A 253,575-nucleotide genomic window follows, 5' to 3' on the forward strand; every position below is an offset into this window, starting at 1 on the left:
TCCGACTCTGGGGGTTGGTGCTCATCTCGATTTCTAAGCCGAAGAGCCGGCGTTGTCCGTACACACCTCCAAGGCTGTGTGGCCGGCATGACTGCATGGAATGCCGTTACCTTCCCACCTGAGCGGTACCTATTGATCTACTCACATTGGCATGTTTTCAAATTGCTAGACTGGCAGAAGCTGGAGCTAACAGCGGCTGCTCACGCCACTCCCGGGGTTTGAACCTGGGACCTTTTGGTCTGCAAGTTCAGCAGCTCAGTGCTTTAACACACTTCGTCACCGGGGCTCCTTGCTCACAGGTAATAGGTCCTGAATAATTGCTCCCTCTTTAAGACAGTTCTTGTCATAAAAAACAATAGTTTCCACAATTGGCAGGAGTTTCTTTGTTTCCTTCCACATTCTTCTTATATCAAGACATTTTCCACTGTGAACTAGCAAGAAGTTTTCAGTCAAGCCCAAGTTGTTCTGATGGTACAGTAGAATCTCGCTTATCCAACATAAACGGATGGCAGAACTTTGGATAAGCAAAAATGTTGGCTAATGAGGAGGGATTGACGAAAAGACTATTAAACATCAAATTACATTATGATTTTACAAATTAAACACCCAAACCTCGTGTTTTACAACAAATCGACAGATAAAGCAGTTCAATACATGGTAACGTTATGTAGTAATTACTGTATTTATGAATTTAGCACCAAAACATCGCAATGTATTGAAAACATTGACTACAAAAACATTGGCTATTGACAAATTGGCTACAAATAAAGATAGAATTGCATAAAAGGAACTTACAGTAACAACATTGTTGGAAGTTAAATCTGTAAAAAGTTCAGTCCTTGCTGCCTAGAGAAACAGCTGTGGATCCAGGTGGGTGGCAGACTGCGTTGGATAATCCAGAACGTTGGATAAGCAACATACAAATCTTTATTTATTTATTTATTTACATCATTTTTACCCCGTCCCTTCTCACCCAGAGGCTTACAACAGTCGGCAAATTACATTGCCCAAAATACATTCAATAAAACAATTACATATCAATAAACAATAAAATAGTACCACATCAATTAAACCTCTAATTAAAAGGTAAAGGTAAAGGTTTCCCCTGATGTTAAGTCCAGTCATGTCTGACTCTGGGGGTTGGTGCTCATCTCCATTACCTTCCCGCTGGAGTAGTACCTATTGATCTGCTCACATTGGCATGTTTTTGAACTGCTAGGTTGGCAGAAGCTGGAACTAACAGCGGGCGCTCACTCCACTCCCGGGATTTGAACCTGCGACTTTTCGGTCTGCAAGTTCAGCAGCTCAGTACTTTAGCACACTTCGCCACCGGGGCTCTAGACTCTATTATACCATGAATTATAAAATTTAAGATGCATGTACAGTTAAATTCGTCCACTAACCCTTCTCTGCCTAAGAGTTTTGGTGCCTCACCAAACTACAAAACCCATGACCCCATAACACTGCTCCCTGGCAAATTAAAGTGCATTAACACCATGTTTCTTCCTGGGTTATCAATGTCATTTCCTAATTGGTTCTATCATTCAAAAACATGGAAAAAGTCTACGAAACAACTTTTTTTTTTTGCGGGACATCCTGCAGCACATTTTTCTATAGTTTTTGAATGATTAACTGAATGGGGTTGCCTAGGAAGACTGTTGAGAAGCTTCAAGTAGTCCAATGGGTGGCAGCCAGATTGCTCACTGGAGTGGCGTACAAGGAGCATACAACCTCCCTGCTGTGTCAGCTTCACTGGTTGCCAATTTGCTACGGAGCACAATTCAAAGCGCTGACTTTATTTTATTTATTTATTTATTTATTACAATACTTATATCCTGCCCTTCTCACCCATAGGGGACTCGGCGGCTTACACTAAAACACTATATAAAAATATTACAACAATTCAATCAATTAAAATTCAATACATTAAACACTGATTAAAAATATACATATAAATATACAATTGGCGCATTTCGAGTCTGATAGCTGGTCTGTCATTGAGTTCTAGGCTGGTAATAATTGTTGCTGCTGTTATTGGTCGAAGGCCTGGCCCCACAACCAGGTCTTAACTTTCCTGCGGAAAGGTAGAAGGGAGAAAGACTGCCTATAAAGTCCTAAATGGTTCTGGCCCTGCTTACCTGTCCAAATGTATTTTCCTCTATAAAACACCTCAGAGGCTAAGATCTTCTGGGGAGGTCCTGCATCCAGTCCCACCTCCTTTGCAGGTGCGGCTGGTGGGGACAAGGGACAGGGCCTTCTCAGTGTTGGCCCCTCAGCTCTGAAACTCCCCAGGAAAATCAGATTGGCCCTCTCCCTCCTGTCCTTTAGAAAGTTAAAACCTGGCTATGGGACCAAGAATTTGGAGAGTAGCACAGAGCAACATGCACCTATGAATATAATGTAATGTCATTTGGAATGGCTTCTGGTTTATGATTTTTGGGTCTATGTGGAATGTTTAACAGTATATGTAATGTATTTATATGCCAATGTTTTTATTATGTTTAATGTTTTTGATGTATATTGTATATTGTATTTGTATGTTTTTATGTTTTAATGTGGCATTGAAAACTGCCAATTTGGAAGCCACTATGAGTCCCCTTCAGGGTTGATATACAGTGGGGTAAAAATGCAATTAAAATATATATTAATAATATCTCATACAGTCTCAACCAATTCAACATAGTTTGTGGCAGCCACAAAAAAGATATTTCTGGAGTTTAATAACTACCTTCAGAGTAACTACTGCACAATTACATAGTGTTGTATGCAAATATAATTTTAATATACTGTATAGGATGTGGAAGTATTATTTACAAAGTTAGTGGGTTAATATGAGGCATTGACCTGAAATCAGCCTAAAATTGGGCTTACTATGTACAAAATGTTATTTGCTCTGCAACTCTTAATTATGCATGTTTTATGCACAACTTAAAAACACAGACATAACAACTACTTTCAAAGTAAGGAGCACACAATTAAACAGAAAATAACACTTTCAAACCAGGAACAGAGCATTTGTCTAATTTTGTTACATAGTGTTCTCACTCTGAGTTGTGGGATATGAAAGGAGCAGTATTCCATTCCCATAAAGTTTAATGCTTTTGTTAGAGGCAAAAACACATCAGGATAGGGTTTCTTCCAATAATAAGAGAAAAATTGATATAATGCCTTTTAAAACACCTTGTGTTTGTGGTGTGTCTTCAAGTCCCTTGTCAACTGAGGGTGCCCTAATTAATTCTTCATGCTGTTTTCTTAGGCCCCATCTACACTGCCATATAATCCAGTTTGAATTGCATTATAATGGTTAGTATAGATCCAAGTTTGGTTGCAATGGGGACTTTGGGGTTGGTTGCAATGGGGACTTTGCGACTGGCAAAGTGTATGCTGTGTTGCCTTGCTATGCTGGATCGTGATTCCTGGGATCCCTGACCTTCGTGGATCTTTTTGGGACTTTGCTACTATTTTGGCTGGGACCTTGGACCGCTTCTGGACATGGTTTTCGCTCTCTTGCCTTGACCTTGGATTGGACGTTTGACGTTGCTGCTGTATCCTGTTTGCTGTGGATTACCCCTGGCCTTCCTTGACTACGATCTTGCTACACCCTGGAACATGCTTGCTGAAACGATAGTGTGTGTCTTTTCTTTGACGTGTATTTTGGCTAGTGGGTTGGGATTTTTAGTATTTTGGGACTCCTTGTTTGCCTCCGTTTTGACTGGTTGGTCTGCGTTTTGTTTTGGAATACTATTTTGTTGCTGTCAGGCATTTTTTTATTCTTTTGAGCTGTACCTTCAATAAACTGTTGTGACTTTGCACTTGAGACTGATTTCGTGGCATCTGTATCTTGACATCAGGTCTACCCAGCATAGTCCACCATAGGGTGGTATATGCTAGGGTTAGAGCCCAACAACATTTGGGAAGCCATACATTTGTCCTTCCTGACATTCTCTCAGCTGCACATATATCTAGTAGCTGATTAAGCAAAAACATATTTTTATTATTATTCAAAACATTTATATTCTGCCTTTCTCACGCCGAAGGGGACTCAGGGCAGAGCACAACATATATATGGCCAACATTCAATGCTGGAGCATAAAATAAACCACACATAAAGATTGAAATCAGTTATCTTCACATTAAAACCATTATTTAAAACCATCACAAGACAGCCGCACTATATCCGATCCGCAGGGTGAAAATTTTTATTGCTGCCGTTATTGCACTGCCCCAAAGGCTTGGTCCCACAGCCAGGTCTTTACCATCTTTCTGAAGGCCAGGAGGGAGGGGGCTGATTTAATCTCACCAGGGAAGGAGTTCCATAGCTGGGGGGCAATCTCTGAGAAGGCCCTGTCTCTCGTCCCCACCAATGTGACAGTGGCAGGACCGAGAGCAGGGTCTCCCTGGAAGATCTTAATCTCCATGGTGGTTCATAGAGGGAGATGCGTTTCGACAAGTAAACTGGGCCAGGGGCATTTAGGGCTTTATAGACCAAAGCCACCACTTGGAATTATGCTCGGTAGCTAATTGGCAGCCAGTGGAGCTGACATAGCATGGGTCTTGTGTGCTCCCTGTACACCGCCCCAGTTATTTACCTGTCTGCCTCTCGCTGGACTATTTGAAGCTTCTAAGCAGTCTTCAAAGGCAACCCCATGTAGAGCACATTGCAGTAGTCTATCCTAGATGTAACTAGAGTGTGGACCACCGTGGCCAAGTCTGACTTCCCAAAGTATGGGCATAACTGGCGCACAAGTTTTAGTTGTGCAAAAGCCCCCCTAGCCACCACCGTGTATAGGCTGAGACAGCATTGTGGTGCTGTTCCTGCTACAGACATCTATTTTCACAGCTGTATTGTTCCAGGCATTGATATATTAAAGTGTCTTGGTAGTAAGTACTGAAATTAGATAAGGACTTTCATTTGTTCCTGTTATACGTGTAGGTGCATACCAATCACATTCTAGTAACTGGGAAATAGGGTTTTTTAAAGATCTTCATGGTACTTCTAATTTCCCTTTAATCAGCTTTGACTTCCCCCAGGTAAGAAGTTTCAAGATAATCCAAAGGGAATGCATATCCAGAGAGAGTACTGTTGGCCATACAGCAAAATGTAATAATATTCTTTATTGTGCTAACTTTTATTGAGCCAGCCAACATGCATAGAATACATCACGCAAAGAGAAGGCTTTCCCACTCTGCATGATGAGAAATGATGGCCATAACAACATTATAAAAGCTCTGAAGTTGCAGATTAGTCCCTTAATGCAATCAGTTGCTGTTGCTGCAAAGCTCATTTGAAGGCAGAGTGCCATATAAGCTATTTGCCCATAAATTATTTTCTCCACTACTTTTCTCTTTCTGCTGTGGAAAACACTTATCTTCTAATGATCTTTTGTTTAATGGTGGAGCAGTAGTGCTGTAGTCATTCCTTGCTGCCAGCTTAGATGTTTTCATATTTCAAGTAAATGTAAGTATTTCATTTTTACATGAGAACAAGACTTTAATACTTTCTTGCATTTTTAACCTCCAAAGGTTCATTTACATAGGAAGAATTATTACAAAGGTTAATACTGCTGCTATCAAATATTCGAAGCTACATTTGCAATTGGATTGGCAATATAGCAATAGAAACTATATTGATGACCCAATAACTAGTTGACTGTGTTTTTAAGATTATAGTTCCTCAATCACGTGGGACAGTCTTCCAGACCAGAAATTGGAGATGCGGGCTGGGTTGTAACAGTGACTCATAAAATCCACAAGCCATACTGGCTGGAGGATTTCACCTTCAAAAATGTAATGTTTCCATGATCTGCTTTGCTGAGAAGACTCCAGGCTTTACCCAAAAAAAGTAATATGCAGTTATTCTATATATTCTTCTCTAAAATGTGGTAAGAAAACAGAATTTTAAAAGCAGCTGGCAAATTAAAAAGTTAAAAGTAGATGCTTTTGAATGAGGCAGAGTAATTCCAAAATAAATTTCTCTTCTGGAAGCACCTTGAGTATCCCTTGAACAGCATGATCCCAGACATGTTTGCTCAAAGTTTTCTGTTTAGGCAGTTCTAAGAAACCATTAATATATACTCAAAACTGTCAAGATCCTCGCTATTTCAGTAGCTAGGATCCTGACAATTGTGAGTATATATTGATACTTAGAATTACCCAAACCGGATACTTTTGAGTCACTCCTCATTTATACTGTTATATTATGGCATGCTTACACCGTGATCCTAGGGATCTTGACATGAGGACCTTCCATGGAACTGAAGGCAACAGTTCACTAGCATTGTTCTTCATGTCTTTTCTTACCAACATTTGCTTCTTTATCTTATGGTTTACTTAATTATTACTTCAATATATATTGAAATCTAAACAGCTGTAGGGTGGAAAAGGAGTGCAACTGGAATATGATGGATATTAGAGATTTCTTATCTTTATAACTGGAGCCCCTGGTAGCACAGTGAGTTAAACTACTGAGCTGCTGAACTTGCTGACTGAAAGGTTGGCGGTTCGAATCCTGGGAGCAGGGTGAGCTCCCACTGTTAGCCCCAGCTTCTACCAACCTAGCAGTTAGAAAACATGCAAACGTGAGTAGATCAATAGGTACTGCTCTGACAGGAAGGTAACAGTGCTCCATGCAGTCATGCCAGCCATATGACCAAGGAGGTGTCTACGGACAATGCTGGCTCTTCGGCTTAGAAATGCAGATGAGTACCAACCCCCAGAGTCAGACATGAATAGACTTAATGTCAGGGGAAAACCTTTACCTTTACCCTATCTTTGTAATGGTAGGACCCTCAGTAAATAACAGGAGTTTGCTGGTCTGAGGATCCAAAGGGGGTGGAGGGATCCTGATATCATAAAACTCCTATTCAGGTTGCCTGCAGTTCCAACCCTGGATTTCTCTCACAAACCTTGTCCTTTCTTTGATTATTCCCTTCTGGATTAGGTATTTGGGTTTCAAGGTGACCAATATCCTGGACAAATGGTTGTGTTGGTCAGTGGATTAAGTGAGACCAGTTTTCCTTGTTCGTTACTAAGTTAAAACAGGCAGGGATGTATAAAATAAAAAGTGAAAATGTATTATATAACACATCAAATAACAACTAGCTTTATGCTGGTTCAAACACAAAACACAGAATACTCTCATTTTAAAATAACACTGCTCATTTAACTCTTTTTTACATTATCGGTTCCTCAAAGCCCTATTTAGATCTCCTCCATTCATAGACTCATAGAGCTGGAAGGGACCTCATGGGCCATCAAGTACAATCAATGCTCATTGCAAGATGTCCAGTTAAAGCATCTTGAGCAAGAAACTGTCTATGTTCCTCTCTGTGATGGCCCCTGAAGTAAAGAGTACAGTCATGTCACTGCCCCCACCCATCTTCTTACCAAACAAAAAAAGCCTACCTCTTTCAACCTTGTTCCAAATGCTGGACTATTAACTCCTGTATTTGTCATCATTAAACATCATGATTAGAGCTGTTGGAAGTTTCGTTAGGATAGTAATGTTTAAATTTAAACACAAGGCTTTTGGATATGATGCCTGGTTTTAAAATTTCCTTTCACCTTTCCCCAACTTCAGTCACAAATACTGTTGGATTGCAATTCCCACTATTCCCAGTATACATAGTGGATACTCAAAAGCAATGGGAGTTGGGTAAAACCTAAAAAAAGCACTGACATCTATGTGTGATACACACACACACACACACATATACGTGTGTGTGTGTGTGTGTGTATATATCCCCATGGGGACTTAAGGCAGCTAACATTGCACACAAACAAGTTTAAAAGGTGCAATACAGAAGTTAAAAAACAATTAAATAACTGTGCTAAAATGGAATTAAAATACAGTGAATACACAAAAATGGCCCTTAAAAACACATTTCCCCCAACTCCCAATATATAGTTGGCCTTCTGTATCCACAGATTTTCCATTCATGGATTCGACGGCCCTTTGAAAGCAACCATAAGGCTGATGTGGCCCTCAATGAAAATGATTTTGACATCCTGACATACTGAGTGTTTCAAAATTATGGCCCAAATTTTACCATTGCAACCTGTTACAATTACACCAAAAGTTGCAAAGTTGGAATGCAATAAGAATTAAAGATGCAGAGGTATTTTTTTCTGGTTTAGTTAATAAATTAAGTTTGACACCAGCTAACATTGCCATCTTGCAAATGGCTGAGGCTAGGAGCTGTTTGTGTACTGAGAGAATCATAGAGCTGCAAGAGACTGCATGGGCCATTTCATCCTAGGGACTATTTCATTCTAGATTTTATGTGTTTCCTTCACCACAGATTGGTGAATGTGCATGACCCCACCCACTGCCTCTCCCGTAACCCTTTCCTATTCTTTTCTATGGAACACAGCAAACAGAGGAATTGATCAGCAACTGAGCATACTAAGAGCACTCTGAACTCCACCAACAATGGACCTGGAACTAACTTGTCACAGAGCCCCCGTGACCAATACGGGAGGTCTTTGGGGGAAGTTCACCTTGATTTGGGCGATTTGTAGTTCACCTACATCCAGAGAGCACTGTGAAGCCAAACACCGATGGATCATCATCTGGACAAAACTTGGCACACAGATGTGATAAGCCGAAATTTGGTTACTGGAGTGGTTTGGAGGGAACTGACCTTCCTTTCTGGGAGTTGTAGTTCACTCACAACCAGGGAAACTGTGACCTCCACCAATGATAGACCTGGACTAAACTTGGCACACAGAACCGTCCTGACTAACTCAACCTACTGGAAGGATTTGAGGGGACTGACTCACGGAAGTAGGAGTTGTAGTTCATCCTACAGCCAGAGAGCACACTGAACCCCACCGATGATGCATCTAGAGCAGGCATGGGCAAACTTCGGCCTTCCAGGTGTTTTGGACTTCAACTCTCACAATTCCTAAAAGCCTGTTTATGTTGGATAAGCCCCGTTTATGTTGGATAAGCGAGACTCCACTGTATATATATAAAGTACAGTAGAGTATCACTTATCCAACATAAATAAAGCGATTTTGCGCACCATTTTGCAGGCAAAGTTGCTCAGATACGTCATGAGTTGGACTCCAGCTTAATTGTAGTTCCAGCGGAGGTAACCGAGGTATCTGTCTGTCTGATTTTGTGGGATTCTTTCCGGCTTGTTCTTCCTGATGACGTGGAGGGGATTCTTGGGTCTGTGAGGGCAACCACTTGCGCTCTGGATCCTTGTCCCTCTTGGCTGGTTAAGCTGGCCAAAGAGGGGTTGTTGGATTGGTTTGTGGCTATAATAAATGCCTCTTTGGGTCAGTTCCATCTTGCTTTAAGCAGGCGGTAGTAAAACCGCTTCTAAAAAAGACCTTGTTAGACCCATCTGTATGTAACAACTACAGACCAATTTCCAACCTCCCGTTCCTGGGCAAGGTTCTGGAGCGGGTGGTTGCCATGCAGCTCCAGGAGTTCCTCGATGACACTGATTTTCTAGACCGCTCGCAGTCTGGCTTCAGGCCTGGGCACAGCACCGAGACGGCTTTGGTCGCCTTGGTGGATGACCTCCGCAGGGAGCTGGACAGGGGGAGTGTGACCCTGCTGGTTCTCTTGGACATCCCAGTGGCTTTCGATACCATCGACCATGGTATACTTCTGGGACGGCTCTCTGGGATGGGGCTCGGTGGCACGGTTCTGCAGTGGCTCCGGTCCTTCTTGGAGGGCCGCTCCCAGATGGTGAAGCTGGGAGACACCTGCTTGGACCCCTGGCCTTTGACCTGTGGGGTCCCGTAAGGGTCTATCTTATCCCCCATGCTTTTTAACATCTACATGAAACCGTTGGGAGAGGTCATCCAGAGTTTTGGAGGGTGTTGCCATCTCTACGCAGATGACACACAAATCCACTACTCGTTTCCATCTAATTCCAAGGAAGCCCCTCGGATGCTGAATCAGTGCCTGGCCGCTGTGGCGGACTGGATGAGGAGGAACAAGCTGAGGATCAATCCTGACAAGACAGAGGCCCTCCTGGTCAGTCGCACGTCGGATCGGGGTATTGGGTGGCAGCCTGTGCTGGACGGGGTTGCACTCCCCCTGAAATCACAGGTCCGCAGTTTGGGGGTCCTCCTGGATTCAGCGTTGACGCTTGAGGCTCAGGTGTTGGCGGTGGCCGGGAGGGCTTTCGCACAACTCAAACTTGTGCGCCAACTGCGACCATACCTCGTGAAGTCTGACTTGACCACGGTGGTCCATGCCTTAGTTACCTCTAGACTGGACTATTGTAATGCGCTCTACATGGGGCTTCCCTTGAAGACGGCCCGGAAATTACAATTGGTCCAACACTCAGCTGCCAGATTAATAACGGGGGTGAGTTACAGGGAAAGATCTACTCCCTTGTTTAAGGAGCTCCACTGGCTGCCGTTCATTTTCTGGTCCCAATTCAAGGTGCAGACCATCATTTATAAAGCCCTAAATGGCTTGGGACCCACCTACCTTCGTGACCGTATCTCCTACCATAAACCTGCCTGAACTCTTCGATCATCAGGGGAGGCCCTCCTGTCACCACTGCCTATATCTCAGGCCCGCCTTGTGGGAACAAGGGAGAGGGCCTTTTCTGCTGTGGCCCCCCAATTATGGAACTCACTGCCCATTGAGATCAGGCAAGCCCCCACCTTATTAGCCTTTAGGAAAGATTTAAAAACGTGGCTCTTCCATTGCGCCTTTGGAGAGTAACTGTCATATACTTCTTTTGTTACTCCCCCCAACATCTATCCTCTAGACTGTTCCACTATCTTATGTCTCTGTTCCCCGTGGTTTTTATTCTTATCTCTTTCCCACCCCGAGTTTTAACTTAGTGTTCATGTGGCCCGCCCATGTTATATTGCTTTTCTGATCTCGTGTTGTACTGTACATTATTATTTATTGTATTTTAATTGTGTTATGATATGTTGTTTTTGTATTTTGTTATATTGTATTACATTGTATTGTTCTGGGCATGGCCCAATGTAAGCCGCCCCGAGTCCCCGTTGGGGAGATGGTGGCGGGGTATAAATAAAGTTTTTATTATTATTATTATTATTATTATTATTATTATTATTATTATTATTATTATTATAAATGGGCTGGCAGAATGTTGGATAAGCGAATATGTTGGATAATAAGGAGGGATTAAGGAAAAGCCTATTCGGTTATGATTTTACAAATTAAGCACCAAAGCATCATGTTATACAACAAATTTGACAGAAAAAGTAGTTCAATACGCAGTAATGCTATGTAGTAATTACTGTATTTACAAATTTAACACCAAAATATCACGATGTATTGAAAACATTGACTACAAAAATGCGTTGGATAATCCAGAACGTTGGATAAGTGAGACTCTACTGTAGATGCAAGAAGCTTGCAAGAAGGGGCTCTTCTATCGGAGGCACGTCTCCCTCCTCTTGTGGGGTGTCCTTAATGGCCCTCGGTGGCCTCCGTACCCCTCGGCGACTGATCCCTTCGCTCGACCCCGGAGCGCGCCTTATATGGCCGGCGACGAGAAAGAGAGAGAAGAGAGGGAGAAAGGCGCTGTTCGGGTCCGGGGACGGAGAGAGGGAAGAAGCTTCGAACGCAGGGTGGGAAGGAGGCAAAGAGCCCTCCGCCAGCGACGCAGTGAGACACAGGCGGAGGGTTGTTCGCTGGTGCCGCTCAAAGCCTTTCCTGAGGAAACCGGGTAGGTAGGTAAAATCCCCCCACACCTCTTCCCCCTCCTTTTGGGCTTTTGGCTAGCCCCACTTCCTCTCACGCAGCCCCATGGAGATGCCCAGAAGCCCCCTCCACCTTCTCCCTTCAAGCCCGGCTTCTCCATCCCGCTGCTTTCTCCTTCGCCTCCTTCCTCACTTCTGGGACATCTCCAGCGGCAAAAGGGAAGGGAAAGAGGAAGGGCACCCCCATGCCATTCTTGCTCCTTTCTTAGGGTGTGTCTGGACCAGGCGTGGGCAAACTTCAGCCCTCCAGGTGTTTTGGACTTCAACTCCCACAATTCCTAACAGCCGGTAGGCTGTTAGGAATTGTGGGAGTTGAAGTCCAAAACACCTGGAGGGCCCAAGTTTGCCCTCACCTGGTCTAGACCGTTTTGATTGTCCCTGTCACGCCTAAGCATCTCTCAAATCCTAATTCCCCCTCTCACCCTTATTATTCAAAAAGTGAACCCTGATTCACGGAGAGGAAGCCTTTTTTGTTAGCAATGAATCATAGAATCACAGAATAGTAGAGTTGGAAGAGACCTCATGGGCCATCCAGTCCAACCCCCTGCCAAGAAGCAGGAAATCGCATTCAAAGCACCCCCGACAGATGGCCATCCAGCCTCTGTTTAAAAGCCTCCAAAGAAGGAGCCTCCACCACAGTCCGGGGGAGAGAGTTCCACTGCCGAACAGCCCTCACAGTGAGGAAGTTCTTCCTGATGGAATCTCCTTTCCTGTAGTTTGAAGCCGTTGTTCCGCGTCCTAGTCTGCAGGGCAGCAGAAAACAAGCTTGCTCCCTCCTCCCTATGACTTCCCCTCACGTATTTGTACATGGCTATCATGTCTCCTCTCAGCCTTCTCTTCTGCAGGCTAAACATGCCCAGTTCTTTAAGCCGCTCCTCATAGGGCTTGTTCTCCAGACCCTTAATCATTTTAGTCGCCCTCCTCTGGACGCTTTCCAGCTTGTCAACATCTCCCTTCAACTGTGGTGCCCAGAATTGGACACAGTCTTCCAGGTGTGGTCTGACCAAGGCAGAATAGAGGGGTAGCATGACTTCCCTGGATCTAGACACTATACCCCTAGGTCAAAATCCTATTGGCTTTCTTAGCAGCCGCATCACATTGTAGGCTCATGTTTAACTTGTTGTCCACAAGGACTCCAAGATCTTTTTCACATGTACTGCTGTCGAGCCAGGCGTCCCCCATTCTGTATCTTTGCATTCCATTTTTTCTGCCGAAGTGAAGTATCTTGCATTTGTCCCTGTTGAACTTCATTTTGTTAGTTTCGGCCCATCTCTCTAGTCTGTCGAGATCGTTTTGAATTCTGCTCCTGTCTTTTGGAGTGTTAGCTATCCCTCCCAGTTTGGTGTCATCTGCAAACTTGATGATCGTGCCTTCTAACCCTTCGTCTAAGTCGTTAATAAAGATGTTGAACAGAACCGGGCCCAGGACGGAGCCCTGCGGCACTCCACTTGTCACTTCTTTCCATGATGAAGACGATGCATTGGTGAGCACCCTTTGGGTTCGTTTGCTTAGCCAATTACAGATCCACCTAACCGTAGTTTTGTCTAGCCCACATTTTACTAGTTTGTTTGCCAGAAGGTCATGGGGGACTTTGTCGAAGGCCTTACTGAAATCCAGGTACTCTACATCCACGGCATTCCCTGTATCGACCCAACTCGTAACTCTATCGAAAAAAGAGATCAGATTAGTCTGGCATGACTTGTTTTTGGTAAATCGGTGTTGACTATTAGCAATGACTGCATTTGTTTCTAAGTGTTTGCAGACCACTTCCTTAATGATCTTTTCCAGAATCTTGCCTGATCGGACGGTAATTGTTTGGGTCGTTCTTTTTCCCTTCTTGAAGATAGGGACCACATTCGCCCTCCTCCAATCTTCTGGGACTTCTCCCGTTCTCCAAGAACTCTCAAATATGATTGCCAGTAGTTCTGAAATAACTTCAGCTAGTTCCTTCAGTACTCTTGGATGTAGTTGATCTGGCCCTGGCAACTTGAATTCATTTAGAGTAGCCAGGTGTTCGTGGACAACTTGTTTCCCTATTTGGGGTTGGATTTCCCCTAATCCTTCGTCCATTTCATGTTGGTGAGGTTGAAGATGGCTTTCTTTTTGTGAGAAGACTGAGGCAAAGAAGGCATTAAGCAATTCTGCCTTTTCCCTATCCGAGGGCGAGGGCGCCTTTGATATTCTTTTGCCCTAAAGAGATACAGGCAGTGATGCTAGATCCAAAAAGTCAGCCTGTGAGTTTTCTGACTTTATAGTCAATGTCATTTGTTGATGGTTAATGATGTGTGAACGCCCGTTCTCTCTACGCTCATGATTTTTGTTCCTGGGTTATAAACATCATTTCCTAATTGGTTCTGTCATAAAAACATGGAAACTTCAAAAAACTTTCTTTTGGTGGGACATCCTGCAGCACATTTTACTATATTTTTCATGAATATTTCATCGAGCCACAACCACTTCAGCATAGGGTTGCTGTGAGTTTTCTGGACTCTGTGGCTATGTTCCAGAAGCTATGTGGCTATGTTCTCTGTGGCTATGTTCCAGAAGCATTCTGTCCTGACGTTTTGCCCACATCTATGGCAGGCATCCTTAGAGGTTGTGAGGTCTGTTGGAAAATAAGCAAGTGAGGTTTATATATCTGTGGAATGTCCAGGGTGGGAGAAAGAACTCTTGTCTGTTTGAGGCAAGTGTGAATGTTGAAATTGGCCATCTTGATTAATGTGTTGTCGAAGGCTTTCATGGCCGGGATCACAGGGTTGTTGTATGTCTTTTGGGCTGTGTGGCCATGTTCCAGAAGTATTCTCTCCTGACGTTTCGCCCACATCTATGGCAGGAATCCTCAGAGGTTGTGAGATATGGATGCCTGCCATAGATGTGGGCGAAACAACCTCTGAGGATGCCTGCCATAGATGTGGGCGAAACGTCAGGAGAGAATACTTCTGGAACATGGCCACACAGCCCGAAAGACATACAACAACCCCATCTTGATTAGCATTGAAAAGCCTTGCAGTTTCAAAGCCTGGCTGATTCCTGCCTGGGGGAATCCTTTGTTGATATATTTTAAGTAGCTTATAATGTTAAAAGAACACTGAGAGGAGTGGGATGTTTGGGATGAAAGTGACCTCCCTTTTCTGTGCTCCTGCACTCTCTAATTCACTCTATGCTCTCACTGCTCCTTCCTCTCTATGAGTGGACTTCCCCTTCTCCATTGTCTGATTGGCTGATTGCCATGTACATTCTGAGTTTAATTTTTAAAATATGTATGTCACCATATATATTTAGATAATATATATGGGGACCCTAGAACCATTAGGCATGTAAAAAAATAACTCATTCTCAAATTGCCCCTCTAAAAAAATCAAATTGACCCCTTTGGGGGTGTACATCCCATGTTGGGAACCAGGGCCTATACTGTCAATGAATACAATTGAGATGGAAAAATAAGTAGAATTGGATTATATGTAAATATAAAAAATAAAGTCAATTTTAGAATTATTATTTTAAAAAAGAGAAGATAGAGTTATACTAATTGGAAGTAACATTTTTTTTGGTTTAACTTAGTGTTATAGGTGTAGCATTTAGTGTTTCAATGTATTTTACTTTAACTTTTTGTTAACATGTATACTTGTTTCTCTGTTCTTGTATAATCTGATTGTTGCTCGATGTTGTTTAAAATGTATATGTTAAATAATAATAAAAATGAATAAGAGAATTAATGCAATTTGACACCACTTGAACTGCCAGGGCTCAGCTATGAAATCCTGGGAGTTGTATTTTTGTAACTGGAGTAATCTTACAGTGTAGATACAGTCATAATTTTTGGTGCTGCAGGAAAATCCTGAGAGTGCCTTGGACCACAAGAAGATCCAACCAGTCCATCCTCCAGGAAAGGGGGGGAAGGAGGGAAGGATATTAGATGAAGTACTTTGGTCACATAATAAGTAGACAGGAAAGCTCGGAAAAGATCATGATGCTGGGGAAAATGGAAGGAAAAAGGAAGAGAGGCTGACCAAGGGCAAGATGGATGGATGGTGTCCTTGAAGTCACTGGCTTGACCTTGAAGGAACTGAGGGCATCGATGGCCGACAGAAGCTCTGGCGTGGGCTGGTCCATGAGGTCACGAAGAGTCAGAAACGACTGCATGAATGAAGGAGAACAGTCATAATTACTACAAGGTCTTTAGCCTTCTCTGCCCAAGACTGCTAATACCTCCCCAAACTACAGCTCTCATTATTCCATAGCATTGTGCCCTGACAGTTCAAGAGGCATCAAACTGCAGTAATCCTGCAGTGTAAATGTCCCTGTAGTGATGGAAAGTAATATTTGTAGAGAGGAGGAACGGAAATGGCAAGAGGCTTCATTATCATCCTAAACTGAAGGTGTTTTGTCCCAAAGATCTAGAGTACTTGTGTCAGACTCAAGTCCCGTTGGCCAAATCTGCCCCTCCATGTCAGATTCTGGCCTCCAATTCCTGTATTCCTCATCATTAGACATCATGACTAGAGCTGATGGGAGTTTTGATGCAGTAACATCTGGAAGGCTGTGTTTGTTCTCTTTACATACAAGGCTTGTGGATATGGTATCTGGCTTTAAAATGTCCTTTGATCTTTTCCCAGTTGCAGAGCCACAAGTGCTGCTGGGCTGCAATTCCTATTATTCCTAGTCTGCATGGTGGATCATGAGAAGTGATGGGAGTTGTCATTCGATAACCCCTGGGGACCCAAATGGGGCAAAAACTAAAGAGCACCAACCATCATGTTAAAAATATATATAGTTGGCCCTCTATATCCATTGATTATCCATTCATAGATTCAACAGACCTTTGAAGGCAACCATAAAACTGATGTGGCCTTAGATGAAAATGAGTTTGCCACCCGTTTTGTAGAACATGTCCTTTTTGCTCCCTCAACTTAAAGCACCAAGCAACCGCTTATTATGATGATGTTTATTTATACCCTGCTTTATCTCTCCCGAAGAAGAATCAAAGCGGATTACATTAAAAAGTATGACCACACAATTTAAAATATACAAATATGCAAGCATTAAAACAGAATTAAAGATAACAATATTTTAAAATCACAGTTAAAATCCATTAAAACATATTCAAAGCTCAAAATCACAGCACCCTCTGATTTGATCTTAAAAACCTTCGTTAATTCTATACTCAAAGCAGTATTGTATTGTGATTATCCTTTACCTCCAAGTCATTTCTCCTCTAGAGGAGCCGCAGTGATGCAATGGGTTAAACCCTTGTGCCGGCTGAACTCTGATCTGAAGGTTGCTGGTTTGAATCCATGAGACGGGGTGAGCTCCCTTCTGTCAGTTCTAGCTTGCTGGGACATGAGAGACACCTCCCAGCAACACATCTGGGCGTCCCCTGGGCAATGCCTCTGTAGACTTCCAATTCTCTCACACCAGAAGTGACTTGCAGTATGTTCTCAAGTAGCTTTTGATACAATAGTCATTTCTGACTTATAGTGAGACTAAGACCAACCTACCACGGAGTTTCGTTGGACAGAATTTGTACAAAGGCGTTTTGCCCTTGCCTTTTTCATGCTATGCTCCTGTTGAACCATCTCTGCTGGCTGCCAGTGTGTGTTTCACAGCACAATTCAAAATGCTGGTTAAGATCTATGAATATACAGCTCAGGTCCAGGCTATTACTCAGATCATATTTCCCTTCCTGGGCCCAGAGATCTTCAGGAAAGGACCTTCTCTCTGTACCACCTCCATCTCAAGCTTGGTTAGTGGGAATGTGAGACAGGGCCTTCCTTCTTGGTGGCTGCCTCTCAATGCTGGAACTCTCCTCTTCCCATGGAAGACAGAATGGCCCCCTTCCTGCTGTCCTTCCCATGGCAGAAACCATTCTTATTCAGATAGGCTTTTAAACCAGAAAGGTTTTAAAGAACAGGTCAGGGGTGCTGCCTTGTTTTTTATTTTTTTTTAAAAAAAATATGTTATTTTATTAGGATCAGAATTGTTCTAATGTTGTAATTAGTTTCATCCTGCTTTAATATTTACTTTTAACATTTTAATTGTATTATTATTTTAAATTGTGAGCCACTCTCCCCCCGATTTACTACACCCCCCACACACCTCCTCCAAGGCCGAGACTTGCCCAGAGTGACGTAGTAGGTATCCACTATCCATGGCCAATGACTCTGATCTCCTCTTTTCTCCCACTGTCTTTTGCTGAAACCAAGGAGTGAAATAAGAATGTTTAAAAAAGTATGCAGACTTTCCCGGGCCTAACCTGTTCTTTTAGCCTTTCCTATCTTATTTCCCCTGGGAAAGAAACAATCTAGCAGCAGTCACTTCAATTTGCAAGTTGGATAACTGGGACACAAAACGGACCCAATATTAAGTCGCCAGCTATAACCCCAACCCCATCCCATATCATCATTGTGATGGATTAAAACCTCATCCTCTATGTGTTTATCCGTGAGTCCTACTGATCTCAGTAAGATTTACAAGCTCACGAGTGCCAGATTGCAGCAGGCATCTATTTGGCAAGTTCTGGCCTTAATCTTGTTTAATTTTTTGGCTCATATTTTTCTTTACATCCTATTTGAGTGCTATCATAAAATCCCGAATGTTGCTTTTCCTTCATTTAGCAGAAGCAATAATATTTATATACTGTAGTAACATTCATAACAGATTCCTTGGAATTCTTTTCATATCCCAGTTAATCTGAAGTAGTTGGATTTGGTGAATTTAAATAGCAAGTTAAATCTAAACTTCCTTTTAAGTGTGTTTTGAAAAATGGCTGCCAGGGAGCAAATCTTGTGAATGGAAAGGCTTTGATTTGGCTTCCTAGCGACTCCGGTTTGTATAAGAGGAAAGTTAGCCTGGAGGAAAGATCAGTCACAGCTTTTTAAATAGTCCTCAAAAGATACCAACTGTATTATTTATCTTAAGGTGTTAACAGAACGTACATACACCAAATGCCTTTTTATACAATGACTTTGGTTACAAAGATGTTGCTAAGACTGGTTCCCAATTCCCAACCATTATTTAAACTGAACAGTTATATAAATTGAATCCTACTGAACTCAGTGAGATTTATTTTCTGATTAGACGTGTATAGAAGTGCACTGTTAAAGATGCAATTTCCAGGTTTTACATAATTATATGGTATGTTTTGTCCAATGATCTTGCATGGTGGGGGGTGATGGAAGGATGGGCAAAGTGTTTCTGAATTATCACTAAACCAGGGACTCATTAGATATTGCTGTCTGCTGCTATGACTAGGGAGTATGCTTTGGACCATGTGCAAGTTAAATTCAGTTTCATTTCTCAAGTCTGTTTCAGATTCAACATGGATTTTTTTTGTATTTGTGGCCTATATCTGTCTATGAGAACTAGCATGGTGTGGTTTAAAAAATGGATTATGACTCTGGAGACCAAGGTTCCCCTACTAGGCGACCTTTGGCAAATCATGCCTTCTCAGACCCCTTACACTGCCATATAATCTAGATTATCAAAGCAGATAATCCACATTATCTGCTTTGAGGTGTATTATATGATTCTTAGAACTGGATTATATGAGTTAATATGTTTATGGTACTCAATGAGTCTACACTGTCATATAATCCAGTTGAAATCAGATGATCTGGATTTTATATAGCAGTGTAGAAGGGGCCTAAACCTCATAATAAGAAAGCAAACACAAGTCCTCACAATAGTCTCACTTTAGGATTTCCACAAGTCTGAAATTGTTTGTAAGCAGACAACACAGAAACGATAGCATTCAAAACTTGCTTCCAGATCAGGCAAGGACAAACTTCGGCCCTCCAGGTGTTTTGGACTTCAACTCCACAATTCCTAATACCTGGAGGGCCGAAGTTTGTCCATGCCTCTTCTAGATGATATTCCTAATATGTATCTGTAGAATCTATGCATTCATAACATACATATGTACATTTGTACAATGTATCACATTTTCCTATGAAGTAGCTCTTGCAAGTATAAGGTGCTTTCTCCCCTGTGTCTCAAATGAATAAAAAAACTGGGAAAAGCACACCTATTAAGCTTTTACCTATATTTATTTCTATTCAGCAAATATATTAATTGGTTGCAAGAAAGCTGACAAAATAACATTCTATCCTGCTAGAGGCAGGAGTCAGGACTATGCCTTGAATTGATAGCATTGTTAGCACAATTAACGTAAATAAACAAAAGTGTGTGTGTATGTTTACATGTGCACCTTTAAACTGCTTTTTAAAGTTATGGTAACCCCATGAAATTCATAGGAATCTCTTAAGTAAGGAATACTAAGAGGTGGTTTTGTCAGTACCTTCTTTTGAAACACAGTCTACATTGTTTTTGTTGGAAGTCTCCCTTCCAAGTATTAACCAGAGCTGACTTTGCTTAGTTTCCAGGACCAAATAGAGTTTGATGCCTTAGGGTATTTAGGCTACCAAATTTATGTAAGAAATGCTTAAACTGGCAGTAGTGGCCATGGCAGCTAAACCAAGACTTCATCAGCCAGAAATGATAAGTGTAAAGGAAAGTAAAGGAAAGCTGTAGTATAGAAGGATGCTGGAGTAACTGAAACATTGGTCTCATCTAACAAGGGGTTCTTAACACGAAGGCCTGACATGTTTTTTTTAAAGCATGTATACTAGTGAATCTGTCATCTATAATGAGAAAATCTCCTTGATGCATTGTATTTATTGTCCTTGAACTGGCACTCACAAAATGGTTAAATACAGTAAATACATAGTGACCCTGTGTGGCTTGTCCTCAATCCATCACATCTTGCTTTCTTTTTCAAAAGCTAATCTGGAATAAAAGCATCTAATTTAATGTCACTAGGGCCTGCTGTAATTCATTTGGAATTTATATGAACGTTGAAGAGCTGATTTTGTTCAAATTACAATCATGAAAAATGTAAAGTGAAGTTGTTTGTGTGGATTTTGACAGGTTCTGGTTTTCCTGAGGGAGAAGTCAATAATAGATCTGCAACAGTGACAAAAATAAAGATACCTCAATAATATGTAATGAAATTGATTTGCATTAAGAAGATACTTTATTAAATGATGATGTAAGCTATCTTTGGTCTCATTTTATGTCACTGTGTGATAAAAATGTTAGAAGCAATTAGGACTTAACATTTACTGGATTTTAAAGAACAAGCTGTTGTGTTCTTTCTATTAATATCATTTTACATTACATCCTGAACTAAGACACTGGTAGCTTTGCATGCATCTGAACTACAAAGTGGGGCAAGGTATCTGCTGGTATGCATTTCCTCTTTATCACATTATGATTCATTTCACTGTGGGTATTTTATCTCTTTCAGTGTGGCTCAGAAACATTAGTTTTGGACTACAATTTTTAACTGACTGGGGCATGCAGCGAACACATTTTCCAAAGCTGTGCATTAGAGTATCAAAAATGAAGAGAACCATGAATACATGCAAATGAAATCTTGATTGATGGAAGTGTCCGTAAAATTCATGCTGCTGTTTGTGATGGAATGAATTCACAGACAATGTAACCTGGCCACCCTACTCCTCTCAGCAGAGTGAGAATAGGTAAGCAGACAGATATTGTTTAAACAGAAATATAATGATACCACTATACACATTATTTGTATTAGTGAATTAATGGTAGATTTCAAATATCAGGTTATTTAGATTAATGAGGGAGAATGAACAAATCAGAGCTGAGGCAGTAACTACTGTATTTACTCAAATCTAATGCTCACTTTTTTGGGCTAAATTACCTTGCCAAATTAGAGTGCTCTTTAGATTCGCACCAAAGCAAAGGGGGAAGCTGTTTCAGGAGCACCTGGAGCTTGTATTTGAGGGACCTCATCTCTAATTTAATTGTCATGGCTCAATGCTATGCCATCCTGGGATTTGTAGTTTGGTGAGGCATCAGCATTTTTGGCAGAGAAGGATCAAGCTCGACAGGAATTAATTGTGTGTTCATACCCCAGGTAAAGATCTCATCTGACTATGGAAGCTAAGAAGGTTCATTCCTGGTTAGTACTTGGTTAGGAGAATACCAAGGAATCCCTGGTGCTATAGATTATAGAGGACAATAAACAGTGTTGGCCATGTGTTCTTTAACATTCATAACTCATACAACTACCGTCCAACAGTTTTCCTTAGCATACCCAACAACATTTGTTGCTCTCTCTGCCAGGCATCAATATTTTGAGTATTGTCTTCCCCTCCCAAGAGAACTAGTTTGCTGCAGCTCCTTCTTTGTATCTCACCTAGAATGATTTTCCCATATCATCTCCCTTTGCACTGGGAAAAGTGACAACTTGAACACAGTGAGGAAATGTTACATGTAGAACCACTGGAATCTCTTGGTTTTCATGACATCAGGTCTTCTATGTTCTGTGTTCCTTCAATGCCTTCATTTCCTCAATTTTAATGATCTTTTAATTCTTATCGTTAGGAATTCATTGCAGTTTTAACTGTGTATTGCATTTGTAATTTTTAAATTGTATAATCTGTCCTGATGAAAAAGTGGGACAAAACTGTATTAAGCGAGACAGTTATTTTAAGTGAACTAATTTATTTCTAATGATCAAGCCTCCCACTGTGGCTTTCTTGGTCTCCATATCTGGGGTTATGTTACCAAACTTCTTTACACTGACTGTTCTTAGTTAGGTATAAGGATCCTAATAGTTTTGTTCTATTTTTGTATATGCCAAAACCATTTTTTTCAAGTGGAAGGCATAGGCATTTGAACAAGGTGATATCTCACAGCAATTTTAAGTGCATTCAAACAAGAGCAATACTATGATATGTTCTCTGTAATGTAGCTCTAATTGTTAATGTCACAGTTAACATGGTTTTTCATGAAAAGGAGATCCCAAGCATCATTAAATTTCCACATAAGATCCCTTTAAATGTGATCTTCCACATTTATGGATAAGATTTATGTGAACACAGAAAACACATTCTCCTGAATATCTTACAGCATATTGTGGTGTTTACTATGCTTTTTCAAATACTAAATAATTAGATTGGTAAGAGGCTTTATTTCCTCACCAGAGAATAGTAGCAGAGAGTTCAATTTCCGTGTGAATCAATTCCCTTTAAAAGTAAAAAGATATTTAAAGCCAGCTGTGTATTATAGGCATTGTAATTTTTTCTACTAAAGTACTTCTAAGAGATCACAATCCATTATAAGTACTAATAATGATAGTGGTGATTACAGCACTTATTTTGTGTATTTTAGCACTTTACCTTTCATCACCAGATTTCAATATTGTGCCCAAAATTTAATCAAGTACTTTATAGAGAGGGAAACAGATTTTCTGTAATTAGGGATGAAATCTTGCCATTTGGCTATCCCAGATGATCACCACTATGTTAAAGCTATTAGTGTATGAGAACGTCTGTCAGATTTGAATTAATAATTGATGTAGAGATGTTGATGGTGTCTTACAAGGTAATGGATTACACTATCCATCTCATTTGTTGTTATATTTATCTGTATTTTACAGATGGAAAACTGAGACTAAAAAATTCTGGGCTATATTCAGTGTCACATGAGTTGACTTCTAATCGTACAGTAGGGTTTCCTCTCAGTTTCCTTTCTCTCCTTGCATGCAAAAGCTGCCTTGGAAAATGCCCCGGGCTCCGCCCCCCCCCCCTTTGGAAAAAGTATATTTGGGACACATGTAGTGGGTGGAGTGTCTTGTCCATTCCACTGGTGGACAAGGCAGGACTAGACAAAACCCAGTGATATGTCAAAGCCAGTTGAAAGCTTTGTCACAGCTCCAGGTCAAATATTTCACCAAATAAATAACCAGAAAAGTATTTCTGTTGTTTACAATATCAAAACATAATGATTTAATGTGCCCACGTGTTCATTTGAATAGGTTCAATTTTTAAAGCAAATACAACTATTTTGAGAATAAGAAAGATGTAAAAACAGGTTGATGGCTTCTGTTATTTTATAAGCATCCACAAAATAACTGCAGCATGGCATGGCTTCATGCTGGGTGTTTAATCCGGTTATTTAGAATTTTAGTGATGCAATTGAAAATTACCCAGGATAATCTCTGTTTTCAAAGGCTTATGTTGAGATGTAGTAATGAGTGTGTGAGTAAATATAAAATACAAAGGTAATAAAGGCTGATGACTATATATCGCAGTGGGTTAAACCCTTTTGCTGAGCTGAAGATTGCCGGTTTGAATCCAACCTGGGGAGAGCGTGGATGAGCTTCCTCTATCAGCTCCAGCTCCATGTGGGGACATGAGAGAAGCCTCCCATAAGAATGGTAAAAACATCAAACATACGGGCGTCCCTTGGCAACATCCTTGCAGACGGCCAATTCTTTCACACTTGAAGCGACTTGCAGTTTCTCAAGTCACTCCTGGCACAAAGAAAAAAAACTTATCACAAAAGCCAGTAGGGTTGATTTTGGTCACAGTTTGTAATTAAATCAAAGTAAGACTTATCTAAACTATTCCTGTTTGAAAAACTAAGATATAATCCTATGGCACTTTGATTCAAGCTACACTTATTCAGTTCAGAATGACCTAATGTTGCTATGTGTCTTCAGGTTGTTTCAAACTTAATACTAAAGTGAGAGTCATCTGTACCATAATATTTCTTTGTATGGTTGTTAAGGTTGGGCAGTAAAGAAAAATTGAGAAAGAGTCTCGGCTCATGTGAAATGTGGTGCTATACAGATATCACAGACTGTCACAAAGACAAACAAATGAGTTTGAGGAAAAAGACGCCAAGATGACTAAAGGCTGCTGTACTATGGACATTTCATGAGACAATATCATTCATTAGAAAAGATAATGCACAAAAAAGTGAGACAGCCGAGGAACAGAAGTCACTCCTTAGAGCCTGCAAGATCAGTGTGGGGCTGTTAATAGCAATGACACTGAGGTCTCTCACTCATAAGATCATTGTAAGTCAAAGCCAAGCTGAAGGCGATTAACAACAACAAAGTATTCAATACAAAATGAACCTATGTCTTTCTGTAAACTGGCCATTAAATGCAAAGGCACTTAAATGAGCGATCAGCAAAGTAAATGGAAATGGATTTAATATTTCTTTAGTTGCTATCTACTCTCAATTTTACCCTGACATAAACGTGAAACCACATGGGGGTTACTTGGAGTTACACTCTCTATTTGTTACGTCTTTGTGCCTTATTGGGTAAGCTATCTCTCCGGATGCTCTTTTAACCCCAAAACAAATATCTGTCGGCAAGGGATGCTTCTATCATTTGGACTGCAAACCACTACAGGAAACAGTATTATTCTGATACTAAAAAGGAAAGTGTTTCCCTATCTCTTTTTTGGTCTACAATGCCGAGTGCTCCTTTGCTCCAGTTGTTTCTCCACTTACTATACTTCTTAGGGAGCAGCCAGAAGTCTGTCCTTATCAGTTTGCAAGAGTAACTAGTATCTTTCTCTGTGGGTAGCAGGAAATTCGGGTAATTTCTGAGGTTGATTGTTATTTTCCAAACAACTATGGGCTCAGTATTGGCTTACTTACAGTAAGTAGAGAATCTGTGGCCATTTTAGGCAGCACTTGATGGGCGTTTAATTCATGACAGTTTTGAATAGATTAGGCTACTAGGTGTCTTTTTTAATGCTCAAAATAATGTACTCTACATGTGTCCAGGAGTGTATCTGCAGTGGGAGGGAAAATGAAGGCACTGCTCCCATTAGGAACTATGCCGCCTTCCAAGGAACTTTTCCTCCAGTTCTCAAAGCTCTAGCATTGAGGAAGAAAATGAGACACTCATAATCGTCCCATCTGCTGGATTAGCAATTCCATTCGTAGCTTTGCCCTTTTGCATCGGATGTCCAAATTATATTTTATCAATGCCGAATTGAAAGTTTTAGTGAAAGTAGTAGAAATTTGGTGACTGTAGGATGATTTGACTGTGGCCCTTCTTTCTCTCAGCTGTTGTTCTACATTACTGGGGGAAAAAGAGCCAGAGAGTACAAAAGTGCAAAATCGAGGAGCATAGGACTGAACAGTTTAAAAAGCAAAGAAGACTGGCAAGGAGCAAGTCTTGATTGGTTGTATAATGGATATGGTGACATGATTCTAAATCAGGTATGGGCAAACTTTGGCCTGTGATACCTGTGTATCAAACAAGGTTTTTTCGACTTCAGCTCCCAGAAATCCCAGCCGTCTGTTAGGAATTGCGGGAGCTGAGGTCCAAAACATGGTAAGAACTGTCCAACAGGGAAATATGCGGCCTCTGAGCCTGTTGAAGTCTCCATCTCTGGAGATTTTGAAACCGGCTGGATGGCCATCTTTTGGGGGTGCTTTTTTGCTGCATGGGAGAATGGGTTTGGATTGGATGGCCCAAGTCTGTGGAAAACAATCACAAAAAATTGTCAAATGTTTTATGGTCAGAATCACTGGGTTGCTGTGAGTTTTTTGGATTGTATGGCCATGTTCCAGTAGCATTATTTCCTGAAGTTTTGCCTGCATCTGTGGCAAGCATCCTCAGAGCTTTGTTCAGAGGTCTGTTGGAAATGAGACAAGTGGAGTTATATATACATCTGTGGAATGTATAGGGTGAGGGAAGAACCCTTGTCTGTTTGAAGGAAATGTAAATGTTGCAATTGGCAAGCTTGATTGGCATTGAGTAGCCCTGCAGCTGCAGTCAATCAGTGTTGTTGCCTGGAGGCATCCTTTATTTGGGAGGTGTTCACTGGCACTTGATGGTTTGCTGTCTGGAATTCCCCTGTCTTCTGAGTGGTGTTCTGTCTTTACTTACTGTCTTTATTCTGGCGTTTTTTAATACTGGGAGCCAGACTGTGTTCATTTTCATGGTTTCCTCCTCTCTGTTGAAATTGTCCACATGCTTGTGGATTTCAATGGCTTCTCTGTGTAGTTTGACATGATGGTTGTCAGAGTGGTGCAGATTTTCTGTGTATCAAACAAGACCAAGAACAAGCCACCCAGAGGAAAAGTGTTCTTACCATACATCAAGTGAACCACTGTCCGCATAGGAAAGCTGGTGAAGAAATACAACCTACAAGCTATTAGCAGACCCACTAAGAAAATACAACAAATGCTATGTTCAGCAAAGGACAAAAGAGATCCTCTCACCTCTGCAGGAGTCTACCGTATACCTTACTTACTTAGGCGATCCCCCGTTGTCTGATCATGATGGCCTTCCAAGTTCTTGGAAGACGCCTGGCTGTGTGTGAGTTTTTTTTAATGTGTGGACAGCTGATGAACACAGTCTTCACAGAGTAAGGGTCCCACCCAGTGGCATGGTTAACACAACAACTGTGATTTCTCAATCTGTTGCAGCTGTCTTTCGCCCTCACAGCCCTTGTACCATGTACTATGTTATCTTCTGCCTGATCTGCCGTTGAGGTCTTCGGATTGTGCTTGGTCTGGAGCCTCCCCTGCACATGACTTTGGTGGTTATACCTGCAGGTTCATTGGAACATGCAAGCCTCCTCACCACGACAAAGTAACAATTTATTGAGAGGGCTATAGTATACCATGCAGCTGTGGACAAGTCTACATAGGGACCACCAGACACAGCATTGCCCAAACACGAATCAAGGAACATGAAAGGTACTGCAGACGAACTCAACCAGAGAAGTCAGCCATAGCAGAGCACATGATGAACCAACCTGGACACAGCCTATTATTTGAGAACAGAGAAATGCTGGACCATTCTCACAATCATCATGTCAGACTACACAGAAGCCACTGAAATCCATAAGCCTGTGGACAATTTCAAAAGAAAGGAGGAAACCATGAAGATGACCAAAATCTGGCTACCAGTATTAAAAATTCTAAAACCAGAACAGTAAATAAAGAAGAACACTCAGAAGACAGGGGAATTCCAGGCCTGAATCAATCAGGGCCAGCTAACACCTTGAACAAAGGATTCCCCCGGGTAGGAAGCAGTCATGCACTGGAGCTGCAAGGGCACTCAATACTAATCAAGGTGGCCAATTGCAACATTCACACTTTCCCCATAGAATCATAGAGTTGGAAGAGACCTTATGGGCTATCCAGTCCAACCCCCTGCCAAGAAGCAGTAAAATCACATTCAAAGCATCCCCGACAGATGGCCATCCAGCCTCTGCTTAAAAGCCTCCAAAGAAAGAGCCTCCACCACACTCCAGAGCAGAGAGTTCCACTGCTGAACAGCTCTCACAGTGAGGAAGTTCTTCCTAATGTTGAGGTGGAATCTCCTTTCCTGTAGTTTAAATCCATTGTTCTGCATCCTAGTCTCCAGGGCAGCAGAGAACAAGCTTGCTCCTTCCTCCCTATGACTTCCCTCACATCTTTATAGATGGCCCTCATCATGTCGCCTCTCAGCCTTCTCTTCTGCAGGCTAAACATGCCCAGCTCTTTAAGCCGCTCCTCACTGGGCTTGTTCCCCAGACCCTTGATCATTTTAGTCACCCTCCTCTGGACACATTCCAGCTTGTCAACACTTCCCTTCAGTTACGGTGCCCAGAACTGGACACAGTATGATTCTAGGTGTGGTCTGACCAAGAGGGGTACCGTGACTTCCCCTCAGGCAGACAAGAATTCTACCACCCTGGACATTATTCCACAGATGTCGGATAAAGGTAAAGATTTTCCCCTGACATTAAGTCTAGTCGTGTCTGACTCTGCGGGTGGGTGCTCATCTCCATTTCTAAGCCGAAGAGCCGCCGTTGTCCGTAGACACCTCCTTGGTCATGTGGCCGGCATGTAATTATTACCAATGTAATACAATATTATACTAATAATAATATAATAATATTAATTATATATTAAAGGTAATATTACTAATAATATTACCATATTATGATACAGTACAATATAGTAATTTAATGCTTATATTGTGCTATGCTAATAGTATATTGTACAGTAGAGTCTCACTTATCCAACGTTCTGGATTATCCAACACATTTTTGTAGTCAATGTTTTCAATACATCGTGATATTTTGGTGATAAATTTGTAAATACAGTAATTACTACATAGCATTACCGCGTATTGAACTACTTTTTTCTGTCAAATTTGTTGTATAATATGATGCTTTGGTGCTTAATTTGTAAAATCATAACCTAATTTGATGTTTAATAGGCTTTTCCTTAATCTCTCCTTATTATACAACATATTCGCTTATCCAACATTCTGCCAGCCCGTTTATGTTGGATAAGTGAGACTCCACTGTAAATAGGGGCTGTGGCGCAGGCTGGAGAGCAGCTGCAATGAACCCAACAACAACTCTTTATTGATTAGTCAGTTTTGACCATATCAAAACATGTAAAACATACAAAACGTACACCCTTACCCATACATACAGTAAAATCAAGTAAAACAGTAAAACCATGTAAAAACAAGGCATCCTGGCCTACTAGCCTACCAACCCACTCCTTGGTAGTTGTGCAAGTACAGAATAAAAAGATTAAAATTAAGATTAATTATTCCCTTAAGGTAAGGTTTAAGTGGGACAAGGGTAAGTAAAACTAGTGGCTTGTCCATAGTAAAGTTTTAAATTTGGATTTTGTTATTGGCATTAATATCACAGCTGTCCGCGTCCATCTTCTTGCGGATGGCCAGCGCTTTTTGTGTAAAAAGGGTCAGTTTTAAAATAGTTTTTATCTGAACCCCGTAGAAGGATGTGCAGTTTCTCCTTATTCTCTAAATGAGTGTGGTTCTCAGGCAGAGGCTCTAAATAGAAGGATCGAATCGTGTTGTAATAGGGGCATTTTAAGAAAAAGTGTTCTGAGTCCTCCACTTCTGCATCTGCCTCGCAGCACCCACAGGTTCTCTTTGTATAAGGGATATTCTGGCGTCTACCTAGCTTAGACTTAATGTCGAGTTGCTCAAATACAATGAATCACTGCAATGAATCACTCTGACCAGGAGGTCATGAGTTCGAGGCCCGCTCGGAGCCTATGTTTGTTTGTCTTTGTTCTATGTCAAAAGACATTGAATGTTTGCCTATATGTGTAATGTGATCCGCCCTGAGTCCCCTTCGGGGTGAGAAGGGCGGAATATAAATGCTGTAACCCCGGCTGTGGAACACCCTCCCCAGGGAAATATGGCACGCCCCAACCCTTCTGAGTTTTAGAAAAGCCCTGAAAACATGGCTATGTGCCCAGGCTTTCAAAGATTAAATGATAAAAGACGACCCCGGACTGATTTACGGCTACAGCACGAGGATTTTGGAGGAATGGATTTTAATCATATGTTTTATATTTTTATATTGTTTTAATTGTTTTATTGGATTTTCATTGCTGTTTTAATTATGTGCAGGCATTGAATTGTTGCCAATTTGTACGCCGCCCTGAGTCCCTTCGGGTGAGAAGGGCGGGATATAAATGTTATAAATAAATAAATAAATAAATACATAAATAAATGACTGCATGGAGCCCCGAAGCGGTTCCTATTGATCTACTCACATTTGCATATTTTCAAACTGCTAAGTTGGAAGAAGCAGGGGCTAACAGCGGGAGCTCACCCCGCTCCCCGGATTCGAACCGCCAACCTTTAGGTCAACAAGTTCAGCAGCTTAGCGGTTTAACACGCTGCGCCACCGGAGTCTTCACAGATGTATAAACCCCACTTGTCTAGTTTCCCACAAACTAGGGGATGCTTGACAGATGCGGGAGAAACGTCAGGAGAGAATGCTTCTGGAACATGGCCACTGCAAGCCAGGATTGTGTTTTGTTTCCTTGCTGGCTTCCTTCGGGGGAGGGAGGGGGGCAGTTGGGGAGATTTGGCGCGCGCGCCCTCCTGAGGCGAGAGGAGGAAGGAAGGAGGCGGGGGAAGATGGCGGCGTGGTCGGCGGGCGGGACTGAGCCGGAGCCTGGCTGAGGCCGCTCCTCCTCCTCCTCGCCGCTTTGATCCCCGTCCCCGCCCCGGGAAGCGGACAGGCGGAGGAGGGGCCCCACCACGAGGGAGAGAGCGAGCGGGAGCCGGGCTCCTTCGCCTCGCCTGGCCGGGCCTGCCGCCGCGGAAGATGGCCGAGGCGGGGCCGGGGGACCCGGCGGGGGACGAGTCCTCGGACAGCGAAGGGGAGCACGAGGGCGCGCCCCAGAAGCTCATCCGCAAAGTCTCCACCTCGGGGCAGATCCGGAGCAAGGTGAGGGGGCGAGGGAACTACATTCAGGTCTTTCCTCAGCCTTTTGTGAGGGAAGCGGCGGCGGCTGAGGGAAACACACACGCACACACATCGCTCCCTCCTCATCCCTTCCGCCTCCTCCTTCCAGCTGCAGACACATCTGCCTCGCTTCCTCCCTCCCTCCCTCTCTCTCCTCGAGAGCGTCTCTTTCCTCGCCTCTTCCTCTCTGGAGCCCTGAGCGTCCAAACACGCCTCCGGGCTCTTCCCTTCCTTCCCTCCCTTTCCCTCCCAGCTGTTGCTCTGCTTGGACTTGCCTCACAGAGAGAGAGAAAAAAGGGCTCCCTCTGCCTCTGGCCCCTGAGTCATCATCTCCGCGCCCCTCTTGTACAGGGCGTGCCTCCTCCTCCTCCTCTTCCTCCTCCTTCACACCCACAGGATCATCATTATCCAGAACTTCCCTTTCAAGGAATAATACTTCAGGGGTGCCCTGGGTGTCCCATCCACAACAAAAGCAGTCTCAAGGAGGAGAGCAGAACTTGCACTCTCTAGTCTAGCTGGGCTTGTTGGGCTCCTTCTCAGGCCACTGAGAGGGAGAGTGTGTGGATGTGTGAAGCAAGGTACTGTAATAGGAAGGAAGTGATTTCATGGTGAAAGGCTGTGCTGTATGTTCATTAGGAGCCTTTCACGTTCGGGTCACACTTGTAGCATCCAAAGCAGGGCTTTTCCAAACTTTTCATGCTGGCGGCACACTTCTCAGACCTGTATCATTTCACCACACAGTCATTCAGTTTTTATGTTGTGGAAGGCTTTCACAGCCAAAATCGCTGGGGGGTGTTGTGTGGTTTCCAGGCTTTTTCTCCTGACGTTTCGCCTATATCCGTGGCTGGCATCCACTGATGGTTTTTACTTGCAAAATATAAATTCTAATCATGAAATGGATGGGTATACCATATGAAAACCATAGATATACAGTAAAAGGTAAAGGTTTCCCCTGATGTTCAGTCATGTCTGACTCGGGGTTGGTGCTCATCTCCATTTCTAAGCCGAAGAGCCAGCGTTGTCCGTAGACACCTCCAAGTTCATGTGGCCGGCATGACTGCATGGAGCGCCATTACCTTCCCACCGGAGCAGTACCTATTGATCATGTTTTCGAACTGCTAGGTTGGCAGAAGCTGGAGCAACAGCGGGCGCTCACTCCGCTCCCGGGATTTGAACCTGGGACCTTTCAGTCTGCAAGTTCAGCAGCTCAGTGCTTTAACACACTTCGCCACCGGGGTGAAGTATACAGTATACAGTAGAGTTTCGCTTATCCAACATAAACGGTCTGGCAGAATGTTGGATAAGCGAAAATGTTGGATAATAAAGAGGGATTAAGGAAAAGCCTATTAAACGTCAAATTACGTTATGATTTTACAAATTAAGCACCCCAACATGTTTTACAACAAATTGACAGAAAAAGCAGTTCAGTACATGGCAACATTATGTAGTATTTACTGTATTTATGAATTTAGCACTAAAACATCACAATGTAATGAAAACATTGACAACAAAAACATTGACTACTAAAAGGCAGACTGTTGGATAATACAGAAGGTTGGATAAGCAAGACTCTAGGAGCCCCTGGTGGCACAGCGCATTAAGCTGCTCAGCTGCTGAACTTGTTGACGAGGGTGAGCTCCCACCATTAGCCCCAGCTTCTGCCAACCTAGCAGTTCAAAAATATGTAAATGAGCAGCTCGGTAGGTACCGCTCTGGCGGGAAGGTAACAGCGCTCCATGCAGTCATGCCAGCCACATGACCCTAGAGGTGTCTACAGACAGCGCTGGCTCTTTGGCTTAGAAATTGAGTTGAGCAGCAACCCCCAGAGCCGGACACGACTAAACTTAATGCCAAGGGGAAACCTTTACCTTTATCTCTAATTACCTTTATCTAGCAGCATTTTCTCCTGTCATTTCTCCGGCATCTGTGGCTGGAATCTTCAGATGGTTTTTACTCGCAAAACAGAGGTTTATTTGTAAGCGATACTCACTAATCATGAACTGGATGGGGACACAACATACGAAAACCATATATATATATATATATATATATATTTCCAAGATTTTTCTCCATCCTCATTTTATTTGGGCAACATGTTGCAGCCGACACACAAATGCATCACAACACAATTTGGAAAGCTCTGGGCTACACTGTGTATTAGGAACATTTCAAGTTTGTAGCATTTAAAACAGGGCTTTTCCAGACTTTTCATGCTGGCGATACACTTCTCAAACCTGCATCATTTCACGATATAATCATTCAGTTTTTGTACTGAAGGCTTTCACACCCAGAATCACTGGGGTGTTGTGTAGTTTCTGGGCTCTATGGTCATGTTCTAGCAGCATTTTCTCCTGACGTTTTACCTGCATCAGTGGCTGGCATCTTCAGATGGTTTTTACGCGCAAAACAGAAGTTGAACTACCCCCTTATAAGAGATACCTACATAAATTCTAATCATAAAATGGATGGGGGGAACATAACATATGAAAACTATATATGTGTGTGCGTGTGTTTGTGTGTATGAATTATTTGCAAGATCAAAACATTTCCATTTTTTTCTCCATTTTCATTTTATTTGCGAGACACATTGCAGCAGATGCACAAATTTGGCACGACACAGTTTGGAAAGCTCTGGGCTTCACTATGTGTTGGGAACATTTGAAGTTCATGTCACACTTGTAGCATCTCCGTTTCAAGCAGAGGTTTCCCAGCTTTTCATACTGGTGACATACTGCGTTATCTTACCACATGGTCATTCAGTGTTACTAGCAAATTGAGGTTAAACAACCCCTTATAAGAGATACCAACACCTATATAACTTCTAATATTGAAATGGATGGGAACACAACATAACTCATGAAAACCTTTCTTTTATATTTTCAAAAATATGATTTGTAAGATATAAATACACATTTCCAAGATTTTTGTTTTTTCTCATTTCATTTGCACGGCACATCTTCACACTGCAGCCGAAGAATGAACTTGTCACAACACACAGTTTGGAAAGCTCTGGCTTAAAGTCATTCAGATGCCTTCCAGAACTTTTCTCTACACACCAGGGATCTTCTGACCTTACTTTTTAAAGGCACTGCTGTGTGTTTGTGCCCTGTTAGAAGTCTAAAGGGACAGTTTCATGGAGAGGATACACATTCAGTAAACTTTCAGAAAGTGGACAGGAAAACTAGTATTAATTTTTTTGTTGTTTTCAGCAGGCCAATAAATAGTACCAATACATATTTGGATTGGCACTGCTGTTATGTACGACATCCAGGCTTTCTGTTTCCTGTTCTATTTCCAAAAAGTGCTGATGACTGATAAGGTCTTCAAGATGCTTCCATTCCTGGCTTCAGGAGTACATTGCACTGCATTTCCTTATACTTTTGGCACAACCCCCATCAGCGTTCAGCCCTTTCAGTTTTAAAGCTTCTCTCTGATTGCGTGTTGCCAGTGTGACGTTGTGCCTCATCATGGACAGGAACCATGAAACCCCATATCAAGCATCCAAAGTATGGCAGTTTGCAAAGAAAATAGGAAGAAATGTAGCTTGGTGAAAGTGGGTTTTCTGAACCAGTGTGATAATAATGCTGGAAATGACTTTTGTGCAACTTGGATGAGTTTTAAAATGCCTACTGCTTAGTTCATACGTTGCTTAACCGTGGTGCAATAGGAAAACATTGCAGTCACTTGCACATCAAATTTCTTTATCTTGGAATATTCTTTAAAAATATGGATATAACTTTTAGCCTTTTAGCAAACCGTTGGTAAGACAAAAAGAGTGCTAGGGTTTGGGTTTTTTAAAAACATTGTAACGGAAATGCACCTTTTTAGTCTGCCATGGTTTATATGTGTAGATGTGAATATTTTAACAATATAAAGAATGAGTACTGAAAGTATTAGATTTAAATGGAAATAACTTTTGAATATGTAAGTGCAGAATATTTACTAAACCATCGTTACTCTTTTATGGGACCACAAATACTTGTCATAGGTATGTGTGCGGAGATGGGAGAGTTAACATGCTTTGTAACATTTAAAGGCTATATTAAGAGAATTTGAGTGTTAACATATAAGCAAAGGATCTCTTATTTTGTAGGAACCAGTTCAAGTGGAAAGTAGAACAGATTGAGAAACTTAAAGAAGGGGGAGTATTCATACAGAAGAAGTGTGCTAGTGGCTATTAGCTGTCATAGTTTAATGAAACTGCTATGTTTAGCAGTTGCATACTTCTAAATACCAGATTATGTTAAACTATTAAGATGGGTTCACTATTATCTTCCAGGAATCAGATCCCATCTGAGTTTGAAAGCTAAGCAGGATCAGTCTTGGATAGTACTTGGATGGAAGACCACCAATAAATGGAGTCCCATCCAATTCCAAACTACTGTGATTCTGTTAAAACCTATATTTTGTGGAAGTTCTCAAATATGTGTCCCTAGATATTGTCAGATTATAAATGTCACAAGTCCCAGTAATAAAGGTAATGGTCAGTCCATCAGCATTCATGACTTATTTTTCCTCAGTGTTTCTTCCCCTTAGTTATTGTGAATTCTAGGCTGTAGGCTTCTTAGGCAGTGATCTTTCATCTTCCATTTAGTAGTAAAAATACTGCTCACATATAGCACGACATAAATTCAGTTGTTGCCAATAACATTTTATTGTACAAAGTATAAATACACATTGTGAGCTGAACAGCTTGTATGTTTACTTTCCATGGCATGGAAAACAGGTTCCACCTTAGGCTTCAAGTAAGTTATATAGCATAGTGTATATGTACACACTTGAAAACATTTTTGGATTTCCTTGATAAATTACTCTATCTTGTTGGAAACAGGCATGTCTTAATCATGAATCAGTTTAGGGTATATACTGCTCAGGAAATGCTTAAATTAGTTGAAAACCTGATCTTTAATATTTAATTCTAACTCCAGTGAGTTATGTCAGTCAATCTTAGGTCGTACCTGTTGATAATTCTGAGAGCTGATTGAATTGAAAGTGCATCTGTGTGTGCAGAGAATTGAAGGAAGATGTGGATGATAGTTCAGTACTGAGGAAATTTGAGATGGTATTTGTCTGAGTTCTTAGGAGATTGCTAAAGCAACAAACAGCATATTTGTGGCAAACAGTGGCCTTTGTATTAATGGCTTCGTTTTGTATTAAAGTTGCAGAAGCTTGTGTAGGCTGAGCATCCCTTATCTGGAATTCTGAAATCTGAAATATTCCAAACACTAAAATTGGTGACTAAGATACTGACGCCTTTGCTTTTTGATTGGTTAATGTACACATATTTTGTTTCATACATACAATTATTAAAATATTGTTTATAAAAGTATATAAGGCGTATATGAGTGGTTCTGTAGGTTATTTGATTGTCGTACTTCAACAGTTTGTAAGCGTTTTGAGCAGTTTTAATTAACTTCTATTTTAATATTTGTACGTTGTGGATTTTAAATAGCATTTTAAATGTTGTGAGTCATTTTGAATCTCAGTCAAGAGATAAAAGTGGGAGGTAAGTATAATCATCATAATCATAAAATCATGTGGAGGATCTTCAAATGCCTATAGAGGTGTTCCCTTTAGGAAACTCTAGGTCGTGCAGCACAATCATGTGGAATCATGTTTGAGGACAGAGATTTCTAGAAAGAAAGAGGATAATCAAATCTGCAGAAATTAAAGCTGCCAATATGGAAGATGGAATATATTTGAGTGTATATGTGTGCGTGTGTGTGTATTTCCTGACAATTCTGAGCAAATGTATGTGAACACCAATGTTTTGCAACTGTATACCTATATTACAAATATATGTGTACATTAGTGTTTTGCTGTCAATATTTCTGGAAATGCTTATGTTGTGTTGTTTCTGTTACTCTGCACAGAAATATTTGATGCAAATGTTGGAACTAGAAAGGTAGTAATTCTTTATTACTTGATAAAACTTACAGAGGAAGTTATTTACTCATGATGTATTATTTAAAAGTAGCTATATTTAGACATGCCTTTAGTTTGGCATGTTGAATGCTTCCTCTTCTAGTGGTTACAAGAAACCACTGGAGGAGAAGGCTCATGAATGGAACTGGTCTTTTAGTAAGATAATCTTTTATATTTAAATTAGATACATTAAACTTCACTTTTCTGAGTAAATGTATTTGAAATCTTAAGGTTTTAATTACATGGATTGGGTTTGCTTTGCATCTAAAAATAGAGATCTAAACATGCACATTACATTATGCTAAAGAATTATTAGTATATCTTAATATGCTTGTTTTTCTTGGCTGTGTTTGAGTGAATACACTGCTGCGAATTGGAATAATATTCTATAGCTTGCATTTGGTAAATGTTTTGCATGTTCAGTGTGGGAAGATACTATTTTTAGCTGTTTTGGTACAGTTAATCATAGCTGAAAACCAGCATATGGTGTGGTGCCTTTGCAGATGGAATTGTTCAGTAGTGGAGATCATGATGTGCATATCGCAATATTTAACAAATGAGTGTATATTAGCAGGGTTATTTGCTGTGCCTTTTTAGAAACATACTTATCACTTCTAAAAATCACTGGTAGTAAAATTAACATTCTGAACATAATTCCAGCATCTACATAGGTTTTATTTATTTTTTTAATTTCAAAGATACAAAAATGGAAAATCTCTAATGTCAGTATAAGTGCTAATATGCTACCATGTTAAAAAGCAGGGTTGGCTGAGCCATGTCTGGCCCATGTTTGTGCTCTGTAGGTTGAAGGTTTTGCCCCTTTTTAACAAGAACACTTGCTATTTATAATTTTATTCTTTTTACAGATTATAGTGGATTTAAAGGCATATTTGTCTGTGACCTATGTGTTTAAGAATACCAATTTTTAAAAGAAGACTTGGATAAGAAATGTATAGTAATACCTCTATTTGTGTTCTCCAGATTTATAGTTTTGTTATTCTTATCAAAAGAATACTGACTCCTTAGAATGTTTAATTGCATCCTGTCTACACTGGATTAAAGGCATATCTGTCTGTCTGTTATCTGTCTGTCTGTCATCTGTCTTTCAGTGTAGCTATATTAACTTAAAATGAATTACTATTACAGATTTCAGTATTTTTGAAATTATAAACAGAATACTCATATAAATATAACTTCTTAATAAAGTACACATTTTTTAAAACAATTATAGTATTTATTTCATAACATTTGTTACATGAACTACGTTTTGTCGGATTGTGTATTTGAAACATTTATATACCAGACTTTGACACAATTCTAAGGGCAGTTAACAATGAAAAACATAGTTGCCATTCAAATATGATAATAAAATAATCTCAACTGAGCAGGAAATAATAAAAGACACAAGCAAATATAAATTGATTGTCATTGGGAAAACTTCCATGATGAGGATAATCTAGAGTTGAAGCCTCACCACAGAGAAAACATGTTTCAAATGAATTGATCTTCCTCACAGTGATTTTTCCAATTCCTAGGCTTCTTTTCCACTTTGATTAGTGACTGAGCCAAGATGTATCTTTAACTGTTTTGGTGTTTTCATCACCTGCTTTTAAATTGTGTAAATCATTGGTCAGTTGTGTTAATCACCAGTAGAACTATCTTTCTGCAGTGGTGGGATTGCATGCTCCTGTGAGACAAGAGTTATGCTAACTGTAGCAGTGCTGCTGGCAGGATCTCCAATGTTAGACAGGCTTTTGCTGAGGAGCAGGGCTAAGTATGCCAACAAGCTGTGGAGCAGAACCAAAAATTGCTAGAAAAATTGGCTTAGGATTCTGGATTGACCCTAGAATGGTTTAGAAATAAAGCAGGAGTGGCTGACTGATTTTGCGAGGTCAACATTGTTCATTATAAACATTCTTCAAGACACTAAAGAGATGACTGTATACATGATCATTGCCTGATGGCTAATATAGAAATATAGTAGACTACATACTTGGAAGCATAAGATTGAGAAGTTCCACTCTTTTTGCAAAACAAGGGGAAGATTGTGAAACAGACCATGAATTGCTAATAGCAAAAATGAGAATAAAGATAAAAAAACCCCAAGCAAGTCATTGAGTCAAATACAATCTGAAGAAAGTCCTCATAGAATTTATGACTAATTTAAAAGTTAATTCTAATTGACTGAGAACCAGAAGAACTCTGGTCCCAGGGATATTGTCAAGAAAGTATGCAAAATGAGCCTATCTGTAGCCAAAAAAAGGAAAAGAAATGCCTTAAAGAAGCGACTCTTCAGCTAGTTTATGATAGACAAAACACAGACATCAAAGGTGACAGAAATAGTTTCAGAATTCTGAATGAAACCGATCAATGACCTGTGCATAGAGGCAAAGAGAATTACTATGATAATCAATACAGAGAAATAGATCATGATAGCCAAAAAGAAGGAACAAAAAACATCTTTCAAAAAGGCAAGAAGCAATGCCACAGAAGAAACCATAGAGGAGTTTGGTGCTCCTGTGGAGTTCTCTGGGATTGACCAAGCTTTTGCATTTTACCAGTCTACTTAGGACTTCATCCCACACAGTCTTCTCTCCATCATCACTCCTTTTCCCTGTGCTGTTGAAACAGTCTCACAGAGGCCATCCCATGACTCAAGGCTACTTCTGGCTGTTGCCTGTGGGATTCCGTTGCGGCAGCACAGGGAAATGGAGGGAAGACTTCATTTTTAAGAGTTGAGTGCTACTCAACTCCCAACAACACAAGACTGAGAGAAGGTGGATAGAAGCGGGGAAAGAATGTGTGGCATAGCTGCCATCCCAGAGGACGGAAAGGCACAGGATCTCGATGGTATGGAATGAAAGAAGATGGTTCCTTCTCCTTTTCCCTGCTTTCATGTGATGACATCCATTGCTCCTTTTTTTTTTAGGAGTTAGGGTACAGTACACAAATTGATAGATAAGTAGTGAACACTGGTATTTTGGGTTGATTTTTTTACTATAATTTCTACACTTGAATAGATGAGGTGGTTTGGGATTTTCTGTCATATCTGACTTTTCATTTATGCTATATGCAAAAGTTGGTAATATAACAATATTAAGAAACAACTTTATTAGGTTTATAAATAACACTTGTTGTTGTACTCCTTAGGAGCTGCTGTGGCTCAATGGGTCAAACTCTTGTGCCAGCTGAACTGATGACCTGAAGGTTGTGTTTCTCACCTGAAGGTTGCCAGTTCGAATCCGTGAGACAGGGTGATCTCCCGTCTGTCAGCTCTAGCCTGCGGGGACATGAGGGAATAATAAATAAATAATAATAAACTTTGTTTATACCCCAGAGATTTTTTTTAGAGTTACCACTAGCCCTTATGTTTGTTTGTTTAGCCAGCTTTTTCCATTGGCAGTCTTCAACAAACTAGTAACCTTGGATTACAAAATTTTTAGATTACCAGCATCTCTATCTAGAAAGGGCCATGATCATTCGTGAAGGAAATTGTAGGTCTAGACATCTGGAGCATACTAGATTGGTGAATACTGCCTTAGAGGAACAACGTTTTCCCTTTTATTAGCTTAGCTGTGAAAGACTGAAATGGAGTAGTTCAGGACTGTTCAAATCAGAAGAGGCCAATAAATGTGTGTGGAATTTTAAAACTGAACCCCTTACATTGCAATCTTTTGTGACAGCAGGCCTGTAGCTACAAGCCTGTTCATGCGTTGATAACTTCCCATTTAGACGCAACGTGGCCTGGAAAGTGGCCTGGAAATTCCGTTTAGTTTATAATAGGGAGAACAGACTGTTAACTGGTGTTGATCGATACAGACCCTATCCAGACCCAAATAAGTGTATAGATGTGTATTTATAAATCCTAAACAGCTTGAGGCCAAGTTGGCAGAAGCTGGGGTCAAAAGAAAAACTATATCAATCTGTCAGTAGAAGTTCATGTAGGGACAGTTTTGTTTTCATGGTTTATCTGGATCCTAACACTATTACCTGAGACTCATTCAAATGAGGAAGGTGGCATACAAGAGAGGACATTTCAGTTGTAGCACACTGTCTGTGGAACCCCCTTGCCAGAGAGTCTTGACTGGTGCTTATATACAGTAGTTGCATTTTGACTCAGAATACACTACCCTGTTTCCCCGAAAATAAGACATCCCCGAAAAATAAGACCTAGTAGAAGTTTTGCTGAATTGCTAAATATAAGGCCTCCCCCGAAAGTAAGACCTAGCAACGTTTTTGTTTGGAAGCATGCCCAGCGCCTGCCAAACAGAAACCAGAACATGCAGGATTGGTAAATGTACATACCAGTTGTACATAGAAATAATGGTAGTAACAAGAAATTCTTGATAAGATTCAGAGTTTGTCTGGTTATGTTGGTTTGTGATGACAACTACTGTACAGTATATAATAAATGTTCATTTGTTCAACAATACATGTGAATTCTTCTTCATGGAAAAATAAGACATCCCCTGAAAATAAGACCTAGCGCATCTTTGGGAGCAAAAATTAATATAAGACACTGTCTTATTTTCGGGAAACACGGTATATATTCTCCCAGGCATTTTTAAAAAATGGAAGTGTTAGCATGTTTGTATTTTGTACTTACAATATCTCCAAATGTTAGATATTGTATGTAATAAAAGGGATTTGCTGTAGTCCAGCAAGAAGAGAAAGTTTGCTCATGGGAATTAGAGAGGCAAAGCAGAGCAATAATTGGAGTCTTAGGGGAGAACTGAAGAGATCCAGATTTAAGTTCCCCGTGAGCAATGAGACCCACTGGCTGTCATTCACTCTCAAACTGACATACCTGTTATGAGGTGTAGGGAGAAATTAAAACACTATCTTGAGCTTATTAGGGCAAAGGATAAAAATTAAGTAAAAGTAAAGTATGTGCCTTCCGGTCACCCATTGACTCATGGAGACCCCGTGGAGTTCATAGCATGTGATACTAAGATGTGGTTGCCAGTGTATTCCTCTAAAATACAGCCAACACTATATGAACCACCTGTCTCAGGACTGATTCAGATTGGTGAATATTGGATTGATCCCAGAATGGTTTAGACTGCCACCCACTCAGGCCACTGTGGAAGCGGGAGGGAGTCTTGGCTGTCTGGTAGTGCCAAACCAGAAGGCCACCCTTATCACCCCCTTCACATTGTTGTAATAGCAGCGGCCAGTGGACTAGTCACTCATTGACCGGATGCCAGAGTGATGCAGAAGGGGAGGGTAAGGTCAAATCACCTCTCCCTTCTCCAATTGCCTCTTTGGTCTGGTCACCATCACTCCAGTCAACAAGCAACTCCACTGCTATAATGAGAATGGGAAAGGGATGTTGAACACATTCCTGTATCCCTGGACTGATCAAGCCTGGGAATATAGGATGGCCCTGTAATTAGTTTCTGCCTGTTCTGCCCCAAAATTGGCTAGGTTGCTTACACAGCCCCAAAGTTTTAGTTTGCTCTAAATTTAGGGGGAGAATTCAGAACATCCAGCAAATTTGTTTTTTGTAGTTCAAGGATACATTAAGCAGCTTTGGCCTTCATTAACTCGGATTAGCTTCATCTGTTGTTTAGCTGCCATGGAGCTGATTGTCCAGCTCTTAAGGGTAAGTGCTCCGTATAGATATGCCAAGAGAAGCAGAATTTCCTGGCAGTCTCTCCTCCAAATACTAACCAGACTGATCCTGCTTAGCTTCCACGATCATATGGAATCTGATTCCGTCAAAATATTTAGGTAACTGCATCAACATAGAAAATAAATAATTCTGGTATTTGGAGTAAAGTGTGAGTAGGGATATGTGGTTCTATTAACAGAGAATGCTATTGTTGGAAGAAATAGATGCACAGTAAACCTGTTACTGACTGTGTTGTAGAGGAACTAGGGGTGCTGCTTAATGGTTCTGCTCTTGTGATGACATTTTACAGCTGTATTATACACAACATTGTTAGCGCCGAAATCTGGACAAAGCTCACTTTGAAGATTTTAAATCAGACTGTAGGCAATTTTGTTTGACATAGGAAAAAGCGGCAGAAGTTGATCTTGTACATAATTTAGTGATACAGCTTTCGTTAAAGCTTCTGCTTGAATATGGTTGTTTGAGAATATGTAAAAAGTACTTACTGACTTTCCAGAAGTGAAAGAAGGGTTTTATTTTGTGGGTGGTGGGGGTGGTGGAGTATTTCTTTAGTTCAGCTTGCAGCAACAACATAACTACTGGAATCGTTGAGGTTATAACTCTTATTTGCGAGGGCAAAACCAAATTAGTTTTCGAATTCATATGTAATAGTGTACCTTTGTTTGTCACAAAGGGGAAAATATGGGAGGCTGAGTTTCAGGGAGATGGAAGGGTAAATAATATATACCCAAACTTGGAGACTCACTCATACAATGTCAGACTATGATTTCGCAATGTGTCTGAATTAACTTTTTGTGTTCAGTGACTTGATTGATACATGTTTGCATTTGCAGAAACCTGCTTTCTCTTGTTTATGCTACAGCCTTTACATTAAAGGACATGAACTTTAATTCCTGTAGTTGTGTACAGTATATTGAGAATATTGAGAAATGAGAATATTGTGAATTTACTCACAATGTATTCAAGGGAGGGAATTATGTACTTTTATATCAAGCAATGCAATGACATTTTCTTGGCAATTTGTCTGTAGTTAGTTACTAATGACATCCACAGTACTTGTCGACCTCTTGCAAGAATACGAATTGAAATCTTTGTACTGGAAGAAAAGCTTTTTAAATTTTATGGAGTGCATTGGATTGTATGTAGCTTGCACAGTTGATCTTTTGCCAAATTCATGATTTAGAAGTATTTTTTTGAAAGTAAAGCTGTGTGAAAGATGCAGGTGGTAGTTTTAATCGATGTTCCTATTCATCAAAAGAATAATAATGGATCATAGATATAAATCTAAGTAATAAATTTCAAGCAGCAGAATCATGAGTTGTGATTCCTCCTTGATTGTATCTAGCATTGCCCAGATTCATATCTAACACAGTATGACCCCACAAACTATGAGACCAATACTCACAGTTTCACCTATCTGCATCAACAGAATTGGATCTTTTATGGAATTTTCCAGAACACCTAAGTGATATTATGGCATACTTTCTCTGGAAGTTGCTATAAAGCTGCTTTTGAAGACCTAGCAGGACCTAGGTTCTCCAATGAAACTGGTAACTTTCAGCAAAGGTAGTTAATTTCAAAAGGGTTCACTATTATCCATAGTTTTCTGTTTCCATGCTAAATTCAAGAACATATTCCTAGCAGATATAAGGGCTGTAGTTTGCCTCCTCTTTGAAATACTGGCCTTTTGACTTGAAACCTGGCAGTTCAACTAGGATGACAATAAAAAATACCTGGTTTTGAGGAGTGTAGCACAACGTCCCAATGAATCATGGCTACCACAGTTAAACAGGCACACAGGCATTTTCTTTTTAATTTGTATGGGTTTGTATTCCATTGAAGAGTAAAAAAGATTGAAGGGTAAAATTCATAGTATCCCTGGCTTTTTATCCTAACAAATAGAGAAAGAACCCATCTGATACATTTGGTCCAGCATTTCATGGCATCATACTGCTTTCAAGTTTCTGAGTAACAAACCACTTTCATGAACCACAGCAAGCAGGAGATGGGGAAGCCATTTCTCATAGACAGAAAAATGTCATACAAAGGATAAGATTATACTTCTATCTTCTTAATGTAGTATTTGCTTATATTCTAGGAATGTCTTTTTTCTTTGAAAGACTGTTGAACTATGATATTTATTTTCTTAAAATATAGGATGATGTTATCTAAGTACATCTTTACCCTTATTTCATATGTAAGTCAGCTATAAACATCCTTTTCTAAAGTAATATGTTATTCATTTAAACCAGTGCTACTTAATGTGAGCTACTGACTGCCAGTTGGTAGGAAAAACAGTTGGACACAAAGATGGTGCCAGTTCATGGCAGACTGAGGAAAAAATGCTGCCCATCATACACATTAGGTAGTTTAAGAAGCATTTTATTTAAACTTATTAAAAGTGCTTAGAGATGGTTTTAGTCATATGTTCTAAGGGTTATTTCATGATTTGTTAAACTTGATTTGTTTTTAAGGAGGGGCTAATGCTAGTGCAGGCTTAATGAATCACTTAATTTTAGCTGTTTCCTTTAAGTTACTGAGTACTCTTTATAAACCTTTGAATGAACCTTCAGAATCACTCACAATTGAAATCACCACAAGCAGAGTCATTTCTTGTAAGCAATTAGGCACTATGTAAGTATATAACAGTTACATGGGTTACCTTTACTTCTCTTAATACTCCTGGTAAAATACTTGTTACTCTATGTTTTGTTTTAGATATAAGTTCATTGTTGCTGATTATACCAACTCCTGAAGAAGGGGATTTTCCCCCCGAAACAGGGTACAAAAATACTCGGGAACCCCTGTAGACTTTACTTGGGACATTATTTTGACTTTACTTGCAAAGACTTTCTTAAGCGGTGCTGCATCATTATTTTCTTCATTTTGTATACAGAAACATGACCAACCATCTGTTTACTTTGTTTGGAAGATATTTTCATTGATTATGTATCCCTGAAGCCTATATACATTGGAACTTATCAGACTTAGATAACTTTTGTTAGAGCTGTTGCTCCTTTTCATTTTGTCTGGTACTACTGAACTGAGCTTTGTACGGGGAACTTTAATAATACTATATGCTATTTGGACATTATATTTTCTTTGTACATAGACCATCTTGTGTTTGTGTAGATACTTTACAAGTATTCTGGGATTTTGTATAGTAGTATAGTTGTATAGTAGTTCAGGCTTCAAAACACAGACACATACATATTGGATCTAGGTAAGAAACAGTAAATGAAACGTATTTCTGTAGTCCTCAGAACATGCTAATGCTTTTTAACCAGTCACTCATACTGAGGCAAAATAGAAGTCAAGAGCCCTGATTATCCAGGGGCTCTTTCTAACATCTGGTTGATCTCATCAGTGTGCAAAATATAGTTTGGCAACCAAGTTGATAGGTTTGAAAGGATGGTATCTTGGAATGGCTGACTGTACTAGCGAACTCAAGCAAGACTGGTGCTGCTTGTAGACTGGCTGAGAAAGGAACGGAGGTTGAATTTTAGAGGCTTTTTACATGTTTTTAAGGAGTGCATTAAACATGCATATTTAAGAATTGCAGAACAAATAATCCTTTAAGCCCAATTTCAGCCCAATTTCAGACTGATTCCAGATCAATGCATCATATTAACCCACTAACTTTGTAAATAACGCTTCCATGTCCTATACTGTATATTCATATTATATTTGCCTATAACACTGGTATTTAATAAAATTTGAAAATATCTTCCTAGTTTGAAAGTGTTATTCCTGTTTAATTGTGCAGTACTTCATTTGAAAGTAGTTGTTATATTCCAGAAATATATATTTTTTGCGGCTGCTACAAACTATGTTGAATTGGTTAAGACTCTGATGTATTCATTGAAAAACTATGCCAAAATGTGCTATAGGATGTCCCGTAAAAACAAGGTTTTTTCAGTTTAATCAACTTTTTATGATAGAACTAATTAAGAAATGATATTTATAACCCAGGAACAAAATATGTGTTACATAGTGTTGCATTACGATTTCAGCAAAGACTAGTGATGTGCATTTTTTCTAAAGCGAATTTGAATTTTGCCTGCTACCCTACATCTAAGAGTATTTCCAAACAAACAGAAAATACAGTATAACAGAAATGATTAATTAGGAAAATAATCAATAAAGCACACACAGAACCCATTCAAAGGTCACAATCTCTGATAAACCATTCCTTATCAGCACATGCAAAATTGTTTTATGTGGTCCTCTTTGTAGAACACATTTTGGCTTCTCAGACTGTGGTCTCCTACATTCTTTCTTAAGCTATGGTCTTCTTTTGTACATTAGAGAAGTATGGTTTAAGGCTTCCCTTCAAATTAGTGGGGCCTAAATCCATTTTTAAAATCCCAATCAGGGAAGAACGGTTAAGCCAATCCCTGAATGGTAAGTATATGTATGTAAATGTCATTAATCTAATGTGTTATCATGGGAACTGGCAATTGGATTTGTTCTAGGCTTTATTAGTTTATTACCAGTAAAAACACATGGCTCTTGGGTGGTTAGAATAATGGTTTGTTTGATATGCCTCAGACAAAATTGTGTAGCTATTACTAATAGGACTCCTGGGCTTTTCTGATGCCATGGTGCTTTGGGGAAAGGGAGTCCTAAAACATTATTCTGGCTTAAAGCTGTATCAACTACATACATATGTACCATTTTTTAAAATTGCCGTCTTGTGACTGAGAAAACTTTGGCTTCTAATCCAGTTAATTGTCATTAATTAATACCTTTAAATGCCTAAATAATGTGCAAGCACACAGCCTGTTGAATCTATATCTATAAAAGTGTGATGGCATCAGGGCAGCGGACAAAACAACAAAACTACAGGCCCCCCAACCTCGAAATTTGACAACACAACCCATGATTCACGGCTCTAGGTTGATACAACAAAAAATAAAAATAAAGTCTTAATTACAGGGAGAGGAATAATAGTTTTTATCCAATTGCTGCCAGTTTGAAGGCTAAGCTCCACCCACTTGGTCTCCTAGCAACCTCCTCAGCCCAGGGGACAGGCACAGTTAGGCCTCACTTAGGCCTCTTCCACAGATTATCAGATTTTAACTGGATTATATGGCAGTGTAGACTCAAGGCCCTTCCACACAGCTATATTACCCATTTAGAATCTTATATTATCTGCTTTGAACTGGATTATCTTGACTCCACACTGCCATATCATCCACTTCAGTGTGCATACTAAACATAAAGACAACCATACAAGACATTCAATACCACCACTACCTCAACAATTTCTCACCAACACCACCAGACAATGCCACAGCAACGCGTGGCCGGGCACAGCTAGTGCTTTATAAATCAAAGTTTCAAGTGTTTTGACTCCTTAGTCTTGAAACTTTGTGAGAGTCAGATATATGTTCTCTTTTTATGGTATAGGTTGTATCCTCATTTTCTCAGATTAGCATTGAAGATTGGTTACACTGAGAAATATCAAATTCACTTACTGAGCTATGACTGAGTGAGGATTTGAATCTGAGTCTTTGCAGGAACCAATAACTCTAATATTTGCATGGCAGAGCGGGTTGGATATGATAGCTGGCCTGAACATGACCTGCAATTGTTTTGTCACTTCAAAGCTTTTACAGAGAAAGTGTACGTGGAGGAGGTTTTATTAAAGCAGGCTGCCAATTAGCAAAAATGGACTAACATAGATGCACCTTCACAGAGAGACAATATTATTAAAAGATCAAAGACAGTTTTGTTTTTTAGAGGTCTGAACTAACCACTTGAATAAAATATATTATCTGCTCAAGGAAGATAATTAACACTGATTTATGATCAGACAATATAATCAGAATACAGAATCGAATTAATAGATAATTAAGTTTACATATCCTATCAAGCGAAATTGTTTTCTTCCTATCTTGTTTGTTCGCTATGTTACATCGTAATGAATTAGATAATGCATATTTTTATTTAATTAGAAGTGTGTGCCATTTATGTAGTTCTGTGCCTGCACTATCAAAAAACCCAAGATAATGAAGTTTAAAGTATTTAACAACATGTAAGCTTAAGGCAGAGTGGTTGCATACTGATCTTTGCCAGGGTATACTCTACCTGAGAATGGAAGAGTGCCCCCTGCTATGGTTCATGAATTCAAATGGAAAAGGACTGTACTATTTTTCTTCATATCTGAGTACAAAGCTTACTGTGTGTGTCACCTTTTAACAAAGTAATTTGTTAAGTTTCACAAAGCAATTCACAAAGTTGAACAATAATTTGTTGCCTTAACCCTGACAAAAATACAGATGTATGAACCATGGATTCTTTGATTTGGTCAGCAAACCCACATTAATAGTAAAAGACCAGCAAGCTCTTGTTGTTTATTTACAAGTTCAGGATGGGATGCGATAGGTTGGGAAAGAAATCGTCTTTCCTAGCACATATGTATATGACATTGAACTACAGTTAGCATAAATGATAACATGGTATTTTATGCTGGTTTGGTATTCAGGTGCAGCAGTTTTACTGTTGTGTGCCTTCAAGTCAATTGCAATTTATGGTGACACTAAAGCAAACCTTTCACAGGATTTTCTTGGCATGATTTGTGCAGAGGGGCTTGCCATTTCCTTCCTCCGAAGCTGAGAGACTGTGGCCCCATCTACACTGCCATATAATCCAGTTTCTGAATCCAGATTATCTGTTTTGAACTAGATTTTATGGTAGTGTAGACTCATATAAGCCACTTTAAATAAAATTATAGTAGAGTCTCACTTATCTAACACTCGCTTATCCAACGTTCTGGATTATCCAACACATTTTTGTAGTCAATGTTTTCAGTACATTGTGATATTTTGGTGCTAAATTCGTAAATACAGTAATTACTACATAACATTACTGCGTATTGAACTACATTTTCTTTCAAATTTGTTGTATAACATGATGTTTTGGTGCTTAATTTGTAAAATCATAACCTAATTTGATGTTTAATAGGCTTTTCCTTAATCTCTCCTTATTATCCAACATATTTGCTTACCCAACGTTCTGCCAGCCCCTTGGATAAGTGAGACTCTACAGTATTCGGATTTAGAAACTCGAGTAGAAACTAGTGTAGATCCAACCTATGAGTCGACCAAGGTTTCCAAGTCTGAGCAGGGATTAAAACCCTGTTCTCTGGAGTCATAGTCCAATGCTCAAACCACTGTTCCTTGCTTGCTTTGTGACATTTTCAACTATTTAAAAAAGTTAACATTTATCACTTTTTAGAGCTGCATGCATGGAAGCAATAAACATATATATGTCTAATCAATTCTAAAGATTCTACAGAATGTTAGTTGGTTGGGATTTATCTCCTTATTTTGTCCTGTATACATGGAAGCAGTGAGCTTACTGGTTTGGCTACTTTTGGTCCATCTCCTTTGCCAGGTTTGTTTGTTTTGATATTTTATTCTACTTTTCGACCAAAATTACCCCAGAGCCCCTGGTGACGTAATGGGTTCAACCCTTGTGCAGGCAGGACTGCTAACCTGAAGGTTGGGTTGCTGACCTGAAGGTTGCCAGTTCGAATCCGGGGAGAGTGTGGATGATCTCCCTCAGTCAGCTCCAGCTCCCCATGTGGGGACATCAGAGAATCTTCCCACAAGGATGGTAGAACATCAAAACATCCAGCATCCCCTGGGCAACATCCTTGCAGACGGCCAGTTCTCTCACACCAGAAACGACTTGCAGTTTCTCAAGTCACTCCTAACACAAAGGAAAAAAAATCCCAGCAGCTAAAGTTATTTTTTAATATTATAGTATCTGGATGTTAATACCATCTAGTTTTGCAATGTTTAAGCATATTATTCAATTTATATTTCTGTTTAGTAGAGCTCGTGTTATGTTGCTGTGATTTTTTTTAGGCTTCTGCATTTTGCTGAAAAGAAAAGAAAAACACCAAAGCTCCCCCCTAAATGTTGAACTAATTTAATGTTTTAAAATTATCTTTGATCTTAGAAGTGTCCCTGTTTTTTAAAAAATATAGCCCCCCCCCCCCCATCATAGAATGTAAATATTACAAGCAGCAGCAAACAATCAGTCATGGCTAGCATTTCCCATATTTGGAATTGCAAGTAAGTTTTCCTTGAATCATTTTTGTCAGCAGCTCTCTTGTTGCCTCCTGCTGTGTTTTCTTTGGTTTATTTGTATGAATTGTCTTGAATTATTTGTTTTACGTACAAGCTTTTTCACATGGTGCTCCTGAGTTTGAAAGATAATGAATTAGGCAGTGCAAATGATATATAATCAGCAATAAATTTATATCTGTTCTCATTGGATTTCAAACTAAATACTATTTCAAACTAAATACTATACTATTTTTAAAAACTTTATTGCATCTTGGACAGCGATGTAATAAGAGGGAAAGGGATAACAGACTTGTCCTGTTTGTAGAGTAAATATAAGAACACATTTAATTAATAAAATTAGACACTCAGCAGAGTTTCATGGCCAATTTTTATAGCTGTATAATTAAATTTTATTATGTAACCTTTCTTTAAAAATATTGATGAGTTGCCTGTTAGGACAAATACCCTCCTATTGTGGCTTCTAAAAATATAATGGGGGCAGCAAAGAAAGCCTTTGACAGTACAATTACAGTTCATAATGAATTTAGAAATAAATTGGAAAAATAACATAGAATCATCACAATAAATCAATATAGCAAAATAATAGCAACCTACAGGAACTACTTAAAAACCTTCAGAACGATAAAGCTATTGACTTGGCTTAGCGTAACACTGTGTCCCCTGCTGTATCTACTACTACAGCCAAGCAGCCTTGAGAGATACTATGCCAGTGATATTGCAAGCTACAGAGACCCTCAGGCCCTTCCTTCATAGTAAATTATCTATTAAGATATAATTTCCAGCTGTTCTGGCTTGAGATGAAATTCTGCCTGGACTTTACATTGCAGTTTTGTAATGAGAGGACTAATTGGGAATTTGATTTCTAGCTCAGCTAAGCAAGGTATAGGATGGGGTATATGTCTGTCTCTAGAGTTGTTTTTGTTCCCTGCTCCTTGACTGAAAATTAAATATGATTTTTTGATTAACCATTTTTGTTCTGACCAGAAAGTCTTAAGTAATCTTATCTTACTATCACTTTATGATAACATATTTGTCTTTTCTTGATGTCTCTATTGAAAGAGTGTATTAATCTTATTTATTTTTGACTTTATATGTCACAACTTATCCTGCCAGAGCCCTCAATCTTCAGAACTTTTGGAGTACTATGGGCAAGATAGCATTTATTTTGCAAATAATCCAGCAAATAATAATGTCATTTTAAAGGGAATTAGTAACATGTACTTCTTAATTTTGATAATTTCTTTTTTGCGGGGGAATATCTTCATATTTTGTATTGATTTTATAGGGTTTATTTTAAGGAATGGCAACATTAATGGTAACCATTTGAGTGGGCGGACCCTTTGCACTAAATTGTAGCACAAATTCCTGCTGGTTAAAGAGAGATCTACATAGTAGATTTATTATTGGAGTTCTTTATAGAGCCAATAGGCAATAATGTAATTTAGTTTTTGTAATTGTCCCTTGGATCCCAGGGGCCACCATAACAAGAATCTCAAAATAACACGTTAATTACACCAAAAACAAAAGGGAAGATGGAACTAGCACAGGACAAGGAAGCAGGAAGAAGTGCAGGAATCACTAGGTTATTCCAGATATTGTAACCATGGGAAAGAGATTGGAAACTGTTTTATGCATTATGTCATTGAGGCAGAGTTTAGTGGCAATAATATAATTCCATTTTGTGTGATGTCTCATGGGCCTTGTAGTCCCGTTCCTAGTGCTATTGTGGCAGACGAAGAGGAAAACTTGGGATTCCCACCGATTCAGCCAGAATCGGAGCCCCTGCACCTGGAGGATGTTTGCCCTCAAGAAGTCAGCCAAACAAGCCTTGGGCAGAATTCTCCCCCGTTTTCTCGAAGGGACAATTATAATAGAGATAGAGGAAATAGGGAGGCGAATCGCCGGAGCGCCAGAATCGCAGCCAAACAATTAGCTGATTAGGTTTGCTTCCCTTGGGAAATTCTAAGGAGTCATGCATCTGGACAGAGTTGGGTTTCACTTCTAGTTCTCCAGGGAAAGTGTTCCTCTGGCGGGAAACGAGACCCTATTTAGGTGTTTTGCCGCGAAGGAAACCTTGCGGAGTCAACTCGTCAGCTCGAGGAGTGAGATCGTGTGTGGACTACGCAACTCCAGTTCCTTGTTTCTAAGACCAAGTTCCAAGCCTGCCTTGTTCCCCGGACCTCGCCACGGACCCTGTATTTGTTTCTTGTTGCCTCGTATCAAGCTTTGTTTTGCCAAGAATCTAGTTTGTTTCCAGCCTTGTTGTCAAGTTCTATGGACTAAAGGACCTTGTCATTTCCCCACACTTTGCTCGGCAAAGTGTGTGTTTCGGTTATTGGATTATAACTTTGGACCTTAATATCACATATTGGACATTATTTTCCTGGACTATATTTGACCTTTCCTGAAAGGTCTATTTCTGAACTTTATTCTTCACTTGTTTTTATTGACTTTATAGATTCCTTTAATAAAGATATTAGATAGAATCCGGCCTCTGCGCATGGTTATTGGTGCTCTGTAGCCTGGGTCCTGACATTTTGCTTCTTCAGGTAGAAGTGTTAATTATATATGTGTTCTTTTGCTATAAACATAAAACATGGTCTTTAGAGCAACATCACACAATCTCCTCATTGATCATGCAGAAACATACATTTTGAATTAAGAAAGCTCAGAGTCTTACAGCACAGGAAGTGAATTGCAAAGCTCTCTAGACCATTCTCTTAAAAATCAGATGCCCTGAGAAATGTGTGAACATCCTGTGGCTCCTCCATGATGACATGATGGCAACAGTCTTGGACAGCAATAATTATAATAATTTTATTTCTTATTCACCTCTCTTCACGGCTTGAGGTGGGTTACAACATTGCTGAAACAAGTAATCAAACACACTTAATCATTTAAAAACACTATGTAGAATACACATATTAAAGCACATTTCCATAAAATACATATTAAAATACACAAAACAAAAGTTAGACATAGAATGGAAGTTTAAAAATTAGTCATTAAAACTGTCTGAGTATCACACATAATGTACATATTGTGTGGTATCCTTAAAAGTGGCAGATGAGACTAAACCAGGACAAAGAGGGCTAATTTAATTAATTATAGGAAAATAAAATTAAAGCAAATATCAGAGGGTTAATTCTCTTCATATTAGGTTAAGGATTTCATGTGTTTGCCTAAGAGGCAATTTGGCTCAGTTTCCAAAATGTTCTTGTGAAGAAAGCTTCTTAAAATAATTGGTTTCTATTATGTTAATAAACCATATGTACATGGGGGACGGGTGTAGGTCTGAAGTTGGGTTTTCAAGTTTCCCACAACCAAACTAAGGGTCTGACTACACTGGCAACGTACTTGGAAGCTGCTCTTGAATGTTCAGACAATATCCAGGGGCTTCCAGCCTATAACACGAGGGAAAAACCGACTAACTCAATTTTGGGGAATTTTCTTGACTTTTCCTGCATCTCTGGAGCATCTCTACACTACAGAACAGGTGGAACAGTTCTACTTTGAACCAGCCCAGTTGTTCACACAGCCAATGACGTATCCCATTTTTTCTGTATTATGCGGTGTGGAGAAAAGGAAATGGCACTTACCTTTCTTTATTGGTTGTGGCAGCAGTGGCCACACAGCTTTTGCTGGGTGCCTTTGCTGATCTCAGCAAATGCATATGACTTAGGGAAAAGAGGGGAACCTCTCCCTCCCTTGTGCCCTGCTTTCGCCATGTCGAGTTTCATTAACCAACCAGGATGCTAGAAGCCTTGAATCTTTTAGGACTTGCTATTGTGGTAGTAATGGGAGATGTTAACTATACTGATATTTGTTGGAAGACAAACTGCCTGGAATATCAGGTCCAACAAATTCCTCACTTACCTTGCAGTCAATTTAATTGTGTAGAAGATTGAAAAGCAACAAGAGAATCAGCTGTTTTAGATTTGATCCTAACCAACAGTGATTATAGAATCATAGAGTTGGAAGAGACCTCATGGGCCATCTAGTCCAGCCCCCTGCCAAGAAGCAGGAAATTGCATTTAAAGCACCTCCGACATACGGCCATCCAGCTTCTACTTAAAAGCCTCCATAGAAGGAGCCTTCACCACACTCCGGGGCAGAGAGTTCCAGTGCTGAACCGCTCTCACAGTGAGGAAATTCTTCCTAATGTTCAGATGTAGTTTAAATCCACTGTTCCGCATCCTAGTCTCCAAGGCAGCAGAAAACAAGCTTGCTCCCTCCTCTCTGTGATATTTATACATGGCTATCATGTCTCCTCTCAGCCTTCTCTTCTGCAGGCTAAACATACGCAGCTCTTTCAGCTGCTCATCGTAGAGCTTGTACTCCAGACCCTTAATCATTTTAGTCACCCTCCTCTGGACACCTTCCAGCTTGTCAACATCTCCTTTCAATTGCGGTGCCCAGAATTGAAAACAGTATTCCAGGTGTGGTCTGACCAAGGCGGAATAGAGGGGTAGCATGACTTTCCTGGATCTAGACGCTATACTCCTATTTATGCAGGCCAAAATTCCATTGGATTTTTTAGCTGCCACATCACATTGTAGGCTCATGTTTAACTTGTTGTCCATGAGGACTCCAAGATCCTTTTCACATTAACTGCTGCTGAGCCAGGCATCTCCCATTCTGTATCTTTACATTTCATTTTTTCTGCCTTAGTGGAGTATCTTGCATTTTGTTAGTTTCAGCCCATCTCTCTAATCTATTAAGATCGTTTAGAATTCTGTTCCTGTCTTCTAGAGTATTAGCTATCCCTCCCAATTTGGTGTTGTCTGCAAACTTGATGATCATGCCTTCTAACCCTTCATCTAAGTCGTTAATAAAGATGTTGAACAGAACCAGGCCCAGGACGGAAAACTGCGTCACTCAACTTGCAATTTCTTTCCAGGATGAAGAAGACACATTGGCGAGCACCCTTTGGGATCGTTCACTTAGCCAATTACAGATCAACCTAACCATAGCTTTGCCTAGCCCACATTTGACTAGTTTGTTTGCCAGAAGGTCATAGGGGACCTTGTCAAAAGCCTTACTGAAATCCAGATATGCTACATGCATGGCATCCCCTGCATTCACACAACTTGTAACTCTATCAAAAAAAGAGATCAGATTTGTTTGGCATGACTTGTTGTTGTGACTGCGCCTTCGGGGATTATGGTTGATGGTGATGGAATTCGAAGAGGAAGAAAAAACCCTCGTGATGAGGGTTCACTGGAGGAGTTGCGCAGGAAGCGACTTAGAGAGCTATATGGGGGATCTTCTGAGGAAGATTCAGATGGGGAGATGGATGCTGAGGAACAGGTGGTGACTGGGGAAGCGGGCACTGAATGGGCACAGCCACCGGAGATGGCTGGGGATTTGGGGCTTATGGATACTTCTGAACCTGGGGTTTCTGCAGGAGCTGATCCCAATTGGGATGCTTGGAGAAGGGAGGATGGTTCTTTAAGTGTTCATGGGGCTAAGTGTGGGCAGGATGATTGGGACTCCGACGAATTGCTAGGTACTCCAGATCCACGAGCTCTAGCTGTGTGGAGTTCAGACTCTGAGTAGATTTGGGACACCTGGTGTTTGGGTGTGAGTGTTTGGTCACCCAGGAGGAAGGGGAATAAAATGGGAATGTTTGGCCACTGCACTTTGTGTGTGGCAAGGTGTTGCTGAGGCGCCATTGGGATCTCTGTGTTTCTGGACTTGGACTGTAATTCGGATCTGCTGATACCATCTGGCTTGGCTCTCGCTGTGTCTTATCATGGACCTGTTTTGGATGACTGCACCCTCTTCGGACTTTGGATTGAATTTGACCTGGCTTCTGTCTACGCCCTCTGACTGACGGCTACTCCCGGCTTCTGACTATTGGTTTGTCTTTCGGAATTTCTGCTTCCTCCTGACCTGACCTTGGATTCTTCTGACGACGGCTATTCATCATCCCTTTGAGGCTCTCGGCTTATCTGCACCGTGGAAGCAGCTTTACTGCTTTTCTAGTTTGTTTATTTTCCAGCAATTAACTCTTATTTGTTTTCCAAAGCTGAATTGAAGCGTTATTTAGTTTTTTATTGAATGCCAGCATGGGAAATTAGCGTGGCTCGTTTTTGAGTTACTATTGTCCAATCTACTCTCGAAACACTGAAAAGTGAAGTGTTTCAAGGATATTTCCCGTGTTTATGTTATTTTTTGGCTTATCTTCGGAATAAACTTTGTTTTGTATGTTAACTGGCGTCTGACTCTTGACACTTGTTTTTGATAAATCCGTGCTGACTATTAGTGATGACCACATTCCTTTCTAAGTGTTTGCAGACCACTTCTTTAATGATCTTTTCCAGAATCTTGCCTGCTATTGATGTGAGGCTGAGCGGATGGTAATTGTTTGGGCCGTCCTTTTTTCCCTTCTTTCCTCCAATCTGCTGGGACTTCTCCCATTCTCCAAGAACTCTCAAAGATTATTGCCAATGGTTCTGAAATAACTTCCGCTAGTTCCTTCAATACTTTTGGATGTAGTTGATTCGGCCCTGGGGACTTGAATTCGTTTAGAGCGGCCAGGTGTTCCTGGACAACTTGTTTCCCTATTTGGGGTTGGATTTCCCCATATTCTTCGTGCATTCCATGTTGGTGAGGTTGAGGATGGCTTTCTTTTTGTAAGAAGACCAAGGCAAAGAAGGCATTAAGTAGTTTTGCCTTTTCCCTATCTCCTGCCACCATTACCCCATCTTCTCGCAGAGACCCTATTGCCTCCTTGTTCTTCCTTTTTCTACCAATGTAAGCAAATAAGCCTTTTTATTGTTTTTAATGTCCCTGGCAAGCCTGAGCTCATTTTGCAGTTTAGCCTAGTGAACCCTTTCCCTACAGGAGTTGGTTATTCATTTGAATTCTTCTTTGGTGATTTCTCCCCTTTTCCACATTTTGTGCATGTCTCTTTTGAGTCTTAGCCCAGATAAAAGTTCTTTGGACATCCATTCTGGCTTCTTTGCACTTGTCTTATTTTTTTTTCTTTGTTGGCACTGTTTGCATTTGTGCCTTTAGTATTTCACTTTTGAAAACTCCCATCCATCCTTGACTCCCTTGTCTTTTAGTATTGGCATCCATGGAATGCCGCTCAGTATATCTTTCATTTTTTGGAAGTCAGCTCTCCTAAAGTCAAGAATGCGTGTTTGACTTTTCTTAGTTTCAGCTTTCCATAGTCACTTGCTCCTAAGGATCCGACCACTTCAACTGCATTGAGATGTTAAGATGAGATCAAGAGTGGCCAATCCCCTTGTTGCCTCTTCTACCTTCTGGACCACAAAATATATCTCTTCTTTGTGCTTGTTTGGTCAACTGCTGACAGAAGGCTTAGTTGAGTTCTTCATCCTGGCTTGGAGGTCTGTAGTAGATGTCCACGATGAGATATTTTTGTGTCCCGGTTCCCTTGATTCTTATTCAGATGCTTTCAAGCTGGTTTCCCAGATTGCAGTCTTCTTGCTTCCTTAATTTCTGTGGGAACCCAACTGCCACTTCAGTTCAGCCCCTGGCTTATATAGTTTCAAGAGGAAATAACATGCACCCACTGCTAGAACAGGGAGCAATCACTCACTAAATTACTGCTGACCTGAAACTGCCAATCTACTTAAGTACCTGGCCTTTCCTTCAAAACAGCCACACAGCTTTCTGGTGCCCCCAGAAGAGCAGTTAGCCTTTAACCACAGGAGTCAAGTACACACTCAGTTTTCTAATGCAATCTGATGGGTTGGTAAACGGGGTGGACATGATGAGTTCCTTAGGCAGCAGTGACCATGTTCTTCTAGAGCAGTGGTTCCCAACCTTTGGGCCTCTAAGTGTTTGGATTTCAACTCCCAGAAATCCCAGCCAGTTTACCAGCTGTTAGGAACTGTGGGAGATGAAGTCCAAAACACCTGGAGGCCGAAAGGTTGGGAACCACTGTTCTAGAGATTGTTATATAGTGGAAAGGACGTGCATTCTAGACTTTAATTGAGTGTGAACCCATGGTCAGCAATACTAAAAGAGAAAGGAGTTCATAATGGATATTCGTTTCTGAAAAGGGAAATATTGGAGGCAGAATTTCAAACATCATAATGCAGTTCAAAGCCAACTCGAGGGTGGAGTGTTCACTAAACACACATCCCTAATGTGCATCAAACCAGAAGCAGCATGTTAAAAAATACAAAGGATGTGACTACGTATCAATGTTATGAAGCTCAGTGGAGGAGAAGATTTCTTAAAAAGTAACTTGTATTACCTGAATCCCCAGCATTAGGGCTGGTGAGAGAGCAGCAAATTAATGGTATTGCATTTTATACTAGTATAGAGCGATAGAAATAAATCTGTCTTCACATAAATCCACCCACTTCCTGCATTTCTTAAAAACACAGGGGACTGTGAAGTAAAGCAAATGTAATTTATTGGTGACTTCTGATTGATTAATTGAACAATGAATTAAACAATACATAAAATTGGAATTATTGTTTTACACTACTAAAAGCCATGACACATTTTATGTAGATTTATCCTTTGGGTGTTTTAGGCAATCCAGATGATCTGGACTGTTTTCTATTATATTAAAGTAATCATTGATAACAGAGGTAATTAGAGAGGAGTGTCAGACTTGTTATAAATATTGCAAAGTTGTGCCTGTGTTTTCAAGCACTGATGCTCACGCAGTTGTGTTGAAGTCTGTACCTGAACTAGAACTAGTAAGTACACTAAAATTTAGAAGACTGATGGGTTTTTTGGTAAATAAAATTATATATATTTTTGTGAGGTTAGAATCTAATTAAAGTCTTTAGTGAGCAGAAGATGTAAAATTATGCATTTTGGTTTTAAAAACAGTGATATAATTTCAATTGCTTTATCACAATCTTTGTATTTAATTATTCTGTGAACTTTAGTGTTAGCCATATACATTTGCATTTCAAAACTGAGCTACTGATTTACTGTCTCTGTATTTATCTAATGACTTTTAGATTTTTGTTAACTGTTTTATGTTTATCAATGACTGAATACTATGGCCCCATCTATGCTGACCATTTAATGCAGTTTTCAACCAGTATTACACAAATCACAGAGCGCTGATCCACATTAAAGGCTTTTTTCCTTATGCTTTTTGTGGGTATTTGTTACCTGGTGACCACAGTTCGAAGCTAGTTTCGAAGTGCATTTAATGGTCAGTTTAGGTAATGACTATGTTTAAAATTGCTGTGTAAAGCACAATAATACTAAAAGTATACATTTTATTTCTTGTTTCTGCTTTTTAAGTTTTTTTATGATGCTTTATTTAAGTTTAGCCCCTATCTTTAGAATCTCTTTAGAATCTCTTTGGTACTTAAATCTACTTTCTAGTTAGGAAAGATGTCACAGAGTAAGAGTTGCCACCTTTCATAAGCTGTCGGTGTGTGGGAAGAGAAGCCATTGCTCATTTGCTCATGTTAACTTATCTGTCTATATACATGTTTTTTTTAAAAGTTAACTTGGCAAAGCCTGAAGAAAGGCTTAAAAAGGAAATAGCTGGGTTAGTGACTGGAAAATAGATGGGGCTTGTTAAAGAATACCTAGGGACCGTCTTGCTTCTTAGGTTGAGGTTAAGGAAGAAGTGGTTTTCCATGTGCTGTTGAACTATGAGTTTCATCAATTTTCACCAGCCTCAGTGGTGGGGGATGATGGGACTTGCCATCAACAACATTTCAATGGCAAAATCTTACCCATCCTTGGGTTACATGATCTCTATGGGTTCTTCCATTATTTAAAAATTCAAACATTCTTCAGTTCAAAAAAACAGGTCCCTGTGTGTTTTGTCGATCATCTTTCATTTATTGTATGAGATTACCATTATGTTCCTGTATTCTGCATAGTAGAGAAGAAGCTATTTGAATGCATCCAGAGGCATCATATCTGAGTAAGAATACAAAATTATTTCTGGATACATCTGGATATGCTTTTTTATTCCTTGCACTATGCTTGGTATAGTCTTGGGAGAATAGTATGCTGTACTGGCTATTCAAAAACACATGTTTGATACTCATGTCATGTCTTTGTAGTGATAACAGTCATTACTGTGATGAATAGTGTTTTCAATACAAAGTATTTATTTATTTATTTATTGCAGTGCTTGTATCCCGCCCTTCTCACCCAATAGGGAACTCAGGGCGGCTTACAATAAAAACACATATATAAAAAATAATACAGAACATTCAATCAATACATATTTTTCTTTTGGCATATTGTATCAGGTACCACAGATGCTTTAAAGATGCTACCACTTTCCCTTCCTCCCCCTTCTTTCTTTGAACAGACAATATTTTTTGTTTAGCAAATAATTTTTGAAATGCTCATCAGATTATACATTTGCAATAGTTTAAATAGAAAATGAGAATTTTCCTCCTCCAAACATACAAATAAAGATAAAGTGTGTATTCTTTCTGAATTGGAACTCTTTCTTTCATTGTCACATTGTTTTTCAGAAACTAGACTGCCTTTCTATTAAGAATAACATATAAAGTATGTGCATTTATTTATCATAATAAATTATATTAGTTTTTTTCCAGATGTTCCTTCATCATTCCATCCCTCCCTCATTTTTTGTAATGCCTCAACTGGTGGGTTTACATAAGATGACTCTCTATGTCTTTGTTTTGTATATTATGCTGACTATATAATACTGTATGTAACCTACGTTACCCATAATATGTAGAAATGCAGTCTGGTTAGGTAAAAGTTTCCCCTGACGTTAAGTCCAGTCGTGACCAACTCTGGGGGTTGGTGCTCATCTGCATTTCTAAGCCGAAGAGCTGGCGTTGTCCGTAGACACCTCCAAGGTCATGTGGCCAGCATGACTGCATGGAGCGCTGTTGCCTTCCCGCCGGAGCGGTACCTATTGATCTACTCACATTTGCATGTTTTCGAACTGCTAGGTTGGCAGGAGCTGGGGCTAACAGTGGGCGCTCATTCCACTCCCGGGATTTGAACCTGGGACCTTTTGGTCCATAAGTTCAGCAGCGCAGTGCTTTAACACACTGTGCCATCAGGGGCCCCAGCAGTCTGGTTACCCTAAGAAATATCCACATTCAGATATGGCAGTATTTTCCTATTAACTGGTCCTATCCTTCCTTGTGTGTTGTTGTGCTTGAAATCATTTCTGTTTTGTTGCCAGTACCTTCCTTTCTACATGCAATGTAACTCCAGCATCCCAAAACTAACATATTTTCAGCTTTTACAACAATTTTGGGTACAGTACCTAGAAGGTGCAGTTACTGGTCTGCAGAAAGCAGAAGCCAAAGACCAGTAGTTAAAGATGTGTTTTGAATTGTATTTAACTGTGTTATGTTGATTTACACTGACCATATAATGCAGTTAAAACTACATTAATTGACAGTGTCTTCTTCTTCTTTACTCGTTCAGTCATTTTCGACTCTTTGTGACCTCATGGACCAGTCCACGCTAGAGCTCCCTGTCGGCCGTCGCTGCCCCCAGTTCCTTCAAGGTCAAGCCAGTATTTCAAGGATACCGTCCATCCATCTCGCCCTTGGTCGGCCTCTCTTCCTTTTTCCTTCCATTTTCCCCAGCATCATGATCTTTTCCAAGCTTTCCTGTCTTCTCATGTGGCCAAAATACTTCATCTTTGCCTCTAGTATCCTTCCCTCCAGTGAGCAGTCGGGCATTATTTCCTGGAGGATGGACTGGTTGGATCTTCTTGCGGTCCAAGGCACTCTCAGGATTTTCCTCCAGCACCAAAGTTGAAAAGCGTCTATTTTCCTTCGCTCAGCCTTCCTCATGGTCCAGCTGTTATCGAGACCGCAATTAGCCCAGATCTGCCCTATGAGGGAGATCTATGAGGGAATGAGTCTTGGCAAGCCGTTAGGGAGGCAGAAAATAACCCGGAATATAAATTTACCTGAGACCGAAAGGAAAAGACTCTGCCAAGTTGAAGGAAAAAACTGTCAAAGTGTTTATTAAAACAATTCAATTGAAAAGGACATCCGCCGCGATAGATTGACATGCGAGATGTAATTTTACATTGAGAAATAAAGCCATTTTATACATTTTCAAGTTTGAAGTCTGTTTGAACTTCCCGCCCAGTCCCTCCGCTCATCTGGCTGCTGATTGGGCAAGGACGCCGCACTAGGCGGGAGTTGGGCTTCCCGCTCGGTGGTCGAGCCAATGAGGAGCAACCCTCGCCTCTGCCAGGGCCAATCAGATTGGGGGAGGCGGGAGTCAGCTAGACAATGGGTTCTGGTGAATGAATCATTGGAGTTATCTTATGCAAAGCGATCACCCGAGGCTAGCGCCTTCCAGGATAATCTTAAGATTATTGCTGTTTTTGAGTAGGGTCATTTGGGATGTCCGGGGTCCTTTACGCACGTACACAGTTCATGAATACCGTGAGGTATGGCGGAGATTGTCAGTTTATATTGACATTATGAGATTACAGAAACCGGACCAGTAGGGAGTCTTCCTTTGGCTCCCCAGGGGTCCAGGATGGGATTGTGGTCAACATTACCATATGAGATACAATCACCCGTGGGGCTGCTCCGATCTAAGGTGACAATCTCTAGCTATGGGTCATGCAGATGCAAATAGATAAAGTTTTATGGTGACAGTTTTACCCTTCTTTGTGTGTGGAGCTCAAGGTTCAAGAAGAGGGAGGGAGGAATTTCCGGGTTCAGCTAGAGTTCAGATTGTGCCTTCATTGTTTAAATCATACTAGGGGATATAGAGAATCATATTATATCCATTTTACCCCAAAACTACCAGAAGAAGTATTAAATATTAACACTTATAGCTCATTTTCCCTCCTTGCGTTAATAGCGCTGATCGGGGAGGCTATTTACGCAAAGAGAGCGATTTGACAGTCAGCTGTTGAGCCGAGAAAAAGTGGTCCAAGGTGGTTTCTGCCGGTTGTGTTTTTAAGACTAGACAATTATAGGCATAAATATGAAAAAGGATGTTTTTTGGTGTGAAATTGAGCGAGTTCTGAGTGGAAATATAGGCTGGGGGGTGTGTGGGTAAACAATCTGGCCATATCGCGGGTTTCCTAGGGACCGGGAGGAAATTCAGATTCCCTCCGGCTTTAAAGCAGAGAGTAAACCCGGTTTCCTTTTTTGTAATATAATATATAAAAAAGGGAAATATATGAATTTGGGAATCTTCCAGGGGACCTATAGACCAAGTGACATTTGGCTAGACAGTAAATAAAGAATTGATTCCAATATTTCATAAACATATAAGCATACAATTCATGGAAAGTTCATAAGCAGTTCAGGCAATAGGAGGTTCATGAAAATAACAAAGTGAAGGGATTCCTGTTGATTCCAGTCCTTGGTAGCCTGGCAACATATGAATGAGAAGTCCGGTCATTCATAAAAATGATGATGAATGGATGAACGGAGGAGGATCGCGGCTGGTCCTTGAGGAAACTATATTTCCCTCTCTCTCTGGGAGGGTGGCAGTCCACCAGCAGCAGCCTTGGGGAGAAGCCCAGGTTCCCAGAAAACAGCCTGCCGGCCGTGAGAGAGGAGAAACGGCTGTTGCGGAGAAAGAGGCAAACGAACCGGCTTTTTGACAGTCAGCTGGTTTGGGCCTTCAAACTGGACCCATTCGGGCGCTGTTGGTTATTTGAACCAGGGACCTCAAAGAGTGTTAAATATAAGAGATAGGCATGCTTGGAGTGTTTCTGATGAAGTTAGGGTCCAATTTGTTCCGTTTCAATGGCAAGGAGAACGTGGCGAGGTTAATGGAGGAAGGAGGGGAGGGATTTCATGCAAAGGAGTCAAAAAGGATACAAAAAACCACTGGAGAGGATTTCGAGTTAAAAGGAAAGGATACTTTTTTTATTTAAGGATTAGTTACAATGTTAGGGCTGGGGAAAGCAATGAAAAGAATTTAATAATAATAATTTGTTGCGGTCTGAACGTTCTCCCACTTTGCAGGCGATCCGGATCTGTGGAACCCTCCGCAGTCAGATGAATTTAAAGGCGGGGGTCTCGGTCATCACAGCTCTCGCAGCCAGTGTAGATCCAGCCTAAGGGAACTGCAAAGCTGATTTCCTTGGGTGCTTTTGACAAAGATTGCTCCAGGCCATGGAATAACAAGTATTCATGAAGCACCAAGGATGTCTTTCAAGTCATGAAAACATGGCAGTTAGATCCATCAGGACTCTTGTTTTCATGCATTTCTGACAGGTTTGAAATGGAGTATATATATTTCCCTACTTGGCAAAATAAAAAAAGTTGTTTTTCAGCTACAGTGGAGAAATGGAAAGACAGGAAAGCGTGAAGTGCTTTTGCTTCCTGTTCTCTTGAGCTCCACACCTTTGTCATATCTGAAGCTTTTCATAGAATAAAGCACCTCAGCACAAAAGCAACAACAATAATAGAGACAGATGACATTGTGTTTTGTACAATATGGAAAATAAGATCACTGATCATGGATGTAAGTTTTTATTTAAACAACCTCTTCAAACAACAGGATGAAGGCAAAGTGAAATTAATAGAGCAGAGAATTTTTCATTTTATAGCATTAAATGTTAAATGCTCTTGTAGTGATGCCTCTGTTGTTTCTAACTAAAAATATTTCTCTTGTATCCAGGTCTGTATTTTTGTATTACTATTTAGTGTTACTTTTTCTGCTTAATTTTTTTGCCATTAATACCCTATGAATAATCCTTTCAGATTTATGAAATTTTTGTTTTGCAACTTGTTTTCTTTTTTAAACTCATTTATTGTGAGATTGTAATGAATTAAAATGTAAATGGATTTAATAGAGCTGTAATTGTAATTGCTTCAGGTTAAAAGAAGAAACAAGAATGTTCATCTTTTCCTCTGTCCTTGCTGTTCCCATCCCCCAAATACAGCTGCCTCTGACCTACTTCCATTCTTTTGGTTGCAGTAATCCTTCAATGGGGATTCATGCAGTAATTGGCAATGAGCAAACTACAGAATGCTACTGTAGAGAGAAGCAAAAGATAAAAGATGACACACAAAACAATGAATTGGCTCAAAGGCAAGATGAATTGAATAAATACAGACTGATGTCATTGCAGGGGATGTTCTGTTGATATATTGAATAATTAAGAGCAAACCCATGCATTCATATGGTATATACCAGGGATTTATTCTGAAGTCATCTAGTCTATTATTGCAAAGTCTTTATCTTAATTGCCTTTATGCAATGAGCAATGGCAGCTGGCCATTCACATTTGCAATTTAAACATTCATGGATTACTATATTTGTTGAAGCCTTCACTGCTACTCTATGGCATTTTTAACAAGGAGCACATCTTAGATCAGTGTGTAGTGTGATGAGCCCTGTGGTGGCTAAATGCCGCATGGGGGCTCATTAACCTGGAGAAAGCTGCTTGACACAGTTTTTACCATAGGTTAATCCCACTTGGAATTAAAAATGAATCCTGAGATAGGATTTGGGTTCTCCTCTGAGTTACGACCTATCAAGACGACTTGGATGGTTTCTAAGTGGAACCGGTGGCAGTGCCTCAACAATTGGGTGAGGCAGCCTGGGGATGTAGGATGACTGCCCTCTCCTGGTAGTAGGACACAGGCTTTACCCTTGGGGTTCAATGGCCTTCTGGCAAGTCTGAGAGGAGTTAAGGTAGGCGGCAATGTCTTGGTTGTAGCCAGCCATGACACATGGCAGTAGGGATGGTGGGTAGGGCCCTTGCACCCAACTATATTTGGCATGGCTGGGCAGTGGAAATTCTCTGCTGCCACCAAGGTGGCTCAAAGAGTTCCTGTTGAACCACAGTGAGGCCTGATCTGGCATCTCAGGTGCCGGATCTGGTCTCCTTTATGGATCAGTGTAGAAGAGCTCAGGAATTTTGATAACTCCAGTATTGCTGGAAGGAAATCAAACTGCCAAGGGGACTGGGCTTGGCAGCATCCATGTTCCCTTGCTCCCTAGCAAGGGAAGGAGGGGGAAAGGAGTGGAATAGGAGGGCACTCATATTTGCTCACTTGTGCTAGCAGGGGATGGGAAGGCAATGACATGGGGGGAGGGAGGGTTGTGCATTTGCTCTCTTGCATGGGTGTGAGTGGGAAGTTGATGGGACTGTTTTCCATTCCCTTCTCCTGTCCCAGCCCCCTCCTCTCCTTGTTTGTGAACAAACATGCAGTGTCCCTCCTTCCTCCCGTTCCATCCTTTTTCTCCTGTCTGCGCAGGTGAACAAATGCACATGTCCACTCTCCCTCTTCCTACTTGCAGTTTTCCCGCTCTTGTAGGGCATAATAATAATAATAATAATAATAATAATAATAATAATAATAATAATTATTATTATTATTATTATTATTATTATTATTTTATTTGTATTCTGCCCTATCTCCCTGAGGGAACTCAGGACGGTTTCCAGCAAACACAGACACAAGGCAAACATTCAATACCTAGAAACAACACACACAGATAAAGGTAAAGGTTTCCCCTTCTGGCTCTGAGGAGTTGTGCTCATCTTCCGCTCTGGCGGGTGGTGTTCATCTCTGTTTCTAAGCTGAAGAGTCTACATTATATTCTTGTAAAGTATACAGAAATCCATGGAATTGATGTGGCTATTTTTCCAATCAGCCAAACACACATTTGGACAAATTATTGTGCCATTATCCTTTAACAATCTGCTTAGGGTGTCCTGTGCTCTTTCAGAACAGGCCTCAAAATGATTGATATAGTAACCTGCCACCTGTGTAAGTTAAACATTTCTTCCTGTAACTTCAGCTAACTTGTTTTCTTGTTTTCAGTGCATTTAATTTTTAGTCAGTAGTCCAAAAAAGCTCTCCAGGTTTTTTTTTCCTCATCCCACCCAGCTTTTCTAATCTCTGTAAGGATTTGGTATATTTTTTCCCATGGCCACCTAAAGCTGTGGTCTCAGGCACTAGTTATGATCCTAACCTTGTCTGTTTCTTCTCTGGTGGTCTTAGTTCGACAACATAGGAATGTATAAGATTGCAGCCTAACTGCGGGGAGAATGAAAGGAAACATCAATTTAAGAGACGAAATGTTAGAAAATCCTGAACTTATAACACTTTTTTAAAGTATGGCATTCACATTATTCATTAAAATGTACTTAAAATTATTTTAAGAAAAATGTATTTAGAACATTTAAAGAAAAAGTTGACATGATTATTGTACTAAAATTAATAATATGTGTTACTTTGAAAAAATAGCATCTGTATGCTCTTATTTGTAATATAATGCATTATGCGTAACATTGTTTACTATGGTACATTCCTTCTTGTTTCTGAAAATGTTTTCTTCTTGTTTCTATATCATATTTCCTCATGTTCTCATGGTAATTAAACTGCAAGTGGTAGGCTGTAGTACTAGAGGGAGAGATGGAGGCAAACTACCAGAAAATATGTGCTTGCAACCTCATGTCTTGTCACAGAGAGATGTAAGCCTGCTGCGGACTCTGCCTCCCAATTTGAGGACATACAACTAAGTCTTTGTAAAGCAGACAGCAAGAAAGAAAGGAAAATCATTGGTTTAATGATTTCCCTGTTCCCTCTGGCAAAAGAAGGCTGAATGGTATTCTGGATGCTGCTGTGAGAGTACGTACTGTTGTTGTTACTTGCCTTGTCAAGCAAAGGGAGGAGTGGAACAGAGGCTTAACACTCCAAGGGTTGGCAGAGAATTTTAAGCCCTTCGCCAAACTGCAAATCCCATGAGACCATGGCCATTAAGCATACATGAAGCTGTTGTGATTCTACAGTTGGTCTCCTACAGTTGGAAGATTGCAGATAGAGGAATGAATTGCTGTTTGAGTGTGAAAATAACTGGTGTCATTGAAGTGTCTGACTAACTGCTATTGTTAACAAGATAGAATACCTTTTATATGTTTTTTTTAAAACCATATAAATCACTTGTCAGCTCAAGTGATTTCCTTTTAATACTGTTATGTAACTACTGGGAGTATAATCTTAATGGCAGGTTAGGAAGTAGCAGCTCATTTTATTCAATCCCTTATGGGTGAGATTTCAAAATTAACTTTTGCTTTAGAAATCAGGATGTAGTAATCAAATATTTGAAAAAAGTAAGATTTGAAATAATTTTAATGATTCCATGAAATGCATTAATTTGGTTATGTCGTCTTGTGATACATGATCATAGAAGTTAAGTCACTTTCCTTGATTTGCATGTGTATGGGCAACACACCTCCATTGTGGGAGGGGGAACCAAGAACAACACCAGAAAAAGCAGGCCCAATGCCTGCTCCAGCCTGCCATGCGGCCCTAAAGGGTGCTCAGGTTGGCCCACAGGCAGGCCTGGCCAATCAGGAGGCAGGGCTGAGCCCGCCTCCTATTGCCCAGGAAGCCAGGCAGCAGGAAAGTTTCCCGCCATGCAGGGGGCTTCTGGGAAGGAGAAGCCCCCTGCCAGCGCCATGACGGTGCTGGAGGGTGCCCCACGCCGCAACCACCCATTGCCTGGTAAGTCAGGCAATTCATTTTCTAGGGATCTGCTATTGCAGTAAATATTGAAATCTATATACTTTGCATTACAAATTGAAATAATAGATTTATCCCAGTGCAAAACCTAATGATTGCTTCAAAATCTTGATAGTATTTTCACATTAATAAGAGATGTTTTTAATGGCTCCATGTCTTACTGATCTCTGCCACAGATGTCCTTCTTTCATCAATTAAGTCTAATAGCATACAAAAAAGAGAGTTTCATTCTTAATCATGATTGCCTGTAACCAAGTGGAATTTAATGACAGTTTAGAAACCAGATTTCAATCCTAGTTAACTGTAATTTAGCATTGAATTCTGTGTGAATGTGTTTATCATTTGCTTAACACTGTAAAACCAAAGCATGTTTGTGATACTGGAGGTAAATCCCGACTGTGATTTCAGTGCAGCAGAAAATTACACATAGATCACTGAGTCACTGTAAACAGAAATTACAAGATCTAGTTTTAATTGAGGACAAATAAGCCATTTTTCTGATTGTTCCCTGTAGTGTTCATTTGTCCCACTCATGCCTGTCCCTAACCCTTGCTCACTTGCTTTTCTCCCCTGTGTATTGCCACTCAGAGAGAGAATGGAAGCTAGGAGACAAAAGCTGCTCTTTTTCCCTCCTGCCCAGAGATGGCAAGTTGATAGCAAAGCAGGATAGCACTGTGCGCAGGAGCATCTTGGCAGAAACATTAGGACCTGTGCAGGGATGTGGGCCTTGGCAGGTGGCCACTAGTAAAGCCTCCCTTAAACATTGTCACTATCTTTAGGCATGAACTATTCAGACAATTTATATATATTTCATCTTTCTTGGCTGCATCGTTTGTATTGATTGATTTTATAAATTGCATGTTTAATCAATTTTAAAGCATTGATTTCTCGGTTACCTATTATAAAAGGTGTGGAAAGTAATCTACTATTGGATTTAGTATCTTTTGGATGTGTCTTGTTTTTAAGCTATAAGTGGTCTTCCTGGAAATACAATAAGGAATTGTCATGATGTTTTGCCTTGACCATTTAGTTTAGGTAGTTTGTTATGGTGACTGAAGAGTGACTGATAAATCACTCTTCCTGCCATGAACTCATCAAATGATGTTAGAAAAGCCACCTCTTATCTTTGTTAACCATGATCAGTGAGATAATACTGATAATACTGTAAGAGTTCCTGAAATAATTTCAGCAGTATTCAGAATACAGTGGCTCCAGTATCACTGGAGCTTGGACCCCCTGTGAATATAAATAAAATATACTAAAGAGGAACAATTGTAACAGTGTAAGTGGGACGAGGACAATGGCCATACTTAGGATTAAGGTATATTTGGCTACCAGTTGGCCTCTTCCACATTTTTCTTCTGTATATGTATATGTATATTTTTATTCAGATTAGATTTATGCTGTTAGTTGTGTTTATATTGTGTATTTTGATAAAGCCAATTGGCCGATCATTAAAAATCATTTCAAAATAGTATGAAGTCTGTGGTGCCTCTACATCAGTGTTTCTCAAACTGTGCTCCTCCAGGTGTTTTAGACTTCAGATCCCAGAAATCCCAGCCAGTTTGCCAGTTGTTATGAATTGTGGGAGCTGACCTCCAAAACATCTGGAGGAGCACAGTTTGAGAAGCACCACTCTACATATTTACAGTGTTCCCTCACTACTTCGCGGTTCACTTTTCGCGGATTCGCTGTTTTGCGGTTTTTCAACCAACTCTAAAAGACTATTATAAATCATTAAAATTACAATTTACAGCCTAAGGAAGGGAGGAAGGAGAAGCCAAAGGGAGAGAAAAGGAGCCTAAGCAGTAAAGGGAGGAGAAGGAGGCGATTTATCAACACACGATTGGTTGATAAAGACTTAAAATAGTTTATAACTACTAAAATAATGTATAAATATTAAAATAAATATAGTGTCCCTACTTCGTGGATTTTCACTTATTGCGGGTGAGCCTGGAACCTAACCCTAGTGATAAGTGAGGGAACACTGTACCACAAAATATTTACTCAGTTCAATCATTCAATATCAGTCCTCGGGTTCTCTCCTTTTGTCTTTATTATTATAGGTTATCTTCTTCATATCATCTATTGCAATATATACATTTAATAAATTTTAAGTAATGGAAACAACACAGATTGTTCAGGATTAAATAACTGTTTTTTTTTTAAATAGCCAAGCATCATTAACTTTACATGTATGCACAGTTGAATTGCAAACTGTCACCTTGAATTGGTTCCAATAAATACAGCTGTGTAACTTTTAAAAACACATAACAAAAATCTATGGACTGCCAAGGACACATGCACAGCTTGAGGAGATGTGTCGCAGACCTTTAACATTCATAAAAGGTCATGTATCTAAAATTTATGGTTTGTTAATAGGCGTTTAATATCCCAGTATTAAATGATGTCATAGAAATTGTTTTGGAAATTGGTTTCACAATGACTATCTCATATCAAAGCTGGAACAAAACAGGGATGATGTTTCTTTTTAAATGTGTCAGTTTTCTGTTGAGAATCTACAATGCATATATGGCATTATACTCTCCCAAATTAGCCAAAATTAAGAAGCCATATCCAACACAATGTTGAGATTGTAGTCAGGTTGGTATTCTTCTACATCTTTCTTTGGCATATTTTAATCAATGTTCTTGGTATGTTTGTTGATAACTTTGATCAAGTTGACTTTGACTTATGGTGATTTTATGAGACTTCCTAGTCACCCAATCATCAACAGTCCTGTTTACGTCTTGTAAACTCAGGACCCTTCCACACAGCCATATAACCCAGAATATCAAGGCAGAAAATCCCACAATATCTGCTTTGAATTGGGTTATTTGAGTCCATGCTGCCATATATACTAGTTCAAAACAGAAAATGTGGGATTGTATTTGGCCTCAGGGCCATGACTTCCTTGGTTGAGTCTATTCATCTAAATGCAGACTTCCTTATTTCCTACTGCCTTTTACCTTACCAAGTATTAATGTATTGTCTAGTAATTCACGTCTTCTTAATGGTGTGTCCAAAGTACTACTGTCTCAGTTGAGTCATCTTGGCTTTTAGGGAGAATGTAGACTTGATTTGCTTTAGGACTCATTTCTCTTTTTAGCAGTCCATAGTATCTGTAGAACTCTTCTCCAGCACCACATTTTAAATTAGTTGATTCCTGTCAGCTTTCTTCACTGTTTTCACAAGCATATATAGAAATCAGAAATACAATGGCAGGGCATTGATATTCAGTGATATATCTTTACATTTGAGGATCCTGTCTAGTTTGAAATTATCTCTCCGCCAAGACTATGGACTGAAGTGCCATGTTATCGCCTCTTTTAATGGCCATGTTTTTTACTCTGTTGAAGCTGTGTTATTTATCTACTGTGATTGTTATGCATTTTATATTGTCGTATTTTATATTGTGTATTTTATACTATTGGGATTGTTATGTATTTTATATTGTTGTATTTTATATTGTGTATTTTATACTGTTGTATTTTATTGTATGTTGTTGGGTTTAGCCCCATGCGAGCCGCCCTGAGTCCCTTCAGGGAGATGGGGCGTGATATAAAAATAAACATTATTATTATTATTATTATTATTATTATTATTATTATTATTATTATTCCTTCATAGATGCCTTTACAAGTCCTAGGGCACATCTAGATTGATCACTTCGCATGGATTGAAGGCAGCTTGAAAAACACAAATGTTTAATTGACGCAAATGTGCACAGCAGTGCAATTAAAGGAAAGTCGGAGAATACTCCAGAATAGTCACTGTAATGCGCATCAGAACACGTAAATGTAAACCACATTGAATGGTGAAACTGATTAAGGAACATGAGCTCATGTGATCTGCACATGGCAGTGGGGGAATTAAAAAAACATGAATCTTTCACAGCCATTATCTGCAAATACTGCAGATCCTGAACAGGGTCAGAGCCGAACTCTCTCGTGTGTATAACCACAGTCTGGCCTTCAACCTGGTTCCAAGGCTTCCTGTGTAATCAGCCCCACTTAGAAATTGTTTCCAACCTGCTGATTGCACCCACCTTTAAGTGATCAGTATTGAGGTGCCCCTAGCTGCCTTCTGATTTTTTAACTGCAGTTTCCACTTTGACTGTGCCAAGATAAAGATTTTTTCTTTATTACTATTACAGTGTTTTCATGGTCTACTGTAAATAATCTGTGAACACCTTTTTGTTTGCTTAATGTTCAGCTGTAGGTCCACCTTTGCACTTTCTTCCTTGATAGTCTTCAGTAGTCATTCCAAGTTTGGTTTTGATATGATATATTGTTGATATAAAATAACTTAATCAGCAGATAGGATATTTCTGTAACTATTGTTGTCACTCTTCACAAGTAATGCTAAATATTATCCACAGAAAGATTTACCAGTGATCTGAATAGTAGTAGCAGTATCAAAAAATACCTGCCATTGATGAGCTCTAAAGAGCTTAACCACAACTGCCTGTTGGGTAAATCCAGACTTGTTATGGTGCTATACAGGCTGAGAATCATAGAATCATAGAATAGTAGAGTTGGAAGAGACCTCATGGGCCATCTAGGCCAAGAAGCAGGAAATCGCATTCAAAGCACCCCTGACATACGGTCATCCAGCCTCTGCTTAAAAGCCTCCAAAGAAGGAGCCTCCACCACAGTCTGGGGGAGAGAGTTCCACTGCTGAACAGCTCTCACAGTGAGGAAGTTCATCATCATCATCATCATCATCATCATCATTTAATTACTTATTAATCGCCCTCCATCCAAGATGCTCTAGGCGATTTACAAGATAAAATTGTAAAGGATAAAAATACATACATACAAATATTGATAAAATTAACATAGATTAAAAGCTCTAGTAAAGAGCCAGGTCTTAAGTCCTAGGGTAAAAGGCCCTAACTCACGCATGGCTCTCATATAGGGCGGCAAGGCATTCCATAAGGCAGGGGCAGAAATAGAAAAAGCTCTGCGTCTGGTCCTTTCCAAGTGCACTTCTCTAGGACCCAGTATGTAAAGTAAGTCGCGTTGAGATGGTCGTTGCGACCTCCGATGATGGGAGAAGGAGAGACGGTCCCTAAGGTACAATGGGCCCTGGCCGTAAAGAATTTTAAAGGTCAGAACTAGCATCTTATATAGACCACAGTAACCAGTTGGAAGCCAGAACAGATGCTGCAGCACTAGTGTTATATGGCATTTCATGGGTGTTCTTGTGAGTAGCCTGGCTGCCGCATTCTGAACAATACGGAGCTTTTGGGTCGTGGACATCGGAAGGCCAACATACAGGGCATTGCAATAGTCCAGCCTAGACGTGACCGTGGCATGGATGACTGTTGCCAGAACCTCATCAGATAGATAGGGTGCCAGTTGCCTCACTTGTCGTAGATGTTCTTCCTGATGTTCAGGTCCTTTCCTGTAGTTTGAAGCCATTGTTCCGTGTCCTAGTCTGCAGGGCAGCAGAAAACAAGCGTGAATCCCTTAACTAAAAAGCTTGAGACTAGAAATGTTTTGGATTTAAATTTGGTGTCTTGAAGAAAAGAATCAAGTCTAAAAATGAAATGTATTTCTGATTCATGTACATTGCATAGTCTGAGAGTAATTTTATATACTATTTTTTAATAATTTTGTGCATGAAACAAAGTTTGCATTCATTGAACCATCAGAAAACAAATATGTTTTTCATTGCTATAGCCTTTCGTTCATCTCATGACAATAGAAACTTGTAGGAAGTATCTGTTCTGGTTTTCTATTGTTACTGTAAAAATTTCAGTCTCTTAGAAGAATAACCCTAATCAAAGACTCTCCGGCATTTCAAACTACAGAGTTGGGAATAATCATATAAACATATCATATTCTTGTTATGGTTCAGTATATGTGAAACAAACATATGTGTAGCAACAAAGATTAAAACTTGTTGCAGTAGCTGTTACCTTCTGCTGACTTAAATGATAAGTGTAATAAGTAGGTGGGTGCTGATGGCCTCTCTATGCAGAATATGGCTTTTTGTAAGCAGCTATTTTTGAGAAACATCGTGTATCTTTTCTAACTTTCTGTGCACTCTCCCACTTCCTTTTTGCAAATATTTGAAAAATAGTCACAGATTTCTTTATTAGCTATCACAGCATGGGGAAGTTGAGAAGACTAAACTTTGTACTATTATCTTTTTACCTAAAGAGCCTTTCTACAAATTGCATGAATTGTGTGCATAGAAAGATCAAGAAAGTTAGGGGTTTTCTGGACAGCAGCAGTATGTACTGGGTTGTTTTTTTCTTGTTGCTCTTTGATTACCTCCCAAAATGCGAAAAACCTTTACACTTTTGTCTAAAAGGTGGGAGCATTAGCATATCTTGCAGAGTTAGGAAACCTGTTTTAAGCACTGGTACTAGAACAAGTTACTAAAACAGTCCAAATCAGCAGCCAACCTATTGTATGTCCTCACATTACATTACATTTTATTGCTGTTAGCTAGGACAAGGGTGGAAGTAGTGAAATTCAACTGCAGAACTATAACACTATGTCCATTGTCATGAATATAAATCCCATTTCACAGGTTAGCTATTACGTTGCATAGATGAAGACTTCACAGGTCTGGGTACAGTACTTATAACTTTGTTAAGTATTTAGAAAGCTGACTTCTATTGATCCAGATTGCTAGTCTGTGTGCAACTGCTTGATTGGTGTTCTCCAAGATCTTTGCAGAAGCCTTTCGTGTAGCTCTTTTTAACTAGAGATATCAAGGCTAAACTTGAAACTTTTGCTTGTGGGATAGAAAATTAACAGTGTCAGTTTGAGAAAGAAAGGAAGTTCCATCCATCCCTTGTATCTATCAAATGTCACTTGGAAGTCAGTAGAACTAACAGAAGGTCCCACTAGTTCTCTGTCATTAAAAATCACACAAAGTCATGTCTATATATTCCATTATATGCATTTGGGCATACTGTAGCCCCCTTTCTATCTTTCCCCTTTCTTTTGGTTTAATAAAAGGTAGCAGTATCATACTTAGTATCTCTGTGAGCTTGAACCTTATAGTTTGGTGCAGTCACTGTTCAAAGTACCCTAACTATCGTGAAAATATGAGAAAGATATATTTCTACTTCTCTCTCAAAAATTGGGTGGCAAGAGATTTCTCCTCAAAAAGTTAACACATGAATAGTAATCAGAAAGACTGAAAGCTGGCACTTAAGTAGTTCATGGCAAGCTGGTTAAAGTATTAGGAGTGATAAGATGGAACATTTATCAGAAGATAAAACACACATTTCAGTCATATGTCGGCTGTGGGGTGGGAGATACCTAGAGCCAAGAAGCAGGGCAGCACTCAGCTCTCTCCAATCTTTTGCTTGTCAATCTGCCTTGGACTGCAAGTAACTTGTAGGTCTAATTTACTCAAGGCCGATAGTCTGCCATCTTTAACTGCCACCTTTTCTTTGTATGGATGCTTATTATTGGACCAGTTAGGTTTCCAAGCTAGCTGTCATAACATAGCAAAGAGGAAGAGTGAAAATGGGCATTTGACTTGTGCTTATTGTAGGATTTTTGTTTTTCTTCTTCTTATTTAAGCATAAATTTGTTAGTTCTCATTGCATCACATATTCATCTGGCCTTTCCCCCCCTGTATCTATGTCTTATTTTGCTATGCTACTTTACATCTATTTCGATCAGCCTTACATCAAGGAGGCACAAAATCACACTATCCATAAAAATGGAAGATTTTTTTTAACTTCTTTTAAAATTAGTGCAGTCTAAAAGCATTGAAATTATGCCCATAAGATGTGTGAGACATAAAGAGCACATTATAGAAAACAGGTGATGTATTTAATTTGTATTTTTACAGTACTCAGATTTAAAAGCGATTGTATTGTTAAGCTCTGATTTGGTCAGGGTGTTCCTTACTTTAATCACTAAACATTTAGTTTACTGTCACATGTCTTGAATGGGATTGCCTTGAGTATTCACAAAGTACAGTTCAACTAGTACAACATGTGGCAACTCGATACTAATCTGGTGTGACTGTTACAAACAATAGAACAAGGAGTCTTGAAACAGTTGCTTCCAGTAGCCAATCAATCAAATAGAAAATCCTATAAAAACCTAAAGTAAGGGGCCAAGGGATTGGAAAGATCGTCCCCTCCTGTTTGAACCTGCCAGAAATTTGCATTCATCATCAGAATGTTCCACCCAGGTAAAATAGATAGATACTCAAAACAGGTTCTTCCGTGTATTAACACTGGCTAGAGAACAGCCCCACTTAGAGGTGAGATTATACCCTTTGTTGTCCTTTTGACTGCTGATGGAATAAGACTTTGCTCCACTGAGTTAACTCTTTGTGTTAGTGTTTCCCTTTAGTTTTACACTTCATCACTTGTTTTGTACATCTTGTACTGTACAGCCTGTAATTGTTCAGCTTGTACTATACAGCCTTTTCTAGATCATCGTTTTTAACAGTTATTCATATGCTTCACCCTCTACTAATGGAGAATTCTATGCAATCTCTAAATCAATCAATGTTGTATTAATAATGTTCTGTTAATGGAATTATTTGAAAAGCTTTCTCAAAAGGAGCAGTTTTGTTCTGTAGTCATAATTTTGTCTGCAGTGACTTCTGCCCCCTGCCATCTAAATTTAGATTGTTTGCTATACTTTTGATTATGTTACTTTGTGCTTCAAAGTAAGTGTATAACAATAAACAGAGGCAGGAGTGGTGAAGCGAAGGAAGTATAAATTATGGCTGAATTGAGGTTTGAATCAACAGCTTTCCTTCTACTAATTACCAGCACTAGGTTTATCTGTAAAATGGAATTTGTTTTAATTGTTCAAGTGCTACTGTTCAGTCCATGTTATACTTCAAATATAGTAGAGTCTCACTTATCCAACGTAAACGGGCCGGCAGAACATTGGATAAGTGAATATGTTGGATAATAAGGAGGGATTAAGGAAAAGCCTATTACACATCAAATTAGGTTATGATTTTACAAATTAAGCACCAAAACATCATGCTATACAACAAATTTGACAGAAAACGTAGTTCAATACACAGTAATGCTATGTAGTAATTACTGTATTTATGAATTTAGCACCAAAATATCACGATGTATTGAAAACATTGACTACAAAAATGCGTTGGATAATCCAGAACATTGGATAAGTGAGACTCTACTGTATATGAACTCTGTTGGGAAACAATTTCTTGGTCCAATGAGGAAAAAGAAGTCCAAGAACTCTTAGACTATGTGGATACTTTTAATGATTTAAAGGATATGATAGTAAACTTTTCTGTGTATTTAGCCTTTGTATGGTGCTATCTGCCATCATAATGAAATACTCCTTGACAACCCACTGGACTAAAGCACAAAATGATCATTTGTGACTACTATGGCAGTTAATATACTGTAAACTGAAGCATTGGCTCAATAATAAGTAAGAAATGGTTCTAATGTTTCCCCAAAATCCTTTTTATACAGGAGTTTTAGAACAGATTTCACAAGAATCCCTCCAGTTCTGCCCTTTGGAATAGATCAGTTGTATGTCATAATAAGGCCACGCACTTAAGAATCACATATTTGATTCAAGATTAATTGATTGAGTTTGGATCTTCATTAGGATCAGTATAAAATGAAAATAATGTTATACGTTTCACTAATGTAAGTGGAGTTTATTTTAAACTTAGTCTGGATTCAAACTAATGTGTATCATCTCTGACCTTATTTTTTTTCTTTAACATTTCTTCATTTCATCAGTGTATTGTATACACTTTCTAAAATTCTGCTGCATTTGAATTTGCTCTAAAAATAAACTCCATTGAAAACATTTTGTTTCCTATTGTTTCATTTTGTTTCTGAGTCCCCTCGGGGAGAAGGGCGGGGTATAAATGCATGTAATAAATATTGTAATGTAAATTGGAGAATGTTGTAATCAACTGTAAAGCTGTCTTCTTAGAGGATATTGACTTCACTACTTTTGATTTCCTATTGACATTTTTCTTGATTTAATGTTGCAACAACAGTTCTTCTCTGTAAATGAGAAGCAGATGAGAAATAGGTTAAAATATTTAGTGACTTGCCCAAGGCAGCTATAATAAGGAATAATATTTTTATTTGTCATATGTTATTCCTTTGGGAAATCAGACAGACCTAATGTTTACCTTATTTGCAGATTGGTTTCTCCTACTCATTTTATTTTGCCTGAAATAAACAGATGGTATGTGAATTGTTTATTTGTTTGCATTAGTTAATTTGGCATCCATGTAGAAAATATTGTTTATAGAAAAATAACCTTTAAATAATGGTTATTAAATAATGGTTATTAAATAATAACTTCATATGCCAAAAGGAGTTTGCATCTGTAATGAAGATTTATAATATGATAATTTTATGTGTGAGATCTTGCTTTGTAAAGGTGGCATTTCAATTTACTCTATATACTCATGTATAAGTTGACATTTTAGTCAAAAAATATCCCCCCCCCTCGGCCAAAACATCAACGGATCAGTGTGAATACTGTACCTTATACTTATGGTTATTAAATAATAACTTCATATGCCAAAAGGAGTTTGCATCTGTAATGAAGATTTATAATATGATAATTTTATGTGTGAGATCTTGCTTTGTAAAGGTGGCATTTCAATTTACTCTATATACTCATGTATAAGTTGACATTTTAGTCAAAAAATATCCCCCCCCCCCCCCCTCGGCCAAAACATCAACGGATCAGTGTGAATACTGTACCTTATACTTATGAAAAAAGAAGCATCCTCTTATCTGAGTAGAATGGCTAATGGTGAGAGTTTAGCCCATTCTGGAATAACCTAAAAGAGACACCAATTCCCTGGACTCTCTCCACCATGTGCCACTTTTAAAGTTCTGAATGTCTGGATGGGAAAATAGTTGTGATTCAGGGCAACTGTTATTTTCTTCTCTCTGCAGGAAGACCCTTGACTAATTTATGGATCATATCAAAATCTATAATTTTGGTCCTTTGACTTCTACATGATATCATCTTGTACATGAGTATAGATTTTAGCCAATACAGTGGGAACATCTCACATCTGTGGACATAATCAATTTTTCCTTTAACTAAATTAATATCCGTCTTTTGCTGCATGCAGCACTAAAGTTCTGTGATTCTTAAAACCATCAAAGATTCCTTTAAAGATAGTACAGTAGAGTTTCACTTATCCAACATTCGCTTATCCAATGTTCTGGATTATCCAACGCAGTCTGCCTTTTAGTAGTCAATGTTTTTGTAGTCAATGTTTTCAATACATTGTGATGTTTTGGTGCTAAATTTGTAAATACAGTAATTACTACATAGCATTACTGCATATTGAACTACGTTTTCCATCAAATTTGTTGTAAAACATGATGTTTTGGTGCTTAATTTGTAAAATCATAACCTAATTTGATGTGTAATAGGCTTTTCTTTAATTCCTCCTTATTATCCAACATATTCACTTATCCAACGTTCTGCCGGCCCGTTTATGTTGGATAAGTGAGACTCTACTGTATATATGCTCCAAATAGAGCTAAAACACGTTGAAATGATTTAGTGTGTTTTGCCTGCCCGGCTTCATTCTCCCTGCATTTTGCAAGGCTATTTAAGCCCCCTGAGCGTAGAGGAACAAACCTGGAAGTCCATTAGATACCTAACTGCATTTTAAATGTTTTTATTTGTTAAAATTAATAATAATTTACAGCTGTAGGAGCCACTGATTAGGACTGGGACCTGGCAAAAGTTTTCCATTGTAACCACATTCATGAATTTTCAACAAACTCTTTGCCTTCTCTGCTGTCCAGAATAGAAACTTCCATTGATAACTTCCTTGGTTAGAGCAATATTTTTTTAATGTATTGCCAAGAAAAAGGTATTTCTAAATATAAAACTATGTAAGGGGGTTGTGCAACAAATAAACAAACAAACAAACAAACCAAACTATAAAAAATTATGTAGACATAAAATCGAACTAAACTAAACAACAAAAACCTATACAAAACCATATAAGCAAAGGGAAATAAGGGCATGAGTTCTAATTACCCATTCAAGGGAAATAAATGTTGCCTCTTCCTACCTTCTTTCATTTTTACAGATTATACATATGCCTGTTTAAATTCTTTTGTGTTCTTTTCAACCTGATGCTGCTGTGTTCTTTCAAATAAGCAGTTTAAGCAATGGCACTTATTTGTCTGTTTTTGCCAAACAATGTACGAGGGCTATCCATAAAGTAGGTTACGTTTTGGAATTAAAAATGAACAAAGTATAGGAGAAAACATTTACCATATGCAGTTGAAAGCCACATCCAAATACCACATCTCATGTAGTCGCCATTCAACTTGCGCTTGCGCTCTCAACCACTTGTTTCCAACAATGGGGGCATGGCTGGCAACACAGTGTTTTGGCAACACTGCACAGGGCTGAGCGGCTGGTTGAGGATGCAGGCGGCAGAATTTGGTGGGGAAGGATTTGCAAAGCTCATTCATCGCTATGGTAAGTGCATAGATTTGAATGGCGACTACGTGAGATGTGGTATTTGGGTGTGGCTTTCAACTGCATATGGTAAATGTTTTCTCCTATACTTTGTTCATTTTTAATTCCAAAATGTAATCTACTTTGTGGCTAACCCTCGTATTTTCATTAGCCAATTAGAATTCAAGTTGTTCCATTTTGAGCATAATCTAGCTGATGTCATCGAATACTACATGTCCATCACATATGACAAAATATACTTTATCATTACAGGTTTATTTGAGTGGAAAGGGTTTTTGTTGTTGTTGGAATGAAATTGGTAGCAGGAAAGATTAAAAATCTGTTCACCACCATCTCATTCATGAATGGCCCCTGTTCTTCTCTGGATTGTGCTTATAAAACTGACCGTATCACCATGAATTTAATCTGTAATTTATTGCAACTCCCAGCTGCTTTAGCCAGCATAGACAAAGCAGAGCAATGCTGGGAGCTGCAGTCCAACAGCCTCTGGTGGGCCACATTATTCCCACCACTGATTTAGAAGTTGTAAAAATGATTGTGTGTTTATGGCAGAGTCAAGGATAAACAAACAAAACTACTACTGAATATTCCTTGCCTGAGAAAGCCCGATGAAGTTCATGGAGTTGACACAGGTCAATAGACAACTTGAAGACTCCACATATGCTTCTGTCAGTGGAAAATAAATGCATCATGCCCAATATCCACATATTGATTTTAGAGTTATATTTGGTATTTCCACAGGTGGAACCCTTTTGTAGTATTTGTATAGCCTCCAGTTGAAAGGTAGCCTATCTGACGGAGAGTGTTCTCAGATTTATATGAGTCACTTCTGGTTTATATCAGTGGAACAATAAAAGCTATAGCCAAGAGTCACATCACATTTTTCAACATTGCCTTGAAAATAACTTCCTGTAATGTTTCTTTCTTTCCTTTTTCCTCTGGGTCGAAATTCACATGGGCTTTGCAACAATTTAATGAGTCTTGGAATAGAAAGTGTGATTCAGAGCGTGAGTGAGAACTTAACTGTGTGCAGCATGTTCTACCAACAAAACATAGTACTTTATGGTCAGGTCAGTGTTGAAATGGGTTTAAGCACATTTAATAAAGCTGTACTGCCACCTTGTGGAAATCATATTTTTCATAACAGTTGGGTTGATGGCAGAAGTATTGAAAACTGATCGCTTCTAAAGAAGGGAATGTCACTTTTCATAGATATACAGTTATCTTTTGATGACTCTGGCAGTTGACTTTTAGATGTCACCATCAGATCCATAGTTGCCTTTGCGTTAGCAGCAGCTATCTAACTGAAACAATTCAGGTAATTTCCATTTTTAACTTCCTCCACTTTCTTCTCATCCCTCTTTTTTCATAAACTTCATAGTACACTATGGTGATAATAGATTAATGCACACTGTATGAAAAACATGTTAATGCTTGAAAATGCAAATTAGCAAAATGGTTTGAATTTGGTGCTGCTGTAAAGCTGCCCAGAGAATTCATGTCTTGATGCTACTGAACAGGCAGTCTGAAGGTGCACCTGCTTTGTATAATGAATGCAGTTTGACACCTCTTTAACTACTCTGACTCGAATGTTATGGAATCCTGGGAATTGTAGTTTAGTGAGGAGCTATCACACTTTTGCAGAGAATGCTATGACCTTGTAAAACTGCATCCTGAGAATCCAGGTATACAGTATTAGAGCAATGTGGGCAAAGATGATGTATACAAAACAATAAGCTGAGTCAAACATGCCCCTTTGGGTAATTGGCAGATACAATGCTTAACAGATACAGTACTTCCCAGGCTGCCCATAGCAGATGTGCTTTGTGTTGCAATGATCCACATGCTTCTGAGAGTGGCTGAATTCATGTAGTCTGCTTCTATACATGTGTGTGTATGTCCACTGCTATTTGGGACTCATAGGAGTCAGGAAAATGTTTCAGCCGGATTGAGGTAAAGAAATATATTTCTCCTTTCTCATCTTCTTGTCCCACGTGATGCAGCACTATAGGACTCTTCCATTGCAGGTGACTATCAGCTCTGCACTTCATTACTGTGTACAGGCAGTCCCCAAGTTACGAACAAAATAGATTCTGTAGGTTTGTTCTTAAGCTGAATGTGTACATAAGACAGAACAGGTACACATTTTAAGTTTAAACCCAGCCACACACACACACAGAAAGAGAGAGCGAGAACTTTGGATAGCACAGGGAAGGGTTAACACCCCTGTGCTGTTTGTTTTGCTGTATGTGCCCTGTTCAGAAGATTTGACCTCACTTTCTGTCCCTGTAATAATTATATTTTGAAAAATTTGGCTTGTTGTGGAAATAAGGACTGGTGACAAAGCTTCAGTGGAGATACCTTTTTCCTATGATAACTTTTTCAGGAGTGATTTTCCCTTCCTAGGAGTAGATTTCTCTTGCTTCTGGTTGTCTCATCCCCCTTCTTAACTACGAGTTGTTTGTAAATCGGGTGTTTGTAGGTCAGGTGTTCACATTATCCTTACCTCTAGAACATTGCTTAAGCACTTTCCCTCTACTACCCATTCTCTACTAGTCTCAATTTTTCATAGCATCTCAATGCTTCTTCTAAACCAGTGTTCAGCAGGACACAACCGCATCCAGTGCAGTCCCAGCACTGAATAAAAATTTGTATCTTGTGTTGGGGAGGTGGGTTTAGAAGAAGCTGGGACATTGGTTTATTCTACTTCTTTCTCCCTCTATAGTGTGTGGAAGATTTAAAAAACCTAAGGGCAAAAATCTTCCTGATTATTATTCTAGTTTTGATCTCTGATATCCTTAGCTTAAAAAACTGTTTGCTCAAAATCAGTAAACATCATACGACATAAGACAATGAACAATAACAAAATTATACACCAAATTGTATGCTCATGTAAATGAGTTGAAAGAACAGAACTAAAAGAAGCCAAACCCACCTTCCATGTTCTTTTATTGTAGTCACTGATCTATTTCTGCATGTCTTGAGAGTTCTAGAAACCACTATCCTATTTTATGAGCCTGTTGGGCCTTCAAACTGCAAAGTGAAAAGCTGTGGTTTAACATTAGAAAATGTGAAGATCCTGTACAATTTCTGCTTTTTCTGGTGATTCAGTTGTGACCTGTTTGCACAGATCATAAGAACATTTCCTCTCTTTCTGTAACACTCTTATTATTTTCTCATATTCTCTTGGGCTTCTGAACTCCATAAGTAGAATCTATAGGTTAGTCCTCTAATAGTTCAAACTGTAGCATGGATAATTCAGTAGATACGCTTTTTTTCATTTATACATTCTGCTGGGGATCCGACCCTTCTATTTTCTTTCTATCTGGTGATAAAATTTAAACTTTTATTGAATCATGTGTTCACATATTTATTTATGTGTGCTGAAAACATGTTATATTGGTTTTATTATGATGTGTTAGAATGGGGTAGATCATGAACCCACAAAACCAAGAAAAAGGAGGTAAAACCTCAAAAATAGACTGGCACATTAAACATTTAAGACCACTAGATTGTTATGGTTGCTGTAATTAAATGCATTATTTGAATCTAAATATTCTTCAGATAATGTTCCTCATTTTCTTACAATTAAAATAATTATACAGTTTTCATTCTTAAAATTAAAATAATTATACAATAATGGTATAAAATAAAAAGACTTTTGAGTATTGAGAATTTTGCATTGTAAATGTGTTTCTTCTTTACTCTAGACCAGTATAAAGGAAGGATTACTTTTGAAGCAAACCAGCTCTTTCCAGAGGTGGAAAAAACGTTATTTTAAACTACGGGGGCGTACTCTTTACTATGCGAAGGATTCAAAGGTAAGGATTTATACTGTTAGCAATTCATATAATTCCTCAGTCACACTAATGGGATTTGTTTATCTTTTACTTATTACAATTGCAGTTTCAAAGCAGCATTACTTATTTCATAATTAACTTTATATAATAAAATGGTATATCATCTGTAGTTCTTTTCCTAATTTCTAGGGAAAAATACCCCAGATGAATAGCAGTTCAGCTTTTCATATCAGGCAGAAAATGTTAAGGAACCTTATGAAAGAAAAAGCCCATTCTTGATGTTTGCTCCAAACCGACCCTAATTAAAGTTGCTGTATCTGTGAGCTAAAATGCCATAAGGTACAGTTGCTGTGATCTAAAAATTCACATTGCCATGAGGTACATTTAAAAGACCTCGACATCGTCAAAGAAATAGAGAGTGAATCACAAGGGAAGTTTTTCACTGCTTCAGTATCAAAGATTCAGTGCAGCCATTCTCTTACTGTTTTTGCTGACTTTTATCAAGATATACCTTTGGGTTTTCAGAGTTCTGGACCTCTGTATTGCCTTCAGATCAGGGGTGGCTTCAAATAATGCTTAAAATCAATTGTTCTAATGTTTTTTTTAATATCAACTCTTTCCAGCTCAGCTACCATAGCTAACAATGAAGGAAAATTGGAATTCCAGTGCAGTGACACCTGCAGATTACTAGTTCCCTACCCAAGTCAAGGAGAAGGGATAAAACTTCGGGAAAAGCCATATGTTGACCACTGCTTTGAGGCACATGGAGTCCTTTGTGTGCAAAAACCTCATATTTCAGATAAATCAGATAAAACTAGCTGTTTTGGACTACACCATTTGCATTCTTGACCATTGGCTATGCTAAGTAGGATTGCTGAGAACCTGAACCCCCAAGTATGTGGAGAGCAAAAAGCTGGCTACAATTTCTCTTTATTCAGTGTTATATTTATGCAAGGAGTAATAACACTGATGATGTATTAGAATGAAAGAAAAACATTCAAACTACTGTAATATATATGCTTGAGTCCGTAGTTACAGATTGAACATCCTTGTTCATTTTTTAAAAAAAGCAGTAACGTGCCATTTCAGATATATTGCACCTGTTTTAAGACACCCCAGTAATTCTCATAGATGTGTAGCATGTTTTCATGTGATATTCTTATCTAAAGGGGAATTATTTCTAAATTTGAGAATAATTAATGTCAATTTAAAATTCCAATTGACAGATTTCTTTTTTGGGCATTTTGATGAATTAACACCCCTTTCCCAATGTTTGCACTTTCTTACTGAAGAGAAAAAGTCTTGATCTACAGATTATGACAGAATTAACAAATTACTACAGTGCCAAAGATTGGGGAAATTATTGTTTGCCAAATACTACAGAAGGAAATATCAGGACCCCAGGTTAGGAGGGTAGGATTGGGGCAGAAATTAATACATCAGTCATTATAGGAAATGAAGAAAGGACGACTGCATTTGCCAAGGGGAAGCAGAAACGTAAGACTTGGTTGTCAAAACTTTGAGACATACACTATACTTATTTACATTTTGGTCCAAAAATGAAACATTGTGTTCAAGCCCCTTTAGAAATTCTTGAAGACCAGATCACCAAGAAACTGCTTTGATCATTTTGTCCTTGCAGTGATTACAGAGGGAATTAAGAGAATATAGGCCCTTATTAGTTACTCTGATAAACGTGACTTTGATCAAACACATTTTTGGGGAAGAGCCTTAGGAATGTTTTCTGCTAAGTTCAGGTATGTTTCACTTACTGGAAACTGTTTGATAGCTATTTCCCTAAATTTTGTGATCATATATCCCAGCCTCCATATTTCTGGATTTAGAGCTGAAAACTCAAATCAAGGTCACAGAAATTGGTTGCTTGATCTTACAAGGCAAATGTGCAACCCAAGTTTTCAGGCCAAGAAACATTTTACTAGAGTTGGCAAAGCATTCCCTCTATGTCCAAAAAGCTTTTTCTGGGGAAAATGCAGCTGCAATAATGCAGTTCAATAGGAAAACTAAGGGGAATTCTGACTCGTGAAATGTGGACCGAGTGAGAGAGTACAATAGAGAATTGTGCTAGTGAAGAGGCATGGGGAAGAATGATAGCAAAACCAACTGAATCCTGGGTTTATTTGCAGAATTAAGACACATTAGTGTGAGGATATGAAATAGAAAATGATGAACTTGATTCTCAAAAACAGTGATATGGTTTTAAATAAAGTGCTAAGACTTCTGTGGTTAAGAGACTGAACCCAGGATGGGTCAAAATGAAGAGAAGATACGTTAGGTTCCATCAGCTGCATAGAAGGTTGAATGAGGTTTTTTGCGTCTCGATTGATTTTTCATCAGATACCTAGCACAATGTCCTAGGGAAAAGAGAAACATCAGGTGTACTTGTGATCAGTAATTTACTTAAGGAATTCATAGATAAGTAGAAGACATTTGGGATGGATTGTTTTCCTTGGTGATTCAAAGCAATCTTTCTGGTTTGCAACTGCATAATTTCACTCTGTTAGTTAAATCAAGGAATACCTTCATGCACATGTAGATCCAGATCTTTAATGGCGTTCTTGGGTATGAAGATCTTTTTCATGAAAGGTCCAATTGGCCCACTTTCTGTTCTCTTCCAGGGGCAGGCTAAGGACTTTTTATTTTTGCAGGTCTTTGATTCTTACAGCACTATGCAGAAGGGTGTTTTGAAAGTGATGTGCTGGCCATTTATCTTGTTTCATGATGTTTGTAAAACAAGATTTTAACTGAACAATTTAAAATACTGTAAGCCACTTTGCTCCTGTGCTTAATTAATCAATTGAATCCTATACAAGCTTTACCTTCTGATATAAAAAGAGGGATAATCCAAGAAGCCAGAAGAGAGTCCAGTAAATCCATAGTGAACAGGCAGCTGGTGCATCTGAACCCTTTCTGTAATGTGCTACTCTTCTGACTCGCTATTAGAATGATTGAATGGTTACATATGCAAGCACTGGGTTTTTTTCTCCGTGTACTCTGTGAATGCACACTAGTGGTGATAACTTCACCTGCGCAGTCTTCAACAGAAACTCTTCCAAGCTGAATCTTTCAAATTTTGGTGGTAACCTCTCCTCCTTCCCTGCAGGGCATAAAAGGCAGCCCTGGGCGCTCGCTCCCCGGTTCCTTTTTTTCTGCCGTAAAGCTCACTTCAAAACCTTCTGATGTTGACCACACATTTCTAAGGTCTACAAGGGCCTTGGCAGCATCTACAGCATTCCTCAGGGGATCCCTCTGGACTCCATCTGCAAGGCAGCTATATGGTCAATGCCACTGACCTTTGTTTCCCATTAGAGGATAGACTCCAGGGCCCACAGAGACTCTGCCTTTGGCAAATCGGTCCTTTCCTCCTGCCTTCTTGATGACATTTTCTCCCTTTCTCTCCTTCAAAAGAAAAGGACCAGAGACTCAGAGTTCAATCTTTTCTAACATGTTTATTGTTCATTGTTTAAAAAAAAGATGGAAAGAGAAACTTTGTTCTCCCTTAGGAGTCGTAGCATCATGCTGATCCATCAAGGGTATTCTCCGCCTTCACGGAGAATTTTTTTTGCTTCTCCCGCCTGTTGCGGATCTCACCCTTCACTATTGAGACTCTTGTATGTGATGATACACACTACCACCTAAGCTGTATTGGGTGGCCACGGTATCCCAGAGCCTACCTTTGATTGCATACATAACTTGCACTTGGCCACTGACATAGGTCTCTTTACTTGCACTGTTATTGCCTTGATTTGTGCCTTAATAAATGATATGTTTGGACATTCAACTCATTGTCGGGTTTGCTCTGTCCCACCAGCCTGCACTTTAGCTTGCTAGTCTCCACTAGTGTGCATTCACAAAGTACACGAAGAAAAAGGACAGGTTGCTTACCTGTAACCATGTTTCTTCGAGTGGTACTCTTTGAATTCACACAAACCGCCCTTCCTCCCATCTAGCATACTTCTCCCTTTCTCGTCGCCTTTGCGGCATAGGAACCGGGGAACGAGTGCCCAGGGCTGCCTTTTATGCCCTGCGGGGAGGGGGGCGGGGTTACCGTCAAAATTTGAAAGATTCAGCTTGGAAGAGTTTCCCCTAGAGCCTGCGCTCCACTAATGTAAATTCACAGAGTACCACTCGAAGAAACATGGTTACAGTTAAGTAACCTGTCTTTTTATATTCTACTTTTTCTTTGAAAAAAGACTGAAACAATAACAAAAAGCTGAACTGCCATGTATGTAGAGGTGAAATATATCTCTATTTTATTTTCACAGTCGCTAATATTTGATGAAGTTGATCTGTCCGATGCCAGCGTTGCTGAATCAAGCACAAAAAATGTCAACAATAGCTTTACGGTATGCCGTCAATATACTCAACTGTTACTAATGTAGTCCATAATGTTTTGAGTTTTTCACTTTGATTACTTTAAAAAAACTATTAGAGAAAAACGTTTCCCCCTGCACTTAAAACAGTACATCTGCTGAAATATCCTCTGCTCAAAGAGAGAAAAAAAAACTTTTTTTTAATTATGGAGGACTTGTTATTTCCCCTACACCCGATGAAAAAGGCTCCAAGTGCAGCTTACAAAAATCTATGAAAAGACAGTCTCTGCTCTCACTGTTACAGTATGAAAGACACAAATGGAAAGGGGCTGGTCCTTTTATAACAAAATATAAAGTTACATTCTTTAGCGCCAAACCTGAAAACATTTTTGGCCCCAGGGACTGGATTCCAACTTAAAGGAAATTGTGGTGGGAGGTGGAGGGAGAGTGCAGTAGGAAACATCAAAAGCACAGTAGGCAAAGTCAGTGGGACAGTTATAAACTCAACCTTTCAGATATACTGCACCAAACATAGGAGTACATGTAGGAGTACACTTCAGCATATGTAAATAATTATGGTCATTATTTTTGTCTTCTAAATAATTAATTCTAAATTATTTTGCGTTTTCCTTTGTAACTTTCATCAGTAGTCATTCAGTCTTTGATGTTTTGTACAATATACTGTCATCTGTATATTCCTTCTCTTAATTTTCATGTTTGTTTCTGTGAGTGTGTTACATGCTCTGCATATAAATTAAACAGATAAAAGGGCAGAATGCAGCTTTCTTTTGTTTCCTTACCAATGGGAAACCATTCTGTTTCTCCATATTCTGTCCTGAGAGGTGTCTCTTCTAAAGAGTGTAGTCAAATGTTGTGGTAATCCTATATCTTTTGGAGCCAGCCTGAAGAATAGTCCTGTCAGAATAGGATGTCTACGCAATATGTTCGACCACAGCCTGAATCACTGTCTGGGAGCAAGTATAGATCCAGGAAGTCTCAAGCGATGTTTATTTGAGGGAAGAAAAAGAGAGGAAATCCAGAATGTTATTTTGGTTACACTAAGTTGGCAATATAACTAGTTAAACATGGTTATTGCAGTGACTGGAACAGATCTGCCCTCTATCTTACTCCCTAATAAATGGCCATGAAGACCAAGAGAAGATAACGAAAGACTTTCTTTATCTGCCTGCATTTCTTTAAGGAGAAATGACCCCTTTGAGAAAGATCAAGTCTGTTTCCTGTTAAATTATGTATGTGTATGATTTAAAAAACAGACAGCACTGCCAAGTTTGTTCCAGATCACAGAAGATGCAGCTATTCAAGTAGTGTGTATAATAAAGTGATTAACAAGCGATCTATTTAAATGTATTAGCAAAACATTTCAGCTTCCCCTCTTTTTTATAGTTCAAACATTGCCCAGGATCTGTTTAATTTTACATATTTCTTGTTGGGCTGTTTAAGAGTGCTCTCAGAAAATATTTTCCATTTTTAGGGATCTGAGAAAACTGTCAGCTTGTTAAATCAGGAGGTGTTCCAGCTACTGTAATATGGGAACAAACAAATACATTAATAAACCCTACAAGAAAACCAACAACATGCTTCTTTTAAACTATTTGTGTGCTACTGCTCAGATATTTTAATCTGAACTGAACACTTGAAATTATTATCTTTTCCAAGTGAAAACTCCCCCACCCCTTTAAAAAAAAGTTGAGGGTAGCAATATAAATTTGTAGTTTCTTGTTGATTAGTGAGAATATTTCCCTGAATATCTCCTATGTGTATACAATTGTGAACATATTTTTTAATTTTTAATTTAAATAATCCTGATAGGAGAAACTGTGATACAAAACTGGTGGGGAAAATTATTAGTAAATTACAAGATAAACATCATTGATTGCTGTACCTAGTAACAAAATTGGCCTATGTAGTTACACCCAGGATTCTACAATATTCATTACTACAGTTATCTTGTTCTTATATTCTGTGTTGATTTGTCCTCACAGCATTTCAGAATCATTATATCAATAGGTCTTTTTCAGGTAATCACACCATTCAGAAGATTAATATTGTGTGCAGAGAACAGAAAAGAGATGGAGGATTGGATCAGCTCACTGAAGTCTGTACAATCCCGGGAACACTATGAGGTAAATCAATGATGCTATTGATAAATATTGTACATTTTGATTTAACAAATAAAAAATCCCTTCCGAATAAATGATTTTTAATATGCCGTATATGGGGGAGGAAAAAGTGTGTGATCTTGATGAAGTATTTAAAAAAGCCATGGAATTAAAATACAGATTTAGTTCAAGATAGATAGATAGATTTTATGTTACTTTGGTTTCAAGAGACCAGGACGTATGCATTGCAAAGCAAAATGAGGTGCTTTTATTTTTTAAGTGATTTTCTGTACTTTGACATTTGTTTTAATTTCCCCTTCATTAGACTGCACAGTTTAATGTGGAACATTTCTCAGGAATGCATAACTGGTATGCCTGCTCTCATGCTCGGCCCACCTTCTGCAATGTATGTAGAGAGAGCCTTTCTGGAGTGACTTCTCATGGCCTGTCTTGTGAAGGTAAAGTTAACCTTTGCTCCCCATCCTCGCATTAAGTGCTATGGTGTAGCATAAGACATTATCTTTGATGTAATAGTCGCCACCATGTCATAGATACATTTCCCTTTTTGGGCCCTCAAAAAGGAATTCCTTTGGCCAGCAGCCCCCTTTCCTTGGAGATACTGGGTGTGAGTCAGGCATGATTCTACCTCCTTTCCAGCTACAGGGCTGCTGATCGACTGAAGCCCTGTAGCTGGGATTATTTTCACTGCACAATAGTTGCATCCACTTTTTTTGGCCAAAAAAGGGATAAAATTGTGACATTGCATGGTTAAATACAATATATTATTATGTAATGAATCATTATTTGGAAGTGATAAAGCCCCTGAAAGATTAGGTGCATTTGTAGATACAATATTCAGAAATGCCTCAGGAATATGTCTCTCTCTGTTTTCCCCTCTAGTTTGCAAGTTTAAGGCTCATAAAAGATGTGCAGTCCGTGCAATAAACAACTGCAAATGGACAACGCTGACTTCAATTGGAAAAGATATTATTGAGGATGAAGATGGTGTAAGTATTTGTATAAAATCGCAAATAGCACATCACTGCCTTCTTTTAATGTAGAAATCCAGTACATTTTATAGTAGTTAAAATAATTGTAGCTGATTATGGATCCTGTCTACTTTAGGGCAAATTTAATCTTGTTAAAGCAAAGCATAGGAGAGATAAAATTCATTCCTGTGTGGCTTGTGTTTCTGTATGATACGAGATGATTTTCCTTCAAGAAGTGATTGCATGTTTAGGTGTTTCACAATAGATTGGCCCCTTGCTTTTACACACCAGAAGAATAAGGGGCTTCATTTTCATAACAAGTATACAAACATCACTGTTAAGAGTCTGAAGGTCAATAGTAGCATGGCTACAGAGGGCCAAAGGCAATTGGCTTGTGGTTTCCAGAAGTAGCATTGCTGCTTACAACCCCAGAGTCAACCTAGAGACTTTATGAAATCCTTGGGGCACCATTCAGTTAGGTAACATGACATATGTGCTGTTATACTTATTACAATAATATTACAATATAGTGTTATAGTACAATATAGGAATATATAATGCTTATATTGTGCTATACAAATAATATAATATATTGTATGTACATTTGACTTGTAAGCTGCCCTGAGTCCCCTTTGGGATGAAAAGGGCAGGATATAAATATCACAAATAAATAAATAAATAAATAAATAAATAAATAAATAAATAAATAAATAAATACTTGGTAAATATGCACAGCTAATCAGAACCTAAAAGTTCTTCAAATGGGTTAGAAAACATGTAGTGAGGACAATGCTGAATTTTGAGAACCACAGAAGCGAAGTAATTTTCCTCCCCCCCCCCCCCCCGACCCTGTTTTGACCATGACACTTTACTACAGGTGGCCATGCCTCACCAATGGTTAGAAGGAAATCTGCCTGTGAGTGCCAAATGTGCAGTCTGTGACAAGACCTGTGGCAGTGTCCTACGCTTGCAAGATTGGAAGTGCCTTTGGTGTAAAACTATGGTATGTTCAAATGCCTGAATTCTATTTTCCTTTAAAATTCCCTTTTTGATTCCCCACAGCATGGTTTGTGATGAGTTTTAGTTCTGACTGAGGATGTCAACTTACTGACTCTTCTTTGGTAGATTAATCAAATGGCTTTTGAGCAATTAATAAAAATAATTAATGTAATTCTAATTTATGTGCATGCTGAGAAAGCTTTTTGAGAAAGGTTTCTTTATAAAATGTTGAGTCTATCACTCATTGTTTAATAGTACTAATACTGTCCATATAGACTGTAATTCTTTGAACCTGTGACCACCTCACTTTCCATATGGGCTTTTAGTGACAAGAATGTGCAAAGTTAGCGAATGATCAATACCTTTCAAGCACAATTTTTCTTTTGCCCAAGGATATAGTCTGTGATAGCCACAATTTGCATTTCTCTCTAAATTAGTTACTGATTCCTTTAGAGCAGAGCTTTCTAAACATTTCATGTTGGTGACACATTTTTTTTAGATTTGCATTGCAATACAGTAATACAGAGCCCTCAGTAGCGCAGTGTTTTAAAGCGCTGAGCAGCTGAACTTGCGGACTGAAAGGTTGCAGGTTAGAATCAAGGAAGCAAAGTGAGCACCCACTGTTAGATCCAGCTTTTGCCAACCTAGCAGTTCGAAAACATGCAAATGTGAGTAGATCAATAGGTACCACTCCGGCGGGAAGGTAACGGCACTCCATGCAGTCATGCCGGCCACATGACCTTGGAGATGTCTACGGACAACACTAGTTCTTCGGCTTAGAAATGGAGATGAGCACCAACCCCCAGAGTCGGACACAACTAGACTTAATGTCAGGGGAAAACCTTTATCTTTAGCCTACATTAATTCAGGTTAATTAGCAAACCAGAGGTTAAACCAAATCCTTATAAGAGATTAACACATACAACAGTCATAATGACAAAATGTATGTGAAACAACACACCTCATGAAAATCCTTCATTTATATTTTTAAAATGTATGAATTATAAAATAATAATATACATTTCCAAGATTTTTGTCATTTCTAGTTACATTTGGGTGATATGCCTACACACTGCAGCCGACACACTAACATGTTGGTGACACACAGTTTGGAAAGCTCTGCCTTAGAATACGATGTTTAGTATCTTCCTGACAATAGGGAATATGTGTTGTCAAAGGCTTTCATGGCCTGAATCACTGGGTTGCTGTGAGTTTTCCAGGCTGTATGGCCATGTTCCAGAAGCATTCTCTCCTGATGTTTTGCCCACATCTATGGCAGGCATCCTCAGAAGTTGTGAGGACACAACCTCTGAGGATGCATGCCTTAGATGTGGGTGAAGTGTCAGAAGAGAATGCTTCTGGAACATGGCCATACAGCCTGGAAAACTCACAGCAGTCTAATAGGGAATAGTTTCTAAATGAGCTAGCTTCTGAACTGTTGTGTTGTTTATTTGTTAGTGCTCAGTAACAACAAAACCAGATAATACATTTGTTAAACTTCTGGTGGACCTCTTGCCATATATTGATGGTAGACTGCATTCAGCCTAATGGTTCAGAAATTGTACTTAAGTTCTTCTTTGCAAATGATCTTACTGAATTATACAATACAATTCAGTTATATAGCTTTTGCTGTCATATTAGGGTTGCTTAATACCAGGGGAATATCACTAGGCAGCATTGATAATAACAACTCATCCATTATTAAATCATTCCTAGGTGCACACAGCTTGCAGAGATTTATATCCCCGCAAGTGTCCACTTGGCCAATGTAAAGTATCCATTATTCCTCCCACAGCACTGAACAGCATTGACTCTGATGGTATGTATGAGTTCTGGCAACTTTCTCTTTCACATAAAACTGATATGCTTGAAAATAGGATTGGGATGCAGTTTTTAGACCATTCTTGTAGGCATTGCCTCAGTGCCATTATATAGTATAAGGCCTTGCATAAGTCAGTGAGGATGTTCTTTCTGGCAGTAAGGCAGAAGCTAGTGATGCTAATTACAAAAACAAGAAGTACTTTATGTCAGTGCAATCCTAGTTTATATTTGTAAGCCCAGATGGGTGTTAAGGTACCTTATCCATATGTCTTGTGTAGAAAATGAGTGGACGTGCACATGACTGTGCTGTAGCACAGTGACAGTATTGAATATGGTCCTGGATGCATTTCCTCTGACATTGCCAAAGTGGGTTGAATCCTAAATTCCTGTAACTGGCATTCCATTCACACATAAAAAAGACATTCATAGCTCTCATGGGAACTGGCTTTTATTGATCTCTCTGTGTCCCTCCTAAAAACGTACTCTGGAAATTTATAACTCTGAGATTTGTGTGGGAAGAGAAGAGTCAGTGGAAATATTTTCTCCTTCCCGTTTCTATTTACAAAATCCAGCAATTGATTCGTTGACTCTTTCAATGAAGGGAAGCTCATCTATAAGGCAATGATTGGAATGTTATGGAATCCTGTAGGTGAACATTATAGACTATTAAATCCAAATGCAGACTAGGAATAGCATGCTCACTATCTTTGTGCAGTACACCTTATGCATGTAGGTGATGTCTTCTGTGTATCCTCCCAGAGTAACTTTGTCTTTTGTTTTTATCTATTTTAATGGGAGGTGGTCAGTGTGGTCAGCAGTGTGCTTGGGTACAAGCACTGATGTAACATACATATTTAGGGTATGTAAAATAAGATGAAGGGAAAACATTAATAGCTTTACAAATGCTTAGAAACCAGAGTTAGCACATCATAAATTGGTAGCAGAAGTGACTATAAAGTACTAGGAAAGGACTATGCTGAAGAAAAGGGTGTGAATCTGTTCTGGAATTTTTGAGGATCTTCCAGAATATGTAAGAATGAGTACAGGATAGAACCCTGCAATGGGAACCAGAAGGATTGACAAAAATCACCTCTCCCATTTTTGTTAGTGAAGGTGTCCACTTGACTTTCAGACCTTTTAAGGATAGAAGGAATCTTCTGTGATCCAAACCATTATTTCCAAAACTTTAGAAATATTGAACTGTACAGCAAAATGGGAAGCACAACTTGACCAATGGCTACTTTCTAAGTGAGGTCTGACTTCTGAAAACATACTTGCTAGCTGGATATTGAAGGATTAAGAGAGAGATCTGGTCAGAATATGCCTTAGCTTAGTCTTGAAAGGGACACATTGCAAGCATATCATTAATTCAATATATTTTTAGTATTAAATAATGCGGATGCTTTCAGCAAATGTTCATGCTCTGTATGAAATAACCAGTGGACATCTTTGGCTAAAATACTGTTATGGTTGTTTTGTAAGAAAATATTTCTCATTTTAGCATTGTCAGCTTGCTTGCATCTTTTAGAATAAGTATTAATATCAGATAGAATTGTATCCAGTTGCCTGTTCTTCTAATCTCACGCTTTTTATGTTTGGAATTTTTCATAACCACATTATCTGTTTTGATTTATTATTGGTTTCATTATTTAAAAAATGTCAGAGCATGCCTGACACTCATTGGGATCTGGATGCAATTTTCACAGCATTATTTCATATTTTATTAAGAGATGCATTGTAAGGTTGCTGGTGCCAGGGATACAGTTTTTATTGTTTTTGGAAGCGCTCATAAAGATGAATGCTGTTGCTGTTCTTTGCTGCCATAAATGTGTGACTGACTGGATTGGATATTTCGTGTGAAGCCATTGTAAAGGTACCTTGCACTGCACAGAGAATCTTTTTCCAGTTGGTAGGTGCTAGAGCTTATCACCGAATTACGTTTATTGGGGGGGGGGGGCATCCTTTATCTGAAATGGGAACAATGAGACTGTTTCTTTGTCTGATAAACTACTAGTAGTGATTTTGCTGGAGAATAGGGAGGAATTTGGCTCTCTCTGTCATATTGACATCGTTTTATTCCTTGCCTATTTGCAGGATTCTGGAAAGCCACGTGCCCACCAACTTGTGCCAGTCCTCTCTTGGTTTTTGTTAATTCAAAGAGTGGAGATAATCAGGGAGTAAAATTTCTTCGAAGGTTCAAGCAGTCGCTAAATCCAGCTCAGGTGTTTGATTTAATGAATGGAGGTCCTCATTTAGGGTAATGAGTTTTGCTGTCTTTCTGGTATTGTTTATCTTTTTAAATGATCAGAAAATATCATTATAAAATAGCTCCACTTAAATCATACTTAATTCTACTGGTGTTCATTTTTGTTATCTCTTTAATGTAATAATGGTTACATCAGAGTTGTAGGTTTTATGTCACAGCAATTCTGGTGTTCACAGAACGTTTGGGAGCCTTCTCCTTTTAACAAACACATACAATGTACAGATTGATTGCTTAGATTTTGAGAGACAAGTTCTTTTTAAGTCTGTTTTTTATATATGCTTTATTTAGAAATATTAGCTCTATGCTCATGAATACCCAGAGCTTTCTCTTACAAGGTTTTAATATCAGAGGTACTAAGATTAAACTTTTTTTCTACTTTATAGCTATTATTGTGGCTCAGTGGTACTTTGCACTCTCTGTTTTAGGTTGACACTTCAGATACAAAATCATTACTTGGGCTCTGTCCCCATGTAAGCTGCCCCAAGTCCCTTCAGGAAGATGGAGGCGGGTTATAAAAATAAAGTTGTTGTTGTTGTTGTTGTTGTTACTATTATTATTACTACTCTGGCAGGCAAAAGTTTCCATCTAAATATACAATAACCGCCAACTTGGATTTGCTTTTGCAGTTCTCTGGAGTACTTGTGCATATATTTGAGAATTATTCATGGTAGCAGTCATTTTTGGAATTGGATCTTTAGCATCTTGCATGATTCTGCTGTGAAATCATTGCCATCTAGTTTACTCTAAAAATTATTTGCTCATTTAAACAGAAGTGCTGTTTTATCTTTTGCAACAAGGCATGTTTTGAGTGGCAATGGCAAACTAGGTCTTTCTTCATAGCTTTTGGTGCATGACACAAATGGGTTTTATGCCTATGCTGAGACTTGTTCAGAGTGATCTTGAAATGATGAACCTTAGAGGGAATCCTGCCCTCTCCCTACATTACATATACTCAAGTTTGCCAAAGCTACTGTCTCCTGCAGTCCTCTTTATTCACAAAAAGAGAAACTTCATTTGGAGTGTTCTTCTCTTAATCCTTTCTTTTGTGTCTTATTCTTCCTTCTCTTTTCTTCTCTTTGTTTCAATGTGTTCCTTTGGATGACCTGATACTGTTATAATCTCCATCTCCAAAAGAGAATGGGACAGAGTTCTCACCTCATGCTCGCCAACTATTCTGATCCGCGATCCATGATTTCATCCTGAGTCAGTATTGGTCCCCATTCTGGATCAATCCAAACACCAGGAACATTTATCTATGAATTCTCATTTCTATGATTAGGATCTTTGATATTGTTGACTGCTGCCATCACAAGTATGCTCCGAGGGAACCTTCAATGTTAGATGCCACTACTATATCAACTATCTGGAGAATGCCCATCACAATCCTCTTCATCACCATGACTATTGAAGCAGTTGTAGATCTCCATCATGATTCACACTTTATCTTCATTGGATTATAGGCTGACAATGATGCTTTTGTAATTATTTTGGTACCAATAGCACTCACAGAATATTATGTATCTATATGTTGTGCACTATCCCTTATGACTACTTCTTCAACAGTATTTTTGACTACCATATATGTATAAGTTGACCTCATGTCTACTTTGAGGACATGTTGGGTTTTTTTTGGGTGGTGTCAGACCCCTGGTAGCTGGGCACCAAGAACCATACACGGAGGCCAATCTCTATCTAATATCTTTATTAAGGAAATATATAAAAGCAATAAAAACAAGTGAAGAATATAGTTCAGAAGCAGACCTTTCAAATGAGGTCAAATATAGTCCATAAATGTATTGTCCAATAAATGATATTAGAGTTCAAAGTTCTTTATCCAATACCGAAACACACACTATTGCCAAGCAATAGTGTGGGGAAATGTCAGAGTCTTAGAAGTCCAAGGAAGCTTGACAACAAGGCTGGAAATAGACTTGGTTCTTTGACAAGGTCCGTGACTAGGTACAAGGTAACCAGTGAATCCTGGAACAAGGTCCGTGGTTAAAAGCAAAGCGATGCAAAATCTTGAATACTTGATCCGGGAGGCAAGGAACTGGGGTTACGAAGTCCACACAAGATCTCACTCCTGAAGCTGATCTGTTGACTCCGCAAAGAATCTCACGCGCCAAACACCTATATTGGGTCTCGTTTTCCCGCCAACAATCTCTTTCCCTAGAGAACGAGAAGCGAAACCCAACTCTGTCCAGATGCAAGACTCCTTAGAATTTCCCAAGGGAAGCAGGCCTAATCAGCCTGTTGTTTGACAGTGATCCGTAAACTCCTGCGATTTGCTTCTCTGACTCCTCTGTCTCTAGAGTAAGATTCCTTCCTGGGAAACGGAGGCGAGGAATGCCCAAGGTCTGTTTTACTGAATTCTTGAGGACAAACATCAACATCCGGCAGGTGAAAGGACTCCGGCTCTTGTTGAACCGGCGAAAACCCCATGTTTTCATCTTCATCTGCCACGATAGTACTAGGAACAGGACTACAAGGCCCATGGGGCATCACAGGTGAGGGGGGGGAGGGTTACTATAGATTTTGGGTATGATCCATGAATAAATCAAGGATCATTCTATGGAGAAGAGAAAGCATTAATCCCACATCGGGGCCACCATTGTTGTTTCCCTGTCCAGGCTCCCAAAAAGACCAAAAGTGATGTCATGACAGACAGATTATAGAGAGACAGTGCTTTTTCATGGGATGGACTAAATGTTTTCCTTCTGCCATTCTACTCAGAGCAAGAGATAGATGTAAACTGCTTATAACAGTTAAGGTACACTCCTTAGGTGTGGAGTGTGTAAAAGCACTGAGCTGGAGACCGAAAGGTCCCAGGTTCAAACCCCAGGAGCGGCCGCTGTTAGCTCCAGCTTCTGCCAACCTAGCAGTTCAAAAACATGCCAATGTGAATAGAGCAATAGGTACCGCTCCGGCGGGAAGGTAGTGGCGCTCCATGCAATCATGCTGGCCACATGACCTTGGAGGTGTCTACGGACAACGCCGGCTCTTCGGCTTAGAAATGGAGATGAGCACCAACCCCCAAAGTCAGACATGACTGGACTTAACGTCAGGGGAAATCTTTTACACTCCTTATATTAACTTATGGATAACTCAGCTTAGGGTTTTTTTTGGATTGATTTTTTTTACTGGAGATTCTAAACATACATGAGTATATAGAGTCCTTATTTATTTTTATTTTTTTACAATCTTCACATGTACTCCAATACACTTCCAAAGCTGTCACGTCAACCCATGACAGCAGCCTTCTTTTACTGTCACTACTGTAACTTGTCTGAAACTGATTCCTCTACTGTGATAAATACTCCTTCACCCAAGTCATTGGGAACACCATACCATTGTCATATTTGGAAGATCCCAGATCCTCTGCTAAAATGCTATACAGGCATATCTTAGTTAACAAAGTCTATGGCAATGAAGTTACTCTTTACAAAGTCCCTTTGTGGGATCCCAGGCTAGCCCGCCCTCTTTTTTCTAGCACTGACATTAGGAGGATGGCGAAGGAGGGCTGAGAAAAAAAACTTTCAGTGCTGAGTGTGAGCTGTGTGTCTGTAGTAATCAATTGGGTAAGTTTGATATTGCAAAGAATTGTGCTAAACTGTTGATGATCCTGTTGTAGCTGTGTTTTCGTAGACAACAGCCGAGTCAAACAGCTGCCTCCAAAATCCTTTGCTAAGCATATGTGAAAAGTAAAGCAGAGAAAAGGGGAAAGCAGATTAGCCTAGTTTACCAGCTACCCTGGCATGTTGAAAAAAAGCATACTATATTTTATTGCATAATAATCACCATGGCATGGCAAAAGTAGTTGTGATACTTCAGGAGGACAGCTTCAACTGGATTCACACAGCATCTTATTTGGGCTCACAAATCATCCCTATGCTTTCTGAGAAGAATATATTGTGTTCAGCAGACCTCATCATGTATTCTGTAGGGTGAGGTTCAGTCACCTCATCTAACAGCTTGGATCTGGATCGACAACCGTTGAGCATTATGGTGACGTCTTGTGAATTATTCACACAAAAGCCTTAAAGTAATAAACAGAAATCTTTTTATGCCTTTATAGCATCTATATAGGAAAAGCATAGATTGGCAGATGCTTTTCTAGTGCTATATTTCTTTTTATTACTTCACAAACATCTTGCTCTGAGTCTCTTACTGCTATAGTGGCTCATTATCCACCTCAGTCTGTAGTATCTAGCTATTCATGTATCCAACTGTGAAGAGGTTACTAAACATTTGCATCTTCTGCTACCTCAACTCTTTGGCCATTATTTTTTGACCTTTCTTGGTTAATGCTGAAACGATTTGAGCCTTTCGTATCTTCAGATCTCAATTTCTTTATAATAAGAAGTTATCTCTAATGTTTATGATGTCTGCCCTTAGAGTGAGTAATCTACCAATACTTTGGTGCAACACACCGTGTTCAATTGTTCATAAAGACAAATTGTGATCCATTCAGATGATACTTTTATTTCAACAGAGGCTTCCCATTTTAGTTTGAATAAAAACATTGTCATACCATTTTTATGCAGAAACCATCTCCAGAGTAAAAGATATTGCTTCATTCTTTGGATATGAAATGCACCTTAGTATTTTACACAATCCTCATTGTGAAATTTCAGTGATCAACTCATTTGTTCATTGCTGTGGTGTCCAAAGAAAGGCGTATCTGTTTTTGCCTAACGTCTCTTTAAATTGGTAGTTGAAACAATTAGAATAGTTGATTGTTTACATAACTATTATGTTCTCCAAAGAAGAATGATAGTTCACTCCATCATTACTTGTCTGGACAAAAGGTCTCGGGCAGAGGCAGTGTTTGGGAAGCAGTGTCATCATCAATTCATCTCTCATCCAAACTTCTATCAGCAAGTTAGGGAGCTTAGCACCCATTTGTGTGAGTTGCAGAGACCACAATGAAGAACAGGGTTGCTTACCTGTAACTGTGGTTCTTTGAGTAGTCCTCTCTGCACTCATTCAACGCTTCATCCACACCTTTTTTTCAGGTCCAGGATTCTTTTCCTCTTGGTGGACTATGAAAATGAGGAGAGGATAGCTTTAGTGGGCTGGAGCATGCATGTTATGGAGGAGAGGGCAGGGTTCTCACTGAAACTACTCAGCTCTAAAACGTTCTGAACAAGTCTTCATACAGGTGCAAAACCCATTTGTATGAGTGCAGAGATGACTGCTTAACCTCAGTAACAGGTAAGCAATCTGCTTATCCTATGCATCTGAACCTTCTTTATCAGTCTCTAAAGACCTTGGCAAATTTGTGTCAAAATGAGGGGGGTTGTTTTTAAATAGGAATATTAATATTTGTTTATTCTATTCTTGGATGCAAGAATAATTTTTTAAAAAGGATTTTGCATGCTTTTGTCATTTTCTATCACTTGTTGGTGAAAATTTTATGTTTTCATTTTACTATTTTGGGGACAGCAAGTCTTTTCCTATGCAATGCAATGTTCATTTGCTATTACAGATTCTGGGGGCCTAACATCTCATGATTACTTATCCCAAGTGTCCACCTGAAAAAGAAGTACAATTACTATGCTTTTCTCTGTCTCTTTAGCTATTTACTGCCATTTCAAACTAGTATGAAGAAAGTGGTTTTGCTGTGCAGATGATTGAATAGGAAATCCTGAAACCAATTTGAAACCCAGATGGCAATTATACAAACCGCAGAGCATTCAGGTTCATTAAGGGCTTTCTTTGTGTGCTGTTGTCTGAGAGTTTGTCCCCAGGTGTTTGGCCTACAACTCCCAGAAATCCCAGGCAGTTTACCAGCTGTTAGGATTTCTGGGAGTTGAAGGCCAAAACATCTGGTGACCCACAGGTTGAGAACCACTGCATTAAACAGTAAGTGTAGATGAGGTCTTTGAGGACCTTGTAATATCTAAGTTGATGTTCTTTTTTCTGTGAAGGTGGCAGAGTTTTTCAGACTTTCTAGAACATGTTCCAGAAAAATATTTCATAATCAGATTTCAACTTCTACATAGGTTACACTGTTGTTTTTATGATGTGTATATGGTATATGTCTGTGAATTTGAATAGAGAAAATGCACTCTTTTTCAGTTTACGATTGTTTCAGAAGTTTGACAATTTCCGAATTCTCGTGTGTGGAGGAGATGGAAGTGTTGGTTGGGTGTTGTCTGAAATCGATAAACTCACCTTGCACAAACAGGCACGTACTCTTTTCTTTTTGTTGGGAGCAGAAACCAGAGTAAAGTGGATGGGTTTTGAGAGTAAAGAAAAATAACATAGCTTTTCGGTAGTTGTGATTAAATAATACTTTGATAAGTCAACTTGAATCACAACTATTTCTTCCTTGATTTTAGTGTCATCTGGGAGTATTACCCCTTGGTACAGGAAATGACCTTGCCCGTGTCCTTGGCTGGGGAGGGTCATGTGATGATGATACACAGCTTCCTCAAATTTTAGAAAAGTTAGAACGAGCTAGCACCAAAATGTTAGACAGGTGAGTAAAGTCTGTTTTCCATTCTTTGTTTGTATTTTTTCCAGCCGTAAAGCCTGGATTGTCTTTGGGTGACTGACTTTTCTTGTCATATTGTTGTTACTGCAAACCTCCTCCCCAATTTTTCCAGGATAAATTGACACTTTGTAGGTTTGATCATATGAACCCGTCTAAATTTCAGGTGGAGTATAATGTCCTATGAACTGAAATTACCATCAAAGCAATCTGTGCTTCCTGTTACTCCAGAAGAAGAGTCTGAGGAGTGTCAGGTGAATCACATTTTTTATATAATTGTATTTTATACATCTGACAAAATGAAGTAAAATTAACTGCACATCTCTTCTGGGAAGATCCTGTGAATTTTCAGTAAACTTATTCCTAAATATATAAAGAGTCACAGAATAAGGGTTGTAGCAGAACTAGGGTGGGAAATTCTACAATTGAGATAAAGTTATACAATCAAAAGTTGTACCATTTCAATAACCAACTCTAGAACTGGTTTTTAAACTGGTAGGTTATTTTTATTATCGCTTTAGGAATTTAGGAATTTCTACTAATGAAAAAGGTTAAGGTTTTCCCCTGGCATTGAGTCTGTCCGACTCTGGGGGGTGGTGCTCATCTCCATTTCTAAGCTGAAGAGCCAACATTGTCCGTAGATGCCTTCAAGGTCATGTGGCCGGCATGACTGCATGGAATGCTGTTACTTTCCTGCCGGAGTGGTACCTATTGATCTACGCACATTTGTATGTTTTTGAACTGCTGAGTTGGCAGTTAGCTGGATCTAACAGCAGAAGCTCACCCCCGCTCCCCGGATCCAAACTTGCTGCACCACCAGGGGCTCAATTAATTACTTATCAGTAATTTATTGATACCCTGTGCTCAGGGAAAATGCACATTGTTTCCAATATTTTATTTTCAGAACAATCCTATAATGAAGGTTAGTCCAAAAGATGGTGAAACCCATCATATTAGTCAATATAAAATGTTATAGCAATACAATAAAGATATAAAGAAAAAAGATAAATAAAAAAGGAAAGGAAAATGCAAAAAGGAAAAAAAATATGATTTTCAGTTTTCCTCTCAGCAGTTACAGTGCGTGCCCATAAATATTAATACTGTCTAATATGAATGCAGTTTGAATTTCTTCCATAACCAATCCTTTTTAATTGTCAATACCAAAAATTATCAAGTTGTTTTCTTTTTTTTTTGCAAAAAAATCCATAGGGGTTTACTCTACTTTTATGAAATGTCCCTAACGAATTCTCTCTAATCATGTATGACAATTTATCAATTTCCATTAAAGTCAAATTTACAAACAAGTACTCTATAATTGGTATATCTGAATTCTTCTATCTTTGTGTATATAACAGTCTTTCTGCTGAGATCATATATTGCAAAAATCTTCCGATCTCTGCATCGGTATTAAATATTTTTTAGTATTTTCACATGTCCACACATATGACAAAACATCCCTTTACATTGCTCAGATTTCCAATATGCATTGTAAATTCCTTCATACATTCAGGACAATTTCTCTGGTGACATATATTACTGGTAACTCATTTTGATAAGAACATAATGTATTTCAGTCCATTTGACCTCATATATTCCCACTGGTCCAGCTGTGTGTTATGACCAAAATTCTTAGCCCTTTTCATCATACATTCTTTGGCCTGTTCTTCTTCCATAGTTTGGTATAGTCCATATTTTGGGGAAAAAAACATCTACAGTAATTCAAAAATTGAAAATTTTTAATTTTTCTGAAATAAACCTGATTATGAATGATTGAATTAATTTCTCTAATCTCCTGTCTACAAATTTACTGTGGGCCAAATTTTCATGAGAAAGGGTTTAGGGTTGTCATTACCCACGAATATAAATATGAATGGGAGCATGGTCTGAAATCCTGATCTGCCCCATCTCTGAATCTATAAGACACTAAATCATTTTTAAAAGGAAAAATATAATCAGTTCTATAGTGCATCTTATTTGCATTGGGGCGGAGTGTTCACATATCTAGTATTAACATATACATAATATATAAGTGTGGGAAAGAACCTGCACATATATGAGATACTGGATTTTGCATTTGCAAGCAGAGTGTCGTTGTTATTCTTATTTTCATTTTCATTTTCAGATGTCAGTATATGAAGATTCAGTTGCTGCTCATCTTGCCAAGATCCTTGATTCCGATCAGCATTCTGTGGTCATATCATCAGCTAAGTAAGTTATTTACTTTGAAATGTATGTGTAGCATCTTTTTTTCTTTAGTTGTAAATTGCAGTTTTACCCCAGGCTACCTTAGATGTCACATATTAGAATCTCATTTCCTTATATGTCCCTGCTTTTCATAAATGTACATGTCAAACAGAGAGACATGAAATTTTCTCAATACCCTATTTGGTTTAAAGAATTCAGGTGAATGTATAAATCTGATTAAATTTGGAATCCCCATGTTTTTAATTCATACATCCAGAATTTATTTATTTAGTATGTATTAAGCATTTCAGGATGACTTCTGCAACAACAATAACAACAACAATCATTGTATTTTTACCTGCTTCTCTTCATGTCTCGAGGTGGAATACAACACAGTCAAAATACATAAACAAAACAAAGGACCATAGCATCCATATATTAAAAACAGAACACAAATTATAATACCAATACTAATAAGATGTAAATTTAAAATTCATTGTTAAAATTGACTTGGTAGGTCTGCTAGAAGAGATAGGCCTTTAATTTAAAAACAATTGACAGCTTGTTTAGCTATCAAACTTCTTCAGACAGGTCATTTCACAGTCTGAGGGTGGCTGATGAAAAGATCCTCTGGGTGATGGTTGCCAGTTGAGTTCTAGCTGATTGGAATAAAAGTCCCAAAGAGGACCTAAGTATATTAGTGTTATTAGTATATTATATGGAAGGAGGTGACCGGGATCTAAATCATGTAGGGCTTTAAAGGTAATGACCGGAGCCCCCGGTGGCGTAATGGGTTAAAGCCTTTTAATCTGAAGGTTGGGTTGCTGACCTGAAGGCTGCCAGGTTCGAATCCCACCCGGGGAGAGCGCGGATGAGCTCCCTCTATCAGCTCCAGCTCCATGCAGGGACATGAGAGAAGCCTCCCACAAGGATGGTAAAAACGTCAAAACATCCAGGCATCCCCTGGGCAATGTCCTTGCAGACTGCCAATTCTCTCACACCAGAAGCGACTCAGGTTGCTCCTGACATGGAAAAAAAAAAGGTAATGACCAATACCTTGTACTTTGCCTGGAAACTAGTTGGCAGGAAGTGAGGTGACTTTAGTATAGGTGTCATGTGCTCACTCCTAGATGTTCTAATATGGCAGCAGTGTTTTGAACTAAATAGAGTTTTTGAACTTGGTACAGAGGTAAAGCACATTACTTGAGGTTACCAGTCCATGCACTACCATCTTTGGTCCTCAAATTCTAGGAAGTGGCGCAGCTGTGACAACTGGATTTTGAAAACTTTGGCTTATGTGTAAAGAAGGATTGGTGAGAAAGCTTCAGTGGAGACACCATTTGCCCATAATAACTCTTCCAGGGGTGAATTTCCCTTCCTAGGGATAGATTTCTCTCACTTCCTGTTGTCTCACCTCATTCTTAACTTGAGTCATTTGTAAGTCAGATGTTTGTAACTCGATTACTGCCTGTATTCTGTTCACACACTAAGAAAATGGAACATTAAAAAAATATTCCAATGACTAATGCTGATCTGTTTGCTCTGGGGGATTGCTAATCTATTTGCTCTCGTGAAAACAAAGCAACTGCTTCTGTCACCATCGTCATCTCAAGTGCCCTCTCTTGCAGTAACAAAGGGGTGGATGTAACAATAAGGAGACAATTAAGAGCGGCAAGCATCTAGTTCTGGCTCCATGTCAGAGTGGGAGGAGGAGAAAGTGGAATTGGAAGAGTGGGTTAAATTTTCTCTTCTTTTCTCCCATGGACTTTGCACTTGTGAGATAAAATCTTAATGGATTTTCACTATGAATATCAAAACAATATTATTGTCTCATTCAAGATTAATGTTTCAACACCATCAATGTCCTTTCTCTTTGCTTTGACATTTTTTTCTGTCTCACAAAAGGATATTATGTGAAACTGTAAAAGGCTTTGTTGCTAAAATTGGAAAGACCTGTGAAAGACCAGTGGAAAATGCTGAAACTGATTCTATGGCTATTAAAGTAAGAAATAGATATCTTTCCTTAAAATACTTTCTTTGATGTTTAACATTTCCCTCTTGGTATAGATTCACAAAAAAACAGGGTCAGCCCTGATTGGTACTTGGGTGTGAGTTTGTCAACAAATATCAGGGTTGCTATATTTGCAGAACCACCTCTGAGGATTCCTTGCCTTAGAAAATTCTGTAAGCCAACTGGCAACTTGGAGGCAGATATTTACAATGTATTTTTTGTTTGGTTTTGTTAGTTTTTAATTTATTGTAAACTGCCATGAGCTTCACTTGGAAAAGCAGAGTACATTTTTTAAAATCACATTTAGGTCTCCCTCCAAATAGCTAGTGTAGCCTTCATTTTATCTATGTTGTAGCTCTAGCTTGATATGAATGTTTTACAGTATTGACCTCCATTTTTCCTATGGAGGAGATTATGAAATTGAAGAGGAAATACAGAGAGGTCAAGCTGTGGCATAATCAGGCAGCTCTTTCAGGTTACATAACTGTACATAACTCCATGGCTACATTCAGGGAGACAGCCTAAAAGCGGAATCTTGGGAGGCGTGATACTAAAGGAGCAGTTTCACAATTTCCTTTGCAGGGACAGAGAAGCAGAGACATTGAACAATTGTAAAGTAACTGAGATAATATTTTAATAGACAAGAACTAGAAAAAAAACTGTTGTGTGATCTGCATGAAAACATACTTTAACAGAAATTTCAATTGCTTCATCACATAGTATACTAAGTGATGGAGAAGGCTGTATTTTTATATGTACTATATATTTTTGAGATACATCGAATAAGCCTCACATCAGTTTTCCATTGCCTGTTTCTAATAAAGGAGGAAATAATAGTAATAAGAGGAGCACTGACAATACAGTGCTCCAGGCATGCAGTTCTTGTAATTAAGTCTGTCCATTTTTTCACTACACAATAGTTGCACCCCCCCCCTCCTTTGTGGGGGAGGTGGTGTACCTATTATGAAGTGAATATTTTTTAGGCTACGGGGCTTCCTTCATCTACCATTGTGCCTGCTGGCAAGAGCTATGGAGCCTCCCTCAGATGCTTGCAGCTGAGGGAAGCTTCCTAACTCTCATGCCATCATCCACCCATATGCCTGCCCCTTGGAGCTATAGAGGCTGCTCCAGGGGGCAGGTGTACAGGAAGGGGTACAACTATTGTGTGAGGAAACAAAAAACATCAAAACCAGAACCCCTAAGAAGTGTGTGTGACTATTGTGCGATGAAATACAGTATTTGCAAAATTTTATTCTGATCCCATGATTTATGGCAAAAGTTCTTAACATTTGTTTTAAAAAAATGTTGCCATGCTTACTAATATCTATGCATTCCCCCTTTTTTCCATGTAATTTTGTTAGTGCTCAGAACTGAATGAGAAGCTGAACATGTTGCTTCAGGCTCTTGATGCTGAAGCCCAAGTTGCACCTTTGCCGCCACGGATTGCTCCCCCTATTGTAGAAGAAGAGACTGAAGAGTCCTCAAGCGAGGAATCTTTATCTGATGTCAAGGAACAGTTGACAGAAAGCAATTCTGTATCTCCCTCACACCAGATCTTCAAACCAAGAGAACAGCTAATGCTGAGAGCAAACAGTTTAAAGAAAGCTCTAAGACACATCATTGAGCAGGCAGAAAAAGGTGTGGAAGATAATTGATTTTGCTTCTTAACTCTGCTTCATAACTTTCTTATTGATATGAAGGACAGAGGTAACACGGAAGCACTTCAAGAAATAAAACCTTGGAAGCAACCATTCATAACTCTAAATCATGGTTTACATGTTATTTGTGGTAGTTTTTAATGTGAACTCCAAAATTGGCATTCACTTCCCCTAAACCAGTGGTTCCCAACTTTTGGACTTGAGTTCCCACAATTCCTAACAGCGGCTATGCTGAGTGAGATTTCTGGGAGTTGAAGTCCAAAACACCTGGAGGACCAAAATCTGAGAACCACTGCCCTAAACAGTAACATTTTAAGAGTAATTAGTACTGTTACTTCTAACATCTATATATATAAAAATGTTATTTTCGTTTTATTTTGGAATAAACAGCATAGCCACTGAACCAAATCACACCAAATTTGGTCACAAAAGACATAGTCATCCAAAATATGTCTTTAAATTAAAAAAAATTCAACATGGCCAACCAAGATTTCCCCTAGATAGAAAATCCTCAGGTTTTGAAGCCAAGAGGCTACTCTGTCCCATTCAACCTGCCCAAGGAAGGATGCCCTTATATAGAAAACAGCCAGGCTTTGAAGCAGCGAGGCTATTCAGTGTAATTCCAATTGGCCATAGCATTGCGTGGCAGGGCACAGCTAGTCTTTTTATAAATTCAGACTATAACACCATTACTCATTACATTATTATGCACAATGACTATTACGTCCTTATTGTAAGCAAAATCTAGTTTTCTTACTTACACTGCATTCCTCCAAAACTCTGAAAATTTGTATTTAAAATACATGACCAAGCAATCTAATGCCTCTAGGTATAATGTATAATGTGCCAGCTAGGACTTAAATTTCTGGATTCAGGATATTTATCTGATATATATCATTTCTAGACAGGGACACTTTTTCAATAAGATCCCATTTGTAGGTTAGATTCAGAATACTTTTGATTCTTGAAATGAGTATGACTTTATTTTTTTAAAAAGAATGACTGTATAGGCGATTCCATGAAACACAGTTTTCTAGGGGGATTAAATCTGTGCCACAAGCATCTAGCCAGAATAGGGTATGTGGGCACAGCCTTTTTAAATAGAGAATAATCACAAGCTGGGGAGACTGCATTCTTTTTCATATATCAAATATGTAAATCCTAGTTATTTTCAGGAGAGAAATAGTAGTTAGAGGTCAAATAGAGAATTTGTTGCATTTTTTCCATGATCATAGCTAATTTATGCTACAAGACAGATTTTGTAGAAATGAGTAAAAGTACTTAATGCATATTTATATGTTTTTATAGTTGTGGATGAACAGAATGCCCATACGGAAGAGCAAATAAATCACTCATCAATGGATTATTGTAAGGAATTGGAAGAATCCAAAGAAGAAAAAGATGAAGATACAAAGGAATCTGAATCTGATCCAAGTAAATATATAGAAAATAATAATTGCATATTAATTCTAAACCACAAATATTCAATACGAGTTTCCCAATTTTGGTGGGAAAGTGGTATTGAATATTGAAAAAATAAACTCAGGAGTCCTATTCATGTCTCTTCAGGAGTAAGGTGTATTATTATTATTTATTATTTATTTATTTCTGTCCTGCTTTTTCCTGTGGGTGGGATTCAAAGCAGCATACAACATATAAAATTCATAGAAATACATCCAACCACAATACGTAATCAGTTAAAACATCATATCCTGATATAAAAACACAATTAGCATATCAAATAAAACAATATTTAAAAACACACAGCAAACACTATTTAAAGATATCCATAACCTCCAGCCACTGAAGTTATTTGTCAAATATTATCAAAATATTTATCAGACTGGCAGTGCGTATTATCATTCATCTGGGAAGGCTTGGCTTCACAGAAAGGTTTTAATTTGTGAATGAAAGACCAGTAAAGAGAGGGCTGATCATGCCTCATTTGGGAGAGTGTCCCAGAGCTGTGGGGCCACCACCAAAAAGGCCCTCTCTCTTGTTCCCACTAAACTCACCTGCGATGATAGTGGGACCGAGAGATGGGTCTCTCCTGAGGATCTCAGTGCTCGAGTGGGCTGGTAGAATGAGATACGTCCCTCAAGTAGGCTGGGCCTGAACCGTATAGGGCAGTGTAGGCTAAAGCCAGCACCTTGAATTGCGTTCGTAAACAAACTGAAAGCCCGTGCAGCTGCTTCAGGAGCAGAGTGGTTCTTTCTCTATATCTTGCTCCTGTAAGCAGTCTGGCAGCTGACCTTTGAACCAGTTGAAGTTTCCAAATACTCTTCTAGGGCAGCCCTACATAGAGAGCAGTAATCTAGCCTGGATGTGACTAAGGCATGTACTACAATGGCCAGATTGGGCCTTTCAAGGTATGGGCGCAGTTGGCGCACGTGTTTTAACTGTGCAAAGGCCCACCCAGCCACCACCAACACCTGGACCTCCAGGGTCAGCGCTGGAGCCTGGAGCAAACCTGTGCCTTCAGGGGGAGTAAACCTGTGCCTTCAGGGGGAGTATGATCCCATCCAGCACAGGCAGTAACCCAATTGCAGCCCTACAACTGACCAGGAGTATTTCTGTCTTGTCTGGAATCAGTTTCAACCTGTTCAACCACATCCAGTCCATCACAGCTGACAGGCACCTTTTCAAGGTCAGGATGGCATCCTTGGCATCAGATGGAAAAGAGTAGTAGAGTTGGGCATCATCTTCATACAGATGGCACTAAACTCCAAAACTCCGGATTATCTTTCCCAGCGGTTTCATGTAGATGTTAAATAACATGGAGGACAGAATTGAACCCTGCAGGACCCCACAGGACAAAGGCCATGGGGTCGAGCAGGCGTCCACCAGCACCACCTTCTGGACCCGACTCTCTAGGATGGACCGGAACCGCTGCAAAACAGTGCTTCCGAGTCCCATTTATGTGAGGCGGTCCAGAAGGATACTATAGTCATTGGTATTGAACGCCGCTGAGAGGTCTAAGAGAACCAGAAGGGACACACTCCCCCTATCTAGCTCTCTATGTAGATCATCTACCAAGGTGACCAATGTCGTCTCAATCCTATAGAGAGGCCTGAAACCAGACTGTAATTGATCAAGATAATCCGTGTTGTCCAGGAATCTCTGGAGTTTCTTTCTCCCATTCCATAGAAAAAATGAGATCTAACATGTGTCCAGCTGAATGGGTAGGGCCAGATATTTGTTGGGAAAGCCCTATGGTTTTCATGGCTGCCATGAAGTTCTGAGCTGCTCCCGACAGGGCAGTCTTGGCATGGATGTCGAAATCCTGCAGCACAATAAGCTGCTGAGACTCCAATGCTAGGCTCAAGATCACCCTGGTCAGATCAGGTAGGGAGACTGTAGTGCAGCAGGGTGGGCAGTACTCTAACAGAATCCCTATTCTGTCCCAGCAACCACCGCAGATAGACACAGTCAAACCTGGATGATTGTGGGATGGGGCACCTGGTAAGGGAGATGGTATCCCTATAGACCACTGCTACTCTCCCTCCCCACCTCCCTGTGCCTAGCCTGCTGCTGTACCGAGAACCCAGGAGGACAAAACTGGCCAGCTTGACTCCTCCGGCCTCATCCAGCCAGGTCTCAGTAATACAAGCCAGGTTGCCATTTTCATCCTGGGGCGTTAGTGTTGCCCTGATCTCCTCCATTTTGATCTCCTCCTACTCCACTCTACCTCGACGGGGGGCCCCAGGTCCCACCAACCCCCCCCCCCCCCCCCGCAACCTCCCTCTTGCCAGTTTAAGTGTCAAAGTATGGATTCAAGTTTTAATAGTGCAATTGATGATGGTATAACAACTCTGCTCCCCTGCCACATTCACTTTCCTTCGGTATCTCTATGGCCTGCCGATGGTGGGCGTCCATCTCCTTTCTTCCTCCACTTACTGGCATGGTGGGGGGGGACGCAGCCAGGAGACTGAATGTTTTTAAAGTCAGCTCCTTTGACTTCTTCTCCAGAATGTTTTTAGAGTTTTTAAAAAATCTTCTCCTCTTCCTTCTTCCTCCACTTACCGGCGTGTGGAGGGGGGGGGGGGGGGAGGCAGCAGGACACAGCCAGGAAGCAGAATGTTTTTAAAGTCAGTTCCTCTGCCTTCTTTTCCAGAATGCTTTTAGAGTTTTTAAAGTCTTCCCCTCTCCCTTCTTCCTCCACTTCCTGACGTTGGGGGGTGGGGGGGGAGGGAGGCAGCAGGACACAGCTAGGAGGCAGAATGTTTTTAAAGTCACCTCCTCTGCCTTCTGCATTTAACTATTTCCATTAGACGTATCCCAAGGTAAAGATGTATAGTATTGCAGTAAATATTAATTTGTTCATAATATAGAAGACTATATGTCTGTCTGTCTGTCTATCTTAAAAAAAGCTCCTCAGATAATATGCACTATGGAGGAAAAACGTGACATCTAACTGTTTTTGTAACTTTTAGCTTGTATATTATTTATAAATCAATCACTGGATATCTGCTCATTAAATACTAGAATTAAGTGGTATTGTAGCTCTCATGTACCTCACAAATCTAGGTTTTAGACACTTATGAGGACTGTAGCTTTGGCATCCAGATCATTCAATACAGTAATGTATTTTGCAAGTTTTTTCTACTTTTTCTACTCCCCATTTTTCTGTTTCTGTGAAAACAAAGGGACATGCCGGTAAATTTCTACTGTGTCTTGTTCTAAAAGTCTGAAAGGAATAGCCTAAGACATAAATAGTATCACATAGAAAATGCAGTATACTTTATTTGTGTTGTGTATTATTTTTAACAGTTAAAATTGGTCCCAAATCCCTAGGTGGACAAAGAAGTCGCATTCCTTCATATACAAGTTCTTTTTCAGTCCCACCCTGCACAGCCAGCAAAGAAAATCTTCCAGTACTTAATACAAGGATCATTTGCCCAGGTAATGACATATTTATAGTATGCTATTGCTTCCATTGACTTAAAAAATATACCAGATGTTTCTCTAGGAAATTTTGAAAGTATTTGGTTCATTTGTTAAGCATAAGTTGAAAGTGCCTGTACGTTGTTTGATGCTATGATTCAGGTATGAAATTTTGTGAATATAAAAGATTAGATGGTGTGGATATGATGCTGAATTACAGAGTTCATATACCCAGGTTTACTCGAATCTAGTGCACCATTGAATACAATGCGCACCTCAATTTTCAAAACCTTGAAACCAAAAAAAGTATTTGGTGGCAAATTTGCTTATTGCGTAGCGGCAAAAAGTGCACTCTGTTCCAAAAAGGTGTGCATTACAGTTGCTATGTACTTAGAATTCTTTCTTTTAAAACAAAAAAGTTAGATCACCAAGTCTTCCAGCAATTGAAAGTACCAGAGAATCAGGTAACCCTTGATGGGAAGATGGGAAGGAAAGGAAGACAGGGGGAAATTGAAAGGAGGAAAGATGGAAGGAAAAGAAAAAAATGAGGATGACAAGGAAGAAAGGAGAAGATGAATGGAAGATAGGAAGGAGGTCAGAAAAGAGGAAGGAAGGAAATGAAAGGAAGGAAGAAGGAAAGAAAAGATGAAAGAAAGAAAAGGAAGAGGGAAAGAGAAGTAAGGAAAAGAAAGGAAGAAAGGAGGAAGAAAAAAGGTGAGAGGAAAAGAAAAAAAGAGGACAAGAAGGAAAGAAGGAAGGAAACAGCATCTCTTCTTATGAGCCCACACGAGCCCTGAGGTCATCAGGAGAGGACCTGCTGTCAGTCCCACCATTGTCTCAAGCGCTGCTGGTGGGAACGAGAGAGAAGACATTCTCAGTGGTAGCACTGCGGCTCTGGAACTCCCTCCCTAGAGAGATTAGAATGACCCCCTCCCTGCTGTCATTTTGGAAACAGGTTAAAACTTTCCTTTGGAAGCAGGCCTTGCCTGAAAAAGATTAGCAGACGGACAGCTATAGTGATGTGCAATGCTTAAGCTATATGTAGCAGACCTCCGGCAATTGATTTGTTTCTTACAGCTAAAAGGAATAGGATATTATATGCCTTTTAAATGGTATGTTTAATATGTTTTTATGTCAGTTTCCTGTCATTTGTTATGGGGAATGGGAATTTTATAATGTTTTAAATGTTGTAATTTGTTAATTGTTGCCAAAAATATTTTTGGCTGTAACTATCTGATTTTATACGTTGGAAGCTTCTTTGCAGGGAGCAGGATAGAAATAAATAAATAATAAAATAAAATTAAAAAAATAAGAAAGAAAAGCAAGAGAGAAGGAGGGATGGAAAAGAGGATAGGGAAGATAATAGTAAGGAAATAAAAAGGAAGAGAACGAAAACATCCAATCTGTTGCTGAGAGCCTGCAGAACACTTCAATGAAAAGGTGATACAAAGATACATGAGCATTATCAAACTGTGATCATATGTTCTCAGACATTGATTGAGCTCTGAAGAATCTGCTGTTTACTCTTTGTGACACCCCTGGCTGCGAGAGCACTGGAAACCAATACACAGAGGCCAATAAACAATCTAATATCTTTATTAAAGAATTGAAGAAATAAAGCAAAAACTAGCAGAAGATAAAGTTCATCAATAGACCTTTCAGGAAAGGTCAAATCCAATAATATATTGTCCAATATCTAATATTAGAGTTTAAAGTTTGTAATCCAAAACCGAAACGCACTCAAACTTCCAAGCAGTTTGAGTGGGGAGACGTCCAAGTCTTTTACTAGAGTTCAAAAGCAAGTCCAAGGCAAGGAATTGAAGACAAGGCTGGATTCACGATACGACAAGGCAAGGCTGGAATCACGGCAAGGCAAGGCAAGGAAACACGGCTAGGCAAGGCACAGCTAGGCTGGAAGGTAGTGGATCCAAACGCGGTCCACACTTGGCTAGAAGCGAAATTATTCCTTCAACTGACACGTTGACTCCGCGCTGGCTAGCCAGCGCACAGAACTTTTAAGGAACTTCAAATCTTTCCACAGAGCAGGTGTCCAAATGCTCTTTTCCCAAGGGAAAAGAGCTAAAACAACATCTTTCACCAGATGCGATCCTCCCTGAGAACTCTCAGGGGAAAACAGGTTAATCAGCAGATTCTCTAGCTGCTAATCGCGCGCTCCTTCTTCTGCCAGCTTTCTCAGACCTACTCGTTTCCCCAAACATCCGTCTATCAAAGGGAGGGGAACTGGTGGGAGAAAGCTCCGTTTCAAGGGCCTTTTTAATGACCTGTGGACTAGAATTGTCAATAGGGAACATCTGGAAAGGGGCAGAATCTTGCTGAATCGGCACAAACCTCATTTCCTCGTCACTTTGGTCCACAATGGAGGCAGGACCACGTCCCAAGGGTTCTGGGGACATCACCCCCTTTGCAGAGCATACAACTTCATACGGAATGCTGTGCTAAGATCTATCTGCAGCAAGCAACTGTTTTCTTTTGGCAGTATTGATGCCATTTCTTGTTGTAATGTACAACATGCAGAGCTGGGAAGATGGGATGGGGAAGAGGAAGAAAAAGAAGAGGGAAGGGAAGATGGACAAAAAGAAGGAGAGAAGGCTGGCATTTAACTGTTCACTAAAGTGAGGTTAAAAAGCGGGTGGATTCATGAGTGGGCACGTGGCGCAAAGGAGAGGCAGTGGAAGCGTGTACGAAAAGGAGAGGCAGTGGAAGTGTGCACCAGCTTCCTTGCCTTTCCCAAGACAATGCCTTCACCTCCTCCTTTGCTCCCAGGGACCACCCTTTCGCCTCCAGAGCCAGGGCCGTCTCCTGCTGCTGGTGAAGCCCCCTTCTTATAATAATAATAATAACTTTATTTTTATACCCCGCCTCTATCTCCCCAAAGGGGACTCAGGGCGGCTTACATGGGGCCAAGCCCAAATAAAAACAATAACAATATAAAACACAACAATAGACAAAAAAGCATGCACAATTATAAAAATTTAAACATTAGCCAGTAAAAACAAATGACAAGAGCTAATAAAAACATGGATTAAAATGGAGAGGTTGTAAACGTAGACTGGGTAAGGTACACCATATAAATATTGTAAACATGAGGTGACTGATAAAGTGCTGCAAATTCTTGGAAGTGCAAATTGGGATGGGAATAGACCCTGTGTCTTTATCAAGGAATGGTACAGGAATGGTCACAGATACAGATTGCTATGGGGATGAGCAATCTTTAACTAAAGGCCTGAGTAAAGAGGCCAGGTTTTCAAGCTCTTTCGGAATGCTACCAGGGTGGGGGCTTGCCTGATTTCCCTGGGGAGCGAGTTCCAGAGCTGGGGGGCCACCACGGAAAAGGCCCTCTCTCTCGTCCCCACCAGCCGCGCTTGTGACGGAGGTGGGAGCGAGAGGAGGGCCTCCCCCGACGAACGAAGAGATCGTGCAGGTTCGTAGGGGGAGAGGCGATCGCTAAGGTAGGAGGGTCCCAAACCGTTCAGGGCTTTGTAGGTGATCACGTGCACCTTGAATTGGGTCCGGAAGGTGAATGGCAGCCAGTGCACACAGCCTCAACTGCCATTACCTCCACAAATGTTAAAACAGTTAAAAAAAATCCAAAATACCATTGAATGGGCATTTCTTTCTTTTTACGTTTGTAAACTGTAAATACTTTGTATTTCTAAGTTGAGATTAATGTGACCCTCTTGTTCAAGAACATAAAGTCCCTTCGGGGAGATGGGGGCGGGATATAAAAATAAAGTTGTTATTATTATTATTATTATTATTATTATTATTATTATTATTATTAAGTAAATTGTTTCACCTCTAGCTGAGTTTTGTTGGCTGTTCTTCTTGGTTCATGTATTTTGCATTATATTTCTTGTGAATTAGAATTCTGACACTGTGAAATAATAGTACATTGATGAAGTCATTATGACACCGCAAACTATTTTGATTACTTGATTCTTCTGATAGAAAGATATGGGTGCTGATGCAACAAAAAACTGTGATGATCTAGGATGAAAAAAGCGATCAATACATACTTTTACTCAGAATTTCCAGTTGAAAAATTAAATATTTTAAACACACTGAAAAGTAATATATTTTCTCATTTAAAATGAATGAAATGGTTTTATTTGCCATTTTCTTTAAGATTTAAGGTAACTCTACAATATGAGAAAATTACAGAATGGATTTCTCCCTTTTCTCATCAGGTCTAAGAGCAGGTCTAGCTGCATCCATTGCAGGAAGTTCTATTATCAGCAAAATGTTACTTGCGAATATTGACCCATTTGGAGCCACACCCTTTATTGATCCGGATCCAGAATCATTGTAAGCAAATAGTTTGTCTAATTCTTTCTTGCTTCTATTTCCTATTTAGCTGGCTTTCTTATTTAGCATTTTTACAATATTAACATCCTATAAAATGTGTAGAAAACAAAAGAACTTATTTTTTATGGATTCAGTAGTTCAAAATGTAAGGGGAAACTTTGTCATTTAAAAAGGGTGTTGTTACATTCAATTGTGATTTTCACTCAACCATATAGGATGGTTCTCTGGGTTTTTTTGGAATATGTTTTCCTGGAGGGTACCAGGAGAACTCCAAGGGAACTCTTTGGAGTCTCATAGGAACACCGTTAGTGAATAATGCTTTTCCCACAACTGGTCTAGATCCTCAATAGCAAGCAGATTACTTATCATGTAAACTGTTGCTAACACATCTTAAGAGCAAAGGGAGATTTTCTGGGAGATTACCTTTAAGGTGCTTGCCATTGTTTTGCCACTACTAGACCTTGCTTGATAAAATCACAAAAGATGTTAAAGTAACCAGGTTGAGACAAGATATCCCACTTGTCGTATAGACTCGATATTTTGAGTTGATATAGTCCTTAGGGTCAATTTGGATGTTGCAAGAATATTTTTGTCCTTCCTAGTTTCATCTAGTGATATTGTCAAGCCACTTAGTACACTATGACAGATTAATACAGTGTGGAACCACTCCTATATATGTATAACACAAAAACTAATCTGACAAAATATGTATTAGTTCTCACCTATGTACAGGATTCTTTTATTAGCTTCTTCATGAAAATGAAAAACAAACCCAAAAGTATTTACCCTTAGTTTATAAAACTAGGAAACTTGGGTTAGCTTCTTTGGACAGCCAGGCTTTTAAAGACAGAAGGCAGTGTAAATGAGTCATTACCTATTGCTTACTTAGTGCTGTATCGTTAACATTTAACACCCATTTACTTAGCACAGTTCTGTTACAGATACATACTTGGGAAGGTGAATGATGTGGAGAGCAGGGCGCGGGGGGGGGGGGCTAGTGTGAAATCATGTGTTGAACTAGAAATTTGGCTGTGGTACTTACTGGCTACCCTGACTCTCACAGTATTTTTGCCTACAGGGAAGGATATTCAGAGAAGTGTGTCATGAATAATTATTTCGGTATTGGATTAGATGCAAAGATTTCATTAGAATTTAACAATAAGCGAGAAGAACATCCTGAAAAATGCAGGTAATTGGTAATTTAAAACAAGTATCTCTGCAATGCTGTCTGCTTTTCTTCAATGTCTGAGCAGTAGGTGTTAGTTTACAGAATATGACTGATTGTGTGCCTCAGCGTGAACATTTTTCTTCTCTTTTTAGAAGCAGGACAAAGAACATGATGTGGTATGGAGTTCTCGGTACAAAAGAATTACTACAACGGACCTACAAAAACTTAGAGCAAAAGGTTCAGCTTGAGGTAATATTTGTATGCCACCACTAGCCATATTCCTGTTAAATTTGGGCTTGACGTGCAGACCTTCAGCTCTGTTCCCTGTCCCAACTTTGCAGTTCTTTTATGCATGTTTGCTTTTTCATTGGTTTGAAAGACAGCGTCAACTCAATTCCTTCTTTCTTTATTAATTAGAAATATGTATGGTATATTCTGGTTTTCCAGATCAAAACATGAACCACTAAAAGGAGCCGACTACAGAATTAAAAGACATAAGCACAATGTAACCATAACTAAAGAATCAACAGATCAAAATGGAGAACTAAGGGCTTTAACAATATGAGTTAGCAATATTAATGAGCATGTAAGTCTTTGACCTGTTAAAATCAAATACTGTAATAAAATTTGGTTGCATGCCACCGAGCAGAGAAGGGTGTCAACATAGGGAGCTCCAAATCCTGGGAGCAATGGCTTCAAAAGCCTTGCATTAACCTCACCAGAATCCTATTATACGAGAAGTTATCCACTCCGAAAGAAAGAAGTGGATGATCAGTATTATTCAGCAGGAAGAGAGATTCCTTCTTGTCCTCAGTCAGGTGGAAAAAAGGCAGCCATCTAGATATTATGGGATTACAGCACTCAGCAACCAGTGGTGAGGAATTTAGAGAGTTGCAGTTGAGCAATGTCTGGAGGTCTGCACTTTGCACATTCCTAAATTATGGTTATGACAAACACTTCAAATTATGACTATAAATAGGCTTGAGAACCAGTACAAGGGCAGTTGATGTTAAAGAGCAGTCACATGTTCTGTGAATCTAACCCTGGGAAACAATCTAACTACTACATTCTCACTAATTACAATTTTTGGTCAGCTCTTAAAAGACAGTTCTTTGCCTCATGCTTAGTGCTTTCTATGGATGCATTGTTTGGAGTAAAAATGCTGGCTAGTAGTTTTGGAGCATTCTGCTTCCACTGAACTCTCTTGCTTCAGCTGCTGGGACTTTTTTCAAGTCAATTACTTCTATGGCGGGATCGTGTTGCTCAATTTCTTTTCTTCAGTAGCCATTCGTGATGAGCATGAAATTGAAGAAACTGAAGTGACTTGATGCCTCAAGTAGATTTACTAAACAATAGTGTTGTGCATTTGTATGGAATAGCTGTTAGTTTTGTGTAGTTTTATTTGTTTTGTCTCATTTTCGTATTTGTTCCCATTTCCGAAAACGGGGTGCCTATATGAATAGAATTTTTATCTCGCTTACGAAAAAAACAAAAAAATTTGTGCCATTGGCAGCAATGGGAGGGCTTCCGATGCTTGCCCCCGCTCAGATTTAGGGCTTAGAGGGGTGAAAATCACCAAATATAAAGGGCATATTTACCCCTTTTAGCCCACCAACATTTGAGTCTTCCCAAAAAAAAAATACTAACAATAAAATATAATAAGACTATCCTTACTGTAGCCCAAAGGAGAAGGAGGACCAAGGCAGAGGACAGAAAGAGTCAGCGAGATAAACGGAGTAGGGAAGCCCAACAAGGAAAGGATTTTTTTAAACATAAAGCAAGCAGCCAGGCAAAACTCCAAACCCAAAATCTCCGTCCCCACCAGTGCCCTCACCAGCAACAGCTAGGCAAGGCACAAAAGGAAAAAGGCAAGCCAATCCAAGGCAAGCCAAGTTGACACACAGCAACAGCAACCCAGCCAACCACAGCACCCAGCACCAGCAGCAATGGCTGCTTTAGGGGCAGCCCCCCCTATATACACTTCCTATCCTCCCTGCCCAGCCCATTTCAGTGATCCCTTGGCCTCCGATTGGCCAAGGATCACCTCCCTGCCTCCGTCTCTGATGCATGAGGAAGAGATTGCAGGCAGGGCCGGCCCAAGGTACTTTTCAAGTATAGGCAAACAGAATTTTGGCGCCCCCCCAAATCAATCACTGAAAAATAGAAGCACTGGATAAGAGAAAATGTTGGATAATAAGGAGGGATTAAGGAAAAGCCTAAATAAAGAACAACATTCTGAAAACAGGGGAAATCCAGACAGGGCCAGCTAACACCTCCCAACAAAGGATGACCCCAGGGAGGAAGCAGCCAGACTTTGAATGTGCAAGGCCATTAAATGCTAATCAAGCTGGCCAATTGCAACATTCACACTAGCCTCAAACAGACAAGAGCTCTTTCTCTCACCCTGGACTTTCCACAGATATATAAACCCCACTTGCCTAGTTTCCAACAGACCTCAGAACCTCTGAGGATGCCTGCCATAGATGTGGGTGAAACGTCAGGAGAGAATGCTTCTGGAACATGGCAGGCACAGCGGCGGAGGCAGGAGTTGCCTCAACGGCGCCCCCTATGGGATGGCGCCACAGGCAACTGCCTAGTTTGCCTCATGGTTGAACCACCCCTGATTGCAGGCATGGAGGCCATGTGGCCAGAAAATGAAAGCAAGCATGATGATTGTGTGGCTTTCATTTTCGTGGCGCCTCTCATTTCGTACGAAAATGTTGTCATTCATTTAGTGTAGACAAATTGTCAACATGAAACGAATGCAGTAAGAAAACGAAGGAAACATAAATCTCGCACATCCCTAGAAGAATAGAACATCTTGACTAATGAGAAGGTAGACAAAGTTATCATCAACCTTATTTTCAATTATTATATATGGTAATTTTTGTATTGCAGTGTGATGGACAATATATCCCCCTCCCAAGTCTTCAAGGTATAGCTGTTTTGAATATCCCAAGTTATGCTGGTGGGACTAATTTCTGGGGTGGCACCAAGGAGGATGATGTGAGTATCAGGCTAGTGTTCTTGTTAAAAGAAATGTTTGCTGGATGGGCCAATTTTTTGAATTATTATAATCTACATGCAAATGTCAAGACTTCTTGTTAATATTTTAAAGTCTTTTCTTTAAAAATTCATACATATTTATTATTTATGTAGCTTTCATACATTTTTAAGGGATGAATCAAAATCATATTTTTCCATTGGTTAAAAACAGTTTAAAAGGATTATTTTACACTATTTGGAATGAAGAAATATATCAGTAATTCTGACCCTTGATATTATACTTAATCTGTAAGAGTTCTAAATTTACTCACTTTCAAGTAATAGGTTAGAAGTAGCTTGATCTTTTTAATATGTTTGAAAAGCACAATATTTATATTAGTTCTCAGATGGTTTAAGACTTTATTTAAACAGGCCACCGGTCTTTAACTGATTGGGATGGAAGAATATTAAGTGAGTGTGCTTTTTTCCCAATAGGTTAGGTGTTTTATGTGTTTCCATTGTTTTAAATTTTAAAAAAACTTTTGTGCCATATATTATTTTAACTATTTTGTTATATTGTGAACTACTTTGGATCCCATGTTGGGGGGGGGGGCTAGCAAGATACAAAATAATTTAAGTAAAATGCAATAAAAATCTTACAGTTTGGTGAACAAAATTGCAGAATGAGTTCAAAGATTGTTTCTAGCTAGAATAGGAACTCAGTACTTCTGTGTGCAGTGAGGTAGGCAGGGATAAATGCAAGATCATGAAAGGGTCAATCAGGGAAGTTTATCTGGTCACAGTGTTCAGCTTCCAACATAAGTTTTTCTGTTGATTGGGCTCGTCCCCATGTAAGCCGCTCCGAGTCCCCTCGGGGAGATGGAGGCAGGATATAAAAATAAAGTTGTTGTTGTTGTTGTTATCATTATGTCCTTTTTGAGAATCAGAAGTGACTTTTTTATAAAATGAATGAAAATGATACATCTGCTAAAAACAGCTTTATTAGTGTAAATGGCACTTTTTATTTTCAACATACTGATGTACATATTTTCTGCTTTCCAAATGTTTCTAGGTACCTCAAATGCAGGCATGGAAAAATGTCGACCTCCAGATGTTTTGGACTTCCAACTCCCATAATTTCTAACAGCTGGTTAGCTGGCTGGGATTTCTGGAAGTTGAAGCCCAAAACAACTGGAGCGCCAAAGTTTGCTCATGCCTGCTAAAACGTGATCTTGTTGTCTTTGACATGATAATTTACATTGCATGCCAAATACTCTAATTCTTCATTGATGTTTACAAAATACTGATTTATATGTTTGAGTGTGTACTCTGAATATATGAACATACATTGGTCCTGGTATGTAAATATTTAAGCACCTTTGAGAAACAACAGAGTGCATTGGACAAAATTCAGGTCTGAGCTTGCCTCTAGACTTCTGCCAACCAAACTGATGCTTCCTTTCCCCTTGCCATCAGATATTTGGGGCCCCATCATTTGATGATAAGATCTTGGAGGTTGTTGCAGTCTTTGGCAGCATGCAGATGGCCGTTTCTCGTGTCATCAAGCTACAGCACCACAGGATAGCTCAGGTATGTATTGCTCCAGAAGCAAAGAAATGAGCTTGCACAATCGTTCATGAGATGCCTAAAGTACACATTAATCACGTCTTGACTTTTGTTTTCATTTTAAGTGTGTAACAAATCATCATAAATGCCAAAATGCAAGAGCTTTTTGCCCTTGAGATTTATCTGGACAGAAGCCATAACTGCGAATAACCACACATCTTTGTGGGAATTGCTATGTGAACATATTTGTCTCCATTGAAATCTGTTTATTCTCTTTCAGTGCCGGTCAGTAAAAATCACCATACTAGGAGATGAAGGCGTCCCAGTGCAAGTCGATGGAGAGGCATGGATCCAGCCTCCAGGAATTATTAAAATTGTGCATAAAAACAGAGCACAGATGCTAACACGAGACAGGGTATTTTATTTGTTTATTTATTGAATTTATATCCTGCCTTTTTGCCAAATTGGGATTCAGAGAAGCTGAATTGAAATGATATTTTGTGTAATATGGGGAGGGTCATAAAGATCTCCAAAATTTTGAAAGGGTGTAAAAATTAATGATACAGTCTAGAAAAAAATCTATATATTTTGAAAAGTACATAAAATATTTTTGTTTTAATGGGTTTTAAAAATAATCTCAGACAAATAATTTTGTAAGGATATGGTTTTAAATCAGCATGCAGAATAATCCTCAAACTCCGACTTGATATCCCCAGTACCATGGCAGGCTTATTATTGGAATGCCTTGACGATTGCTCAGTTGATGCTTTTCCTACTTCCAAATTTTCTGGTGCTCTAATGCTAGGTCTGCCAGGGATTTTCTTTTCAGTGTGAATCCAGTTGCCCGAAAATTAGAAATCCATAGCAAAATCGTTTTCTGAATTAGTAAAGATGCATTTCAACCAAACACAAAGCGTGTGCAAAACGCTCCCAGTGTCGTTATCGCAGAATGGTTGTTCTCATAGTACTTGAACAAATAGCTCTAAAGTTCATTGTTCCAACTCATGATGGGTACTGAAAAGGACAGAGCCTGACCTATCAAATGAGACCTCCTCTCCCACCTCTCTACTCCCATTACAGCCCATACAGTGGCCCCTTGAAATGTGGGAGATCTGTATGCCCCATCCTGTATATTCCACATGCTGTATAAATTCTTTTTGTGTGTGGGATTTGACTCAAGCTTCTCTGATAAAAAAGAAACACGCGGAAAAAGAACATAAAGAGGTCGGCTGAAATGTAAACTTCTAAATATTGTATGTGCATGTGAAATGATATTGAAACTGATCAGTGTCTGTGTATCTATGTGATTTTGAGACACATGTGTACATCCCCTTTCTCAGGTTATCAGTGCTAATATGAACACATTCTCAAAAAAGTCCTCTCTTAGTTTTTGCGCTACTAAATATCATTAAAAACTATTAAGGATTTGAATAATTAATTCAAAAGTAAATTTTGAATTGATGTGTGCATAATTGCCATAATTAAATTCTAAACAGGCCTTTGAGAGTACACTGAAGTCCTGGGAAGATAAGCAGAAGTGTGATTCCTGCAAACCAGTTGTGAGGTCACCTCTGTATCCTCAACAGGCTGTAGAACTGGCTACTGAGGAAGAGACTTTACAGATTCAACTGTGTTCTCAGGTGGCTGAAGAACTGATTACCAGGTATTGAGGATGGGATGATGGGGAAGAATGCTTATTGGCGTTTTATTAAAATGGGGATATTGTGTTGTATGGTATCCTGTTAATCAGTTGTGAAGTTGTGTAGCAGGTCCATACAAGTATTAACAATTGTTATACCAATTGCAATGATTTTAAATGTCTCTGAAACCCTCCTCAAAAGCCAGCCAACTGTCCCAAGTGACAGAACTCTGCACTGGTGAATGGGGTACTGTAGGGTGGTTTGACTGGACCTTCCTTGCAAGAGAATATCATATTTGCTTGAGTCTAATGCACACTTTTTGGGGGAGCTAAATTACATTGCCAAAATTGAGGTGTGCATTAGATTCGATGGTGCATTAGAATAGCTCATGTTATTAGAATTTGTTATTAATGTTCTAAAGACAAAGAAAATGTATTGCATAATTGACCAAACACAGAGAAAAATAGTTGTCAGTTACAGAACGCATTAAACCTTTGGAAAACAGCAATGGCAACAGCTGTATGACAAATCAATTTTTTAAATGTACACCTTCAAAATTAGGTGCACAATATATTAGATAGTGCATCATATTTGAGTAAATACAGTAATAATGCGAGAAGCAGCAGCAGGGTCCCCTATAGGGTCCTATTGCAATTCCTATTGTTGTGCTGTTTCTCAGTGGCAGAAAGGGGCTGATCACATATTCCTGCAGTGCCCCTCACTCACCAGCACCACCACAAGGCGATCAGTCAGGACAACTAACTGGTTTTTTAAGTGGCTTCAGAGGTCAGAATAGGAGATGAGTTCAGAATAGGTCAGAGGTCAGAATAGGAGAAGATAGCTATGCCTATGATGCTGGGTCTTGGTCATTAATTCTTTGTTTTGTAAAAGGAAGTTATCACTAAGTAGAATCAGAATGATTTTTCTGTTTTAGTGTTCAACTTATTTCAGCATTTTAGAATGATTGCAATTCGTTACACTTTTTTAAAGCTTACAGTGCTTGTATGTCATTTTTCATTTTAAAACATTTTGAAATTTCAGAAGTAGGGCTAATATTAAGAGATTATTAAGTACTGTTTGGTTTTTCTTTTCTTTTTTAACTCTTGAATCTTGATATGATAAGATATGTTTAGCCTTTTTCTTTTCCTCCCTCCCCATAAAGAGCACAATTCATCTTGGTGACTTGGTCTGCAGTGAATTTCCTCTGTCTCTTAAGGGCCGTTTCTCATCCAGCCCAATGGCAGAGCCTTTCTTGGAGATGCTTTGAGCTGCACCTGTTTTAGAAAAGCCTGTCCTGGTTGCTGTATTCTTACCAAACCGTTACCAATGACATAGATTGGTGTTATTTTTTTGTCAGTGTTTGCAGACATTTGATCAATAGTCAGTGCATTCCTAATTCCCCATCTCTTTGCTCTACCCTCAATTCTCACAGAATCTGTGAAGCTGCAAAAATACACACCTTGTTGGAACAAGAATTGGCTCATGCTGTAAATGCATGTTCTCATGCCTTAAACAAAGCCAGTCTCAGATGTCCTGAGGTAAAGTAAAATGTTCATGCTTTATACATAACTTCTAAAATAAATAAAACAGCTAACAATTAACACTTACACCGTTTTTGTCAAATTCATTGCTCTAGGTTAAAAATAGATGCTTATATAATTCAGTTTCGATACATGCTGAGGCTCTAAGATGTGTCCTACATCACAGGCAGTAGAAAAAATAGTTGTCCTCTAGTCTTTTCTTTTTTAACCCCCCCCCCCCCCCCCCGCCTGTTCTGACGAGGTGACACAGAATCACAAGTTGACAGCAGATACCGTGGCAGAAGTTAACAGTAACTGAAGCAGTAACTTGCATCAGGTGACACAAGCAGTTTGCTATGTGAAATCTTCCACACTCATTAGCTTGCTTGTCATGAAGGAAATGTCCTTTCTGACCCAAATACAGCAAATAATGTAAGGAATGTTAGTTTTGTAGTATCCATTCTAATATCTTTATTTATTTTAAGTGTGGTAAAACAGGTTTTAAACAAAAATGTTTTAAAAATCAATTCTGTACAACATACGGCCCATGGGCTGCTTACAGCCTGCCAAAGGATTCTGGGTGGCCCATGAAAAATGAAGAAGATGTAAAAGAAAGTAAAGATGTAACAAGTGCTTTGTCCGTGCATAACTTGTACGTGATATTATCTAGTGTCACCCGACTTAACCTGGCTTTCACTAGTCAGTATTGTGCCCATGATATAACTCAGCAGGTGTGTTGTCACTGCCTGCTCTCTCCTGTCTGTCACGTGACCTATGGTAACCGGCCATCATCAGCATGTCTCTAGTTTAAGAGGAGTGAAAATCATTGTATGTTTTTGCTGTGTTTTGGTCATTTCTGGCATGGAATGGGGACAAAGTGAGCGCAACCACATGCCAACGAGCTGATACCCACTATGTGATGAACGGCAACAATGTCAGGGCTCCTCCCCCCTCCCTCACTCCCAGTCTCCGAGTTACATGAGTGTCTAGCGCTTGTTCCAAAATCAGCAACTCAGTTCAGTGATTAATGTGATTACATGATGAATAAAATCTTAAGTAATAACCTTTTAATATAATTCATGATAAAGGATTTTACAAATATATCATATTATAAAAAGGGGAAATATCAATTAATATCAATTAATTGAAATTACCCCTTTATATAATATGATCTATTTGCAAAATCCTTTATTATAAATTAGATGTTAACTTGGAAAGTGTGACACTAAAAATCTGTCTGCAGCCCAAAGAAGATTAGTCCCAAGTTGTGCAGGTCTGATTTAAATTGTGATAGAAAAAGTTATTTACATTTTTTATTGATTTTATTCCCTCCTTAGGTTTATGGCTTGTTTTTAATAATAATACTTTCTTCCCACAGAGCCTCACCAGGAACACAGCCCTTGAAGTAGCTGTCAATATGAAGGCACTGCATAATGAAACTGAATCCTTGTTAATAGGGAAGATTCCTTTGGTAAGATGTTGATAGGAACAATATTTGCACTTGTTCACTTTACACCTTCTTCTGATGGAAACTGATGTCCAATCCATACAATATTTGCTTTAAACAAAAGATGTTTCAACCTTTGCTGAAATTTGTTAAGTTTACTCTTTCACTTTTATTCTGGCTTACCAGCGAAGAAAGTACTTCTCCAGTTAACCAATGGAACCAATTTAAATAAACCAGTACTAAATAGGTATGTTAGGAATCCTCTGATGTGTCTACATATATTTGGAAAACAAGCACTCTAAAGAGGTGATATACAGCCCAGCCCATCTTCAAAAATGGCAAAAAAGAAGACCATAAGCAACTAGTAAGCATTCATTTGATGCTAATACCAGGAAATTTTCTAGAAGAGATCATTAAAATAGTTAGTCTGTACTTAGAATAGAAAGCATACTTATCAAATTGCTGATTGTCACCAAATGAGTTTAGGGTTGTTATTATTATTATTATTAAATTTTATTTTTACAAATAAACTCAGTAGCCTGAGGTTAGGGAAACTTTTAATGGTACCTGTTGTAAGTATTAATTTTTTATATGATGTGTTTACATTGGGTTATTTTAAAATTAGTATATGATGTTTTAGTTGATTATAAATTTGTGTGTCAATGTATTGGTGTTTTTAAACTTTGTATGCCATTTAGAGTCCTACCCATGGGAGAAAAGTGGGATAGAAATGAATTAATAATGATGATGATGATGATGATGATGATGATGATGATGATGATGATGATGATTGAACTTCAGAGACTCTGGCAGAAACCAGTACAGGTGGTCCCGGTGGTGATCGGCACGTTGGGTGCCGTGCCAAAAGATCTCAGCCGGCATTTGGAAACAATAGACATTGACAAAATTACGATTTGCCAACTGCAAAAGGCCACCCTGCTGGGATCTGCACGCATCATCCGAAAATACATCACACAGTCCTAGACACTTGGGAAGTGTTCGACTTGTGATTTTGTGATACGAAATCCAGCATATCTATCTTGTTTGCTGTGTCATACAATAAAATAATAATAATAGCTAACACTCCAGAGGACAGGATCTAAGTGGCATTGACAGATTGGAGAACTGGACCAAAACTAACAAAATTAATTTGAAGAAGGATAAATGTATGTAGAAACATGAAAGGCATAAATATAGGATGGGTGACACTGGCTTGAAAGAATACATGTGAAAAGATCTAGGCTCTTAGTAGAACAAAGGGTAAACGTGCATCAGCAGTGTGACACGGAGGCCAAAATACCAGTGTACTTATGGGATGCTTCAAGAGGAACATAGTGCCCAGATCAAAGGAAGCAGCAGTGCTGCTCAACTTTCTTTGATCAGATCTTGCCTCCAGTACTGTGTCCAGTTCTGGGTGCCACAGTTCAAGAAGAATATCAACAAGCTGGCATGTGTCCAGAGAAGGATGACCAAGATTATCAAAGTCCCCTAGAAACTAAACCTTATGTGGAATAACTTAGGGAGCTCAATATGTTTAGTTTGAAGAAGAGAAGGTAGTGAAGGGATGTGATAGCTAGGGCTACATATGCCCTCCTTTTCCTGATTATATTTTTATTTTAGAGCTAAAGTTTCTGTCTGGGCAGAATTTTAAATATATTTAGAGATTTTTAAATGAAGGAGAAAAAGAGAGGGAGAGGGAGAGAAAAGGAAAGAGAGATCAATTTGGGGTGGATTGGGGGAGAAGGGAGACAGACCTTGGAGGCAAGGTAGCTGTGGAAGCCCCTGGCCTCTTGGGAATGATGACTGAACAGGGCAGCTTTCTGGATCTGACTCTCAGTAGAGGTGCAGAAGAAAGGGAAGGTCAAAATGTTCCAACTTAAATACTATGAAAATTAGATATATTTTACTGAATATTAACACAACTTATGTAATAGAGATATTTAAAGTGAGAGTTGTCATAGAAATTGGTTTTTCAAAGTCATTTGGTAAATGTGTCATTTTTTTTTGCTTTTCACAATATGATAACCGCATGATAGCTGTCTTTAAATAGTTGATGGGGTGTCATGTAGGATGTGACACAACCTTGTTTTCGGCTGCTCCAAAGACTAAAACTTAAACCAATTGATTCAAATTGCAAAATAAAAGAAAAAAGGGAGGTTTCGTTTAAACATTAAGAACTCTTTACTACAGGAAGAACTGGAAAGCGATCTTACAGCATCTTAAAAACTAACTCAGAGTAAGAATTTGGTAGCATAAGCTTTCTTAGCACAAAAGTAAGATGCTAAAAGATCCCTTTGCTTGCCAATATTATAGGCCAACATATCTATATCTTTGAATTCTACTGTAAGATCAGTTTGACAGTAGAATAAATTAGGTGGGAGGATGATGAACTTTTGAGTTGTTTAAACAACACTTGAATGGGTATCTTCAAGGAGGGCCTTAGTTGGGTATTCCCTTCATGACAAAACATTATGTCCTCGGCCAACTTCCTGAATGATGCTATCTTTTTACTCTCTCACTGGAGGTAGGAGTCCATCTAATCTGGAGAAGAAGCACTTTCTTTCGGGACCTGGGAAAACAGTTTTTTCAATATAGCTTGGATTACATATTAGAGTTTAAGGGAGTACACCAATATATATCATTTATCCCTTCTGTTATTACTTTTGAAACATGTCGTATTGTTGTATCTGCTTTATAAGTAGCTCATCTTCATATTTTAATTCCATATCTGTTTTAATAAAAAGTGAATGCTACAATTCTGGAAGCCATAAATTTGATTGTGAGATATTGATCTTAATTTCTGAACTTTATGGAACATATTCATTGTAAAAGCTGGCCTTTGGTATTTCACCTCTAAAGGACACAAAGCTGATACAATCTTATGGTTTATTTCTGTAGCAGCTAGAATCTCTTCAAGAAGAGCTACTCTCAACAGCAGTTCAAAGTCTGGAAACTGAATTAAGGAAGCTTGCTGAAATTCCTTGGCTCTGTCATGTTCTACAACTAAATGATGATGAGGTGGGTAAAATTCACACTTGCAAGTCTGCTTTCCATTTATTAAATGAGTAAATTCAATTACACTGTCGCCCTAAACCCCTCCGAAGTATATTATGTTCATCTTTCCAAGTATTGTTATTTTTGCAGAGCATTGTAAATTGCTGCTAAATCCTACAATAAGCCTGTCCGCTGACATTATTCAAAACAAGCCATCACATTATTTAATACCACCTGGAAAATGTCTTTGCTTTTTACAGTCATACCTTAAATTTCTTTTCAAGTGCAAGCCAACTGTTATGTACAAAACTTACCATATTATTCTGTTCAAACTGTCCAAAGTGAACACTGAAGATATTCATCTTTGTTTCTGGATTCCTTGTGAAATGCTTTTTTGGTAATGCATTTTGCATATGCTGGATCACACCTCCTGTATTTCTCATTATTAGTCACCATGACTAGAGCTGATGGAAGTTGTGATACAGTAACACCTAGAAGGCTGCAAAACCCTGGAATAAAACCCTGTGCTAAATAAGACAATAAAGGATACATACATTGATTTTGAGAATCATACTACTGAAAACAATTTAGCAATATTCATTTTCAGAAAGGGAGTCTAAGCCACTTAGAGAAATAATGGTAATAAGATAAAGTATGAGATATTACTGATAAATTAAAACAAGCAACTCATTGAGTCCTTCTAAGAGTGCTAAAGTCCTACCAATTTTATGCAGAAAAAAGTCTTCCAATGGAGTAGTATCCCGTCAGCAATCTAGATTATAACCTGTGCTTTTCAAATTTGTTAATGTACGATCTGGATTTGGAATGGCCAGGCTATTTGATACAATATATTAAGAAAATTAAATCAAAGGTTTATAAGTAAAAACAGTTCTCAAAACACACCTTCATACACATTAAAATGGCAGATGTGGTTCATTGTGACCACATGTAGAATGGTGAATATTTTCCCCAAAACTTCTAAACTGTCTGAAAACACTGACTTTGTGAAAAAGTTTAATTTGTGATAAAAATTGTCAATATCATAATGCTTTTTTCCACATCTGTGATACACTACACTTGAAATATAGTGTGCACTTTTGTCACTGTACCTTAAAAATCAGTCATACTGTAGAAGATACAGAATATGGCCTGCATTGGGCATAGCCTGCAGTCGCACTCTGCCTGTTAAGCTCACCAGAATAGACCACCAAATGTACAAGGAGCTAAAGTAACATCCCTATAAGGAAGAGTTACAACATTGAGATTTTAACTTAGTTACTGTATTTCTTCTGTCCTAAGATTTCCCCTCTATATACACATGTCTAAAAATGAGGTGCGTCTTAGAATTTTGGTTGTTGTTAGTGGTATGGAAAGTCGGGTGCATCATACAATCAATGGCATCTTACAATTGAAAAAATATGGTAGTTAACTTTTAACTGAGGGGAAGGGGGAAATTAGTGGTATATAAATATATATGAAAAGAAAATGTAGTAATTATTTTCAACTTTAATTATGTTAAATAGGCTAGAAAAAATTAGGGAATATAAGATTAAGTGGCCAGTTATGATGACTATATATTATTTCTATTATTGGATGCATACCTTCTCTAGAGACAGAGTGTATGCTTTTTTCTACAGTTGGGGAGGTGAGCAACTGCATAGGGAGTGAGTGCCAATCCCAGAAGTGACATCCTACCACCCCTCCCCGCCCCCAATTCTGGTTTCTACAGATCTTTGACCATTTTCCCAGGTGCTGTGGGTTTGGAGTTGAAGCAATCTGATATGACTGGGAGCAGATTTGGGGATTTTGGAGCCATTTGGGAGGAAATGGTTATCCAGAAATCACCAGGTTGCAGGATTTAGGGATGTTCCTGAGACTCTGGGAGCTTCAAAATGGGTTTGAGAGATGTATGGTGAGTGAGGGTTTGGCTTTCCCCACCTCTGATTCAAGCCTTTAGGAAACTGCTTCTCCATCTCTAAACTGTCTTTCAGAAAGGATACAAGTTCTTATCTGTAAATATTCTCCAACAATGTTTTGGAGGATCAGGTTATATAATACTTCGTGGAATAATCTTTGGACATCTTCATCTCTTCATTTAAACCAGTGGTTCTCAGCCTGTGGGTCACCAGGTTTTTTGGCATACAACTCTCAGAAATCCCAGCCAGTTTACCAGCTGGTAGGATTTCTGGGAGTTGAAGGCCAAAACATCTGAGGACCCACAGGTTGAGAACCACTGATTTAAACTATTCTATCATTGAGATTTTTTTTCTGATTTTTTAGAAAAATTGCTTTTCATTCTGTATTTAGATTTTGTGTTTTTTATAAAAAAAATTCAAGCTGAACTTGAAAAAAATTCCTCTTATTCTTAGGATCCTCCTTTGGAATATGCCAAAAGAAACAACAGAAGCACAGTATTTCGCATAGTGCCAAAGTTTAAAAAGGAAAAATCTCAAAAACAGAAGACTAGCCCTCAGCCTGGTATGCTTTTTAAAAAACTGCTTTGGGGAAAAATTTCAGCTTTACATCTTTCATTCCATGTGCCAATCATGACCTGTGCTTATCCTATTAAGTTTTGCGTGCAATGGAGCCTTGTCACAGGTTGACCTCGGATGTGACTTGGAGTTGCACACTGGAGGCGTGCTGATACATAAAGGGTTTCTATATTGTTTTGCTATTGAAATTATATTATGTATATTTCACTGATTTATCTGGAAATGGATTAACTGTCTCCTGGAATCTTACTCTTGGGCCATTGGCTGTCAAAATGTGTCCCAGGAAATACTTCCATTTCTTGGAAGCTTATCAGATGTTCCTTTCTGAAAATGTCTTTCATGGCCAACCGATTCTCCCAAAAGACAGCTTGCCTTCCAATACTTAGCTTCCTCTGTAATATGCAGCTTTAGGCAAAGGTTGTGTGTTTTCCATAATATACACTCAGTTTAAGAATAGCAACTGAGAGGACCCAAAACTTGTTAGTGGCACATATGGATATGATATAGCATTGCCCTGAATTCTTTGACGCAATCTGGTTTCCTTGGCAGATAAAACAACATTCAGAGTGTTCCTAGAAAGTTAGAAAGGCAATTGTCTTAATATAATCAAAATTGCTTACATGTACTGCATTTTCTAAAAACAACTGGTCCTCTTTGAATCAACCTGAGCAAATGTCACTATCCTCTTTCCTCATTAATATAGGCTATGTGCATGGCACCTCTTTGCTGTTTATAGAGTAATCTGATAAACAGTTTCTTTAGCAAGCAATTCCCCCCTCTTCTCCCAAACAGCAAACCAAAGAACAGAACCTAATAATTTGTTGAAAAGAGGAAGATACTTTACTGAAAATATTAACGAATTGGCTATTGCTAACAAATGTCATTTGCCATATTGTGTTTTTTGAAGTGCAGTAGGAAAAAAATATGTAACTATCAAAATACTAGCTTATATACTCCTCCTTGCTCAGGTTTATTGTGGGCAACTAACCTTAGAGAACAATTGTTGAAGGAACTTTTAAATACAGACTATTTACTGAATTAAGTATGGCAGTTGTTTATGTTTCTATGAATACTATTTTTTCCAACTTACACTGTAAACAATAAAATATAATTAGTTTAGAGCAGAGCATACACCGACTTTGTACTACATATAGTAATGTGGCTAGAAATAAATTAGTGGATGTTTAGAAGCTTGGTAGTTTTGATGCTGAAGCTGAAAGCATGGCTGCAATTCAGATTGGCCTGTCTTCCCCGCTCCCCCATACATTTTCCTTCCCAGTAACTTGCATGAAAAAGAAGCTGTTCTTTTTTTCTCCGGTATATATATATCTATATATGACTTTTGCTGTCACTGCATTGTTCTATTTTCCACTCTCTATGGCCTAACTTTTGCTTGTAATGCAGTTGAGCATGTAGAAATTAAGGGGGTTCTGCTTTTAACTTTGGTAGTTCAGAAATGGGGCACAGATGAAGTTGCTGCTTGGCTGGATCTGCTCAGTTTGGGAGAGTACAAAGAAATCTTCATCAGCCATGACATCCGAGGCTCTGAGCTTTTACATCTGGAAAGGCGAGACCTTAAGGTATTTTCTTTGTGCTATTTTTCTGCTTACAAGAATTCTTTTTTTTAAAAAAACCCAGAGATTAACATCTTTCCTCTGATCCCAGTCTATTTGTGTGCTTATAGCTTGGCTTTCAGTGTGCACACTTGCAGAACACTCACACATGCATGCACACACACCCCAAATTAATACACTGTGAGATTATACTTGCATTTTGAAATGTGACTGGTGAGGGCTTGTTTAAGAATGTATGCAGGCTCATAGTAGAATCAGGGTTGGATAAATCACTAATTTGTGTGGAAATCGTATTATTAACTATATAAGTGGCATAATTTTTAAACTAACAATGTGTTAGAAAAAATGTGTAGAAAATAACTTAAGAAGTACTAATTGACCTTATGATTATCACAGTGCATATGATACAAAATGCTACGATTCATTTAAAATGTTTGCTGAACTTTCTTTAGCAATACAGGCTGGGTATCTCTTATCCAAAATGCTTGGGACCTGAAGTGGTTTGGATTTTGGAGTTTTTTCCGACTTATAGGGACAGAGGTAGTGCCTAATACATGCCCGGTCCAGCTTGTCTAAGTTCATATGCACTGAAACTAGTATTTGCACTGATACTTCATGCCACCATTGCTTTTGTCTGCCAAGAAAAATGTGATACTGACAGAATATATCTACAGAAAAAAAATGGACCTCACTCATAAGCACTTAGTAGTCTGTAGGTAAGCATTTGGATTTTTGCGAATACCTTTTAATGTATTTATTTGCTTGATTTTTATTCTGTCTTTTCCTCAAAATAGAGGCCCAGAGCAATTTATACCAAAATTAGCATGTACAGGTACCATGTTTCCCTGAAAATAAGACAGTGTCTTATATTGTCTTTTTGGGAGCCAAATCAATGACTCGAGATTTATCTGTCTTATTGTAATATTTAGCAAAAGTCTTAGGGAGGTGGAGTACATGATTTTTGTTGCCCCATCTGTTCCAATTTATAGTACTCAATGAAATACAAAGTTCCAATTGACAGGGATTCAATTTGAGAGGTTTTGTTTCAGAATGGTGGGGTTCTGTTATCCTTATTTTAATTCTTTTGTTTGCAATTGAGTGTTGTCCAGATATTTAGTCCTGCCTAATTACAGGCTGTTTCTTGTTGTTGTTGTTTTTGTTGTTCTTTTGGCATTATTCTAGTTGTGGAATTCAGGGACTCCGCAGAATTAAAATTAATACATTCTAATTTCTTTTGGATATACTCTAGCTTGGAACATATCAAGTTTGTTTAGCAAACAGTTCGTAAACAGATATAGACTCCTTATACTCTGTGGAGTTAATCACAATGCTACTTTCAGCGTCTATTTTCCCCTTGTCTTCAGTTAACACCTCATAGCAGCTATCGTCCAAGTTATCTTGAACTAACTCATATTTATTGCTGCAAAAAAGATAGAGAATCGTCCTTTGGAGAAACCTCTCATTTTTTTTAGCAATTTACTTGCTTTGCCATTCTGTTTGCCTGGGAGAGATCATTCTCTTTCTTTTTCCCATTGCAAATTAAAAGAAAGTCAATATGCCTTGCCAGTGATTAAAAGCTATGACCAGAATAAGAATAAAAATATTAAGGAATAAAAACTCTTTGCCTCCATGTTTCTTGTGGCTAAAGAGATAGGACCATCCGGTAAAGAAGGGAAGAATCTTTACCTTGCCACAGATATCTGTAGAACAATTGAAGGGAGATGCCGAGTCTTCTGATAAAAGAATTGTTCAGAGTTTCTAATTAGCTTAGATAAATTGTCACTCCCTTTCATAGAAGACAGAGAATTACCTTGTTAATATGCCTCAACCTTCAGACTGGATTCTTCGTTTTAGAAAATCTTAGTCAGTAACCCATGGAGCTACGTTATCAGGGTGTTTCACTCTGCACCATCTTGGGCACAACTGGAGGGAGACCTAGCAGCTAAAACAGGCATGGACCAACTTGGGTCCTCCAGGTGTTTTGGACTTCTACTCCCACAATTCCTAACAGCCTCAGCACGCCTTCCTCGGTGGCGGTGGCTCCCTCCTCCTAGGGCTTACTTTCGGGGGATGTCTTATATTTGGCGAGTCACCAAAACCTCTACTATGTCTTATTTTCGGGGAAATATGGTAAAACATACAAATTATAATAATAAAGCGTAATTTAATAATAGGTAAGATTAAAACATAGTGACTTGAAAAGCTGTTAAAATATATCAGTAAGAAGTGCAGCCTCCATCACAGATGTCAGTCACATTGTCTTGAATAACTTGCACACTTGTGCTTCTGCTAGAAGACAGAAGTGTGGGTTCAGAGCTAAAGTAATACAGAATAAGAGTAAAATGAGATATTAGGAGACTAAGACAGTTACAGTGATATGCAGTGCAGCTGTGTAAGGGGTGGGAGTCTTTATTGATAAGTATTCAGGTTTAACCTTCTGTGAACTTGCAAAGCCCTCTCAGGACTATTGTTTTAGCCTGTTCCTTTGTTCAGGATACTTAACCATGTTAAACTCAGAAGACTGTAATAAACTCAACTGAGACAAAATTATCTGGAGAGGTGATATTTCAGGTATTATGCATCTTTCCTTTAGCCCACTAATTTCCCCCTGAAAATGCTGCCACTGAACTGATAATCAAATAGGGTTTTTAGAAACAAATATGCTGCAAGCTCAAAACAGTTAAGATTGATTAATGCAATCAGTATAGAAAATAATCCAGACAGAAACAGAAAATGTATACCATCTTATATACTCATGTACAAATCTAGAAATGTTAGTCAAAAATCAACACTGTACCTTGGCTCTTACCAAAAAGAGAATTTTCTTCTCTGAATGGCAGGAGAATCTAAAGGAAGCACCAGCCCCCTCTACTTTCTTCACCGACGCCTTGCTTCTGGCCATTTTGAATGTCTGGAGAAAAAATGGCAACAGTACCCAACAGGCGACTGGGACCCTGAGTCGGCATTGGTGTTTTCCTCTCTCCACAGAACAATCCTTAACTTATCCATAGGTCATATCAAAATCCATAATTTTGGCTCCCAATTCTGCCCTCAATACACACATGAGATAGTGGATGACTGCCATGTCTCTGAAAACATTCCTGGCTGTTTGCTACATCGATTTAATGGAGGGTAACCTTTTCAGTCCTGTATCAGTTTTGCTTCCACCAATTGATTTGCATGTCAATCTAAGGGGAAAGGATGTAAGCAGGAAAACAGATGAAAAAAAGTGTAGCCCATTAGCTCAACTGATTGTTCATACTGATACAAAAATCTCCATGATCACATCCTATGAAGTCTCTCTAAAGGCATTTAATTCAGCCTAGTCTTCATTCTGTTTTGATAATGTAATGCAATTCAGTGTAACTGTACCCCAACAGAATCCACAGAGTACTACCTTAAAATGATATTCTGCAGAATAGGGTTTTCCCTACACACTTTCCCATAATAACACAAAGGCATAGGCTTGGTGTATAAATACCTTGTAACTTTCACAGTCATATGTGATTATTTATAATGTGCTATACCAGAGCATGCATTGCTACTGGGCTCATTGAGAAGGACCTTGGTAACCGTTCAACAACTGCACTAATCAGAATTGGGCATAAGGGGGCAATAAAGCACTGCAATGCTGAGTGTCTGGAGTTAACCTATGAAATAAGAAAGACTCTGGATTTAAAAATGAATCTGACAAAGTTCAGCATGGATAAGAAAAGCTAGAGATTTTTTGTGTGTGTCAGGAGTGACTTGAGAAACTGCAAGTTGCTTTTGGTGTGAGAAAATTGGCTGTCTGCAAGGACGTTGCCTAGGGAATGCCCGGGTGTTTTACCATCCTGTGGGAGGCTTCTCTCATGTCCCCACATGAGGAGCTGGAGCTGACAGACAGGAACTCACCCCACTTCCTGGATTCGAACTGCCTACCTTTCAATCTGCAGTCTTGCCAGCCAAAGAGTTTAACCCATTGCACCACCGGGGGCAAGAGACGATAAAACAATTCCGTTATAACTTTAAAGTTCAAGGGAGGGAGGCGGGAAGGAGGAAGGAAGGTGAGAAATCATCTTCTAGACAAATCAATTTGAATTCAAATTCAGCAAGTTCAAGTTCCCTCTACATTTTTCAAATATTTGCACACAAGAATTTAACACTATTTTTTTTGAGAGAATGGATTACATTTCTGCTTACTCTTAAAATGTATAACTGAAGTTTAAAACAAACAAACAAAACCAAAACACCCCAGTATTCCCAACATCCAGTTTATCTTTCGTTCTGAAGAAGCATCTCTTTCCTTGTTTAAGTATTTCTTCTGCATGGTCACTGTGGAATCCACACCTGTGGTATTTCCCTGCGTCCACGCAGTTGTATCGGATGATCTCTTGCAAAGCTTTGCCTAATTGAGGACTCCAGCCCCGCCTCTCCCCAGTAATAAAGCCAGGCTGCGGGACTTGAGGCCTTAGTTCCTTTCGTCCGCAAAAGGCAGCAACATCAGATTATATCTCCTTTTGACTTTGAATTTTGGACTTGGCTAAGGCCTCCTGGTGCTGCAGGAAAATCCTGAGAGTGCCTTGGACCTCAAGAAGATCCAACCAGTCCATCCTCCAGGAAATAATGCCTGGCTACTCACTGGAGGGAAGGATACTAGAGGCAAAGCTGAAGTATTTTGGCCACATCATGAGGAGACAGGAAAGCTTGAGAAAGATCACGATGCTGGGGAAAATGGAAGGAAAAAGGAAGAGAGGCTGACCAAGGGCAAGATGGATGGACGGTATCCTTGAAGTGACTGGGTTGACCTTGAAGGAACTGGGGGCGGTGACGGCCAACAGGGAACTCTGGCGTGGACTGGTCCATGAGGTCACAAAGAGTTGGAGATGACTAAATGACTGAGCCTGCTGCCAGCGAGCTTACAGCCCTTAGAGTGGATGATCCCTATCTTAAATTTCATAAAGATAAAGTTGTGCTTTGGACAGACATTTCTTTTTTGCCAAAGACTGCATCGCAGTTTCACATGTCCCAGGACATTGTGCTTCCAGCATTGTTTCCAAATCTGTCCACACCACTTGAGCATTCATTACATCTCGATGTGTGCAGGGCCCTGGCTTTCATCGCACAGCTCCATTGCGAAAGTCACCAAGACTGTTTGTTAAGTACCGGAACGACACCATTGGCCTTCCGGTTTCCACTCAAAGATTGGCAGCTTGGATAGTTTCAAGTATCCGGTTAGCTTATAAGATGGCAGGACTGGACTTACCTGTTCAGATCCACACACATTGTACCTGAGCAATGGCTGCATCTACAGCATTTTTGCATGGAATGTCATTAGATGACATTTGTTGTGCGGCTATTTGGTCAACACCACACACTTTTATTACTCATTATAAATCGGATCTGGCAGCCAAAAAGGATGCGACTTTTGGCAGAACTATCATTTTTTCCACAATTGCATGACACCATCCTTCACTAAGCTTGCTAGTCTACCACAGGTGTGGATTCCACAGTGACCACGCAGAAGGTATGGTTGCTTATCTGTAACTGTGTTTCTTCCAGTTGTCACTTGTGGAATTCACACAACCCGCCCATCCTCCCCACATCTGTCATGCCTAGTGCGACTGCTTTTTGTGGTACGGAACTAAGGCCTCAAGCCCCGCAGCCTGGCTTTATTATTGGGGAGAGGCGGGGCTGGAGTCCTCAATCAGGCAAAGCTTTGCAAGAGATCATCCAATACAGCTGCGTGGATGCAGGGAAATACCACAGGTGTGAATTCCCCAAGTGACCACTGGAAGAAACACAGTTACAGCTAAGCAACCATATCTTCATGTTGTTCTTACACTTATCTGAGAGTGGGCCTTTATTACATACAAAATTGTGTTGTTAAGCAGTAGGGGTAAACCAACCTTTCATTCACTTGAAAGTAACTACAACTAAAATGACCAAATTAGAGGAGCAGACTTGCCTCCCACTGAAGTTGCAGTCTGAATGCACCTATGGAAAAATCTTTAATGCCTGGAATTGCTGAGCTGTTGGTTTTCCTGGTATTTGGGCAGAATCTGCCATTTGCCAGGTGGAGATGGGAAGAGAAGGCTAAGTGAAGCAGAGGAAATAGGACTCTCAAATCACCTTTAAATTTAATTTAATTTAGGCAGAGGTTTGAGACATCATGGAGCAGTTAAGTTATACAGTTGTGAGAGTTGTCTGAGTGAAAAGGATGCAGATTTAGTTTTTTTGGAAATGTTTACAGCTATGGATTATATCTGTGGGTTGTCTCCAAGTTAAAATAAAGAAAGTGGCAACTGAATGTAGCATCCCTGTAGCAGGCTGATATCTGGCAGTTAGGATTTAAATTACTGATATTAGTTTTTATTTCACTTTTTGTTTCTGTTGGACTCAAGGAAGCTAATCCACAACAGGGAGGTATACAGCTATACCTAGAGATGTAGCTAGTTTCACAATAAACTTGTGCAATTGTGTTTTCTAGATTTGTAGGAAGATAGACAAATCTGACAACATACATACTCCATAATTTGTAAGAAATCATCTTTTTTTCCACTAGGAATACAGGTGATTTACAGGATTTGCTATGATGTAATTCTCCGTGAATATTTGTCGTGAAATGTTCATAATTACTTTATCTTGAATTATCCACTATGAAACGTGGAGAAGACAACATTTCATGTGTGAAATACTTAGTTCACATAAGCAACAGATTAGCGGCAAAGTTATGACCAGAAGCATGTATGAGCTGTTAGGACTTACATAGCATCAACAATTTGATAAGAGGTGGGGATGTTTTAAAGCAGAATTGGGCAATTATCATTGTACAGTACAGATTTTCTCACCAGTTTTACTGTTGACTGAAAAAAGGTTCTATTATTTTCAGAAAAAGAGACTTTTGCCTGATCCCTTATGTACAAAAACATATGTTAATTAAGAGAGAATTTAAAAAATATTTGAAAAAAACTCTTCGAGAATTGAATGGACTAAACTATGGACCTACTTTTGGGTCAAACCTGGGAAGCTGAGTAGAAGGTTTTATGGAAGAGAAGATGGCATGATAAACTGAATAAGAGCATTCAATATGGCAGAGTTGTGGGGGGGGGAGCACTAGTTTTTTTTTTTGGGGGGGAGTGCTTTTTTAACCTAGAAAAGTAATATGGTTCAATCACCAGTGGGTTGCCACATCCCCCAGTTGCAGAGAGTACATCTCTCTGCATAGGGAAAGGCTAATGTTCTCGCACAATGTCTCTATGCCTTCTCTGTGACGCACCAATTATCCATTTTTGGGGTAGGAAATTAAAGTAAAAAAAATCTCTCCAAACATAAAAAACTCCACCTGTCCTCTAAACTTCATAGTCCCAGAAAACCTAAGTAAAATTGTATTGTCTTGGGCTTCGGGTGCTCATTATTGGAATCAGCTCACATGGTCCTTATGTACCCATTGTGGAATTAAGGATGCCAAACACAATAGATATATCCACCTCCCTATGTTTATAGTAATAAGAGAAAGATGCTTCATTCTTCATTCTTCTAGGCTATCCAGTCATTAATGGATAGCCTAGAAGAATTTTAAATAGAGTTTTGAGAAAGAAAGAGGAAGGAAACTTTAAATTTGTCAGTAGAAGGAACTGCGCTACAAATAAAGCAGATTGTTGTGAGTCTTTGTGTGAGATGTACCGTAATTGGGAAGACTGTTTAGACTTTTCTTTAAAGTAGATCATTTTACAGGAGCTGATTCCAAGGAGGTAATTTTGAGATCAGTTATATTGCTGCCATTGTGCTAATAAAGCAAGAGTTTTGATAAACCTTTTTTTAGTATAAATTCTTAGTGGATAAAAACTATTCTGCCTATTTTTTTATTACTAGCTGTATCTCTTTTCAGAGTACATGCATCACAGGAGTTTCTTCATAATCTTCTCTATATACAAAAAATGTGGTACTGCTCATTCTGAAATGTATGTCAATGCGTTTAAAGTGGCTTTCCTACTTAGGTACTCAAGAGTAATACAAGTACATTGAACTTGACAAGTGATCTCGTGCATATTGTATTTCACTACTCAGAAATGATCTGTTGGTAACATATATGTGTGTAAACATGTGTGTAAAGTTGTCTTCGGCTATTGTTCTCTGATGGAGAGTTGTCCGATTTTCTAAGAGATGTAATCTAAACTCTCTTTTTTGAGACATAAAAATACCAAAACACAAATCTGAAGTGTTTTGGCTGGAGAAATTTTCATGCTATAGATACCAGGAAATAAAGTTAGAACAATTTGAAGAAATTTTAAAATTGTATTATAAATTCTTAATAATTATGTTAGTCATAATGATCTTCATTGTTATAGTCATTTTGGTGTAACTGCGTAAGACTAAACTGATTATATGAATCAATGTTTATAATATAAGAGCTACACCAGTGCCGTTGCTCAATGTGGAATACCTATCATAAATTATTTCCTTTCATTGTTTTTTCCCCTCAGTGAAAATGAGGTTGTTGCTGTATATCTGCCATCTCAATTGGGCAAGATTATTAAAGATTCAAGATCAATAGATTTTTTTTGTTTTCTGGAAAGTGAGCTTTATTCTATAAAGTGGCCTTTCTGTTCTCCTTGTTTTCTAGGACTTGGGGATAACGAAGGTGGGTCATATGAAGCGAATTCTTCAGGGAATTAAAGAACTTGAGAGGACCACCTCCATGGCTGAAGCATAGTGTTATTGCATCTCTTCTCAAGAAGAAACTCTACTTATGCAAAGCTGGGGAACCATGCAACCTTCTGAATAGGTTACTCCATGGATGAGTGAGCATCAGTATGTGACAAGTGTATTGTGCTTGGGATGTCATTTGACAAAAGAACAGAAGTAAGAACTTGAAAAGATGTGCCTAAAGATGCTGTGAAGTATATTGTGAAGAGCAGTTGAAATGTGTACGTTCGGGTAAATATGTTTCCCCAGGTAACTTATGTATTGCCAAACAACATATGATGTAGTTCTTGGTGCAACACCTAATAAGATTTGGTTTGAAGCATTCCTAAGGAATAAGATTACCTGCAATCTCTAATGTAAGTGTGGTAAAGACTGGTGATGTTTAGGAGTTTGGCTGACACTGTGATACCTCAGCGGCTTCTCACTTTCCTTTCTTCTCTTTGCCTCTTTCCTTCACTGGCCAAGAAATCAGGCTGGGGCCATATGATATCCCCATAGGGAAGCAAACTCTAATGCATGGATTCCCTAACCAAACATTTTCTTGCATGACACATCTAATACTTTAAACACTTGAAATTTTTTATATCTGTTTTTAATAAGATTTAATTTATTACTATTCTCTGTGTTATATTGCTTACTTTGTCTCATGTTGCTACTTTGTCAGGTTTTTCTGAAATGTTACCTAAATGTGGTGTGTTTTGTGGATACATTTTTCTGTCATAATCTAGCAAGGTATGTGGACTAAGTATGTTCTAAAAGAGTTTTTGTGCTCTTGATTCAAATAACTTCCAAGTATTTTTTAAAATACTGGTACCTCACAAATTATGTGTTGGCTCCCAAGAGAGAGTATTACCAGAATATTTCCTTTTAGGCTATAAAATATGCAAAGTTTATTTCTTATAGCCTTTCTTCAGGCAATGACTAGGTTAAGCTAATTGTCTGGATTTCAAAGCATTTCAGTGTTCTGACTAATAGTGAAGCATGTATTTGCTAATTAAGTGGCAACAGCCTAATTGTATACAGTGACCTAAGATTACTTCATATTGAAGACGCCACAGGGACCAATTTTGTGAATATCAGGGCTTGATTATGCAATTTTTATAAAATCAGTAAATGTTACAAATAAGGTGGAGTTCATAGTATGCAGTTTATCACTATATGGCATACCTAGTTTCCTGTACACATTAAACAGAAGCTTCTTTCAGTATAGAAATTTATAACCCTCTTCATAAATATATAATGCCTGAGATATAGGTGAAAGCTGATTTTTCTTAAGTATAAATGTTTATATGATTAGGTAGTGGTCAAAGAAATGTCCATTTGACAGCATTAATGTCTTTCTAGAGTTTATTATAAATTGCATTCTTTTTTATTACCCTACTGGGCCAGTGGTCTTTCAGGTATCATAGTTAAAGTTTTCCAATTTTTTTCAAAAAGGATACCATTTCTAAAATTTATCTGATGCATATATTTAAAGATTGTCTAACTATAATACCTTCATAGCCATAATGAGAAACTTAGGGAATGCCAGCTTGTCACTGGCTAGCTGTCCACTGCCTGATCCTGCCTGCTTGGCCCCTGATAGTCATAGGCACAATTAAAGTACTCAGAAACTAATCAGAAAGTAAACAGTTTGTGCTGTGTCTGCACCAAGACCCTTGGTTTCTCATTTATCTCAATGAGTCAAAATCAAAAGCTTTCTCATTCCTTGCTTGTTTTTTTTGGGGGGGGGGGCAATCAAGGACATTGGGCAGCATGCACAAAACATACTGTTTGTGAACAATAAGCTAATTTTTGCTTATTGATGTATCTGAATGCAGCCATTGTCTACTCGAAGACTCACAATCTGTTTCAAATGTGCAGTGGGCCCTCCACATTTGCTGGGATTAGGAGCTCAGGACCCCTACATAAATGGGGAAACTACAAATGAAAAAGCACTACTTTAACCCAAGAGAACCTTTTTTGAGGAATCTTTAGGTCCTCCTGCTCTACTCAGCAGTCAACCTCTGGCAGAAGCTGTCCAGAGTTTTCCTGGGAGACATAGAGATCCATAAAAGTTAAATCTGCAAATGTGGAGGACTGACCGTGATACTTTATCTTTTTACTTAAGTAGATCTTACTTTATTAAGATCAAGTACCAACAGTTGTTCCCCAAATTGATGAAAGCAGATGATAAAAAGGCAGGCATTTCCACTAAAATTAGGTGAAGATTTACAAAAACAGTGTTAAGTATCAAATAGGTTTACTTTGGTTCTAATAGTGTATGAACTGATTATTAGTTTCATATGCTTTAAAAGATCAATAGTTGACACTGATCCTTTATTGTGAAGTGAAACTCACTATTTCTTTATTGGGATATTTCAGGTTGGGGTTTTTGTAAACTGTGGTGCACACTAGGAATTTACTAGTTTCATGATGAAGAAGATAAAGTGCACCATTCATGTAATCAGTGTATAAAAGCCAGGGCAGCTTTATGATATATCAGTTTGAGTACTGGTTGAATATCCCTTATCTGGAATTCCAAAATCCAAAATTATCCACATGGATGGCCAAGATAGTGACACCTTTGCTTTCTGATGGTTCAATGTATATACAGTTTGTTTCATGTATGAAACATATATATTTAAATTATTCCTAAAACTTTCTTCGGGCTATTTGTATAAAATCTATGTGAAACATCAATGAATTTCATATTAAGACTTGAGCCCCATCACCAGGATATATTATATACAGGTATCTCAAAATCTAAAATCAAAAACACTTTTGGCACCAAACATTTTGAATAAGGAATACTTGAACTGTATTGGTCTAGGACTCTGGGATGTGAGAATTTGGACCTCCATTAAGCTATGAAAATCCACTGAATGATCTTGAGCAGGTCACTGTATCCCAACCTCAGAGAAAATCAGTGACAAATCAGCTCTTGCCAATCAAATCTTGCCAAGAAAACCCACAGTAAGTTTACCTTTGGGGTGCCATAAATTGGAAATTACTTGAAAGCACACAACCACAACAGCAAGAATAACAAAACTCACAAAAGGAACATACTACTTTTTAAATTATAGAACTAGTGTTTTCTCAAATTTCTCTTGCAGAAGCTAATTATAATTGTAGGGATTAAGTAGTGAAATTTTACATAAATGTCCCTGCCAAGATAATAATTATTTGGCAGATAGCTACTACTGTAATGTTGCTACACTTTTTAAAAAAAATCATACTTTTGCCAGCCTCCTTACATACGTGTTCAGGGTTCTTTGTAAAAGCCTTCTGTGTCCTCTAAAATGCCAATATTTTTAGTAGTTGAAAACTGCCATTTGTAGATTTCTAATATAGAAAAAAGGCTACATCTTTTACAGTGGTTCTACTCCAAAGATTTGTGGGCACTTTTATATGGACACAGGCCGCCCCCTAAAAAGAGGTGAATGGAGATGTCTTTTTCATTCACTTGAACATTCACCAAGGGAGGGCAGGTCTATGCATGTCTAGTGATGTGTGGATGCAAAAGCCTCAACTATTGAGAATAAATTATATAAAGTACCACATACCAAAGATAAGAACATATGAAGATGAATATTAATATAGTCAATAACTTAATATAGAATTATGGGGACTTGGTTTGTATATGAAAACAGGTCACTTGAAAGTGACTACAAAATAAAATGGCTGTGGATGATGGATTTTGAGACTGACATGACAGATGTGATGACCTAGGTTCCTGAAAGAGCAGAAGACATTGTGAGTTCTTCTAAACATTTATATATTGCCTCAAATGACATTGCTATCTATTTCTGATTTTTTTTTACTCATTTTGTATTGCACTGTTCACCCAAAAAGTCATATCTTTTGGTTTTAAAATACATAATCCTTCTTCAAATAGGTCTTCTGACAAAAGCTAAAATACAGAACTGATATAATATCTGAAATATATTTAACCTAAGAATGGAAGCTATAATTGGTTATGTCAGTTTCCACATGTAAGTCTCATGTTCATATAAAATATCAATACATTTAATCTAGAGAATAGCATCTTGGTTATAACACACTGGACAGGGAGCTGTTTCTGCTATACACGAATGTTAAGTATTTGAAATCGAATTTCCACCAGTTTTTCTACTAATCAAACTAAAGAGTATTCCATAGCTTATTTTAACATGTCTTCATTCTGTTCATTCACTGAACTATTACCAACAAATACCAAAATATATTAATATGCTTCTTGCTTGTCAACTGGGAATGGATGCCAAGTCACTTCAAGAGAGCTGTCATAAAAATTCTTCATTATATTTAAGTACAGTTCCCCCCATTAGGTTGTACAATATCACATTTGTTTTCTTATTCTAGTGGTAACTTTATGTTTTATCTAGAAGGCCTCTTGCTAATTTAATGTGTGGCTGCAAAGAAAATTGAAGCTTTCCATAAATACCGATATTTTTCTGTTGCACAAGTAATAGCACACTCATTCTTGTGGTCTCTAGGAACAAAAAAAGCATGTTGGATTTATTCTTGAGTCTAGTTCAGAACTAGAGTTCATTTGGTGCAACGTTTGTGCTAGTGGAATAACACCATTGCATACTATTTATAATGTGTCACTTAAATGTACACATAAATGAGAGAATACAAAAATACACATTATATTTTTAAAATGATGAGATATCTTGGGACCTGAGGCATTCTGAAATTAAGCTACTGCACTTTATAGTCAGAATAGCATTAAGGATTGTAAAAACAGTTGTCTAGAAAGCCTGAAGAGCTAAAAGTTTATCATCACTGTGGAAAGAGTTTGAAATACTATAATATGTTCCATATAGATGTTAGATCTAAAAGGAGAAAATTTATATTATTTTGGCTCTTAATATCTATGCTGGCATTGCTAGAGTTCATACTTTTTTTCATATATATATAACCTTACATACGTGAAAGTTCTAGTCACCATGTGTATATTCTGTGTGCATGTCTGCACATGTGTTAGTTTCAAACAAGTGGAATCTGTTGTTGGGATAAAGGGATAATGCAGACCTACAATAACAAAATTGAATCCAAATTTAATTAGAAGTGATAGTCTAATTAGAAATTGATTCTGTGAATGTTGGACAGCCCTGCCATTGAAGCATTTCTAGATCCCATTGATTTCAGTGGAAGAGAATTAAGCATATCAACAAATTAAATATGTATAATGTATTTGCAGTAGTGTATATTGTATTGACACTATATTTGATTTGATGATGTTGAGATTAAATACAGTTCTTGTTAATTGAGTTCAAAAATTCAAATTAGAAAGAAAGAAGCCTGCATCATTGGCAGAGTGTCACATTTGTTTATGGTTATCCTGTTTATTTGTTACTTTAAAAAGGAAGTATGTTGTTAAAGAATGCTTCAATAGCAGTAGAACACTATTATTATATCATGTATCTGGATAGTTCATGCTGAATTGTGAAATACCCTCTATGGCCCTGTCTAGGCTCCCATAAATGCAGTTTGAAACTACATTATATGTTTTGTGTGGCATCATATAATGCAATTTGACCACATTGAACTGCATTATAGAAGTCTACATTGACCATAAAATGCAGTTTCAAATTCAATTGTATATAGGGCCACTCATAATGACAGGTCTTTCGTTATTTGATGGAGTTCAGGGATTATATACATTTGTAAATAGAAAAAGTATATTATGATCTTGTGGCTTATTTATAGTGGAAAGAAAGACATAACTTTTCTGTTTTACTATTGCTCTAAATTCAATTAATGACATTTGTAAAAAAAATTAAAATGTCAGTCTAACTCACAGAGGATATGCAGGTCATGAAACAGAGGCTACGTATATGCTTAAGACATTAACTAGGTCCATCTGGATTTCAATATACGAAATTCCACCACTGAAATTCAGGAACCTTCAAGTAAAAAACTAGTTGAAAAACATGTTTTGTTTTTTAAAAACCAGTTATTACCTGAACTCTATTAATCAGAGTTTTAGAGTTTAACCAAAAATAATTTTGTAGATGCACAGCACATCCTTGCTAAACTGTAGCAACTTACAGGTGAAAGATTGCAATTTTATTGTCATGTTTATATGAAATCATTTAGCTAGCTGCAACAATTGTTGAGTGCAAAAATTGAAGGACATAAATTGTTTTGAGCGAAGAATTCTACATCCTTAAATAACTTTCAGCTGGGTTGTTAATGCAACATTCACATTTGTGAATGATTTCTTCAAATCCAGCAGTCCAAATTGTCACTGCATCATCCTCTTAGGCCAACCTGATCCCTTGGTGCTTTTCTGAAAAGTAAACTATAATGAGTTAAACAGGATTTTCTTCAAGGAAGTACTCATCGAATCACAGTCTTACAGAAATTATTCACCTGGTTTACAATCATGAAGAATACGTAAACCATATGCATTTTGTATTGTTGTAAATTCCAATTTCTTTCATAAACTTCAGTGCAGTCACAGATTTTTACAATAATGGCTGCTTCCATACTTTCTGATTGATGTTCAAGTAAATTTACATAAGAATACCCATAGAGAATTATACCTATTTTAAAATTATTTTAATAACAGAGTTTTTGTGTAATGCAGCATCAGTTTAAAAAATGAAGTGAGCAAGGGTAAAGTCGCAGATTTCTGTACTAAATAAAAGATTATAAATTATATGGCCAAAAACATCATTGAACAGTTTGAATACCTGAAACCACACTATACATGCCATCTTAAATTTAGAAATCTTAAAAAAATTTCATTCCAACATCTCCTCGGCTCTAAGAAACAGAAACAAGCAGTTTCTGTTTCGGGGTTTGTCCCGCTAGCATTTTGAGTAGATCTATCTATAGTCATAGTAACACTCAAGCTGCCACTTATCCAACATAAACAGGCCGGCAGAACGTTGGATAAGCGAATATGTTGGATAATAAGGAGGGATTAAGGAAAAGCCTATTAAACATCAAATTAGGTTATGATTTTACAAATTAAGCACCAAAACATCATGTTATACAACAAACTTGACAGAAAAAGTAGTTCAATATGCAGTAATGCTATGTAGTAATTACTGTATTTACGAATTTAACACCAAAATATCACAATGTATTGAAAACATTGATTGCCAAAATGCATTAGATAATCCAGAACGTTGGATAAGCGAGTGTTGGATAAGTGAGACTCTACTGTAGTTCAGAATACTGTACATATTTATTTTAAAAACAACTTTTCAAAGATGGCACATTTAAAATAGCAGTGAGTTCCTTTGACTAAATCTGACTTAAAATAGCACTGGTTTTGTTTCTTTTCCCCCCAGAAAATATCTTTAAAATCAACCTGTAATTATGTATTGCTGAGTCCATCTTTTTCTTTCAAGAGAAAATATTTAAAGGAGAGGGGGAACGTTAAGTTAGAAGTACCTACATTGATCTTGTTATCCAGTAGCAGTTGAAAGAGAGAAGAAATGTGGTTTGTAGAACGAGAGCTGACTTTATGCTTTGCTGCAGTTGCTGCATATACAGATTCAAGGTGATGTTTCAGTATATATCCCGGTCTGATGTCAGTTTGCTTTGAAGTAAATTAGGATGCTCTGGAAAAGATTGCTATTCCAAGTCAGAGATGAGAATTGTGTGGCTTTTCACATGTGTTCTCCAGCAATACTAACCAGCTAAGTTAATGGTGAGGAATGTTAGGTGTTGCCATTCATCAATCACATTTGGAGGGCTTCCCAGTTCCAGAATTCTCCTGTTGAACCTGTTGGCTATAGAATAAATGGCGTATTTCACTGATTGCAAGATGTACTTTTTTCCCATTTAAGGGGCTCCAAAAACCAGTTGTGTCTTATAAATCAATTCACAGGCTTTGAGTAGATTCTAAACAGGGGGGAAAAAGTATACTTACCTTCGGTGGAAGAATAGTTCTGGCTAGTTTGACTGAGCAAAGGCCATTTCCTGTCTCTGCTGCCTTTCCAATGGACCCATAAGATTAGTAAGAAAGATTTATGGAGAGAAGATAACTTAGGTTTCTTCATATTTGGAAGACATGTTGTCTGTGTGAATCTTGTTGTGTTTTTTGTGCAAGTCTTGTAAGACTTTCTGGAGTGTTAATTTTGGGAGGGGGGGGATTAGCAATTCCAAGGTGCACTTCTCTTTTTGAAGCTTCAATTTTAGAAAAAAATCTTTATTAGAACATTTTTTAAAATTTCCTCCTCCCTCCCCCAATTGGAGGTAAGACTGTTGAGGAAAGCAGAGGCTTTTTTTTTTAAAAAAAACGTAAACATTTAAAGAAAATTCTTTTTAAAAAATTAACTCCAGAAAGAAGGATGCAACTAATAATTGATGGCATCCTAGTTTCTGTGAAATATGGCACTTGATTAATGAAGTAGCAAACACAAGCAGAAGCTACATATTTCAGATTAAGACATTCAACTTTGGGTATTAGTTGAATCTGTGTTTGATAACTTGCTTGTAGTGGAAACGGTTTTTTTTTTTAGGTCCCTCAACTTGTAAGTGGAATTTTGTAAACATTCCAAAAGTGAATTGAGATCTGTAGAAAATGGCAAGTTAGAATCATAGAGTCATAGAGTTGGAAGAGGCCACATGGGCCATCTAGTCCAACCCCCTGCCATGCAGGAAAAGCACAATCAAGTTCTTTCAACATACTGAACAATCTGCTAAGAATTTATCTCACCTCATTTTTTACCCAGAAAATTATGAATTAATGATATATAGGTTTGGTTAATAAGGCCATTGCTATACAGGTCCACTCAGAAGTACGACCTAGTGAGTGTTTTATCACAGGTAGCCATCCAAGTGGTGTTCAACAGCAGTCCTCACAAGATCAAGCCAATATAGCCAATGGTAAGGAATAGCAGAAGTTACAATCTAATAACAATATCTGTTACCATGGAACTAGTGGATCCACACTTGATATGCACTTATACTCATGCCACCATATCTCTGAGGTTTACGGGGAGCTCTCCCAGCTCCTGATCATCCTGATCATCCCAGGACAGCAGGAAAAAACTGGTGGATTCACTACCCCAGGAGCATCGTATCCACAGGTTGCCCTTGTCTTAGGATTGCCACCTCAGTCATTCATTGATACAATCTTTTGTACGTGTGCATGGCAATATGCTTGATCTATTATTTATTTTATTTATTAATTAAAATTTCTGCCCTGCCTTTAAAAAAATATTATGTAAGGTGGCATATAATAATTACAGTAAAGACTGAAAGACTGAAAAGACAATAAGAGCATTGAAAACTTTATTTCTGAAAAACTACAGAAATAGCACCCATTTGAGAGTTTTGTTTACATTAAAACACATTGCTTCACATTCCAGAACATATCCTGAAAGGGCAATGCATGCATCATATAAGAGGATGAGTCCCATCCATACATCTAAATATTAGAAAATGGAAACAAATCATTCATGTCATGGAGACTCAAATTGTGTTACAGGAAAACAATATTTGTAATTTTGAATTATCATAAACAACATATTTAAGACATATATCATTCTGTCTGCCTATATCAGTACAAAAAATTAAGTAAAACTGAAAGGTTGTTCTTGTCCCAGTGAAGAAGAAAAAGCATGTAGTTATTAAAAAGCCCCTCAGTATCAAAAGACACCATGGAAGATGTATGGCTTAGATCAAGTTCTTTCATCCCTACCCTCCTTATTGGTAGCTTGAAGGGTTAGGTGACATGGTGGTTTTATCCCAACATTTGGAAAGAAATGAACATCTAATTCCAAAAACTATTCAATTCCACTAGAGGTACCAGCTACCATGATCAATGCTCAGGAAATTATGGGAATTGAAGTCCAAAATACCAGTATATGGAGTATAAAAGATTGAGAATGACTTCCCTCTGTGAATCTATTGCAATAATTCAATCTCTGTCATCCATGAAGATGATGTAGCTAATCCTGTCATTTCTGTAAATTAAGGATATTGTGAATACGATGTTCAGTACTAGTACAAGCCCTTGAAATATGGCAGCAGAACCTTTGCTCTGTTCCTGCTCATGGCTTCCTGTTGCTCTTTTGTCTAAATGTTTACAGACGCATAGGCAAACCTAACTCAGAATCAATATTATAGTTTAAAACTTAAATAAAGATTTAAATTAATCTGACAAAAACAACCCACACTGAGAAACAAATCTTGCTAAGAGAATTCCATTACAGTAGATTCTCACTTATCCAAGCAAACGGGCCGGTAGAAGCTTGGATAAGCGAATATCTTGGATAATAAGGAGGGATTAAGGAAAAGCCTATTAAACATCAAATTAGGTTATGATTTTGCAAATTAAGCACCAAAACATCATATTATACAACAAATTTGACAGAAAAAGTAGTTCAATACGCAATAATGTTATGTTGTAATTATTGTATTTCTGAATTTAGCACCAAAATATCACGATATATTGAAAACATTGACTACAAAAATGGCTTGGATAATCCAGAAGCTTGGATAAGTGAGGCTCTACAGTATATATTTGCCTTAGGTTCCCCATAGGATGCAAACAACTTGAAGACACCCAATAACAAGGCCCACCTTACTGTATAGGATCAAGGTCTTAATAGTTCAGATATGTATAATCATACAATTTAAGGCTACAGAGGTTTTGACTAACATTTATTGTATAACACAGGAAACTCAAAACCTAAGGTAACTTAGCAAAGTTTTTAATGTCTATAATGTATATTATCTGCAAGTAATAAAACCCATTTGTCATTGTGCTTCCCCCCAACAGTTTTCCCCAATTTGAAATACATAGTCACTGTTGCATTTTAATACTTGTTGAGTATCCTTTATTTCAAAATCTGAAATATTCCAAAATCGAAATTATCCAAATGGGTTGGATGAGACAGTACTCAGTATACACAAACTTTCTGTAATGCACAAAATTCTTTAAAATATTATGTATAACATTACTTTGGGGCTATGTGTGCAAGATGTATATGAAACAAATTAATTCCATGTTTAGATTTGAATTCCATCCCAACATAACTTACTTTGTATATAAAAATATTCCATTTAAAAAAAAAATCCAAAACACTTCTGGCCCCCAAGCATTTTCGGAATATACAACCTGTACTTTCGCATTCCACAGACTTTGCAGGGTTTTTTAAAAAGTTCTGGAAACTAATTTTAAAAACTCCACCAGCAGTTTTAAAAGATAATGCAGAAATGTACTAGCAATTTACCAGAATATGCTGGAACTCTGTCCTGTAGTTCTGCAGGCATCAAACTTCCCCGTAAATATATGATCCAGCAGAAGTTAAGTACTCTTCTCATTGATCTTCATTGTGAAATAATGCATATGGATAAATCTTTTATCACGTCATTAGGATTAAAAAGTACTTAAGTACTGAAAGATTGAAATAGATACAGGAACTGGTGAAATTATAGTACTGTGTGTTGTCGAAGGCTTTCATGGCCGGGATCACAGGGTTGTTGTATGTCTTTCGAGCTGTGTGAATACTTCTGGAACATGGCCAGACAGCCCGAAAGACATACAACAACCCTTATAGTACTGTGTTGTTTGTTTCCCCAGAAAGTCCAGTGTGTTACTTTCAGGTTTAATTTAGAACTAATCCACAATTGTGCGAGATGCTAGAAAACTATTGTTTTTTTTAATAAACATGGATTCACTATGCAATGAGTTGCTACCATGGTAAATCTGGACCTAAACAGTTGTATGTTTATTGTTTAGTGCCATTTCACATAGTTTCAATCCATGCTATTTTAACCCAGTGTCAGCTCCCTGAGAAATAAATTTCTTTTGCTAAGTAATTATTTATTACCTGATGATTTGTGTGTGTTGTAGCTACTCCATAGTTTTGTGAAGCAAATGTTCACCCCAACCCAGGTGTGCAAATACTAAGTATTTGTGGTATGTTTAGCAAAGGCGCCAAACAGGATTAGATATGAGGAAAAGCCAAAGGTTTACTTGGTCAACACATATAACATTATTTTTCCCTCCATCCTTTCTGGATATGTGTATAGAGGAAGTGTAATATATAGCTTGTGTTAAACTCTTCTATTCCTGTGTTTTTTAGGGGTTTACTGTTCATTGATAGGGCTAGTATGTCATTTCCATATATGATGATGTTGCCAGCCTCTAAGGCAACGTGGTTCTCAATATATTGCTTATACATGACACAGCAATCCTATCAGTGGATGAAAGATATGGAAAATGTTGGAAGTTTACAAAATATGTAGCATGCTGTTATTCCTGTGTGTAAGATCTGCATCTTTCAGTGAACAAAACAGAAACAAACTCTCAGTAAGAATTAGTATCAGCCCAGATATTTATTAATTCCACAGTCACATGGAATTGTCCACAATTGTCATATTGCACCATTGCTAGGGTATCTAACTTAATTTTGTTTAATTGAAGGTTAGGAGGAAGCGGTCTCTCAGATAGTAACACTGATGTACTCTACCCTTTTTGTTCTTTTTTTCTACCATATTTGATTTTGTTTGCATGTCTAAGACACTTCCTAGCTAGCTACAAGCTATTGAACAGATGCATGTCTTAGTGTTAAATATTTCAGGGCTAATGGGTTTTTCCTCCTTTGGGGTATTTCTCATAACTGTGAGTGTACAGGCTGCATCCTTTCTTTTTGAAATGCCATTTTAAAGTGGAGAAAACTGAACTCTATCTGGAAAACCATTTGTCTTTATTTAAAATTATGTAGTGCCCTTCATCCTAACATACTGTACAGCAAGATTAGTGTACTAAAACACAAATACAGTACAGAAATCAGGAATTAAAACTTTGGAAGATCTAAAGTTTATCAAATTAATATCTGCTAAATATATAAGTAAATAAAAATATGTTTCCCTGACACCTAAGAGAAGGCAAGATCATAGACTCATGGAGTTGTGCCATCCAGTCCAACCCCCTGCTGTCGCATTAATGTGAACTTTCACAAGGGTGCCACAGTATTCCAGCCCCCAACTATCCAGCCTATCTGTGCCTATGTTTTCTCATTTGGAGAAATGAGATTATGTTTATCAGGCTGTTTGAGAAACAGAAGATAAGATCCATCCTAAGTCATATTTTAAGCAAATCTATTGAAAACAGTGGAGCTGACAATGTAGGCCACATTAATTTTGATAGTTTTACTCTTAAGTATGACTGAGGATGTATCCATCCTGTAGTCTGGAGTTATGAGTGCTGTTCAGGTGATTACATTTGAACTCGTTACTACCAAGATTAGATTCATTTGGTTCATTACTTACAGGTTTATAGATACTATTGAATCTGTTCAGCTTTCTAAGGGGTGAAATAGACTCACTGTAGCAGGGATATTCTCCTTCCAACTGTTTTGCAAGGATTTAAATGCATAACAAACTTGCCCATGAAATCTGTTGAGCAGAAAATGTAGTTTGGGATCTATTTACAAATACCGGTAATCATTTTTAAGAAACGGTGAGTTTTGTTCGTTTACAAGCTGTTTACAATGGCACAGGTTTATTTTTAATATATACAATAATTGATATATTTATTGCATATATATTTTGAAAGATGTTTTATGTGTTTTGCACCTTTGGGATATATTGTTACATTTCTGTGTACAGAATGTTTGGGTGGTTCTGTTAATAGTAATTTTATGGCTCGTTAAGTGACCAGTTTTCTGTGCCTTTTTATTATTGGGTGCATGATTATCTATTTATTATTGTATGGAAGTAATGGAGATGTGTATTTTTATATGCTGCTGGAAGCAATTGTTGATTCTATTGTAAATTTATAAGAGTTGCCTCCCTTAAAGAGCACTCGCTTGATCTTCCTTCTGAAATAAACAGATACATACAATCTCAATGAATATTGTCCAGTCTTTGATAATAGAATGAACACACATATTTGATTGATCTCTGTTTAGAAGTGTTTATAGAATGTTTTACATTTTAAAAATAAAATAGTAGAAACAATAGTAATTCAAAAAATGAACAGAAGAAGGCCATTTGGGAGAACACAAATATTTGGCTATCTGGGGTACATTGGGGGAAATGAGGGTGAAAACTACAAACTATTAATAAAGATTCAGAGCATCAGGGATATCACAATTAATTTTCTCATAGAGGTGATTCTAGCATTTGCATGAGATAGAATTTGGTTTTGAACGTGAAAAACACCTAAAGGAACTGAATGATGATGAATAGTTTATTGTACTAGCCATAGGCCATGACATCAGTAATGTACAACCTTTATAAGCACTTTCCAATATAAACATTAAAACTTGTTAAAAATTTAAAACTAGCTCTTTAAAATTATGATAGCAGCAACATAACAATGACAGTGTGTGATTTGTATCATCCCAAACCATCACCATTTCCATTTCTGTCCTCAAGTCTGGATTTTGCTACTTTAGCTCTGATCTTTTGGGCTGCAATTGCAAATGTGGCAACCTTTAGTGTTATATTTTTGGAATAATCTGCTAGCAAGTCACAGATCACAGCAGATTGTTGCCATGCTGCCCTTTCTTCCAAGAGTGTTCCCAGGAGATTTTTCCTAGGATCATTATACAAGGGGCAATGTAGCAGATAGTGTGTTAGATCTTCTTTTTCCCCTGTGCCACAAATGCAAAGTCGTTGGACATGGGGGATCCTTCTGTATCTTCCCTCTAGCCAGTTTGATGGCATTGTTTGGAAGCGCAGAGCTGTGAATGCTTTCCTCAGGACTGCAGACGTTAGGTCTTGAAGATATTGCTGACAATATTGGTCACTCTCCTAAAGGAACTGAGCTTTGACACTGAAGTGATTTGCCCTACTGTAAAATATAATGCTCAGCAAAGTAGAAGGCAGTCGGAAAAGAGGAGACCATATTACAGGCGGATTGATTCAGCCAACATTTACAAGGTCTATGTAGGGCAGTTGATACCTAGATAAATAAAATGGCTTTTGAAGATTTTGGGGAATCATAAGTGATGGCAATAACAGCAATAAATTATAATGTGGCTGTTTTAGACAACAGAGTATATAGAAAGTTACCTAATTAAGCAATAAGATTAAAAAATACTTGATTCTGTAGCCTCCACCTTCTCAAACTTTGATGACCTCTGTACTAAGTTGGACTCAATGGATCTGGAAAATTTAGCAGAATTTGCACAGAGGTAGTTCCACACTTTGTCCTGTTAAACCCAATTAATAGATTTCAACTAGGAGTGTTACAGATAAATGGTCTAAAAGAATACATAGCAACATAATGTATTTATACTAATCACTCATCTCCCATGTTGCCTTACACTACCACTCTGACGTTGACTGTTTACAGCATCTTAACAATAATTTATCCCATATCCACCACCTATACCGTCGTGTCAAGTCAATCCCTGAGCAGGTATCTCTTTGAAGTTTGGGATCTACTTGTCTTGTTGTCAAGGTTTGGGAGAATAGTGTTCCAGCCAGGCCATGCAGGCCACAGAGGTAACGTAGAAAGCACCAGTTATCACACTGACAGTTTGTTTACTGGGAAAACATTAAACATTGCTTGAAGGGGGTGGTGGCAGTGCATTATATCAATGCATTATATCACAGCTGTTGATGCTACTTTAGGATTCCTTTAGAATTCGTTTTCACTTCACAGATTGCCTTTTTGAACATGGGTGAAAGTCTTACTGTCTCTGATAAGGATGCATATTGCCCAATAATTTGCAACAGCAATATACACTAAAACACAAGAATACTTTGAGCTCCTCCATGATGCTGACTTCATTCTACAAGTTTCTTCTCGATTGGGAGAACACGTTCACTCTGTTAGCTTCTCCGAAATATGCAGCACCATTTATTGCTACGTGTTTACACACTCTCACACAAGTTACTCAGCTCCATTCACACGTCTTGCAGTAGATTTCCAGATTAGTTTTCTCTTTTCAGTGTCGACAAGAACAGGCACACTTTATAGTAAACTGGTCAACCTTTTGATATTTGTTTGTGGATACATTTGGTAGAGACAGATGATTATTCCAGACAAGCTTGTGGCATTCCAATTACTTTTCTAATCTTATTTAAAGCACAGTGTTGATGTGCTGTCCAATTTTGGGGGAAAGTAGAGGACAAATGTGTGTAACCACACCTGATCCAGACGGAAGTATCATTGTATCCCATTTTTGTAATGATAATGACTGCCCCACTAGTTATTTGTGGTTTTTCCACTTTTACTGAAGTTCTCCACACCTAACTCCTGTGAATGTGGAGAGTTTATTGTAGCAGATATATAAGGATAACATAATATATATAATAATAATAAAATTTTATTTATATACTGCCCTATCTCCTCGAGGGACTCGGAACGGTTTCCAGCATACCAGGAAATTTACAGTCAATTTAAAACATACAACAATTAAAACATACATATATCCAGGAATACTTAAAACCAATAATCATAAAACACATAACCCAAGTTAAAACCTAATGATAGGGCTCCATCAATAAAACCAGATATAGTGGCCAGGATTTAACATTGGAGTGGCCAACTGTCAAGTGCTATACGTGCCAGGAATTTCAATACAATGTGGACAGAGATGCATAAAGTGCTAAGCAGATGCAAGCTAGAGAGACTCCTTAGCTTCAAAAATCTGTTTAAACCACCCGGTTTTCAGCTCCTTGTGAAACAAAAGGTGGGGATTTGCCTAATCTCTCTAGGAAGGGCATTCCAGAGCTGGGGGGCCACTATCGAGAAGGCCCTCTCCCTTGTCCCCACCAACCGTGCCTGAGATGGTGGCGGGAGTGAGAAGAGGGCCTCCGGAGGATCTTAAAGCACATGCCGGTTCATAGGGGGAGATGCGATCACAGAGATAGGTTGGGCCTGAGCCATATAGAGCTTTATAGGTCATGACCTGCACCTTGAATTGGGACTGGCAGCTTATCGGCAGCCAGTGAAGCTGCTTTAGGAGTGGTGTTGTATGCTCCCTGTAGTTGGCTCCAGTTAGAAGCCTGGCTGCCGATCTCTGAACCAGCTGGAGTTTCTGGGCCGTCTTCAAGGGCAGCCCCACGTAGAGAGCATTACAGTAATCTAATATGGATGTAATCAGAGCGTGGACCATCATGGCCATGTCAGACTTCTCGAGATGCAGCTGGTGCACAAGTTTTAATTGTGCAAAAACCCTTCCGGCCACTACCGCCACCTGAGCATCAAGCACCAGCAATGAATTCAAGAGGACCCGCAAGCTGCAGACCTGTGCCTTCAGGGGGAGTGTTACCCCATCAAGCACAGGTTGCCACCCAATATCCCGATCGATCCCACGACTGACCAGGGGGACCTCTGTCTTGTCTGGATTAAGCTTCAACTTGTTAGCCCTAATCCAGCCCATCACAGCTGTCTGGCACTGGTTTATGTTCTGAGAGGCTTCCTTGGAGTTCGGTGGAAAGGAGTAGTAAAGTTGAGTGTCATCTGTATAGAGATGGCACCGAACTCAAAAACTCCGGATGACCTCACCCAGCAGTTTCATGTAGATGCTGAAAAGCATGGGGGATAGAATGGAACATTGCGGGACTCTACTGGTCAATGGCCAGGGATTCAAGCAGGCATCCCCCAGCTTGACCAACTGGGTACGATCCTCCAGGAAGGAGGGGAGCCACTGCAGATCAATGCCCCCAAACCCATTCCTGAGAGCCGTCCCAGAAGGATACTATGGTCGATGGTATCGAAAGCCGCTGAGATATCCAGGAGAACCAACAGGGACACACTCCCCCTGTATAGCTCTTTGTGGAGGTCATCCACCAAGGCTACCAAAACCGTCTCCATATCATAGCCAGGCCTAAAACCAGACTGCAATGGGTCTAGATCAGGGGTCCCCAAACTAAGGCCCGGGGGCGGATGCGGCCCTCCAAGGTCATTTACCTAGCCCCCGCCCTCATTTATAATATAATATTTGTATATACGTTTTAATAATATAATATATTGTATATACATATGGGGAACCCCGGTGGCGAAGTGTGTTAAAGCACTGAGCTGCTGAACTTGCGGACCAAAAGGTCCCGGGTTCAAATCTCGGGAGCAGAATGAGCGATCGCTGTTAGCCCCAGCTCCTGCCAACCTAGCAGTTTGAAAACATGCAAATGTGAGTCCGGCAGGAAGGTAACGGTGCTCCATGCAGTCATGCTGGCCACATTACCTTGGAGGCCCACACTTCCTATTGAAATCCTAATAGGTTTATGTTGGTTAAAATTATTTTCATTTTTAAATACTGTATTGGTCTTTCATTGTTATTGTTGTTGTTTTGCACTACAAATAAGATATGTACAGTGTGCATAGGAATTTGTTCGTTTTTTTTCCAAATGATAATTCGGCTCCTCAACAGTCTGGAGGATTGTGGACCGGCCCTCTGCTTTAAAAGTTTGAGGACCCCTGGTCCAGATAATCGGTCTCTTCCAAGAACCTCTGGAGCTGAGAAGCTACCACCCACTCTAGAACCTTGCCCAGGTTGGAAATTGGGTGGTAGTTATGTGGCAATGAGGGATCCAGGGACGCCTTCTTCAGAGTAGGTCGAACTATTGCTCTTTTGAGGCAAGCTGGAATGTGTCCCTGTCCTAAGGATGCATTTATTATCCTCATGAGCCACTCGGCCAATCCCCTGCTGGCCATTTTAATAAGCCAGGATGGGCAAGGGTCTAGAGCATAAGTGGTCATCCTCAACACTCCAAGAATCTTGTCAACGTCATCAGGCTGAACAAGTTGAAACAAATACGTGCCTCAGTTACATCCTCTGATATTGTAACAAGGCTGGTGTCTAAGTCGGAACGCACCCGAACAATTTTATCTGCAAAATGATGTTCAAACTCGCCACATCTGGCTGCCAAGTGGTCGGGGCCCTCTCCCCCCTCATGGGGGTGAAGAAGCTCCCAACCACCCGGAACAGCTCTGCTGGTCTGTTTATTGCAGACACAATGTGGGCAGTCGAGAAAGTCCTTCTGGCTGCTCCCATTGCCATGGAGTAGGCTTTAAGAGAGGCTCTAGCCCATGCTTGGTCGGATGCTTTCTGAATTTTCCGCTAGATTCTCTCTGGCCTTCATCTCGCCCGCTTCAATACCGCCAGGTCCCCAGTGAACCAGGGAGCTGAGAAGGATCTCAGTGACGAGAAAGGGCACTTGGGGTGGTGCCCACCACCCTGGTTGCCTCCAGATTATAGAGGTCCACCAGGGCATTGACAGGATCATCGGCCCGCATGACAGGGAAATCCCCAAGAGACATCAGGAATCCATCCAGATCCATAACCTCCAGGGGTGGACCATTTTAATGGGTCCTCCACCCCTGCATAGTTGTGGCTGCAATGAGTCTAAAACCGATCAGATTATGGTCAGTCCATGACAATGGAAGAATTTTTTGCTCTTCCACACCAACCAATCTCCCTTCCGCAATAAAAACTAGGTCCAGAGTGTGACCCGCTAGATGGGTGGGTGTGGATATCACTTGGAACATTCCCATGGTTGTCATGGGACCATGAAGTCCAGAGCTCTCCAGAAAGGGTGGACTCTGCATGGACATTGAAATCCCCCTGGAAACATAAAACCCTGGAGCATTTCTTATTGAAACCCATTTCTTGATTGGATGAGGAAATATCAACTGCTTGCAACTTAGTTGTATTTTTCTTACAATTCCAGTTTTTCTTATGATCCCAAATGAATAGCTCTATCCTTTTTAAATGCTGACGAAGCAGGCTTATTTGTTTTCTCTTTTCTGTGTTGTTGTTCACACATGCTAAGGGATTCTGGAGGAAACTGCTGCTCATTTTGTTTGGTGTAGGCAGAAACACAATAGGATCAACTAGGGGCTTATTATACCACTAATTTATGCTACATTAATCTGCTTCAAATCTGCTCCAGCTGTTCTCATGAGAGTAGCTGATTGTTGATGTTCTCCATGCTTTGCCATACTTGCATTTATCAATTTTAATTTCTGCATTAATGGCATCATTACAGCATCCTATGTCATGCCACTTGCTTCATGATTGGCTCAGCTAAAATTGTGCAATAACGCCATGTCCTAATTACTGAACAATGGAAATAGTATCATTACAGGGCCCTCCACAACCACCCAGAGCCGGCCCTAGGTATTTTTCAAGTGTAGGCGAACAGAATTTTGGCGCCCCCCCCCCAAACCAATCACTGAAAAATAAAAGCGTTGGATAAGTGAAAATGTTGGATAATAAGGAAGGATTAAGGAAAAGCCTATTAAACATCAAATTACATTATGATTTTACAAATTAAGCACCAAAACATCATGTTTTACAACAAATCAATAGAAAAAGCAGTTCAATACATGGTAATGTTATGTAGGAATGACTATATTTGCGAATTTAGCACTAAACATTGAACAGGGATATAGAGCAGTGTGGACTTAGATAACCCAGATAGCCCTCAGTATTTAAAAAAATCTCTAAAATCAGGACAATAAATAAACAACAACACTCTGAAAACAGAAGAAATCCAGACAGTAAACAATCAGGGACAGCTAACACCTCCCAAAAAAAGATTCTTCCAGGCAAGAAGAAGCCAGGCCTTGAAGCCACAGGGCCATTAAATGCTAATCAAGGTGATTAATTACAACATTCACACCTGCTTCAAAGAAGACTTCTTTCTCCCACCCTGGACTTTCTACAGATATATAAACCCCACATACCTAGCTTCCAAGTTCCCACAGACCTCACAATCTCTGAAGGTCCCAAAGGTGGGCTCACGTGGTGTGAAGGCGGGCCCGCGCTGGCTGGAAGGCCCAGCGCGGGCAGTGGGAGGCCCAGCGCGGCCGCCAGGAGACCTGAAGGAGAAGGAGGCGGAGAGTGGCGCCCTCCTCCCAGGACGATGGTGCCCCCGGGTCGATGGCGCCACAGGCAAATGCCTAGTTCGCCTTATGGTTGGACCGCCTCTGCAACCACCAATACCTTTTTCTCATGACACAGGAAAGGAAAATGGCCATGCCAGGTGATGCCACAATGTTCTTATTTTATTCCTTGCTCCTGCAGAGAAAATGGAGAAAGACATATGTGTTCTTATCTTCATAGAATCATAGAATCATAGAATAGTAGAGTTGGAAGAGACCTCATGGGCCATCCAGTCCAACCCCCTGCAAGAAGCAGGAAATCGCATTCAAAGCACCCCCGACAGATGGCCATCCAGCCTCTACTTAAATGCCTCCAAAGAAGAAGCCTCCACCACAGTCTGGGGGAGAGAGTTCCACTGCTGAACAGTTCTCACAGTGAGGAAGTTCTTCCTGATGTTCAGGTGGAATCTCCTTTCCTGTAGTTTGAAGCCATTGCTCCGCGTCCTAGTCTGCAGGGCAGCAGAAAACAAGCTTGCTCCCTCCTCCCTATGACTTCCCCTCACATATTTGTACAAGGCTATCATGTCTCCTCTCAGCCTTCTCTTCTGTAGGCTAAACATGCCCAGTTCTTTAAGCCTCTCCTCATAGGGCTTGTTCTCCAGACCCTTGATCATTTTAGTTGCCCTCCTCTGGACACATTCCAGCTTGTCAACATCTCCCTTCAATTGCGGTGCCCAGAATTGGACACAGTATTCCAGGTGTGGCCTGAACAAGGCAGAATAGAGGGGGAGCATGACTTCCCTGGATCTAGATGCTATACCCCTATTGATGCAGGCCAGAATCCCATTGGCCTTCTTAGCAGCCGTATCACATTGCTGGCTCATGTTTAACTTGTTGTCCACAAGGGCTTCAAGATCTTTTTCACATGTACTGCTGTCGAGCCAGGCATCGTCCCCCTTCCGTATAAGATTACAGTGTTCTTCCGCTACTTCGCGGTTCGCTTATCGCGGACTCACTGTTTCTTTATTTTTTTATTTAACCGATTGCTGCCCCTTTGCTTCATGTCTGCCACGTTGCTCTGGCTGCCTCTGCTCCTGCAGCCAGGGAAGAAGGAATGCTGCTCTGCCCGGTGAGTGAGTGAGTGAGGGTGGGTGAGAGAGTGAGGGCAGGCGGCAGCAACAGAAGGAGCCTGGAAGAGGCGGCCAGGCTCCTGTTTCTGCTGCCGCTCCAGCTGGCCACACTGGAAAGGTGGAGGACTCAGAAGAGGGGGCGGGACTCATGGAGGATTCCGGCCCCTCTTCCGAGTCCTCCACGTTTCCGGCGTGGCCCGGTGGTTCTCAACCTGTGGGTCCCCAGATGTTTTGGCCTTCAACTCCCAGAAACCCTAACAGCTTGTGTAAACTGACTGGGATTTCTGGGAGTTGTAGGCCAAAACTGGCGCCCCACAGGTTGAGAACCACTGACCTAGACCTTAAATCGAAAGCCACTCTAGAATCCAATCCATACTACTGACATATAACATTCTAATATATATTACTAGCTGTGCCCAGCCACGCGTTGCTGCGGCACTGTCTGGTGGTGTTGGTGCGAAATTGTTGAGGTAGTGGTGGTACTGAATGTCTGTTGTATGGTTGTCTTTATGTTTAGTATGAACACTGAAGTGGATTATATGGCAGTGTGGAGTCAAGATAATCCAGTTCAAAGCGGATAATATAAGATTCTAAATAGGTTATATAGCTGCGTGGAAGGGCCTTGAGTCTACATTGCCATATAATCCAGTTAAAATCTGATAATCTGTGGGCCTAAATGAGGCCTAACTGTGCCTATCCACTGGGCTGAGTAGGTTGCTAGAAGACCAAGTGGGTGGAGCTTAGCCTTCAAACTGGCAGCAATTGGATAAAAACTATTATTCCTCTCCCTGTAATTAGGACTTTATTTTTCTTATCTTTTTGTTGTATCAACCTAGAGCTGTGAATGATGGGTTGTGTTGTCAAATTTCGAGGTTGGGGGGCCTGTAGTTTTGTTGTTTTGTCCGCTGCCCTGATGCCATCACTCTTTTATATATATAGAGATTGCCCGCACACGGTGGCTGCTGCTATTAATGAAACGTTGGTATTTTAAGCACTCATATATAGCACACTGTAAGGCAGGCATGAGGCAAACTTGGGCCCTCCAGGTCTTTTGGACTTCACCTCCCACCATTCCTAACAGCCTCAGGGCCCTTCCTTTTCCCCCTCAGCCGCGCTTAGCGGCTGAGGGGGAAAAGGAAGGGCCCTGAGGCTGTTAGGAATGGTGGGAGGTGAAGTCCAAAAGACCTGGAGGGCCCAAGTTTGCCTCATGCCTGCTGTAACGTGTTGTAGTGAAGGCCACAGGTGTGTCTTCTTCCTCAGGACGGGCACTGGCATCCTTGCCTCAAGGGCGCAACTGCGCATGCGCGGTACGTCAGGAAGCGCATCAGATGGCGACTGAAGGGGCCTGCGGCTGCTGTCCGGAGCGGCAGTTGGGGATGGAGGCCGTGAGTCTCGCGAGAGGAAGTGGCGAAGGGGTCCCCGCTGCGACGGCGAGGTTTGGGCTGCGGTGAGGAGGCTGCGCCGGAGGTCTGAGGCAATTCGCCGGCTGCAGGTAGGACGATGGGGCCCTCAAAGATACCAAGGGAAGGGGCCCAATGGAGGAGGAGAGGCCCTTATTTGCCCTGTCAGGCGCGGCGCGCCTCTTCTCCCCATTTCCCTCACGGCTTATGCCTCTCTCTCACACACACAGTCAGACGGGAAAGCTCAGGGAAGGTTGACCATTGCCCAAAAGAAGGGGTTCTGAGGCGGGCCATTCAGGCATTCGGTCACGAAGGGGTTACGGCCATGTATCCCACACTCCGGCCTGCCAGGCGTTTTGGACTTCAACTCCCAGAATCCCTGCTCAACAGCCAAGGCAGCTGAGGCTTCTGGGAGTTGAAGTCCAAAACCCCGAAGGACCAGAATCTGACAGCTTGATTCACAGCTTCGCCTCAGGATACAACTATAATAATAATAATAATTATTATTATTATTTTGTTGTCGAAGGCTTTCATGGCTAGGTCTCTGTGAGTTTTCCGGGCTGTATGGCCATGTACCAGAAGCATTCTCTCCTGACATTTTGCCCACATTTATGGCAGGCATCCTCAGAGGATGTGAGGTCTGTTGGAAAATAGGCAAGTGGAGTTTATATATCTTTGGAATGTCCAGGGTGGGAGAAAGAACTCTTGTCTGAGGCAAGTGTAAATGTTGCAGTTGGCCACCTGAATGGCTTTGCAGCTTCAAAGCCTGGCTGCTTCCCGCCTGGGGGAATCCTTTGTTGGGAGGTGTTCACTGGCCCTGATCGTTTCTGGAATTCCCCTGTTTTCAGAGTGTTGTTCTTTACTATCTTGATTTATAGGGTTTTTAAAAAATACTGGTAGCCAGATTTTGTTCATTTTCATGGTTTCCTCCTTTCTGTTGAAATTGTCCACAAGCTTGTGGATGTCAGTGGCTTCTCTTTGTAGTCTGACATAGTGGTTGCTAGAGTGATCCAGCATTTCTGTGTTCTCAAATAATATGCAGTGTCCAGGTTGGTTCATCAGGTGCTCTGCTATGGGTGACTTCTCTGGTTGAGTTAGTCTGCAGTGCCTTTCATGTTCCTTGATTCCACATCAGACTACATAGAGAAGCCACTGAAATCCACAAGCATGTGGACAATTTAAACAGAAAGGAAAAAACCATTAAAATAAAATCTGGCTACCTATATTAAAAACTCTAAAATCAGGACAGTAAATAAAAAACAACTCTTTGAAAACAGGGGAATTTCAGACAAGAAACAATCAGGGCCAGTGAACAAAGGTTTCCCTCAGGCAGGAAGCAGTCAGACTTTGAATCTGTAAGGCCATTAAATGCAAATCAAGGCGATCAATTGCAACATTCACTCTTGCCTCAAACAGACAAGAGTTATTTCTCCCACCCTCACAACAGACCTCACAACCTCTGAGGATGCTTGCCATAGATGTGGGTGAAATATGGCCATACAGCCCGGAAAAACTCACAGCAACCCAATAAAAGACACAATATATTTTAGATACTGTGTATGAGGATCCTACAACCATAAGAAATGCAAAAAAAAAATCACTTTTAATAACGGGTTTGTAATTTAGTGAGGCCCAGGATCGCTCTGGTTGACTAGGTTTCCCCAAAGGAAAGCACACCAATCAAATCCCTACTTAGTCATGAATCCCAGCAGAGAACATTGGGCCAATCACAGATTTATTGTGGGATTGAAATGTGAATGAGAGTTACATTTGCCACCAAAATTCTGCAAGAATTGTGAGATATGAACATACATATAGATAAAGAAACTAAAGTGCTTGATGTTCATAAACCAATGTAAGGAAGTACATTGACAGAATAAGGGTATGTGAGTCAGTTAAGAGCAAGTTTTTTCTACATATTTCTCAAATCTCTTGATTATAGGAAATTTATTCATCCCAGCCTTTCCCTCTTTGGTCATCTTTAGTAAATATGCAGTAAGCACATTTTCTGTCTATTTTCAGAAGTTATGATATCAGTGATAATTTATTTAGCCTTTCTTTGAATTATCTATAAAAATTACAAAGAGAAGCAGAACAGGAACAAGTTTTGATGGATCCCCAAACAACATGTTTTCTATTCTTACTGGTGCTCTCCGGAAAAAAACAAAAACAAACATGTCAGTGTAGACAGTGATGGATGATAGCAAAATAAACAGGAGTATTGAAAGCAGTTCAGGTCTCGCCTCTTGGTACTCTATAAGCATAATACTATAAAGAGAGAAGCTGAGCAAGTTAGCTACAGCTATCATAATCTCCCTTATTTCTGATTCCTGTAGATCAGACACAGTGTATGTGTTAGGGCAAAGTCCCAGAAGCATTGTGGAATGAGAGTAATAGTGATTGTAGCAACTGGCACATCTTGCTGCTGTTAAAAATGTGTTTTAAGGAGGAACTAATATCAGTTGCAATGCATCCCAGTGTTTTTCTGCCTTTAGTGCCACTCCCACCCCAAAATATGACTACTTTCTGCACTGTAGGATTTCGCAACAGTTAAAAAGTGGAGGCAGGAGGGAAATCCATTTCCAACTATCTGAATAAGCTGACATCTGTCGAGTTTAACCGGGTTGGCAGAGGTCAGAGTCAGTCAGATTGACGTTAGCTTTTCAATCTGTTGTGTGCCTTATTCTTTTAAAATGGATGTCCTTATTGCTTGCCCAGGTGGCTGGATATACTGTAGAGAGAAATGGGCATCTGTATCTTTAGCAGGTTCTCCTTTTTCTGGGCAATAATACATTTGGTATTATTCTGTAGAACACATGCAGAACTCTGTGTGTTCATTGACTGCTCAGAAGTTGTGGAGCCAACCTCAGAGTAGAGAACAAACTTCTTCCATAAACAACTGGCTGCTTAATGTTTCACCATTTCTACACAGGATACTGATGGGAAAGGAAGTAGTTTAAGTGGAATGTTCAATTTTCATAACAATCTCCAACTACTAATGAAAATATTACTTTATTCATTTTTATTACAAATGCGGGTTATGCATTTCCTTTTAAAAAGTAGGGGGGTTGTTTCTATCATGTTGGAACCCAGGTTCCTTAACAAAGTGATCAGTGGACTATAAGATACGAAAGATACTACTGCAAGGGGGCTCTTCTTTGTCAAACACTGTAAATGGTCAGTCTAGATGGCCAGATACTTTAGATGGGTAAGAGAGCTTCCTTCCAGTGTCCAAAAATACACTTGAATGTTTTTTCCTTGAGAAGAATATATATGCATACCCCCACTCATTTAGCCTCAAGGAGCCAAGCAAAAAGGTCATAATTCTCCAGAGACTGGTTCATGGACCATCATTTTGAGGAGGTCTGTTCTAAATGACAGCCATGGTAGCTATTAATATATATTTATTTTATTGTTGTAAAGTAGTGATTTAACTATTGATCCATATTTGTTAGGGCAGAGTTTGATTTGGAGATCAATTAGGTGTCAGTGTTATCTAACATCCACATCCTGCTGAATGTAAAGATAGGACAACCAGAATAACGTATGTTGAAATCTTCTCTTATAGTTTCATGTATACATTTATTTAAGTTAGAACATTTGTATTCTTTTAAAAATTAATTTTATTTATACAAATTAATACAAAATCTACATACCAACGTACAAAGAAAAACAAAGTTAAAAATACTTTGATTAGAATAAAAGAAAACTACATACACTCTACATTATCTAATCTAAGGGTTTTACATTCTGTCTGATGGTTATATTCTATCACTTTGCACACCCATCCTTTCCCTACATAATAACACTCAAGTCCAAAAAAACCAGTGATTGAGGTTTGACCCCATCTTTGCTGAAGGAACACAGCAAATGGGCCCCAGTCTTTCTTCAGATTAGTTAAGAGATCTCTCCTTAATTAAAATAGTAAGTTTACCCATTTCTGCAAGTTCACTTATTTTCATAAGAAAATTGTTTTGTGTCAGAATCATTGTTTTTCCATCTTTGAGCATAGATAATTCTTGCTGCCATAGTCATGTATAAAAATAACCATCCGCATTTCTATCGAATTGATCATCTAACATCCCAAGCAGTTTTAACTTTAACAATTTCTTCATATGTATTTGTGCCCAGCATTTCTGGGCCCTTTTACACAACCACCACATATGATAAAAGGTGTCCACTTTTCCCTCACATTTCCATTCACTAGAACTATTTTCATGCATCTTAGCAATCCTTTCTGGTGTCAGATAGCATCTGTACATCATCTTATAGACATTTTCTTTCAAGTCATTACTCAATGGAAGTTTCATACTCTTTGTCCAGACTCTTCCAATTGTTCCATTTCTGTTTGTTTACCAAAATTTTGTGTCCACTTGACCATACATTCTTTTACCTGTCCTTCCTCCATCTCAAATTTTAACAATTTATACAGCTTAGCAATTAAGTGGTCATTTCCAGAGACTAGAACAAGTTCAGGTTTATCAATTACAAATCCAAATAAATTTTGTCCATTTGAAACCATTCTAAAAATTGTCAGACAATTTTAGAACAATTTTATTTAAAATACATTAAAATAAAGTATTTATTTTATTTAAAATAAATAAAATATGATGTTTTGTAAGTAACCCCTACATTGATAAAAATCAATGATTTTGCCCCTTTAAATATTTAGCAGTAGGTAAGGCAGTGGATAACCCCCTAACTGCATATTTTGAATATAATGCCTGAATTAACTTAATGGCATAGACTGATTCCTTTCCTTTGTAGATTACAGCAAAGTGTTAAAAATTAATTCTCTGTGTTTATACACCTGTGATGACCCATGGGCCTTGTAGTCCTGCTCAGGACATTGTAATTCCTGATGAAGATGAAAACTTGGGTTTTTTACCTTCCCAGTCTGAACTGGATTCCTCTCAGCCAGATCTTTCCCAGGCAGATCTGGGAACCTTGCACCTGCAAGAAAGTTGTCTCCCAGAAGTATGTCAAACAAGCCCAGAGCCTACTTCTCCCGTATTCTTGCGCCGGGAGTTTTGTAAACAACAGAGAAGTTTGGATTCAGCTTCGCGCAGGAGTGCGAGGATTGCAGCTAAGAATGTGGCCAATTAAGACTGCTTCTCGTGAGAATCTTTGGGGAGTCTCACATCTGGTCTCAGAGTTAGCTTTCGGTTCTGATTCCCAGAGAACTGCTTCGGCGGGAAAGCTAGACTCTATTTAGGTGTTTTACCCGCGTAGTAACTTCGCGGAGTCAATTCGTCAGCCTACGGAGCGAGTTGTGTCTGGACAGCGCGCTCCGGTTCAAGCCTCGCTCCTGCTCAAGCCTTGCCTTGCTATCCAGCCTTCGCCTTGCTTCCCAGCCTTTGTTTATCTACGGACCTTGCCTTGTTTCCCAGGATCAATCCTTGCCTTGTTCCACGGATTTATCAAGTTATTCCACGGACCTTGTTCTTGTTCTTAGTTACCTTGTTCCACGTTCAAGCCTTGTTTTAAGTATCAAGTTATTTCCTAGCCTCGCTCAAGTTTCATGGACTAAAGGACCTTGTCATCTCCCCTCACTTTGCTTGGCAAAGTGAGTGTTTCGGTTATTGGATTACAACTTTGGACCTTAATATTTCTTATTGGACATTGCTTTTTTGGACTAATTCTGACCTTTCCTGAAAGGTCTAATTCCGAACTATTTTCTACACTTGTTTTTATTAACTTTATATATTCCTTCAATAAAGATATTAGATAGATTCTGGCCTCTGTGTATGGTTATTGGTGCTCTGCAGCCTGGGTCGTGACAGTTTGACTCCGCCACCCTAAGCACCAATTAACCTCGGCCAGAATGTCTACCGGAGTCGTACCTGGGCCGAGCGGCCAGCCGATTACCTACACCATCGACAAGGAAGAGGTGGACCGAATCCGTGATAAGCTCAATGCACAGGATGGAGAAATAAGGGGTTTGAAGGAACGCGGAGTTCGTCTTCCGGCCATGGCGTTGCCAACCAAGTTTACTGGAGAAGCTTCTAAGGTTCATGTCTTCCGTCGCCAATGTCAAGCTTATCTGGAGGCCCGTGCTGCCGAGTTTCCCCAAGAAGACATCAAAGTGGCATGGGTTTACAGTCTTCTAGACGGGCCAGCGGCCAGCTGGGCGACGGCACTGTTCGACCAAGCCTCTCCACACCTAAGATCAGCGCAACACTTCTTGGACCACCTCAAGGAGACTTGGGGAATCGAGGACAATTTGGAGGCAGCCGGTCACAAACTCCGTCGCCTTTTCCAAGGAGACAGACCTATGTCTCAGTATATAGCCGAGTTCCGAGTGCTGGCCCACAACACCGGCTGGAACGATGTAGCCCTCAGGGGACAATTCCGGGAGGGTCTCAACATTGAAATGCTGGAAGAAATCTCCAAGGTGGATCCTCCCCAGACCCTCGAGGCACTCATTGATCAATGTTTACGGGCTGAAGTCATGATTGCCAACAGAAAACAGTGGGTTCGAGGCCAGGGCAGTAGAGCCGGGGCAAAACCCCCCGCTCCCGCCAGCGTTCAGCCACGTCCGGTGTGGAGACCCCCACCGCCAACCCCATACCCCAGAGGAGGCGAGGAGGTGCCGATGCAGTTGGGCAATGTGCGTCCCAGACTAGATGCCGCCGAGAAGGCCCGTCGTCAACGCTTAAACCTCTGCTGGTACTGCGGGAACGGGGGCCACTTCGCCAGAGAGTGCCCAGCCAAAGGGAAGCCTGCCGCCCGTCTTGCGGCGGCGTCCTCCACGGAGACGAAGGCGTCTGAGCCGACTGGCACACAGCCGGCGGGGGAAGCCAACGACCGGGTGTAGAGAGGCTCGCCAACCCGGTCAAAAAATCCATCCAAGAGCCGCCAACCGGGGTCCTGTTCCTTCTCGTGGTCACATTATGGTCAGCAAAAAGGGGACCCGTCATGATCCACGCCATGATAGACTCTGGAGCTACCAACAATTTCATCGATAGAGAGTATGCCGACTCTCTGGGATTACAATATCATGATTTCAAGAATGCCCGTGTGGTGCAAGCCATAGACGGCCGTCCCCTCAAGACGGGCCCCGTAAGTCAGTGGTCGGAACCCACCAGGATGTGGATAAGGGAACATATGGAAGAGATTTCCTTCTTTGTTACCGAGGTCCCCCATTTCCCTGTGATTTTGGGAATTCCATGGCTGACTCTCCACGACCCTAACATTTCCTGGTCCAACAGAGAACTGCAGTTTGCTTCACCGTACTGCCAAAACCATTGCCTCGTAGCCAAGGTATGCCATGCCACAGACACCGAGCCCATCATCACCTTGCCAAAGAAGTACTCCGAGTATTGGGATGTATTCAATGAGAAAGAAGCCGAAAAATTACCCCCACATAGACCTTATGACTGTGCCATTGACTTGGTGGAGGGGGCCCCGATCCCGCGAGGGCATCTCTACTCCCTGACTGAACCAGAGCAAGAAGCTCTCAGGGAATTCCTAGAGACAAACCTTCGCAAGGGATTCATCAGACCCTCTCAATCCCCAGCCGCCTCCCCAGTGATGTTTGTGAAGAAGAAGTCAGGGGAACTACGCTTGGTGGTGGACTACAGAGCATTGAACAATATCACCAAGCGGAACAGCTATCCCCTGCCCTTAATCTCGGATCTACTGGATCGGCTTCGAGGAGCCAAGGTTTACACCAAGCTGGATCTTCGGGGGGCTTACAACTTAGTTCGCATCAGGGAAGGGGACGAGTGGAAGACCGCCTTCCAGACCAAATTCGGATTATTTGAGTCCCGAGTTATGAATTTCGGTTTATGCGGAGCCCCCGCAACGTTCCAGCATTTTGTCAATGACATTTTTCAGGACTATCTAGACAGGTTCTTGATAATCTACCTGGACGATTTTTTGGTGTTTTCCAGATCACAATCAGAACATGAGAACCACGTCAAAATGGTGTTACAACGATTGCGGGATCATGGACTTTATGCCAAGCTGGAAAAATGCGCTTTTGATCTACAAGAGGTAGATTTCCTTGGTTACCGCATCTCGCCTCTAGGGCTTTCCATGGATCCAGCCAAAGTTTCAGCAGTATTGGAATGGCGGGCGCCAACTAACAAGAAAGAGGTGCAGCGTTTCTTGGGGTTCGCGAACTACTACCGCAAGTTCATTCCAGATTTTGCCCGCTGGTCCGACCCCATCACTAGCTGCATCCGTGGAAAGCAGCCTTTCCGCTGGACTGATCAAGCAGAGAAAGGGTTCCAGCAACTAAAGAAACTATTCACCTCCCAGCCAATTCTACAGCACCCAAATCCTGGAACCCCTTTTGTGGTGCAAGCGGACGCCTCTGATGTGGCAATTGGGGCTGTACTCTTACAACCGGTGGGAGATCACCTCCACCCCTGTGCCTTTTATTCTCGTCAACTAACCACACCAGAGAGGAATTACACCATTTGGGAAAAAGAACTACTGGCCATAAAGGCAGCCTTTGAAACTTGGAGACATTGGCTAGAAGGGGCCAAATTTCCCATTGAAGTCCACACTGATCATCGTAATCTAGAACATCTAAGAACTGCCCGCAAACTAAATCAGAGGCAGCAACGTTGGGCTTTATTCTTTGAACGTTTCAACTTTCAGATCCATTATGTGACCCCAGCCCAAACCAAGCAAGCAGACGCCCTGTCACGTAAACCGGAATACGTTGCAGGACGCAAGGAGACCTTTGAATCCCAACTGCTACAACCTGAGAACTTTGCCACGCTCACGGTGGGGAACACCAAATCCATTCCCATTGGTTCAACTTCCCCTACTCCAGGACCCATCTGTGCTCAAGAAATCAGGGCTAGTCAGCAAGCAGATGCCTGGGCGCAGGACCAACTTCGCCAAGGTCTGCATTTCCCCTTTTCGCTTAAAGATGGGCTGCTCTGCTATAGAAATCATGTTTATATCCCACCCGGACCGGGCAGGGAAAAAGCGCTTCGTCTGTGTCATGACTGCAAACCAGCAGGACACTTCGGACTATTTAAAACTATGCATTTGATCCTAAGGGATTTTTGGTGGCCCAAGATCCGCAAGGATGTGGAAAAATATGTCAACACCTGCCCAGTATGCCAGCGCTCCAAGATACGAAGGGAGAAGCCCTCAGGACTTTTACACCCCCTTCCTACCCCATCTCGCCCATGGGAAATAATTTCCGCGGATTTCATCACTGACCTACCACCTTCCTGTGGATTCACCACGATCTTAGTGGTGGTGGACCTATTCACCAAGTTAGCCCATTTCATTCCCTGCGAAGGCCTCCCCACGGCCAAGGAAACTGCGGATCTATTTCTTCAACATGTTTTCAGACTACATGGATTGCCCAAGAGTTTAGTCACAGACCGTGGATCTCAATTCACCTCTCGTTTTTGGAAGGCACTACAAAAACTATTGGGCATAGACTCTCGCTTATCTTCAGCTCATCATCCCCAAACAGATGGGCAAACGGAGCGCACCAATGCCACTTTGGAGCAGTATCTTCGCTGTTATGTAAACTATCAACAGGACAATTGGGCGTCTCTGTTACCACTGTCTGAGTTTGCCTACAACAATGGAGTTCAAGCTTCTACAAAAGAAACGCCGTTCTTTGCAAACTACGGCTTCCATCCACGTTTCTTCCCCCCTGTCATTGAAACTTCAGAGGTTCCCGCAGCAGAGGATTGGCTGCAGGAACTCACAGCGGTACAACAACTTTTGCTCCAGCAACTGGACCAAGCCAAGGAGGACTATAAACGCCACGCTGACAAACATCGCCAGCCGGGCCCCGAAATCAAGGTAGGAGATCGGGTTTTCCTGTCCACTCGCTTTCTGCCCTCCCACCGCCCTTGCCGGAAGTTAGATGCCCGTTTCATTGGTCCCTATCCAGTGGTGGCGCAATTAAACCCCGTGACTTTCAAACTCCAACTTCCGCGTTCAATGCGCATTCACCCCGTGTTTCACCGTTCCCTGCTCCTTCCGGCGGATGGTGTGCGACCTGATACAGACCAACCGGCCCCCCCTCCTGTTTTGATGAATGGGGAGGAGGAGTTCGAGGTTGAGGACATTTTGGATTCTCGCTTTCACCGCCGCCGCCTACAATATCTCATTGACTGGGTGGGTTTTGGCCCTGAGGAACGCTCTTGGGAAGACGCCTCCACAGTCCATGCTCCTGATCTAACCCGTCGCTTTCATCAGACCTATCCCACCAAACCACGACCTCGCGCCTCGGGGAGAGGGCCCCAGTTTGGGAGGGGCCTTGAGGAGGGGGATAGTGTGATGACCCATGGGCCTTGTAGTCCTGCTCAGGACATTGTAATTCCTGATGAAGATGAAAACTTGGGTTTTTTACCTTCCCAGTCTGAACTGGATTCCTCTCAGCCAGATCTTTCCCAGGCAGATCTGGGAACCTTGCACCTGCAAGAAAGTTGTCTCCCAGAAGTATGTCAAACAAGCCCAGAGCCTACTTCTCCCGTATTCTTGCGCCGGGAGTTTTGTAAACAACAGAGAAGTTTGGATTCAGCTTCGCGCAGGAGTGCGAGGATTGCAGCTAAGAATGTGGCCAATTAAGACTGCTTCTCGTGAGAATCTTTGGGGAGTCTCACATCTGGTCTCAGAGTTAGCTTTCGGTTCTGATTCCCAGAGAACTGCTTCGGCGGGAAAGCTAGACTCTATTTAGGTGTTTTACCCGCGTAGTAACTTCGCGGAGTCAATTCGTCAGCCTACGGAGCGAGTTGTGTCTGGACAGCGCGCTCCGGTTCAAGCCTCGCTCCTGCTCAAGCCTTGCCTTGCTATCCAGCCTTCGCCTTGCTTCCCAGCCTTTGTTTATCTACGGACCTTGCCTTGTTTCCCAGGATCAATCCTTGCCTTGTTCCACGGATTTATCAAGTTATTCCACGGACCTTGTTCTTGTTCTTAGTTACCTTGTTCCACGTTCAAGCCTTGTTTTAAGTATCAAGTTATTTCCTAGCCTCGCTCAAGTTTCATGGACTAAAGGACCCTGTCATCTCCCCTCACTTTGCTTGGCAAAGTGAGTGTTTCGGTTATTGGATTACAACTTTGGACCTTAATATTTCTTATTGGACATTGCTTTTTTGGACTAATTCTGACCTTTCCTGAAAGGTCTAATTCCGAACTATTTTCTACACTTGTTTTTATTAACTTTATATATTCCTTCAATAAAGATATTAGATAGATTCTGGCCTCTGTGTATGGTTATTGGTGCTCTGCAGCCTGGGTCGTGACAACACCTGAAATTGAGATATAAGCTTTTGGGCAAATCAATAATTTTAGTTCAGTTTTTCAGTTGTGCTACATATACATCAGTTGATATAATCCATAAACTTTATTAAAGTGGTCATAATCCATGTGGCAACTCCAGTTCCACCCAATATTCATACTATATAGGTTTATTTTATTTTAATTAAGGCAGTTATATTATATTGCTAGCAATTGACTGCTTCTTTGAAAATTATTTTCCCTTTATTTGTTTGCAGCAGAAGTTTGGCATGGGAGCATAACTTTATGGCATGCAGTGATGCTATTCCGTTACTCATATTCACTCAGGAAGTAAACATAAATAGCTAGACTAATTTTGGAAATGTGAGAATAGGATGATGATTTTATAGAGCAAAATTGTATTTTTGTATTGGGAAAATATAATCATTTAGATTATTTTCTTTTCCTGCAGGAAAGTTATATAAACAGAGATTGGCACTAGGTAGTAAAAATGTTTATTCTTATTTTGCTGTGGCTAGGCATTGCCAAATATTCAATGAGGCCATGAATGTCACTATGTGAGCCTTTGCTTCCTGCCATTTTTTTAAAGAAAGGGCAGGAGCAAAAGCTGCTAGGTCCCCTGCCCTGCAGTTGTCGGGAGTCAAGTCAATAAACAAGACGAAGCATTGACTGTTAGCCTTCTGAAACTGCAGGTACCTCTGAACAACTTCTGCATAGGACAGTTCATGACTCATTTTACTTGGTTCTGGAACCTGGGAGCACACCATCCATTTCCTGTGCTGTGCTTGTCTTCTCTGTAAAGGTCTTGTGAAGGATTGGTCTTTAATATAGATCTTTAAACTTTTACAATGTGATCCAGTGCAGTTGTAATAATGTGAGTGTGTTTAGCAACATAAAGATAAATTGTAAGTGTAATTATTTACCATAACTTTGTGCATAAGGACTGTCTTTTACTGGTTTTCTGAAAGCTGCTCTATGAGAATTTTTTTGCTGAGGAAAATGTTTGAATGTTTTTAATGTTTTAAATGTAGTAAGTCTTTTTAATGAGCCAAATTATCAAATATATTTATGTAGGATTATCCTGTTTATTAAAGTATCCTTATCATTAACTTTTTAATGAAGTTTATGTTTTAAATCCAGATATAGATTGGCAATATTTGGGATACTGAAATGTTCAGTTCTTTTAAAAAATCTTAAAACTGTTTCACCATCTGAAACTTGTCCCTCTATAATTTACCTTTGTGGTACCTGTTGGGCACCAAAACCATGTTGGGCATGCCTCAGCAACTGATATGATGTTATCCACCTTGCGGGGAAGGGGGGGAGAGAGGAGAGGGAAGCGATTCCTCCTCTCCACCCTCTCTTATCTCCCTAGCATGTTGGATATTGTCATTCCAGGCACCTAGGAATGTCCAGTGCTATTTTGGTGCCCACCAGCCAGTGCTAAGGTAAATTACAGGGAGACAAATTTCAGGGAGTTGGTGAGCTGCTGCAAGCCATGTGGCCACTGGGCCATTTCAGGAGCTAACTGTGTAGTTACCCTATGTACTGATTCTAAGTCTGGATCAGCCTTGGGATAATTGCCTTGTCAAGATGCACCTTAAGTTCCCACTTGATCAGTGGAGCTATTTAAGCTGGGGTCAACAATTTGATTTGGCCTGAGGTAATCATCTCTCTATCTACAAGGTTCTTTTGAAGAGAGGCAGGCACCACCCATTTTCTCCCTACACCCAGTTATTACTAGTGTATCCACAAACATTCTAGGCAATGAATTATTGGTACATTAACATTAATTATTTATTGGTACAATAATTATTAGTATATTAACCTTTGGGAACTGTGGTTGGCTGTTCCATTCAATTGATTTGGAGAAAACGAAATCTACGATGTTAAGGAAATTTGCTCTGAATTAATAGAAAATTAATGCTTTTTAATTAGTATTGTTTACTCCAAGACCTGCCCTTTTGTTTTTTGGTTCCTCATGATGCTTTGTTCAGGACAAATTTTAACAACAGCAATTTCTAATATCAGCAAATGTTCTAGGACTGTTCAGTATATATTTAGTGCCAAAAACTATATGATCTCCACTTTACAACAAATAAATGTAGAGAGGGTAAGTGATGGAAATGGTGGGATTCCTTCAGGCTTTATTGTTCCAAAATATGGAGAATTCTTGCAAAAAGTTCCTTTTATTCCAGAGAATTGTTGAAATAATAGAAACACAAATAGAAAAGTGAGAGCCTATTGTTTAGAACAAATTCTTGAAACATAACGATTTCTAGATGTGTTGAAGTAGCTACAGTTAAATTGATGTTTCCAAATTAAGAAAAGTCAATTTTAAAAGAGAGGGAAAGGGGGACTTTTGAGGCTGCCAATAATGAAATTTACTTCTAGGATCAATTATGACATCCTCCATACAATTCATGTAAATTCCATGGTTCAACTTGGAAATTTGACAAGTCAATTGGATTATTTATCCAATTAAACCAATGCTATTATTAACACAGGCACTAGTGAATTTATGCCTCAATTTCTTAACATTGTTGAACACATTCAAATCCAAACTCATATCATTGTTTATATATTGCACAATTAATAATGAAATAAACTGCTTTCATACTGCAGCTTTTCACCTTTCGTTACTATTTATTGTGCTGTTATTTTCAGGGATTGGCAGATTTTATTTTGCCTTGGAAGTTGGTCATTATTTATCATTACTGTGTATCCAAATCAGTGGCTGTCAGTTCTTTTGCACTAATTTAATTTTTCAAATGACTCCTCAAGGCAGGTAGCATAGTATGCGAAGAACTCTTCTCTACCAGTGAATCGCAGAAGGTTCAGGCATTCTTTGTGCCTTTTTGTCAGAGGCAATGAAATGGAGTCTTGTTATATCAGTACCTCTGTACTCCAATGTAAAGAAAACAGTAGCACCTCAGGTCTTTCATTCTCTGGAACTCTGTGAGAAGGCTCTTGTTATTCAGTTGTCTCATGCTATATTTTCTGAGACAGTAAGCCACATGTGGGAAACTCAAGGCCTGTAGGCTGAATCCGGCCCGCCATGTCATTTATATGGCCCTCCAGATCCTGGAAGACAGCCCCTGTATTCCTCATAATTAGATATCGTGACTAGAGCTGATAGCAGTTGTGATACAGTAACATCTGGAAGGTTGTAGTTGGTTCTGTTCAGTCAGGAGAGTGGAGTTTGAATTTAGTCACAAGGCTTATGAATATGATGTCTGACTTTAAATTGCCCTTTCCCAACCTCAGAGCCACAATGGCTGTCGGGTTGCAATTTCCATTATCCCTAGTCCACATGGCAGATAATCAAAAGTGATGAGAGCACTTGCTCTATAATATCTGGGTACCCAAATTGGGTAAAAACTAAAGAGCACTGACCATTTTGTAAAAAACAAACAAACAATAGTTGGTCTTCTGTATCCACGAATTCTCTTTCCATGGATTTAACGGCCTTTTGAAGGCAACCACAAGGCTGACACACTTGATGAAAATGAGTTTGACACCCTTGCAGTAAACCTAGCAAATTCCTAGCATAGCATGAAACAAAAACATGGATTTCCTGTCCCAAAACCTCTTTGTCCTTATGTGGATTTGAGGAACAGGAGCCCGTCCTTATCCAAAATGTTTAGAGGACCTTCCCATTGTAAAACGTACAGAAGATGACAGTTGTCCTGTTTTATAGCAATTTGTTTTGTTAAAAAGGCAGTCAGATGCAATCACCAGAATAATAGGCTAGTTGCTGATGACAATTTAGCAATCAAATTTGTTTGTAGAGTCCTGATTTTTTCTTTCTTTTGGTAACTGAACTTTTCTCCCCAAATGTATACTCCACAGCCCAAACAGGATTCTTGAAGCAGAAGCCCTTGAGGTGGTCTGTTGAACCTCTTACATTCATGGGGTTTCTCTGTCAGAGCCTGGTAACAATGTATATAATTTTGTTTTCTATTTAACTGACCTTTTTTAAAACATAAAGAAGGGGTTCTGTCAAATATATCACTAAATCCTTTTGTTTCTCTTTAGAAATTGTTGAATTCTTCACTGGGGAACAAAATAAACGATGGATGGTCCTATCAGAGTCCAAAGCTGTCAAAGGAAGGCTAGAATACCAATGAAAAAGGTAAACAATTGTTCTTTTAAAAAGCAGTCTGTTATCTTACTGCTTTGACCTAACACTTTGTTCTATTTTATTGTCGGTATACAAAGCTTAAAAAATTAAACACAAGTATTTTAGATGATTTGTTTGATGGACAACTGTATTAGGTTTGATGGCTCACAGGTTCTGCATCTCTAGTCCTCAAAGACATTTGAGTTTTTGACAGTTCTCTAACTTGAGAGGTGAGGAGTTCCGGTGGTGTATTGTATAATTGACAACAGATGGAAACAATTCAGTAATATGAATAATATGTAAAATAGTAATATCTGAAGAATTTAGGTTATGCTACCCATTGAGAATTGGATTTTGATCTATATTCCTAAATGCTCTTCAAGCATTTTTGTAATAAAATGTACCATTGAATCTGCCAGGGTCATGTAGGGAAGAACTATACTTTGGTTTTACACAGAAATTTATTTTTATTAATTTTTCTTGTGTTTTCTATTATGCTGAAAGTTTTTTTCTATATCAGTGGTGACTGTTTAAACAGACATTCAAAATTAGCGTGTGTTGATGCTTGTTTTAGGGACAATGACCACAAGGTTCATTCATGCATTATGTTTCCACACATCTGAGTTACTTGTATTGTATTGCTAGGCAAACGTTTGCATAAATATGGTTACCTGCTCTGTCTTCCAGTTCCCAGGAACTGGTCTAATTACAGTCATTATCAATATTTTGAAGTTAAATATTGACTGAAATCTGTTAATTGGATTTAGCAAAATTAATGCGGATACCATGAAAGAGGCATATTTTACAGGAATCTCATGCCCAACTTAGTTGGTTATCAGTACTGTATTTCTTCAATTCTAAAATCCCATTGATTATAAGATGTACAATAATTTCAGTGCCACCACCAAGAAACAAAAATACATAAGATGCACCCATAATTTTAAGTTTTTAGAGATATTCATATTGGAAAAAAGGTTTATTTTTGGTAGCCCATGCATGGTGTCCATGGAACTATCCTTCAGAACCACATTCAAATGAGTTTATTCACTATCCAGCTTTTTCACTATCCAGCTTTCACAACCATATTAAGTTAGCCCACTATATCAATGGATTATTTATCCACATATTTAACTATCGACAGCTTGAAAATATTTTTCATTCCAAAAAGTAACCTTTGATTTTGCCATTTAATATAAGAGATAACATTTTACTACACCATTGTATATAATGGGACTTGAGCATCTATGGATCCTTGTATCCAGAGTAGGTCCTGGAACCTAACCCCAGCAACCCATTGTGTAGAAATCAGAAATACTATCACAGTGATGATTATGACTAACTTATTTAATAATATAGCTTTACTCTTGAGGATCTTATCTTTTTCCTTTCCAAGCCATAGATGCCTTCTTACTTGGTATCTTTAATCTTATCACATCAGTAAAGTCTTGAAAATTATTTGTGTTTGTATTTTTTGTTTGTATAAAGCTGAAGCATAGAGAAAAGGATCTTTAGCCCTTCTATGATTTGTGAATTGCATCAGCCGAACCTACTCATGCCATGAAAAATGTGTCTCAGTTACCTGTTTTATAATCCAACAGAATTAAGCAGTAAGCTCTTTTAACATTGTATCACTTCAGATGGCAAGTGCAGAAATCATTTTTTTAATGTGCCAAGTAAAATAATCTACACATGGAGAAACCCTGTATCTGAAAATATTCCAATATGCAATCTCTTTGCCAGTATGCGATAATGCAGCCCAATGAAAGCTTTTGCAATTAATTTGTCTACTTTTCCTCAGAGTGAGTGATTGAAGTGTAAACCAAAGCATGTTTCCTTTAGCTTCTCACAGTATTCAAGCCATAGAAAAAGAAGTTTGAACCTTTGCCCCTTTTGCAGTAATTGGAAGTATCATGGGCAAAGCTACTGTGCCTATCCCTTCATCTCTTATACTTCAAATGATACTTCCTGTTAAAAAATAACTTCTGGCAAGTCCTCCTGTCCAACATCTGTGTTTTTCCTACATTGCAATTTGATACTGCAGTTTTGTAAGCAGTGGGGATTACATTTAGGATTACGTGCTTTCTTGCATCCAGCCCTCCCCCCTCATGTACACATTTCTGTTACCCTCAAACAGTGTTACACTTATCTGACTGTAATGCGCTAGGCAAACTCTCTCTGAACAATCATTGCCAAAAACCCTGTAGTAGGTTTGCCGTAGAGTCACCATAAGTTGGAAAAACTTGAAGGCACATAACAACAGCAATCTCAGTTAGTGACCCACAACCTGCTTCTAGTCTTTGAAGCCCAATTAATGACCAACTACTGTTTTGTTTGTGTAATTCTTAATAATCATATCTTGGAAAAATAAACTTAAATTATTGGTTGTTTTCTGAGCCCAGTAAGAATTTAAGTGTATTGCAGGGTATAAAATGTTCCATATTTAAAGGACTGTTGTTTGTACACCCAAACATAAAAAAACAGAAAAAGCAAAGTGAAATCAAGTAGAACAAAACGACACACCTATTGTTGATTTTTCTCTGATGGTACAACTTACTGACAACCAGAACACACCGCTTCTGCTTTGCTGCATCAAAAATGGCATGGCATTTTAAATATCAATATATTATATTAGTTGGAAAAAAATTATTAGGGAGGCAAAATGGCAATAGTTTTGTGAGATTTTTTTGCTTCATCTTTCTTTTTGCTCTTTTTCTTTACAGGTAAGTAGATAGCTGTAGATCTAATCTCAGAGAGATAGTTAATATGTTTTAGATTTTGTCTTGATTAATGTGATGTGGATAGGATTCAACACTTTGGATGTCTACTCAAAATTCAGACTAAAACCAAACAGATTAACTGGCTCCACTAACATTGAAACTGTCCCACTCTAATATATGGCAAATGCAACCTAGGGCGCATCTACACTGCAGAATTAGTGCAGTTTGATATTAGTTTAACATGCCATGCTATGGAATCCTGGGAGTTGTAGTTTGGTGGAGCACCAGCATTTTTTGGCAGAGAAGACTAAAGATTTTGTAAAACGATAGCTCCCATAATTCCAGAGTGTCAACATTAGATGCAGCCCTAGTGGTTACAGTGATAATACATGTAAAATGTATTTTTGTTTCTCATTAAGTTTTAATTTTCTTTCTCTCCAAGGGTTTTAGTGAATATGCACTGCCTCCCATGAGGGCTTTGCTGCAAAGTCAGAAAAAATTATGCATAGTTTCAGCAGAAGAGTTAAAGGAAGAACAAGACAATTTCAATGAGGTTTGACACTGTGATTTCAGTTTTTATATCCATTTGAAAAATGCTTTTCACTTACAGTAAGGTTAACATGTCCTCATTGTAGACTTTACTTACATGATAATTTACACTTACTAGATTGTTTTTAAAATGCTAGTAATGAAATCTTGCATTATTTTTCTATAACTCTTGGTAATGTGGACACTGAAGCTTATTCACATTTTAAGGAAAACAAAATTAATTAAAACGTGTTCCTAATAGATAACATTAGGAACATTAGGTCATATTTTGCAATATATATTTTCCCAGATTGCTTTTAACTGTATTGTTGCTTAGATGACAAAATAGTTTTGACTTCTGGGTGGCCTGGGGGGGGCTACAAAAAGACTTGAGGACCACACTGTTGTCATACCTGGTGTAAAGAAACTAAGTAGTAATGGGCACCAATCCACCTTCCTATATTTAGAAGAAAGCATTGGAACTTTTGCACAAATTGGATGTTATGAATTTTAAGTTTTTAGATATTTTAAATGTCATTTTGTATAATTATATAACATATATTTATATTACAGGTCACATTTCTGTGTATTGCTGATCAATCATCTGTTGCTCCTAAGGTATGGTTTCTGCATTATTAACTTTAATGAGCTAAATTTTTGAATGTGAACTGCTTTTCAGTCATGGAATTTACTGGTGGAGTTCAAATAACAGATTCCCAAAAGATAGCTGATTTGAAGAGCATTTTGTACCCGATTAATTAGAAATCTGTTATTTGTCTAATCCCAAATCACGGAGTAAGGTATTAAGAGAAATAAAAGGTTCTTTCCGACCTACCTGACTGGTACGAAAGCTGCAGCTGTGTGCATCCTCCTTCTGTAGTTCTAGATTAATCTTATAAGGCTTTAAGCATATTACAGGCAATTCCCCTTCTGCGTTCCAGACTTTTTAACATGACTACATTAATACAGATAGCTGATCTACTGACTTTGCTATAATGGTATCTGAACCAATACCAGTTAAAATGGTGTAATCATCTGCTTTCATAAACACTAAAAACATTAATGTGAGTTTTGGAGCTTAACATCCCCTAGCTATATTCAGCTGTAGTTCTGATTAGAATAGACTGAATTAATGGCAATTGGATTTAGCCCTGTTTCTTCTGTGTGGCAAAAGTTTACCTTCTATTGCTAAACATGATAAATAAAGGTGCCTGCTAAATATGCTGTTACAACGCCTTAACTATATATGCAATGTTGTTACATTATATTGCAGATAAGTGAAATAGAATTAGAATGTTATCTGGCTTGTTGTGGCTGCTGCTGTTATCATTTTAATTTCTATTCCACCTTTTTTCCAAGGCTGTGACTCAAACTGTCCCAGGTTTTGAAAATTTGAAAAATATCACAGTTAAAAACATTGGAAAATTGTTTTAAGGTGTCATCAACTTCTCCCTTTACCCACTCACCCAGTCCCCCATTGGCCTTTTAAATTAATCAAGAAGGGGAAGCATCTAGTGGATTCAGCTCTCCAAGGATCCTGACTGTATCTTCATGCTGTACAAATGGAAAAGTACCCATTATTATTGGACAAGCAGCACCTAAGGTTATATCCTCTGGGAATGTATCCACTAAGATATCCAAGCTGAAATGGGTCTGAGTGACTTTATCTGCTATGTGTCTTGAAAATTTTTCACAGTGGGTTCTTGAGTGGTCGCCATTATGTTCACAGTGGCCAGAATGTAACAGGATAGTTCTGCTAGACTGGTTTTGAAGGTGTAAGGGTATCAGAAAAGAATGGTTTCCTGGCTCCTTGCACTGCCATGAAAAAGGCTCTAGCCTATGATTGGTAGATCCTCTAGCTTAGTCTGGGAGCTGGTTTAGCTACACTTCAAGACAGTATGCATGGGAGTGATTGAACTCATGTTATAGCAACTTCCCCACATCAGAGATCACCCAGGCTATGACAGAATCTTGAGCCAACAGAAAAATCTCCCTAAACCACCAGGACTCCATCTAGATTCATCAGTCACCTAGGTGGATCATTCCAATCAGTCCCCCACAGGGTCTGAGTCCCTGTGACTTTAACATCAACCAGGTTATGACCTGTCCATGACAATAGAATTATAGCAGATTTTTCCATGTCAAGGTCACCAACATTATTTGGGCTATTTGATGTTCTAGATCAGGGGTCCTCAAACATTTTAAGCCGAGGGCCGGTCCACAATCCTTCAGACTGTTGAGGGGCCGGATGATCATTTGAAAAAAAAATACAAAAAATTCCGATGCACACTGCACATGTCTTATTTGTAGTGCAAAAACAACAACAAGAACAATGAAAGAACAATACATTATTTAAAAATAAAAACAATTTTAACCAACATACATTTATCAGGATTTCAATGGGAAGTGTGGTCCTGCTTCTGGCCAATGAGATAGTCAAGTTAATTAGGGTTGTTGTTGTTGTTGTGTGCCTTCAAGTCATTTCAGACTTTGGGCGAGCCTAAGTCTAAAATTTATTAATTTATTATTTATTTATTTACTGCATTTATTTACTACATTTGTATCACAACCTTCTCACCCCAAAGGGGACTCAGGGCGGCTTACAAATTATATGTACATACAATATATTATATTATTAGCATAGCACAATATTAGCATTATATATTACTATATTGAACTATACCACTATACTGTAATATTATTAGTAATATTATATGTAATACAGAATACATAATTAATATTATTATATGGTATTATTAGTGTTATATTGTATTACATTATAATATTATCAATATTGTATGTATATACAATATATTATATTATAAAACTGAGGGTGGGGGCCAGGCAAATGACCTCGGAGGGCCGCATCCGGCCCCCGGGCCTTAGTTTGGGGACCCTTGTTCTAGATAGTTTAGGGGGAGTAAACACTCAGTTACACTCCTCTCTTCCATGATATTTAAACTGCCATATTTCCTTGAGTCAAATGTTCACCTTTGTTGAGTAAAACACCACTACCACTGCTGTTTCAGGCATAGCCACTGCAACAATAGGATACCAGGTGAGGTGAAATCCACCCTCTTTTTGCTATGTTTTGTTTCTCCTGGCAGTTTTAGGTTCAGAAAGTGCTTTTGCTAGAAGCAGAACTTACTGGAAGTGACTTCTGGTTCTTTCCTGTTTTGAAAAAAGGCCTGACCTTGGCATAAAATGGCCCAAGGCATCTAAAAATACAATACTGTAAAATGCTCCCCACAAATGCTAAAAAGTGTTGCGGGATTTGGAGGATTAAAAAAAAAACTTTGTTTTTGCAGATGGGAGAGTGAAAAATACACACACACACACAGTCTTCCGACGAGTAATGCAGCTCATGAGCTACCATAGTAACTCGCCCATTACTTAAAAGGCCAAGTACAATATTTTGGCTATGGCCTTTTAGTCCAAGAAGTCCGATATCTCACGTACTTATATTTTACATATTCATCTGCTCAAAAAAAATCACCGACCTTCTGGCATTGACATTTCATTATAAATAGTGGTCTTTATCATTTGGTTTCAATAGCATATTGAGGGAGAAAGCAATTGTTGAATGGTGGTCTGAGGCTGATATAAAAGGAAAGTTTTCTTGGCATGAATTTGTTCCTCATAAGTGTATTGTATTTATTTTAGGAAGTGGTGGCCATGCCAGTTGAACTCCCAGATCTTTTAAGATCACTCCACTTGTGCAGTTTACATGAAAATGAAATTATTTTTCTAAAGGATATTCATAAACGATTGGACACAAATGATGTTCCTAAACAAAAGGTAAGAGAGTAAAGCCATTTTGCAAGTTATAGCAATCTATGATTAGCAAAATAATACAGCCATTTTGCTTTCATAAAATGTCTTTTCATGTAAAAAATGGAAACTGGAATATGTGTTTTGCATAATGCTGCAAATAATAAAAGGTGTGATTTTAATCAGCTGCTGAATTATGTAGATCCCACTGGTTTAGTGCATCTGTTTAACCCACTTGGAGTTGTGGAATAAGTAAGGCTTTGTAGCAAAGTTCATATTTTTTCATGAAAAAATCCTGTGGTATTTACCTCACTTATAAACAAAACTTTATATCCCTTACTTATGTTATGCAATCCAGGAAAGATTTGTAAGCTTCATTGATTTATTCTAACTTAATTAATATGAACATATTTGTAAACATTTAAAATTTACATTAACTTTTTCTTTGTCTTCTTTTTTTACAAGAAATACTCTTCGCGAATACTGTGTGTGATGAGATTGTCCCCTTCATTTCCAAAGCTCAAAGTTGATTCTATATTTACATTGCTAAACAAATATGCTGCGGGCATACGATGTACTGTGGAAATGTATTCATTGCAGAGGAATCTGTCAGGCTTAACCCGAACAGAGGATGATGATACTAATCAGTCTGTGTCATCGATTGAGGATGATTTTGTGACTGCTCTGGAGCATTTAGATGAAGATGAGGCAACAAAGATGGCAAAATCTGGTTAGTATCCCTGCAGTAATGGGGCAATTTAAATAGTTTGGGTTTTGTTATGACTATTTAATGTGATTAAAAGCAATAGTTACCTTTCAATAATAAAATACAGCGTGTTTGAAAAAGAACTCCCTATTCACCATTTAATTTAAATTTAAATGGTGAATAGGGAGTTCTTTTTCAAACACCCTATATATCTCCCTCCTCCAAATCTTAAACTTCAATTATTAGAATTAATATTATTATAGTTGAATACAGACATCAGTGTCAGTAATACCCACAATTAAAATTATTAAAAGGTTATAATAATGGAATGTGTTGATTAACGATGGCAAAATTACTTGGCAACAAATAGTATGGAAATAAATAAGTTGGAGTAGGAATGTATTGCAGCTCTTTTGACAATAACCAAACAAGTACATTTTATGTTTGAAATTATTTCTGTTATCATGGCCTTGTATGTTTTATTTGCAAGTTTTTTTATTTAATATTTTTTCCTCCCTTTTTGACTTAGGCTGTGTGACACCTGAAAACCATCAAGATGCTATTTCCCAAACCATGTTGGATCCTAATTTAGAATCTGTTGATCAAAAGATAATTGTTAATCCCCTGTATCGGAAGCCATCTGCGAAGTCATCATCTTCCTTATTTAACATCTTGGAACATAAAGAAATATCTACTTCTGTTAGGAATTCAGTTACGACTTCAGTTTCTGATCCTTGGATACAGAAAAGTTTCTTCAGATCACATAATTCAGACCACAGTATTAATCTTCTACATAAATCATTATTTTCTTCCTCTCCTGCTGAATCATCAGAATCAGATTGTTCTAGTCCAAGCCCTGTTATTTTCTTAGATGAAGAAGGCTATCAGAAAAGCTTGAAGGCAAAGCTTCAGCTCCCCAAATTACCGGTAATGAAAGATGGTATAGAAGATTCAGATTCTGAAGTAAGTGAATTTTTTGATAGTTTTGATCAATTTGATGAACACGAACAAATTCTGGAAAACGGTTGTAAAATTGCTCAGGATCCTGTCCTAGGTAATCCATCCCAAAAGAAAACAGTTTCATGTAAAAAGCCATGTTCTACAACAACTGCAATGAATCCTCAAAAATTCAAGTCTGACCGTCCTACGCTTCCAGCCAATGTAAGGAAACCAACGCCTCGCAAACCAGAATCACCATACAGCAGCCTCTCGGATGTTCCTGATTCTCCCCGTCCCGTGAAAACACCAGGAGAGGAGAGCGGGTGCTTGTTCAGCCCCATCAGATCATCAGCTTTCAGTCCTCTGGGCAGTTGCATTTCAACAGAGTGCCTTTGTCGAACTGGCATCAGCAGGGATGCCATGAACCAAAATAATAATTTAGTTTATCGCACATACTCAGATTTTGCAAATAACATTTCCTTTGAAATTCTAGGCTCGGTTTTTAATTCTAGGTCTCCATCGTGGCATAGATGCATGCAAGAAGTTTCCAACAGAAATACTTTTGTCTTAGAAGAAGATAAAGCTCAGACTGCAAAAGCCAAAGGGTACCTCAGTGGAAAAGGACACAATAAGAAAGGTAAATCTAAATGCAAGTCACTGGTAATTAAAGACCACATACAGAAATTTGCATCAGAGCTGGTTGAAATGAGTTTTGGCAATGCTTTTAAAGATCTCCAGAAAGGTGTGTCTTCTTGTACAAATGCTCTCTGTCACTTGGCTGCTAAATTGACATCTTCGGTGTTTCAGATGGCCTTTTATGAAATTGGGAGGCAGCAAGCCTTTGCACTGAAGAAGAAAGCTATTAATGGGCTAGCAGGCCTTTTGGTGAGTGAAGCAGTGACAGGTGCTTTAAAAGAACTACAGTCTGTAAAGCGACAAATATTTACCAATACCGTTGCAAAGTTTGCAGCAGACCTTGCTGAAGAGCTGATTTTTGAGGGGATCATGGAAGTGTGTCAGTTTTCTTACCCATCAACTCCAACAACTCAAAACCAGTCCTTTCACTATAATGATCAAATCGTACAGTCATATGCCAAAGACTTGTCTGAGTCAGTTATTCAGGAAGCTTTTATTGAGTTATCCCAGGTTGATGTAACATTTACAACACAAACAGCAATTAGTATTTCAATGGACAATGTTAAGTATATAAGTGCAGAAGACATTTTGGAGTCAACACAAATCTCCAATGCTTCCTTGGAGATCCATGATAAATTACCAGTAACTTTGAATACAGTGCAGGAATTTGGAAAGGATTATACTGTCCATAAAGCCTTGTTCTACACCTCTGGCTTTGCAAGTTCAATCCCAGTGCCTTTAGCTGGAAGCATACTTTGCAAAAATCAGATTTTGTCATCTGATGCAAAGTTGGGGAACTATTCACCCTTAAATGGCCAAAAGAAAATGCACAAAGACTCTCCAGAACTGTTTTGTAGAGCCAAAAAGAAAGGTGAAGTTACATCACTTAGAAATACATACGTAATAACAGATATCACTACGGATAAAGAAAGTAACAGCCACATTTTACATAAACCAAGTGACTTTAAACAAACAAATAATCCTAAAATAAATAACATTTCAGATGTAACTGGTATGCCAAGTATCAGTAATTTTTCTGGAAAAATGGTAGATATGATAGTAACTGAGGCATACGAAACAGTGACTTCTTCCAAGGTTTCTAATTCTTCCCATCAATATACAGATATGTTAAAAATGGAGAAAATGCCATATTTGCAGTGCATTGGTGAAGATACCTGTAAGAATATGTTTGCTAATTATTTATCCAAGCGAATAGTAAAACAGTCTGTAGATGAAACTAAATCTACATGTTCTGCAACAGGTGAGAAATTAGCATACTGTGTGGGGTTGGGAACTAATACAAAAAACAATAGGAAAGAGTTACCCACTCCAGCAAAGCAATCTGAAAGAAACAAAGGTATCCCAGTCATTGTAGGGCAACAGCAAATGCCCCTAAATAGCTCATCTACGTTTTATGGAACTCCAGTGTATTCGAATAGGTGTTTACTTTCTGGTTTGAAAGACTGTGTACAAGAAAAAAAGAGACACGAAGCTTGTAGGGCTTCTGCAAGCAATTCCCTTCTTTCTTCTACAGTGGCTTTTGTAAAGCCTATTGAAGAGTTTCCAGACCCAGAAGGATCAGCAAAATCCTTAAGTTTCCCACAGGAAAAACACAGCTTGTGCAAAGCAACAGTTGGTTCTGAGAGAACGTTTCTCAGCACAAACACCAGTAGTTCTGTGTCACCCAACTGTGAAGATGGGCTTCAAATGGAAGATAAGCTGAGCATCAGAGATGGAAATCTTTGTGTAGTACCAGACACGCCACCACCAACCCCCCTAATACCCTCACAAGTTAATTCTGAGTGCAATTTGAGAAAATTAACAAAGAAACTGAAAGGTGAATTAGCAAAAGAGTTTGCACCTGCAACACCGCCTTCTACACCGTACAGATCGGAAACAGATGGAATATATGAAAATGACTGTCATAAGCTAGAAAAAGAAGAATTTATGTTGAAACTGATGCGGTCTCTCTCTGAGGAAGTTGAAAGCAGTGAAGATGAAGAGCTCTCAGAAACGCTGACAGAGAAATTTAAAACATCGATAAGAACTACAGAATATGCCGATTGTCTAGCTTCTCAAATAATTTCTATGGCAACTGAAATGGCTGCTTCACATATAGATGATAAAGCTTTTCCGGTGAAAAATAATAAATGCTATCAAGTAAACATGGAATACAAAGGTTGTGGATATACTGCATTTATGAATGTTCCTGAAAGAAACTTACTCTCAGCCAGGGTTTATGCTGGTGACATGGCTGGAAAGGTTATTAGTGAAGCTAAGAAAATGGTGAAATCTAGACATCGCAAACTTTTGAGGCTGAAGCAAGCTAATCATAAGGCTGATACCTCCCATCTTAAAAGACACTGTCATGACTGTTGGTCAAAAGACTCACGGTTTCCCATGGGGGATCAGTGTGTGAAGGAAAGTGACTCCTTTGTTTTGTCTTTACCAGAAAATTCAGAAACTCCGGGCCTTACTTCCAAATACCCAAGTTGTGAAAGTGTAACTGATGAATATGCAGATCATATTATTCGTATTCTGAAAAGAGAAGGTGGTAATAATGAACTAATAATGGACCAGTTTGCCAGTAGAATTGTGTATAGAGCTATAAAATCTGGTATGCAGCAAGCAGCCAGGAAGCTCCAAATGAAGTATAATAGAAAGATATCTTCTGCCCCAAGCACCGAATTAAACAATAAGCTTGAACCGTTTGAGGTAGTAAACAAAGGCGTGGATATAAAGAAACATAAAAAAAGTAATAATCATCCATCTGGAAAGCAAATGTGTGGAAACAAATGCCACACCTGTAGAACTGAAAACAAAAAGTTAATAGATTTCTCTGAATCCCTTGCATATAATATAACAACTGATGTCAGAAGAAAATTAATGACAGCAGCTTGCCTACCAAAATCCTTAACTGATTCTTGTTTATATGAAAAGTCTAAAGTCGATGAAGTTCCTGATATACCAGCAGCATTTTCTAGAACATCTTCTCCACTTTGTTACAAAGAAAAGCTTTATCATAGCACAGGATGTTTGAATGAACATTCCTACAGAGATGGTGTAATTAATGCCATAGAACAATATGCAAGAAAAGTAGTAAATGATGCTTTAACCATAGAATCGTCTACTCTGCCAACTTCTGAAAATTGGACAAATGGAGAAAGATCAACACATGCAGAAAAGATTTCTCCATTTTCTGCAACAGCTTGTAGATACTGCAGTATGAAAGAGCATCAGTACTCAACTGGAAACATGTATTTGGAGCTTACTGGACAAGAATACTCAAAAATTCAACAGATCTCAAATACAAGTGATATTTGCCCAAAATCTCGTGTTCTTCACTTGGATATTCCAAGAATCCATATTGACATGGATGAGAGGGTTATGTTTGCTGATAATGTGGTGGCTACAGCTTTTGACACAGCAGGAAGACAACTAAGTAACACAAGTTTGACGGCTGATAGTGGAATTGGACATGACGGAATGAGCTTTGCTGAAAGCCTTACTACAGAAATCATGACTTCCTGTATGACAAACATTGCTCCAGCTCTTAACATAAGGTAATATTAAATTACTTTTTAATATTATTTTAATCCCTGTGGAATGAAACCATGTTTAGTTCAAGAATATACACATTTGAATTTGTATTTTTCATTATTAGTACAGTTCTAAGTTAAGAAACTGGAGAATTTTTTTAAAAAGCATTTAGTCTTATGTAAAGTTTCAAAATAAATAAGGACACTCGGTACTAGTGGGATAGAAAATGTCTGTATATGCAAAATCAGCTAGTCTTTTTCTAATATTGTGATGATAGCAGAAAAATATTAAAGTACAGAGCTCCACACCTCATTAGATTTACAGAATATGTGCACATTGCACATGAATAATGTTAACACTGTTTACCCTATCTTGCTTCCAAATTCATGATTAAATTGGAAAGCTCACTTGGACCTTGCTGATTTGTCTTCATTACTAATACAGCTCAGCAGAGTCCAAGTTTGTATTTTGCCGAAGTGACGGAAGGATGCAGTAACTCAACTGTTTTTGAGGGGAAAAGCGAATGTGTCCCATAAGCAATCTATATGCATTATTTGTGCACAGTTTGCACAGTTGGAGAAATAAATGTGCTTGGTGATGAAAGAAAAACCTATTGCCTCTAATTTTGTTGTTGTTGACTGCTGCTAAGTCAGCTTTGACTCATGGCAACCATATTAATGAGAGATCTCCAACTTGCCATATCCTCGACAGCTGTGCTCAGGTCTTGCAGACTCAAGGCCATGGCTTCCTTGGTTGAATTTATCCATCTGTAATGACATAGTCCTCTTCCTCTGCCTCCTATTTTTGCAAGCATTATTTTCTTTATAGTGAGTCACGTCTTCTCATGATATGTCTAACTCACAACATTTAAATTTACACAAGCAGCATAAAGATGGGTATGCCCTGTTAATATCTCATGCCATGTTTAATTTAGATAAGAGAAAGGAATTTGATGGATTCAATCATCTTGAAAATTAGTAAATTAGCTTGTAACCACACTAAAGGCACCAGATCCTATCTGATCTTGGGAGCTATAGGGGATGTTTAATAAATAACAGGCCACATTTCAGAGGAAGGAACTGGAAATAATGCCTCCTTTCAAAAACAAACACTTTAAAATTCATGGGATCATCATAAGTCAATAGATAATTTGAAGGCCCATACGTACAACCCTACGTGAGTTGTACCTTCCAATACAATTTAGTTTTTCCTCATTTAGTGTTAGCTGTGCTACAAAGCTTGTTTAATCCTCTTAAAAATGTACTTCCTGTAATATGAACATGGGGTCTACATTTGATAGAGAAATAATTATGGTGATTTTTCTTTCAAAGTATTACATATATTCAGTATTTTAGAAGATTGGGAAGCTAGCATTGGCACGGAAATAAAGCTTATTCCCTCCTCACATTCTAGTGTGGACCTTTCCTTCTATTTCTGATTAAATGTGGGGCCTTTCTGAGAGCCATAGTTGATGGTTCTTGGATTTTGGGTATTTGAACCCTCTAATAAAAATAAACCAAATCTGAGCGTATATTTTCCAACTCTTGTAAAGTTTTACAATATATTTCTGGGCTTGTTTAGTCAAAATCTAGTTCTTTGAAACAATAATAAAGATTAGAAAATTAAAGACAGATAAAAATATTTTCATGTATTTCACTCGAAAAGTGACTGAGCTGTTCTATAACTTCACTGTTTGCTGAAAATTAAAACTGTACTTAAAATATCTAATTTTATTGCAGTACCGTCATATGGGAATTAAGGGTACATATAGCTAGTTTTGAAGTAATCATTTGATTACAATGGCAAGCTAAATTTGTGTACTCCTGCACAAGTGAATTTGAAGAACTCTTTAAATATTTTTTTTAAATGAATAATGTTTTCTGCACATTAAGTCACTCACCCTGGCACTTTTATCCTTTTCTTGGAACCTTTTCAGTATAAGCTTGTCAGTGAGGTGCCTGAAGTTACTTAGTGAAAAGAAAATGGATTGCAAGTGGCTTAGAAATGGAGCTACAGTACACCTCTGTCACTTGTTTATACAGCAACATTGAGCATGGGGATGAATGATTGATAGCATTTGACTTAATACTTAAGGTTATTGATAATTGTTTTACAGGAAAATCTTTGTGGCTGAGTTGTCCTCAGGGAGAAAAGTCTGGTAGGATTTTCCCATCCCTTAGCTAGGAAGAGCAGCTTCAGTAGGCTTGGAGGACAGTTTTGTTTCTTACTGCTGGCTGCATTACTGTTACTGCCATGCTGCCTAAATTCCATGACAAAGTGAAGAACACACATTTTAAATAAACTGATAACACGATTTTTGTTCCTAGGTTATAAATGTCATTTTCTAATTGGTTCTATCTTAAAAGCATGGAAAAGGTTTATTAAACTGCAAAAACTTTGTTTTTGCGGGACATCTACAGCACATTCGTTTTTCAATGAATATCTCATAAGAGTTTCAATTAATTCAACATAGTTTGAGGCAGCCACAAAATGAAGTTTCTGGAGTATAACAACTACTTTCAAAGTAAGTACCACACTATTAAACAGGAAATCACACTTTCAAACCTGGAACAACATTTTTCAAATTGTGTAATATTTGTTTTGAAGAAATTTGATTTTCCACCAGAATTCAGGGGTATTAATTTTATTGCCTTTGCATGCTTTCTTTTCCTGGTGTGGAACTCAAAGCAAGACAACTCACAAACAATAAAACAGAATTAACTAAAACCATAGTTGTAAAATTAAAACACAGTTATAATGCCACAATTTTAAAGCCATACATTAAACCAGTGGTTCTCAACCTGTGGGTCCCCAGATGTTTTGGCTTTCAACTCCCAGAAGTCCTAACAGCTGGTAAACTGGCTGGGATTTCTGAGAGTTGTAGACCAAAACGTCTGGGGACCCACAGGTTGAGAACCACTGCATTTAGTAATATAAAATCATTAAAATGTACAAAAGTTAAAACTAGAGAACACACATCATAAGGCTTCTTGCGAGCAATTAGTAATTGAAAGCTTGCTTGAACAAAATCTTTGTTTGAAAAAGAGAACATGAAGTGGGGTGGCTTAGCTTTCTGTGGGAGGAAAATTAACAGGGTGGAAGCATCTACTAAAAGGGCTCTCTCCTGGGTCCTCACCAGGAGACCTGTAAAGGTGATGGGACTGAGAGGAAATCTTCTGCAGGCCTTAAAACCCAAGTATCTAAGTCAGATAAGCCTTGCTTGGAAATCATGCAGTAGCCAGCAGTACTGTTGCAGTAAGGAAGCTACATGCTTCTTATGACTGGCCCCAGTCGGTGTACTGACAATAACATTTGAGGCCTGCTGAAGTTTCCAACATTGCCACACACTTTGTGTTAAAATAATCCAAAAGGAAAGTAATTGAGGTGTGAATTACTGTAGGCACTTCTTATTGTTCAAGGAATAGATAGAACTAGGACGGTAGACTTAATTGTGCAAATGTGCTTCTGGCCACTGCTGAAATATATGCATTCAGACTCAGAATTGAGTCCAAGAGAACATCCAAACTGTATGCCTTAGTTTCTAGGATGAGTGTAACCCTGCCGAACACAGATCTTCCTGTTTCCAGATCTTCCTGCGTTGATTGACCAGGACCATCTCTGTCTTATCCGGGTTAAGTTTCAATTTGTTTGCCCTTACCTAATCTATTAATGACAACAAACATAAGTTTAAAACCAAGATAGCTTCTTTGGGATATAGTCTGAAGGAGAGATAAAGTTGGATATCATCAGCATATTAGTGACACTAAACTCCAAAGTTGAGATAATTCTTCTCAGTGATTTCATGTAGATGTTGAACAAAATTAAAGCCTGGATTGAGGGTCAGACTGAGGCCTGGGGGAACTCACAACCACCTTCCAAGTTTGCCCCTCTGGGAAGAACTAAAACCACTGTCAAACAGTGTCCCCAACACCTTTTCCACATCCTTCCCAAGAAGGATGTCATGATTAATAGTACCAAAATCTGCCAAGAGGTCCAACAGAACTAATAAGAATACACTCCCCTTTCAAGTTCTCTTCATAGATCATCCATCAAGGTGACCAAGAGACATGCTGTCTCTTTCCCATAGCCAGCCCTGATGCCAGATTAAGATCAATCTGGATAATCTCTGTTACCCAGAAATCCCTGAAGCTGGGAGGCCACCACATACTCTAGAATGTTGCTGAGGTAAGGAATACTGAAGACTGGCCTGTAATTATCTAACATAGTACTGTTCAGAGAAGATTATTTTTCATTAGTGGCTTCACAATAGCCTCCCTTAGGTTGGACGGAAAACTGGCTTGCTGCAATGAGGCATTCACCCATCCCCTTACACCACATGTGTCAAATGCAAGGCCTGCAGGCCGAATCTGGCACACCATGTCATTTTATGTAGCCTGCAAGGCTTTCAATGCCAGGACAACATAGTTACATTTATACAGTCTTTCAATTACAGATGGCCCTTTAAATGCAACTATAAGGCCCTCGGTGAACATGAATTTGACACCCTTTACACACACAACTAGTGTCCCTCTGGCTGCTTTCAGGAGCTAGGAAGGCCAGGGAATATATGCATATGTGGTAGTTCTCATTTCTCCAAGATGTCTGCCCACATCCTCAAGCTGCATCAATTGAATTTTTTTCCAATAATACAGGATAGGGGGGTGCCAAGGTTACATCCAAGGTAAATGTATCAACTATAGCATCCATGTCAGAGTGGATCTGATAAATTTTGCCTGCAAAATATCTTGCAAATTCTTGGTAGTTGAGCAGTCTGCATTTCCTATTGGTGTAGCAGAAGGTTAAAGACTCCTGACTATGAAAGAGCTCCACTAAGTGAGGGTGGGAGGACATAGCATGTCGCAAGAATAATATACCTGTCAAACTACTTTAAAGCAGACATCTTTGAAAAAATATTTGTCACCAAATGTGGTGATAAGATGGTAATTCAATTTCAAATGTGAGAAAGAATTTTGGGGCTACAAAAATGACATTTTGAAGATCAAGACATACTCACTGCCCAAGCCATCAGTTTCTACATTGAGCATTATTAATGAGCACATTCAGCATTCCACCAGTGGACAAAAGTGGAAGAAGAAGAGAATTATTGAGGAACTGCAAGTAAAATAATAACTATACTATTTTTTTATTTAGCTCCATGGGAAAAGATGGGTTTTATTCTGCTGACTCCATAGCCAGCCAGCAGATGAGTCTGTGCACTGGTGATGACAGCACTGGTAGCTGGTCCAATATAAGTTTTGAAGATGACCATCCAGATGAAAATAGTAGCTTTCTACACCTTAGTGACAGGTAATTATAATATGTTTGCTTTATGCTGTCAGGCTTTGATAATGCGCCTTAACCTCTAGACCTGCATTTTTTAAAAGTTCAGAATTTTGTTTTTGTTTCTTTTAATTGCATTCAGCTTCTTGAATATGCTGTTCTGAGCAATAAAAAAAAATGACATGGAGAGTTAAACTGCAAAGACGATTGGCATATTCAATACCAGTCTATTAAAAAGTGTCTTAATACAAAGTAATTCATGCTATTGGGAGTCAGTGTGGTATTTTTTAATAATTAATTGTGAAGGGAAAAGAGTCTTGGGGAAAAGATTCATGAAATAAACCCTAGATGTCCATTCCATGTACAGGCAGTTACCGAGTTACAAACATCTGACTTACAAACGACTGCCGTGTTTCCCCGAAAATAAGACACTCTCTTATATTTATTTTTCCTCAAGAAGAACACTATGGCTTATTTTCAGAGGATGTCTTATTTTTATTAAGTGTGGTACAACAATCGGCATTTATGGGATAATCTGGGCTCAGTAGCAGACTGCTTGTTGAAACTTTTCGCCTATCCCCTGGTGTTTATGTGGAGTGAGAGAGACTCGCAGATTGTTGCTAGTCAGTGCTGGGGACAGCAGCTTTACTGGTGTTTGTGTGGGGTGAGAGAGACCCACAGACTTTTGTTGGTCAGTGCTGGGGAACAGCATCTTGACTGGTGTTTGTTTGGGGTGAGAGAGACCCACAGACAGTTGCTGGTCAGTGTTGGGGAGTAGCAGTTTTACTGGTATTTGTGGGGGGTGAGAGAGACCCACAGACTGTTGCTGGTTGGTGCTGGGGGAGAGAGACCACAGTCCTGAGTAAAACGGCAGCCACAGCTTTACTTCTTCCTCCTAAGGACACACAATACCTAAAGCAGAGCATCCCGCTTCACATTTCACTGAGGAGACTTTTGTTTTCACTTCCTATGTCTCCCTCTATGCATCAGCTTGCAGCATGCACAGAACCAGGAACTGACAGGGGAAGCCGACCTTGTACGCTGTATAGCCACGCCTATCACTGTGTCTTATTTTCGGGGTATGGCTTATATTGTGCAAATGCTTAGAAATCCTGCTATGGCTTATTTTATGGGTATGTCCTATTTTTAGGGAAGCAGGGTAATACTTAAGAATGGGAGTGAAGCAACAGGAAGTGAGAGAAATCTACCCTTAGGAAGGGAAATTCATCCTGAAAGCGTTATCATGGGGAAAAGGTGTCTCCGCTGAAGCTTTATCACCAATCTTTGTTTCCGCAAGCTGTTTTTTTCAAAATCAAATGATCACAGGGTCAGAAAGTGATGTGAAATCTTTTGAACAGGGGCAGAGACAGCAAAACAAATCCCACAGGGGTGGTGTTAACCCTTCCTGATGCTAGCCAAAGCTATATCTCGCTAACTCTCTCTCTCTCTCTCTCTCTCTCTCTCTCTACATTTCATAATGTACACCTTTTCTGACTTCAAATCTATCTTGTTTGTAACTTGGTTACTGCCTGTATAGTTAAGCAAAATAAAACAGTTTACTGAGAAAACAACAAAGAGAAATTAACAACAAACAAAGCAGATTTCTAGGTATTTATTCAATAGTTGCATTTATCCTAGTTGCAGTGTCTATGATATCAATCAGATTGGCATGAAATCTTCATGCATTCAGCTAAGGATCATCATTCTATATTTCAGAGCTGGATCAACACAGGTAAGCTAAAGTTGTACATTCAACAAACAGGGCAATCATTTTTGCGTGTGACCTTTCTATGAACTGTACATAAAATGATTGTCCTGTTTATTAAACATAAAATAACATCCAGCAAAAAACAGAAGAGAACATTTTCATTCATTCATTTTATTCAAATTTTCCTCCCTGTATCATTCCCACTGGTGGGACACAGTCTCTAAGAAAGCAGACATAGGAAGAGATGTGCCTTCAAATAATGCTGCCCTGGGCCTTTTAGAGTTTTAAATCTTTCTCACTGCCTTGAATTTAGACCAAAGACACATTGACAGCCAGTGTATTTCCTTTCAAATCAGTGGTATGTGGTTTGTATATGGCGTGTCAGCAATTTATTTGCTGCAATTTGCACTCACTGTATTTTCTGCAGTGGGTGCATTTTTTCACTGTTCAAGGACAGCTCCACACAGAATGCATCACAGTAATCTGATTGAGGGATTACCAGTGCATGGGCTACCATATCAGGGGTTTCCCTGTCCGGAAAAGGCTATAGCTAGCAAGCCAATAGCTCGCACCTCAAATGATAAAATGAGATTCCAACAAATTCCTTACTTGTCCCTTCAGACAATTTTACACAATTCTCAGACCTGGGAACTGCCAACCTGTACAGTCTTCCTCTTCTTGGGGTTCAGCTGCAGTTTATTGGCTTTCATCTAGCCCTTTGCAGCACCAAGGGGCAGATTGAGGATCTGCAACGAATTCTACTGAGATGGAAAGGTTAATGTCATCAATATACCCATGACACCCAGTCTGTAAAACCTTAATGAGCTCTCCTGGATGTTCCTGTAATAACCAGCATGGAGCCAAACGGGCATTTTGTGGCACTGCATAGCTTTGTAATGATAGGAATGAATAGGAATTCTACAGTCTCTGGGATCAGCCCTGACAACAAGAGTAGAATCTGCAGATTGTCTGGAAATATGCCTTTTTTCGTGTCAGGAGTGACTTGAGAAACTGCAAGAAACTGAGAGAATTGGCCATCTGCAAGGACGTTGCCCAGGAGACGCCTGGATGTTTTTCATGTTTTTACCATCCTTGTGGGAGGCTTTTCTCATGTCCCCACATGGAGCTCGAGCTGATAGAGCTCACCCGCGCTCTCCCCAAGTTGGATTCGAACCTGGCAGCCTTCAGGTCAGCAACCCAACCTTCAAGTTACAAGGCTTTAACCCACTACGCCACCGGGGGCTCCATGATGAGTGGTCTCAAAAGCTATCAAAACAATTGAAAATATCAACAGGATAGTACTCCTGCTATCTTGAATCGGACTAGGTTGCCACTATGAGTAGTTGATTGTTTCAGTACTGCACTATAGCCTGAAACCAGAGTAGATTTTTTTTCTCCTAGAATTATATGAAGCTGCTCCACCATCAATATTAACTGTTGTTTTACATAATTGCTTCCCTTTTTTACTGTTGCTACAGTCTGTTTGTCATATTTGGCTATTTTACTGTTGTAAGGCACCTTGGATTCCTCCCCCTCCTTCTTTCATAAGAAAGACAGACCCATCCATAAATCAGTAATAATACCACACGAGTTTGTATTGAACAGCTTGATGGAGGCACAAGATTGCATGATAGAAATCTGATATTATAAACAAGCTGCAGAATAGCTCTTTACACGTTTGGAACTATATTTCTCTTCCCCCACTACATGCAGTTGGCACTGTCCCCCCCCCCCCCCCCATCCCCCAAATGGCCATTTAGTAACAAGGGAAAGCCAAAGCAGAGCATGTGCTGCCAAGGAGTATCTGGCTGAATTTCTGTATTAACATTAGCAAAACAATATATATGCTAATTGTACAATGTGATTTCTTTTGAAAGAAATCAAATGATATTTTTAAAAATAAATATTACACATTTATTCCATTCTTTTCTTAAAATATTTTAGGGTAAGTATATTTCCCAATTTATCCTTACAATAACCATGTGACACTGGACCACTGGAATGATCCAGTGTCATCTAATGAGCTGCATGGCAGAGTGGCCTTTGTCAGTAAGGACTGGTTGTGCTTCTGTTCAGAAATAGGGGCAATTCTAACAGGTAGACCAGGCCTGCACAACTTGTAGCCATCCTGGTGTTTTAGACTTCAGCTCCCAGAATCCCTGACAAGATGACTAGGGCTTCTGGGAGTTGGAGTCCCAAACACCTGGAAGGGCACAGGTTGTGCAAACCTGAAGTAGACCATGAGACAAATTTTGATATGTGACTAGGTAGGCCATTGATTGCTTCAGAGACTAAAAAAACAAAGAGACCTTTCTTGAAAATTGACCTCTTATGGATCAAACAGGGAATTAATCTATTTAATGTGGAAGAATTAAGAAGGGATTGAGGAATTTTCAGGAGATAGCACTTCTTCCTGGATAAAAATGGTTTCATTCTGTAATATGTTGAGAGAAATGAGTTCTATTTCTCTGTTGTGATTTCCTGGTGGAAGACAACATTGACTTTCAGTAATAAGTGTTTTCAATTCATTTAATGGATGGCATTTTTCCTAAGTTCTACATGGGAACACAAGTTATAGTTTTCCATGAAGATATTAGCTGGAATCCCAGGAATTACATGAGGCACCGTGAAGGATTTGAGCATGCCCAGTGTACTTTTTTCCATTCTAGTTTGATTACATCCTTCTCATGTAATGTGACAAGTTACTTATCAGACTTATCTCCATCTCAGATAGACCCCTCCAGATGCTGAACTGCAACTCATTGTAGTCCAAAAACATCTGGAGGGCCACACATCCAGCTTTGACTATAAAGAAACCAACATGCAGTTTGCTTTTGTGAAAGGAACCAGCACTGTTTCAGCTCTTAGGAAAGCCAGAGTATTTATTCTTTGTGTGCTGTGAGTGGGAATTGAAATTGTGTTGCATATTTTTTGATGTGGAGCTCAGCAATGATTTTGCCAGTGTTTGACCGTTGCCCAGGTAATTTCATGCTCCCCTTTAACAGAAAAAAACAAGACCTGTTTCTTAACAGAGGGAATATTCTGCAATCGGATCCCTGCTCCCATGACTCCATGTCTGCTACCTTCATTTCTTCAGAGGGCTTCTAAAACAAAGCAATCGAAGAAAACGGGTGCAGACACACTTACTTAACTAAATACTGTATTTACTTGAATATACATAAGACAAGACAAGAAAATAATGTTGTATAGTGATTGGTGAAAGGTGCATCATGGGTGCCCATTGCCCAACCCTTTGCCATTTGATCAACAACCAAATTTCCTTTGACAATGTGAGAAAAATGCCATGTTGTGGGCATTTATTCTAAAGATTTCAGACAATTATCTTTGTGTGTCTTTACATCCTGTTCTTGTGTACATCTGAAGAAGATAGCACCACTGCTTTGGAGTCCAAATGGAAAATGAAGGTTCTGCCTTGGGCTAACTTTTGTTCTAGTTCAGCTGTGTTCTCTTCTTCCCCTGGCAGTAATGGTAACAGCAGTAGCTGGAGCAGTCTTGGTTTAGAAGGAGATATATATGAGGAGAATTTATCCTTTCCAACATCAGACAGGTTGGTCGAACCAAGACACTGAAATAGGCTGGTTCCTCATATTTTAATGCATGACGTCATTCTTTTTTTGAGACTGAAGAGATTGTCATATATGGAATGTGATTCATTGTTCACATGCTTTTCACCAAATCATGGTTTTCCTTAACAAAAATCATACTGAATGGATCCATTTTACTGCGCTACCATATGAATGCCCCCAGCAGAATGGGGAAAACACCTTTATGCATGTTGTGCTTGCTATTTTAGATGCTTCCAGTTATTTTTTCATACAAATTAAGAGCTTGCTTCCTACAAAATTTTGGATTTTGCTTTTATTTCAATTTATGTTACTGTTGTTATTTGTTGTACAAATGAGGCTGACATATTTTTCATCTCCTCAAAACTACTACATATTTGAAAATAAAAGGTAGAATTTCTGAACTGTTACTTGAGAAATTTGCAAATCATGTAACAGAAAATGGCGTGAGAAGCAATGCTTCCTTTTCACAATCATTCCTTGATAATGTTGTCAATCCATATTTTTCCTTGAATGTCCATCCCTGTCTCTTCAAATTAGGGGATCTTAGCATTACCACACACTGCAATAATTATACTTTTCTCTCCCAGTGATGGAACAGAAGACAAAGAAGAAGAGCTTAAGGATAACATTGACGGTAATACTGCATCTATTCATTATTCTGGAACTGATTTAGGTAAACTCACTATGTGTCAACTTTGTTAAGTCTTGGGCTAATAGAGCAGTACTAGATTTCTTAAGAACAGTTTCTTTGTATTATGTAAAGCCTAAACTACTACAGACCCAGTCTGGAAATTATAGCTTTTGAAGAGGTTTGTGCTAAAATTATTTTTTCCTAAGCAAAGTATGTGCATTGAACATCCCAGTTCCACTTTATAGATATTAGCAATCACTTTTCCCCAGAAAAAGTGAAACCCTAGCTAAATGATTGCAAATGTTCCAAATCCTCTAACCTTCCATTAGACAGAAAAAGATTTTGTAGGCCCTGAAAATGGGGATATTCTTAAACATTAAAGGAATAGACTCAACACTCCATGCACTCCATGTTCATGTTGTAAAGCAGTGGTTCCTGTAGCATGAATAACCATGATTATCTTGCTTTAAGGACATCATGTTACTGGCAGTTTTATTAAACTGCAGTAATTAGAGCTGTCTAACCTGGAAGCTGTCTTTTTCAATGATGGCTGACTTGAGTTGACATTATAGCTATATTCATGGGTTTCCTGAATACATGAGGTCCCTAAGTAACAGACTTGTTCCTTCCTGGTTCATGACCACACCACACTGGGAAACAAAAATAGGGGCAAACGACTGTGGCAGGGAACATCTTTCACTTCCTGTTATGGTTGAGCTGCCACATTTTGCCATTTTCCTCTGAAAAACTAATTGAAAACGTACGGTATGTGTCAGTTTCAGGGGCAGGAAGCACTTTGAGTAATTCTAAAGCTTCTCCTTAATGCAGCCAGGAACGGTGGTTGGGTTTTTGAAAGGTTTTTTTTAGCCTGGAAAAATGAGTTTTGGAGCCATAAAAAGAAATGCCCTGTTCACATTTAGACCTCTTGTCTAAAGAGATACTCTTCTGAAATTCTCAACACTGTGTAGAACGCCCCACAGAGTGCAGGATCCGCTTAAAACAGGGTATCTAACCACGCAAGGCTTTCTACCCCATCAAGTATATGTGTGTGGAGCCCTGTTCAACCAAGAAAGTCAGGACTGAGTTCATAAGCTCAAGCATATGCAGCGAAAAATGGATTTTGCCTCTGTGGAACCCTATCCTTTTACCTGTTTATGCATCTCATGAACTTAGGAAAAGGTCTGAACAAGGCTCTATGTTGAATCACAACTATTTAGTATCGTCTCTTTTCTAGACATGAACGCCAATTGAGCGGGTAGGACATTGTACTCTAGTGTATATTTTTCTGCACAGAGGTTAGGCAAGCCACCCTTAATAATTTGCTTGGTTGATCAATGTAGGCACCAACCTCCCACCCCTGCCCCAGATTGTAAGCAAGAATGTGCCATTGTCTGAAGAATTGTGTTATATAATAATTTTTAATTAAATTGTGGGCTTTGTCTTTTAATCTTCTTTTGCTTGCAGTAGACTTAGGAAGCACAGAAAAGGCATTGGTAATCGTAAACGTTGATGTAGGACCACATGTAGTGGATTCCCAGCTGAGAATGATACTGCAGTGGCTGAGTGCTTCAGAAATAGAGGTCACTGAGCTTCATTTCTATGATGATGTTCCAGAGGACTTTATTCTTGTGAGTAATAAAAGTGCTGTACCTTTAGAAGTTGTGATTCCAGTCCTTCATATGGCTTGTTGCACTTTGCTCAGGAGTAATCAGGATCTGAAATACTTTTACAATTTTGAGCTTGGATAGAATAAGGAGCTCACTTCCATCAGCTATGCAACTTAAATTGTCTCCAGGGCAACCTGTGTCAAATTGGAGACTGAGCTGTGAGCAAGTCACATATTAGTAGACCTACTTGATAACATTGTTCCAAGAATACACTAAAGTCCAGCTATGAACAATATAATCAATTACGCTGCAGTGAAGCACTTTTTATTTGACTTACTGCATGTGGCCATGTTCATGCTATGTGCTGAAATTCTTTGACTTTTGCTTTCCTCTTCCTATTTTCTTTGATTTTTCCCCAGCTCTTCTGATTTATATGTTTTAATAGAGGGTTTAACTGAATTTATGGAAACTAAATATAAAACAACAAGAAGATACATTGTGGAGTGTAATTTATTTCCAGATACCTTCAACCTATGCACTTCTCTTTTGATTCCACATGCAAGTGGATGAAAACAAAATTTTCTGCCTTCAATTCTTAACTAATCACAATTTTTCAGTCTCTGTAGCCCAGTACATAAAGCTAACTCTACTCAGAGTTAAAACTGAGTACAGGTCCCAAATCCATATTTAATTTCACAGGAGGCTACCAAATAATAATAATAATACTTTATTTTTCTATCCTGCCTCCATCTCCCCAAAGGGACTCAAGACAGTTAACATGGGGCCAAGCTCAAAGAACAGACAATGAACAAAAAGCTTCCTTAAGGAAATCAGGGAAAGAAAATATTCCAACCGAGTGCATCTTATTTTGACAGTTGTAAAATATTAACATTTTACTAGCCTGTAATCTTAATACTGTGGTTGTTGGCCTGCTTTAAAAAAACAGAATTAACATTTTAAAACTACTAGAGCTTCTGTAAGTATAAGTCAAAGAAAATAAAGACTAATTGCTTTCTTGAATGGATTGCGGAGATAATCAAGTAGAATAAAATAATAGTATGGTACTAATTTTTCTTCATTTGGTGTGGGACAGTAAGAGAAGAAAATGATCCTATTGTTTGCAAAACAGGCGATGAGAACTTCACACCTCTCCCTCACATGTTTGTAAAAGAGTTTTCTCATCCTTGGAAAGCTGGCACTAGAATGGAAACTTATCCTTCAAATAAGTACTTTACCACAGACTCTCACAGTTTGGTTTTACATCTAAGTTCTTTTTCTGGTGGTGTTGTCCATAGGTTTCAAAGAAATTGCGAGAAAAAGGCTGGAAAGTGGGAGACCTCTTTCAAGCTGTGCTGAAGTACTGTGACATGATGGAGAAGGTGGCTGTTGATAGCGAGAGAGGTCTGGAAAGTAAGACTTTCTTGGGATGGCTTCAGGAAAACATCTGAATACCCAAAGATGCACTGTTTCTTCACTTCATGCTTCCTTTGGAAAGATGGAAATGTGTACCACACACTTTAACTAACAAATATAGCATTGTTTGCATTGTAAGAAACTTTGGGGTGAAAGTAAATGTAGCTGTACTGTCACGTGCTTTGTGCTGCTCGCTATGCTTTTTATCCAGTACATATCTTCATAATGATTATCTCTATTCAGTCCGGTCAAGTTCACTTGTACCTGTGCTGTGTTCAGCTTGTTGTAGTGGTGGGGAGAACAAACTTGTCTTTTGTGTGTAGTAATGATAGTCTCAAGCCAAGCTAGGACAAAAGTTACACAATCTCGGTCTTTCTCTTCCTAACGCTACGCGCACACACGCCTTTTCTTCTCTCAGCAATCTGTAAGAAGTGTTCAATGAACACTGCTGATTTGCCACTTCTGTTTTCCCTACAATGGAACATAAGGCATGGTTTGTCATTTTTCCTCAGCTTAAAATGAGCTTACAGGTGGTGTGGGTGTTGGTTTTGCAGAGGAGAGTTGCTCTCTTCCAAGTATGGCCCAAAATTGTTCATACCAGTAAGAGAATTAAAACTTTTTATTTACTGGGAAAACTTGTTGAAAGACCAACTTTCTTTATCAGTTAGAAGTGAGAACTTAAATAACTTATTTTTAAAAGGGAATAATTAAAATAAACTTGTATGCTAGATGTATATTCTACAGAGCTCCAATATATTGAAAATATATTTATTTTGATACTCTTTGTGGTATTCTCGCAAGAGCCTTTTTCTTGTTATCAAAGGACCCAATTTTGGTTCAGAGATATACACAACATGTGTATCTCTTTGCACAAACATGCAAAGAAAAAAATAGTATTTAGTTATTTTTTTTCTTTAAATGCCTTCTTTTGTCCAGTGGAACAAAAATTAATAGCCCATTTTTGTGCTTGATTATTTGGTGTCAGGAAGCATATTTAATTTGTTAAAGTATTATTTCAGGACCAATGTTGAATCTTCTTTTTTATTATTTGAGAACTTTTCTATAAAGAGCAAATTCCCTAAAGCAGCAGGTTAGTATGGAACATTAGTATGGAACACAGCATTGCACAAGTATTTTAATAAACTCATTTTTAAATCATAGATTTTAAAATAGGTTCCTATGCAGTTTGATTTGAGTCAGTGCAATCTAATTTCCAGCTGTGCATGGTAGAAATGGTGAGAGTTCTTTGTACTTGGGCTTCAGTCAGTGTCAGTGCTTAATTCTTGGAGCAATAGTGGCCTCACTTTTCTTGGAGCAATAGGGCAGCACTTATTGTTGACATTGTAGTCTGATAAACATAGAAACAACTTCTGTTAATTTTCTCCCAACAGCGATAAAAGTGCTGAAATCACCTGACAGCCAAATGCTAGTGGCTGCCGCTTCTCCTGTAATTCCAACTCAGTGTAGGTCACATCTTTTCAAGAACAGTTTTTCATAAAACATCTTGATGGTAGTTTGCAAGGTGTGTTTTGTGACCACTTTATTTGCTTTAAATTTGAGCCGCCTTTGTACATTCCTGTTAAAACTGAAGCCACATTGTAGACAGTTAACTTAAGTTTTAATGTTTAGATATGACAATGTCAGACTTCATAAATGGGCAAATTAGATAACAAACCACTACTTTTAAGCTAATTTGGTTGAGAAGGAGTTCCTCTAAAATTTGACATTTTGGACTGAGATATCAAATAGCCAGTGATAAAATTATTGGTGTACATTTTTACATCTTGAGGCCTTAATTTGACATCTAGAACAAGGGTGTGTACTCTTTTACTCTTTTAACTCTCTGGCCTGCTTGCGTCCCCATTGGATTTGTACTCTGCAGTTAGATGCCTTTGCAGGAGGTGTGGCAGCTATAGGAATGGTAATGGATGCCCTTCTTAACTACACACTGCAATGGTGTCCTCTGCATTGATTCTGAACCCTTTTCTCTGTGGCAGCATTGCAGTCTGAGGTGAACTTGATTGGTTTTGGCATCTTCTAGTATGGCTGGTAACTATATAAGTAAAAATTCACCAGGTACAGTTTTTCAAGGCATAGGTATGTATGGTTGGTAAGATCTGTATCTTCAGGTTCCGCTGTTGAATCTTGATCTTCAGCAAAAGTTGAAGATACAGAAGATTTGTGTGGAAAGAAGAGATAGTGAGGCTACTTGAGAACTGCTAGGGAAGGAGTGATGAACAGTCCTCACGATTAAAATGCCTCCATTGGCTCTGAAGCCTAAGGAAGCCTAGGTTTATTAAATTTGGTGTTTCTGAGAAAGGTTTCATTCCTACACCATCTGCAAGCTCAATTACTGAGGCTGAAGAGGAAGTTAGTTCTTGGTTCTATTCATCTCTGGATAGCAAATTGAAAAATAAATGGTTTAAACAGGCTGCAGTGCACCTTGATTAACATTGTTTGATTGCTTTGTTATTTCTTTCTTACATGGCAAGTGCAGAATGTAGCATTTATATACATCTTCCAAGTCATGTAGACACATGTGTGAATGGTGGCCAGATACTATAAATATAGACATACTGTATTTATGCTTCACTGTGCACACAAGAGCCCTTTTCATTCCGGAAATGCTAATATTGAAAGTCACCCTTAATATGACAGTTATAAAGTTTAAAACAGTTTGAATAACTATAGTTCTTTATATCTGACTGCAGTCAATGAAGGCAACATGAAGCTATGTGTAATATTGATATTTTGTTGTTTTTAGAAATTTGGTGAAACAGTTAAGAGATGTGAATTTCAGGTTGCACTAAACTTGTCTTTGCTGTAGGACTATATTAAACTAAATTGTATATAAACAAAGCATATGTTGTTTCATAATTTCTAATCAACTGACAGTTTTAGTTTGGTTTTATCTTGATCAGGAAAAAAGCAGAACCTATTATATGATTCCACTCAGAGATGGTCTTCTGTAGTTTTGAACATTTCCTAACTCAGTATGTTAAAAAAGAGGTACAAAAAGACTGAGATGCAGGGGAGGAAGAAAGTGAGAAAGAGAAAAAGATAGCTAAGTAGAAAACAGAGAGAGAAGGAATTCAGCATTCAGAAAGCATAGCGTAGTGGTTCGAACCTCGGACTGTGGCTCTGAACTCACTGGATGACTTTAGGCAAGTCACACTCAGCTTCAGATGAAGACAGACGAATTCCTTTTGAATAAATCTTGATCAGAAAACTCTGTGTTAGGGTCGCCTCAAATCAGCAACACACAACAGCAATAGCAACCCTAAATAACTTTCTCATCAGCCAAAAGTAGACCCACACTTTGAAATACTGGTAAGTTTATATTAAAAAATTGTTCTTCATTTTAAGTATTGTATTGTTCTTTCATGCTTTTCACACTACAAATAAGATATGTGCATTGTGCATAGGGATTGGTTCATGATTCTTTTCAAACTATAGTTCCCCAACAGTCTGAGGGACCATGAACCAGTCTGAGGACCGCTTTTTGGATGTTTCACTGAGACTGTAAAGGAGCACCAAACGTTGGCCATTCTCCTTGTAAGGACAGATCTGTCCTATGGTCCTTGTTATGCTCTCCTGAGAACCATAGAAGCACCAGTCCAACACCCTGCCATACAGGAACACCCAGTCAAAGGTCTCCAAACAGCTGGCCATCCAACCTCTGCTTAAAATTCTCCAGAGAAGGAGATTCTGCCAGACACCAAGGCAGCATATTCCACTGCCGAACAGCTCTTACTATCAGGACACTTTTCCTAACATTTAGTTGTCATTAAAAAAAGGTAAAGGTTTCCCCTGACGTTAAGTCCAGTCGTGTCCGACTCTGAGGGTTGGTGCTCATCTCCATTTCTAAGCCAAAGAGCCGGCGTTGTCCATAGACACCTCCAAGGTCATGTGGCCGGCATGACTGCATGGAATGCCGTTACCTTCCCACCGGAGCGGTACCTATTGATCTACTCACATTTGCATGTTTTCGAACTGCTAGGTTGGCAGAAGCTGGAGCTAACAGCAGGCGCTCAGTGCTTTAACACACTGAGGCACCAGAGGCTCCTTTGTTGTCATTAGGGGTGTGCAATTTGGCTAAACCCCATGCCGTTTTTGGTGTCTGGATTTCGGTGGCCCCCTTGATCTGTTTTCCGGGAGCCTCCCAAATTCAGGTGGGCAAAATTCTATTTTTCGATTCAGCAGCCAAAAGATCCGTTTTTTGCTTCAGGGAAATCTGTCCCATTGGTGGTAATGAAGGAACTTGCCAGGCTCCCCTTTCCGTCATTTTTAGGGCATCAGACTTAAGAAACCACTTTTTCTGGCATCCTTTCTTTTCAGATCCTTCAATAACACCTGGGGTTAAGGCATTAAGAAACCATTCTTTCTGGGATCCTTTCTTATATCCTTCAATTAGACATGGGTTAAGGCCTCACACTTAAAAAGCCACCTTTTCTGGCATCCTTTCTCCATATATCCTTCAATAGCACCTGAATTTAAGGCATCAGACTTAAGAAACTACTCTTCCTGTGATACTTTTGGGCTCCAGTTCTTGGAAACGTATGACAGCAGATAAGCACTTCATTTTCAAGCATATCCAGCTGTCTAGGAAAATAAAAAAAAAGAATGTGTATACTGCCTTATATTATTCTTGTGTGTTTAAGGGATGTGTGTGTGCCCATGTATACATATGCATAGTGGGATGTGGGTTTCTGTTGACTGGTTAGCATTTTGGAGCTGTAAACTCACCTCTGCCTTGTACTTAGTTTTGTGCACAAGATATTTTTCTTTTATCCTCCCTACTAATCCTTCTGGGAAACAGAACTCCTTTGAACCTACAATTTTCTCTTTTTTTATCCTACAAAATTATCTCTTTCTTTTATCTCAACTTGCAACCCACAACACGTACAGATCCACACACTTCTTGCCCATAAGATCCTCCCCCTCTTTTTCAGGTTCAGTTTTTGCCAGCCATGTACTTTCTCTTGGAGTTACCCTTAAATACTTTTTACTTCACCCATTTGCATTGTTACTGAAGGCCTTCAAGTCATTTCTGAACCTATAACGGGGTTTCTGGGATTGTGTGTGACTTGCCCAAGTGGGTTTCTGTGGCTGAGGGGAAATCAAACCCTGGTCTCCAGAGTCATCGTTGAAGCTCAAACCATCACCCACGCATATCTATTTTATAAACTGCTAAATGCTTTCTACTCTGTACCCTTCCCACCAGTGCTCAGGTTAGCTGTGGCCCCTACAAATATTTTGAGCAAGGAGGCAGTTCCAATGGTGGGGCTTTTTCTTATGTGTTGTGATGGTGCTTTTGTATGTGTATGTGTGTGTGTGTGTAAGTGAATTTTAGTGGGGAGCATATTTCGTCTGCTGTTGCATGGCATCCTCACTCCATAAGAATGACTCTAGAACTAGATGCTAAGAGTGCAAAGGGTAGTTTTTAACAGCACATCTGTGACTACATTCTTGCCTATCCTATACATTTTTGGGAATTGCATGTAAATGAAACATAATCTAAAGGAAAATGTGGATTTGGCCATCTTGCTTGATAGCTCCCGTGGCCAGTGAGTGGTAATACCATACAGTCTTAGGTCAGATGATAATTTTACTTTTGTACACAAGGGATCAGTTTGGGTCCAGCAAAATAACCCGTCAATGTCCTTGTTGGAAGTGACATGCTGTCACCATCTCTGCTCCCTCACTTTTCTGGGCAGGATACTTCAGCCAGGTTGGTTAACCACACAGCCACTGATGGTTTTTCTGCTGCTTCCAGAGTGAGATGATAATAGGAACACACAAAAACAACGTGAAATTCTAACCCTGGAAACTTTAAATCCACAATAGATGATGCATGTTGGTTTTGAACACTACCAAAGGAAAGCGGGGGAGAGAGATCGCCAGACGAGAATGTATGTCTCCATAGAAAATTAACTGTAGGACATGCTAATTAGAGCAGAATTTGCTCAGGGAAATCACTCTCACAATGTCACATTAAATACCATTCCATGGTTAGTCACATCAATCAAATTAATTGAATTTAGAGGAAAGAATGTAATTCATATGATGCTTCAAACCCTTTAATTGTGAAAGATTTTAGCCTGTGAACCCAATTATTCTCCATTTAGAGATGGGGAATATGGACATGAACATGTGAAATAGATGGGCTGTGATTTAAAGTCAGATATGCGATGTCCAAATCTCACAATCTCTTTCCTGGGGTTTGTCACCGATTCTCACGGCAAATTGCATTTTGATTTTGCAAAGGAATTATTCTTCTACTACTTTTGTGTTTTAAGTAGCTTGGCTTTATTCCCACAAATGGCTGAGTGAGCAAAGCTTGGAAAGTTACTTTTTTAAAAAGGGAGTCATTTATTTTACTCACTGAATAAAAATGGTCCAATTATCATTATTTCCTTGGCCTCTTGTATTACTTCTTGGCCTGCTTGGCCTTTAAAAAAAACACCTTTTTCTATGTTGAGCTTGGATTTTTTTGAGATAATTCTTCTTTTTAAAAAACATCCTAGGATTTATATGCAATTGGCACAAAATATAAAACATGACATTCGTTTTAGAATTGGTTTTCAAAATGCCTAAAATGCATTTGTAAACTAATGTGATAGGATCTCTTATTACACCAAAAATCTACCTTGCTTGTTTCCTTCCCTTTGAAGTTTAATGTTAGCATTAGCACATTAAAAATCATTAAAATGTATGCATTTATTCATTCATTTGGATTTATACTCTACTTTTCTTCCCAAAGTGGAACTCGAGATGATTTACAAGACTGAATATTAAAAAAAATGATTAAATCACAGACCAATTCAAATATTTAAATTCCTTTGGAAGATATGTGTTGTTCCACCCCAAAACACAATGTAATACTCATCAGTATGAAAGGTAGCATTCCTATTGGCTAAAAAAAATTCACAAAACATTGTACGTGTTGCACTCTAGCCTTGAGACACCTTTTCACCCAGCACCACGCCAGAATCCAGGAGTTCTAACTACAGCAGTTTATTAAGAAAATCATGTACAAAGGGGATAGGGGGCATTTTCCAAAATAGCAGTAGAAAAGGAGGTATAAAATAGTAGTAGTCCATATTCAAAAGAGCAGTAGTCCAAAAATGGCAAAGTACATGAAATCGAGGAAGTCAAGATCACAGGCATAAATCCATAAGCACGAAAGCAGGAACTTTTCCCAAGGCAAAACTCTTTCAGGAACATAGGCAGACACAGGAAACATGAATCATGAACTTGAGAGCTGAGGCAGGAACTTGAATCTTTTGTCAAATAGTCTACTCTGAGAGACACTAAATAAACATCACGTAATTTAAGCCGAAGCCTGACCAAGAAGCCATGAGATCATGCCTCACACACCTGGGTTTCAAGGATTTCTCACGGAGTCACTCTGAATATCTAATTATCCTTCACTCCCTCTGTTGGGAGACCTAATCGGATATCGCAGGAAAACTCCCCATCAGCTGAAGGCCGATTCCCAAGAGAAATGGACCTTCCATTGGTTTCCCTTTCTCCTATTTCTAAGAAACAAACATTGGAATCTAAAACATCATCTGTCTCATCTTCAACTGCCTGCACTTCTCTATGATCCAAGGCCTGCAATTCACCCTAATCACACAGACTCCTCAGTTGGAGATCCATCATCCTCTTGCTGAGCCCCAACAGTAGGAACCTGCAGTGTGTTATTTTCCCATGCTTTCTGAAAGCGGCTAAGGTGAGAGCCCATATTTCTCAAACTGACCCTTTATGGTTCTCCAGTGGCTCAAAGTGCTCATCTTCATTAGCTGATACAATACACTTACCTAGATGACTCCAAATGTGTGGTAAGTGCAGCATATTTTTCCTTCCAGACAAAGAAGTGGATGTTATTTCTGTTTTATCAGAACACATTTGTATGTGCTCATGACTGTGTTGCAGTAGAAGCAAGGCTTGTGCACAAATGTATTGCTAGTACTGTACTTCGCCATGTGTATGTCCATTTAGCAATCTAGATTTTTTTTTTTGTCTAGAGCAGAGCTTTCCATACATTCCATATTGGTGACATGCTTTTTAGACATAACCTTTTGCGACACAGTAATTCAGTTTTACTAGCAAATCAGAGATCAAACTAAACCCTTATATGAGTTTCATACAATATTCATATATTATAAAATATATATAATATATGAATATTGTATTGTATGTGGCCCCCCGATTGTGGAATTCTCTGCCCGCGGAGATTAGGCAAGCCCCCACACTAGCAGCCTTCAAGAAAGACTTGAAAACATGGCTCTTTCGCTGCGCTTTTGGAGAGTAACCATTTTATATTTCTTTTCCGTTGCTCCCCCTAATATCTATCCTCCAGAATACCCCACTCCCTTATGACCCTGTTCGCTGTGGTTTTTATTTTTATGTCTTTCTCACCCCGAGTTTTAACTTAATGTTCATGTGGTCTGCCCTTGTTTTTATTGTCTCCTTGTTTTATTTTGTAATGGATATTATTTACTGTATTGTTTATTGTATTGTGTTGTGCTGTTCTTTTATATGCTGTTTACATTGTATTGTTTTTGGGCGTGGCCCCATGTAAGCCGCCCCGAGTCCCCATTGGGGAGATGGTGGCGGGGTATAAATAAAGTTTTATTATTATTATTATTATTATTATTATATAATATAAAAAATATATAGCACATATCTATCTATATAAAAGGGTAATGAAATTTCGGCCTAGGACAAAACAACAAAACTACATATCCCAGAAACACTAAACTTGGCAGCACAACCCCTCATCCATGCCTCTATGTTCATACAACAAAAAGAAAAGAAAAATAAAGTCCTAATTAGAGGGAAAGGAATAATTGTTTTTATCTAATTGCTGCAGGTTAGAAGGCTAAGCTCTGCCCACTTGGTCTCCTAGCAACCCTCTCAGCCCAGGGGACAGGCAGAGTTAGGCCTCACTTAGGCCTCTTCCACACTGCCTATAAAATACAGATTATCTGATTTTAATTGGATTATATGGCAGTATAAACTCAAGGCCCACACAGCTATATAACCCATTTAGAATCTTATATTATCTGCTTTGAACTGGATTATCTTGACTCCACACTGCCATATAATCCACTTCAGTGTGCATTTTATACAGCTGTGTAGAAGGGGCCTCATATAATCCAGTTCTAAGCAGATAATGTAAGATTATAAATATACAGTACAGTCTCACTTATCCAACATAAACAGGCCGGCAGAACGTTGAATAAGTGAATATGTTGGATAATAAGAAGGGATTCAGGAAAAGCCGATTAAACATCAAATTAGGTAATCATTATACAAATTAAGCACCAAAACATCATGTTATACAACAAATTTAACACAAAAAGTAGTTCCATGTGCAGTAATGCTATGTAGTAATGACTGTATTTACAAATTTACCACCAAAATATAATAATGAATTTAAAACACTGACTACAAAAACATTGACTACTAAAAGGCCGTCTGCGTTGGATAATCCAGAACATTGGATAAGCAAATGTTGGATAAGTGAGATTCTACGGTAAGGTAACGGCGGTCCATGTAGTCATGCCACATGACCTTGGAGGAGTCTACGGACAACGCCAGCTCTTCGGCTTAGAAATGGTGATGAGCACCAACCCCCAGAGTCAGACACGACTGGACTTAATGTCTGGTGAAAACCTTTATTTTTTACCTTAACAACTACCAATTCCTCAATACTTTATTTCCCCTACCACCATACACAGCTAGTATACTATATAATATATATAAGTTTCACATAATCTTTATTGTATAAGCAAAGTTTGGACATTTTTCCTTTACACTTATGTACTACAGTTGATTCTGGTGTAGTTTCCTCTACAGCCACTCCATGTGGTTCATCACAAACATTGCCAACAGATTTCCTTTTCTTAATTAGAAACATATTCAATTTAGTGGCAATTACTGTAAGTTAATCAACAAATTGTGCAAATTATGAATGTTATAACAGTACCTACACTTGAACAGAACTAGCACTCCACCTCTGTAGGGATTAAACCTTTCTGGATGTTTTAAAATGGGGGCTGGATGACCATCTGTTGGGAGGGCTTTGGGAGTTCCTGTCTTGCTAATGGGGTTTGTACTAGATGCCCATTGGGGATCCCTTCCAACTCTAGTGATGTACAGATTGCCTCTGAGTCTAGTGTAGTCTCCTTCCTTGGAGGTCTGAACTGAGGCTGGATGGCCATCTGTCGGGAGGGATTTGACTGTGTCTTCCTGCCAAGCAGCCATTGTTTGTGGGGATGGGAGTGGGGACATTTTTCATGTGACACACTTGTGGACTACACTAGTGTGTTGCAACACGCAGATTGGTCTAGAGAGAGATTTTGTTTCTTATTGGTAACTCCAAATGTCCTTGGCCACTTGTTGCAAATCTGCCAGAGGCCTGCCCATCCCTGCCCTGCCCTCCTCATCTTTGCTTCCCCCCCCCCCATCATATTTCTTATTCCCTGCCCCCAAACACATGCCATTGCCAATGGTGATCTGAAATATTTTTAGCTACACTTCAGGCAGAATGATATTGTTCTCTTCTGTCACTCCTAGTTCTTGAGAGCAGGACGCAAATGTTTACACAGCCTCCCACCACAACAGCAAATCTTTTGACGGTTTCTAGGGGTAGCGGAAAAAGTAACACAACCTTCTTAGAAATTCTGGTTTAAGTGGTTAATTAGTACATGACTGGATCAGAAACCAGAGCAATTTCTAGTGCAGCCCATTGGATATGTTCCTATTTTATTCTACTGAAGAGTTCTGGCTGCATAATAGGGAAAAATGAATTTGACAGGCAGAATGACTGCTGAGAAAGTCAAGTTATATTCCATTGCCATTTCCACATATGTAAATGGAGCCCCATCCCATTGTGTTATCCATGTGATGACTCATGGGCCTTGTAGTCCTGTTCCTAGTACTATTGTGGCAGATGAAGATGAAAACATGGGGTTTTCGCCGGTTCAACAAGAACTGGAGTCTCTTCACCTGCAGGATGTTGATGTTTGCCCACAAGAATTCAGCCAAACAGGCCTTGGGCAGAACTCCCCTCCGTTTCGCAGGAAGGAAATTTATTCTAGAGAAAGGGGAGTCAGGGAAGCTAATCGGAGAAGTCTAAGAATCGCTGCCAAACAAATGGCTGATTAGGTCTGCTTCCCTTGGGAAATTCTAAGGAGTCATGCATCTGGACAGAGTTCGGTTTCGCTTCTCGTTCTCTAGGGAAAGAGTTCTGTTGGCGGGAAAACGAGACCCAATATAGGTGTTTGGTGCGAGGGATTCTTTGCGGAGTCAATTGATCAGCTTGAGGAGAGAGATCGTGTGTGGACTTCGTAATCCCAGTTCCTTGCTTCCCGGATCAAGCTTCAAGCCTTGCCCTGTCTCACGGTTTTACCACGGACTCTGTTTCATGCTTCATGTTTGCCTTGTCTCCAGTCACTGATCTAGCCAAGAACCAAGTTTATTTCCAGCCTTGTTGTCAAGCTTCATTGGACTCTAAGACTCTGTTATTTCCCCACACTATTGCTTGGCAAAGTGTGTGTTTCGGTCAAGTGGCTTAAAACTTTGAACTCTAATATCATTTATTGGACTATACATTTTTGGACTATATTTGACCTCATTTGAAAGGTCTGCTTCTGAACTATATTCTTCACTTGTTTTTATTGATTTTATATATTTCTTTAATAAAGATATTAGATAGAGACTGGCCTCTGTGTAAGGTTATTGGTGCTCTGCTGCCAGGGTTCTGACAATCCATCTGTTTCCCTGATTTCTAGAGCCTTCAGATGCCCTGTCCTAATATTCATCTTAATGATTGTAGAAAGAAGTGAGAGAAGGAAATTTGAAATGAGAACAGGCATTACAGATAGTACAAAATTCGCATTTCTGTGGCAATAACAATAATATTATAATAATACTTTATTTGTAACCCACCCAAAAATAATTATTGGTCAAGTAAAAACAAAAAGCACCTCGATTATTGCATGCATTCTCTTGTCCAACCAGTGTCTGAAGAAAAATGTCATGGAATAAATATAAATAATTTCTTCTATTATATAAAAAACAAAAACGTAAATTAATCATTAAAAGTAAATTTAAAATTTTATAATAAATTTGAGCATTTTTTTCTGTTATGTTTTTTCCTACCATCTTTTACTTTTATCAAGATGCTATGTTTTGACATACAACTAATATATATTTTATTCCAGTTTCCACTGCGGTAGATTTTTTTTAAGAAATGATTTTTTTCAAGACATAGTTTTTGGATATCAATAGAAAATACAGAACTGAATTCTAGTTTTAGGCATATTTTTTCCTATTAGATATTAGCATCCTATATGATTTTGCCACCATACAGCCTTGAAATATAGAAATATTGAGATAATATCAGCAAGCACTCTCTATCTATCTATCTATCTATCTATCTATCTATCTATCTATCTATCTATCTATCTATCATCTATCACATCTTAGAGTGTCATGCAGATAAAATAAGTGTAAAACAATAAAACAAATGTTAAAGAAATGTAAACAGTCTAAAGTGACTACAGCTATGCTATTACACCCATCTGACTTCCAAACACAAGGCTATGTATATTTTTTAATTGTGTGTTCCCCATTAATTGTATACTAAACGTGCCTTACAGACTGAAAGGTAATTTAATTTATACAACTACAGCAAAACTTTGGGGAAATGAATAGTCTTTTTTATCATGTCAAAGCAACAAGAACATGCTGCTAGTTGCATCTCATGTGAGAGATTTAGCTGTCTACAGAGACGTTGCCCAGGGAACGCCAAGATGTGTTACCATCCTGCTGGGAGGCTTCTCTCATGTCCCCACAAACTAGAGCTGACAGACGGGAGCTCACACTATCGCACGGATTCAAACCGGCAACCTTCAGGTCAGCAACCCAAACTTTAGATCAGCAGTTCAGCTGACACAAGGGTTTAACCCATTATGCCACCGCGGCTCCCTATGAACAGTTCACTGCAATATTTCAAACACTGTTGCATGGATGACAGAATTGGGGTGCTGTGCACGATCTCTAAGATCCTCTGGGGAGGCCCTCCTCTCACTTCCACCCTCCTCTCAAGTACGACTGGTGGGGACGAGCGAGAGGGCCTTCTTGGCCGTGGCCCCCGGCTCTGGAACTCCCTCCCCAGGGAGATTAGGCTGGCACCTTCCCTGTCCACCTTCCAAAAAGAATTAAAGACTTGGATCTTCTGTCATGCCTTCAAATAGACAGTCGGCTAGATTACCACCCCAAATGGGATTAACAGCCTATCCTGCACTTTATTACAGTCCTTGTTTCTGTCATATGATTATGCACTTTAGCTATCACTTCTATTCAGTATTCCTGCGCTCCGTCTACCAACTCAGGAAGAGATCAGAAATTGCATCTAGTTGCTGGATGATGTTATTTTTATTGTGATAATATTGTTGTTTTTATACTACAGTAGAGTTCCAGTTATTCGACATATGGATAATAGGGAGGCCCTATTATCTGGCAAGCCGGTTGAAGGAAGCGCCTCCTGCGAATTGCTAGGTAGCTTGCTATCTACCTAGCAACACGCACGGGCTCTTTCCTAAGCCGAGTGCTCACCCCTTGGGAGGCGCCCATGTGCGTTGCTAGGTAGATGGCAAGCTACCTAGCAATGCGCCGGGGCACTTCTCTAAGCTGAGTGCTCGCCACCCCCGCCCCTTGGGAGGCGCCTGTGTGCAGTGCTAGGTAGATAGCAAGCTACCTAGCAACGTGAACAGGGGCCTCCAAGGTGCGGGGCGACGAGCACTCAGCTTAGGGAAGTGCCCGTGCGTGTTGCTAGGCAGCTTGCCATCTACCTAGCAACACACACGGGCACCTCCCAAGGGACCTGACACGTCGGATAATACGGAGTGTCAGTTAACTGGAAGTCAGTTAACTGGAACTCTACTGTATTTCTATACTGTAAACTGTTTTTATGCAACTTTTATTTTAATCTGTGTTGTTGGGCCTTGCCCCATGTGAGCCGCCCCAAGTCCCCTTGGGGAGATGGTGGCGGGACATAAAAATAAAGTTATTATTATTATTATTATTATTATTATTATTATTATTATTATTATTATTAGGCCCCCTCAAACTGTTTTATACTCGACATAACCTATATTTCAAATCAGATAATTTGAAACACACTGTCCAAATTGGTTAATGTAGAGACAAAGCAATTGAATCTTAAATTTAGATATACATTTCATGTTTAAAAAATTTAGATTTTAATAGGCAGTCCCTGAGTGACACACATCTGACTTACAAATTACTCATAGTTAAGAATGGGATGAGGCAACAGGAAGTGAGAGGAATCTACCCCTTGGAAGGAAGATTCACTCCTGAAAGAGCTATGGGGAAAGAGTGTCTCCACTGAAACTTTATCACCTATTCTTGTTTTCCCAATTTTTTTTTCAAAATCCAATTATCACAGGGACAGAAAGTGAGGTGAAATCTTCTGAACAGGGGCACAGATAGCAAAACAAATCCCACAGGGGTGTAAACACTTACTATGCTAACAAAAGCTTCTATCTATCCACCTGTCTGTCTGTCTGTCTGTCTGTCTGTCTATCTATCTATCTATCTATCTATCTATCTATCTATCTATCTATCATCTATCTATCTATCTATCTATCTATCTATCTATCTATCTATCTATCTATCTATCTATCTATCTATCTTTGACTGGAGTTACACTTTAAAATGTACCTGTTCCAACTTACATACAAATTTAGCTTAAGAACAAAACCACAGAATCTATCTTGTTTGTAATCTGGGGACTGCCTGTATGTGTGTGTGTGTGTATATATATACACACACACCTTTTTTAATTTATTGCCTTTCTATACCACTCTTCTCACTCCTGCGGGGCAATCAGAGCAGTGTACAACATATTAAAATGGCACACACACACACACACACACACACACACACACACACACACACACACAAAGAGTAACAAAGCCAAAGCCAAGTAAGACTACAAAGCTCTGCCAAAGCAACCTAGTGAGTTCCTCTTGGGCTGCCAAGAAGGCTCAGTCTGGCACGTTCCCACTTGTAGAGTCAGTGTAATGTGATTTAAGTTGTATAAAAAGATCACCAATAAAATAAATTCTAATAGTGCAAGATCTCATGGAATTCTATTTGAAGCATATCTGTTGTTGAAATATTATCATAAATACTTTGATGGAGAATCTACCAAACATTCTCAAACAATCGTATTGAAATTTCAACTAAAACATAATTGAAGTGCCCCTGTCAACCCCTTCAGTTAGGTTTTATGCCACATGGCCTATATTTTAAGTCAGACAATTTCTCTAAATTTGCAAAAGTCTTTCCGTTGTTTTCATATGATGCAGTAACAAACAGACAGAAGCTTAATTTTATATACATAGCTATCACAATTACAACATCAAAGAATCTAAACAATTATAACAGATTAAAATAGTTTAAAACCTGTTCATAGCCGAGTAACTGTGCAAAGGGTTTCAGTGTGTAGATATCCATGTATTTGTTTTGATACATACTGCCTAATTGTTACTCTAAAAAAAACTGTCCAGAACATTTGTACTCACTGAAAAATCTATTCTTGTGTCTTATCTCTCCATCAGTATACATATGGGAATTAAGGCTTGCTCTGCCCCAAAGTAATCCTGTATTCACTTAAAGCCCACTTTACAAATGTGGCAGGTGTAGCAAATTTAACAGAAAGCCTCAAATTTTAAGGAGTGACAATGGAGGTGAATTCTACGGACATAATCATAGTGTTGGAAGATTTCGTAAAACCCTTTTAAAGAAAGCATAAAATTCATCATGGAATGACAATACCTTATTTCCCAGAGCAAAACGGTGTATCTAAAAAGAAGAATCAGATTTGAATTGAAATAGCAAGGTGTATGCTTTTTTATACTAAATTGCCAGAAAACCTATGGAGAGAAGCTATTGCCACAGCTACATACTTGCAAAATAGGCTGCTTACAAAGGCAAGGAAGGCAAAGCTTTGTGAACTGTGGCAGGGGAAAAAGCCCAGCATGAGATATTTAAGCATGTTTGGCAGCAAATTTAATCAATACATTCCAAAGGCAAAAAGAGCTAAGCTTAACCACAGGGCAGAATAATATTTTTTGTTGGCTGTGCACCTGTTTTCAAGGGCTACAGAATTTTGTATCTGTGCACAGGGCCTGTAACCCACTGTTAGGAGAGTGAAATTAAAATTAGTGGCTGAGTGACTGTGAGAAGAGCATTTAAGGAGCAAAGGATTTCAGTAGCCCAACTGCTCACTAGAGGGAAGAATATTAAAGGCAAAGATGAAGTACTGTTGCCATATAAAGAGAAGACAGGATGCCTTGGAGAAGATAATGATGATGGGGAAAATTGAAGGAAAAAGGAAGCGGGGCCGACCAAGGGCAAGATGGATGGGTGTTATCCTTGAAGTCACTGACTTGACCTTGAAGGAGCTGGGGGTGGCCACGGCAAATGGAAAGCTCTGTTTTGGGCTGGTTCATAAGGTCACAAAGAGTAAGAAGTGACTGAACAAATAAACAACAAAATGTTTCTTTCTCTGATCCTCAGTTCCTTGTCTTCTTGATTTGGCAGAATCCTACACTTCCTCCAACACCTGTTTTGCATTTGTCAATTTTATCCCTACCCAGATGGATCTGCAGTTGATTGGGTTTGGTTAGTGGTGACATATATCAGCTCCAAGCAAACACGTCTTCAGCACACCATAAATATTTGCATGGGCACACTACACCAGTACCCTGTAACCTCTATGCAGAATAGCATCACTGAGAAATATAAGTCATTACTAGTTGATGTGTAATGTGCAGTGTGAAACTGCAATGTGCTGTATATGTAACTCTGCTTCCAGTCAACACTCAGAAGGTAGAGCAGAGGGCTATGTGGAAGGGGTTTGTTCCAGAGCGCAATAACAGTCTCATTTGGTGAATACTGTTCATTTATAAAATAGAGCAACTTGAGAGTTTTCCAACTCTATCACATGAAAACCAAATTTTCTGACAGAGAAACCCTCAGCTTTTTATGAAACCATGATTAGTGGCCAAGTGTTTTATGGGAATCAGCTGTTAAAAGTGTTTGATGTGGTATGTTTCCTATGTTCATCAAAATTTCCAATTGCTAAATCCCTTGTTTGCCATCCCGACCACAATCCCTTCTTGGATGATCCATAAATCACCCCACTATTAGGTGTCCTGTATATCACTGAGATATTTTATTCAAGAGGACAAACATGGAAAGATACACCCATTGACTAACAACAGGAAAATATTTAAAACCAAATCATCCAAGAAGTATATGAATGGCTGAATTAGCAGTTTAGGCAGCTATGGCAAACTGAGGTGTCCCTGAAAACTGCTCCAAATGCCCTCCAAACCCTCAACCTAACCAGCAGTAGCCAGAATTTCTGATTTTGAAAGTGGGATTTTTTGATGTTGCACAATACAGAAGAAGACTGCATCTTAAATGTGAATTACTGCCTGTGGAGGTTGCTAAAAATGGCAATCCAATGAGTCTGGAGAGCTTCAAAAATAGCCTGGGAGTGGGACCGCTATGTGCATGTTGTCCTCTCTTGCCTTAAATGATATCAAACAAACCATAACTAGGTAGAGGAGATGCTGTCATGCAGGGTAATTAGAAAGAAATATAACACTGCTAAGTGATTGGCTGTATTTGAAGTAAGTAATGGGAGATGCTCCTGGGATAATATAATTAGTGAATGCTATGTACAACCTGTTCTGTCATCATACAGCTTGGATAGGAATAAGAATCATTTTCTAAATGGGTGACAGGATTTTAAAAATAGTTTTAAAAATTACATTCCATTGTATTACACCAGTTTTGATATACTTAATGTATTCAAGTTCTGTGTGGACAAACACACAATAATTCACACTTTTTTAGACTCTAGTGCTCCTTTCTAGAAAAAACATCTAGCTAGTACTGGACACTGTTAGGACATTATTTGAATGAACACCAATGGCATGAGCCAGTGACTTAAGAATACGGGCTACACACTGACACAGGATAAACGATTACATGAGTGAGCAGTGCAATTCTTTTTTCAAGCGTATGCTGTAATGCTAAACAGAAAATTGGCGCCACCCTCAGATACTCAGAAAAGAGACGACAGATATCTGAACGCATGCATCCTACTAAAAGATAAAGCAAACACAAAATGTAGATATCTGACACACTTGTACATCCGTTTTTACTGTTTTGCCTTGGTAACAATAAACCCACCACAATAGTTGTGTGCAATCTAATAACAGGAATACGAGATACACAAGTGGGGAACCATAATTGTTATGGCTGGTCTGCGGACAGCAGTTTGAGGTGAGCTGGGAACCCGGAGCTCTGGGTTGTCAGGACCAAAGGGCAAAGTAGGCTAAAAGCTGAGGCCAAAAAACAAATCAAGGCCCAAGAATTAACCACGAAGCAGGCTGACAGGCAAGCTAGAAATCAAGTGCCAAAGGCAGCCAAGGGAATCGTAGTGTACTTTAGACTAACACTAGCTTCAAACTGTGGGAGCCAGACAGCAAGCCTCCACTAAGGTGTGCAAAACGAAGCCTTTAATCTGCACCTATGCTCTGTGACATCCCTATCCGGACCTCAAACTGGTTCTAGGATTTCCTATGTAATCATCTGCATACCCAAATCATTTTCTTCAATACTGATTTGAAACTCTTAAATGGTCAGTGTAGATAGTCCCTTTGTTGCCCAAGCATGACGTAACCAGAATAGGACTATCTAATAAGAACCTATAAGGTAAGGGGACTGGGCCATGGTCTGAGGATATTAAACTGCCAGACAGAGCCGGCCCTAGGTATTTTTCAAGTGTAGACGAACAGAATTTTGCCCCCCCCCCCCCCCCAACCAATCACTGAAAAATAAAAGCATTGGATAAGCTAAAATGTTGGATAATAAGTAGGGATTAAGGAAAAGCCTATTAAACATCAAATTACATTAAGATTTTACAAATTAAGCACCAAAACATCATGTTTTACAACAAATCAACAGAAAAAGCAGTCTCGACTGCGCCCCCGTATGTTTTACGCCCAAAGCAACCGCTTAATTCGCCTCATTGTTGGACTGGCTCTGCTGTCAGAGATGTGAGTATGGGGAAGCAGTGAGGTGCCATGTAAGCAGTGAAGGAAGATGCAAGTTAGCCTTATGAAGCCGAAGCTCTGATTGATTGCTGATCAAGTTAAATTTCAACAATTCTCTGCCTGAATATTACTAGACAAAAGTGCTTTATTTCAAGAGGATATTTGGTGGTATCCTTTTAGATAGTCTTTCACAATCCCAAGATATACCCACAAGATAATAGTACTGCTCCATTATCCAGGTCTTAAACAAGGTACGTATATCCAAGTTCTCGGTTAGTAATTCTTTGTAGGATGGCCATTTCACCCATCCAAGTAACCTTCTCTGATTCGCTTCTAATGGAGATACCCATCTTGGTGTTTTCGTATAAAAATTCCTTTTATATGAATCCCAGACTCTAATTAAGGATGACCTAATAAAATGATTTCCAAAATTTTTCTCAATATTGGTTTTTCCATAACAAAGGTATGAATGCCATCTTTTTTGTAAATTGAAGCCTTCAATCGTAAGTACTTTCAAGTTATCCAGTTTATACCATTCCTTTGTCCATGCAAGTGCACAGCAGCTGCCCACAGACAGTTCGTCTTGAACTTCCAGAGGATCCCTCGGAAGTCTAGAGATCGCCGCTGCTGCCTTCTTCCTCTTCTTCCTCTTCTTCCTCTTCTTCTTCATAGCTGCATGAATGTAAGCACTGGCCTCCACCCATCCTTCCTTGGCTACTGATATCAGCTGTAAGGAGGGGCAGCAAGCCAGAAACCACGGAGGGAGGCATAGCAGACAGAGGTGCTGAATTTTTATAATCTAAACAGACAAGAAACATAAGAAAAATAGAATGGCAGTGAGGGAGTGGATTAAGTCCAGCAGGTGCTGGCTGCTCTTCAGTCCCAAGACCACATCAAGAGGCCTTCTGTGGCAGGAGGGACTAATATCAAGGAAAAGAAATGAATAATTGTTGCCATCTGTGCCAATGTCTCTGGGCCCTGTGACAACAACTACTTACTGGGGTGCTTGGAATTATTAGAACAACTCATTAATTTCAGAAAGTCATTTTCCAAGCTCCGTGAAGAATTAGCTTACTTTACTCTTCCATACATACAATGTTTTGGGAGCTGAAAATTATCTGTAGTTGCCATGCAATCTTGACCCCCCCCCCAAAAAAAAATAACCTCTGAGTTTAATTTCCTGAGGCCCATTAATTATATAATAAGAAACAATCTGAGAGAGATAAAGAAACACAACTTGATTCAGATTCATAAAATTAATTAATTGTGCACGGGATTCTTGATATTGCATGGTGATTAATAGCCAAAGATTAAATAACTGAAAATCTTATCAGCTCATTAGAAAACTATATTGTATGTTAAAAGTCTACAGAAAGAAGTGTCCATTGTTTAAGATTGTTGTAACTAACTCAGTGAGTTATGATAAAGGAAACGGCTGAAACCTGGATTTCTTGTCTGAATCCCTGAGAAGATTGTAGTGGAACATGTGGTGAAGATCCATATTATGATAGGACCCTGGGCATTGTTTTGGATACCAATAGCCATCCAAATAAATAATTTGGACTCTTCAGATTTTTTTAACATGTTAAATTTAAAACATGTTGCTGGCATTATTAATATATTTGACTGCATTTTGTTGCTTTAAAGGATTACTGAAATGCCTGTTTGAGCATAGTGAGGGGATAATATATATTTTAAAACATAAGAATGTGTGGATATTCTAATTTTTTTCCTCTTGCATAATCCACTGAAATCTGCAGGGGATTTCCTCTTGATGGAATATAGTGTCAAATGGACTGAAAGAAGATTGTCTGTGGCTGTGACCCTAATATAACTCTGTGGTTGGAACCTGTCATGAATTTTTATGTATGTGTGTGCGTGCACATTTGTGTGCATATGCCTGTTTCCTTCAGGATCATTCCTATTTCTTAGGTTTTTTTCAGTATATCATTTCACCATACTGACTGACACCACTGCCAAAAGTTAGGTCACGTGCGCAGGCAGGGTCTTGAGGAACTTCCTTGAACCTAAAGCTAGAACTCCCTGGTTTGTTTCTACTGACATTTCAAAATCTGGTCAAAACTGTAATATTTTGCCACAGGTCTGATATGCTTTCATATTATTTTCCACGGATATCTCCTATAATGTCTAATTCTCCAGTAATTTTTTCCCCACTGCAATTGTGGAGCTTGTTTCCAAAAGATACTAAAGACATCTGAATAACTTTTACAGGAATAAAAGAAGTCCTGAGGATAGACATTTTTCTGAGATAAAATGCAATTTCCCAAGTCCTGTGCCAAAGAGATTTTATACATTTTATTTTTGATGTGTAAATGAGACAGGCAGTCCACCCCCCCACCCCCCCCCCCCCACATTTATATACATACATGTTTTGGATAGCATAGGGAAGGGTTAACACCCTTGTGGCGTTTGTTTTGTTGTCTGTGCCCCTGTTCAGAAGATTTCGCCACACTTTCTGTCCCTGTGATAACTGGGATTTTGAAAAATTTAGCTTGTTGTGGAAACAAGGATTGGTGAGAAAGCTTAAGTGGAGACACCTTTTCCCCATAGTAACACTTTCAGGAGTAAATTTCTCTTGCAAGGGGGAGATTTCCTGTTGTCTCATCCCCACGAGTCTCACCCCCATGGGTCATTTGTAAGTCAGATGTTTGTAACTTGGGGACTGCCTTCATTCTACTTCTAGACAACAATGTGCTCCTACATTTTTCAGTTTTTGGGGGATTTGGTACCTTTTAGAAACAAACTCTATAATTATTCTTGCTTATGTAAGGTAAGTTCTTAATGAAATATTTATTATTGTGTTTTAATTACTGTTCTTGAGAGCAACACTGGAAAACATTGAAGCAATTCATAACCAAATCAATACAAGAAATGGAAACAAGGACCCCCTCATCTTGAGCATTCTTCTGACAAAGGCAAGGCAACACTGAAATTAATCTGCCTGAACACTAATGTTCTCAAATGAAACAACATAATTACTCAAAAGAAGAATGGTAGCAGAAGGAACGAAAGTATTGTGTGGGCTGACCCTTAAGCTTGCAGCTTGTTATTTCCCACTGAGTCATCAGAAGTTTCCAATGTCTACCACACCTTTGGGTTTAGCTCATCCAAACCAGACAGTTGCTCTATTAGATCCTGTTTGTTTAGCTTAATGCTTTATTTATTTTTTGCTAGGTTGCCTAAATTTTTGCAGACAAAATATTGTTGAAATGTGTTTGCAGCTGAGTTCTATTAAAATTTTTTTCCCAATACAGTACTACATTCAATTTGGGAAACTGCTATTTCTTTGTAAGCTCTTAGCAGTTATCACAGAATTGTGATGTCAAAGGTCTCAAGTCTTAGGGAGCTTCCATACACCACTGTTACCATCTTATCTTGACATCAAACTCGGGGATGTGCTGAATGCAAAGGAAAACCAGATAAGACAAACTGTCTCATGAAAGGTACAAATCTCAAGGAAAGCATGAAACTGAAATCAGACAAAGCAGCTATTTTAGCTGTATTGCTAAGAGACCACTGTTTACCAGTGTCCAATGTTTACCTTTACAGTGTTCAGTCTTAGCTTCAGATGGCCTTCTGCTGGTTGTATAAACACTGATCTACTTTACCAAATCATTGTAGGTTTACTAAAATAATGAGCATATAGTACTTTGAGATACCAGAAGGCATTGCACAAACGAATCCTGAAGCACCTTTGAGGCTGTCTGAGAGAAAGAAGTTGTAGCATAAGATTTCGTATCTTGAGTCTACTTCCTCAGGGAACATTATGTAGCTGATAAGTGTTATTGCTAATCATTATTTCCCTCCAAACTATGACTTGGGGGGGCATTTCTGAAATTATCAAATTTGCCCAAACAATCTATAATGACTGGATGATGTGATGATGTGTTCAGAAACATTATCTTACTGGCCAGCTACACACCATGGGTTTCACTTTGGGTCTAAGAACAGGAAAGAAGCTTCAAATGTGCATGGGTCCCATAGAAGGAACAAGGCAGATGGAGATTAAGATTAAGGTAGGGAAATGAGCTCATAGATATTTGTATACATTTCTTATCTAATTGTGCTTCTGATGTAAGAGGTGGTGGTTTGTGTTTATGTGTGTGAGAGAATAAATTCCTGGAATGTCTCCCCCATCGGCCTTAGCTGGGGCACCCATTTCAGGAACCAGGCTGACCGCTGTTTAAGTGCTTTGACAAGGACCTCCGGGCAGTTGGCATCCTGAATATAGTGAACAAACAAACGTGTGTGTAGTTTACCCCCACAGGAGCCTTTGAACAGGGGCCTCCTGTGGCTGATGATGGGCTCTCTTTAATAAAATGGTGTGGCAATGGCAGGCATGCACTTCCTGCTTTGCTTGGTGCCTGAATCATGTTGTGTATGATTTTCCACAAGCTGAGAGGCACAAAGAAAACAATCCCTCCTCAGCCGTGGTCACTTTAGAAATTCCATGAGTGCTTCAAGACCGTCTATAAGATGCAGGGAGGGGGAGAATTGGGGGATTGGGGGGGGGGGGGGAAGCCAGGAGATCAAATTGAGGGATACTGAAACAGAATGCTCAATTAAAGAAATACATGGGTTTTGCCCTGCTTATAAACAGCCAAGGGAACCATCAAGAAATAACAGCGAGCAATGTGGAACTTTGCAAATGTAAAGCTCAACAGATACATATTTGTGATATGCCTGGTTTTGTTTTTGAGAAAAGAGCTTCCAGAAAATGTAAATATGATGACAAGAAGACTGCTTAGCTCCTTGGCTAATTAAAATCTCACCTAAGAAAAACCAAGATTATGGCAACCAGACTGATTGATAACTGGCAAATAGAGGGAGAAAAAGTGGAGGCAGTGACAGACTTTATATTTCTAGGCACGAAGATCACATCAGATGCAGACTGCAGCCAGGAAATCAAAAGATGTTTACTTCTTGGGAGGAGAACAATGGCCAACCTCAATAAAATAGTGGACAGCAGAGACATCACACTGGCAATGAAGGTCCACATAGTCAAAGCAATGGTATTCCCCATAGTAACCTATGAGAGCTGGACCATAAGGAAGGCTGAGTGAAAGAAAATAGACGCTTTTGAACTTTGGTGCTGGAGGAAAATCCTGAGAGTGCCTTGGACTGCAAGAAGATCCAACCAGTCCATAGTCCAGGAAATAATGTCTGGCTGCACACTGGAGAGAAGGATGAGGCAAAGAGGAAGTATTTTGGCTACATCATGAGAAGACAGGAAAGCTTGGAAAAGATCATGATGCTGAGGAAAATGGAAGGAAAAAGGAAGAGAGGCCGACCAAGGGCAAGATGGATGGACGGTATCCTTGAAGTGACTGGCTTGAACTTGAAGGAACTGGGGGCAGCGACGGCCAACAGGGAGCTCTGGCGTGGGCTGGTCCATGAGGTCACGAAGAGTTGGAAACGACTGAGTGATTGAACAACAACAACAAGAAAAACCATTGGGAAGACTCCTCATGGCGTCCTGCTCATCCTTTCTTCCTTGTGGTTTAGTTGTGGAAGTGCTTCCTCTGGGGCCATACTAGCAACTCTCATGACAAAATGTGCAAATGTTCTAAATGGCTGTTATGTTTTGCCCAGCAGGTATAGAGCAATAAACTTTTCCTGAAAATTGGGGGCTGGATAGTTAAAAAAAAAAAAACTTCGATTCTAGCACTTAATAAAACTGTGTGCACTTTTAATAAATTACTGTCTTTGTGACTGGATGTGTTTCTATGTACTGTTAGATGCCATGGTTTTAATGTATGTATTTAAATATTCATAGACAGAAGAGTCACTTATTTATTTCCTGAGTCTGTTTGTTGCCAAATTCCTTTTAGCATACTCTCCAAAATTTCAGAGAACCAGGACAAATGTGGCCCAGATTGTAGTCAAGATGGCAAAAGCGACTAATGAAGGAGGACATACAAGTTAGCAGGCTGCAGAAGCTTGCTTTTGCTTGAGCTTCCAAGGAAGGTAAATATAGTATTCTGCTTCCTTCTCTTTCTCTCTGCTGGTTTCATTGAGTGCAGACAAGCAGCAAAATTCACCCAGCATTTGTGATGATTGCTGCCATTCTCACCAGAGCTTGCATCTCAGACAGCTTTAATCTGAGTACACATAAGACATCAAGCTTTTCCCTAGATTTCTTCTCTTTTTAAAAATTTGAAAACCCACTAGCTAAGCTATCATACCAGTCATAGCAGCAAAAGCAACTCAAGAGCTTCTCTCAGTGCATCAGAATGGTGCTATACAGCTTGATTTCATGAGCTCATCTTACCAGGTAATGATTAGAAAACATTCTGGAAATCCATGTTGAGATTGTAAAGGTCAACAATCTTTTTTACATTTTAGGGGAGGAAATCTCACTTTTTCGAAAAGTCCAAGGTGGGAAGGATTCTTCCACCCCTAGCCTCTAAGCAGCACATTATTTCCATCTTACTCAGTTTCTTTTTTAAGGTGGGTAAAATATTTGGCAAATCAGCAATTTGAATGCTCTATGCATTTCTCTTTATCCAGCTTTAAATTTAAGTGCATGAAAATGTTCTGATATAATCCAAAAGGCACTGAATTTAGTATAACAGGTAAATGTGGCTTTTCAAATGTATATTATTGTCTGTAGTATTGCTAGCTCATCCATGCTGATGCTAAGAAACTATCCTGGAGCATATTGAATTTCTGTCTCAGTGCTAAGCACAGCTTTTGTATTGTGAGTTTTTAAATATTATTTTGAGAACATCATATATGTAATGCATCCATCCCACTTCTTGGAAAATCTCCAATGAAGAAAATGTGTGCGTAAGTAAAATAAAATAAAATGGAGCAAGGACTGTAATGTAATCAGTTGCCATAATAACGTATTGTTTGCTTAAAGATGGTTTTCCCTTCCCATTGTGGTTTTCCTTGTCTCATTATTGGAATATTTCCAAGTAAAGGAAGCTTTCCACGATGCAAAGATTCCTCTGCTGACTCCTCTGTAGGGAAGTTTATCCATCACCAAAAGTTAAATCGCATCTACAGGCTTTACATAAATAAAAATTATTATGACCCAACAATATAATTTACCAAAAACATTGCTTTTTTATCAGATTGCCATGTCTAAACTGCAGGAGCTGGTCAGCTAACTCTCCTTCCCAATTTGCAGTTTTTTAAAAATTAGAAAGATGCCATTATGTCTTGGTTATGAAAGCAGGGCTTGCCCTACTATTCGCAGGGTGCATAGGGCACCTCAAGTAACAGGTGAAAAAAATGAACTGTCCTGTTACATAATATGTCATTTTTACTGCCAGGGAGGGCAGATGTGCTTAAAGGACTTCTTCCCCCTGGTGCCAAAATAACGTAAGTACAGGCAGTCCCCAAGCAGGCTTCTGTAGGGTTGTTCTTAAGTTGAATTTGTTTGTAAGTCAGAACAGGCACATTTTTAAAGCATAACTCCAGCCAAATATATATATCTTTTAGCTTTGGATAGCATAGGGAAGGGTTAACATCCATGTGGTATTTGTTTTACTCTCTATGTCTTTGTTTAGAAGATTTCACCTCATTTTCTGTCCCTGCGATATTTGGATTTTGGAAAATTTGGCTTGTGGAAACAAGGATTGATAATAAAGTTTCAGCGAAGAAACATTTTCCCCATGATAACTCTTCCAGGAGTGGATTTCCTTTCCGAGGGGTAGATTTCTCTCATTTCCTGTTGTCTCACCCTTGTTCTTAAATATAAGTCATTTGTAAGTCAGATGGTTGTAACTCGGGGATTGCCTGTATTTGGCATTGGATGTTTCTTGTAAATTATATTTTCCTGGGGGTTGGAAGAAAAAAAATCAGTTTTTCAATGCTATACATTGGAAAGATTGAACTAAAAGTGCATCAGTTGCTCCCTAATACATGGAACCCTATGCTATCCTATGTCCATTATATCATAACAGAAAAAAACCCCCAAGATTTCATAAATAGTACCTGTTTCAGTACTAATGTCTTAAATTAAAAACCTATTTTTGGTTTAAATCACAAGAATGCGTATCACTTTGTTTCTTAAACAGTTTGGCAGTGTTTTATGTGGGATAGATAACAGACTCCTAGAGTTGGGAGAGACAACCAAGGCCATCCAGTCTCACCTCTATACAATGAGCAAGACAAAGGTCATGACACTGAAAAAACATGCCCAGGACATTTTAGGGAGTAAAATAGGTCATTTGCACAACCTGTCTATTAATAAGTTTTCATCATAGCTATCAACTGTATAATTACTGGATACATCCTTAGGTGGTAAGAAAATGAAATATTTGGGCTGGTGCTCAAGGATTTACATTAGGTGTGCTCAAGAGGATTTGTAAATTTCCTGTCCCCTTTTATCCACACTGCAACCTTATTTTAAATGCCACTTCGTTTATACTACAGAGAGGCTTACTGGATGACCCAAGAGATGGCTATTTGAGAGAGACAAGTACTACCAGGCCAGATTTCCCCAGGGACCAGTTGCTTTCCCAGTTTCATGCACAGGTGAGCAGAGATCCAGTTCATCACCAACAAGTTCATTATCCATTATTTATTTATAAGATAGGTGCACTGCCTTTCTGCAATGAAATAGTAATGCTTACATGTTAAAATTAATGGCTGAAAATAATAGGCATGGCAGAAAACAAAGAAAGGTAGGGAAGGAAAAAGTAAAAATTCACAGTCCAGGGTTTTCATAGGCTGTGATCCTGTTAGCAACTTGCATGTGTTACGTCCCTTTTTGGAACCATCCTGGTTCTCAGCAGCTGTCAAGCATCAAGAGTTGGGGGAGCAGTTCAGATCACAGAGATCTGGATGCTCTGAGCCAGGGGTCCCCAAACTAAGGCTTGGGGGTCGGATGTGGCCCTCCAAGGTCATTTACCTGGCCCCCGCCCTCAGTTTTATAATATAATATTTGTATATCATTTTAAATAATATAATATATTGTATATACATATAATATTGATAATAATATTATAATGTTATACAATATAATACTAATAATATCATATAATAATATTATATGTTATATATTACATATAATATTACAGTATAGTGGTATAGTTCAATATAGTAATATATAGTGCTAATATTGTGCTATGCTAATAATATATTGTATGTACATACAGCTGCTCTGAGTCCCCTTCAGGGTGAGAAGGGCAGGATATAAATGTAGTAAATAAATGTAATAAATGAATAAATAAGTAATTTTAGACCTAGGCTCACCCAAAGTCTGAAATGACTTGAAGGCACACAACAACAACAATCCTAATTAACTTGACTATCTCGTTGGCCAGAAGCAGGCCCACAATTCCCATTGAAATCCTGAAAGGTTTATGTTGGTTACAATTGTTTTCATTTTTAAATATTGTATTGTTCTTTCATTGTTGTTGCTGTTTTGCAGTACAAATAAGACATGTGTAGTGTGCATAGGAATTTGTTCATTTTCAAATGATAATTCGGCCCCTCCACAGTCTGAAGGGTTGTGGACCGGCCCTCTGCTTTAAAAGTTTGAGGACCCCTGCTCTGAGCTCTTAAGGAAAGCAAAAAGTAGATGTGCATTTGACAGCACACCCACAAGCACGCCTAGATGATCTGAATGGTCTCTTCCTTCCTCCCCTCCCTATTGGTAAGAAACAGAAAAGGGAGCCTGCACCAAGATCTGATAGCTGTTGAGTGGTGGAAGAAAACAAAAATGTCCGGGCAGAGTTGCTTGTACATGCAGCATCTCTGACTTGATGTTCTCCATTGCTACCGTCATCATCAGCCTTGGGTTGTTGTGTATTTTCCGGGCTGTATGGCCATGTTCCAGAAGTATACTCTCCTGACATTTTGCCCACATCTATGGCAGGCATCCTCAGAGGTTGTGAATTTTCCCATATACCTCGCAACCTCCGAGGATGCCTGCCATAGATGTGGGTGAAATGTCAGGAGAGAATACTGCTGGAACATGGCCATACAGCCCGAAAAACACACAACAACTGTCATTTCACATCTATGAAAGCCTTCAACAACACATTGTCGTCATCATCATCATCACCATCATAAGCAAAGATATCCTTCTAATACTAGTAAGAAACACGTTCTTTGTCATACAAATATGCAACATGGATTCCAAAATCACATGAGCCATAGGTTGTATGCTAACATGTGCATGAGCTGAGAGCAGCACAAGATGGCAGTGCTGAGTTCACTTAGTGGTATGTAATACAAGGAAAAATAAAACCAAGTTCATTTTAGGTAAACTGAATTGGGACCAATATGCTGGCTTATTATTCTTCAGAAAAAAATCTTCCAACACATTTCAGCAGTGTTATGATTCACATTACACTGGACTTTCTTACAGTTGATTAAAAAAAAATAAAAGACCACATATGACTGCAAACAAAGAATATTAGATTGTGTGCTGCTATACTGTATTTACATGGCAGGCATAATGATTGGTTAAGGCTGACCGGGCATGACACTAACTGGCATTATATCTCATAGGATGCAATTTCTGGCAATGCAAATGAACTGTTCAAAACTTTTGGCAGAAGAGGCAAAAAAAAATATGCTGCTAAATGCAGAGTAAATTCACCATATTAAGGAAATATCTCCCAGTGCCACAGAACCACAATTTAATTTACTCAGTGGTACATTTAAGATTCACCGGGTTTTATAATGAACACAAAAAAATAACCACTTGTATCTGAATTTGTTGTGGCGCTGTCTAGCTCACTCCAACAATGTATAGGCAGTCCTCAAGTTACAAACATCTGACTTACAAATGATTCATAATTAAGAACAGGGGTGAGACACCAAGAAGTGAGAGAAATCTATCCCTGGCAACAGAAATCTGCTCCTGAAAGAATTATCATGGGGAAAAGATGTCTCCCCTGAAGCTTTATCACCAATCCTCTTTTCCACAACAATCCAAATTTTTCAAAATCCAATTATCACAGGGATGGAAAGTGAGGTGAAATCTTCTGAACAGGGGCACAGGCAGCAAAACAAACACCACAGGGGTGTTAACTCTTCTTTATGCTATCCACAGTGTGTGTGTGTGTTTAAGGATATTTGGAGTTACACTTAAAAAGAGTACTTGTACTGACTTACAAACAAATTCAATTTAAGAACACATCTAAACCTATCTTGTTTGTAACTTGGAGACTGCCTGTATAGGGACAACATCTGTAGGTATTCTTGTAAGAATTTGACCTTATTAAGCCAATGGAGGCAGAAAGCTTTGGTCTTTAGGATTTTCACACCAATCTGCTTTCTCACAGCAAACGTGTTGTTGAAGCAATCAGAAGCATATTTACCCTATTTATACTCTGCCTTGAGTCCCCTTCAGGGTAGAGAAAGGTTGGGTATATATAGGGTAAATAAAATAAATAAATAAATAAATTGGTATGGAAAAAATAACTATAACACCTCTCTGCAATCATGCTATGGTGCTGCTTTGCTGATGAACAGTCTTGAAATCACTCTTTGACATTTTCTTGCTAATTCTGCCTTCCTTCCTGTGTATGCTCCACCCAGCACATGAGTACCTTTTGATTTTAAAATTTATTTTGGCCACAATTGTGGAATTAAGACAAAGTAATGAAAATTTCAAAATTAAGAGAAGAGATATATAAAAGAAAAGAAAAATGGAGTAAAAGCAATGTCACCCTGGTTGGGAATATTAAGGCTGGTGGTGATGAAGAAGCACTCATGCTAAGTAAGGGCTGAAATATTGGAATGGCAGTGGAAGGGATCCATTACACTAGTGGCAGTATAGGAACAGCAGCAACATGTGGGAGCTATTGATTTTTTTTTCATCAGTACAAAAATGGAGGCAACTAACAATTGAAATGAAAAGCAGCAATAAGAGAGGTATGGCATTCAGTGACAAGTACCAGTCAAAGATGAAACTTGAAGAGGTACATCTATTATAACCCACTTCCATGCAGGAATACATAGCTTAAACATTTCCAAGAGATGACCCTCCAATCTCTGTTTGAAGGCCTTCCATACAGAAAATCTACCAGCCTTTAAGGCAATCTATTCCACCACTGATCACTGTCAAGATGTTCTTCCCAATATATAGCTATAATGTCTTTTCTTGTAATGTGAATCCACTGATCCATGCCCTAGCATCTGGGACAGGTACAAATCAGCCCTATTCTATCATTCACCTGATAGCCTTCAGATATTTAAAGATGGTTATGTCATCTCTCAATCTTCTGTTATCCAAACTAAACTTACTCAACTCCCTAAGCCATTTCTTATAGGGTTAGGAATCCAAAACTTTTTCAATTTCTGTCATTCTTCTCTAGATATGTGTCAGCTTGCCAAAAATATTATTTAACTATGGTGCCCAGCACTGGACCTAGTATCCCAGATAACGTCTGATCAACACAAAACAGTGTGGTATTATTACTTCCCTCACTCTGGGCACTATACTCCTATTGATGTATGCAGCCGAGAACTGCATTGCTTTTTAGGCCACAGATCTATTCACATGATTTCTACTACAACTGACGTTGTGCCTCACTCAGCTACATATGCAAATTGGACCTCATTTTAACATCTGAGGAAAGGTGAGAAGAGGGATTATAAAAAGAATAAAAAAGAACTACTGCCAAATATGACAGCTGCTTTTGTTCTTCTGTAATGTATGCAGCAATATTCCATGTTAGTGAATGATTTCCAGGTACTGTATGGGTAATAATAAAGTCATTTTGCACCTTTAAAACTAACACTTATTTTAGCTTGGTGTTTTGCTGACTCCAACCCATTTCCTGAATTGTAACATTGTACATGGAGGACTTTACCCAAGCCTTCAAGTATATATTCACACTGGAGGACACTGGGACAAAGCACTGCATATTGGAGGTACTATATATGCGTATGTATTCGAACCTCATGTATACGTCAAGGACAGGTTTGGGGAACAAATTGTGGCTTTTCATATAACCTGTGGATAAGTAGAGGGTCGTTTTGCGGAGAAAAGAAAGAACCAATATTAATTCAGAGGGCCTCCTGCCCCTGGTCATTGCCACTATTTCCTCAAGTAGGCATTAAAAAAGGCCAGAAGTGGAACCACAACAGAGATAGTAGCAGATTGAGTGGGGGGGGGGGGTCAGTACTTCTTTTTGTTTCTCCTGAGACAGACTAAGCTCATGTCTTTCATCAGTCTACTCATGGGAGGAAATAGTTCCTTTTTAAAGGTACAGTACTCACACTGATCCATGGATGAGTCAACCCAGGTTTTTTGGGTTAATTTTCTCACTAGGTCTATACAGTATACCTATAAATGAAAAGAAAGATTTTGTTTTTTGAATTATTGCTTCGAAGCATCTATGTAATTTTACCTGGCAAGGTTACATGCTTTCTCTCTCAAGTTATTTTCTTTTCACTTTTCAGAATCTTATGAGTTATATTATAAACAGGAATCTGTCAACTGTTTTAGGTTTTAGGATGGAACAAGTATTGTTTGGGCACTAGTTTTAAGATGGGCAAGATCTTGGCCATTGTAGCCTTCTGGAGAGAAAAAACAAGGCTAAGAGCATAAGGACCCCTTTTATCTTCTAAGGATAGTGCTACCATGTCCATAATAGGCATGATCTTGCATTCAATAATGTGTCAGAAGTGACTTAAGAAACTGCAAGTCGCTTCTGGTGTGAGAAAATTGGCCGTCTATAAGGACGTTGCCCAGGGGATGCCCGAATGTTTGATGTTTTCCCATCCTTGTGGGAGGCTTCTCTCATGTCCCCGCATGGGAGCTGGAGTGATAGGGGGAGCTCACCCGCTCTTCCCAGATTTGAACCACTGACCTGTCGGTCAGCAGTCCTGCCAGCACAAGGGTTTAATCCATTGCACCACCGGTGGCTACAAAGTTTGTGCTAATACAAATAGATGTTGATGTAACCAACTGTCTACAAGTTAATCCATTAATATGAAAGGACTGGAGTCTGCTTTCTTTTGGTTTCACCAATCAAAACCAATTGACTGTTGAGAAAGAGGACTGACTTGGAGTGTGGCAAAGGAGAAATATTCTGTCAGTTAAGGAACAGTTAGATAAGCCTTAGGTCAGCTGGGAAGAAGTTAGTAACAACAGTGAATTCAGGAAAAGGTGTGTGATACAAATGTATCTGGGATAACTTTGATCAAAATATTTGATGGAAATATTGTATCATTGCAAGATACCTTGTAATATAATTGTTCCTTTTTGCATTATGCCATTTCCTGAAATTGTTCTTTACTGGAAACCTAACAGGTCCTGACTATGCTCATATAGACACAAGGAGACGTACACTTACATATACTTATGATGTCACTATATTACCATTTAGAAAACTTAGTAATGTACTGGGAGGATAAAATGAGGGGGACAGTGTGTTCCAGTATGAAGGAGGCCTTGTTGCATTGACTAAGTGAGGCCCCATCTACATTGCCATATAATGCAGTTCAATGCAGTTAAACCGCATTGCTGAACTGCATTATCTGGCAGTGTAGATGGGGCCTATGTTACAAGTAAAAACCAATAGCAGAATCCCATATAAGAAAAGACTATAAAAATTAAACTTATCATCAATGAATGAACAAAAGAAAAAAATGAATTAATTAAAAAATAGTCCAGATTACAAAATTTCTGTCTATAAATTACTCTTCTTTTCTTAGTTTACAAAATTCAGTCTGCCGAGGGGTAAAGTTATTATCCGTGTAGACATGCGTGGTAAGATGTTTTAATGTAGTTTCTCACAGCACTAAAGAAACCCCAAAACAACAGAGGCATTTTGAGTTTGCCCACCTACGGAAAAGCCTGAGAATGTGTTATTTCTCAGACTCTGTTAATTTTTTTTAGCCTGGGAATCTTTTCATTCCCTTGGCAAATAGAATACATAAAATGGCATGACAGCTTTCTCCCCATTTATGAAAACAATTGTTTTTTTTCCTTTTACTTTTCCCTGTACTTATATGTGAAATGTATATTTTTGTCCAGGCTAATGTGTCACGTGTCTACTCAGATGTAAATTTCATTGCATTCAATAGGATTTACTGGGAAGCTTAAATTGTTGATTTCCTTTTGCATGCATTCTTCTTTTTTTCTAATACAGTACTTTCACTTCTGACATGGGAATGATGACTGTTCAGATGAAATGTTAAATTACAAGATAACAGTGAAACAGTTAAATTGCAACTGTCAAATTCAGAAAAAAAGATTTTTACATACAGCATGTAAAGGTATGTCAACTGAAGCTTCAGCTATGCTGCCATTTTAATGCCAACTGAATTGGATTATAAAGTAAAGATAAAAGTTTCCCCTGACATTAAGTCCAGTCGTGTCCGACTCTGGGGGTTGGTGCTCATCTCAATTTCTAAGCCGAAGAGCCGGCGTTGTCCACAGTCACCTGCAAGGTCATGTGGCCGGCATGACTGCATGGAGCGCCGTTACCTTCCCACCGGAGCGGTACCTATTGATCTACTCACATTTGCATGTTTTCGAACTGATAGGTTGGTAGAAGATGGAGCTAACAGCGGGGCTCACTCCGCTCCTGGGATTTGAACCTGTGACCTTTTGGTCTGCAATTTCAGCAGCTCAGCGCTTTAACACACTGTGCCACCGGGGCTCCTGAATTGGATTATAGCGTTATATAATTCCACAATTGTGGCAAAAACAAAATTTAAACTGCATTATATGAGCCTATACTGACCATACAATGCAGTTCAATCTTCATTACAATGGCAGTATAGATGGAACCTTAGACCAGGGCTTCTCCATCACATTTTTTAGCCAAGCTGGATGAAGGAAAATGATCCTGACAGTATCCTAGATTAACTGGGCCTAGTGAACTGGCTAGCATCTGGGGAAGGATTCAAAATGCTTTTTTACCAGAATCCATCCATTACAGGCATGCTCCTTTTAAGTCAAAATATCAAAAGATCTAATTACAGATCTATTACACAATGTCTAGTTCCCTTTGTTATACTCCCAGACACTCATCTGGTTCTCAGAGTGAAACACAGACATTAAAGACAATGTGCATTTCCTGTAATTAACCAGATAATTCCTCATGGTCATCTGAACAATGAGATTTACATTATATTCATGTTTACCTACTGACCAATCACAAAACAAAATACTTAAATACATGGGTGAGAAAATTAGATCCAGGAATCCATCTTCACACAGAAGTGTTTAAAGGAAAATGTTGTTAAGCACACAAGAATCAAATTACATGCAATGGCTAAAATTCTTTTGGAAATTTATACTGGCAAAAAATTTTGGGGGGGGGGGGGGGTTTACAAACATTGTGTAAGGAGATATCCAGAACTTCCTTGCTCTACAGTTTTCTCTTGGTGGTACAATGGGACATTGCTGGGCACAGCTTAATTCCCAAAACTAAGTGGCCACTTGGGTGTACCACAGAGCCATCACTCAGCTAATAACCCTTAGTCTCCTGAGTTTTAATATAAATACATTAGATATATGCAATGAATGAGTTCAACCTGGGTGAGAAGGGCGGGATATAAATATTGTAATAAATAAATAAATAACCAAATGATTATAAAGGAGAAAGAGATACCGAAATGGGAGGCAATCAAGATATTTACTTCTCAGTAGAACGGATAATGATGCTGGGGAAAATGGAAGGAAAAAGGAAGAGAGGCCGACCAAGGGCAAGATGGATGGATGGTATGTGACAGGCTTGACCTTGAATGAGCTGGGGATGGCGACGGCCGACAGGAAGCTCTGGCGTGGACTGGTCCATGAGGTCATGAAGAGTCAGAAGCGACTGTGTGATTGAGGAAGAAGAAGAAGAACGGATAAATTTCTCCCTAAGAAATACATTTAGGGAAAACAAAAATATCTTCCCTACATCTCACTAGACCCTTTGAAAAAAATTGCTGTGGAACACCATATTTGCAGTTAGAATAACAAAGAAGAGAGATATTGGCAAAAACTGTAGGGAAGGACAAAGTAAACAAGATCATTTACTGCAGAACACTAGAGAAAATAAATAAGAGAGAGAGAATATGAATGATGTCAGAGAAGGATTCAGTGGGTTCAGTTTAAAAAGAGGCAGGCAAGGTCTAGCCAGTGGTTTCAAGAATGTTCCAGCAAAAGGCACCTGAGGCTGCATCTACACAACCATATAATATAGTGTGAAACTGTATTATATGGTCAGTTTAGACTCATATAATGCAGTTTAGCTGCATTGAACTGCATTATATGAGTCTACACTGCCCATATAACGCAGAGCATTATATGGTAGTGTAGATGGGGCTAGAGGTAGCAAGCAGGCTTAGGACCAGGACACAAACAGAAGCAAGCTAGAGAGTCAAAACCTTCTGGGGTCAATGGTAGAAATTAAGTAGCGCTGGAGAAACCAAAGGTTTTTCTTCCTAACCATACAATCATATTTGTTCATTTCCCCCTCTATAACACATCTTCTGAATTTCACAAAGCATCGTACAATAGGAATACATTTAAATAATTTTTGTTTGTTCTAAATCTTACTGAGCCATATCTTGGTGGTACAAGGGTTGGGATAAATGGGTCACAATCCAGTGGGAAGTGCTCTTGATTATTTTACACATGAAAAAACCCCTTCTGCTTGCTCATGACTGCTCGTTTCTTTGTTATAAATCTCCTTTACTTTTCTCCACTCTTCAGTTATAATTACCAAGGTGAGAAAACACATTTCCCCAAACTCTGAATGATTATTCTGTTATTATTCTGAGTGTTGTTGTTTGGATGTAGCATCACAGTATCTTAAACAGTAAAATATTTCCTTCTTGAAGACCCCTGCTATAACTCTGAGGCTTGGCTGGCAAACATACATCACTCAGAATCCAAAACCCACATCCTCTTCTTCATGGCAAAACTATGAGTCATATAGAATTATTTAAAGAAAACAGAATTAGTTTTTGGCTTTTATAGAGACAAGCAGGGACAGAAAATGGCAAACCTTTTAAAAAATGTTGTATCTTTTTCAGTAACACATTATAAGCTGTTCCAATTATATTGGGAGGGGGAAATAGAGACAAATTCTTGTTTAATTTCACATGTAATTTGTTCCTTCCTGGTTTTTCTCCAAGACATTTTACCGTGTTTCTTGTTGGGACAACATGGATTGTCTGACCACTTCCCCTTTGCAATTAAGGAGTGAAACCACTTGCTTACGCACAATGAGACCAGCGTACCTAACCCCAAAGTGGGACAGAAAATCCAAGGACACTGTCGTTATTCCCAGGCTAGTCACATGACAGAGACCATGAGTTTTAGATGTCAGTTTAAAGTGCAGAAGTTAAACAATATTTATGTGCTGCCATTCAGTTAAAAAACTCTCAGAAATGTTGTGATTAAATGTCTTGGTGCAAGATCTTTCTTCTTCAAAATAGAAGCAATAGCATAATTTCTGTGTTTTGAGATACACGGTGCAGAACACTGGAGCTCGCCACAGACCAGTGCTTGTGCTCAGCCAGTTCAACCCTCGCTCTTCCTTTCCCCACATTATAGTCCCTTGTCCCAAAGGTCAAAATCAGAACATCATAAATTGAAAATGTCAGTGCTCTGGATTTTTCTTCAGGTTTGAAATGCCGTAGGAGCAAATGTTATGAACATGGGGAGCAGGGAGGAGGGAGTAAGGAGAAGGAGGAAATTTGAAGCTCAGATTTATTGTGTAAGGCAGACATGTTATGGTATGTTCCATTTTGGTTTATTTGTTTTGGTTCTTCTCCGTGTTGAAAGACTGACCCATACAGACATTTTAAAAAGGCATCCTCTTACTTCATGTGTCTCACCATCATTTGTGGGTAAGGCACTTCCCCAGACTAGAAGAAACTGCCAGAAGTAGTGGTGGGAGACTGAATTTTTTAAAATAGGGCTTAACATAAGTTCATCTCTAAGCATAAAGACAAAATATTTTTGTATGTAGCACAATGCAGAGATCAATTCCAATGTGAGTAACAGATGTCTATCTAGAATAGGTTGTAGCTTTCAACAGTCTGGCATCAGGCATTCGGAAAAACCATAGTTTTCCTCTGTCCCTGCCCTGAGACTGTGGTAAATAGTGTGGAGACAAGCTAGCCAACCTTGTTTTCCTAAGCTATTGACTAATCACTGAGTTTGTCTTCAAGATAACTGTGGTAAGCTAGTTCATGAACTTCACGAACTTTTCCAAATCTTATCACTGTCTGGGTAAAAAAGCCAAGAAATTCATTGAGTGAAAAACGAGAAGCTCTAACTAAAGATTAAACCCTTGAACTAACCTCGAGTCCTTCACCCAACGTACACAGAAACGTGGAAAAAGTAAAAGAATCAAAATAAGAAGTTTTGGCAACTTTTCTTGTGGAGTGTGTAAGTCTATAATATTGCAGATGGGCAGGGTTTCCATTTCTCTCTCTGCAGCTAGCTTGTGGAGCTACCTGAAAGTGAGTTGGTCATTGGCTTCTCTAGTTCAGGATTGTGAATTTGTCTTTGACTGTGTCTCTAAGTCGTCACTGAGAGAAGCCTCTCGCATCATTATTACTCCAAATTCTTTAACTGGAGAAGTCTGAATCCAGTACTGGTGTCCCTTTGGCTGCTTCTACAGTGTCACATAATCTGGATCAGAATGTGGATAAAAGAAATCCAGTTTCATTCTGGAAAGTCTCCACACACACCCTGGGAACCATTAAAAACATTCTGCAGCATCCACACAGCTCCCCTTGTGCCAAATAGAGCTCCTTTTTTCTTATCCCATTTGGAGAAATGCGTTGAACTGTAGCAGCCCATCAAATGAGAATCAGCAATGGAGCTTATCTTTCAACTCAAAAACAAACAGGGGGAGCAATGTCCTTTTTTGGGGGGGGGGGAAGAGGAGGAGATGTTTGTTTACCTTTCCAACAGCATCATATTTAGTTCCTTTAACCAAATTTTCCAGTGGTGACGCTGTTTACATCAGTGCTGTGCATGTTGCTCCCAAATTTCTGCTCTGCAACGTTTATACACTGATCAGCGGCAGCACTTTTTATCACCAATGTCAGCCTTCCTAATTTTTTTAAACATGTGATTTCCCTGGGGATGTGTGCTGCAGTGAGCATTAAGGCTGTGCATTTTGTAGCAAGTCCCCCTTAGAATCCACTTCATTCTGGATTTTCTGGCCTGTGTAGATGGGGCCTTCCTCTGAGCAGGGTGAATGCCTCATCCTGCCAGTGTGGGATGAAGTTTTCCTCAGCTTTGAACATGAATCAAGTACCTACTGCTGACACAGAGATTGTCCAAAAGATGCCCAAAATGACAGCCAATTTGGAAGAGGAAATTAGGCTAGATCTTGAGTTGTGAGGCTTCAATCAGATTTTTCCAAAACATAAAACTACTGCTACTGCTGCTGCTGCTGTTCCTCCTCCTCCTCCTATCCTACTTTTATCTCAATTGAGATGCATAGCTACAGGTTGGCCTCTGTGGGTTCTTGTGAAAAAAAAATGGAACAACCCTATGACTGCTTAGACCTAGAAAGGAGATTCCAGTTTGTATCACTAAAGTTACCTTAGTTGTGATTAATGTGTCTCACTGATTTAAGAAGTTGAACATGTTTTTCATATTCCATGAGCTATAAGAACAAACAACTTCAGTTGGATCAGATCCATTGTGTAAAAGCTTCAGTTTTAGGTTTAAGGTTTAAGTGGCTTAGCTGACTTTTCCTATCAGATCTCTGTTTATCTTACCATTGTTCGTGTCTGATGAATTTACTGGTAAAGTTTTGTTTGTGCTCATTCTGGGAAGAGACTAGCATTTCAGAAATCACTGTTTTCAGATTATGCTAATGCCTGCAAAATCCCTTTCCTTGCTGATTTAAAATGCTTTAAGATGGGGATTACCTCATATTACCCAAGTATTATTTTCCATTGTAAGTTATGACAAACACTGCGCAAGATCACTAGTACTGCCTTTTTTCAAATGTGTATAAATCTGGCCATACCCAAAGTTTCTGCATCCACAGATTCAACCATCTACAAAATGAAAATATTTCATAACACAAACTCTATTTTATATAAGGGGGCACATTTTGCTGCACTATTGCACATAACGGGATTTGAGTATCCATGAATTTTTATATCCATGGAAGGTCCTGGAACTGAATCAAACCCCAGTTAATGCTGCTGTAATGCCACTTTCTGCATCCATGCTTACAGATCTAATAGAATAGTTATGGATGGGAAGGAAAGTGGGTATCCAAGAGTATACACTAAAGTCTTTGTGCAGTGAGCACCATTTTGTTACCTCATAAGTTTCTTCTATAATTAGTTTTATAATTAGCAGTAAAATGTTAGAGAATAAGTGAGCAAGAGCAATATTATAGTATGTTATAGTGCTATAAAAATTCTGCAATATTAGTACATTATAATGTTATAATGCTACAAAATAATGATAATTTATTTTTAAAGGATTTTAAAAAAATTGCTGATGGCTACTATTTTAGTAACAGTGTTAACTGACTTGAAAAGGTTGTTAATTTTTTTTAAAAATGAACATTACCGCACTAGAGCACACTGAGTATCTTTCACAAAAGAAAATATAGTGAGGAGAGTATTTTAACACTAGTTACAAGACTGAATACAATGGGCTACAGCAAATGTGTACTGAAAATAAATGTGTACATGCCTATTATATTTTCTGCCCCCTTTTGCCAACTTTTTGCTTTTTTATTTATCAGGTCTATGTTTTTTTAGTTGTGGGAGCAGAACACTTTTAGTGAGGTGTGCTGTCCTTTAAAAATAATGTATTACCTGGCATTCAGTACTACAGATCTCATTTGCCCAGTGCCCAGGCTGAATAGATGTTAATTCATCTATTCAGTTAATTCATCTATTCAGTTAATTACATAATTGCAACTAAGTAGCTGATGCAGACAATATTTTTTTTTAAAAAATTAAACATTCTATATTGCTCTACTTATATTCTGTTTCACTTATAAACTCATTTTTTCCTGGATTTGAAAATGTATACAGAGCTTCCAAAGAAAAAAGATAGGATAACATTGATTGGATGATTGTGCAACATAGATGCTTCCAAATAGAATGAACCATGGCACAAGTGGGAGTATGTTATCTTATGTTGAAAAAGTAGAGATCCAGTAGAGCTCCAAAAAAGGCCATGAAAAATGGTGGACAACTTTTCTGGGACTGCCATAGTAATAGATTAAATATATAACTAGGACTCAAAGTTAACTTGTTCGTTCATTCCCATTTTCAGCCAACATTTCTGAAGATATAATTCGAAGCATTTCATGCATGCTTTTAATGGAAGATTATCACTATTTTGATATAGCCCATATTGAGAATTAGTGCAGTGCAGGAATTTAAATGCTGGATAGAACTCTGTTTGAAACCTTGCTCAGTTATGGAGGCTGTCAAATCACATTATGTCAGCCTCTGAGTATTCGAGTGACAAACTTCCTCTGTATAAATCTTGACAAGAAAACTCTAGAAAAGAGCTGCCAGATGTTGGAGTCAATATTAGGATTTGTAGTGAACACCATTATTATATTTGTGTAGCAAATGATAATGATAAAACATTCTGAGTGTTTTGAAGGGGATACAATCTAACTGTGCAAATCTACATATAAATACTCACCAACAGATCCACAATAGTGCTTATTCCGAGATTACTAGACATTGGACTTCAGCCTTAAAGAAAGTTTATGCAACTAGGTCATCTTTCTGCACAATGACATAGCCCTGCTCAGTTTTTGCCTTATTATGCATACATACTATTTATCTTACAACTTAATCATAAGATAAGAATTGCAAAATCACATCTATTCAGGAGTACATCTGCCCAGCCACTAATCTAAAAGACTTTGCCTCCATTTCTTTTATGTTTGTCACTTGGATGTTTCCTAACTTTTGACTGAGAGATGAATCTTATAATTGGAATATCTTCTGTAACCCAAACATCTTCCAATGAGTCAGATTTATCTTCATTGCAATGAGCTGACCCATTTCCCTTTTAACAAGGGTTTTGGGGATTTTATTGCATGACACAGACAAAGTGGCATTGCAGCTGGATTATTGCGAATGTCCCCTATCAAATAACAGTTTGCATCTCACTGTTGATTTGCTTCCTCCCTGTGATTTGCCCATCTCTAGCTATTAAAGGGTAAAACTAGCCAATAGCTGCCAGTCCTGCTTTACTTACTTAGGTGATCCCTTGTTGTCCGCATATGATCACCTTCCAAGTGTAGTGTCTTGGCTGTGGGTACATAGGTGACTTTAGAGCCCTATTCTTGACTTGTATGTTCTTCCACAATGAGGACATCATTTTCCAGGTGGAAGGCGGTCCCGGTCAGGGTTGGCTTGACATGCCTTCCTCTTGGCACGTTTCTCCCTTTTGCCCTCAATTCGTGCCTCTTCAAATTCCA

At 39.1% G+C, this 253,575-nt stretch overlaps 2 protein-coding genes across 11 annotated transcripts; both read left to right on the top strand.

Annotated features, from left to right (window-relative positions):
* Positions 1-30,442: 30,442 nt before the first annotated feature.
* On the top strand, positions 30,443-147,975 carry dgkh (diacylglycerol kinase eta). 5 transcript variants are annotated; one of them, XM_062975604.1, is made up of 30 exons: positions 30,443-30,782; positions 85,083-85,193; positions 89,456-89,536; positions 91,543-91,647; positions 91,949-92,081; positions 92,524-92,630; positions 93,490-93,615; positions 95,328-95,430; positions 97,527-97,689; positions 103,780-103,888; positions 104,043-104,182; positions 104,361-104,448; positions 106,317-106,402; positions 108,284-108,380; positions 109,751-110,027; positions 111,356-111,481; positions 114,818-114,949; positions 119,140-119,257; positions 120,321-120,446; positions 120,578-120,674; positions 123,324-123,431; positions 124,887-125,000; positions 125,257-125,391; positions 126,473-126,639; positions 128,049-128,154; positions 129,515-129,607; positions 132,482-132,601; positions 134,947-135,055; positions 136,519-136,649; positions 145,249-147,975. In XM_062975604.1, the coding sequence occupies exons 1-30, from the start codon at positions 30,660-30,662 to the stop codon at positions 145,336-145,338; spliced, it is 3,621 nt and encodes a 1,206-aa protein (XP_062831674.1). In that variant the 5' UTR covers positions 30,443-30,659; the 3' UTR covers positions 145,339-147,975. The 5 variants fall into 5 exon arrangements, with proteins under 5 accessions (XP_062831674.1, XP_016847748.2, XP_062831675.1 ...); XM_016992259.2 differs by having other exon boundaries at positions 120,336-120,446; XM_062975605.1 differs by having other exon boundaries at positions 114,842-114,949.
* Positions 147,976-168,512: 20,537 nt separating this feature from the next.
* Positions 168,513-213,878, top strand: akap11 (A-kinase anchoring protein 11). Of its 6 annotated transcripts, none has more exons than XM_062975608.1 (12): positions 168,514-168,699; positions 183,872-183,968; positions 187,116-187,226; positions 187,775-187,819; positions 190,865-190,999; positions 191,438-191,702; positions 192,208-196,816; positions 201,945-202,100; positions 207,266-207,349; positions 207,956-208,041; positions 209,464-209,627; positions 210,902-213,878. In XM_062975608.1, exons 2-12 carry the CDS (start codon positions 183,909-183,911, stop codon positions 211,052-211,054), a joined length of 5,868 nt encoding a protein of 1,955 aa, XP_062831678.1. In that variant the 5' UTR covers positions 168,514-168,699; positions 183,872-183,908; the 3' UTR covers positions 211,055-213,878. The 6 variants fall into 6 exon arrangements, with proteins under 6 accessions (XP_062831681.1, XP_062831683.1, XP_062831678.1 ...); XM_062975609.1 differs by having other exon boundaries at positions 207,956-208,002; XM_062975610.1 differs by having other exon boundaries at positions 207,956-208,002; positions 209,467-209,627.
* The last annotated feature ends 39,697 nt before the right edge of the window (positions 213,879-253,575 follow it).

Source organism: Anolis carolinensis, chromosome 3 (assembly GCF_035594765.1).
Source record: "Anolis carolinensis isolate JA03-04 chromosome 3, rAnoCar3.1.pri, whole genome shotgun sequence".
Lineage (NCBI taxonomy): Eukaryota > Metazoa > Chordata > Lepidosauria > Squamata > Dactyloidae > Anolis > Anolis carolinensis.

What these genes read in the sequence shown, in the direction of transcription:
- dgkh (XM_062975604.1), top strand. Translation starts at nt 30,660, where the DNA reads ATGGCCGAGGCGGGGCCGGGGGACCCGGCGGGGGACGAGTCCTCGGAC. An exon ending in AAGAGTCTGAGGAGTGTCAG is followed by an intron (nt 104,449 to 106,316) that starts GTGAATCACATT and finishes TTTCATTTTCAG; the next exon opens with ATGTCAGTATATGAAGATTC. An exon ending in AGCACCACAGGATAGCTCAG is followed by an intron (nt 125,001 to 125,256) that starts GTATGTATTGCT and finishes ATTCTCTTTCAG; the next exon opens with TGCCGGTCAGTAAAAATCAC.
- akap11 (XM_062975608.1), top strand. Translation starts at nt 183,909, where the DNA reads ATGGATGGTCCTATCAGAGTCCAAAGCTGTCAAAGGAAGGCTAGAATA. An exon ending in AACAAAGATGGCAAAATCTG is followed by an intron (nt 191,703 to 192,207) that starts GTTAGTATCCCT and finishes TTTTTGACTTAG; the next exon opens with GCTGTGTGACACCTGAAAAC. An exon ending in TTCCAGAGGACTTTATTCTT is followed by an intron (nt 209,628 to 210,901) that starts GTGAGTAATAAA and finishes TGTTGTCCATAG; the next exon opens with GTTTCAAAGAAATTGCGAGA.